The sequence below is a fragment of the Vanessa cardui genome, chromosome 26 (genome assembly GCF_905220365.1).
Source record: "Vanessa cardui chromosome 26, ilVanCard2.1, whole genome shotgun sequence".
NCBI lineage: Eukaryota > Metazoa > Arthropoda > Insecta > Lepidoptera > Nymphalidae > Vanessa > Vanessa cardui.
The window spans coordinates 3,237,062-3,525,419 of record NC_061148.1 but is presented as its reverse complement, the minus strand read 5'-3'; the positions used below and the strand labels follow the sequence as shown (position 1 = coordinate 3,525,419).

At 33.8% G+C, this 288,358-nt stretch overlaps 3 protein-coding genes across 3 annotated transcripts; 2 read left to right on the top strand and 1 right to left on the bottom strand.

Moving 5' to 3' along the window:
• Positions 1–9,779: 9,779 nt before the first annotated feature.
• Positions 9,780–25,098, top strand: LOC124540646 (CLIP domain-containing serine protease HP8-like). The gene is made up of 7 exons (XM_047118312.1): positions 9,780–10,034; positions 15,082–15,126; positions 15,643–15,994; positions 18,238–18,428; positions 19,967–20,072; positions 21,661–21,838; positions 24,852–25,098. Exons 1-7 carry the CDS (start codon positions 9,780–9,782, stop codon positions 25,096–25,098), a joined length of 1,374 nt encoding a protein of 457 aa, XP_046974268.1.
• A 24,373-nt stretch (positions 25,099–49,471) lies between these two features.
• LOC124540776 (sex peptide receptor) lies at positions 49,472–271,284 on the bottom strand. The gene is made up of 7 exons (XM_047118485.1): positions 271,240–271,284; positions 201,433–201,459; positions 94,687–95,047; positions 88,524–88,761; positions 64,791–64,891; positions 52,324–52,462; positions 49,472–50,733 (listed from the first exon to the last, which is right to left on the bottom strand). The coding sequence occupies exons 3-7, from the start codon at positions 94,944–94,946 to the stop codon at positions 50,188–50,190; spliced, it is 1,284 nt and encodes a 427-aa protein (XP_046974441.1). The 5' UTR covers positions 94,947–95,047; positions 201,433–201,459; positions 271,240–271,284; the 3' UTR covers positions 49,472–50,187.
• Positions 226,355–262,728, top strand: LOC124540644. The gene is made up of 5 exons (XM_047118311.1): positions 226,355–226,434; positions 227,095–227,248; positions 227,489–227,704; positions 227,882–229,832; positions 262,457–262,728. The coding sequence occupies exons 1-5, from the start codon at positions 226,355–226,357 to the stop codon at positions 262,726–262,728; spliced, it is 2,673 nt and encodes an 890-aa protein (XP_046974267.1).
• Positions 271,285–288,358: the final 17,074 nt, after the last annotated feature.

The window sequence follows — 288,358 nt, the reverse complement described above, 5'->3', positions numbered from 1 at the left end:
TTAATTATACTTAGCTCATTTACTTTATCAATAAATGAAACCCGTGTAAGGCTGGGTCGTATCACTAGTTTTGATTAAATCGTTTGATTAAAATCAATCAATCAATCAAAAAAATACGTTTGTTATGTTTTGTTTATTCACTCTGTAATATTTGAAATGTTACATGATGCATAGTTACAACCGATACGCAAATGTACAAAATATAATTATACTAGATTATAAATGAAAATTTAATCAGTAAACTAATAAATGCACGTGCGCGCTAATTAATTTGCAACGAGCCATAAATTAATTAAAATTAACGGATCATTAAACATTAAAATACAACTAAATATGTTATATTTGATAGGAACTTCGACGACCTCCGTGGTCGAGTGGTGTGTACACCGGTTATTATGGGTACGCCACTCCGAGGTTCCGGGTTCGATTCCCGGCCGAGTCGATGTAGATTATCAATAAGATCTCTAAGTTGATCAATAAGATCCCAGACCCCAGAGGTCTGGGTGTTTGTGGTACCGTCGTTACTTCTGATTTTCCATAACACAAGTGCTTTGGCTACTTACATTGGATCAGAGTAATGTATGTGATGGTGTCTCATATTAATAAATACACGTAAGCAGATAGCTTTCACTTAAATCATCTTTGAAAGTTTTTTAAAATTTGCTACGAAACTCATTCAATACTTCTCAAACAAACGCATTCTAAGCTGGAGCTTTCAAGCTATTCGTCGCTTTATCCCTCGTATTTCAGACTATAAGAATATAAGTCTCAATCCGCTTAAAGCGATTTATTCCTGCTGTTGATTTAACGCATATGAAAGACAGGGTATTAATCTCCTTTTTTAAAAAATTACCACTTTTTGTGTGGACAAAATTTTACTTAGCAATTTTTTTTCAAGCTAATAATCAATAAGTGCTTCGATCTTTTTGTGTTTGATTTCATTTGGATTGAAACGCTTTCTATTAAATAGCAGGGTTATGGGCTAAGAGTCGAGATGGCCCAGTGGTTAGAACGCGTGCATCTTAACCAATGATTGCGGGTTCAAACCCAGGCAAGCACCGCTGATTCATGTGCTTAATTTGTCTTTATAATTCAACTCGTGCTCAGCGGTGAAGGAAAACATCGTGAGGAAACCTGCATGTGACAAAATTTTATAGATATTCTGCCACATGTGTATTCCACCAACCCGAATTGGAACAGCGTGGTGGAATATGTTCCAAACCTTCTCCTCAAAGGGAGAGGAGGCCTTCAGCCCAGTAGTGGGAATTTACAGGCTGTTGTTGTTGTTGGGCTAAGGTCCCCTCTCCCCTTCAGGAGAAGGAGCATATTCCTCAACGCAGCTCCAATGCGTGTTGACAAATTCGCACGTGGCAGAATTTCGTTGAAATTAGACACATGCAGGTTTTCACGTTGTTACGATGTTTTCTTCACCGTCGAGTTCGAGGTGAATTATATTGCTTCTAGTTAAAATATATCTAACAATTGTTTAAAAATATAAATGTTTAAAAAATGAATAAAATGAGTTCCTGAGGTAAATAAATCGTTAAGAAATCAAATCTAAAATATTACTTTTAAGACCATTTTACCGAGGAACTTAGTTCCACGATTAAGAACTTCTCTTAGTTGCTGAGTTTATTTACAATAACTATTGCTTACAATAGAAAATTATAAATACAATATTGAGACTTCAATTCAAAACAAACTTCACAATTGAACAGTAAATTGATTGATGCAAATTTTTTTTTGTAAATATTCTCCTGAAAGATATCAGCTGTGGTGGCTAATTTCAAAATTTCACCAGTCAACTACATTCGACTTATTATATAGTGCACGAGTTTGTGCGCAAGCGCAGGTGGACTTTGTATCCCTTCCCTCTCGAAATCCGATGGAATCCAACACGACCGGAAAATTTTTTGGTAAACATGCTATTTGAGGCACGAAAGTGTACTAACTTATAACTTCCAGACTTACTTAATATTTTTCGACAGAATATTTTACCCACTTTTTTCACTCGACTTCGGATTTGAACCCAGAATTTTCGGATTTGTGGCCCTATACAAAGGCTGACATGATAGTTTTACGTATAATTTTTGTGTCACTGGTGGCAAACGAGCAGGAGGCTCGCCTGTTGAAGTGATTACTACCGCCCAAGGCCATCTGCATCACCGGGGGCTTGCACGTGCGTTGCCGGCCTTTAATACTGGGATCAAAACAAACCGAACCAAATGTTTTTTGTATTTTCAGATCGACAAACTTCGCAATAGAAAAATCGTTAAGCCTAATTCAAGAAGCGTCAATAGCGCCATGGCTTACACGCTACCTAGCGATGAAAAAAACGCAGCATCAATCCTAACCTTTTGGGCTACTGTCGTCACCACTCCTAACAGCAAGTGATAAGCTTAGTAGAAGGAATACGAATATTAGTAGTAATCTCTTAATTAAACTAGAAATACTCAGTTAAGGGCATTTCTTCTTAAGATTTTTCTAATGATCATTTGTAAGATATTTGGCCCATGTAACGTTAATTTACGAAGCTCTATTTGAGTCTGTGCTGTTTTACAATAAAGATACGTTGTAGCGTTACGTGAAAAAATGATGTCACCTAATTTAATCTCGCGAGCCTGCTCCCCTTTAGAGAGATAATATTTGCCACTTTGTCCTCAGGAAAGTGTATATAAATGAGACAAATTTTCAAACGAAACATGCATTGTTTATGATACGATCTTTAATATACTTATGATATTTTCCTTTTGAGCAAGAGATCGAGTATAAAGGAAAATCAGAAGAAAATGTAATTATAAATAAAAAAATACTGAATTTACAGATATTTGTATTTTACAAGCATAAATGCAAAATTCAGTATTTCTTACTCAAGTTCGAAATCCTTCTATCCCCAGGGATTCCTTGCGCATCACACACACACACATGCAAGGTGGTTCCGACCTTCCTACGTTAGGTACTTCGACACAATTTAGCAGTAGTGTTTTGAGCTGCGAGCTCAGTTAAAAGTGTTGCCTGACGCTCTTACGCCCAGGATCAGGCCCTGATACTTTATATCTTTTAAGGGACTTTTATCACCGTCAAGAAAGCCTCGCCTTGGTTAGACTTAATGCCCACATTGATATACTGTAAATTCGTTATTGTTTTGTAATATATACTAGTACTATAATAAAGAGGTAAAATTTGTTTGTATGTAGTCCCCGATAATAGTGACATTTTTTTAATTTGTAGAAAGATATTTATAGTAATAAATAGATAAGATATTTATTACTGAGTGCTATAATATAGCTGAGATGGCCCAGTGGTTAGAACGCGTACAGCTTAACCGATGAATGCGGGTTCAAACCCAGGCTAGCACCACTGAATTTTCATGTGATTAATTTGTGTTTGTAATTTTTCTCGAGCTCGGAGGTAGAAATCGTAAAGAAACCTGCATGTGTCTAATTTCAACGAAATTCTGCCACATGTGTGTGTACCCACCAAGCCGCATTGGAGCAGTGTAGTGGAATGTGGCCTAACCTCCTCAAATATGAGAAGCATTTTCCCAGCAGTGGGAAATTTATAGGCCGATATTATATATAACACATATTTTTGAACGCGAATCCACGACGAATCGCTGTTTATATTAAATTGGTTATATATTTGAAGTTACTTTTAATTTAAAACTACAGAATTCAATAACCTAAAATAATGCTACTAAATATTAAAAAAGTAACGAATGTAATGCGAATAAATTGAAACGACGTTATTTAACCTTTAACCTATCCAAAATAATTGCTTTTTAATTTACCATAACAATTTCGAAATTTAATGTCATTACCGATATCAATACAGAAATTGATTTCATAACATAAATCATGTCGTTAAACAAACAACTTGTCAAGGGAAATAGAACACAATTGCTATGAAAATAGAATTGTTATTCGTTTGTATTAATAATTGATATCCGTCGTAAAATCGTAATAGGTAATATCGTTCTATTGGGTCCTTAACCTTTTGTTTCTCGAACGACGATAATTCAAATTGATCACAATTGTTCCTGTCATATGAATATGAGAAGGGTTTTGGGGTGAATAAATCGAAAGCAAATAATATTAAAATAATAATGTTGTATTATAACTAGTAATTTGATTTAATTTTTCTTTTCAACCGACTTCAAAAAGGAGGAGGTTATCAATTCGTCTCTATTTTTTTGTTTTTATTTTTGTTACCTCATAACTTTTAACTGGGTGGACCGATTTTGATATATTTTTTTTGTTTGAAAGGTAGTCCTTCCCGTGGGGTCCCATTTTATCCTACCGGCTAACCGGCTCCAAATATGGCAATAATAATAACAACGTTATGTAATCGTAAATCGACTTTTAAGTAGTATAATATGTTTCATACTTTACCGGTTTTAGACTTCCATTAATTAACATTGCTAAGTTTGATGGTTTGCATCATGTGGATGGAATTTCGAGATATGTACATTCAAATCTCTAGTTTCATTATTTACTGTCATATTTAGAGCGGAACCAGCTCGAACTGTTGCGAATCTTAAAGTTTCTTCCAATGACTATGAGGAGGCTTGGAACCTGCTATTACAGCGTTATGACAACAAACGTTTATTAATAGATCATCGCCTCAGTTCGCTTTTAATATTACCGCAATACATAGATAATCTGAAAAGTCACTGCGTTTCTCAGGCGATCACGTGTCTAAGAATTTGCGTGCACTGTCCAGTCTAGAACAGTCAACTGAACATTGGGATGATATTGTCATACATTTGGTTTCATCTAAGCTTGACAGTAACAGATTCATGAGATGGGAGGAACACCATAGTACGATGTCAACTGATTCACCCACGCTGAAAGATTTTGTGCCTGTTGTAATTCTACTGAGCATAGGAAATTTGATTGTCCATCATTTAGAGTTAAGAACTTCAGTGATCGCATAACTCACGCGACTAAATTGAAACTATGTAAGAATTGTTTGAAGTCTGATCATTTTTCACATCAATGTCGTTTCAGTCCTTGCAGAGAGTGTGAAAAAAGGCACAACTCACTCCTGCACCTTACTACAAATATTGAAAGCACTACAACTACTGCTGTAAGCAATATTAGCCCCGTCGGCAAATTAGTTAACTCTTGTAATGAGAAAATTAGTCAAGTCGTACTGTCGACGGCTCTGATTGAGGCTGTCAATCTAAGGACGCGTGAATCGGTAACCGTGAGCGCCTTCTAAGATTGTGGCAGTCAGACCTCATTTTTAATTTTAAATTTAAAACGAAAATTGTCACAAGATGTCACTCCTTTAATCTTTACGAATGTCATTGATTTTGGTAATAATTACTCAGAAAGTATCACAGAATGCTGTGCTGTTCAAATTAAATCATTTAATACGTCTTTTAATGTTACATCCAATTTTCACATCATGAACTAACTTACTAGTTCGCTACCTAATTCTAGTTTTGATATTAGTTCACTTAAAAATCCTAGTAATTATCCTGGGGGATCCCAAGTTCTATGAACCGTCTCGAGTTGATATTATGCTCATCGGTTCGGATCTGTTTTGGGACATAATCAGCTCTGAGCAACAGTCATTGGGCCCAGGGTGTCCTAGGTTACACAATTCACAGTTGGGCTGGCTTATCGCGGTCCTGTGCGTTTGTGTAGCAAGCAAATTAATAATAACGTAAAGTGTAATACTGTTCTGACTAATTTTGTACAAGGTGATGATGATCCTCTTAATCCACTAAAATGCGTAGGTTTGGAACTAGAGAAGATTCCTTCGAAAGGCTTGGGGACCTGGTGCTATTGCAAGAGGAAAATGTGCCACCACTGTGTGGGCGTGGGGGGCTCTTCAGTAAACTGCTCCCTGGCGCTGACTGTGTATGTCGCGTGGCGGAGGTTCAAACGACTCGAGGGATTTGTCGAAGACATTTCACACCACTTAGCCAGCTACTAGCAACAGAGAATGAAACTGAGGGTTAAAATCTGGAGATTTTAACGGCGGGGATGATGTTCGCGCTTACGAATTTTATTTTAATAGTATCTATATTATGTATACATCTAAATTAATTTAATCTTAATTAACATTATTTTGCCACAGACAAAACCTTTTTTTTACAACATTCAAAAAGAAAAAGAAAATCGAATGTTCTGTGATCTTCTTTTGTTTTTTCTATTCACTTAAAACTATTAATGACAAGGTTACAATGTATCTACTAAAACGCGATCAAATAGCTATAGGTTACATTCATTATTACGTGTACAACTTGAATAAATTAAATATAAATAAATAAATAAACAACATTTAAATTATAAATATAAAAATATCAGTTAATAATTAATTAAATCCACAACCGTCACGTTCGAACTTATGTCTCTACCAGTTCAATGTGACTTTGTAATTCGAAAAGATTTGATTAGTCAAAGGGAGCGGAGTCAGGCCGGTAAACAATGACAACTCACTGCATTCTTAACGCGAACAGACTATAGGTAACAATGGGTAAGGTAAACAGACTATAGTTTCGACTGTTATAATACAATAATCGTTCAAACTCAAACTCAAATAACTTTATTAAATATAGAAGCATTACACTTTCTTATTGATGGTCAATTGAAACACTACCACCGGTTCGAAAAAGAAAATAAACTGACCTGAGAAGAACCGGCGAAAGAAACTCACCGGTTTTTTTTTTGTTTGTCTCATATTATATAAACAATTTAATATGAGATGAAATAGCCAGGAGGCGATCGTTTCATTCCCAAGGTGTGCTATCGATCATAAACTCATTAATTGTATAGTAACCTTATGCACACAAGCGTTCCTTAATATATTTTTTTAATTTGGCAACAGAGTCATTTTGAACGCTTTCTGGGATCCTGTTGTAAAACCGTATACATTGCCCCACAAAGGAGTTACTGACTCTATGTAATCGAGTAACAGGAGTAACAAGTTTGTGTTTGTTCCTCAATTAATATATTTGAAAATAATCACGATAGATAAATAAAAAACTCGTTTATAATTAAGTAACCTCTCTTTCTTGTTCAATATGGTCTAAGACGTCATTTCATTGACTAGACTAGCTCAGAAGAGTCATCAGTCGATTATTTGAGTACAATTCTTTAGCACATGATCGAGTCGTGTTAATTGAGCTTCCTTATGTCATTCACAACAACAGCCTGTAAATTCCCACTGCTGGTCTAAAGGCCTCCTCTCCCTTTAAGGAGAAGGTTTGGAACATATTCCACCACGCTGTTCCAATGCGGGTTGTTGGAATACACATGTGGCAGAATTTCTATGAAATTTGTCACATGCAGGTTTCCTCACGATGTTTTCCTTCACCGCTGAGCACGAGATGAATTATAAAGACAAATTAAGCACATGAATCAGCGGTGCTTGCCTGGGTTTGAACCCGCATTCATCGGTTTAGATGCACGCATCCTAACCACCTAATTCGAAAACGTAATTAAAATGATATTTTAATAGCTTTTTAAAGCGTTGAACACATGTTATCGTTCGTCAATTTGATTTAATTGATTTCAATGTGTTTCGAATTTCGAAATATTAATTCATGCAATGATATCACAAACTTAAGAGAATTATTAAAGTGCTTGGTTACACGCGTAACACAATATTAAACAATTTACCCAATATAAAAGAGGTGGGTAGTCGAAAGGCTACATAGTCAAGTTTGCGAAGAGGCAAATTGATTTTTTTTTAAATAAAAAAAATATCTATTTAAAATGATTAGACAGATTTGGATGCTCAGTTTAATTAATTATTCAAATACATGTTTCCCACTGTCGTAACTAAAATCTTACATTCCAGGAATTCATTTACATTGTTATGTTTCCCAGTACAACGACCACCCAACGCTAGAATGCAACAAAGCAATTTTTAGGTTTTTACCGTGATTATTCTTCGTGGTTGCATAACTACATAGTAAACAAACGCACGAATTAACAATTTATACTGAAGGACATTTTTAACCCTTGACGCAAAAAGAGGGGTGTCATAAGTTTGACGTGTCTGTCTGTCTGTCTGTGGCATCATAGCTTCCGAATGAACGAACCGATTTCAATTTAGTTTTTTTTGTATTATAGGTGTTTTACGGGCAAGTGTTCTTAGACATGTTTGATGAAAATCGGTTTAGCCGTTTAAAAGTTATGGGGGGTTAAAGTGGGGAAGAAAAACCGAATGTCTACAAATATGCTCAAGTGGGGTATCAAATGAAAGGTTATGACTTGTACATCACAAAAAACAACAAATTTTATAAGTTTAACGTGTCTGTCTGCCTATGTGTGTGTGTCTGCGGCATCATAGCTCCAGAAACTCCCGAACGGATGAACCGATTTAATTATTTTTTTTTTTATATATATTAAAGGTTACTAACGTGCGAGTGTTCTTAGACATGTTTGAAGATAAAAATCATTTGAGCCGTTTAAAATTTGTGGGGGGTGAAAGTGGGGAAGAATTACCGAACAAGATTGACCTTAAAATGTAATCTTAACTTATATGTTTTAAATCGACAAGAACTTATGTATTTACAACTTAACCAGAGATATTATAAGAATGTTTACCTTTAAAAAGTAAAAAATAATAAAATATAAAAATTTTAACAAAAAAGAAAAACCGACTTCAAACAAAACACTATTTTAAAACAAATGAATATGCACGATAAAGTAATAAAAATGATTGCGTATTCAACATATTTTTTAGTCTTCCTAATTTAAATGAAATGAAAAATATTAGACTACTTAAAAGTCGATTAACGATTATATAATGTAGTTATAATTATTGGTATATTGGGAGCCGGTGTCAGCCACGGTGCCCTTGCCCCAACAATCAAAAGAAAGAAGCGATACGAGCCCCTTGATTGATCCAGTATTTTATTGTGTAAAAGGTAATTTGTAAAAAACATATTTGTTAAAGTATTGTCGTATTGTTTTTTGATAGATATACTGTAGGGTTTTATTGGCTTCAATTGATGTCAATGTCAAAATAAATTTCGGTTTTAATTTTATTATAATAAAATTATTTATCGATCCATTTCTTATTAAATTGACATCAAGTTTATTCTTAACATCAAATTATTCGAAATAAATATTTGGAATTTCATGATTTACTGATTTCGCTTTTTGTTCTCAGGGATCGTGACGAGTGAGGCGAGGCCGAGCAAGTCAAGCGTCCCTACGATGAGCCGCTTGCTGTAATGCTGTGCTGCTGACACTCTAGCAGCATAATAGTGACTTTATGTGTTTATAAGTTTATACAGTTAAATGTTATATTCTAATAATGATAGGACAATCATTAATTCCCAGCCGGACCTCTTAACATGTCCCCAATGTACTAATGGGAGGCTATTCAGAAGCCAAAAAGGCTTAAAAATTCATACAACCCACTGTCATAGCCTTCCATTAGAAAAATCAAATGATACTTTTTCTATTTTACCTACTAATTCGAACAGTGATACAGATTCAATTAATTTTGAAAATCTATTAACAAAATGTCACAAAAATATACCATTAGTAAAAAGAATCCCTAGGGGAGCGAGAATATCTCTAGCTAGATCTTTATCCATTGTACTTCAAAATTGTCTTTCTAATAGTAATTCGGCATGGCAAAATCTTTTTACGTTTTCTTTTAAGTTTTTTCATGTCGATAAAACCAAAAATGGTTCCTTATCGACCAAATTAAAACAAAACAGTTTATTAGATAAACAAATTTCAATTCCAAAATACTCATCACGACCTCAAAAATTTGATTTAAAGAAAAATGTTGAGAATAAAGCAATGGATGGAGATTTTAAGAATGCAGCTCGCATTCTTTTTTCTAGCGATACCATCGCACCTTTTAATGATATAACGTTAGAATCCTTGCAAGAAAAGCATACTTTGCCATACCCAACAACTGTGCTTCCGCCCCCGCCTACACAGAACAATTTTTTACAGGTTAAGGATGAAGATACCTATGCCGCCATTATGTCATTTTCTAGCGGGTCTGCTAGTGGCATTGATGGTATCACTCCACAACATCTTAAAGATCTTGTGAGTGCCTCAGCCGGTGACGCTGGCAGGGCCCTATTAAGTGACATAACTAATCTTTGCAATTTTATGCTATCTGGTAAGGTGATTTCATCCTTTTTAAAACATTTTTATGGTGCAAGACTTTGTGCCTTTAATAAAAAAGACGGAAGTATCCGTCCAATAGCAATCGGGACCACTTTTCGCCGTTTGGCATCTAAATTAGCATGTAGGCACATAGTCTCCACCCTAAAAACCAAATTTCAACCAATTCAACTCGGTTTTGGAAGCAGAGGTGGTTGTGAAGCAGCAGTACACTCTACTCGTACCTTTCTAAAAGGAAACGAGGCCGAGGTACTTCTGAAAGTTGATGTAAAGAATGCTTTTAACTCCTTAGATAGAGGAACCTTGCTTAACGAAGTCTTCTCTAATCTGCCTGAAATTTACCCATACGTTTGGCAATGTTATAGTTCACCTTCCAAATTATTTTTTGGTGAAGATACAATTCATTCTAATGTAGGCGTTCAGCAAGGAGATCCATTGGGTCCTGCTCTTTTTAGCTTAGGTATTCATAGCTGCATTTCGAATTTAAAATCTAAATTAAACGTTTGGTACCTAGATGATGGAACTATAGGAGGTAAAGTAGATGACGTTATTGAAGATTTAATTAAAATTAAAGAACAATTTGATAAAATTGGTCTTAAATTGAATTTTTCAAAATGTGAAATTTTTTTTACGGACAATTTAACTCACAAAAATATTAGTTTGGCAATAGATAAATTTAATAAAATTGCACCTAACATAAAAATTCTTCATAAAGATACACTTTGCCTCCTTGGTGCACCATTATTTGATGAGGGCATAGAGCCTTCTCTTAACGAAAAAATTAAAATATTTTCGGACAATTTTGACAGACTGGGCATTTTAAATTCTCATATAGCTTATACAATCTTAAAACATTGCCTTTTCGTTCCAAAATTAATGTACATTCTACGTGCGAGCCCAATCTGGAAATATCCTAGTCTTACCAATCAAATCGATGCCACCCTTAAAAAAGCTTTAGAAAAAATTCTAAATTTATCTCTTGATGAATATTCTTGGACTCAAGCTACACTTCCCATTCCTTTTGGTGGCATCGGCGTGAGAAAAATATCAAGTGTTGCCCTCCCGGCCTTTCTCTCTTCTGTACATAGCATTTCAAACCTTTGTTCAGAAATTTTAAAATCAAAATCTGTAAAAATCATGGATGTTACTGAGGCGATAGAGACCTGGAAGGTAAAGTGCCCTAATGATGATATCCCTAAGGAAGTTACAAAACAAAAACTTTGGGATTCTTCATTGGTTCACGCTACACTACACAGTTTGACACAAAATTTAACAAGTGCTCAAGACCGTGCCAGGCTTCTAGCGTTATCATCTAAAGAGTCTAGTCACTGGTTGAATTCATTACCCTCTAAAAATCTTGGGACACTTTTAGATAATGAATGTTTTCGCATATCCATTGGTCTCCGACTGGGAACACCTCTGTGTTCTGAACACAGATGCCCGTGTGGAAAGGAGGTAGACTCTTTCGGTTTACATGGTCTCTCTTGCCCAAGGAGTTCAGGTAGGCTTTTCCGCCACGGTTCTCTTAATGACATAATAAAAAGGGCTCTTGCCACCATCGACGTTCCTGCTCTTACTGAGCCTCGTGGAATTAGTCGTGATGATGGTAAGAGACCTGATGGATTAACATTGGTTCCCTGGGAACGAGGTCGGGCCCTTGTGTGGGACGCTACATGTGTTGACACGTTGGCCCCATCTCATATCCGGGAAACAATGTTAAGAGCCGGTGCCGCTGCGGAAAAAGCTGAAGCCAAAAAAATAACTAAATATTCGTGTATTATATCTAATTACTCTTTTGTTCCATTTGCTGTTGAAACGCTTGGCCCTTAGAGTAGTGGTGCAAAAAGCTTCATCAAATGTATAACACCTCGCCTCATTGCCTCCACTGGTGACAAGAGGGCTGGTTCGTTTTTTGCCCAGAGGATCGGAATTGCGATTCAACGGGGAAATGCTGCTAGCATTCTTGCCACCATTCCACGCGGTCAAGATTTATACAGTAACTAGTTTTAGTTCATATTTGTATATATATATTTAAGCATTTAATGTCGTTAATTCTTATGTTTATATGTATAAGAATGTATTAATATTAAAAAAAAAAACTTCGCATTGGGGGACCTCATTCAATAAAGGAACATACACTGACATCTTTTTTAACCACTGACGTCTCTCCACTGACAACCTATAAAACTTAATCACGTTGTCTTTCTAATAAATGAGTTCGTATACGAGTAAGTTCATAATCTCCGCCATATATATTTAGACTTGGTTTATTGAGTTAGTAATAACAAGAAAGATGGCTTCGAATATCAAGTTGTAGTTATTTTGTAGTTATTATAGAATGCGGACTATTTTGTCGTTAAGCTAATGGCGGTAGTTGATATCTTGTCTACATTTTGTCGTTAAGCTAATTGCGCTAATTGATATCTTTAATTATATTACATTAATTTTATTTTTTAATTACATATTATGAATTTTAGTGATATTTCTTCTGCATGCTCTTCCGGGATGAATGAGATACAAAAACCGATAGATACGTTTTATATCTTCGAATGTTCGGAGATATAGTGTTCTTCTGATCTTCCGTTATCTCGAAAAATATTGCATATAACGGCACATTGCCGTTATCATTATTTTTGGTACCCATATGTGGCCGCCGAGTGATCGTGGGTTGTCGGGCGAAGAGAATTAAAATCACGTGTATAAGATTGTTTTACAATATTCAATACTTATTACAACGAAATATTATCAGTAATACAATCAACTCAGGTAATGACGCTCCTCCAGGCACGTTTTGTTTCGTATAATATTTATTTATTTATTTATTAATTATAAAACTAAGATCTGTGTTTGTATGTATGCAATGAAATTAAAAAGGATGAAAGCTGGAAAGCACTAGCATAGTACCATATACCAAATAGTTTATTTGTTTTTTATTTTATTTTAGTTATCAAGTCAGTTAATTTCATATTATAACTCATATTATTGGCCGAGACCTGGATAAAATCGGAAGAAGACGCTGCTAATCTGCAAATAGCTAACTACACACATTATTGTAAGTACAGAACAACCGGTAGATGTGGAGGAGTGTCTATTTACGTACATGATGATCTAGACCATAGTATTGCAGACGAACAATACGTTAATGGTAACAATTACTTATGGATTCAAATTAGCAAACTCAATCTCTATGTTGGTACCATTTATAAACCTATAGATACAAAAACTAACCAATATATAGAAGATCTCGAAATACAACTAAATGAAAAAAACGAGCTAAAGTCTTTGGAGATTTTAATCTTAATCTACTACTTAACGATAAAACACAAAAAATACAAAAATATGCTCACAGAAAATGGTTTCAGTATATTTAATTGTATAGATGATAAATATGCTACGCGGTCGACTGCTTCAACCCATACTATCATTGATCAAATCTTCACTAACCTGAAAGACAGAACAACCTAGCATTAGCTGACTCCGCAATTTCAGATCATATGCAAATATTTCTAGGAATGAAAAAATTTAAACCCGAATCTCCTAAGCGCATTCAATATGAAGCTATTAACTACGTCGCCCTGCGCGAAACTGCTGAGGACTACTCTTTTGATTCAGACAGTCATTTATACAGCCATCTGCATGAAGCCATTACAGGAGTGAAAAACAAACATACAGTAACAAAGTTTAAAATACAAAACGCCCTACAATCGGATTGGATAAATAAAAGTATTATCATTGATATCGACAACAGAAATAAAGCATATAATATGGATTAAAAAAATATTACTTAAGAAAAAAAATATACAAAAAAGAAGAATGACACGGCTACAAACATAAATAAAGCTAAAAGCAAATATTACATAGACTCTTTTATAAATGTAAAAACAATTCTAAGAAAACGTGGAGCCTGATTCACACACTATCTAAAAACAAAATCAAATTAAAATGTGTTCCTCCAACATTAATGAGTAGCCCAGGTATAATTACGGATGGTACTGAAATATGATTTACAATAAATTCTTTGCCACAGTTGGTGCGGAGTTAGCCAGCAAAATTCCAGGTAATTATCATAATAATACTATTTTTACTGCACACAACCACAAACACAATGATAACTTAACTAGATTCAGTCATTGTAGTGAAAAAGAAGTTTCCAAAATTATTGATAATTTGAACGCAAACGTTAGCACGGGCATAGATGGCATTAGCACCAAAGTATTAAAATGTTTAAAAGTATATATTATAAAAGAATTGACAAGTTGCATAAATGTCTAAACGAAGGAATTTTGCCAGATGATCGCGAAAGTTACTCCGATACATAAAACTGACCCAGGGAACTACAGTCCTATCTCAGTCTTGCCAATATGTTCAAAAATTTTCGAAAAAATCATACATCACCGTCTGGACACTTATTTATCACGAATAGATTATTTTTTTAAACGACAATATGGGTTTAAGTCCAAATCGAATACCTTGTGTGCCAAAATGGATGTAGTTACAAAACTTAAAACAAATATAGATTCTAAGCATATAGGTTTAGGTATTTTTATAGATCTTAAAAAGGCCTTTGATACTGTAAGCCACCTTATCTTGTTGGATAAATTAAAACAAACAGGTATCACTGGCGTTGCTCACAAATTATTAGAATCGTATTTAACAAGTCGTCAGCAAATAGTAAAAATTGGTGAATATCATAAGTTCTGGTTACCCAATAAATTTTGGTGTACCTCAAGGGTCAATACTTGGGCCTCTACTCTTCTTGATATATATAAACAGTATCGGCCAACTTTCTCTACACGGTGAACTTACCTTGTATGCTGACGACACATGTATTTTTTATTTTGCTCACAAAAAATTTGGAAACATCTCAGATATTCATTTAAATAATTCACGTTGCTTCACAAATTGCTTTTAAGAATCATTAAACGTGTTGGTTATTTTGAATTTTATTTGTCTTTGACATTTTCAGGGTATCCTGGAGAAAGTTGCTTTGCAGGCGATAGAGCGGGAAGCTGTAAGCGTTTATCTAACTGTCCCAGCTTAGTTAAGGAGATCAAAAATGCGGGAAGTCCGATGCCAAATTACATGAGAAAGAAACTACAAAATCTGGGTTGTGGTTTCGACAATGATGAGCCACTAGTGAGTACCTGTTCAAAATGGCGGCTGGTGTTTTAAATATTTTAAAATGTTTAATTTCCATTAGATGAACATAAGATTTGCGTTAAATTATTTTTGGCGTTAATATCACTGTAAATTTGATAGTAATATTTGATTTCCGTTCTTATTTTGAAATGTATTTTTTATAACCGATTTGCTTTACTTTCCCCGGGAGAAAACAGGACGATTGTGTTTACAGAATAGTCAATACTCGTAGGTACCTACTTCTTACCTAGCAGTTGAGCAGCATTAAGCTGCGATTTACCACCTGCGTTATTTATGTAAAACAGCGTTTTTGTCCTTATATTTAAAGTCTGAATACTTAATTTGAATACTAGTGTTTAATTTGGAATTAAGAAAAAAATATTTACAGATATGCTGTAGTTCATATTCAAATATCGATATAGAAATATCGATCGAGAGCGAACAACAAGATCGATCGTATAACAAGTCCGATCCATGGTCTTCCAGAAAGGTTAACCAACCTAGTACAAATGACAATAACAATCCACTTTCCATAAATTTATCACACAACAGCGGGGATGAAGATAATAATAAAAGAGGCAACAATGAATCGAGTAGACCGGTACCAAATATACGATATCACCGTAATCTCGATCTCTTGCCAAAAGACTGTGGACCGATCGAGGGCGAAAGAATCTTTGGAGGCAACATGACTGGACTATTCGAAATGCCGTGGATGGTTCTCTTAGCTTACGATTTAGGTAAGGAGTGAATTAGCATTGACGGTTAATATGGTTTATTATTAATCAAAGTAATTTAAAATCTCACTTGATAAACATGCCGCTGGTTCACAACCCTAGGTCCGTTATACATCGAGTCTATAAAGTCACTTCAGGTGTCCAATTCCACGTGAAAATAAATAATTCTAAAGCAGAATGATTGTGTAAATATAGACGAAAAGGACGTTGTTATCCGTTTTCTGTTGATTAAATGAGTTTTTAAAAACGCACCTCTAATGGACCTTTTTTAAAGACAAACCATAATATACGCGTTGATGGTAATTCATATAATTATATACTAGCCGGCCCGACAGCCTATTCAATCTGTTTAATTCTTCCCTCGGTCGATCGATACGGTAACATAGCGGTAATAACAAGTCATTTGAGGATTTCAATCTTTGTTTCATGTTAAAACCAGCTCTTATAAAGCTATGATAGATGTAATCCTACGACATTATGGAGTCAGGGACACTGCACTCAGTCTTCTGATTTCGTATCTGAGCAATCGGATTCAGAGGGTTGATTTAAATGGAAAGAGATCTCCCGGAGCTCAGGTTACTTTGGGGGTCCCTCAAGGTTCAATTCTTGGTCAATTTCTCTTCCTTGTTTGTATAAATGACCTACCACATCTCTTAGGTGATAAACTCGAGATAGTATTGTTTGCTGACGATACTTCTTTAATTTTTAAAATAAAAAGACGACTTTTAATGTATGACGATGTGAACAATGCTCTCTCGGAAATAGTACATTGGTTTAGTGTCAATAATTTGATGTTAAATAGTAAAAAGACAAAATGTATTAAATTCACTACTCCCAATGTAAGATGTGTCAAAACGAATGTACTTTTAAACGGGGAAGCATTAGATGAATTAGAGTCAACAGAGTTCCTTGGTATGACAATTGACTCTAATCTCCAATGGGGCCCCCATATAAGTAAATTGGCGAATAGACTCAGCTCTGCAGCATATGCGGTAAAAAAATTAGATTTTTGACTGATGTGGATACGGCTCGCCTTGTGTATTTTAGTTATTTCCACCAGTATTATGTCGTATGGCATCCTATTCTGGGGTAATGCAGCTGACATTAATACTATTTTTGTACTGCAGAAGAGGGCTATTCGTGCAATTTATAACCTGGGCCCAAAAGATTCGTTAAGATGTAAATTTAAAGAAATTAAAATAATGACTGTCGCTTCTCAATTTGTTTTTGATAATGTTATGTATGTACGCAAAAATATAAATGATTTTCCCAAAAATTGTAACGTACATTCCATTAATACTAGGAACAAGAATAAACTTGTTACGCCTAGTACCCGATTACACAGGGTTAGTAACTCTTTTTAGGGGCAATATATACGTTTTTACAACAGGATCCCAGAAAACGTTCAGCAATATTCAATTATAAATTTCAAAAGAATCGTTAAAGAGCGTTTGTGTGCTGAAGGATATTACAGCACTAATGACTTTCTAGTTGATTGCACGCCTTGGGAATGAGATGATCGCCTCCAGGACAATCAATAAGAAAGTGTAAACACTTCTATTTTGAATAAAGACTTTTACTTTGATGTTAAAAGTATAATGCAATTGCGATTTTTACACACACACACACACAAATGCACGTGCACACAAACAACTCTCTCGCGCACAATCTAAGTTGCGATAAACATGGACTTTCCCATTTGCGCCTTTTTAAACCAATTAAGTTAATCTTATTAGTTTTTTTTTTAAATTGTCTGTATCTTATTCTGTAGATTTTTTTTGCAAATAAATATAGGATTTTATTACAATTTATTTGATATAAATTATTCCACTTGTTTCACTGTACCACTCGAAGTTGTATCGACATTTGATTCGATTTTTGAAGCTAGTAAGTATTCATCAATTTTTAAATGACTTCCAGTTGGAACTACTTCAACAGGTAGTATATTTTTTTAATGATAAACAAATAACTGTACATATATGCATCAAAATCATAGTTTTATACCTTTATCGTCAAAAGACTCTTATAAATATATTCGATTTTTTTTTAAATTCAATTAAACAAATTATAATTATAAGCTACATTATGTTATTTCAAAATCCTAAACAATGTATTATTAAAACGTTCAAGTAGGTATTCTAATAATATTTTTTAACGTTAAAATTTTCGTCACCAATAATTTAGAATAAATTTACATCTGTTGCGTAGTTAATGTATTCGTAAAATGTTTTTCATCACAATTCCAGCTCGCGGCATACTTTTAAGCTATGGTGGTACACTCATCACTCAGTGGTATGTGCTGACTGCAGCGCATTGTCTATCATTCTTGGGTTCAAAACGTGATTTACGAGAGGTCATTCTTGGAGAATATGATACGAGGAAAGACCCTGACTGTGAAATGAACGAAGGAGGACAGTTTTGCGCACCGAGCGTACGAGTAAGTAACTTTCATCATCAATAATTATCATCAGCCTGTATGGGCTGCTGGGCTAAGGCCTCCTCTTCCTTTTAGGAGAAGGATTGGCGCATATTCCACCACGTTGCTCCGATGCTGGTTGATGGAACACACATGTGGCAGAATTTCTATGAAATTAGACACATGCAGGTTTCCTCACGATGTTTTCCTTAACCGCCGAGCACGAGCTGAATTATATACACAAATTAAGCACATGACTATTCAGTGGTGCTTGCCTGGGAAACCGCAATCATCGATTAAGATGCACGCTTTCTAACCACTGGGTTATCTCGGCTCATTGAAATCTTAGGGCAAGAAAAAATGTACGTATTAATGAGGCTTTTGTACACAATACAAGATTTCATATAAAATTAATAAATCATTTTACAAAACCTAGTCCAATCACAGAGCTTTTGTATTAAAGGTATTTAAACAAATTAACAGCATTCTATTGACATGATATCATTTGACGAGATCTTAAATCCTGAAGAATATCCTAAGATAAAATCCATCTAATCTATCTATTTAGATATCTTAATCGAGAACTATTTGTAGTCAACAGTTTCCTTTCCATTTGTAAATGTGGCAAAACTTCATCTTACATATTCTATATGTATTATTTAACCCACGATCACGAGAACAATTATGAAAAAAAAGACCTTTTCAAAGTCTATTTGGTACCGTACTGAAACCAATTTTATACTGGCAAAGGTCAATTTAAAATTATTTTATTAACTGAAGGTACACGGTACCAAAATCCTGTTCTCGCATTGTATTGACACCAAAAATTATCTCTTGTATATTTTTATGTATTATTTACATATGTAAGCTTTTGCACAGAAACATTATACTCATTTTTTTTAAATATTTACTTAGGGCCAAACTATGTATAAATACTAATTAAGATAGTGACTGTAAAAGCGATGACCACGTGGGACGGCGGTAATAATAAATAAATAATAATAAATATGAGACAACATCACATACATTACTCTGATCCCAATGTATGTAGCTTAAGCACTTGCGTTATGAGAAATCAGAAGTAACGACGGTACCACCCAGACCCAAGACAACATAGAAAACTAATGATAATCTACATCGTCTCAGCTGGGAATCGAACCCAGGACCTCGGAGTGGCGTACCCATGAAAACCGGCGTAAACACCACTCGACCACGGAAGTTGTCCATGAATGAAAAAAATTAATACCTGTTGACTTCCAAGCAGGATACATTAATTGAAATAATTGTATTTAATTAACATGACGTTGTATTTTTTAAATGTTAAAAAAGAGTAACTACTGGGTTTCTTGCCGGTTATTCTCGGTAGAATCTACTTTCCGAACCGGTGTTAGCTTCACTTAATTGTAAAATGACGATTCAAAAGTGCTTATAAAAGCCTACTTGAATAAAGTTTATTTTGATTTTTATTTTGATTTTGAATGAATGGATCTAATAAACCAGCCTCTTGTACCCAATGGAGGCAGTAATCATCTTACTAATTGATGTCAATTTTTATGCAGAATGTTAGAATCGATTCCGTGATTGCGCATCCAGGATATAATCCGGTAACGTTAAGAAATGACATTGGTCTGATTCGTCTTGCAGAACCGGCAGACTTTTCATTAGGTAAGATACAATATTCATTATTAATATGACAACAACAACAACAACAACAGCCCGTACATTCCCACTGCTGGGCTAAAGGCCTCCTCTCCCTTTAAGGAGAAGGTATGGAACATATTCCACCACACTGTTCCAATGCGGGTTGGTGGAATACACATGTGGCAGAATTTCTTTGAAATTTGTCACATGCAGGTTTCCTCACGATGTTTTCCTTCACCGCTGAGCACGAGATGAATTATAAAGACAAATTAAGCACATGAATCAGCGGTGCTTGCCTGGGTTTAAACCTGCAAACATCGGTTGGGATGCACGCGTTCTAACCACTGGGTCATCTCTGGTCCATTCACGATAATATGAATTGATAAATAAAACTAATACACATAAATAACATAAAACAGTATTGAATATTTTGGATATGTTATAATGGATTTACGAATGTACATATATTGAAATTAAATAATATTCATATAAACTTCTTCAAATAATCCAAAAAGCTTTCCGTCAAAAAGTGTAAGTTTTAACTTATTATTCACTAATTAAGTGATTATTTTTAATAAACGCAGTGTCGTAGAATTATAATGATGTAGTGGATAGCACTCCACACTTCGCGGTCATTCAACCGATTTTAACAAATTTCGAAAACTATGCAATATCTACACGACTACAAAAAATATAGAGTAATCTCTTCCGACGCAGTCGACTTCCTAAGCCCACTGTGAAGCCTGCCGCTTTGAAACCTTATGCAGTTGAATAATTTTACTACATTCTAGATGTAGATATCAATTTATTTTATATATCTTACTGATTGATTAAAACAAAACAATAACATTTAGACACTGGTAAGATGTATCAGTTATATGTCATTAATGAACACGCACGGATATAGCGCGCCAAGTGTAAGTCGGCGTGTGGCAAAAAGATGTGCTAATTTTTTTTGTTCATTTATATCTTATTTGCTTTATTTACCCTTATTAAGAAAACTTACCCAAAATCTATTAAAAATGAGACGTACGAGATAATTATTTTCTAAGGAGATATTGGTGAAATAAAAAAAAAAAGTGGCAAGACAAAGGGTGTAGCAGGTGCTGCCACAGGAACGTCAACTTATACTTGACAGTCTATATTTCGATGTACGTCGACGATACGATTGTTTACTGCGCTTACTGACAGGATTTGCTTATAGGAGTGTAACGACTTACAATGATTACAATTAAAATACAACAACTTAAATTTTTGGAGCATTTTTTTTTCTTTTGTTATTTGTGTGTGTACTAGCACAGTGAATTTTACATTATATATTATTTATTTATTTATTTATTTATTTATTTATTTCACACACAAGTTTATGTTTACATTATTAAATGCCAGCCCTGAATTCCAAACTAGCTTTCGCTGTGTTTTGGAAGTCAGTTCCTTCCCAGATTTTAGGTTACAAATATTAATATTAATATTATATTGTAATTGTAAAATTTTCTGTTTTCCGCGTACCTATGCATGGTTTCAACGTTGCAAATATTTTTTATAACATGAAAAGTTTAGAATAGTTACCCCTAAGGCTATTTTTTTCTCATAAACATCTATTAATTTGCAGATAGTATAAAACCAATCTGTCTACCAAAAACTCCAGAACTTCTGCCTCAGAATCTAGAAGGTTTGCGAGGAGTGGTGGCAGGTTGGGGCCTCACCGAGCGTGGTGTGCAGTCTCCAGTACTACTAAACCTCGATCTGTCTATACTCTCTAACTCGGCATGTCACAGTGTTTATAATCGGTAGGTTTGATTGTTGACATAATGCTAAATAAGCCCAAACTATTCTGTTTTAAGTATTCATTAGATGAATAATTAAAAAAATTCTTTTATAAAATATAATTAATATATATGTATTTATAAACCCGTTGCTTGACAAAAATAGTTAGTCAGTATTTTGATATATAAGACCAAAAGTTTAATATACAATATTTGATATTAATATTATTAAGTATGGCGTTGTAGAATTCGGATAAATTCGAATCTTCATAAGCATAGTTTACCTTTACACATTTGCTGACCTTATACGCTAGTCATGAATATACATTATACAGTGGACAATTTTTAATTAATTTGCACTAAAATACAAATATCTATTTGTTTGATATTGTTACAGCGCTAGCAAGAGATCTGCAAACAATTTTAAATGTTATAATAATGCCTTTACTGCAAAATTATAACTAACATGCTCCATAATTATCCGCTTCTTCATATTTAGTAACCATATCTAGACCGGTTTGATATAATTTGATTGATGACTTTTATTGTTAAATGAAACTTCTTTATGGTTATATTTTTTAAGACTTTCAGTATCCGTAATTTATAGTCTCAAGATCGCTATAAATTATAATAGTTACTCAAAAATGGAATACATACTTGAACGTAATATAGGTATTATAAAGAAAAATATTACATTTTGTAGGGAATGGATATTAACTTATTAATTACTTTATTAATCAACACAATACAACACTATACACACTTATAACTTATTATAATTTGTAATAACTAAGGCAACAAAGACACGTCTACGCTGTCCAATGCACTATTCCGAAGTGACAGATTCAGCTATCGTATCCCTGAAGTTGCCTCGTACGAACTTCACGTTGCACAGTGCTCCCATCCGTTGAGATGAAATTTGACCGGAAATTAGACGGCGATAACAAACTGTTTTAAATGTTTATATGAAAACTACTTTTTATCGTGTTTTTTTTTTATAGAAATTAGTTATAACAATTGCACGATTTTGCCTCATAGGTTATGTACAATTGTGACTTGAATTGTTAGTTTTCAACCGACTTCCAAAAGGAGGAGGTTATCAATTCGTCTGTATTTTTTTTTTTTTTTTTTTTTTTTTTTTTTTTTTTTTTTATGTTTGTTACCTCATAACTTTTCACTGGGTGGACCGATTTTGATAATTTTTTTTTTGTTTGAAAGGTAGTGCTTCCCGTGGGGTCCCATTTGTTTTAAATTTTTTTCCGATGATGGTATCCATATGAAAACGACATAAGTCTTAAATTTGCATTATGTATATGCGCGACAAATCGGTGAATAACTGAAAATCACGTTAACCAATTTTGATAATTCTTTTTTTATTATAAAATATATACTTCAAGGGTAATTTGGTGAAAGTTTGGTAAGGTTCTGAGCACAGGGTCCATGACAAAGTAACGGAACGGAAGGGAACGGAACAATTCTGAGGAGCACGTTAGCGATACTCAGTCGAATCTTTTATTTATAGGTTATTTGGATATTTGAGTCACCTTCCGTAATGTGGTTATGTTTACGTAATTATCATAGTCGAATATTATAATCAACTAGCTACCCACCCCGGCTTCGCACGGGTGCAATACTGATACTAAATATACTACAGAATTTGTGTATTTACGACATCACATCGCAAACTTCTAAAATTATCAGTGTTTCTTTACTACATTGTGCATGTATTATATACACAAACCTTCCCCTTGAATCACACTATCTTTTAAAAAAAACCGCATCAAAATCCGTTGCGTAGATTTAAAGATATAGGGACAGAGAAAGCGACTTTGTTTTATACTATGTAGTGATGGAACTCCTATACGGCTCGCAGTTAGGGTGCGATATGGAGCAGAATTTCTTACTATCTTTAATCAAATTTTGTGTATGTGATGTGATTTCATATGATGTACGAAATATTGTTAGTCTTTTTCAAAGTTTTTTTGCTGAGTTCGATTACAGCTCTTTCGAGCGATCCTTGTAGTTTACGCCGCGTGACGTATTAAATCCGCATTTTCGAAAGTCTATTTTTGCTTTATTCGCAAGTTTCCTTTGAAATTGTCCTCGAAGTAGTTTCTGACTCATATAAACGTAACGCTTAATCTATCCATATTAAAAAAAAATTAGTTAGTCAACATCAGCTTCATTTAAAATCAAAAAATAAATAAAAATTTTAACAAAAAGAAAAACCGACTTCAAACAAAACACTATTTTAAAACAAATGAATATGCACGAAAAAGTAATAAAAATAATTGCGTATTCAACATATTTTTTAGAGTCTTCCTAAGTAAAATGAAATGAAAAATATTAGACTACTTAAAAGTCGCTTTACGATTATATCATGTAGTTATAATTATTGTTATATTTGGAGTCGGTGTCAGCCAATAAAATCCTACACTATATCTATCAAAAAACAATACGAGAATACTTTAACAAATATGTTTTTTACAAATTACCTTTTACACAATAATATACTGGATCAATCAAGGGGCTCGTATCGCTTCTTTCTTTTGATTGTTGGGACAAGGGCACCGTGGCTGACACCGGCTCCAAATATACCAATAATTATAACTACATGATATAATCGTAAAGCGACTTTTAAGTAGTCTAATATTTTTCATTTCATTTTACTTAGGAAGACTCTAAAAAATATGTTGAATACGCAATTATTTTTATTACTTTTTCGTGCATATTCATTTGTTTTAAAATAGTGTTTTGTTTGAAGTCGGTTTTTCTTTTTGTTAAAATTTTTATTTATGTTCATTTTACATTTACATTTTACAAACGACTTAAAAAGTAAAGTCCTTTTTGTTACGCTTATCCTTTGGACTCTACGAGTATAATGTTTGTAGTTAAAGTCGCATATTAAATTCTGATATTCCACGCTCTTGGTTTTGAGACTATTTTTACAGAATACCTCTACAGTCTGTTTCTGTTTACGATAAAATCTTCCTTTTTATTACCAATAAGTAACAACCCTTACGTTCTTGCCTTTTAGTTCACCACATCACATCATATATGACACACAATTATGCGCGGGATGCGAGTCTGGTAAGGATTCCTGTATCGGTGATTCCGGAGGTCCTCTCATGTACCCCGGCAAGAATAAAGGCTCAGGGGTCCGATACATTCAGAGAGGTATCGTTTCGTACGGATCAAAGCGGTGTGGGGTCGCCGGCTATCCGGGAGTCTATACAAGGGTAGCAAATTATATGGACTGGATATTAGATAACATAAGCGATTAAACAGTATTTGACGAAATAGTTTATCTATGTAACGTTCAAAGTACATATACACTATAATTTAAATCGTACTTTGGGTATGTGGCTATGTTATTGTTTAAAACATTATTACAATATTTAAATTTAAATTATAATAATTTTGTTAAAAAAATGTATTATCTTTATAATTGAGAAAGTGAGGTAACAGGTGATCATGAATGTATAGTTACGTGTATTGATAAAACTAGAATATTTTGACAATACTCTGGAAATATAAAATAATAAAAATATAATTTGGTTTCGTGTTACACCCGTGTTGACGTTTAAATCGTAATTTATCTGAAATATATAATGAATTGTTACATTAAAAATTATTTTCATAATTTTAACTTTTTTTATAATTATATAAAACGTCAAAAAAGTGTCAATTCGCTAAATTCCGTGCCATTGACCTATTTCCCACTTAATTTATGTCGGTGTTGCTAGTATACCGCTTCAACTTGGCATTTTCTAAAATTTTAATTAATTTTTTTTCATTAAAACAATTATTAAAATAAGATTTTAATCATCTAATTCGTTTGCTGAATTTGATTAGAGGTCATTTCACATCGTTTCAGATTAATTTAATAGCTGTCTTCCAGTTTAAAGGTTAGTTCTTCGATGTAGGTGTCGGAGTCTAGTTATGATAAATTTACTTTGCCTCATATTTGGCTTTTCTTAATTTTAATAATTATTCAATAATTATTTCCTTGATTTAATTATGGATATAATTCCTTTATCATTAAGGGTATTTTGGTAGTGATACTGGTCACACTCACTAACCTTTCAAAGGTTCGTGAACTTTCGATTTCGTTCTTTTTGAATTTTGGAACTATCGGCTTCACACAATCCAAACTTCTAATTCGATATTCTGAATATATCGGTGAGTTGTCTTAATAATTGAGTTTCTTAATTTGTGGTTGTTTAGTATTCAGTGCTTTAATAGCAGTTATCTTTTCAGAATTTATATTAACAATGAAGTTTTGAAGTTTGACAGAACTTTATATCATGTTTACCGACTCGCAAAAAATTGTAAGTCTTTAATTCTTGTTTTTGATTAAATGCATTGGTTTGCAATTCGAAAAGTCGTAGTCATGTGTAAATTGTGGTTTCCAGTGACCCTTTGAAATGGTTCTCCGGAGTTGAGATCGTCAATTTGTGTAAGCAGGACTTTGAACCTCCAGAAGGAGGTTTTTTTTTTTTTTAATCGGATTTACCCACCACGTGGACTTCTTGAATGGAAATATTAAGAGTGAACGGCTGCAGGTTCCTGGTTGAGTGTGCCCAGATAGCGGCTGGTGTAACTCCAAGGACGGCAGGCCTGTTCCCAAAGCCGTTGTCGGTATCCACGTGTAGCTGGAAACTTTGGTGATGTACCCCCTTTCAATTATATTATAAATTTCGTTTACACCGGTCTGGCGAACGGTGTATTCTTTCAAACCACATCAACTAATTTAATCGTCAGTGGCGCCTAATTTTCAACCTTAAATTTTGGATTAGTAAATATTGAATTTTCAAGCTTGCCTTTTATCCCAAGTGACCCACGCTGAGTCTAGCTGGCATAATTTTATATAATAGTCATTATAAGAAGTAACATAAGTAACTAGTAAATTAAGTAATTGGTTGTTTATAATACTATGTTACTGTGCATTAAAAATTTTATAACCTAATATTGTTTCTTTACACCCAACCACCCAGAAAGGTAACAGAATATTTTTTTTTTCTTTTTTAAAACAAATAAATAAACAACCTTTATTAACATAAGAATTAACAACATTAAATGCTTAAATATATATATACAAATATGAACTAAAACTAGTTACTGTATAAATCTTGACCGCGTGGAATGGTGGCAAGAATGCTAGCAGCATTTCCCCGTTGAATCTCAATTCCGATCCTCTGGGCAAAAAACGAACCAGCCCTCCTGTCACCAGTGGAGGCAATGAGGCGAGGTGTTATACTTTTGATGAAGCTTTTTGCACCACTACTCCAAGGGCCAAGCGTTTCGACAGCAAATGGAACAAAAAAGTAATTAGATATAATACACGAATATTTAGTTATTTTTTGGCTTCAGTTTTTTCCGCAGCGGCACCGGCTCTTAACATTGTTTCTCGGATATGAGATGGGGCCAACGTATCAACACATGTAGCGCCCGACCTCGTTCCCAGGGAACCAATGTTAATCCATCAGGTCTCTTACCATCATCACGACTAATTCCACGAGGCTCAGTAAGAGCAGGAACGTCGATGGTGGCAAGAGCCTTTTTTATTATGTCATTAAGAGAACCGTGACGGAAAAGCCTACCTGAACTCCTTGGGCAAGAGAGACCATGTAAACCGAAAGAGTCTCCCTCCTTTCCACACGGGCATCTGTGTTCAGAACACAGAGGTGTTCCCAGTCGGAGACCAATCGATATGCGAAAACATTCATTATCTAAAAGTGTCCCAAGATTTTTAGAGGGTAATGAATTCAACCAGTGACTAGACTCTTTAGATTATAACGCTAGAAGCCTGGCACGGTCTTGAGCACTTGTTAAATTTTGTCTCAAACTGTGTAGTGTAGCGTGAACCAATGAAGAATCCCAAAGTTTTTGTTTTGTAACTTCCTTAGGGATATCATCATCACTTTACCTTCCAGGTCTCTATCGCCTCAGTAACATTCATGATTTTTACAGATTTTGATTTTAAAATTTCTGAACAAAGGTCTGAAATGCTATGTACAGAAGAGAGAAAGGCCGTGAGGGCAACACTTGATATTTTTCTCACGCCGATGCCACCAAAAGGAATGGAAAGTGTAGCTTGAGTCCAAGAATATTCATCAAGAGATAAATTTAGAATTTTTTCTAAAGCTTTTTTAAGGGTGGCATCGATTTGATTGGTAAGACTAGGATATTTCCAGATTCGTGCTCGCACGTAGAATTTACATTAATTTTGGAACAAAAAGGCAATGTTTTAAGATTGTATAAGCTATATGAGAATTTAAAATGCCCAGTCTGTCAAAATTGTCTGAAAATATTTAAATTTTTTCGTTAAGAGAAGGCTCTATGCCCTCATCAAATAGTGGTGTACCAAGGAGGCAAAGTGTATCTTTATGAAGAATTTTTATGTTAGGTGCAATTTTATTAAATTTATCTATTGCCAAACTAATATTTTTGTGAGTTAAATTGTCCGTAAAAAAATTTCACATTTTGAAAAATTCAATTTAAGACCAATTTTATCAAATTGTTCTTTAATTTTAATTAAATCTTCAATAACTTCATCTACTTTTCCTCCTATAGTTCCATCATCTAGGTACCAAACGTTTAATTTAGATTTATATTCGAAATGCAGCTATGAATACCTAAGCTAAAAAGAGCAGGACCCAATGGATCTCCTTGCTGAACGAATACATTAGAATGAATTGTATCTTCACCAAAAAATAATTTGGAAGGTGAACTATAACATTGCCAAACGTATGGGTAAATTTCAGGCAGATTAGAGAAGACTTCGTTAAGCAAGGTTCCTCTATCTAAGGAGTTAAAAGCATTCTTTACATCAACTTTCAGAAGTACCTCGGCTTCGTTTCCTTTTAGAAAGGTACGAGTAGAGTGTACTGCTGCTTCACAACCACCTCTGCTTCCAAAACCGAGTTGAATTGGTTGAAATTTGGTTTTTAGGGTGGAGACTATGTGCCTACATGCTAATTTAGATGCCAAACGGCGAAAAGTGGTCCCGATTGCTATTGGACGGATACTTCCGTCTTTTTTATTAAAGTCACAAAGTCTTGCACCATAAAGATGTGGTATATTATCTAATATCCAGTCCATTAGATATATAATGATTAGTACAAAATATATCTAATTTATTGTTATTGAGTCACAACAAATCACGACAACAACACAACTTGCAATGAACAAGAATCTCGATTCCACAGTACGAGTCTACAAAACATATTTGCTTTAATTTTCAAATTGAATATATTTGTTTCCCCCTTTTTATTACAGTGGACGCCGCTTTACTTTTTTGAGAATATCTAACATTTAGTAAACTAAATTACTTCACAGTTATTGTATAATAAATAACATATATAGCCTGTTGTCGTGTCGGGGAAGTACTATGTTATATATTTATTGAGTAAATTTAAATGTTTCGCTATATTTTTCATGCGGTTGACGCTCCCATGAGATCCCACTCCGGTTACAAATATTGCTAACATCTTGGAACAGCCTTCAAGAGGAAACATTGAAGTCTCCGCGTATAACTGAACAGTATCTTTGTACATCCATATTGATTTTTTTTTTAGTGCTCCTTTTGCGTATTTCGCGACGGAACCTCCAGATATCTCCTCCGACAAGGTGGTCGCAGACCTTGTTTTCTATTTTGTGTTTGTTTTTGTTATCTTGTTGTTTATATTATCAGTATTTTGTCGTAATTGTTGTTCAAAAACATCCGAACTTCAATAGAGAAGATGGTTGGAGACTTTCTAACACCTGGGATCCACTTATTAAAAATTTAAAATCCCAAATCCAACAGACTGCAATACCTAAAGATACAGTTAGTGCCTTCTGCGTGCAACCGGAACGTTACTCAAGATATCAATTGAGAAATCGTTGGCGGTAGTTGTTAATAATATTTCCTTTGTTCTTCAAATAGACAAATGTCATCTTAGTCTACCCGTGACCACGAACACTGCAAAGTGCTCGAAACGTCGGGATGTTTAAAAATAATTAATATACGCGATTCATCCGTTATAATTAGTTTTATTTAAATGTGTAATAATCGCGAAAATTTAAGACAACATTAATAGCACCAGGTCCCCAAGCCTCAGAGGGATGCCGGGAACACGCCACTTTGTTCTCTGTTATCAGTTGCAACAGAGAACAAAGTGGCGTGCCTTGACCTTAGGCTGTCTCTTAAAGCGCTTCTCTAAATTATAAAATCTCTTTTCTGCCATGGCATCTGAATCGCCAAGACAGTCGGATGATTTCAACAAAGGAAGCCTCACACAGAATCTACCATTGGATAAGCGACGCGTTACACAAAGGCACAGGACCGCGATAAGCCAGCCCAACTGTGAATTGTGTAACCTAAGACACCCTGGGCCCAATGACTGTTGCTCAGAGCGATTATGTCCCAAAACAGATCCGAACCGATGATCATATCAACTCGAGACGGTTCATAGAACTTAGGATCCGCTAGGATAATATTAATAGGATTTTTAAGTGAACTAATATCAAAACTAGGTTTAGGTAACAAACTAGTAAGTTGGTTGGTTGGTTGGTTAGTTTTTTTTTTATGGTATAGGTTGACGGACAAGCATTTGGGCCACCTGATGGTAAGTGGTCACCATTACCCATAGACAATGACGCTGTAAGAAATATTAACTATTCCTTAAATCGTCAATGCGCCACCAACCTTAGCAACTAAGATATTATGTCCCTTGTGCCTGTACTTACACTGGCTCACTCACCCTTCAAACCGGAACACAACAACACTGAGTACTGTTATTTGGCGGTTGAATAACTGGTGAGTGGGTTGTACCTACCCATACAGGCTTGCACAAAGCCCTACCTAACACCTAACTTAACAAATTATGTAGTATATTTATAAGTATAAGTATTGCACCCGTGCGAAGCTGGAATGTAATGTGATGTCATAGTGGAGAATGAAATGAACCAGTTGACATTTTCGAAGGTTTCACACACGACTGGAAATATAAAGTATGTCACGCCCTCTCCACTGACGGGACAAAATAAATAATAAAAAACACAACGAAACAAGAACGGGCCTCATTCAACAAGTCGTGACGCTTTAAAGTAACGAAATACTATTTTATATGTATGTATATTTGCAGAGTTGTAGTCATATGATAAATAGGAAGGTCTAGGAAGGTTTTGAATGAAATGAAGCCTCCGGTCGTTGAAAGATTAGTATTTAGTCTACCGAAATATTTCAATTTTATGTACTAGCGACCGACTCCGCCTTCACACAGGTGCAATACTAAATATACTACAGAATTTGTTTATTTATAGTTATCTACTACAGAATTTGTTTATTTATAGTTATTTACTATTTTGTCCATGTATTTTATACAAAAACCTTCCACTCGAATCACTATTAAAACAATCGCATCAAAATCCGTTGCGTTAATTCAAAGATCTAAGCAGACATAGGGACAGACAGCGGTAAGTGATTTTGTTTTATACTATGTATGATAAAGATTGTTAAATTAAAGATGATATTATTTTTATAATGGCAGAGCCGAAACGATCTGGTAACAATACGAGAATCTCAGCCGATGATTGCGGATGCCCATTGCAAAATTTAGACATCGAATTTTTACGTGATATACTTTTTTAAAATAAATCTCGTGATCGTAATTATTAACGTCATGAGGTATGTGTTGTTTGAAAAATATCCTTATCTTTAGCGCTAGCAATGCAGTTTAAGGGAGAGGTCTTAACTCTGTGTACAGTGTAAATATTCACTCTATGCCTCTAAAAACGCACGTCGAGGTACGTTCTCTAATCATTTCGAGCATTCGTTCTGACACAACCATCATTTGGACAGTTAACAAGTGAGTATAATGTTTGTATTGAATAAAGAGTTTGACTTTTAAAAGAGATTAAGTCACCAGTTTCATCTCAACGTTATGTATATGCTTCCCATACGCAAGAAGAGCCCCTTTCGCCCTTATTTTATTCGATAACTCGATCGACGCGGCCTAAATAATTTACACACACTAATTCGATTTTGTCAAAAGATTGTGACACAGTTGTCCATTTCGTTTTTATAGCACGATCGTCTTGACGTCCATTGCTCTGCTATAATATATTTGATCTTAGCTATATATATGTCTGGTTTTTAATTAATTACTCGAACATAGTTCTCTATATCGTAATGTGAAGTGCTCATAAACTCATTAGATTCAACCAAACAGCGGTGGACAATGGAAGTATCTTTAGTTCCCAAGGACGGTGGTGCATTAGTGATGTAAGAAGAGTTAATATTTCCTACAGCGCGAATGTCTTTGGGCGGCGGAGACCACTTTTTTATGACATAGGTGGCAAACGAGCAGGCTCACCTGATGACAAGTGACTACCACCGCCCATGGACATCTGCAACACCAGGGTGCTTGCAGGTGCGTTGCCGGCCTTTAAGAAAGGAGTAGGCTCTTTTCTTGAAGGTTCCCATGTCGTATCCGTCCGGAAAAACCGCCCGAGAGAGCTGGTTCCACAAAGTGGTTGTGCGAGGCAGAATGTCTAAGAAATCGCGACGTTGTGGATTTTCGAACATCAAGGAGGTGCGGGTGAAACTAAAACTTATCACGAGTTGATCCAATTGCTCATCCAACAACTCTGAGTCTGCTAATTTATTTGAGAGTTATGATTTTTTATATAACTTTTAAAAAATATATTAAAATTACATATAGAGTCTGTACGATGGGCCACCTGATGGTTAGTGGTCACCATCCCATAAAACAATTACCATTGCAAGAACCAGTGACGGAATTATAAATTTGCTGTTAGTAGGCTATTCAATTATTGCCACCCCTAGTGATTTTTTGAAATTAAATACGTTAGTGTAGTTTCCAATCATATTAATTATAGTTATTCTGAAATTGCAACTTTATGATCTGTGTTCTATCGTCCTAATTACATCGGATTTTTCCCGTTATTATAGTTACTATATAATTTTTGCAACCCGCTATCTGACGAGTATACGGATTACGGACGTAATGTTTATTACATATAATTATAATTATTTCTGTAAGGTAAAAAAAAATTGGGCTAAATTAGCCGCCCCTCTAAATCTGCCGCCCTAGGCTCCAGCCTATTTAGCCTATTGGTAAATCCGCCACTGGCAAGTACCAAGCTTTGATTAATACCAAAATTCTAAATTAACTTCCAAGGTCGTAAACGATCTAAAATTTTATACTCTTCTTTAAAATCTTGGCAACTGATGTAGCGGTTCATCAACATATAGAATTTCAAGAGATTTACATATAATTACATATAATACTAATTGTATTGATTGATATTCTCATTGTATGCATATATTTTTACGACCTCCGTGGTCGAGTGGTGTGTACACCGGACTTCATGGATACGCCAAGATGAGGTACCGGGTTCGATTCGATCCGACACCGTCTGGGTGTTTGTGGTACTTTGATTTTCCATGACACAAGTGCTTGACCTACTTATATGGGGATCAGATCAGTATGTAATGTTGTCCAATATTTATTTATGCGTGTGAAACTGGAGCGCTTAGCTATTATATAATACACGAACAAAGTTCCATTTTTAAAATACTTTACAAGCACGAAATACACTGTGAAAAATTTACCAACTAGTCTAATATATAGTCACTCAAACGCGATTCATACCCTGACGTGAAATTGGTCTGACTCGGCATGTTTCCAAGCAGTACATTTGTGAGTCACTCAAATTAAATCAGGTCCTTAGAACAATAATGTTTAATGTGGCGCATTGGTAATGCAAGAAATGGTTAACATTGCTTACAGTACTTTTGTCTATGGGTGGGACCACTTACCATCAGGTATCCCATATGTTCGTACGTCAATCTGTACCATAAAATACATACGCGATTATAATACAATTTTGTACTTACCATATTAACATCTTATCATTATTTCTTACAGTCAGTACAGAATTTACATAATTGCAGTATTTTTACTATTATATTATTACACTATAGAAACAGTTATTTATATAGTTTCATTTATATCATAATTATATATTTAATGAAGTCATATTTTGTTGGTGTATCCGATTTCATAAAAGTTTAATTAATTTTAGAACGTCAATACATCTTGTATTTTACAGTTTCCCAGCGCATACGAATTATTAAGAAAACAGAATACAAAAGAGAGTCGCGCATAAAATAGGAGATTTTTGTGAATTGGATTTTAAGCTTCAGGACTTTAAAACAAATAATAATTAAAAATATTCTTTGTACTGATGTATTTATTATTATTAACACAATAATTTTGAAATCAAAAGTCGTACTAATGTGAAAAGTGTTATGAATTTTATTATGGATTTAGGAAAGCAAAGTCTTTCGTTCAAAAGCGAGATGATTTAGTAAACGTCACGGTCGAATATTATAGTTAGACTATAGTTAAATATAAGTAATATTTTATCTGTTTTATCTATACAGTAAGATTTTGTTTGTTAAGAAACCGAATGCAGTATGCTCTACATCCGTTAATAGTTAATAGTTACAGCAGAAGGAGTTGCTGCGCATTTCGTTGCATGGATGGCTAACACTGCTGCTGCTGATGTAATACATATGTATCAGAATTTATATGAAATTACACACATTTGACGACCTCCATGGTCGAGTGGTGTGTACACCGGTTTTCATGGGTACGCCACTCTGAGGTCCCGGGTTCGATTCCCGGCCGAGCCCATGTAGATTACCATTAGTTTTCTATGTTGTCTTGGGTCTGGGTGTTTGTGGTACCGTCGTTACTTCTGATTAACATAACACAAGTGCTTCAGCTACTTACATTGGGATCAGAGTAATGTATGTGATGTTGTCTCATATTATTATTATTATATTACACATGGAGGTTTCCTCACTATGTTTACCTTCAACACCGAGCACGACCTGAATTATAAACATAATTTTAACACTTGAATATTCAGTGGTGCTTGTCTGAGTTTGAACTCTCAATCATCGGTTAAGATGCACGCTTTCTTCCCACTGGGCCATCTCGGATGTCCAATGAGTTTCCAAATTATTGATAAATAACCTTATTTTTAGGAGAGCCTATATTTTATGACCGGAAGATGAATTGATGAATATCATTCAACAATTGATCGAACGGTGTCGTTTATTAATGTGACTAGACAATTCATAGAATGGTAAATTTAACCAATTAGCTACGACAGCAATACTTGATTGTAACTGTGTAATTAAAAGGGTCAAAATTATTAACTACTGAGTTTCTTCCCATTCCTACTCAAAGGGAGAGAATCCCTTAGCCCAGGTGTGGGAAATTTAAGAGGTGTTTACTATTAAATATTAAAACAGTGAGGAAACCTGCATGTGTCTAATTTCATCGAAATTCTGCTTCTGTTAATTGTGTAACATGTACATTCCACTAACCTGCATTGGAAAGGTGTGATGGAATATGTTCCAAACCCTCTTCTTAATGGGAGAGGAGGCCTTAGCCCAGCAGTGGGAAATTTACAGGCTGTTACTTTATTTTTTTTTACTATTATTATTATTACTATTAAAAAAGATATTCTAAATTATTTTCTTTATTTCTTCTTAAAAAAAAGTACTTTGACCAATATATTGCCCTGAACTAACAACCGCTTGCACTTTATTGCATCCCAGTAACGAAACGTTGTTTCATAGCTGGGTGAACGCCAGCTCTTGTAGTAGAGTTTTAATATTTCAAATATATTCACTACATTATTTCATAATATAAACTTCTTATATTATAATAAGACTAAATCACACAAATACTATACACGAAATATACATAAATTACAAATACCTAAGTCTAGAACTAAACATTATGGTAACAAAACTACACAATTTGAGGGAGCGCTAATGTACAATAATCTACCGAAAGAAATATTTAACGAAAAATCTTTTTTGAAATTTAAAACTAAATTAAAAACATACTGTCAAACTTTATAATTTTATTTGAATGTTTGTATTAATAAGGTCACCATTAACTATATATATTTTTATTATTATGTTACTAGTTTAAGTTTCCTATGTAAGTGAACTTTGTTCTTAATGGGAAAATAAATCATCTCTAAATCTAATAGTATAAAAATAATACAAAAACCTATGTTAAAAGTATAAAACCTCCATATCCTTCACTGGTGACTGGAAAGCTTATTTTTTGCCCAGAGGATCGATAATGCGATTTCACTGCTAGCATTATTGACATTGTTTTGACTGGGATAATTTCCTTAGCTATCATTTTATCTGGCGCTATAAATCCACTGGATGTTTACCTTTAGTATGGCAGAAGGAACGTAATAAAACACACCCTTAGGGTATAATGAAATAGGCGTGGTATGATTGTCGGAGTAATTGAAAGCGGTTATTGTCTTGAGACGGCCATAAATTGATTGACGCATGTTATTGCGTCGTAATATCTAATATATTTTACGGTTCTCGTGGTGGTTTGTGGTGTTGGGGACGATTTCGGGTCGCAAGGCTTGGGGTTATAGCGAATGATTATAGAACTTTTTTAAATATTCGTTAAGTTTTTTTATGGTATAGATTTGACGACCTCCGTGGTCGAGTGGTGTGTACACCGGTTTTCATGGGTACACCACTCGGAAATCACGGGTTCGATTCCCGGCCGAGTCAATGTAGATTATCATTAGTTTTCTATGTTGTCTTGGGTCTGGGTGTTTGTGGTACCGTCGTTACTTCTGATTTCCATAACACAAGTGCTATAGCTACTTACATTGGGATCAAAGTAATGTATGTGATGTTGTCTCATATTTATTATTATTATTATTTATTATTACTAGAAAGGCAGACGCTGGTTACAAATACATATAAATATTGGCGTTATAAGACCTGTAGATATGGGCGATGTAAGAAATATTAAACACTAGTGACCTGCCCCAGTTTTGCACGGGTGCAATCACTGATACCAAAATATTCAAAGAATTTGTTTATTTACGACATCACATTAGAAACTTATAAAATTATCATTGTTTCTTTATTATAATATCCATGTATTTTATACAAAACCTTCCTCTCGAATCACCATATCTATTAAAAAAAACCGCATCAAAATCCGCTGCGTAATTTTAAAGATCTAAGCATACATAGTGACAAACAGCAGTAAACGATTTCATTTAATACTATGCAAAGAAAAGATATGTAAATCTCTTGAAAATATATTTGTTAATGAACCGCATCAAAATCAGTTGCAATGTTAAAATATCTAAGCGTACACGTCTTAAAGTGCCTTTGTGTTATACTATGTAATGATTATGTCATACGTATAACGTTGACGACCTCCGTGGTTGTGTGTACACCGGTTTTCATGGGTACGCTTATCTGTGGTCCCGGATTCGATTCCCAGCCGAGTCGACGTAGATTATCATTAGTTTTCTATAATATTGTCTCGGGTCTGGGTGTTTGTGGTACCTTCGTTACTTCTGATATACCATAACACAAGTGCTTCAGCTACCTACATTGGGATCAGAGTAATGTATGTGATGTTGTCTCATATTTATTTATTTATTTTTATTTATAATACGAAAACTAACAAGATAACAAAGATAAAGTCTGTGAATAAAGAAAATAAACTTATAATAAACTAGCAACCCGCTCAGGTTGCGCACTGACACCATCATGATGATAGCATATTATCAATATTGTGAGTTATAAGAGATGGACAAACACCGTCGTGGACTATTTTGTAGGCCTCTTAAGGTGTACAATACTCTAGATAAGCGAAAAAAAGCTTATTTACGACATCACATTAGAAACCTCTAAAATTATCAACGTTTCTCTACTATATTGTGCATGCATATATATGCATATATTATACATATATACTTTCCTCTTGAATGATTATATTTAATAAAAAATCTGCTGCACAATTCGATGCGTCACTTTATAGATCTAAGCACACATTGGGACAGACAGCGGAAAGCGACTTTGTCTTACACTATGTAGTAATATGAAACAAAAATCTAAAGTTTTATATAACTTTCAATAAAATATGATTATATAAATCCACAAATACAAACCCATATACGTATACATAATGAATATAAATTAATTTAGAGTATGGGAACCTCTATTGATCTTGCGTCCTTTATCCGAGGGTTGTCTGGAGAGTTCGCTCGAAAGGACTGCCTTTTACATACATTAATTATATTTTTTTATTAAAATCTGTTATTTACTTTATAATCGACTTTGAAAAAGGAAAAGTATTTTAGCTTGAATTTTCATATTTTATGTATCTCTTGCATAACTCAGTCATTTAAATCATATATACTGACGGATTTGCAAATTACATGATGCTGTTTTAATGAGGGATACACCTGTGGAATATTAGACACTGACACATTGTTTGCATTATTATAAACACAAATTAATACATGAAAATCTAGATTAGCTTTTTGTAAGCACTGGCCATCTTAGTTCTGTAATAATCGTAAGTTTTATTTACTTAAGAGCTACTGATACTGAGTCCTTACATATATACAAATATGAATGAAATATAGTTTATATGAAGATTTATACAAATTATATTTAATTATAGTTTGTATAAATTTTAACTGTGCCAAATGGTGACAAGAATGCTAGCAGCATTTCCGTCTCAATTTCGATCCTCTGGGCAAATATGAAATAGCCCTGCTGTCACCAGTGGAGGCAATAAGGCGAGGTTTTATACTTTTAATGAAACCTTGTACGCTACTCCCCTAAGGGCCAAGTATTTCAATGGTAAATGAGACAAAACATATTTTGGGAACAGCATAATATAATAAATAAAATAAACCTTCGGACACAGGAATTTTATATCATCGGTATTGTTGGCAAGTGTTACCAAAATTTAATATCAAAATCATAAATAAATATTCGTAAGTATATACATATAATATATATAAAAGCTTCGCTTGGGAAAATTGAGTAAAATAAAATATTGATATACTGACTCCCCAGCAAGAAATTATTATTTGGAACACACTTTCTGAACGCACCCGTAAACGTCAAACATGGCCGCCCGTTGAGCTGTCATGTCATTGAATTTTATGGATTTAGTATTGAAATATCTCGACTCACTTTCCCTTCAAACTGGAGTACAGCAAAACGAAGTATTACAGCTTGTCAGCCGAATATCTAACGTGTATCTAAGATAGGAAAGCACATATCCATATAATCAAGTTTGTCATGATTTTTTTTAAATATACTTATATAATTTGAATTGAAATAATAATAATTAGTACGGCTTTAATATTTAAATAGTTTTTTATTTGAAATAACATTTATTAGTATAATTATTGATTCGGTTTGATTTTCATTCGGACAGTCCCACAATACGGTTATTGTGGGACTCCCGTCATTTCCTCTCGTGGCGTGGTGTGGCGAGCTGGTACTGCCGGGCACGAGAAAAACAAAAGGCGGTGAATTTTGAACGGGCAGGAGAGAAGAAAGCTAGATTCGAGGTTGGGCGGTAAAAGGATAATTAATATACAATATGCGGATAAATAATATATGTATCTATTGGTAAAGTGATACAGTGACATAAATTAATGTTATATGAGTAGTTTTATTACAAGTTATTTCAAATATATTTAATGAATCCCTTAAATCATATGACAATTTTAATAACCAAGCTTGTCATTTTAATAAATATAATTACTATATTTTCTTCGGAACTATTTTTGGCACGTCACTAATTGACAGGCTATCTTGAGGATAATTTCGGGGTCGTACAACCAATATACGGCTGTTGATAGCTTGATCAACTGTGAGGCGTTAATTGATTACTACTTTATTGAGATAAGGCTCAGTGTGGAGGTCGTAACAATTATAAGACTATATTTACGTGTAATTAATGTACTCACAATAGAATAACAAGTATTGTTTTGAATTAATCTTGTTCTATGTTGTGTTAAGCAAATTATCTCGTTATTATTATAAATGCAAAATATTGGTTAGATGGATATTAGAAAATGGGCCACCTGATGGCAAGTGGTCACCACTGCTCATGCTGTCCTTACCCATGAGCTGAGATGGCCCAGTGGCTAGAACGCGTGTATTTTAACCGATGATTTCGGGTTCAAACCCAGGCTAGCACCACTGAATTTTCATGTACTTAATTTGTGTTTATAATTCATGTCGTGCTCGGCGGTGAAGGAAAATATCATGAGGAAACCTACATATGTCTAATTTCATCGAAATTCTGCCACATGTGAATTCCACCAACCCGCATTGGAACAGCGTGGTGGAATATATTTCAAACCCTCTCCTTAATGGGAGAGGAGGCCTTAGCCCAGCAGTGGGCAATTTACAGGCTGTTACTTATCTATGGGGGTTAAGATTTTATACTCCTTGTGTCTGTAGTTACACTGGCTCACTTACCATTCAACCCGGGACATCTTACTAAGTATTGCTGTTTGGCTGAATATCTAATGAGTGGATGGTTTTTCCTAGATACGTTTGCAAAGCCTTACAAGGAAGTAAAATGATGGAATATGTAACATTATTAAAGCCTTAAGTAGCAATGATAACGATAAACTTATTGGCCAGCTCGTAAATCATTTGGCAAAATAAGATATTGTTTCTACATTTGACACAATATTACCAAAAAGGAATTATCTTCCCAAACATCAAATCTTTTTCCAAATCTGTTCCTAAATGTCTGAGGGATGAGGTAGGAGGCTTCTGCATGATAAAAGTATCACGGAGTTGCTAACCTTATTCTTTTTTTGAATTCGTTCAAGTATCTCTAGAAAATAGAGATCAAAATTTAAAAGAAAACATAGAATGAATGGTAGCAAAAATGCAAAGAAAATCCTCGTTCAATCACATTTTTAATCTCCTGGACAAAACTACACCAGACGTTCAGTAACCAAAGGACGTATGTTTTTCATTAAAAATATCAACTCAGACGAGAATATTTCCATCACATTTTGATGACTACGTACTGTATAGCAGATTGACATATTGCAAATAGGTACGAACGGAGAGGATTAATCAAACATATTTGTCCTTAAATTGACGTATATAACGTCATTAGTCCTATTCTAATAAATCTGTGGCAGAACTATTCGTTTGAATGCTGGCGCTCTTTGGAAGTGAAATTAAAGTGGTTACGAGAAAAGTGGAAAAGTGTTGTGTTATAAATAAACAATATGTTCATCATTGCTTGTAGTGCATGTAGTAGAGCTCTGAGAATTTATTATAAGGTTGATTACCTTTGAGCTGAGATGGCCCAGTGGCTAGAACGCGCGCATCTTAACTGATGATTTCGGGTTCAAACCCAGGCAAGCACCACTTTATATATATATGTGCTTAATTTGTGTTTATAATTCATCTCGTGCTCAGCGGTGAAGGAAAACATCGTGAGAAAACCTGCATGTGTCTAATTTCATTGAAATTGTGCCACATGTGCATTCCATCAACCCGCATTGGAACAGCGTACTAGAATATGTTCCAAGCCCTCTCCTTAATTGAAGAGGAGGCCTTATCTCAGCAGTGGGAAATTTACAGGCTTGTACTTTTTTTTATAACCTTTACTGCTGTCATAAGAAAAAAGTAAAAATTAGAAAGAAATAAACTGCATTTGAATATTAAACTATTATCTGTTAATATGCCATTTCCTGGAACTAACATGAATTGTTATCTGATTTATACCTACTTAATTTTTTATTTTGAATAAATATATTATTTTTATATCACCTGTTTTGTGATGACTATTTTATAATCTCCATTTTTGGCGCTTTTGCCAGATAATAATTTTTTTTTGCTAGGGAAGGGTAGCAGAAACTAGGGGTACATATACTTCGGTAATCCTTCTAGATGGTTTGGTCTCGCATATGTGGAACCGTTTAGCGGAAAAAACGGAGTTAGTACCACAGGTATTCCGGGGCAGTCAATGTCAGTAATAGCAAACCCCCATTATTTAATCTGGGGAAACCGGTAAATGTATTTCATTTCTTGTAGTCATAAGTTAATGTTTAATTTCCTTTTGTTTTTTATGTATGTCCTGAGTAAACGTGTTGTTATTTTGATTCTTAGAGTAAACAAGAGTCCCTGATATATATTTACATATAAAAAAATATATTTATAATCTTAACGAAACTATATTTTTATCTATATGACCTCATATTTATTGATATGTCACATTTGTTACACACTTTCCGATAGTAGAAACGAACGTTTGAACGGAAACAGGAAGCGGGGAAGCGCGCTATTTGATTTGACCAATGAGCGAGCGGCGTTAGAGTTATCGTCAGAAGGTACTAGGTCATTTTCGAAGAGATTATCTTGTGCTTGTTTATTAACAGCGTTAACGTATTATTCCAGTGATTATGGGACGATTGTTACTTATAAAACGCGACTATGGTCTCTTTTTTAGAAAATTAAACAGGAAACTTACCTACAAATTACTAAATTGTTACGATTTAACGAAGAATTAATTTTAGAGAGCGTGATAAGGTACTGGCCGGTTAGAGAGTTGTACCACTGGCTGGTTGGCTGTATAAGAAAAAAAAAACGTAAACAAAATTAATTAACTTTTTATCGACAGAATCTTATTCTAGCTAAACAACCAATAAGACTGAGTTTTTGGCGGTAGAATATCTGATGAGTGGGTCATGCCTACCCAGATAGGCTTAGAAAGCTTTACAACCAAGTAATATGGTGAAGTATTTATCATAATAAAATCCTAAAATGTTGTCCAACAAATAGGTTTTTCTAAAATGTCCTTACGGATCCAATTTAAATTAAGAACACAAAGCGAAATAAAGCATTTCAGGGAATTACACCATTACATTCTAGTTGAGAAAATAAGTAAAAAAAAAAAACATTAAACGAAATAGAATTTAAGGCGAATTTACTTTCCTTTCGAGACATAATGTTTTATTTTCTCCAAGAACATCTCGAGAGCCTTCTTAAGCTTGTTAAATTATTTTATTATGTTAAAACGAGGGTAAACTGCGGATATTGTAAATTGGGTGCTCGGTACTGATTTAAATTGAAATCCCGTCGAGTATCGATTGGAATGACGCTTGATGTGCTTTTTGGTAGCGATTGGTGACTTTTGGGAAATTGTGTAAACCGCCGTTTGTCAACAGACAAACGGAGACAAACTTTTCTTAGAAGGGCGTTGTGTTAACCCGTCTGGGTTGGTATACGTTCATCCACACATTAGATATTGTACCGCCAAACAACAGTACTTAGTGTTGGAGCGTTACGGTTTGAAGGGTGAGTGAGCTAGTGTAAACTACAGGCACAAGGGCGCAGTGGCGATGTAAGGAATGGTTAATTTTTCTTACCCATTGTCCATGGGCGGTGGTGATTACTAACCAAGAGGTAGCCCATACGCTCGTCTGCTAGCTTGTAAAAAGTATCGTTTTGCATTGTCAATGCCACCAGGTTGTTTTACTGTAATTTGATGGTGACATTTACCACCAAACATAAATTTATTGTGATCTAATTGTCGTGAATTGAGTGTCCTATAAACAATAAGGAGACAGGAAAAGTCAATAATTTCCAAATTAATATCCCATTCGATAAGATTGTAGTCGGTAGGCTTTATTACTATGAAATGTACTATATCTAATGTACTATAGGGTTGAAAGTCGTCTGTTTAACAAAGATTTAGATAGATCGAATATTTTGTTTTGTAATATATATTAAGCATTTATTTAATATCAATTAGCTTTGCTAATTAATTGAAATTAATAACTTCATTATTGTTTGTTATATTTATTGATACAAACAGCACGTGCAACTGACAAAAATGACTTTATTAACAACTATATTAGTGTTATAGAGAGGTATAATGTATTTGTTTGTTTATTGTTGTTCTCTGGGACTAATGATATAATTCTAAAAATGTTTTAACTACTAGTTCTATATTAACCCTAGGTGCTCTAAAGAAGATACGTACTCCATAAATTACACCCGTGCCAAGCCGGGGCACTAGTGGTATTAATACAACTTCCGAAATTTATCGATTAATAAGTTACAAATAATTTACAAGGTTTTTTGACGTGACGAAATAGTGAAATTATTTCAATATAAAAGTGTTTAATTCGCACGTGCTATTGGCGAAATAATCTGTGGCTTTTTAGCACAAATAAAAGCCATAAAAAGTGTTAAAAGCCACAAAATGATGAATGAGGCGAATGAGCTGAGATAAATGTGCTTTCTGATGGTCAACACAGTCCGACGGCAAAGACACTGTAAAAAATATTAACCTTACCAATTTTGGGAGAACGTGTTATTTTTTACCAAGCCTATAGTGACACTGACTAACCCTTTTAAACGAAACACAACAATACTGAGTACTGCTGATTGGTGGTACAATTTCTGAAGAGTGGGTGATCCCCAAACGGACTTGCATGAAGCCCTACCACCAAGGTTTTCGATTAGTTAAATAATCATTAAACAATTACTAATGTGTCTGAGTGCAGCAGATGTTAAAGTAAAAACGTACTAAAGATAAAAGAACCGTTGATACTACGCGTCAGCTCTGCATACAACTAAAGATTAAGATCTTTATTTATAATATATAATATTCCACTTAACTAATTAAATCTACTTTCATTTTGCATGAAAAATATCGTCGACAGTTAATACGCAAATTTTAGCCAATCCACAATGAGTATCATAGATTATTCAAGATTTCGACCATTGATATCGCGTGAATTCAATCAAAGTTGTTTATTTAACTTTTCTCTTCTTGTGGTTGAAATTGGCTATTTGAGTATGTTTTTCTTAAGTAATTATATGTTGAATGAATGCAAAATGACTACCAATTATCATATTTTCGTTAATTTATATTCAAATTATGCCCTTTCGTTGCTAATGATAATTTTGTTAACATGTATAATTATGGGAGTAAACATTTCTATCAAATTATTATTATTACGTTTATAAGAGTTGTTGTGGATTTTGAAAATTTAGAATTGTCCTTATTTAAATTACATGAATAATGGGCTAATGTTTTTAAGCCACTTGTGTCGATTAATTAATTAATGCCGGATCTGTGCCTTTTTTAAGTCTGTTGCATTTTTTTCTTAACCAGTGTTAATGATTTGACCATAAATAAAGATATATTTTTTTTAAATACTGACGTTTAAAATGTAAATTTCTTTATCTTTAATAATTTGTTAAAAATATCTTTACAAATTTGTGTTTTTTTTTTCTAAAGTAGCAATGGTAAGATTACCATCCAATACTTAACAGCGGGGCTCCGATTCTTTTGCGTAACGGATACCTTACTAGGGTATTTGGTGTTTTGGTCTAGACATTGATGTCATGTCTTATCATTTATGTTAAATTAAACTGTTATGGTCCGGCGCATAGCGATTAAAATAACATTTTTATATTCTAGTGCATTAAAGTTTTATAAACTTGGCTACCATAAATTAATAGCGTATATCTGTATAATATATGAATAAGAATAATTTTATAACATTATGTACAACTGCAACAAGACGCTATTAAAATAATAATTATTATATTAAATATTAAATAAAACGGCAGATGTCGAGGCACGCTCGGGTGAAGCTCCTTTCGCTACATGTATTTAACTGAACATTAACAAAAAGCAAAATGTAATAAGAAAATAATGAAACAAAAAAAATATACTTTTTCATTATCGAAAATAATCACATATTTCTTTAAGTATCAGGAAACGTCAATTTTTTGCATCAGGTCCTTCTCTTACCTTATTTATAGTTATTTCCGGTTTTGTGGGTTTACTGTCAAATCGGATTATAAGAGGGAGGGATAGGAGTGCTCCTGTGTGTGTGCATACATGTGGGGAACATAATATGTCCTGTTAGTTGGCTGTTCGTAACTTTCATGATCGAAATCAGGATGACACTGGCTTCCTTTAAAGTGAAACAGTATCATAAAAAACAAAAATATTTCACTCAATACATCGTATTTTTTTCCACGATCAATCCACCAATCATGGAACAGAGTAGGAGATGAAAAAGGTCCTCATCCATTTATAGGGTGTTCTCTTAACTTTATATACGTTGTATCATCTATTAAACAAATAGCACTTACTACAAGCTTTATGACTGGAAACGCAGCTGATCACAATTCGAAAGGCTCGTTTGTATAAACGATAAAAAATAACAATGAAAAAGTGATAAAACAAACGAATGCTTAATACAAATTGAAATAGCACGGAAACGAGGAAAAAACACATAACTTTATAATATTTCCGTCCATTAAGGGTTATGGATATGAAGAGTATAGAATCGTAGAGATGACATGAGGAATAAATACTACAAGATAGAAGCGCTTTCTTTCTCACATGTTCCACCAAACATCGTTTCGGTTGAACGGTTTTTTGAGCCAGCCAAGGGATCAGTTATTATAACAAATTTCCACAAATATTTTTAGCTTTGCCATTTCAATATTTGTTAAAAATACATTGGTAGAGAAGGCATACTGTTCAATATAAGATTATATAAATGATAAAAAAGCGTGAAGCTAATACTTGTTGACTTCCAGGCAGGACTAACATGACTTTGTATTTTTAAATATTTAAAATAGTAACTATGTACTAAGTTTCTAACCGATTTTTTTCGGTAGAATTTGCATCCGAATCGATGGTTGCTTCACTTAATATTGTGAAATAACGATTCGAAAGTGCTTGTAATAGTCTACTTGACTAAAGTTTATTTTGATTTTATTTAATTTTATATAAAATCTTAAGGTATGTGGCTCATTGGTGATGATGATGAAGTGTTAATATTTCTTATCGTTAATTTTATCCTTTTCTTTTTAAACATGTGATTTGTCAAGTTTTCTAAAGTAAATCAAAAATATTCAATATAATTATTGTTAGAAAGTTTAAGACGCTTCTATTATCTTCGTAGCTCTGTGGCTAAGATAATGTCGGAGCTTATACTTTATTGCTAGTAAAACAAACCGTTCTTAAACTTTAATTATGTCATTTGATATTAGGTTTGAAGTAATTGTCATTATTTATCGTGTCAAATCTTCAGCTTCAATTTACTCTAAGTAATCAGCTTAGAGTATCGTTTGAATCTTTTGACTGTTTACATTTAACAAGTTATTAAAAAACAAAAAAAAAACTTGTAGAAAAGAACTGTTTTTTTAGTTAAGAAGGTTTCATGTTCTTGTATTAAAAATTACACTTTTTTGTATATTATTCTTTGGGAGCTAAGAAGGCCTAGTAGTTAGAAAGTGTGCATCTTAACCAATAATTTCAGGTTTAAACTACAAGAACCACTATATATATATGCTTAATTTGGGTTAATAATTCATCTCATGCTCGGCGGTGATAAAAAACATCGTAAGGAAACCTGCATGTGTCTAATTTCATTAAAATTCGGCTACATGTGCATTCCACCAAACCGCATTGGAACAGAGTGATAGAATATGTTCCAAACCCCTCTCCTTATTGGGAGAAGAGGCCTTAGCTCAGCAGTGGGAAACAGTGGTTTACAGGCTTTCTTTGTATATAAATTTTAGGAAAACTGGACAACCATTTAAATTCCAATTCTTTTGTCAGTCAAGTCGACTACTACGCATATTTTTAATATTAAACTTGGTTACCAAATTCTAATTTTTATTTTTGATTGGGTTATACTTAACTGTTCTGTATACAATAAATGTATGTATATATATATATATATATATATATATATATAATATATATATATATATATATATATATATATATATATAAATATATATATATGTAAGAATTCCATATAACATATTTTCGTCGTAGGATCAATCTTTGATTATATTGAAAATAATAGATTTTAGCACGAGTTACCACTCCACGTTATGAATTTTGATGGGTCATCAGAGTAAGAAACGACATAAGTGCGGTTCAGATTTATAATTATTTTAGTGTCACGTCACTTTTTTTATTTTTTCTAGGTAGGTGATGATGTAAATAGCCCATCTGATGGTAAGAGAGCGAGCATTCCTCATGTCATCATTCGCCACCAACTTTGAGATGTTTGGGTGGTGGCACAGTCCTACTAATTGCTGTTAATCGTTTAAGGTAGTGGGTAGCTAATTTTATATTATATAAATATAAATATGAGACAATATCACATACATTACTCTGATCCCAAGTAAGTAGCTAAAGCACTTGTGTTATGGAAAATCAGAAGTAACGACGGTACCACAAACACCCAGACCCAAGACAACATAGAAAACTAATAATAATCTACATACATTGACTCGGCCGGGAATCGAACCCGGGACCTCAGAGTGGCGTACTCATGAAAACCGGTGTACACACCACTCGACCACGGAGGTCGTCAAAAAATTATTGTATGTATGAAATAAAAAAAAATAACTAACATGACTGTATTTTTAAATGTTGAAAGAAAGTAACTACTGAGTTTCTTTCTAGTTCTCCTCGGTGGAATCTACTTTCCGAACCGGTGATAGCTTCACTTAATATAGTTGTTAAATGAAGATACAAAAGTGCTTGTAAACGCCTACTGGATTTAGTTAGACAGTTAGTGAGTTTTTTCATTCTCTCACTCAGTCAGGAACTCATTGTAATTCAAACTAAAACACCATATAGTACACGAGTTATTTGTCATTTTAAATTATTTAAAATATTAATATTTTTTTGTTACTATTATTTATTTTGAAGTGGAGGAGCTATTTTTCTAGTAATATAAGGTTGGATTGAGAGTCGAGATGGCCCAGTGGTTAGAATGCGTGCATCTTAACCGATGATTGCGGGTTCAAACCCAGGCAAGCACCGCTGATTCATGTGCTTAATTTGTCTTTGTAGTTCATCTCGTGCTCAGCGTTGAAGGAAAACATCGTGAGGAAACCTGCATGTGACAAATTTCATAGAAATTCTGCCACATGTGTATTCCATCAACCCGCATTGGAACAGCGTGGTGAAATATGTTCCAAACCTTCTCCTCAAAGGGAGAGGAGGCCTTTAGCCCAGCAGCTGGAATTTACAGACTGTTGTTGTGTTGTTGTTATTGTATAAGGTTGGATTTGTTTAGAACCAAGCGTTACATCTCTGTACTATACATTAAAAATCGATTTTCTATACCAACTTATACATCCACCTCTTTATACTCATTATGTTTCTTCTGACAGAGTAAGCTTGGGCGATCCCAATTTGGTGACATCGGTTTTGTAACGAATATTTCTAATAAATATCGGTCCTGATATCCGATTTTAGATATCCTGTCTTTGTTTAACTTAACATCGTACGATATGTGTGAAAGAGATGAAAAGAATGTGATATCGAGATAACATTCGCTTCATCTCTTTCTCACATAGGATAAATGTAAAGTTAAAGAGAGATAGAGAATATTTTACAAGTTTAATGTTATCGTACTTTAGGGATGTGATATCCATATAAAATTTTCTTCATCTCTTTCTCACATAAGGCTTAACTGTAAAGTTAAAGAGAGATAGAGAATATTTCATGACTTTGAATGCTTTGACGTATTAAAAGGATATTCACAGTTGATTAGATTCGGTGAAAACGGTTGCTCGTCATCATCAAATCGATCACATGTGATGTTCCGAAGACTTCCGATTATAGATTAGTTTCGATATATGGGACAGATGCCATAGACATTTGTCTATGTATGAAATATATTGTAGAGTGTATTATGGGTTTAAATAAAAAACAAATAAATATTTTATGATTTTATTATAGTACGCATTTCTATACCACAGGTAATTCGCCATGGCCCATAAGACAACATATAAAAGTTTAGTTTTGTTATATTTTTTTAATAAACCTACTTATTTTATGCAGTGTTCGTAACACAAGAAGCTTTCACATTTTCTACAACATAATAATAAACTATATCGATTAATGTAATATGAATAATAATAATATATTTATAATTTTCCTAATTTAACGTCTAAATCAGTAGACTTTCAAAATTCATACAAATTTATTTACAAGGGCAAATCCATTTTTACACAATACAGATTAAAAACAAACTTACAGATTATACATTTCTATTTACATTGATACTTTTCCCAAATGGGGGCTCACCATTTAAAGGCTATGTGATTAGCATATCATTTCTAATCATTTACACTACTAAAATACACAGACAACATTTCATTATTATAATTATATTTATAAATGATCCGGTAACCTCACAGCCACGGAAAAGTATCATACATATAATACAACAGTACAGATAATGTATAGTATTATAATTAAGGTCTTAATCCGATTATTAAAATTATCATTTTAAAAAAAAGAAACATCAAGAAGCGTCGACACAGATAAAAAAGAACGTTTCGCGCCAATTTATCTGTCAAAAGTTATTGATATGTCTACAATCTATAATAGACAAACAATATTGTTATTTTACAATTATTTACATGAAGTTTAAAGCACAGTTTCATTGGTACACGTACGTGGTCCGTTAACGAGTGAATACCTACTGGAACCACCGTTTCTACTCGTCACAGCGCCCCTTATAAACAACTCCTTAAAAGTCTCACGAAACTGACGCGACATACCACAGTATATCGCGAAATTAATTGGATACGAAACAATTATGAAGAAATTCGTTATTAATATAAGTATATTAGCAATATGATAATCTAATATTTCGACTAGCGTGCTAGATATTATGTGTAGTATTGTAACAACTGCCACGGGAATTTCGACCATAAGGAATACAGTTACAACGACGATAAGCATTAGAGTCGTGCAATTCGAATCTCTGAGACGTTTGCATTCAGATTTACGGTTCTCTTTGAATAATTTCTGTCTGTTTATCTGAGCTGTTCTCATTGCCCTAAACAGCAAAACGTTTAATACGACGAGAGATGTACAAGGTATTAAATGGACGAATAGAACACGAAATGCGAAGTACGTTATGAAATAGGCGTCTAGTGACAGCGTGTGGACCCAGGGCGCCATTTGAACCTGAAAATAACAAAAATATATGAAAAACATATACATGATTTTATATATTTACGTACAGTTCAAATTCATTCCTTTAACAAGTTGTAAACTCTTATTACCTTTTGAATCTAAACATCAAATTATTGTGACGATGTCTAGTCAATATGTCAGTCTCAATCGGTAAAGCAGATACACGAAAATAGATCTTAAGGTGACGAACCTTTTCTTACCCCGACTGTACTATAGAGTATACCTTATTATATTATATTTAAAATATTAGTGTTTCTATCAATCAAATAAAATATTTATTCAAGTAGGCCTTTACAAACACTTTTGAAGCGTCTTTCACAGATTTGAATCGACAGAAACTCAGTAGTTACTCTTTATCATTTGAAATGCAAAGTTTTCATAATTTTAATCCAAATCCTGCTTGGAAGTCAACAGGAATTAGCTCCACGCTTTAATCATGTATATAATCTTTTGTTGAATAATTTCATTAAGTTTATTCCATAAACCATTTAAATTTATGAATCGGTGCAATTAAATAAATATATATAATCTGATAAGTAGTGTTTCGTATTCATTATGTGTTCGGAATTTCATATGCAGTAATTTTGAATGTTGAAATTCATATGTGTATTCACCAACCCACATAGAAGCATGCTGAAAAAAGCTTCCCAACAGTGGGTCAGTGGGATATATAACAGACAGTATAATGTGTACGTCTGTAGTTGCAAACTAATGGTAGTTTCTTATACAATTTATTTTTATATTCTTATATAACGTCATATGAAGCGAAACGCGAAAGAAGTTGGTATTAACTCAATAAAAGCTTAATTATCTACAGAGTAATTAAGTCAAGAGTTAACTTAGTTGAGTTAATCTAAATTTACATTATTCAAGGGTCAGGAAGTGTCTATGACTTGGGAAGTTTACTTAACATTTATTAATCAATTACAATGTATTAAAATATAATTTAATCTATTATAAAAATTGTATAAGTGTTTAATATTAATGAAACAAATTAATAAGACATTTTGTTGGTACTGATTTTCATTTATTTTAAGAGTAACTATGAGAGTTTCTTAACCAATTCAAAAATGCTTTATTGTAAAGTTTACTTGATTATATATTTCTTCCAAGCATCAATAGTTAGTATTGTTGTGTATCGTTTTGAAGGGTGAGTGAGCCAGTGTAATTACAGACACAGAGGACATAACATCTTAGCTCCGAAGGTTTCCAGAACATTGACAATATAAGGTATGGTTATTATTTCTTACAACGACATCGTCTATAGGTGGTATCAGTACCAATGGTATGTGGTCAGCCACATACCCTAAGGTAATCGATTTGCAAACCTAACATTTTAATAAATTTGTTTTGAAGTAATGTTAAGTTTAATAGGTAGAAGTTGCCTCATTTTTTTTTTGGTATAAGAGCTTTGGAATCGTTGTGTTCTAAATATTACACAATTACATTATATATTATATTAATACATATTTAGAATGGAAATACTATCAAAAACTGTTAACAATAAAATCAATAGTTAAAATTTTGTCAAACGAAAGAAATTTTTAACTAAATTTATGTAGATGGCAATTTTATATTTACCCTGCAAACTTCCTCAAAATGGCCGCGCCATACCGTCACATGTGGCACGTACTGGTGGTCAAAGAAGCGTGGCAGCTGGTGGAGGAAGGCAGCTATACCGATATAGATGAGACACTTCTTTACTCGAGGCATTGTACACCTGGAAAACATGGAGATAAGTGAGCCAGTGGAAAGACGATAATATGACTAAGAACGACTTCATAGTTTGTCACGTGTTTGTAAGGAAAATTTTGGTAAAACTCAGACAAATTCCAAGGAAGGAAGGCACGCTCGAATTCCAAATTAGGATAGTTTGTAACTTGATTTTCCAATCGATTCTTGTAACATGAGATAATGATTCGACGGTACGTTTACGCAAATTGAAAAAGACTTTGTTTTTGCCTAATTTTCCCTTTACCTTGTGATTCTCCAGACCGAATTTGACCAATTTTGTATTATGGTTTGCTTTCCCAAGTGCTCTTTGTAATTTCACAATGTACCAAAGAAGTGTTAAGAGTTAAACTTAAGACTGAGATTAAGATTTTTTTATAAGAAACATGAATTAATATTCCATCTGCCGGATCATGACTTTGATTCAAAGACCTGAGTTTATTCTTTATTTTCTAGGGGCTACACCATTGATGAGGCATTTTATAGTAAGCCTTTGTATTTAAAAGATCGATCGAAAAATTGTGAAACATACTGCTTACAATTTAAGGTATTATATTTTTCTGTAGATCTATTGAAGTAAATTGTAAAAAATCTAATCTAATATAACCGAAATATTATAATCTATCGATATTGTATATGTTACATTTTAAATTAAATGAACATTCAAAACCTTTCGGTTCGATATTTATACATATACGAGTATATATTATTATATATGTGTATAGAGTACATTAATAAAAACTCCAAAATTGTCTATAAATGCGATTTACAGGGAAGGGTTCTGTAAATATTTCAATACGAGAACTTTATAGGGCGATGGATTGTACCTTCAAAAGCACAAACAAGTAGATTAAATAGGCATCATGGTGAAAAATTCAGGCCGTCCTCGCCTTGAGCGGTACTTTGTACTTAGCTTTGGAACGAATTATTTTACATTCTCTTATATTTAAATGCCATTATAGTAGCATATATAGAGTAACAGCCTGTAAGTTTCCCACTAAGGCTAAGACCTCGTCTTCCTTTAAGGAAGAAGCGTATGACATGTGAAAAATTTCGTTTAAATTAGACAAAAAAAAACACATGTAGGTTTCACGATGTTTTACCTTATCGGCAAGCTCTAGCTAAATGAATTATAAACATAAATTAAGCACATGAAAATTCAGTGGTGGTTTGATCCCGCTATCTTCGGTAAAGATGTACGCGTTCTAACCACTGGAACATTTCGGCTCTTATTACAAACCATATATTAAATATCATAATTAAAGTATGCCTGATATAAGATAGTACGAATATTTCTTAAAATACTAGCTGTACTATGAAGTCAAAGCCTTTAAACCATTGCGTTATCGAAGCTTCTTTATTTATAAGAAGGCCGTTTCATGGAGATAGAATTTAAGTCGACATGAATATCGGATAAGCTTAAGGTTGACGGAGAAGACTTTATCGACTAAATCCGCTTGTGTTCTAAGTGTTTCTTATAAATGAATAAAGAATAAAAATTAATATAAATAAAGTACGTGTCATTTGTTTTGCAAGGCGTTTTACAGACAATATCGAAAATGACGGTAATGAAGTAAAAAAATAAAGGCCTCCTCTTCTATTAAGGAGAGGGTTTGAAACAAATTCCATCACGCTGTTCCATTGCGGGTTTATGGAATGCGCATGTGGCAGAATTTCGATGAAATTAGACACATGCAGGTTTCCTCACGATGTTTTCCTTCGCCGCTGAGCACGGAATGAATTATAAACACAAATTAAGCACATATATAGTGGTGCTTGTCTGGGTTTGAACCCGCAATCATCGATTAAGATGCACGCGTGCCAACCACTGGCCATCTCATGACGGTTATTGAAGGAAATTATTGTTAATTATAAATAGTGATCTGCCCGGTTTCGCACAGATGCAATACTGATACTAAGTGTACTGCAGAATATCAATATATACAAAAATCATAGCTTTTTGTTATTAGGAGATACAACCCGCTACAGATATATGTAGGATTAGACATTTCTTAAATTTTCTGATTTCTGTACTATATTGTCCATGTATTATATACAAAAACCTTCCTTTCAGATCACCCTTTCTTTAAAAAAAACCGCATCAAAATCCGTTGAGTAATTTTAAAGGTTTAAGTATACATAGGGACAGATAGCGGTAAGCGACTTTGTTTTATATTATGGAATGATTATTGACAGCAGTGATAAAAAATAACAATATATAAAGTTTATTATAGTAACAATGATGTTCTAGTAAACAGATATGTTATTATGGATATAACTTATCTGTTTATTAGAATATCATTGTATAGTAAAGCTAAATTTTAGTTAGAATTTTATTTAATACCTCCGTGAGATCGCTATAATTATAAACGGAGTGATTTGAAGTTATATCGCAGTCAATTTAAGACAATAATTATTTAAGCGATCATTAAAATTAGGAACCGTAAAACTTAATTGTATAGATCTTTAATCTTACACATAGGCAAAATATCTGTAACATTATCCTGTGTTCTTTTTTATGGAATAGTTTGACGGACGAGCATATGGGCCACCTGATTGTAAGTGGTCACCATCACCCATAGATAATGACGCTTTAAGTAATATTAACTATTGCTTACATCGACAATCCGCCACCAACCTTGGGAACTAAGATGCTATGTCTCTTGTGCCTGTAGTTACACTGGCTCACTCACCCTTCAAATCGGAACACAACAATACTGCGTACTGTTGTTTAGCGGTAGAATATCTGAGTGGGTGGTACCTACCCAGGCGGGCTAGCACAAAGCCCTACTACCAAGGAAAAGTGTTAACCAAATAGATTCGATACTGCTGCTGACATTTATTGAAAGAAATTTTAATAACCATTAATGTCATTCTAGAGAGCCAAGATGGCCCAGTGGTTAGAGCGCGTGTTAATTGATAATTGTGGGTTCAAACCTAGACAAGAATCACTGAACTTCCATGTAATTAATATGTATTTAAAATTAATTTCGAGCTGAATCCACATACCCAAATTGGAGCAGCGTGGTGGAATATGACTCTAAACTCTCCTTAAAGGAGGAGGAGGTAATTTACGAACTGTTACTATCCACTATCTACCTATATATAAATAAATATAAATAACATTATATTATCTCCAAAAATAGATTCAATCATGTTCGACTATCACGACGCAATCATCGGTCAAATCAAATAGCGCGCGCTTCCCCGGCTTCCTGTGAGACACTTCCGTCCTTTTACACGAAAACACTCCAACAGATCGCAGGAAATCGACCGGGAAGACGTTACACATCAATAACTTATCACTACATATAATAAAAAGTCCACCGGCCGTGTCTGTCTGTATGTCTGTTGGCGATAAACTCCAAAACTACTGAACAGATTGTTATGCGGTTTTCACTAATAGACAAAATGATGACGAATTTGGAATTAAATGTATTTAATTTTATCTTTATGTTTAAACTGAAATACAAAGCGTTATTTAAAATTATATAAAAGAGTGTTGCAATATATGAATATATTAATCGTTCGCCATGGTAAAATATTTGGTGATGGTGTTTTAATAATAATAATAAGTATTTTTTTTAATGTTTGCGGATGAGCATATGTGCCACCTGATGGTAAGTGGTCACCATCACCCATAGACAATGACGCTGTAAGAAATATTAACTTCCTTATATAGTCAATGTGCCACCAACTTTGGGAACTAAGATGCTATGTCCCCTGTGCCTGTAGTTACACTGGCTCAGTCAACCTTTAAACCGGAACACAACAAAACTGAGTACTGTTATTTCGCGGTAACCTACCCAGACGGGCTTGCACAAAGCCCTACCAAATTATTTTGATTGTGTTTTTCGTTTTGGATGTTATTTTTCTACAAAACATAAGCAATTTATATTTAATCGGTTTACCCGCGACTCTGATATATTTTTTTTAAATTATGTCGATACAAAAAATTCGAATACTTTCACACTGATGTGCTTAAGGAAGGAGTCTTGGAAACTTTACACCTGAAGAGGTGAAATAGGCGTTGAAAATTTGTATGGAAGACCGTCATTTTTAGGTTAAAAATATGATGTGAAATACAATACAATTTGGTAAGCGCAGGTTGTACATTAACGTAATATTTTGAGTTACTCTATACGAATTTTGACGACCTCCGTGGTCGAGTTGTGTGTACACCGGTTTTCATGGGTACGCCACTCCGAGGTCCCGGGTTTGATTCCCTGCCAAGTCGACGTGGATTAGGTACCATTAGTTTTTTATGTTGTCTTGGGTCTGGGTGTTTGTGGTGCCGTCGTTACTTCTAATTATCCGTTGCACAAGTGCTTTAGCTACTTACATTGGGATCAGAGTAATGTATGCGATGTTGTCTCATATATTATTTATTTATTTAAATATATATATTCTACATCCACGCGAGCAAAGCCGCGGATAACTGCTAGTGTTTATCTATTTTTTCATGCAAGCAAAGGTCGGTTCTTTTTATAAGATTATTGTGTAAATAATTATCTGTGCAGTAGAGCAATAAACGAATCCAGATTATACAAACGAATTTAACGAGTTTTTTATTATTTTGAGGTCAATTACATTTGTATCTTCTTTGATGTTCAACAAGATTTATAATCTGTGGTCGGAATTTAGCACGAATGAAGGTTTTATATCATTTTGAGTAGATCTGTTCGGAATTCGTATATATACTTCGGTGCCAGCCTGAAACGTTGGATTGTATATTTTTAAAACAACCTATGTTAACAAAAAAGTTCTTTAGCATATATTTAAACTAATTGATGATTGTTTATATTAAAGTTTTAAGTATTGAAATAAAACTAGTTTAAACGGATTTAAATCGCGTATATTAATTATTTTTATCATCCCAACGTTTCGAGCGCTTTACAGCGTTTGTGACCGTGACGAAATATTTTACGACGCGACTTAAATCCGTTTAAACTAGTTTTATTTCAATGTGTAATAATCGCGAAAATGAAAGACAGCTTTAAATATTTTCAAATAAATTTAGAAAATAGCTACTGTGCAAATCTTGACCGCTTGGAATGATGAGAATCCCAGCGGCATTTCCTCGTTGAATCGCAATTCCGAACCTCTGGATGAACAATGAACTAGATGACAGAAGAGGCAATTAGACGACGTATTATACGTTTAATAAAGATTTTAATGTCAATAAATAATGATTTGTTTATAGTTAAGGTTTTATTAATCTGTAAATAAAGTTTTATTACAAAAATAAATAATAATCATGACATAGTTTTCAGTATGTGTTATTATCAATTTTTATATTAGTTACTCTGGAATTTAATAATTAGCAAAGAGTAATAAAATACATAGAGGAAGAGATCGCTACGTAGCAATAAGGCCGCCTTTTGCACCTCATGCTGCTTTTGCAGGTGCAATAAAGAATTAATTAATAAATAAGTATTATTTAGAATAAATAAAGTAACAAAAAATATAAAAAAAATAATGTGTATAAAACCTCTTTTGCTAGGTAAGTATATAAAAAAAACTGAATATTTTCCCACGTAATACAATCAAAAGGTAATAATCGTAAAACCCGACATTGCAAACACCGCCGGCCTATATTACTGGGTCGCATAATATTGGGGTCGTAAATGATTTTTATTTTGGGCAGAATGAAACTATATTGGGATTAGTATGTGCATATTAAGGAACGATTATTTTAAGTGTCGTTATCATGAATCAGTCTTGTGATATACGTGTTGTAGTATGACGATATTTTTAATTGCTAATTTATTTAAATACTAGTATAGTATAGACCAAAGATAATGTTTTCTTCTTATTTCAAGACCTAACAAGCTCTATTAGACTCTTAATTTAAGATTTAGACTCAGAGGGTACAATTGTTACCAATTCTTAAAGTAACATTATGTGTAATAAAGTTAATTAACTTCCTGTAAATATCTCAAAGGTGGGCTAAGGAATCTTCTCCATTTGCAAAAGCAAAGAAGGTTTGCATTTTATTCCATCACACTTCTCATAATATGTACATACGTTGAATCAGCAAACATCTGTCAAAATGCACGCGTTTTGACGACTACGCCATCTCGACCTACATTATTTATATTATAAAGCAATGAAGTTTAGTTATAGTTTTAATGATTCATACAGATGTTTTGAACTGTATAATCATGTTATAATGTTTAGAGTACGGTCTGAAAAATAAATAAGGTTGGACGCGTCTGTTTTAGCAGCATTAGCGTAATTTACAAATTTTGTTTACGATGTTTTTCTTAAGAAAATCATTAAAATAAATGTGTTCTATTTTTGTTCACGGCTAAGTATAGTACGACACAACTTTGATGTAGCATTTGCAAAATTCGTAAAACTGATCACATCCGAATGAAGTACGCTATTTGAAATTATCAATTATTTCTTATGCGAATATGATCTTTACACAAACGTAATAACTTGTAATATCATATGGCATATAATAAATACAATGTATATTCGTCAATTTGACACGTCAATTTACATGCACTAGCTTTCTCGGCTTAAACTGACGCGGGAATCTATAGCGACGAATAGCGTCGAATGGCGCGATAGGGAGATATTTCTATTGGTTGTATAAATCGGCATAAATCGGTTTTATTGAATTTGCCGATGCTACATCTAAGTTGTGTCGTACAATACATATGTGAGTTCTGTGACATTTATAGTAATGTTTGTAAAATAATTAATTAAAAAAATATATATGAAAGGAATATAATTATTAGATTTCATTCTAGTTACATAATCAATAGCCAGTTCCAAACGCAAGAGAACTAAAGTCAGATAAACCAAATTATGTTGGCGAATTGAAGCGATTTAATTGGTCGAGTAAATTTGTTTGTAAATTTGTCCAAAAAAAAGTATATTAGGTAATATAAGTCGTAAATATAGTAGTAAGTACTTACACAATTTATTATTTCTATTTTCGATTAAATCAATTGTCATACGCGTATCAATGATAATAATCATGAAATTGTATAATGCAAATAAGTTTTTGTAAAAAATGATTACGACAATGATTAGTAAATATTAATATTTCCAAAATATGTAAATAATTATTTATTTATTTATTATTATTTATCTATTGAATTTATATGAATTTTAAATTAAGCAAAAATGTAAATGTTAAGTTTTAAATTTAATACCACAAATTAGATTATTGATAAATGAAAGTATTGTAACTGCAAAAAGGAGTAGAATACATGGCTTTTTTATTTTATTTATTTATTATTTTATAATTGGTCGAGAGCTTGAATAATATATGATATTCATTATGAATTTGCGAAAAGTTACATCTTGAATATAAGCGTAGCTGTTATTGAAACTTTGGAAGTAAAATTGGAGTGGATATAAATATTTACGTCGAATTATCGTATTATAAATAATGATACATTAAAGATGAGAACGCGTACATCTTAACCGATGATTTCACGTTCAAATTCAGGCAAGCAACGCTGAATTTTTACGTGCTTAATTTGTGTTTATTACCATCACGTGCTTGGCAGTGAAGTAATGCTTCGTGAGGAAAAGTGCTTGTGTCTAATTTCAACGAAATACTATCATGTGGTGGAATATGTTCCTATACTTCTCCTCAAAAAGGAAGACCTTTGCCTAGCAGTGGGAAATTTAGAGACTGTACTTGTTATTAATCAAAACTGTCGAAGACAGAAGTAGTGTACAATATAATAGAACCATTGGCATATTGCGTGGGTTACGCGATTTGAAAATAAAGAAAACCTAGACTCTCATAATTTTGAAAAAAGAATTCGCAACTCGATCGTCACTGAAAATGTGATTTTATTTTGACAACTAACAATATTAATAATATATAAAGCATTAAAGATTAATTTTAAACATACACGTAACTCTAATACCGTTAACGCTGAATGTTATACTGTTAAAGTGGTTTTATTTATATATAGTAGGACGGCATATGGACTCTTGAGCCAACTGATGGTTATTGGTTACGTTTGGCCAAAGATGTTGGCGCCAACACCAATGCCAATTTGGGAGCTAAGTTGTCCCTCGTGCTTACATATATAGAAACTGTATATAGTCCATACGTAAACCCAAGTAAGATTTTCCTATGTAACATACATTTTTTTCATTAAGAATTCACTCCCTGAAAATTATATACAGGATGAAAAATTGATTAGATGTTGTATAAATAATAAAAAAGTAATAAGTTAAGGATGGAAAAAAGGTTATATATGCGATACCATATTATTATTATGATAACAGAATTTTGCGTAGCGTTCAATCGATTGCATTGAAATTCCAAAATCAAAAATATTTTTATTCAAAAAGGCTCATAAAGGCACTTTCGAATCGTCATGTTCCATTTTTAAATTAAATGTAAATCCACCACCACTACGCAACACGCAAATGTATTAGTGTGAGTATTAAAAAAAAATATAGAGGCGATCCAATCAATTAATATTCCACTATCAATACGATTGTTACTAAAATAAATATATGTGATAAAATTACACTAGTAGAGGAAAAGCTAATATTTGGACGATGTGCGAATTATATCGAATCGAAAACACGCTCGTAAAACGTTAATTTCACTACGAACGCTCATGTTTACAAATAGCTTGTATAATATAAATAATGTTTTTTCAGCTTTCAAGTGTGTATACATGATATGGGTACGCGGTCGGGAAATGGATCGATATTACTTTATTTCTTACAGCACCTAGGTCTATGCCCTACCATCAGATAGACCAAATGTCACCGTGAGATTACAAAATTCGTTAGATTACTATCTGACGAGCAGATTGTAATCTTCCGTTCCATTAAATTTCCATTCTACGCCAGTTCACAATTTGACCGTTTCCAATCGATAGATTACAATATAGCGAAAAATAAAACGTTAAATTGCAATCATATATCACAGTTCACAATATTTAGACAGATTACAATCTGTCTCGTCAGATCGTGATCTAACATGTAATATTTTTAATAACGTTGTTATTTAAAAGTATAATTTATTTTTATTAAAAATATGAACTAAAACTAGTTACTGTATAAATCTTGACCGCGTGGAATGGTGGCAAGAATGTTAGCTGCGTTTCCCCGTTGAATCGCAAATCCGATCCTCTGGGCAAAAAACGAACCAGCTCTTCTGTCACCAGTGGAGGCAATTTTCAATAGCGTTTTTTGGTGTATATATCACCGTAAGATTACAAATACGTTTTTTTTTTTTACTACCCACTATATTTTTAATTATTAATGTAGAATGATTGTTAATACTTGATTTGTACTAGAACTGTATTCTCACCTAACACTCCAGACAAATCCCGGTGATTTATGGAGTGTATTATCCTTTGTAAACTTATGTAAAATGGTTTAAATAAAATAAATAAAAAAACGAATTTTGTAATCTTACGGTGCTATATATATCAAAAAACGTTACATGAGTACTATTTAAAATGTTACATGAGATTTAAAATATACAAAAAACGTTGCAAAGCATTGAAATTGTATTCCATCTCCCCCATTATCACGATTCTTTGCGTACTCATTTATCAGTACAAAGATTTCATTGCGCAGAAGATCTTGAAGTTCACCATTGTGTACAAACGCAGGTTATCTATGCTCTTATTTTTATAATCTTATGTGAAAGCATCCCGATATAACCGGAGTTAGTTCTAGTAGAGGACCATCAGATACAGTCCTGAAAAATATAATACATATACAACAGTTTGTTTATGGTATATTTTGGCGGACGAGCATACGGGCCATCTGATGGTAAGAAGTCACCATTACCCATAGACAATAATTCTGTAAGAAATATTAACTATTCCTTACATCGTCAATGAGCCACCAACCTTGGGCACTAAGATGTTATGTCCCTTGTGCTTGTAGTTACACTGGGTCACTCGCTCTTCAAACCGGAACACAACAATACTGAGTACTCTTATTTGGCGGTAGAATAACTGATAAGTGGATGGTACCTACCCAGATGGGCTTGCACAACGCCCTACTACCAAGTAGTTATTGTAAATAGTTTTGAATTAAAGTACTCTTACTTTTCGAAAAGTAAAACAAACAATCTTTCACGCATATATTATTAGCTTGTATGATTAAACAGTATAAATCATATCAATTACTTCATCGTAATGGATTCTCCACGATCGAGTCATGTTTGGAATTCGTAGTAAATTCTTGGAATTAATTGATACTCTGATGCACGGCGAACAGGCGAGATAAGTATCTATAGATATTCATGCGCTATGCTAATGTCGTATGTATATGTAAAGCCTATGAGAATCGAAGCAGGAATAGGTAAACAAACCATAGGTATTTCATGCAGTTTGATAATGGACCAGCTATACTGTGCTGTACTAAGAGTTTTTGAAGAATAATATATCTATTTAATATACAATTAGTTGTCGCGGCTTCTTTCGCGTTTTATGGGTTGACTAGCTTTACCCGCCCGCTTCGCTGGGCATTAGACGCAGAAAATATTTAAATTTTTATTTTTTAATTAACTTTTGAAAACTGATATCAGTCCGTCCGATATAAAAGAAATACTTATGACGAAATTCGACAAAAAATTAAGTGCACAGACAGACTCCAGAGATTTATATAGTAGTATAGATATAGATTATCATGTGTTAAGCCAAAAAAAAGCCTATGTCGTTCCGTGGAATACAAGTTTGCTTCATAGCAAATATCGTCAAATTCGATTTATTAGTTAGGCGGTGAAAGACAGATAGATATAGTTACTCTTACGTGTATAATATTAGTTAGTAGATTCTATTTTACTTAACTACTAAAGTGGATATTCATTTTAATTTTACTTCTAAGCGATATGTTCTTGTGAATATTATAGATTAGTCAAGCTCTCGACGATGATATCGTGTCAATTTGCTGTCAAATTTTATTTATTATACTTTTGTTTTGTATTTGGACTAGATTGTAAACCACTTATATCCTTGGGATATGTTTTTTTTTTGTGTATTTTGTAATAAAATTTTCCACTCATAGCTGAGTTAAGAGATGAGATCGCCCAGTGGTTAGAACGTATGCATCTTAACCGATGATTGCGAGTTCAAACCCGTGAAAGCACCACTATATATATGTGCTTAATTTGTGTTAATAATTCATCTCGTGCTTAGTTGTTGTTCCAACATTGGAACAGCGTCGTGGAATATGTTCCAAACCCTCGCCTTAATGGAAGAGGACGCCTTATCAAAGTAGTGGGAAATGTACGGCCTGTTACTTTACTTAGCTGAGTTAAGAGTGAAGAAAACGTATATAAAAGACGAAATAAGGTCTCAACCTTATATCCAAGGATAAGTATAAAACAGTATTAGTGCTCGAATATTTATAAAGGCCAAGCGAAGAGTACGAAACGGAGTACGAAAATATGTCAAAGTATATCAAAAAAGAATGACAGTCGAAAGAAGTAGCTTTCTGAATAATCCAACTCTGGCAGAGTCAAAAGGATTATTTATTAAATGATGTACGAATTATTTTCTTATCACAGTCTTAGTATGGTCTACGTTTAGTACGTTCAAATCACTTAAATAGATTAGTAAAGTAACAACTGTAAATTTCCCACTGCTGAGATAAGGCCTCCTCTTCTATTAATGAGAGGGTTTGGAACATTGTGGGATTGAACCCACAATCATCTGTTAAGATGCACAAGTTCTAACCACTGGGCCATCTCAGCTTAATATTAAATAGATTTTTCCATTATTATCATTGTTCAACCATACTTGTTTTAAGTATATTTTGAGGAAAAGACAATTACATATATTATAAGACAAAATGCTTTATAGATTCCACTGGATTTTTCACATATGCACAGTGGTGGATTTGCCAATAGGCTAAGTAGGCTGGAGCCTAGGGCGGCATATTTAGAGGGGCGGCAAATTTAGCCCAAATTTGTTATTGTCTTACAGAAATAAAAAAACAAAAAACTAATAATTTTATGTTTAATGTTATAATTACGTTCATAATCCGTATACTCGTCAAAACATAGCGGGTTGGAAAAATAATCTCGTAACTGACTGAAATATCACTTACTTTATAATCATACTAATAACGGGAAAAATCCGATGTAATGGGGACGATAGAACACAAATCATATATGTTGCAAAAAAAGTAGGGATGGCAAAAATTTAATAACCTACTAGCCTACTAGCTGCAGATTTGTAAATCTGCATATGTACGATAGCTTAAACAGCAATGTTAGAGTTCATCAGGTATTATGTCTAGAACCTGATGACCAATTCTAAATCTCAGGCGAAGTCGTGATCAACTAGTCCAAAGATACATACCACGTCCTCGCAACGGGAGCGTGACACACGTAGATATACCGCTGAACAGCAAGCGCCAGTGTCAACCAAATACTCGCAGTGTGAAACATCGCTGGGATCACCTGAAAAGAAAACCATATGATAATATACAATCAATACAAACTTTATGATTGATAGCACGCCTTGGGAATGAAACGATCACCTTTTCATATTAAATTGTTTATATAATATATGAGACAAAAAAAAAACCCGCTGAGTTTCTTTCGCCGGTTCTTCTCAGATCAGAGTATTTTCTCTTGCGAACCGGTGGTAGTGTTTCAGTTGACCATCAATAAGAAAGTGTAATACTTCTATATTGAATAAAGTTATTTGAGTTTGAATAATTTAAAAAAGGAAGGAAGATGTGTCATGTCTATTAGGTCAATGACAATCTCGCTTTTTGGAGGAGTTCTTAGTCAACGCTGCTCCAATACGATCGGTACACCACGTGTAGATTTCCTCACCAGGAAAATATTACTACAAATGAAGCACATCGTTTAAGATTCACGCCTTGTAACTAAACCATCAAAGCTTATGGGTGATTATTTTCAAAGAAACATAGCTAGGTTAGTCAATAAATAAATCTTATATCTTTAAATCTTAACTCATACATATGTGATGTGTAATCAAATACACACACAGGGAGTATATACACTACAATCTTGTAAACTTTTGGCCGATATTGATATTTTTTCGTATAAAAACTATTACCTATGTAACTTTTTAGTAGCCAAATCTGAGGTTTGATGAGGTTTGATCTATGACCTCCGATTCCACGGTTGTGTATGCTAGCCACAAGACTAACGTGGCAATCGTATTTTATTATTAAACCACTGAGGAGCGGTAAAAATTATTAATATAGATTGTATATTATTGCTTGATAAATATTTCGTTAATAGAATGCTAACGTTACTCGATTAAGGACGTCTGCTATTAATATTAGATGCTGATCGATTCCCGCTCGGCTTCCGACTTATTCCGAACGTGCCCGAATAATATATTAATTCTAATATCGATAAAAATAAATACTACTAACATTGAGCCCAGTTTCATCGGTTTTCGTGAAATTAATGAAACTGTTGATAATATTTAAAAAAGGAACAGTCTGTAATGTCTCGCTATGGTTTAAGTCATCCTTTTCTTTTTGTGACAGAGTCATAGTGCATGTTCTATATGGCCTCAATTCGGGTTGGGGAGACTCATGAAACAAATTTTCATTGGATAGAGTTTCTTTAGCATGTTTTCCTTCAAAAATTCAGTGACGCAAGCGTGGGTTTGATCCCATTTGATGTAATTTAAAATGATTAAAATGCTAAGCTGGCCCTAGTCGTAAAGATATCATTATTACATTGAATGAAATATCGCATAGATCTTTAAAATTACGCAACGGATTTTGATAAAGTTTTTTTAATAGATAGACTAATTCGAGAGAATTTTTTTGTGTATAACACATTGAAAATATAGTAAAGAAACAAGAAAGAATCTGTAGTATAAATTTAGTATCAGTATTGCACACGTACGAAGCCGGGATGGGTCTCTAGTTTTTAAATAAAATCGATATAATTTGTAAACTTTACCCTATAGCATATAAAACACCCATTTTACCATTTCTAGGAAATTAAAAAAAGAAGCCTATGAACTTTTCCGGAATTCAAACTATCACCATATGTAATTTCATACAAATAGATTCAGCGCCTAAGCTTAAGGGGTAACAGAATATTTTTGCATATATTAATATTACTATAGATGAAGTAAAGGTTTTACTGATACGGCAATACGCGAGTTAAACTGGTCAAGTATCAGACTTTGATCAGATAAATAGTTAGACCTTGGAATAGTGCCAGGAATCTGAAGTAGGCACTTGTCTAAAAGCGTAACATCTCTATACTTTTTCTGTATGCGATTTTTGCCATATATATAATCGTTTAATAGTTAATTTTATTTGAAAGCAGACTTTATTTGTTTTTTTTTTATGGTAAAGTTCGGCGGACGAGTGTATGGGCCACCTGATGGTAAGTGGTCACCATTACCCATAGACGATGTCACTGTAAGAAATATTAACTATTCCTTACATAGTCAATATACCACCAAACTTGGGAACTAAGATGTTATGTCCCTTGTGCTTGTAGTTACACTGGACTTTTAACAGTTTGTGCTTTGTAAAATTATCAGCTGTTATAGTTGCTTTTAATTAAATTTAATTCTGTAAATACATTAGTGTTTGCAATTGGATTTTTTTTTAATATTTTGATTGTTCTGTTACTTTTTAGACCTAATAATAATATTTATGCAAAAGTATAAGTACAGAAATAAAATATTAACCTAAGAATGCTAGCATTCTTGCTGCCATTCTACGCAGTCAACATTTATACAGTAACTATTTTTATAATATAAGAGGTTTTTCAAAGCACTTTTTAATCATCATTTTAAATTTGAAGGTGGTTCGAAAAGTGGATTCTTCCAGGAAAAACTGACAAGAAATTAAGTTACTCTTTTCCATCATTTTCATTACAAAGTATGTCAATAATGTACAATTAAATTTATATATATTCTGGAGTCAAATACTAAGTTCACACTTTTTATGAATAACATAATTTTGTATTGATTAACATGCCTTGTTTATCAATGTTTTCTGAGCATAAGATGTAAATTTATTAAAAGGTCAAGTTAGAAATAACTAAATCCATATAAAAAAATCAAAGAAATTCTGGTGGTAACATACCCTCTTGGGTACCACCCACAACATTTAGAAAGTAGGTTCTACCAAAAAGATTGAACTTATATCAAGCAATATTATATCTTTATTTCAGACAGAAAATGAAAATGTTGGATCACTAGCGCCACTTTGTAATTATAATACGACACAACTTAGATGTAGCATCGGCAAAATCCGTAAAACCGATCACATGCGGATTAGGTACGCTATTCCGAATTATCAATATTTACTTTTATGTGAATATGATCTTTACACAAACGTAATAACTTGTAATATCGTATGACGTAATATATTCGTCGATTTGACACGTTGATTTAGATGCACTTGATTTGACGAACTATAGCGACGAATAGCGTCGAATGGCGCGGTAGGGTGCTATTTCTATTGGTTGTATAAATCGGTAGTAACCATACTACATCTAAGTTGTGTCGTACTGTTCTAGGAAACAACATTTGACATCTGCTCGGTCTGGTGAAGCGTCGCGTCGATGGTTAGCGGGAATGTTGAACGCTGCATTTATTGTGGAGTAGTCAACTGCAAGTGTGTTTGCGTTGAATTGCTTTTATTCCTCATAATTCTTACATGATAGAGATTATCCGGCTATATGAGTATCTTTACATTACATAGTATAAAATCAATTCGCTTACCGCTTTCTGTCTTTATGTATACTTAGATCTTGAAAATTACGCAGTTGATTACGCGGTTTTTTTCAATAGATAGAGTGATTCTAGAGAAAGGTTTTTGTATATAATACAAGGATAATATAGTGAAAAAACAAGGAAAAATCTGTATTATATTTAGTAGCAGCATTGTACCCGTGCGAGGCCGGGGCAGGTCACCATTAAATAATAAAGTATAACGTATCTATTTCTTTTTTAGAAGACAGAAGGTATATTTTTAAAACATGTCGTGATGAATCGATAACCTGATGGTTTTAATAATTACATACGTTTTATCTTTGTTTTTATACAAAACGATGATGTTTATAACACCTACCCACTAATGACATGATATTTATCAGTGATAAATATCATGTCATTAGTTTTGTGTAGGCTGCTTCTCACGGATGCAAGACTGATACTAAATATAATACAGAATTTATTTATTTACGACATTACATTATAAACTTCTAAAATTATCAGTGTTCTTTAATAAATTGTCTATGTATTATATAAACAAACCTTCCTCTCGAATCTAGAATTAAATAAATCTATTAAAAACAGCATCAAAAGCCGTTGCGTAATTTTAAAGATCTAAGCATACATAGGGACAGATCACGGCAAGCGACACTGTTTTATACTATGTAATAATAATTATGATAATAAAGTACTTTTATATATTGAAAGAAGTGTCCAAATAGAGCTAATCGTTTACATTTTAAATAAATTTTTAAAATTGATTTGTATATTTTTTACATACACTATCGTGTAAAATCTCACACGGCACACGACTTATCTAGAGTACATTTGATATATCACCATTTATTTGACGGAAAGAACGCGCTAAGACCGTGCTATGACAGGTATTTGATAATACGATTGACCGAACGCAGGATAGAGATAAATCATTAGGAGAGTTAGTTATAAATAATATCGTTGTTCAGTGAAATTAGATTTCTGAACTACTACTACCGCTACTAACGCGACTATTTTATAACAGTTTGATACAGTTTGATTGATGTTCTATTTTATAACTGTGACGAAATATTAATAATTTATAGAATCATTATGAAACTTTTATTAAAATGTATCAATAAGTATATTATTAATAACATTTTGTTTTGTGTCTGAAATGGATTCTGATACAATACATTGCCAATTATACAACTGGAGCCTAGTGCTCCGTGTGGGTTACTTTTACATTTATTTTTGGTAATCAGTGGTGTCACTGGCACTATACGAGAATTTATATATTTTTTTATTTTTTTATGGAACGGTTTGGCGGACGAGCATATGGGCCACCTGATGGTAAATAGTCACCATCACCCATAGACAATGACGCTGTGAGAAATATTAACTATTCCTTACATGGTCAAGGCGCCACCAACCTTGGGAACTAAGATGCTATGTCTCTTGTGTCTGTAATTACACTGGCTCACGCACCCTTTCAACCGGAACACAACAATACTGCGTACTGCTGCTTAACGGTACTGCTGCGGGCTTGCAAAAAGCCCTACCACCAAGTTAAATCAAGTCGATAAAAAGTTATGTCAAGGATAATTATGTTTTTCCTATACATAATAAGAAAAACTTATATGATTTAAAGTGTAAAACTTAGTCCAGAAATAATGATTGTCATAAAATCAGAAAAGCAAACTTTTCTTTAATCATCGTTAGAAGAACACAAAACAATATATTTTTAAATTTAAACTTCGAAGAAATCATCAATTTTTCAAGTTTTAATGAAGGCATAATTTTCTGTGATATCTCAATATTAAAAAAAATCTCCTAGCAAGTAATATAATCACGTGATATTTAAGAGCCAAAGAAGATTCTAAAGTCGCAAAAGTTACACTATTCATAATATTTGTAAATAATCGTATTCGTAGATCCTTTTATTAAGATATTTTATGAAGTCAATTTTAGATGTTGGATTGCCTTCTGAGAATTTAGTCTTTTGAGAAACATTTCAATCGCCAAATCCAAATCATTTGATTTGGAAACTATATCTTTAGATCTCAAGTCGAAAATCTTTGACCAGTATGTTTGTCAGACAGGATATGAGCACGAAGTGTCTAAAAACTGCTTTGCAAGTAGCGTAAGAGCGGGTTTTGTGGAGATCTTTGGGGGTGGATTCTGTCCAGCAGTGGACGTCATCCAATTAGAATAAAAAGTATAGATTTCGGAGGTACCAATTATCATCAAATTTCTATTTTTTGTACCGTTAAATTTATGTCACTGAATATATATAATATTTTTATTACAAAAGCGGTATAAACTATTAAATTTAAACCAAAGGATTATATGTGTTATCCGATAATTTTGATTTGACAACATTGTTTTTTGTATTTGCTACCTTTTATGTATGTTAAAAGTGGCAATACTGATGTTTCTATAATTTATCGTATATGCACGCAATGATAGGTATTGTAATGAGATTGAAATGGGTTTAAAAAAGTATATTTTAATATTAAAATAGTCATCGTTAAAATACTACCAACTTTGTGATAAGATCAGTGAAGCCTACAAGCAAAGTTTTTTTTTCCATCAATATCAAAGTTATTGAAGTAGGTTTTAATTAATTCATATTACCTTCAAGAATTTTGGAGAATTGTATTATTATTTTGAATTTCAGATTAAATGGTAAACGTAAGTTAATAGAATGAACATAATAAAGCTTTACGTTTTAAATCTGACTGGTGGAAAGTTTGTTAATTAACAAAGTACGTTAAATAATTTGAATATTAGACAAAGGCGAAGGCATAATGGGAGCATCATGGTAACCATAGTCTTTGTGAAGGTAAACTATAAATATGAATACAAGAGTTTATTGCAGACCAAGATAAAATAGCTCATCATCATCCTCCTGCCCTTACCCCAATTTTATTTGGAGTCGGCGCAGCATGTCGTCTCCTTCCATACTTCTCTGTCAGACGTCATTTCACAAGTAACATTCTTTCTAACCATATCGTCTTTCACACAATCCATCCATCGTTTCCTCGGTCGTCCTCTACCTCTATATCCATCCACATCCATGCTCAAGACCTTCCTCACAATATGTTCCTCATTCTTCCGCATTACATTCCCAAGATAAAATAGCTATAGTATCTTAAAACAAGTAAAATATAATACAAATAAAACAAAACGTGACCTTATCGTTAATAGTGATCTCTTACACACAACCTTAAGGCAGAGGGAGTGTTATAATGATGGTTGAGGTTTACAAGTTTTCCGAGCGGCACGTAAGACAATGTCATCCCGTGACGCTCCACCAAGAGATGGATAGAGTACCGCTGATTTTTAGTGATTATTCTAATGTAATGGGGCGCGGTAGCCGTCCTGGCTATCGGGCAGTACGATATCCTCCTCCGCTTCACGTAGGGGCGTGGGATATATTTTGTTGTAATAAATTAAATTAATGAATGATTACTGTAATCTCTGTAATTAAACATTGTAGCATTATAATATACAGTAATACTAAGGCACATACATAACAGCTTAAATGAAAAAATCACTTGCAACATTTTCATATGCATGAGCATTCCAATTCATTTAGAATTCAAGACTTTGCTTATTTGCAAGTAAATATTGTTATAGAAGTAATTTGGCTCAGAACTGAACAGAAAAAAATAATAAAAATATATATCAAAAGAATGATTGATAAGTGTGAAAAATACTCGATTGAGCTTTAAGCTCCACACTTGTTATATTTACAATTATTCATAACCATCAGTCCTATTGATATTTTAATGTATGCATGGATTACTGGAACGATATAAGGCTTGAAAGTGGGTTAACGACTAGTAAAAAAGAACTCCGTTCAATTGGGCGTATAAACGAAATTGTCACATGCTCTGCTACAGATTAGTCGTAGCGCTACGAGCTACGAGCTACGAGCTACGAGTGGATATGAACATTTTTTGTGTTACTTTTAAAGGTCACGTGAACGATTACAATAAAAGTCATATCACCTCACTGACATTTAAACTTTATATTATTGCTAAAAATATATATGTATGTATTATTATACAAGAACATTGTTAACTCTTGTCACGTCAAAAGCCTGAGTCGAATGCGGGTTGAAACAGAGAAGGATACCTACTTATATAACTAGCCTTATATAATCCCATCGAAAACATACAGACTATATTTCAGTAAACGTTTTATTTGGTTATCTGCGTTGCCTAAGGACCGATTATCACATTTGAAATTTCAAAATTGATGTTTTTCATAACTCTCTCCCTCTTTTCACCCCCTTAAGAGATGTCAATGATTAATTAATTAATTATTAACATCAATTGTTACATCAACAAAAGAGGTAACAATTTTCGCCTACTCAAAAGAAAAGCTATTTAACTAGCTGTATAGATATTGTTGTGTTGAGCGCTATCGAAGCATTTCTGAAATTTCATCACTCAAGAGGATGAAATTGAGGATGAAAATTTTGTATTGAAATTCGCCCTCATTTAATGTTTTAGCATGCAAGGCTTGCGTTTATGAATAAATGTCAGTCGGTCAAGCGCTTACGTATGTTCATCCCTTGGGAAAGTGAAATAGTGGATGAAATTTTGTATGGAAGTTGACGAGTTTCCCTACAGAAGTATATTTTTCTTTTATAAATATAGTTTTCGGTCTTTTCAATGAGTTAATGATTACCTCTATTTAAAGTGTATTTGAAAATTCGATAATCATGTCGTTGCACCAACAAGTTTGATGTGAGTTTGTCATTTTTGTTATGAGAAATATGAAAATCGGTTTTTGGGCATCTGTTTATAAACAATACAAGCGGTTACAGCTCTTTTTAAAAACTTTTAAAATTAAGGGATGAAAGTTTAAACGAAAGTTCCTTAGAAATATGAAAATTGCTCATTATGATTCTGTTTATGAGCCAATAAACAAAATTACTGTGTTATAAAATCATCCCCTAAGAGAATAAGATTGAGGTTTTATTTCAAAAGAACACATTTTGGAAATGCAAAAGATTTTTATTTGAAATTCATTGGGTTTCTTTAAAAAGTATCCCTTGGTATATGCAAAACAAGGATATTATTTTGTAAAATTTATATTATACAATATATATGAAATATATTTAGAATATCTCATTATTTTTTATAAACTGTTTATACATTTACAAAAATTGCCTTTAAAAGGTTAAATGTGTTGTATGACTTTTTTTATAAGACTTTATTTAAATTTTATTTTGCAATTCCAATACACTAACCAACTAACTATGAATATTCTAACATATTTAATGAAATACACATTTTTTATAATATTTGAATAAAACAATCCATACTACTATACATATCCTATTTAAAATATCATTATATATGAAATATATCAGTAACTGTGTTACTGTCGGTTACGCATATAATTTGTTATGAAGCACGCTGTAACTCTAAAGAAGTTACTTCTTGATACCTAAAACTTAAGACCTTCGATACGCGAGCAAAATCCAGGGAGAAATTAATTTAAAAAAAAATGTTCATACTTGATATATCAATTATTTGTATAACATAACCCCAATAGTTATAGATAACTTAAAATAAAAATATAAACTTTCTCAGTAAATAATAATACAAATCAAAACCAAATTTAGAAAAGAGTTTTCCTACAGTGAAAAACGAAATTCTTTAAAAAACCTCAACAAAACGTCTCATATAAGAAAGTCAACTGCTCGGAATATTGCTTCGTTATGCTAAACAGAAGTGATGGAGTTCGTACATTCTCGCCGAGACGCTGAAGACGTTTTCATTTTTATAAAATTGTGAACAGAACGTACGTGCTGGCACGCGAGAGTGTCGCTTGGACAATTTTCTCAGAGACAAAGAGATCGTATTTATAGAACAATACAACATGAAACATCACAACTGCTATTTTTACTGTCAAACGGAACAGGTAACAGTAACAATATTGTTATTGTATATTGGCTTTGATATAAAGATGCTATTTGAAAAATATGGAAGCTTTTATTAATAAGATACCCATTGAGAATGCATCGTCGCCTTCTAGATTTAAATCATACAAGTTAGACAAACAGTAAATGAGGCGTCACAGATAGAATACTTATACCAAGCACATGGCAGAGTTTCATTCACTGTATGGCTGTTTTGTCATGTGTTAAGGATTCCGTATGTTTACCTTTTCAGCAACACTTATAGACAAACTGATTGTAATTAGCCGTAAATATTCGAGTCCATTGGAAAAATCTTTAGCCTCTAAGTATACGAAGTCCAAGTATTTTCCCATATATTCGTAAAGGAATTAAAACCTATAAGGTACTTCCCGTTGACATGGAATCATGAAATTTGGCAAGAAGCAATACCTTGTAGCACAAGGATAGGAATTATATTAATCTTTTTTATCTATTTGTCTGGTAAATTAGTCCGACTCGCAATTGCCTGGTTTCTCTTCACCATGAAACTCAAAACGAATTATTAACTCAATTCAAGCATACGAAAAATCTGCGGTGTTTGACCATCGGTGTTTCTCTTGTCCTAACCACTAATAATCTCTAATAAAATAATTACTTTCATTAGTTGTTAATTGATGGCGTTAGTAGGTCCAAATCGCGCTATAATTGTCTACATTACTTATTGTAAGTGAATGATGATCATCACGTGATCATCGTGTGATATTGTTTGACAATGTCACATACATCACTCTGATTTCAGTGTAACTATAGTAGCGGCACGCTATGATGGCCGTTTTGACGTTTACCCGCTCATGAAGTTTCGTATTTAATAAATATTTACATAAAGAAGCAAATTGTTGTTCTTTATTGTCAATAGTGACGTGACTAAATGAGTCATGAAATTTATCGAATGTGATAAAGGACGATCATGAAAAAAAAAGGGAAATTAGATAATATTTTAGAAAATGAACTTATAATTAATGTGAGTGACGATAGCAGTGAGAGTGAAAGCAGCCGTATGGACGACTCCGAATAAATATAGCCACTAGTGTTTTTGGCTTCTTTTTTGTATCAATTTATTTCTTGTATGTAATGTGTTTATAAAGTTATTCATTCTAATTCCAATTTTTGATTTAAATTGATTTCGTTCGAATATATTACTTAAACTTATTTTATATTTTTTTTATTAAACCTTTATATTACTTTTATACTATTACTTGCAAAAAAACAAAGATTTGAATATATTATATCGATAATAAATTTACATTTCACATCACTTTTTTAATGTGTCAAAACGGCCATCGTATCTTGCCGCTAGTAAAACGCCCTTCTGATATGGAAATTCAGAGGTAACGACGGTATCACAAACACTTAGACCCATGACAACATAGAAAGCTACTGAACTTATTTTACAACGACTTTGTCGGAAATCGAACCTATGAAGACTGGTGTGCTCAATACCTCGACCACGGAGGTCTTGGTTGAGTATCCTGGATCAATAGTTAATTTCATATATCGTCTAACAGACATATATATTGTAAATCAATAGACAAACATAAAGTATTCATGGCTACAATATATATTAAATACACGACCCGAATTTATAACCTTATGTCTATTGGTGTATTCAAGACCTCGACACATTAACTCTTATATATATTTATTTATGGTATAGGTGGGCGGACGAGCATATGGGCCACCTGATGAAAAGTGGTCACCTTCACCCATAGACAAGGACGCTGTAAGAAATATTAACTATTCCTTACATCGTCTATGTACCACCAACCTTGGGAACTAAGATGTTATGTCCCTTGTGCCTTTACTATTCCTAAATGACAATGTGCTTCCCAGCTATAAGAGACAAATCCCGAAGCCTTGTTTCTGTTATAATACAGGCTCTCCTCTTGCCTTTGATGCAATTAAAATGAAAATTAATTTCTTGACCAATATCAGCTTTGTGCAATTTATTAATAAAGAAACTTGTATTATTTAAATACAATTTATATAACCCTATAGCTAAATAAGTAAATATAAAATAGCTAAGGAATAAAGTTACCTTCTAGAATTTAATTGTGGTCCATCTGTTGTTACGTATATATGTATGCAAAATAGCTTAGGAATAACTTTCTAGAATTTAATTGTGGTCCATCCATGTGTTGTTACGTTACGTATATATGTTTAACAAGGTTAAACAATTTTTAATTCTTTTGTTTACAATACATTACTATTTTACTTTAAGGCTAAAGTTATTATATTACGATAGACCCGATTGAATACCGATCGTTAAAAAATAATGATTTTTAGCCTACAGTATATATCTACAAAACTGGTACAGTCAAGATATTTACATATTAAATCCATAAAATTCCATGACATAACAATTCAACGGGCGGCCATGTTTGACGTTTACGGTTGCGTTCAGAAAGTGTGTTCCAAATAATAATTTCGCGCAGAGGTACTGTAGACTCGATGGAAACCTATCCACTATAAATTATAGATCAACGTCCATAAAAAGTTATATGTAATATGAAAAGTAAAGGATAGACCGTATTTTTTTGTGATATGTAAAAAGTAAAATAACAGCCTGTAAATTTCCCAGTGCTAGGATAAGGCCTCCTCTTACATTAAGTAGTGGGTTTGGAACAAATTCAACCACGCTGCGCTGTTCCAATACGGGTTGGTGGAATGCACATGTGGCAGAATTTCTATGAAATTTGTCACATGCAGATTTCCTCACAATGTTGTCTGTCTTCACCGCCAAGCTCGAGATAAATAATAAACACATATTAAGCACATGTATATAGTGGTGTTTGCCTGGGTTTGAACTCGCAATCATTGGTTAAGATGCACGCGTTCTAACCTCTGGGCCATCTCGACTCATTATAGATCAACGTCTATAAAAAGTTACAAGTTATATGAAAAGTAAAGGATAGACCGTATTTCTTTGTAATATGTATTTTAATAATAATAATTGTCCCTTATGACGTTCTGCAAATTCTCATTTAGTCTTGGATGTATTACAAATAGCGCTATTAGATCCGATCAGCTAGAAAACGAGATTCAAGAATAGACTTGACCGCTATTGATTGATGACGGTAGAATCTTGACACCCGAGTACAAAATGTGCGATAAAACATTTTTAACGAAATAAATTCGACAATAAGCCTTATCTTTATAGCGATAAGGACGATATTTTATTGCAAGGGTAAAGATAGCGTTGCTGAAATTCGGAAAATTGTCCATTGTTAAGGAAAAGTCTCCGTTTTTTTTATTAGGTCCTGAAACGTTTGATAAAAGTCTATTTGAATTTTGTGTACTAACTTTTTGATATTCTGTTATGATATTTTATTTTTACTGCTGTATTAACTAGTAGCGTTTCATTGGTTTACTTGGTATATACAAATAGTATATTGGTAAGTAGTAACAGTCTGTAAATTTCCCACAGCTGGGCTAAGGATTTGAGGAGAAGGCAGGCATGTTGATAAATATACAAGTGCCTGAGTTATGTCGAAATTAGACACATGTAACACGAAATGGATTATAATCACAAATTAAGCACATGAAATTTCAATGGTGCTTAGCAGAGTTCGAATCCCCCAATCATCGGTTTAAATGCGCAGATTCTAACCACTGGGACATATCGGCCATGCATATATATAGCCTTACGCGTTTGATTATCATTAATATAAAAAATCTTGCCGATAATAAAATATATTTATCGTAAATATTGAATGATTTATTAATAATAAGGCCAGACTACAATATATTATTTATCATGCTTTCATTTGGTAGGTTTCAAAAGGAAAAATGTTTTGCTTTCATTATTAATCATTATTAAATTATTTACAGACACTGCTTCTATATAGATAATTGTAATAAACAAAAAACATTCAAGACAGAAGACAATTCTTAATATTTAATCAGACATTCATATATTTTTTAATGTAACACGAAGTCCCACTTGGTTTTATTTTAGGTTTCATTTTATACGCCATTAAATTTATTATCTCTCTTGTATATTATAATGTAGCTTTTGAATTTTATTTTTGAAACTAGCAACCCGTCCCGCCTTCGCATGGGTGCAATACTGGCACAGTATATTTATATACTACAGTATTTGTTTATTTGCGACATCACATTACAAACTTCTAAAATTATTAGTGTTTCTTTACTATATTGTAAATGTATTATATACAAATACTTTCTTCTTGAATCACTCTATGTATTAAAAAAAACCCGTATCAATCCGTTGCGTAGTTTTAAAGATTTAAGGATACATAGGGATATAGGGACAGAGAAAACGACTCTGTTTTATACTGTGTCGTGATATAATGTTATGGCAGAGGACAGAAAAGGTTTTTATGATATATGTTGGCGTACTTGCAAATGAGACTTCGCTGTCTATAGACATTGGTTCTCTAAGAAATATTAACCATTACTCACATCACCAATGCGCCACCAATCTTGGGAACCAACGTGTTATGTTAGTGCGTTACCTCTAGTTATACTGACTCACCTTTCAAAACTTAAAATAACAATACTTATAAATGAATGATGAACCAAGATGGGTTTGCACAAAGACCAAACAAGTACTCACTTTTTATGTGTTTAATTTGTATTTATAGTTCATCTCTGGTATTAAGGGAAGCACGGTAAAGAAACTTGAAAATAATGCGTATCTAATCTCAATTAAGGCAATGTGAAAAAGCTTTGCGACTTCTCCTGTAAAATATAGGGGGCGTTTGGTCAATTGTGGGACACTTATAGACTGTGACCTTTTTTAAATAAAATTTGTAGGCATATTTAAAGCTTGTAGACTTTGAAGGTGCATTCAAAATAGGAAATAATAATCGGAAGCGTGCTTGCTAAAACAGGCTTAATTGATTTTATACCATATTAAATTAAATTTGATTATTTGACTATGGACAATATAATTCAACTTAAATCAACAATAATTGATAAATGTCTAATTTGTATTGAATTCGTATATTGCCGTTTTAAATTGATTAAAAGTTTGTACAGACCCACAATTCAATTTAGTTATTGATAGACTGTACTGTAAATCGTTACTGTGTATATTCATGATACATTTGTTTATGTATGTGTGAATAAAACTTGCACACAATGTAATTTATTCATTCTAAACATTTCACATTCAAGCTCGTGAATGTATTACGAAGATAAAAAACTTTAATCAACAAAGTGACGGAAAATATGTCGAGATGACAAAAAAAATATCAGATGTCTCGAAACGGGGAATGAAAACTTGTTAGCCTAATTGAGTTTAAGTAGTCTCTTGTTTAGCGAATGCTTCGTAAAATTTAAGAGTAAGCGTATACAATATTGCTTTTTTATGTAAGGCACTATTCTCTGACAATACGAAATGATCCAATGATCCAAAGATTTATACAATGGGCGCCGGGTCTATTCTGACAAGATTCGAAATTTAAAAATAGGATATTTTGTGCATGATTGTCTGGGGTGCTACTTATCGTATATTTTAACGCTAAGCAGAAAGTCTAAGTATTATTGAGTACCAATTTTAAATATGATTAAGCCAGTATACAAAGGACGTAATACATATCTTAGTTAACATGATGGAGATGCATTGGTGATCTAAGAAATGGCTTAATTTTTTTTTTTGCGTCATATCAATGGAAATTAGTGAGTACTTCCCATTAGGTAGAAACTTTACATGTCTTTACATTATGTTTTATAATTAGTTTTCCCTTATCGCTAAGTACATTTGTGAAATACCTTAATGGATATAATGCGAAAATTGTAGAGAAAGGTTGCCAGTTTTTCATCTATCCTCTCTAAAGGTGTAGTAGATAGCTCTAAGAATTTCCATAAAGATCGTAGGTTTAATTTAATATATATTTTTTCCATTTATATTGATAATAATTTCGATTGTTAGCTGAGATGACTGCGGGTTCAATACAACGGTAACGGTACAATATATGTGCTTAATTTATGTTTGTAATTAATCTCGTGCTCAGTGGTGAAGGAAAACATCGTGAGGAAACCTGCATATGTCTAATTTCATCGAAATTCCACATGTACATTTCACCAACCCGCATTGGTACAGCATGGTGGAATATGCTCCAAATCCTCTCCTTAATGGAAGAGGAGGCCTTATCCCAGCAGTGGCAAATTTACAGGCTGTTACTTTACTTTTTACTTTTATTGATAATCATTTCATATTCTTTATCACTAATCATTTTCGTTCATCCATTTGATGGTAGTTATGTTCTAATTTGTCCCCATAATGTTTTAATTCTACGCCTTTTGCTAGCTTTGTATTAATCATTTACTTCATCTGGTAACTTGTTGATATATCTAACTTCACTTTCCTATTTATTTCATCCAAACTCATACTTCCTTAAATGACAATTGAATAAATATTTTGTTGTTTGAAATGTATGTTGTGTTCAATAGTAAATAATATTACTACTGTATTGTATACTGAAACGAGTACAATCACAATAACTACGCAGATGATGGTACAGCAAGTGAACACAAGACGTGCAATCACTGTTATTTGATGCTTGATCATGCGCAGAACTGACCTCTAAGATGATTTTCAAGGCACGGTTATCTTACAACGTTATCTACTTATATTAACCGGATATGATTCCTTCTATATTTATAATATTGTAAATGAGTTAGTAACTCTGTCTGTTCGTCGCTCTTTCACTTCCAAACCGCTGAACAGGACTTGATGATATTTGGCATGAAGAAAACTTGAACTCCAAGATAGGACATAGGCTACTTTTTTGCCTTACACATGACAACCAATACCCTTAAACGCTAAAGAAACTGCGGGCGACTACTAGTTACGATACAAATGCATATTTAACAATGCTGTTATCCATATACATATAATTGCTAATTCTTCTAGTGATACATATAAGGTTGTCCTAGGTTCGAACACCAGGCTAGCCAATAAAAGTAATAATGAGCTGCTACTAAAAACTCCTAATGAATGGTATATTCACACTGCAGTATGTATTTGTGTCTGGATAAATTTTATACGTCACTTAACCAGATATTACCGTAGTGCCGTTACTGAACAATGTTATAAATGATTTTGATCGTTTGTTCTGTTTTAATTTAATTATGTAATTTTCACGTCTAAATTGTTAAACTACGATCATGAAATTTTGCATACGCGTTGACAAGGGTTCAAGAAAGGACTTAGAATATCAAATAGCAAATCCTCTTTGGTCTAATAGTGTAAATAATGCCACAGATCCCGAGGTTCTACGTTCAAAAGTCGGGCCGATAAAAGCTGTTGGGTTTCTCTGTTGAAAAATTTACAGAAATAGTTCGAAGTCTGGAATTTCGAAATGTGTACACTCACGTTACTCGGAAAGCATGTAAGGCGCGTTGTGTTGGATTCTAAATCGAAATATAAGCGTGATGAAATAAAGAGTGCATCAGTGTGCACACACACACTTGTGCTCTAATATCTAATATATCTTGCATAATTGAGACTTGAGATTTGTTCCCGTGATCGAAATCATCTTAATAAACAAATAAATATTGGACAGCAACGCATACATTACTCTGATCCTAATGTAACTAGCTAAATCACTTGTGTTATGAAAAATTAGAATTAGCGACGATACCACAAGCACCCAAACGCACATCAACTCGACTGGGAATCGATCCCGGTTCCTCGGAGTGGCGTACCCATGAGATCCGGCGTACACAAAACTCAACCACGGAGGTCGTCAAATGACAATATCATTCGTTTGGTTGACAGCATCATCTAAATATAAATAAAAAAAATTGTTCATTTTACTCCTCCTTGTCAAACGATTTTATCTTTTTATGTTTGGTAACTATTGAGCTTAAGAGTTATCAATAAAAAATTGTAAGCAGCACGGAAATTTTCTCATCATCATTGATACACGATAAAATCAGAATCATCAGTGCTATTTAAAATAAATTCCAATCCAAAGGCATTTGTTACCAATTGTACGCATATAAAACCATCGAAAAGGCAAAATGATACCAAAATATTCCTCCAAAGGAGCCTTCAGCCGACCGTATTTTTTAATACCGACATATATCCCGAAGGAAATTGCTATTTTAAGTGCAACCGGCTGTTCTATCAGAGTAACGATCGAAAATATACCTTATCCTGTCCAATTAGAGTATATTTTACTTTCGCATGCATGTATCTTGTGACTTAGTGACATGGGTAGAAACGATTGTTATGACATAGAAAGAATATATTAAGATTACAATATATTGATTCAGAATAAGCAATATTCTTTATTTTGATTGATAAATCGAATTAGTGTACCTCATGTATAGTATCTATTATCTGAGGTATTCTGTAACAGGAAACTCATAATTCATCGCAGATACGTGAAATATCAAAATATGATGTCACATTGACTTATAAATATAATACTTTTTGGTTACACGAATCAAAGTAGAAAATAAGCGTTAGTCGGTCGTCAACATTTCACGAGCGAGTTAAAGAAACTCAATAGTTATTATTGAGTTATTTATAACTACCCGACTATTACTACGACTACTACTTAATTAAACTCTGTAATATGACCATTAAATAGTGCTTTTATGAACCTACTAACAACAATAACAACAGCCTGTAAATTTCCCACTGCTAGGACCTCTTCTCTATTTGAGGAGAAGTTTCGGAACATATTCCACTACGCTGTTCCAATACGGATTGATGAAATTCACAAGTGGCAGAATTTCTATGAAATTAGACACATGCAGGTTTCCTTACAATGTTTTCCTTCACCTCTTACTCGCACTCGCACGAGATGAATTATAAGCACAAATATAGCGCTTGAATATTCAGTGGTGCCTGCCTGGGTTTGTACTCGTTATCATCAGTTAAGATGCACGCTAACCACTGAGCAATCTTGGCTACAACCTACTTGTTTAAAGAATATTCGAATTGATATTTTGATATCGCTACAGGATTACCTTCTCAATTTGAGCAGATTATAATGACGTACAATGCCAATCAAACTAGCAAGCGAGGATTATTATCCTATTCATTTGTCTTCTGGAAATGACAGTAAAATAATCTCGAAAGACAATCTGTTGTTCCACGCAAGTTTGGAAGGATTTCCTCAACAAGTCTAAAAGCCATTAGTGATATTCCATTGTTTATTTACAGATGAAAACTAACAAAAGCGACGCAAAGTCTTGTCTCCGGAGGAAAACAGATTTCGAGACCATTATGTGAAAGTAACTCGCTTCAGGTAACAATGAGAGTAAAAGAATTTTTTAAAACTAAATTGTAGTCGTTTCTTTTATTTTGTATTTCGAAATTGCCACTTGCATTTCTTGCAGTTCTGATATCATAAATGAAAATTTGATATTGTTTGTTACGCTTTCACGACGAATCTCATTATATTTATCAAAAAAATTTGTTAGTACGATGTTCGGAAAACAGAACAGTGCTTAGGGTAACTAATACTGGTCCCTACACAATCAAGGGATACAAGTTTAAAAATATATGTCACTAGTTGTCGAACGTATGTCCTCCCTTGAAGTTTAAGTTTGCTTCATACCAAATTTCATCAAAATCGTTTCAGTGGTTTGGTCGTGAAAGAGCGACAGACAGACAGAGTTGCTTTCACATTTATAATATTTATATAGACGAAAGCCTAATATTTTTTTAATTGATTTTATTGTTTAGTACTGTTATGGATCCCAAACGTATTTTTAAGTAATTTTTGATTGCGTTCGGAGTTGAATTAGTGTCGCCATTTGGACGTTCTTAAAGCCATATTTTTTTAAGTAGTTGACTATTTGATTTATCCAGAAGTAATAATGTTGCTTTGATTCATTTTTATAATATTTTTTATTTACCGGTCTCCTTATCAATCCTCGACGGACAATTTATTGCGATTCTGTGATAACTCTCAATAAAACATTGCTCAAGTGTCGTTAAATGAAAATTGAATAGCTTCGGTAGACGAAATCGAATACAGACCAATTTCAGGTTTTACGATTAAATAAAATTATCCAGCATAGCGTCTTGATCGGTGAATTTTTACAAGACAGAACGATCGACGGCTGTTGCACCTTGGGAATGAAATAATCGCCTCAAGACATTTCCAATACAAAAAAATGTTATTAATCTTATCGTTTAATTACTTAGTAGGACTTTACATACGTCCTACTGGGTAGTACCACCAACTTAACAGATGTTCTGCCACCAAGCAATACTTGGTATCGTTGTGTAATGGATCGAAAGGTGAGTGAGCTACTTTAATTACAGGCATAACAGACATGCCATTTTAATTTCCACGATTGGTGGCACATTGACGAAGTAAGGCATGGTTAATATTTCTAAAAGCGCCAATGTCTACGGGTGATGGTGATCACTTATCAACAGGTGGCTTACATGCTGGTTGGTCTACAAAAAAATATATAACGATTGAAATGATAAAGTCGTTTCTTACACTGATTAATCAGCTCCGCAATATAACGTTACAAATTGATGCTCGTTCCTTGATTTTATAGTTATGTATTGTCATCTAAAATCATTTATATTTTTGAGTACATGCTCGTACAAAATATTTATAAATAAAAAAAGTCATAGATATAATGGGCATTCATATTCCATCTGGGTACATTCATTATAATATGTGGTACAAATTCTCAGTATTTTCGTTATTCAGTTACGAGGGACTTTATATCTTTGTATAAAGTTAGCGGCATATTTGTCAATGTATGTATAATATGACTAAATTTTCTCACTACTCCAATATTTATGGATGATGGTGCGAAAATAGAAACAGGTAGCCTTTTTATACGCCTACCTATTTTACAAAAAAAGTCTGAATTTTCTCAGTTAAAAAGCAGGTAATTTTTAAAAATATCACAAACTTTTATAGATTCCAGTTGTTTTCCAGACAAAAGGTACTACGCCAGGCGTGCTGTTGTGCAGCTCACCGGGAAGATTTCTATCTTTTGTTTGATATTCTATTTTATTGCTAGACGTTTTAGACGTCAATATAATGTTTATTTTTCCATACAATTTCAAGATATGATTTCTTGAAAACCAAAGTTAATTAGAGGTGTATTTTATTCCTTGATAAGGCATTTCGTCGCTATGTGTTTTTTTTATATTTATCGATTGTCACACCGTTTTAATCGTTATTTCAGTACGCACGAACTGTAAAGATAGTTTTGTCAATACCTCTATAGTTGAAAAGTTTACAAATTTAGCTATGCGATATTCATACATCGAAATTTGCATATATTGAAATAATGATTAAAGCGGCACAGCAATGAAAAATATGAAAAACAAAGCGACTTTTGCAGGAGCAACGACGATTTGTGTTATCTTGATCAATTTTGTTTCAAATCCGTTGTTTATCGTTCTCGATTGTTTTCAGGAAGACGAGTTTTGACCAAAACATTAAGTCATTTATAAATTGAGGAGCTGAATGACGACTCAATGCTGTAAAATGATGCTAGTTTATTTAACAACATTATAGACGTTCATGGTTTTCTAAAATAGTTAGTTTTAATTTTCGTTTCCGTATTACAGTTCTTAATGTAAATTATAAACAGTTATTTTAAAAATATATTGTATTTTTGATCATTTTCTCTTCGGTTGTATCCAAACAAAATCCTCTACATGATCAATAATCATACACATTCTTAATTTATTCATCACGATTGTTGTGCATAAATGTATGTATAATTATTCCCCTTGATTTTCAGTTGTTAATTAACCTTGAAATCGAAACCAGATACAATTATATGATAGTATGTTGACGACTGCTAACAAAGGTGATTCGAATATATATTCGTCTTCTGTCTTCGGCTGAGATTTAAAATAGACTACACTACAGCTACAGACTACTAAACTACAGCATTCGTTATTAATCGACCTCAAAAAGGAGGAAGTTATAAATTCGTCAATATTTTTTTTTGTATTATGTTTTGTTAACTCATAACTTTTCACTGGGTGAACCTATTTTGCGATTTGGGTCCAAATATAACAATAATTCTAACTAAATTATATAATCGTAAAGACTTTTAAGTAGTCTAATATTTTTCATTTCATTTTACTTAGAACTCTAAAAAATATTTTGAATACGTAATTATTTTTTACTTTTTAGTGCATATTAATTTGATTTGTATGAAGTCGGTTTTATTTTGTTAATTTTTTTATTTATTTGTAAGATATTGATTCACGGATCATACGGAAACTTTGATGTCATAAACAGGGATGTATTAATTAAATTGTAGTGATGTAACTATTGAGCTTATTACTCCTTTTGATATTGTAGTATTGTTAATTTACTAGAACGTGTGTATGACGTGATACCTTTGAAATAGATATGGTTGCTATGGTAACCAGCAAGTTACACATACGGCTTATTTTTTTAATTCATCAACATACTAGCTAAATATGCAGCTTTACCCAAGCGAAATTTATTAAACCTTGACGTTAGCACAAAAACCATTTTATCCCCTCGGGGAGTGAATTAAAAGAAAAGCCTATGTGGTATGTATGTAAACGCGTGAGTTTTTGTTCCTCAACGTAATAAAAATGGATTTTAAATTGCATATCAATTATTTAGTTGTGATAGAATAATTAAATTATATTTATTAATAATACAATGATAATTAAAAAAAATTTTCACAACTACATATATATTATATATAACAATTACTCACAAATTTAAAGTTCATCGTACATTAATAATTAAAGTTTTTATTAGTTGGGAATTTGTCTATTTCGGGCGCCAGAAGCTTGGCGGTTAAGTGAGCAACGTCATTCTATAGTTTAGATCGTATAAAAAGATCATATAGGAGTCAATGAGACATGTGATAGTAAGTGGTCACCAACCCCATTGACAATAACGCTAAATAAATTATTAACCATTCTTTACATCGCCAATGCGCCCCACTTTGATGTCATATAACTTGTGCCTGTAGTTACACTGGCTCACTCAACTTTCAAACCGAAATAAAACAATACTGAGTACGGCTTTTTCTCGGTAGATAGTCTGATAATGGGTGTCTACCCTGATGGGCTTGCACAAAGCCCTACTACCAAGTACATATATTATTTTATAGAGTTTCTTGCTTAGTTATTATTAATAAAGAAAGTAGCTGTAATTTAAAAAAACACAAAAATGATTTACCAAATATAAAGGCATCTCTTTTCTAGAAAGAAATATTACCGCACATTTCTGCTAGATTCCTGAACGATACTGGCACGTGGAAATAAGAGAATATTTCTAAAAAGAAAAGAACACTGCTTCCATAACGTCGGAGTCAGTCATTCGTGATTTTAAATGCAAAGAGTTCTAGATGCAAATGTGTGGCTTTAATTTTAGAATATTTAAACACTGAGCGAAATATGGGATGGAAGTTAAAGAGAACTGAAGGTGAATATTATGTTAAGAAAGCAGATGTTACTGTAGAATACGTAAATTCTCTCTAGGCAAAAGTTTGTTACATTACGTGAGGTATCCTACCTTAACATTCAGAATCACATTGTTGATATTTTGAACGTATCATTCCTTTAATCGTTTTATCAGTACTTTTTAATTGCAATTTTTTTTCGGTAAACAAACAGTTCAATAATAGGCTATAAATAATTTTAAAAAAATAACACGTAGGTTTTATGTTACTTTTTTACGTTTTTATCTAACAAAAATAGAAGCAGGACTACAAGGGAAACAAAAGTAGTTATTACAATCTATTACGAATTAACATTCAAAGATTTAACAATTAATTACTATTACTCTTCAAATTTTATATGAAAATGTATAAATTAATAGTATTGTACATATTACAAGTACAATGAAAATCAATTATAATATAAATAACAGTTTCTGAATATAATACAAATTAGAACAGAAACAGATAAATTGTAATGACAAAGTTATTTAAATGTTATATTTACCTTCAGGGTGAGTGTAAATTCGTAAGAAACCACTTCGTATTTCATATCGTATCGGTAGTATTAAAGCCTATTCAATTCAAGTTCAATTTGATAAATCTAAGATTGCTTCATTGTCTATCTGTCTGTCCGTCAAGACTATTTCTCCAAAACACTTGGAAACATAAATTTTAAATTAATACCAAGTAATGAGATCTGCAATCTGTTAGAGCTGGGAGAAATAGAACCTCTAAAACTAGTCAATCAAGCGCTGGTTGTTTATAGTGGATTTCACATACATTTGCAAAGAAAAACAATATCTGTACTTTCTTGCCGAAAGCCATTATATTATTGTTACATTAATATATCGTTCAGTATTGCTTGGTAATATGAAAACTCAGTACTCGGCTTCTAATATCTGGTTTTTGTTAGAAGTATGTGTCTTTAGCTGAATGAATGAATCTTCTTAATGGTTGTACAAAGATGTGAGGAATAATCAATTAATTTTAAGTCAACTTACCTCGTTCATGTAATGCCAGGCCTGACACGCTCGCACTGGGCTCAGGGGCTTGTAATGGTTTCCGAAGGTGTACATATAGAAGAGCCACGGCGCTGGGAACAGCATGGTGAACATGTCACAGAGGGCCATTGCCATCAGCACTACGTTCGTGGGGGTCCGCATGTGGCGACGGGACAGCACCACCACGATAAGAGTGTTGGCAACCGTGGTGGTGGCGAGAAGGAAAGGCGCGATGTAGCTGTAAATGAAAGGATTATTTTAGTAGACTTATGTGGTACTAACTGATATCCATCTTTATATAGGCATGTAACAATTTTTATAATCAATTTGACGACCTCTGCGGTCGAGTGGTGTGTACACCGGTTTCAATGGGTACGCCACTCTCAGGTACCGGGTTCGATTCCCGGCCGAGTCGATTTAGAAAGTTTATTAGTTTTCTATGTCGTCTTGGGTCTGAGTGTTTGTGGTACGTTCGTTACTTCTGATTTTCCATAACACAAGTGCTTTAGCTAGTTACATTGGGATCAGAGTAATGTATGTGATGTTGTTCAATATTAATTATTTATTTATTTATTATTATAATTGAACAGTATAGAAACTTCTTCATGAAAACACATATTACACAAGCCAATCCTTAATAACGTTATAAAGGCGTAAGTTTATATATGTATAAAGAACGAAATAGCACATAGGCTATAATTTATAAACGTATTGTGTGAATACGAAGCCGCGGGCAAAAGTTATATATTGGAAGTGTTGAATTTTATTTATTTCAAACAGATATTCCATTCATTTTTATAAATACAGATATTTCGTAGAAAATGATGTATGTCTACGCGACCGTAGACGCTTACGCTACGGTACGCTACGGTACGCTACGGTTGATCCGGAAAAATATTATGAATTCTTCTCTTAGAAATACAAGTACCGGTGTATTGTATAAATTTATTTTAGTTGAAATAGAAAAATGTCATACTGGGTCAAGCTGATATTTCTCTATAAAGAATATTTCATTCAATTTTGAACGTCGAATCATCGGAGTTTGTTCGGCTAAAGAAATGTATAAAAGCTAAAATCTGGGTGTAGCGTTCAATAAAAATCAAAAGCGCGTGTGAAATGTCAAAGGTTTCATTCGATTCCCTTTTATATCCTGATAATATAAAGTGAGTGAGCCATTGACGCACATATATGGAAATACATTTATTTTCATACATATGTATATATATTTAAACTTTTTGTTACATTCATTTTAATTTTTACTACTGACCAACTCTACTGCGATAAAATATGATATCGTGTAAAATTAATTCATGTTTCATAGCACTCAAGAATAATTAATATTTTATCAGTGGAAAAGATGTCAAAACAGATAATCTATTGATTTGTTTTCAATTGATTTTCCAGCTATGTTTAAATGTTACACATTTTTAATATTAAATTGTATTGCAGAACACTTCATGTGTTTTCTATCATTAGAAGTTAATGTATTGCATTCTATATTCCATAATGTTGATGATAAAAATGTTTAACAAAATGAAACTAATTAAACTATTCTTAACAGGAAATAAACTTAATAAGTTGAATACTCTTGTAATTAAAGAAATAATTATCCAATGGATTCATAAAAGACGAGAAAATAAAAAAAATATACAACCGGTTTGAGAACCTCTTTTTTTAAGTCGGTTTATAAATGAATATTAGTACAAAACAATTTGTTGTTATATGTATGTATGCATGTATTGAGCTGAGATGGCCCAGTAGTTAGAACGCGTGCATCTTAACCGATGCTTGTGGGTTCAATTCAGGCAAGCTATAACATAATAATATAATAATAATTTCATCGAAATTCTGCCACATGTGCATTCCACCAACCCGCATTGAAACAGCGTGGTGGAATATGTTTCAAACCTCCTCCTCAATAAGGCCTCCTCTTCCATTAAGGAGAGCCTCAAGGGAAGAGGAGGCCTTATCTCAGCAGTGGGAAATGTACAGGCTGTTACTTTACTTTACTTTACTTTACTATATATGTATGTATCGGTTATAAGATTTATCCACGAACAGAGTCGATTAGGTTCACGAAATAACGCTCGTATTTTGCATCTCATCCAAGAATTGTATAAAAATATCTTAAGCATAAAAGCGGGCTTAACATGTTACAATATATTTACTGCTTTACAAAAATAAGAGCCGGTGAAAATTTAATTTTTGAATCACTGTTATTGATTAACATTTCAAATTTGGTTAATATAGAGACAGTCTGATACAGATTAAATCGTTTCCGATTTAAATAAGTGATTGACTAAAATCGACTCACGCTTGACTGAACATTGAAATTGACGAAATAATAATGAACCTTATCTTTTACACAACAGCAACAACAACAACAGCCTGTAAATTCCCACTGCTGAGCTAAAGCCCTCCTCTCCCTTTGAGGAAAAGGTTTGGAACATATTCCATCACGCTGTTCCAATGCGGGTTGGTGGAATACACATGTGGCAGAATTTTTATGAAACTTGTCACATGCAGATTTCCTCACGATGTTTTCCTTCACCGCTGAGCACGAGATGAATTATAAAGACAAATTAAGCACATGAAACAGCGGTGCTTGTTTGGGCTTGAACCCGCAATCGTCGGTTAAGATGCTCGCGTTCTAACCATGTTGCCTAACACATGACAACCAATAACCTTAAACGCAAGCAAAGCCGCGAGTGCTTACTAGTTAACGATAAAAATACATAAATCACTGATAAAACCTGTTGCAGGTTTCTTCATTATTTCCGTCACTAACAGTATCGGAAAGTTGCAAAGTGAAAGTTACAAAGACCAACTAATTAAGTTGAAACTCGGTGGCGTTTACGACTTTTTGCACCAGAGATTTTTATCTACAATCTACATATCCAGAAGGCCCTATAAACCATATCTGTTATATTGCCTTAATCGATAAGAATACAGTTACCAAAATCTAATTAAGTTAAAACTTGGTGGTGCTTACGACGTTTTGCACCAGATATTTTTATCTACAAACTACGTCTCCACAAGGCCATATAAACCATATCTGTCATATTGCCTAAATCAATAAGAATACAGTTCCCAAAACCTAATTGGGTTAAAATTCGGTGGTGCTTAGGACGTTTTGCACCAGATATTTTTATCTACAATCTACGTCTCCACAAGGCCATATGAGCCATATTGCCTAAATCAATAAGAAAAAGTTACTAAAACCTTTAAAAGAATTTTCCTTGACATCTTGGAACGCAAGAAGATATTATTAATAGAAATTGAATTTGTCAATCAAAGTGTACTTACAAGGGCTGAATATGTAATAAAATTATAGGGGAAGGTTACATTTTCATACGAAAATTTACGCTATAGGTAATTTAATTTCACATATATACATATATGTACAAAATAGGTATACATGTATTGTAAAGTTTTATAAAATTGTAGATCTATTCGTTCACTAAGGCACGCTCTTTACTTTAATAAGCTTAATACAATCTAATTTATATTCTTTTGCTGTCCGTACTCTTAGTCGATGCACGCACACTAAGACATCTTATAAGCAAGACCGTTACACAAACATAGTAATGCCGATAATAATTGAACGTTGTAAGACGTGATTTTGAGTGAATAAATCTATATTAGTGGTGGATTCATCGTCGTTTGAGAGACTTGACCTCAGAGTAATCCTTAGCATACAAAAGGGACACTTTTTATTGTTTGTTATATAGTGTAACGCTTCAAAGTTATCAAATTCAATTTAGGATTTGTTAGCACTCAAATCTTATTTTAGGTTGTGCTTCATAATAATAAGAGCATGCATCGTAACCGATGATTGCGAGTTCAAACCTTGGCAAGCATTACTGAATATGCATGTGCTTAATTTGTGTTTATAATTCATCTCGTGCTCGGCAGCGAAAGGAAACATAGTAAGGAAACCTGCATGTGTCTAATTCATAGAAATTTCGCCACATGTGTATTTCACCAACTCATTGGAACATCGTGGTGGATGATATGATCCAAACCTTTTCCTCAAAGAGAGAAGAGGCCTTAGCCATATACCTGGCCTTTCCTGAATCCACCCCTGAGTTCTACGGGTAATAAACTAATTAATTTAACATTTAAATAACATATCTATGTAAATAAAATACCATTAAACTAATTTATGCTTATCCATGCATCTACATTATTTGTATTGTATCTGAATTATATATGCACAAAATTAAATTACAATACAGTTTCGCTCAGTTGAAATAAATAAAACTAAATTAAAAATACGGTTTACTTTTCGTATATATTTTTATGAACGTTTTCTTTATCAAATATCTAAGGTAATCAAAATTAACGATAATCGTTTTTTACAAAGCCTTTTGATCGCATCCGTAAAAGTTAAACTGCCGTTCGTCGAACTGTCATGTCATTGGAATTTCATGGATCGAAATATTTCGATTATATAGTACGACATAAATTAGATGTAGTATCGGAAAATGCAATGAAATGAAAATAGAACCGATTGCTGTCGATTCACACGATCAATAGATATAGCACCCTATCGCGCCATTCGATGCTATTCGTCGCTATAGATTCTCGCGTCAGAGAAAGCAAATTCATGTTAATCGACGTGTCAAATTGACGAATATATTAAGTCATATGATATTACAAGTTATAACGTTATGCAAAGATCATATTCACATGAAAAATAAATATTGATAATTTGGGATAGCGTACTCAATTCGGATGTGATCGGTTTTACGAATTTTGCTGATGCTACATCTAAGTTGTGTCGTACTATACGTATTTTGCGAGTGTTTTTTTATCGATTCGAATATCATTATTTTTTTATTTTTTTACGACTTATAATTTGGATAGGTAATAAAATGTAATATGAATTAACGTTCAATTATCATTTTTTAACTTAAAATTTATGTTTATAGATCATCACTGTCCTTTTATCACCAACCTTAACTCACATGAGTCGAGATGGGCCCAGTGGTTAGAACGCGTGCATCTTAACCGATGATTGCGGGTTCAAACCCAGGCAAGCAACGCTCTTTCATGTGCTTAATTTGTCTTTATAATTCACCTCGTGCTCAGCGGTGAGGAAACCTGCATGTGACAAATTTCATAGAAATTCTGCCACATGTGCATTCCACCAAACCGCATTGGAACAGCGGGGTGGAATATGTTCCAAAACCCTCTCCTCAAAGGGAGAGGAGGCCTTTAGCCCAGCAGTGGGAATTTACAGGCTGTTGTTGTTAACTCATTTAAAATTCCAAATTAAGTCATTAAGATAACATAAAGAAATTATGTTTAACTAAACATCCATTAACAATGTTATAAGCAGAGACGGCTTCAGCGTTTCATTATACTTTAAGCGCCTTATAATTTATGCATCTTGTATAGAGCTTCTGTCTAGGATTATGAGGATTTGTCAAAGTTTGAACACTGGTTAGGGTAGTATTAAATATATTAATGGTTTTGAAACTTTTTCATTTTGATTTATTTAATTTCTAACTACACCCTATTAATAGTGAGTACATCATATTTTTATTTATATGACTAGTATATAGTTTGACGACCTCCGTAGTCGAGTGGTGTGTACACCGGTTTCATGGGTACGCCACTCCGAGGTCCTGGGTTTGATTCCCGGCTGAGTCGATGTAGATTATCATTTTTTATGTTGTCTTGGGTCTGGGTGTTTGTGGTACCGTCGTTACTTCTGATTTCCATAACACAAGTGCTTTAACTACTTACATTGGGATCAGAGTAATGTATGTGATATTGTCTCATATTTATTAAAAAAAAAAAAACAAATCCTAATCACCAAAATTGATGCCATCTATCGGTCAGTCTACCGAGGTAAAAATTCACTAAAAACACTTTAAAGGAATCGGCAGTCTTAGTTCTTGAATTTTAATTAACTGACTAGACGCTATACATACCTACTCGTTCTGTAAAGTTAAGTTTAAATAGTTAAGTCAAAACATCGCAATTTATCTTCAACGTACAAATTAGTTAAGCTTACACTGTTCCAAGCCAATCTACAACTGTAGATAAGACTGTGGATGTGTGACACACACATATTTAACTATGGATCATTTTGATAGCAAGCTAAGTTAACGTTGTACATGTGTGTGTGACCTTATATTACAGAGATACTCACCCATACATAGGCTCCGCATAATTTATAGGAAATTCACAAGTCACATTCAAGTACACGTGGGAATGGTTTGACGAACAATAATCTTCTGATGTGAAATTAGAATATTCTAAGCTGTCCGTTGCATTCTCATTAAAACTATAATTTAATCTTGGTACATCTATAACGTCGTTCGTAAATGTGATGTCTATTCCAGGTTTAAACGTCTTCGAGTAGTTTTGCTCTGGACTGAAGTTGTCGGTCCATTCGTTCGGCGCCGCCATTTTGTTTTGTTTAATCTGTTACCTCACGCTTGAAAGTGGCATGTTGATTTTTTAATTTTGGTGTAACTGTCGATGGTCACGTCATTCTTGCGTCATTGTATCTGTGGAAAAAAAAACATATATTTTATTTTCGTGGTTATTTTTAAAATAAACTAAAAAATAACATTTTTAAATAACTTAATTACAAACATCGATATATTTTTGTTTAGTGACCCAGCGACTTTATGGTCTTGTCATCGAAAATGAGTAAATAAAAAAATAAAAAGCTATTTAGATTCTTTCATATAACGCTAAGTTTTTATGTATAATGTGCTTATAAATCTTCTTGTTTGTATATATGGCCGTGGATCCCTTGCATTCAACCCCGGTTCGGACAGATAGGAAGTTATTGGGCTTTCCTATCGAAAAAAATCTCAGTAATAGGACATTGAAAGTTGGAAGTATACAATCCGTTGATCCTGCATCTGATCTCCTTCCAATCGTCTCACACTTGCTGACCAATCTTAATATATAAAAATCCAGTGTCACAATGTATGTTCCCAGTGAACTCTTCACCAACTCAACCGATATTGATGAAATTTGGCATTTATGTGTAATTTGGTCCAACTTAAGAGATAGGATAGTTTTCATTTCGATTATGGGCTTAATGATTTATAAATAACAATAAACTGATTATCAAAGTTGATTGTTGTTATTAATTGTAAGTTACGAAAATTTCGAACAGATGGCGCCTCACATAGGATTTTTTACAGAAATCTGTCAGACCGTTTATCATTAACTTATCATAGATGGCGCTACCGTTGAATTTTAGATTTCATTTTCCACTACACGTGGTGCTGGCCGTTTTTTGATCGATACTCTCTGTGACATCGCTTTTTCTGGATCATTTTTCATTTTATTTTCATTTGTTGTATATTATTTTGGATATCTATATAGCTACTAATTTACAGTTACATAATGCAGTGAAATATAAGAACAACAAAATAATAGTACAAGGAATTTATTCACATAAAATTTTCAGTAAAATGCCACCAAAAAAATCTAACAACAATGCCCGTAGCAAAAGAGCTCGACAGGGAAAGTTGTATTATTACCACTCCCTACTCCGCCTGAACCTTTGAAATCTCTTCTTTCTGGCATTTCAAATGAAGACACGAAAGTTTAATTCTTGCTTTCAAATGACATCATTTGGAGCATCAAAAATTTGCGATCTCTCAACTGATGGTCGTAATTTTGAAACAACATTTAAAATACAAGGACAAGTGTACCATAAAATAGGGTCATTGATGCCAATGCCAAATGAAGATCCAAAATTTCTCTAAATCTATTTTATGGGCAGTTGTGAAGAACGTGTGACAACGCGATGCCAGTATAATTTTATTGAACAAGCAGAAGTCAGCAATCTATATATATATTGAAGAAGCAATCTGATTCAATTGTTTAAAAGAGTATCACCACAATTAAAAGGTGACAATTATCAAATCGTCATTAAAGCTGACAAAGTACCATCGGGAGGACACGCTGGCAGGTTCAATGCGCCAACTGTAGATGAAGTTGCGATTATTATGGTCGTTGATCCAGTTGACAACAGATCTATAAAAATTACCCGCCGAGATAATACTGTGAGTAGAATTTCAGATATACACCGTTCGTACGACGCACTCCAGTACCCATTGATATTCTGGCAAGGACAAGACGAATATCACATCAATATCAAACAGCGTGATCCAATTAATGGTAATGAATTAAATAAAAAAGTTAATTCAATGAATTACTACGCGCATCGATTAATGATTAGACATAATCAGGACAACTATATTCTTCGATATCGTCAGTTGTATCATCAATACGTCGTGGATATGTTTGCTAAAATTGAAAGTGAACGCTTGCGATTCATTCGGTTTAACCAAGTTAAATTACGATCAGAGGATTACATCCACTTACGAGATGTTGTTGTTGGAAACATCGATGGAAACTTAAACACCAATGAAATCGGCAGTGCGTTTATATTACCTTCAAGCTACATACGTGTAGGAAGACCATCAAGTTTATTTGTGCTAACAAAAGACAGGTTGACCAAAAATATTGTACATCGACTGGCGCTTCAGTAAACTTTAATGTGATAAACTGTGATTTATTTTAATTAAAGGTTATCAGAGTATTTATAAATAAAATGAAATTAAAAATGCTATGTTAATTTGTGTTAAATTTTGTCTTTTAAATCCTTCCTTAATCACTCAGCCACAGCAACGCGTGGCCGGGTCTGCTAGTCAGATTATAAGAGACAGTGAACAGAGAGTATACCTACCAGGCAGGATATTCTACATACATATTTAATTCTATTTAACAAACATGACTTTGTATTTAAATGTTGAACAGTAACTACTGATTTTTTTTTTTCGGTAAAGATTTTACATTCAGAACCGTTGGTATCTTCACTTAATATAGTTTGTTAAATGACTTAAATCAAATGTGCTTTTGAATTTTGCACTATGATATATCCTACGCAGTTAATAACTCACGCTTAAGATTAGCCGCCGTGACTAAAATCGGACAAACGACATCAACCACCCATCCGGATGGGAGAATCTTGGAATATGCTTTAAACCTTCACATCAATAGGAGACGAAACTTTTGTCTGATCATGGGAAATTTTACAAGATGTTACTTTTAATTGATATTCTTACTTAGTCGAATAATATCAAGTGATTTCCCAAATATAACTAATTCTGTTTAACATTTTAGTGTAAAGTAAAGCGAGTAAAAGCGCCGTCAAGCCGCTTGAAAAGCCTTTGAAGTGTATGGAAAGCAGTACGTCCTGAAGAGACGCTTTCTTAAGCAAGATTGGAGCTTCTGAATGGCAATTTCGGTTTTCCATTCAAAATGTGCATTTGTAGACTTAACATGTATTAAATTAAGGTTCTTACATTGGAAAAGAGAAGTATATAATTTTACATAATGCCTATATCTTTGCATTACATTTTTTATTAAAGTCTAAAGTAGATTACAGGAACGAGAACAATTGGAAAGTAACAGTCTGTTTGTTTCGGTACAAACTAGATAGTACATAGCACCGGATAAATTCGTAAAACCGATCACATCCGAATTAAGTGACTTCAAAATCATCAATATTTATTAATATCTTAAGCAGAATTGATCTTGAAGATTGATGATTGATTTTTTTATAATTTGTCAATGTTACATTTTTTTAAACTATATAGTTTGGCGGACGAGCATATGGCCCTGATGAAACAAAATATTAAACATTCCTTACATCGCCAATGCGCCACAAACTTTGGGAACTAAAATGTTATGTTCCTTGTGCCTGTAACTACACTGGCTCACTCACCCTTCAAAGCGGAACACAACAATACTAAGTACTGTTGTTTTGCAGTAGAATCAGATATTCTATTTTAAATGTGTGGCACCAAGTTTAAAATATTTCATACTATAAATCCGCAGGTTCAGCTAATATGTTATAAGCGACGATTAAGATATCTCCTAAAAACCAATTTCAATTCAATTGTTACATTATAATAAAAAAATCTTAATAATTTTTTGTACAATATTATCGTGTTCACTTGAAATTTAATTCTATTTTACAATAATTTGTCATACAAAGGACTCCCTTGAGGCTTAACGCTAATTTAATTACGTGACGGTACACTTTGTTACGGAAAATGTCTTTATTTAGCGTCTCTTCTATTTATTTTAAAGGCTCGATCGGTGACGTCACTTGATTTAAATCGCTTCAGGTTTCTATGTCGTTTATAGAACAAAATGGCGGGTGATGTAGAGTTATGAAATATATAGAGATATAAATAGTAATATTATATTTTTGGTGACTCTATTAGAAAGTACTAAACACTTTTTTGTTAAGGTTAACGCATTTTTGAAGATTTGTGATCAGTTACTAAGACATCATAATCGCTGTATATTTAGTTACATATTGTTTCTATATTTATAACGAAGAAAAATCGATTTGTATACACTTAAGTTAAAGATATTAGTATAAGCTGTGATGGCCCAGTGATTAGAACGCTTGTATCTTAACCGACGATCGCGGATTCAAATCCAGGCAAGCACCACTACATATATGTGCTTAATTTATGTTTATAATTCGTCTCGTGCTCGGCGGTGAAGGAAAATATCGTGAAGAAATCTGCATGTGTCTAATTTCATCGAAATTCTGCCACATGTGCATTCCACCAACCTGCATTGGAACAGTGTCGAATATGTTCCAAACTCTCTCCTTAATGAAAGAGGAGGCCTTAGCCCAGCAGTGGGAAATTTACAGGCTGTTACTTTACTTTTATACCTGGTATTTTCACCCACGTTAATATTATGTCATAAATATCTGTTCCGTATTATAATTGCGTAAAATCTTAAAATGAGATCTTATTTGTTTTTAAGTGTTAATTGCAGAAACTTATGCAAGTTCAAATAATCTTGATAGTATGATTTGTGTAAGTCCGAATAAATCACAGCCATTGTCTGTATTGTAAAAAAAAATGAAGAAGTCAAACAGGTATCAGTGTAATTGAGGTTGAGGAATTAAAGTTAAAAACAATCGCAAGAATCAAATTAAGAAACATTAAATGGTATGTCTATTCGTTTATTCTTGTACTTTATAAATAATTGAAATTTTTATAACTTCATGGAATTAAAATTATTTGATATATATATACATTTTTACACGTACTCTCCGATCGAAACATTGTTAGGTTTGGAGTGTCTTGACCCAGAATATTTAATTTCGACACAGAGAAGATCTTGAGAACCAGTAAAGAGAAAACTTGAATTTTATTAATCTCACACTCAGTATTTAAAGAATATTTGAGGGATAAAGTCTTAAAAGAACAAATCATAGCGCAGGAACAATTTTAGTAGGCGAACAATTGTGAAAAATTAAGTGCATGAATTTATATGATACATATGTATATTGATTGTCGTAATCCGTAGGGATGTCTACTAATCAAAGATATCGAATTCAAAACCAGGCAGACTTAGTGCTCAATTTCTGTTTTAATCGAGCTTGTGGTGTGACATAACATCGGAGCGAAACTTGCATGTACTGGATGAAAATCTGCTACGTTGGTTTCTCGACAAGGCCTCAGCTTAGTGATAGATCCTTTACATGGTCACGGGTACGCCAATCCGAGGTCCCGGGTTCGATTCCTGACCGAGTCGATGTAGAATCAGTTCATTAGTTTTCTATGTTGTCTTGGGTCTGGGTGTTTGTGGTAGCGTCTTTACTTCTGAATTTTCCTCACACAAGTGCGTTAGCTACTTACATTCAGATTAGAGTAATATATGTGATGTTGTCCAATATTTATTAATTATATTATTATGTCGTTAGTATATAATCGCCGTCCGTCGATATGTATTATAGTTTTTTTAGTTAATAATAAAGTTAAGTAAGTTTATAATAAATATACATAACGGGCACGGCAGATACCTCCGTTGTTATTCCGTTGTGAAAATATTTAATTTTATTCATTAAATAGTATACAACAAATTCGTTTACTGCTTCCTGTCCCTATGTATGCTTAGATTTTTAAAATTTTGCAACGGATGCGGTTTTTTAGTGGATGCAACACTGCACACAATATATTAGTGTCTGACTTAAAAACTGGAAACAATTTAAGACATTCTGTACTATATTTAGTATCATTATGTTATACGTGGTACTTATATCAAAGAACCTATGATTACGCGTAAAAGCGGTGATTTTTTTTTTGGAATATGTTGGCGGGCGAGCATATGCCCACCTGATGGCAAGTGGTCACCATCACCCATAGACAATGACGCTGTAAGAAATATTAACTATTTCAGACATCGTCAATGCGCCACTTTGGGAACTAAGATGCTATGTCCCTTCTGCCTGTAGTTACACTGACTCACTCATCCTTCAAACCGGAACACAACAATACTGCGTACTGTTGTTTAGCGGTAGAATATCTGATGAGTGGGTGGTACCTACCCAGGCGGGCTTGCACAAAGCCCTACCACCAAGTAAATTAAGTAAATGTCTTATATAATTTTTTTTTTTTTTTTTTTATTCTCTCCCACATTACATATATTACAGTTTAAACGTATCTTAATAATAAGTACAATAATGTGTGGGAGACAGGAGCCCAAACTAGGTTGCCCTGTGCTAAGGGTCTCCTGGCTCCACCTCTAGGATATCAACAATTTGTTATATAAAATTACATGTAATATGAAAAAGACCAAACATGATATAGACATTGTAAATTATGAAATAAAGACAAATAAAATGAAAAGTAATTAATGTTCGTGACTTTGTTGTATGTGTGCGCGCATGTGTGTGTGAGTTAGTCGGATCGTGGTTATGTATAGCCATTACATTATTATTTTTTCTGTCTCGTCATAGTCAAGTGTTAATAGCCAATCAGTTAGTTTTTTCTTACATGAGAATTTCATTTAATTTGAGATTGTAAGTATTCTATTTATCTTATTATACAGCCTTCCTACTTTAAAATTATAAAATTTTTGGGCAAAAAAAGTTTGAACTCTTTGAGTTTCACAGACCTCATAAGATCTTCTTGAGTCAACTGTATCTATTTGTGCTGTATTTATCATTGAGTGTTTTTTTAAAATCATATTTTGTATGTAAAGTTTTCTGACAGATAGAACATTTGCCTCCTTATATACATTTACAGTTGGGAATAAGCGAGGCTTAGAGAGAGCTACTTTAAGCAACATTCTTTGAGCTCTTTCCACCTCAATTATGAGCGTTTTACTCGAGCCGCCCCAAACTGATATGCAATATGCTATTAAAGATTGGCATAATGATATATAAACAGTCTTGACGAGTCTCCAGTCAGCGATATTTCTTAAATTTTTAAAGATATAAGTGAGTTTTCTAATTTTTTGACTTATTTGCATTTGCATTAAATATATATATCACTGTACATTGTTTTGTTTTGTTCTCTCTCGTGTGGTGAAAGTTACATCATAAATATGGACTCTCAATTATCTCCATATCCGACTCACGTCAACGCCATTCAGATCTCAATATCATAACTTAACGAATATCAAACGCCGTTAAGTTTGTTTGTCCTGCATTTGATCGCGAACTCAGCGGCTGAGATGGCATTCACTTTGACAGTTAAGTCTTGTTAGGACTTGTCAGAGATACAACTCGGGTTGATATCAAGCGCTTTTCGGATTGAGAGCTTTTGAATTACGATTCGAGGTTTGAAAATTTTGATTCGACTTCAAACTAAACTATCAAACTTTACAAGATTGGCACAAGTTTAGTTTGTGAATTAGCTGTGTGTAGTTGTAAACCAAAATCTACAATAGCGCGATTTTTAAAATATTTTCTTTTTTGCCTCACATAACCTCTCCGTGGAATCAGCTTTAGCAGACGGTTTTTCCGAACCGATACGACTTAGGAACCTTCAAGAAAAGAATGTACTCCTTTCTTAAAGGCCGGCAACGCACCTGCAAGCCCCCTGGTGTTGCAGATGTCCATGGGCGTTGGTAGTCACTTTCCATCATGTGAGCCTCCTGCTTGTTTGCCACTTATCACATAAAAAAATTGTACGCGTCTTGGGAGTAATCAATAAAATTTAATAAAAACAAAAATTTAAATAATTTGCTCCCTTACAGGTAATTTGCTCCTTCAAACTTTAATAACTTCTGTATGCATATTGTATATTACAACATTAAATTTTTAAACTGAATTGCTTGGTGGTAGGGCTTTCCATAGATATTCTACCGCTAAACAACAGTACGCATGTACTGTATTCCATTTTTTTTAATTAGTAAATATGACCAAACATCATTCATTATGACACTGAATACTTAAGCAGGGTTCACTTGGGGTCAACAACTACCTACTTCATCTTATAAGTCGATTAATTGGGCTCACTGATACCATCTAACAATGAGCTATCCTTGAAATTTGAGCTTTACGACCAATTATCAAGAACCCTATATTTACAATTTAAGGGTTTTATCTATACATACAATAAAATTTTAATAAATATACATATACGTATTTATAAACGGTAGATATATAAAATTATAACAGTTGATTTACCAGAATCTCGTGAACAAGACGTAGATTCGTAGATGATGACGGAATATCGAGCTCCAAGGGATAAAAATAAAAAAAAAACATGTTAAATGTCCCGCAAATAATAACTGTAACAATAAAAATAACCATGGTAATATAAAAAAAATGTTTGTGTTTGTTCTTGCTAATCTCTAGAACGACTAGACCAATTTTGATGGAATGTTTCACGAGCAGTCGCTTTATGTAATTTTTTTTTGTCGCATCAACACCTGTGGTAATTGCAATTTAGTTATTAATTGCAATTTACAACATTATCCTGATTTATCAAATATTTATACAAGAATGGAAAAAGGCAATGGATAGTTAGAGAGTGGTACTAAGGCTGAATAAGAAAAAAAAAAATTAAAAACGTAAACAAAATAAAAAAAAAATCCATCGACACACTCCAATTCTTGTGAATAAACGAGAAGTTTAATGGGACATCACTAGTATAATATTAATATGTAGATTATTTGGTAGTACTTTTACTTAATAACTTAAGTAATTTTTTCTTTTGCTTATATTACATCAAGTTTTTTATTGTCTCCAGAGAATCTTAATTTTACATCGTAAAAAAAATTCTATAATATTTTACCCTAAAAGCTCGTAGCATTTGATGGATTCGGGCGTGGCGTACGTAAACAATATTTTGAAAATGTATTTTTGGTCTCATTTGATAAACAAAATTGTCAAAAATAGTCTGTAATCTCTACATAATATAGAACAAAATCGCTTCCCATCGTTTGTACGTTTAGACCTTTTAAACTATACAATGGATTTTAATGCGGTTTTTATTAATAAATAGAGTGTATTATTAAGTGGCGTAAATACAATGTGCATTTAATGTAGATCAATGTGCCCCAAAACTTACTGTTATAGCTGTATATATAAAAAAAATGAAGTATATATACTATAAGAAGCATTGTACCCGTGTGAAGTCAGGGCGGGTCACTAATTGTACAGACAGACTAAGAAAACCTTCGTCAGTTTTCAAATTAATTCCTTTATCAAGTTTTAAGCTCTTAGTACCTTTTGAATCTAAACATCAAATCATTGCGACGCAATATGTCATTTCCGATCGGTAAAACAGATTATCGGTCGTACTGAGCACCCGAAAATAGATCTTAAGGTAACGAACCTTTTCTTACCCTGACTGTACATATAAACCAAGTTTCTTGCCGTTTCTTCTTGCTTTCCGGAACGGTGGTAGTATTTAATTATTGACGATTTAAAAATGCTTCATTGTGAAGTTTACTTTAATAAATTGATTTTATTTGATTTATTGAACAAAACCGCATCGAAATCCGTTGCGTAGTGTTAAAAACGAATATACAAAAAAAGACACAGCAGGAAGGGAGTTTGTTTTATACTACATATGTACAAATTATATACACGAGAAAAGAATTTCTACATTCCTAGCAGGCATAAAATGGATTTTACTTTTTATGTTTAATAGAAAAAAATTGTGAGGAAACTTGCTTAGGGTTAGAAATGCTACTCTCAAGAGAACAGTCCGCCTTACCGAGGTAAGCCGAATTTTTATGTGATGACATATACATATTGTTATATTATCTGAATCACCCCAGATACGTCCTTGCCATTGTTGTATCTAAATTATAGTTTTTATATATGTTTAAATGTACTTGCAATAAACATCAATTAATCAAAATAAACTTGGTTAAAGTAGGCTTTTACAAGCCATTTTAAATAGTCATTTAAGAATTAAGTGAAGCTACAACCGGTTCGAAAAGTAGCTTCTACCGAGAAGAACGGACAAAATAATTAGTAGTTACTCTTTTTCAACATTTAAAAAATACATTCATGTTAGTTAAATATAATTAATTATACATGTATATAATATATATAGCCTAGAAATCTACAAGTATTAATTCCACACTTTTTTATCGTCTGCATAATCTAGTACTGAATAATATACCTTCTTTACCAAATTGTTTTTTTACAAATGATAGAAATATATGAAACGGCAAAGTTAAAAATGTCTGTGGAATACATTGCCCCAAGAAGGATTTATTGACTTTGCGAAGTCGGAAATATGGCGTTATAAGTTTAATCTTACTTCTTGTTCTAATAAAATGATTGTCACTGATTATATCAAAGTGATCAATGTTATTATGAGTGTACATAATATTGTGGTAAATAAATTGTTTTTGTTATTGACGACAGAATCCCAATTTAAGTGTTAAATAATATTTCATTTTAGATCGAGGTATGATATTTATATAAAAAGCTCAGGTCAAAAACCATCGATAAATAAGGAATATTACTCCGTACAAGATTATATAAAAGATAAAAAGTTTTGCTCTATTACTTATTGATTTGTTCAGAACTAAAATTTTATTAGATTTTTTTTAACTGTATAATATGCTGTGGGCCTTAATGGTCCCTTGAGCATCACTGAGTGGGGAGGCGAGGTAGACCCACATCCCTATGTGGTCTACGCGTACCCTGAGCCCCTGCTCAGGGTACGCGTCCTAACGGTGTCTCGGCGGGCCAAGCCAAATTATGCCAAGTTCATTTATCATCTTCAGAAACATAAATTACACGCTTAATATATCAATAGTTATAAGTTAAAGACGAAATCGCAAAGTTAATCTACTTATTAATAATATTATACCTATACTAAAACCTCAAACACTGAGATGGCCCAATGGTTAGAACGCGTGCATCTTAACCGATGATTGCGGGTTCAAATCCAGGCAACCACCACTGTATATATGTGCTTAATTTGTGTTTATAATTCATCTCGTGCTCGGCGGTGAAGGAAAACATCGTGGGGAAACCTGCATGTGCCTTATTTCATCGAAATTTCTGCCACGTTTGCATTCCACCAACCCGCATTGGAACAGCGTGGTGTATAATGTTGCAAAACTCTCTCCTTAATGGAAGAGGAGGCCTTATCCCAGCAGTGGGAAATTTACAGGCTGTTACTTTACTTTACTTTTTTACTTTTGCTAAAACCTCCTCTGAAATACACGAAACTTTCTAGTAGAAGTTTTATGTGTAATGGTTTAGTAGATTTTCAATCAGGCCTTAAAACGGCTTCATATTTATTTGTTAAGATACAGTGTTGTAAATAACAATATGCCTTATCTATTAATGTTTTAACATAAAGTTAATTAAATTTATCAATCTCTCTATTTATAAAGTTAAACCATAAACATTTACTTGGTGGTAGGGCTTTGAGAAAGCCCGCCTGGTTAGGTACCACTCACTCATTAGATATTCTATCGCTATTAACATGGCTATTTTTATTATTAAAGTTATTAATTTCGGGATATTTACCATGTTTTTTATTTTTGTTCGGTGGAGCTCGATATTTCGACATTGTCTACGGATGTCTTGTTCACGAGTCTGGTAAATATCCCGAAATTAATAACTTTAATAGTACGCAGTATTGTTGTGTTCCGGTTTGAAGGGTGAGTGAGCCAGTGTAACTACAGGCATAAGGGACATAACATTTTAATTCCCAAGGTTGGTGGCGCATTGGCGATGTAAGGAATAGTTAATATTTCTTACAGCGTCATTGTCTATGGGTGATGGTGACCACTTACCATCAAGTGGCTCATATGCTCGTCCGCCAACCAATTCCATAAAAAAATAAACATCCAGATATAAATACGAATAAAACATTAAACAATGAATATATTTGTATTCAAGTTACACAATTTATTTTCACGTCTAGAACATGATCTGAATTAAAAAAAAAGCACATTAAGGAAATATATTACTGATTATTACAACAAAAGACTCTTTGAGACATTGTTATATTCAAAAATGTCGTTCTCATAAACTTTGATGTGGCTTGGTTTGCCTTATCGTTATTTTAATGACGAAATGAGAACGTTGATCCTTTTAAATTTTACCTTTTTTGTTACATTAAAACCTTTTTAATGGGACCTGTTTTATTCCACTTTCAAATAACTTTAATTATCTATAACATCTTGTATAATCACGTGGTATCAAATTTGCCTCTAATATTTAGTCACGTGACTGCGAGTAAATAATTAAGTTGATATGACATTAATATATAGCTTTTTAAATCCAGTGGTTAGAAAGATGTCAAAGGGTGACTGGAAAAAGCCTAGCCTCGACTGCCGGGTAAATTATTTGGACTTGTAAGGTCAGGCCTAAATTCTCCAGTGTTTTTCTTATGGGGATATTTTTATACCAACTGGAAACTCAGTGCTAGATATTGCTAAAACACATCAAATTATATTCTGGTCTACTGACCACTATTACCATTTGTGTATGAGCATCAGTATACGAAGGATTTCGTGAAGCTTCTAGTGAATTTTAGACCAGGAAATATGTTGAATATTGTCATGATTATATCATAGTGTTATAATAAAATACTATCATATGTTTAATAACATATATACAGAAGCAGGTAGGTTTTTATGATATATGGACTGGTAGTTGGTTCACCTGAAGATAAGAGGTCCCACCGTATGTACGCATTGGTGCTGTAGGATATATTCACGATACCTTATATTACCAATGCGCCAACTAAGTTGTATTATATCTGTTACAGATTTTAAAGCATTAGAACATATTTATAACAACACTGTGGACCAGTATATTTGTCTGTCAACAAAGAGAAGTAAGGAATTATTAAAAGATTATAATTCAAACTGATTCCGGATTGTATTCTAAAATTTGAACTTGTATATTATTAATTTGTTTATTTTAAATCTGAGGTGAGCGCAGTGTTCCCTTAGGGTTAATTATATTTCAAAGGCTTCAGCGGAGCATACTTTGAAGCACCGCAATTGATTTAGGCTCAGGTATATCCTGCGGAAACAGGAGCTCTCGGAAATTCCAATTTACGTTTTTATAAAATAGATTATTGATTTTCAACTTAACAAGGTTTGGACTTAGAGGGCGATCTAAAACCAAATGGTTAGTGGTCTGAATTTAAAAAAAATTATTTATAAGCTAATGTAACCCCTACCTTAACATTCTTGTGTACTATAACTACCCGCAACATTTTACCTCAGTGTATACACTTCATAAGGCAGACTTTTAAATGTACCCTCAGGAAAAATAATTGTTATTTCTTATTATAAGTGAACTTTTGTGTTCTTTATGAGAAATAAATGTCTTTAAACCGAATAGATTTAAGATTACAACGTTATTAAACAATATGTTGATTAGAGCTAAGTAGAAGCAAAACTGTTTTTTAAGAAGGTAAACCTGTGTGTAACTATTCAGGAAGTTGGAACTGTGTGTAAGTACAAAAAATTGAACGTTTATATTTAATTTATCCAAATTTGAAATTCTAAGCCGCGGGTTTTTTATTTATTTAGCAAGCAATTAGGCTGGATTCGAAATATTTGTTCCATTGATTAAAAAAAGACATGCTTACCAGTCAATTTTATCTTATTTACAAAAGATGTTTAGATTTACTGGAAGAGATCTCTGAACATTTTGAAATTAATGTATGTAGTTATGATTCATTAAAAGGGATTTTATTTGGATTTCATACGTTGCATATTAAGTCGAAATTATTAAGAAAAAAGTCGTGTATTCCATATATTGGACTAATGGCTATATTCGTACCAAAATAAATATGTAAATATGAGACAGCTTACTCTGATCCCAATGTAAGCAGCTAAAGCACTTGTGTTATAGAAAATCAGAAGTAACGACGGTACCACAAACACCCAGACCCAAGAAAACATAGAAAACTAATGATAATCTACATAGACTCAGCTGGGAATCGAACCCAGGACCTCGGAGTAGTGTACCCATGAAAACCGGTATACACACCACTCGACCACGGAGGTCGTCAAAACAAAAGCTTATAAAACATCCTCAACAAACATCCATAACCTTAACATTTGTAATAAACTAAAAAAAAAAAAAGGAATCTCTTATCTAGAACTAAATTTCTTAAATCCTTCTTCAACGAACATTGCTATAAATATTTAGATCACTCTGATATTAGTGAGTATAATTAAATAGCCTCCCTGAACGTCCGAATTTACACCGTTTCAACGGATCCTTTGTTACTCGAGCTTGTATTGTGTGTTTACTGAATCCTTGTTAATGTGTGAGTGAATTCGCCCCTACAACCACAAAATAATTATTTTGTGGTTATAGATCGTCTAACAAAAACGTGTCCAGTTCATCATACTCTTACCCTTATCCCAATTTTATTTGGGGTCGGCTCAGCATGTCTTCTCCTTCCATACTTCTCTGTCAGACGTCACCTCACAAGTAACATCCTTTGCTAACCATATCTTCTTTCACACAATCCATCCATCGTTTCTTTGGTCGTCTCCTACCTCTATATCCATCCACATCCATGCTCAAGACCTTCCTTAGAACATGGTCCTTATTACTCCTCATAACGTGTCCGAATAACAGTCTATATGTTGCAGTCATCTGGTTGAATCTATTATTCGCTTGTATGACTAACGCGTTTTTTGAATGACGACATTTGAGTGAATGACTATATCAAAATAAGCTTTATTAAAGTGGGCTTTTACAAGCACTTCTGAATCGACATTTTACAATTAAGTGAAGCTACCACTGATTCGGAAAGTAGATTCTACCGAAAAGAACCGGTAAGAAGCTCAATAGTTACTCTTTTTCAACATTTAAAAAATACAGAGTCATTTTAGTTAATACAATTATTTAAATTAATATATCCTGCCTGGAAGTCAACAGGTTAATTCTAAGCTTTTTATCATCTACAAAACGTACATATATGTAACATTCAACGTCTTCACTAAACGTAATTTAGCATAGTCGTTGATTGGAATATAGCTGATTTTGTAAAGTTTTGTTAGGTTAGGTTATTAATCTAAATATAATCTAATATATAAATAAATTACAATCACCCGACTGATTTTACGTCCGCTCTGTTCAAAGGCCTAACAAAAATCCGCTAACTTGTCGTTCGGCCCTAGACATTCACTCAAATGTCGTCATTCAATGAACGCGCTAGTCATACAATCAAATAGCATATTTAACCAGATGACTGCGACATATTTTGTCGGATCGATAATTTTTATTCGATCGCGAATTCTGATGAAAACGTGTACACCTGCATACGACTCTGAAAAAAATATCTAATAAAACGAAGCTCTGTGTAGATGTGGCCTTAGGACATTTAAGACTTATTAAGCCCGGTAATACAATATACTGCTCAAAGCCGGTCGTCGAGTAACATCATTAAATGCCCTGGACCGTGTATTTAGTCTAGCTTTAGTCAGGATTAAATCTATTAAGATTGTGTCTCTTTTGTTTGATAGTGGCGTTATTGGAGTAGTTATAATCATACCAGCTATTCTTGGGGTTACGCCAACATTATTGGAAATTAATGCTAGCTAGATATAACTTGGTATTGAAATTTGTACTCTATTGGAATTGGTTTAAAGGTTTTTACTATTTGTAACGTTAAGGATCGTTATAATAGTATGCGTTTGTTTGTTTGAGCTGTTTAATAAAATGGGTTAGTACCTTTCTGTAATAATTAAGTGTAAGCATATAGAATACTAGTTGTCGCCCGCGGCTATTTTCACGTTTTAGGGTGTTGGTTGTCACGTATTAGGCAAAAAAGGTAGCCTCTGTCCTTTCTTGAGTTCAAATTTGCTTCATACCAAATTTCATCCAATTCGGTTCAGCGGTTTGGTCGTGAAAGAGCGACAGACAGACAGAGCTACATTCACATTAATAATATTATAATATAGATTCATCATATCCTCTTTACACTTTCCTTGTAGAAGGGTCTAGAGAGCGGTGCCTGCTTGATAGAGTGTCGATTCCGTTTTCCTTCAAAGCACACGAGTCGATTTTACGTTCGTGTCAAAAACGTCAATTTTAAGATAAACTGATGCCCGCTTTCCCGGTGACGGGTATATTATCCTGTCTAAATTCGATCCCTTGAAACCTCTTTTATTTTGTTGGATAATAATAACTAGTCGCATGCGAAACTTTCCGTTTATTTCACAGTTTTTTTTTCGAATTTCGAAAACTATGACAGTTTTTATTTTGATTTAATTTCATTGCAAACGGACAATTTCTGTTTGCACATTTGACTTTTTTTTATGTAGCCATAGCACTGTTCTCTACCTGGCCAGTAACTTATTTCCGCTCTCGAAAATTAATCATTTGTCAAATCGTAACAATTTAGTAAATTGCAACCAAGAAGTCTCTTTTGAATCGTTATTTTACAATTGAGTGAAGCTACCACCGATTCGGAAAGTAGATTCTACCGAGAAGAACTGGCAACAAACGCAGTAGTAACTCTTTTTCAACATTTAAAAAATACAAAGTCAAGTTAGCTAAATACAATTATTTAAATTAATATATCCTGCTATCCTAATATATTCTGCAGGTGTTAACTCCACGCATTTTTATCATCTATAAAATCTTGTATCGAATAATATGCCTTTCATACCAATGTCTTTTTTATAAACGATTTGAATTTACGAAACGACAAACTTAAAAATGTCTGCGGAATTTTAAACTAAATTTTAAGCTTAGCGATGTCGGATTAAGTAAATAATTAAATAATTATACTATATTTTTTTAAGCAATTGATGAAGCACTGAAATTAAAGCTCAGTATTCATTGACGATTTATTTTGTTCTATCTATGGTATCTTGACTAACAATGTTGTCTTAGATGTAACAGCGTACGGAACCCATCAAGAGAAGTTTTTATGAGACCTTCAATTAATGTTTTTAATTTCGTAGCCTTAATTAGAAATTAAGATAGAGGTTTTATTAACACTTAGAATGGAAAGCGTTTAATTTTCTGTAATAAATTCTTATAAATTTATACAGATTTAGACGCTTTTTTTGTTGAAATATTTGACTTTTTTATTTCAGCTAGAAGTCCACAGGCTTTGTAGTAAAAGATTTTGAGTACAAATTGGTCCAAATCTTTAGCACCACTGAATTTTCACCTGTTTTATATAAATTTTTGACATATATAGTGAAAATATTAAAAATACATATTTATATTCATATTGCCAATATGAGTTCACAGTATCATTTATTCGTGAATCGTGACTAATTGCAAAAACTAAGCAAAATTAAATCAATTAAAAACGACCAAATATTACGCTATAGATAAAGCTGGCTAAATTGTGCAGACAAGTGTTGCCAAATTAAAAACGTTTGAAAAATTCACGGTAAAATATACTCATGGATATGTTTATTAAGTTTAAATATAAACTAGCTATAAAGATAATTAATGTTGTTTCTGATAAATCTCTTGGATGGATAATTCGGTCAATATAAAATTTTCGAAATTATTTCAAAATAATTTGAAAAAATTTAATATTTGAAAATGGAATACTACATGGATTCAAAACAATCGAAAAATATATTATATTTAAATTATGCCATGATATAAACGTGTAATTAATTATACTCATTTAAGTGAAGTGTTAGGGTGATTATTAAAAGGAGAACTTTATAATATTCGTAGAATGGAAAGTACATTAACATAAAAAAGTAAAAGAGCATCTTTGTTTGAATGAGCTAATCTCAGTATTTACCGGTTCATGAAAGTATTTGTCGAGGAAATTAAATATTTGATTCATTTCGAATTCGTAATAAAGATTCACTTGTCTTATAAATCTTCTACATTATCTGTGTAATATAATACTTGGGTGACTTTAAAGCCCAGATGTAAATTTTGCCTTTCGTATTCATAGTTCTTTATATTTTTACTAATTAATCGCTGTTAATGGTTTTTGATTTTGGAACTTATGGGTTAAAATCTGATTTTGAACTTCCCTTGTTACGTCCTTTTTATTAATATTCAATATTGCTGGAAACTCGATTAATTTTTGTGTTATTGTATTGTTTTTTGATATTATTATGGTTTTGTTTGTTTCTGAAAAAAAGATATCTTCAGCATCAGAATCAGCTGATCTAGTTCCTTCTACTTGAATATTACCAAAACAAAACGCTCAAATACTAAAATGTTTCTTGTTTAGAAACATTTCTTGTTGTTTTACGTTTGTTGCCCTAAATTGTTTGACAGTTTCTTGCTTAACAACGGATAAATGGCACTTAAGTTCCAACTAGATGACATCGCATTCTGGATATCCTGGCTTTGCTCCAAGTTACATTGCTAATATTTTGGGTGTATCGTATCTTATTTCAAAGTGGCATTGTACAAGTATTACGACAACGTTATACGGCTTAAAATGTCTTCACAGTTTGTTAATTCGTAGTTTGTTTATCTGTTTTGTACATATGCCATCAGAAATTGCTCTAGTGGCTGCAATAATTTTAACCCCCTTATATGCATAATCCAAAAGTGAAACGTTTTTTAGTTATCAATATTGTTAGATTTTTTCAAAATTTGTCAAAAATGCAACTTCAAAAATTTATTTAGAAAAAAATATCAATAAAAACCTATTTTTTCCTTCTGATTTATAAAAATATATAAACACTGGATATTTAAACAATCATTATCAGCCCAAATTTAACAATGGGAAACGAAAAACTATACAAATAACCCTGCATATATAAGACTTCAGTACTCGAGATTCTTGGTTCAAACTATATGTCAGGCTGATACAAATATTGCCGAGTTTTGGCGACTGTTTTTTTCCTATAATTTCATTCAGGACAATTCACTCAATCAGATGAAAATATGTTGAATTTACAAGTCAATTTAGAAGCCACTAAAAGAGCCTCATATTTTTTTTGATATTTCTCCCAGGTGAACAAGGATTACACTAGCGTACCTTCGGAAACTTCCAGAGCCGTTAGTTCAGATCTGTCTCTGGTCGTCTGATTGTTGCTCATCGACTTATGACATTGAGGCAGTGGGCCCAAAATTTTTTTTATGTTATAGGTTGGCGGACGAGCATATAGGCCACTTGATGGTAAGTGGTTATCATCACCCATAGACAATGACGCTGTAAGAAAATATTAACTATTCCTTACATCTTCAATGTGCCACCAACCTTGGGAACTAAGATGTTGTGTAATTGATGGTAAGATATCATGGATAACAAAAAACAGAAGAAAAGGAACGCACCCATTCGCACGTTTTCAATTCTCTTCGAGGTATTCAAGGTCGGAATTAAAAAATCGAGGGCAGCCCTCTTCATCTGTCGAATTAGCGTTTGAAATAATTTCATAATTTGGCCTTTTTTGTCGAAATGCCTCTTTGTCCGAGTATGAATTTTAGGAAAATTCAGAAAAATTGCGATCAAGAGTTTTTAATGAGCGTTAAATTATGACCTTTTCAGTCATTCTTGGTTGTTAAAAGACGATTAAAGTATTAGTGTTGAGTTTGTAAAAATTTTAATAGGTGTTTATTTTTTCTTAGTTAACAACTTATAATTTGATATTTTTTAAGTTTTATAAGTAGAAAAATTTTTTTATTTGTATTCTCTACGATTTTATACTCTTTGTTCAATTTTTGACAGTCTAAATTTTTTTAAAGATTTTCTTTGGTAAAGTCTGTGTTTTTTATTAAAGGATCCTTTATTTCGTTCGAATTATGATTGATAAGGTGACAAGTTACAACTGCTAGGAATAACAAATGCTTCGTCAACACTGAAGGATAAAACTAGGGTCTTGTTGTAAAAGTGTTACATTGTATGTAATCCTATATGTCACATGACACCAATACTCAGTACTGTTCTGTTCCAGTTTAAAGGACAATATCAGTGTAACTAAATCATAAGGGACAAAATATGTTAAAGTCCATAGTTGGCGGCGCATTGGCGATAGTTAAAAAAATGTACAACTCCTATTTGTTGTCTTAAATTTTCGCGATTATTACACATTGAAATAAAACTAGTTATAACGGATTTGAATCGCGTAATTAATTATTTTTGACATCCCGACGTTTCGAGCACTTTACAGCGTTCGTGGTAGACTGTGACTACCCGTGACCACCATATACGCGATTCAAATCCGTAATAACTAGTTTTATTTCAACTCCTATTTGTATGGCCCCTTACCATCAGGTGACCCATTTGCTTCACTAAGAATTATAAAAAAAATGGTTGTATGATTTCATAACTTTAATATTATTACAAAATTCCTATTTTATATCCCAAATACAAAAATGAAAACCTTAACTTTCACTTTTTCAACTGTGACTGTGATATGTGCAAGTTATTTTTGAAACAAAACATTGTTACGTTGTATAAAATTTTCTTTATTCTGTGACTAACAGAAATTCCACTTTTATTAAAATAATATTCGTTGAAAAAATTCTGGTATGCACTAAGCGTTTGCACATAAGAAGAAATATTTATCGAAATTGTAACTAAAATATTTTACGCAAAATAATCTTGTATTCTAGAAGGTTATTTGTTGCATGTAAAACATTTATTAAACTTAATATGGATTTAAACGAGTATAACAAATACGAACAAACCGCCGGCGCTGTTTAACGTTAATTAGAAATGGTTAATTATAATTTAATATTATAAATTAATTTTCCAAAACAATGATTAAGCTTTAATGCTATAAATATTAAATCACTAATGTTGTATAATCTGCTGAATCACGCTGAGCGCTTATAATAATTTCATTATAATATAATCTGTCTTCAATTAACGGCCATTTTGGTAAATTTGGCGGGAAATTAAAGTGGATTTAAAAGCAACTCTATGCGACAATTTTTCGATATTTTCGCCACTTGATTTTAAGTGGTCACCGCCATAGATATTGACACTGTAAGAAATATTAACTATTTCCTACATTCCGGAAACGCTACCAACCTTGGGAACTAAAATATGTCCCTTGCGCCTGGAGTTATACAGACCGTTATCAAACCGGAATACGACATATTGTTTTTTGGTAGAATACGTAATCAGCGAATGTTACCAACCCAGGTTGGCGTTAGAAACGTTTATCAAAAGCGTTACTATAAACGTTGCACTAGTATTAGTATATATCCATGAAAGAATACAATACAATAAATAAAAGTCATTTTACACAAGTGTACTTTTTTTAATAAGCAGAATTAAATTTGTTATTTGTAAAAACATTGTCTGTAATCAAAAGGACCTAAGTGTCAATTTAATTTGCGTCATTTTTAACGTGATAGAAGAATCTACTATTTCAATACTAAAAAATATATGTATGTTTAAGTGTGTTCTTCCCGGTAACTTAAGGCCAAGTCTAGTGCACGTAATCTATTAGAAAACCAATCTATTTCTGTCAAGAAATTCACCATAGCAAACCGGATCTCATGGGAGGGATGAACTACATGAGAGTTACATATAAATAAGATGCTTTAAAATTTACTTCGACTTGTACTTGAATATATTCTTCTATGTAGGTAGTTTGAGGCGAGATGACTCAGTGGTTAGAATGCGTGCATCTTAACCGATGATTGCGGGTTCAAACCCAGGCAATCACCTCTAAATTTTCATGTGCTTAATTTCTGTTTACAATTCATCTCGTTTTCAACGGTGAAGGAAAACATCGTGAGGAAACTTGCGTGTGTCAAGTTTGGAACAGCGTGGTGGAATTTGTTCCAAACCTTCTTTTCAAAATGGCCTTAGCTTCGGAAATTTACAGGCTGTTGTTGTACTTGTATAACTACATAGGCAGGCATACTAGCATAATGGTTACCTGATCAGTGATTATCACTTAAATTACTCTTATATTTTCCATACATGGGCTACAAAGCTACTGTCAAATTTGATGATTCTAGATCAACAGGTTTTGACTATATTTGTGACTGGTGAGAAATATGAAACAAATGACCATAATATATTTTAATTGCGTAGACTTAAAGATTTGATATTTTCACAGCTCCAAGAGACCGCAGATTCCAATATTTGGTATTCATTCCCTTACGTTTACGCCATTCTGAGAAAAAGGGTCTTGACTGACAGAGACGGACAATGAAGCGATCTTATAAGGGGTTTTTTTGGCGCCCGAGATACGGAACTCTAAAAAGACAATTTGTTCAAACATATTACTTCCATAGGCGTTACATGAAATACATTTTAACTTGTTAATAAAACAAATAAAACTTCTCTCATTAAACTTGTCGCAGAGTTCCTTGGCGTATAAAAGCAATACTTGGATATTTTATGAAAAGATTCTGTATAAAGGGTAAGCGAGGTTCGTAGTTAATTCTGAAGCAATAATTAGTTTTTGAATCTTCATTAACACTTCATCTTTTTCATCGAGATTTTTAATGTAACTTGTATTCATTTGGTATATAAAAAATGTATAAGATTAAAATATTATAATACTGTTGAACTAGTTGCTCTGAAATTTGGTATACCCTTGTGTATCTATTAATATATTTTATATACATTATTACTATACATTAGCTACTTATATTGGAATCAGAGTAATGTATTTGATGTTGTCCAAAATTTATTTATTGGTTTTCGTTGATACTTGACGTAAAGTTTGCTCACCTGGGCCACCAAACCTTAATGTTTAGTATTGGTGGGGTACGGTTTGAAGGGTGAGTGGGCCAGTGTAACTTCAGGTAGATCATATTGTAAAGGATGGGGATCTACTATCAGGTGATTTATAAAAATAAATTATTTGTCTTTACTCAAAGCGTCAGAGGCTATCATCATCATTAACTACCTGTAAATTTCCCACTGCTGGGTTAAGGCCTCCTCTCCCTTTTGAGTAGTAGTTACTTTTAAAAGAACAAATAAATAACACCAAGCTTAAAGTAACAGCCTGTAAATTATCCACAGCTGGGCTAAAGCCTCCTCTTCCATTAAGGAGAGGGTTTGAGGGAACATGAATATGTTGGAACATATTCATATTCCAATGCGGGTCGGTGGAATACAAATGTGACAGAATTTCTATGAAATTAGACACATGCAGGTTTCCTCACGATGTTTTCCTTTACCACCGAGTAGGAGATGAATTAAACATCAATTAAGAACATACATATTCAGTGGTGCTTGCCTGGGTTTGTTAAAAATCTATACTTACCCTGTTGCTTGCCTGGAAGAGAGCTCTATGTAATGTAAGCTTATTCTCTAATACGGTTTTATGTCATAGGATGTCATAATTAATTATACCATATTATATATAGTGATATAATCGAAACTATTATTATATTTATTCTTGGTGGTAGGGCTTTGTGCAAGCCCGTCTGGGTAGGTACCACTCACTCACCAGTTATTCTAACGCCAAATAACAGTACTCAGTATTGTTGTGTTCCGGTCTGAAGGGTGAGTGAGCCAGTGTAACTACAAACACAAGGGACATACCATCTTAGTTCCCAAGGTTGGTGGCACATTGACGATGTAAGGAATAGTTAATATTTCTTACAGCGTCATTGTCTATGGGCGATGGTGACCACTTACCATCAAGTGGCCCATATGCTCGTCCGCCAACCTATTCCATAAAAAAAAAAATATTAATTTTACATTATTATGTACTTTATCATTGTAATTATTTAGTAATTTGTTAAAATTTAATTAAAACAATTTAATTTGGCATCCTATTTAAGACTGAAATAAATAAATATGCATACTTCTTTTTTTATTATACGAGTAGAAATAAATTATACGACCTATATGGTATGAAGCAGTGGAATCAAAACGAAGCCTTTCTAGGATATGTCAATAAATATTCCAAAATATTTAAAACAGTATGTATTTATGCTAAATATTTATACATAAAGAACAAAATTTTGACTTCCGATAATAGAATAAAGGCCACTTGGGACATTATTGGAAGTGTTAGTGGAAAACCTAAAAAGGAAAGTATACCTATGAAATTAAACACAGGCAGTAAATACACAAATTCTGATTTGTAAGTTGCAAATTTATTTGAAATATTTTTTGATAACATACCTAATAAAATAACATCTCATTTAAAATCATCTACATTAGATGCAGCTAGATTATTAAATAAACATGTTTCTAAATGCGTTATTGATTTTTCTTTTGAAACAGTTTCTGCAATAGATGTTATAAAAGTATTTAAAACACTCAATATTAAAAAAACTAACGACGTATGGGACATTTCGGTAAAATTCATAAATAACATCATACACGATATTGCTTCTTATATAGCAGTAATTTTTAACAAGAGTTTGGACACGGATTCATTTCCAGACTTGTTAAAATGTAGTAAAGTCTTACCACTTTTTAAGAATGGAAATAGGAGCGATCCCAGTAATTACAGGCCTATTTCAATACTCCCATCTTTAAGTAAAATTTTCGAAAAAATTATTTTAAATCAACTTCTTATCCATTTTGGTACAAATAAAATTTTTCATAGTGAGCAATTTGGTTTTACAAGAGGTCGATCAAAAACTGATGCGGGAATTGCGCTTCTTAAGCATATTTACGATGCTTGGGAGAATTCACAGAATACTATTGCAGTATTCTGTGATTTATCTAAAGCATTTGATTGTGTAGAACACGAGACGCTTCTTTATAAGCTCAAATATTACGGCGTTAAAGGTAGGGCTCTTGATCTCATTGCTTCATACTTAAGTCAAAGAATCCAGCAAGTTTTCATTAATGGAATAAAGTCTACTGGATCTACGCTAAAAATGGGTGTTCCACAAGGTTCAATTTTTGGTCCCTTTCTATTCCTAGTATATATAAATGACCTTCCTTTCTTTATTAAAGGTATTTTTGATATAGTATTGTTTGCTGACGATACTTCACTGATTTTTAAGGTTGACAGGAAAAAAACTGACTATGACGATGTGAACGGTGCCTTATCACAGATACAAGATTGGTTTAATGTAAATAATTTGGTTTTGAATACTCAAAAAACAAAGTGTGTAGTTTTTACCCTACCCAATGTTAGGAAGCAAAATTATAATATATCTTTAAGCGGTGGCCCGCTTGATGTAGCCGATACTACCGTGTTCTTGGGAATAGAATTGGATTCTAGACTTCAGTGGAGTCCCCATTTGTCGTCCCTAACAGGGAGACTCAGCTCCGCAGCATACGCGGTTAGAAAAGTTAGACAACTAACTGATATTGATACCGCTCGTTTAGTTTATTTTGGTTATTTTCACAGTATTATGTCATATGGCATATTACTTCGGGGTAATGCTGCAGACATTGAATCTGTCTTTATTTTACAAAAAAGAGCAATTCGGTTTATTTATAATCTTGGAGCTAGAGACTCTCTTCGGGATGTTTTTAACAGAGTAGGAATACTCACTGTTGCGTCGCAATATATTTACAACAATATCATGTATATTCACAGTAACATTGATAACTTTGATAAAATCAGTGATAATCATTGTATATGCACTAGAAGTAAGGTTAAGCTTATAACGCCAAGTTTCCGACTCCGCAAAGTCAATAAATCTTTCTTGGGGCAAGGTATCCATTTCTATAATAAAATTCCACAGACATTTTTAACTTTGCCGTCTCGTAAATTCAAATCGTTTATAAAAAATACATTGGTGAAAAAGGCGTATTATTCGATACAAGATTTTGTAGATGATAAAAAAGCGTGGAATTAATACCTGTTGACTTCCAGGCAGGATATATTAATTTAATAATTGTATTAACTTAAAAATTAACTAACATGACTGTATTTTTTTTTAAATGTTGAAAAAGAGTAACTACTGAGTTTCTTGCCGGTTCTTCTCGGTAGAATCTACTTTCCGAACCGGTGGTAGCTTCACTTAATTGTTAAATGACGATTCAAAAGTGCTTGTAAAAACCCCACTTGAATAAAGTATACTTTGATTTTGATTTTGATTTTAAAAAAGATTGACCGGTCGCGAGAAATAATTAGATGGTTGCAAGTCATTAAGCTGAGATGGGCCAGTGGTTAGAACGCATGCATCTTAATCGATGATTGCGGGTTCAAGCCCAGGCAAGTACCACTATATATTATATGCACTTAATATGTGTTTATAATTCATCTCGTGCTCGGCGGTAAAGGAAACATCGTGAGGAAACCTGCATGTGTCTAATTTCATCGAAATTATGCCACATGTGCATTCCACCAATCCGCATTGGAACAGCGTGGTGGAATATGTTCCAAACCCTCTCCTTAATGGAAGAGGAGGCCTTATCTCATAGTGGGAAATTACAGGCTGTTACTTTACTTTTACTTTAAGTTATTAAGAAATATATGTGTTGGAGTATTATTATAAAGCTTGAATTTATTTTTCCATCCTGAATCACCGAAATTATAAAAGCGATAAGTCGCCAAAATTATACGCTTCTTTTATTTAGACTGTATCCATTTTTTATTTATTTATTTTCTCGTTGTGGAGCACAAAATTTATAAAATATTTTTAATAACATTTTCTTCCGGTTTCCGCTCCGGGTCTCGCGTTAATTTATTTGACTGCTAGCCACCGGATTAAATTGTAAAAATTAACCCGTCATCTGCGGACGACAGTGACGTTTCTATAAAAAAATTAATCTTCCACCGCTTTTTTATAACAGCACTATTTTATAAGCTGATCTGTTATAAATAACTAGTTGTTTTTCACGGTTTTTCTCACGTTTTAGGGATGTTATGTGTTGACTTCCAAGCAGGATATATTAATTTAAATAATTGTATTTAACTAACATGACTTTGTATTTTTAAATGTTAAAAAAGAGTAACTACTGAGTTTCTTGCCGGTTCTTCTCGGTAGAATCTACTTTCCGAACCGGTGGTAGCTTCACTTAATTGTAAAATGACGATTCAAAATTGCTTGTAAAAGCCTATTTGAATAAAGTTTATTTTGATTTTGATTTTATGTAGAAATAGGACTAAGTCCTTTCTTGGAGTTCAAGTTTGCTTGACATCAAATTTCATCAAATTCGGTTCAGCGGTTTGGTCGTGAAAGAGCGACAGACAGACAGACAGAGTTACTTTCACATTTATAATATGTATTAGTAATTAAAGTTATTAATTTCGGGATATTTACCATGTTTTTTATTATTGTTCGGTGGAGCTCGATATTTCGACATTGTCTACGAATGTCTTGTTCACGAGACTCGTGTCACAAAAATAAAAAAAACATGGTAAATATCCCGAAATTAATAACTTTAATAATAAAAATAACCATGTTAATTTAAAATCCTGTATTAGTAATTATTACTTTTAGCTTTGTTTTTGATAACGATTGCATGGCTGGCATTAAAGAACTATATTACTGAGTGTATGGTTTAGTGGTAGAAAATAATGACTGGGTGGTACCTGTTGACGCGGGTTTATCTTAAGGATCTTAACGAATTTATTCCCAGTTACATTAATAGGATAACCATGTGTCAGTATTTCATCCGATAAAGACACATATAGTACGACACAAATTAGATGTAGCATCGGCAAAAGTCGTAAAACGATCCCATCCGGATTAAATACGCTATCCCAAATTATTAACGTTTATTTCTTATTGTGAATGTGATCTTTACACCAACGTAATAACTTGTAATATCATTTGATCTAGTTTATTCGTCAATCTGACACGTCGATTTTCTTTCTCGGGTTGAACTGACGTGAGAATCTATAGCGACGAATAGCGTCGAATGGCGCGACAGGGAGCTATTTCTATTGGTTGTGTAAATCGGCAGTAATCGGTTTTATTTAATTTGCCGATGCTACATCTAAGTTGTGTCGTACTATATTTGCTTTGCTGTCTTATTAATATCGTAAGACTGCCGACAGCTGGAAATTGCTAATGAGTTTTCTGTCAAGCAAATCTTAGTAGCAAAGTTAGGTCACATACAAGTAATGACCACTTTCACCATTTTGCCGATGCTACATCTAAGATGTGTCGTACTATAAATGTGTCTTCGTTATGTTTTTCTTCATCGCCAGACACGAGATACACTAATTTACATATTCACATAAGTGGTGCTCGGGTTCATAGCTCGAATGGTCATTGGTGACAGGAGGGCTGGTTCATTTTGAACACAGGATTTGCGGAATTGCGATTCAATATGTCATGTCATGAATTCTCCATCATCTCTTTATAATTCATATTTGTATTTACGTTAAGACTTAATATTAATAAATATTATGTAAATAAAGACAATAATAGATATATGTGCTGTATAATATATCATACGCTGTAGTAGGAGTAAGTTTTTAGGGGTACAAAAATAAAATTAGCATACAATTTAAATTTATAATATTTTCAACATACGGTAAGCTTATTTGAGAGACACGTCTGTTGAAGATTTATTAAATGATACATTGCCCTGACAAGCAATGTGCAAAATGAAAAAAAAAAACAGCATATTTTTCATCCGAATGACAGTTGTATTTGGTATTTTTTAATTTATAACAACGTTGGGGAGATTGGACACCTGATGATAGGCTGTGGCACTTTAAATTATTCAGTTTTTTCCTTTGCTAACGTATACGACTTTCGTGGTCGAGTAGTGTGTACACTGGTTTTCATGGGTACGCCACTCCGAGATCCCGGATTCGATTCTCGGCCGAGTCGATGTATGATCATTAATATTCTATGTCGTCTTGTGTCTGGGTGTTTGTGGTACCATCGTTACTTCTGATTTTCCATAACACAAGTGCTTAACTACTTACATTGGGACCAGAGTAATGTATGTGATGTTGTTAAATATTTATTTATATTATTATATTTTACTTGATTGTAGGGCTTTGTTTAAACCCCTCTGGGTAGTTTCCCTAAATGGTGCTGACTTCAATCCTTACACCAGAAAGAAATATTTGAGTGATCTCGTTATCTGCAGCCTCATCTAGCCATTAAACCAAAGAGTATATATTACGTAACACGGAATTGTAAGTTCTGTATAAATTTACACAAAAATAATTGAAAAACATATTCCTCATTAAAATGAAAATCACACAGTGAACGATAATAAACTTTTTAAAGCGAAGCAAAGGTGTGACTGACATTGAAATTTAAATTCTTACGAATGAAAGGCTACATTTTATGCACCATCGTCTTTATGTATAACGCATTAAGGGTTATATTCGAATCCACTATCGAGTGAATTCATATACACTTTCGGTCTTTATCACCGCGATGGAATGGAAAACCAGAAATGTGAATACGTAAAGTTATATGGAAATTTCGAAGAATCAGTATTCCCTCAGTGAGTTTATGAAGCGTTTTTGTTTAACGCTTAATGCTTCGGTATTTCTTACATCTTCATCTAATAAATGAAGACATACTTCTTAAATTTATATCTAACTCGCGACCCGCCCCGGCTTCGCACGGGTGCAATTTTTGTTTTTTTTTTATGGTTTAGGTTGGCGGACGAGTACATTGGCCAGCTGATGATAAGTGGTCACCATCACCCATAGACAATGACGCTGTAAGAAATATTAACTATTCCTTACATCGTCAATGTACCACCAACCTTGGGAACTAAGAAGTAATGTCCCTTATGCCTGTAGTTACATTGGCTCACTCACCCTTCAAACCGGAACACAACAATACTGAGTACTGGTATTTGGCGGTAGAATAACTGATGAGTAGGTGGTACCTACCCAAACAGGCTTGCACGAAGTCGTACCACCAAGTGCCCTACCACCAAGTAAAATGATGACATCACAATGGAAACTTCTAAAATTATCAGTGTTTCTTTACTAAATTTTCTCTTGAATTATTTTAAAAAGAACGCATCAAAATTCGTTGCGTAGTTTTAAAAATTTAAGCATACAAGATATAGGGACAGAGAAAGCGACTTTGTTTTATACTATGTAGTGATACAAGAAAGCAGTAGTAAGGAACTCATGTATTAACACTTTGTTTTGGTCTCTTATAAGACTGTAAATGACAGGGTTCTAATCAAGGGTCGAGTTATGGAAGAAACATCATTGAATCCCTGTGAACTTCGAGTTTAATCAAAACATTATTTAGGAATTTCAAAATGTACGCATGTATTAGAATTTCATTGAATTAAGACATAGATTTCCTAACGATAGTTTCCTTCATATTTCCTTCGAATTAATCATAAATACGAGTAATTTCAGAAATGAATAGCAATTTACTATTTCAAACCAATAATTTTCTCCATTTGTTTTAATATGTGAATAGGAAATTTACATAGAAAACATATTTTGAAGACTTACTTAATTTTAAGTGTCAAGAGCACGAATATCACGTCAATAGTCTAAATTTAATCGAGTGAAGATGAAAAGACTACTTTACCTGAATACTGGTATGATAATGTTTTGTACGAAATTATCTTAAACGTGCTGTGTCTTTGGCATAAGTTTTATATAGATTGAGCTTAGTTTTTTGCTTTCTGCATCTTAACTACCTAGCACCACTATATATATGTAGTTAATTTGTGTTTTAATTCATCTCGAGCTTGGTGGTGAGGGAAAACATCGTGAGGAAATCTGCATGTGTCTAATTTCATTGAAATTCAGCCACATGTGCATTCCACCAGCCCGCATACGAACACCGTGGTGGAATATGTTCCAAACCCTCTCCTCAATAGGAGAGGAGGCCTAAGCCTTTATTTTTTAGTTTAGTTTTTATAGTTAGGCATTACACAAAAAGCCCAATTCATCAGCACAGATAGGTTTATTTGGTGTCCTACCATTAATTATCAGACAAGGAATAAATTCCTGTATCATAGAAACCAATTTCACAGGTGACTGGCTATTTGTAAAATGGTTACGAAATATATGACCATGTCGTTAATAGTAAACAATTTAACGCTTCGATAAATAAATAGTTATTTCATGACAAATACGAGTATATCAGGTGATAATTAGAATTGTGTTTTATTTGAAATTCAATAAGTTGAGATAAAATTTTAATTCTCAAGAACTCTGGCAGAGAAATCAAATTTTCTGATGTGGTAATATTTAGCTTCAAAATATTTATCTACTTGTGAAAGGTAGACTGTCAAATAGTCTGACGTCATATTCTGATGGTAAATGTTCACAATCACCCATTGGCACTGTAAGAAATATTAACCATCCCTGACACCATCAATGTACCACTAACCATGGTAACTAATTTTAAGCCAGTTAAACTGACTCATTATCAAATCAAATCAAAATATATTTTATTCAAGTAGGCTTACAAGCACTTTTGAATCGTTATTTAACAATTAAGTGAAGCTACCACCGGTTCGGAAACTAGATTCTAAACCCTAGACTCTAAACGAGAAGAACCGGCAAGAAACTCAGTAGTTACTCTTTTTCATAATTTAAAAAAAAATACAGTCATGTTAGTTAATACAATTATTTAAATAAATATATCCTGCGTGGAAGTCAACAGGTATTAATTCCACGCATTTTTATCATCTACAAATCTTGTATCGAATAATACGCCTTTTTTACCAATGTATTTTTGTATTGTCAAATCAAATCAAAATATATTTTATTCAAGTAGGCTTACAAGCACTTTTGAATCGTAGTTTAACAACAATTTTTTTCTATTAAGTTAAGCTACCGCCGGTTCGAAAAGTTGGTTTTACTGAGAAGACCATCAAGAAACTCAGTAGTTACTCTTTTTCACTATTTAAAATACAGTCATGTTAGTTAAATAAAATGATATATGTATGTAATTTATCCAGCCTGGAAGTCCACGAGTATTAATTCGACGCCTTTTAATCGTCTGCATAATGTTGTACTGAATAATAATTGTTTTCTTTACCAATGTATTTTCTACATAAATTATTATTGGCCAGAAAGAAACTAAGTATCAGTTTGTTATAAAATCCTAAAGCGCTATAAAACCAGAGATTCTTGACATGGAGGAGCTGATCAAACGCAAAGGTTGTGGCTTTTAAGACATCTTCCTTATTGTTAGTATAGTCGACTGTATTAAAAAGACGCAAATGTCTATTAGGAATTTTATAGCTGCTCCGCATGGTTTCAACTACGTTAAACATTACTGCGCTCCGTAACTGTTATACAAGTCTATAATCTTAAAAGAAATCTATCTAATACAGAAATATATTTTTAGACAAGTCTTATTCTCGCCATCGAATAAACTTGAAAAAAAAATGACCACAGAATTTATTTATTTTTATTATTAGACACTTCTAAAGTTATCAGTGTTTTTTGCTAAATTGTTAATGTATTAAATACAATAAACTTCCTATCGAAACACTTTATTTGTTTAAAAATACCGCAACAAACCGCATCAAAATTCGTTGCGTAACTTTCAAGATCTATGCATACATAGAAACAGACAGCGATAAGCGACTTTCTTTTATACTATATAAAGATTTAAGGATCATGTATTATTGTCTTTATATCTCCTACTTTAAATGATCATCTCTTTACTAATTTGCGGGAAACAACAACAACAACAACAGCCTGTAAATTCCCATTGCTGGGCCAAAGGCCTCCTCTCCCTTTGAGAAGAAGGTTTGGAACATATTCCACCACGCTGTTCCAATGCGGGTTGGTGGAATACACATGTGGCAGAATATTTATGTAATTTGTCACATGCAGGTTTCCTCACGATGTTTTACTTCACCGCTGAGCACGAGATGAATTATAAAGACAAATTAAGCACATGAATCAGCGGTGCTTGCCTGGGTTTGAACCCGTAATCATCGGTTAAGATGCACGCGTTCTAACCACTGGGCTATCTCGACTCTCTCGACTCTTTGCGGGAAACATTCGATAGAATTCTGGTCTTATAAAAGCACAAAATATGAGCGACATCACCTCGTGGTATATTTATAAGAGGAAACTCGGGAAACTGAAATAGACGACTGTCCCTATACCCTGTTACGTATATTTATCTCGGTTTCCCACTGATAGAACTTAGTAACGTAGTTTTAGTTTCAGGCACGTGATGAATGTTGAAAGTTACAGGAACGGTGGATGCTGGAAAATATGGTTAGATGATATCCCAAAGTTAGAAAGACGTCGTGGAAAATATGCTTAAACATTAATTATTCGATACTCTTTTGATATTAATCCTCCTTGGTTTATAAGATTTGTAATCAGTGACAGTCATCAGGTGTCACAAGACAACATTGGAACGTGGTGGATTGGCTCCAAAACTTCTCAACAGAAGAAAAGTTGTCCAACAGTGAGATTTACAAGGTTTTGCTATACTTTAATCCATGTTACTTTTTATAATATTATTGCGGACGAAGTGGAAGGGAGAAGTATACTAGCACAACCTCTTTATAACCTTCAAACAAAACCCTTCTCGAAATAAAACTAGTTATAACGGATTTGAATCGCGTATATTAATTATTTTTGACATCCCGACGTTTCGAGCACTTTACAGAGTTCGTGGTCACGGGTAGACTAAGGTGGCATTTGTCTATTTGAAGACTATCCTCGTCATGGCGAGAACTGCAGCAAGTCCCATGATAAAACAAAAAATGCTGCGCTAATAGGTTTCTACTAAATTTGGCTAGACAAGGACAGCGACACAAGCAATGATGGCTAGTTAGTATTTAATAATACTACGCATTAATATACTAATGTATAGGCTGACAAAGCTACACCTTGGTCAAGAAGTTTCAGGAACTGCTCAGAGTTCCTTTCGCTGTCACAAGGTGGCCCGATACTAGAGTGGATTTCTAAAAAGTTTATCAATACAATATAAATACAGCACACACTAATAAAGAGATGGCCCAGTGGTTAGAACGAGAGCATCTTAACCGATGGTTGCGGGTTCAAACCCAGGCAAGCACCGCTGTTTCATGTGCTTAATTTGTCTTTATAATTCATCTCGTGCTCATCGGTGAAGAAAAATATCGTGAGGAAACCAGCATGTGACAAATTTCATAGAAATTCTGCCACATGTGCATTTCACCAACCCGCATTGGAACAGCGTGGTGGAATATATTCCAAACTTTCTCCTCAAAGGGAGAGGAGGGACTTAACCCAGCAGTGGGAATTTACAGGCTGTTGTTGTTGTTGTTGACACACTAATAAAAACCTTGATTTATGTGACTTAGTAAAGATAGCATACCGAAAATGATTTTATACAAAGTAACATAAAATCTCTGGTACATACGATAAAATTAATCAACGTTGTAAAAATAACACATGTACGTACGTACTTTTAAATCTGGCTTACGAGCAAATTCTGCCAAAACATTGCCAAACGGCTCTATTATGAGGCTATTTATCCGTTTATGGGACATATTTTATGATGCATAAAATATTTTTTACGGAAATCGTTTTACCGCCTTAAACGTTTATACTGACCGTGCAGCCCGGCGCTGCTCGGATGATTTATTATATTCAATCCATTGTAGGGTACAATAAACACAACAACAACAGCCTGTAAATTCCCACTGCTGGGCTAAAGACCTCCTCTCCCTTTGAGAAGAAGGCTTGGAACATATTCCACCACGCTGTTCCAATGCGGGTTGGTGGAATACACATGTGGCAGAATTTCTATGAAATTTGTCACATGCAGGTTTACTCACGATGTTTTCCTTCACCGCCGAGTACGAGATGAATTATAAAGACAAATTAAGCACATGAATCAGCGGTGCTTACCTGGGTTTGAACCCGCAATCATCGGTTAAGATGCACTCGTTCTAACCACTGGGCCATCACAACTCGTAGGATAACCTGTCCGTTATCTTTATTTGTATGATCGCTTGTCTTAACTTCGAAATGCTTATACTGTTTTGTAAGTTTCAAATTTCAGTTGATCAAATGTTAGAAAACATTTAATTTTTATCTAAATTTAAACGCTTTACAAATTATTTGAAGCGTTAAAAATGATGAAATTATTTTCTCATTCACTTGATCAACATATATATATATATATATATATATATATATATATATTATCATCGGCTTTTTAAATATTATTAATATGCATTCAACCGTTAATTGAGAATATATTAATATTGTCGTTTAGTTCATACAAAATAGCAAAGTATGATAACTAAATAAATTGGTATGATAGTTTTATGAATGTATTGAAATCAATTCAAATGGACCTATAAATTAAAAATAAATTGTCTGGTAGTTTTGCATTCGACTGAAGACTGTGATGACGTCACATGTTAACTATATATATATATATACTATATACATTCATATTTTTATAGAAACGGTGGATGGTCAAGAAAAATTATCACCTGTCTATGGGCACTTATCGCCCATAAACATTGGTTCTAAATGAAATATTACTCTCCACTCCTTAGTTAGAAAAGTTAGACGACTAACTGATATTGATACCGCTCGTTTAGTTTATTTTGGTTATTTTCACAGTATTATGTCATATGGCATATTGCTTTGGGGTAACGCTGCAGATATTGAATCTGTCTTTATTTTACAAAAGAGAGCAATCCGGTTTATTTATAAACTTGGAGACTAGAGACTCTCTTCGGGACGTTTTTAACAGAGTAGTAATACTCACTGTTGCGTCGCAATATATTTACAACAATATCATGTATATTCACAGTAACATTGATCACTTTGATAAAATCAGTGATAATCATTGTATATGCACTAGAAGTAAGGATAAGCTTATAACGCCAAGTTTCCGACTCCGCAAAGTCAATAAATCTTTCTTGGGGCAAGGTATCCATTTCTATAATAAAATTCCGCAGACATTTTTAACTTTACCGTCTCGTCAATTCAAATCGTTTATAAAAAATACATTGGTAAAAAAAGCGTATCATTCGATACAAGATTTTGTAGATGATAAAAAGGCGTGGAATTAATACCTGTTGACTTCCAGGCAGGATATATTAATTTAAATAAGTGTATTAAATAACATGACTGTATTATTTTAAATGTTGAAAAAGAGTAACTACTGAGTTTCTTGCCGGTTCTTCTCGGTAGAATCTTCTTTCCTAACCGGTGGTAGTCACTTAATTGTTAAATGACGATTCAAAAGTGCTTGTGTGAATTATATTATGGAACAAAATTACGTCAACGGTGACCAAGTTTTTGGCCGGTTGGCTAGGAAATATGCCCAAAAGTTTGGCAAATACAGGTGTACTGTTCTTTTATACATAATTCCATCCAAGCAATTCGATGAGACTGAACGTACAACAATTAAATTTCCGTGCTGGGCACGGGAGTGTAAAATCGACACCCTAACCGGCACTAATGAGAAATTCAAGCTTGAAGCAACAATACGTTTATTTTCACTTCAGCTGTGGAGGGTAAGTAACCAAATTTAATTAAAGGCATACGAAACTACGGTTAGCTCATCCATATTTCCGCTTCCCCTGAGCGACTATAAATATCGAGGGATTATTCAATCTATATAAATAAATAAAATTCGTCCATCCGTTGCACTATCATTTTTGGAAAAACCGAAACCATAACAGTATTATTTTAGAGTCTATATCTTTGTCTGTTTGTCCTAGGTAATCTCCAAAAGACCTCATTACAGATACCCATTTATACTTCTATACTGTGAAAGTCGCTCTTTCACTGAAAAACCACTGAACCGAATTGGACGAAATTTAGTATGAAGCAGACTTAACTCCAAGAAAGGATAAATGCTACTTTTTCGCCTAACACATGACAACCAAACCCAATGAACGCAAGCAAAGCCGCGAGCGATAATTAGTAATGAAATAATTAGTTATAGTAAGAAGTATTTTAAGGAATCTATTTGTCTTTTTTCATTTATATTAATTGATTCTATCAAAATCTTGGATTCCATCCTACGAAAGCCGCGGGTTTTGCTAGTTCTCATTATAAACGTATGATATTAATATTGGTTGTCAGATACCTTGCAAGAAATATTATAAGTCTTTCAATATTCTCTTTAAGAGAGACTTTTCCGCTTTGGGGCTTATATAAAACAATTTAAAAAGGCATAAGTCTATTTTTTATACTATATATTTATGAAATTAAACTATGTTACATTAGTTTCAAGAGTTTTTCGCAATTGAAATAGTTTTAAATTATTTGCATTTTTTTTAGCTATGGTTATATATTTCGTGTCCATAGTTTAAGCCGTGTTTTCATATTATTTTTAAACGACTTAAAAAGGAGGAGGTTATCAATTCGTCTGTAATTTTCTTTATGTTTGTTACTCATAACTATTTACTGCATGCACCGATTTTGATAATTTTTTTTTGAACGATAGTGCTTCCAAATTTCACACACAGGGCTGACACCAGCTCCAAATATAAAAATAACTATAACTACGTTATATAATCGTAAATCGACTTTTAAGTAGTCTAATATTTTTCATTTCATTTTACTTAGGAGGACTCTACAAAATTTTTTGAATACGCAATTATTTTTATTACTTTTTGGTGCATATTTATTTGTATTGAAATAGTGTTTTGTTTGAAGTCGGTTTTTCTTTTTGTTAAAATTTTTATTTATATTAAATAGACAGTAAAGCCAGGAAGTAGTTAAAACTTGCAAACATTACCATTGGTGGATACAAATGTGGCAAATTACCATCTGACTCGTGAAGGTGTACTCACGGTGTTTTCTTTTACTGCTAAGAGTAAAATGAATCAAGCATGAAATTATGTTATGCATGTTCAGGTTTATACCAGGCTTGATTTTTTTACATAAATTTGGGCGACTTGCAATAGGCCGTTTGATTGTAAGCGGTTACGACTGGTCATATATTCATATAAGATGGTTTCCACTTCTTACTTTATGAAGTCTTTAAGCGGTGGCGACTACTTACCATCATTGACCCTGAGAAATAAGATATTATGTCCCTTGTATGTAGTTCGTGCATCATTGAAACGGAATGTTTGAATTTTTTTTATACCAGATTTTGAAAAACGCAACTACGTAGGAATACCATTACATCGAGATTATCGTTGTTATACATCATGATCAGTATGAAAGTAAATGATTTAGACATATGTCATGATAGTCGCCCTCTATTCAATCAAAAAGTAAAGAATATAATTTTTTTTAAATGTTTCATTTATATTTTCAATAATATGCATGTTAAGACTACCTGTCAATAGTATAACTTTTATTTTGATAACTTCGAAATGTAATTTATTTTTCATGTGATATTGTATCTACTGTTGGTTGTCCTAATAAAAATAAAATGTAATAGATTCAGAATTCCTACGTGGTGATAAAAATGTTATGACCGTAGTCTGCACAAAACTCCATCAACCAAGTGAAGCTACGTATCACTGCGCCACTACAGCTCATAACAACAACAACAGCCTGTAAATTCCCACTGCTGGGCTAAAGGTCTCCTTTCCCTTTGAGGAGAAGGTTTGGAACATATTCCACCACGCTGTTCCAATGCAGGTTGGTGGAATACACATGTGGCAGAATTTCTATGAAAATTGTGACATGCAGGTTTCCTCACGTTGTTTTCCTTCACCGTTGAGCACCAGATGAATTATAAAGACAAATTAAGCACATGAATCAGCGGTGCTCGCCTGGGTTCAAACCCTCAATCATCGGTTAAGATGCACGCGTTCTAACCACTGGTCCAAATCGACTCTTTATAATGTCTAGACAAATGAACAAAAACAAAACAAGCAGTAAATGATCACGGACGTACGTTTAACAAATATGCTCTAGACGGTTCGGTTAATAGTCCGGGTCTAGACGATTTACGAGCACAAATTCTTGCTAATTAATGTCTGTTTATATCGCATTAACTCTCTAAGGTTTTTACTTGATTGACATTTAGCTTACACATTGTTTTAAAACAAGAGTCAAGTAGTAAGTCTTTCAGAAGAATTACAGAAAAAAACCATCTCAAGTCTAGTAGCAGCATAATATTAAGGCCCATCAATATTGGAATTAAATAAGACATAAATAATCTACTGGAACAGGTCAGTTAACATTTGAAAAAAGAATCTCAGTTCAAAGAACTTACTCGTACTAGGTACTTATTAGCAACTGCTGTTTATATGTATACATTATTAATCCATTTATGTTTTTCAAAAATATTTGGATTTTGGGATTCCACATTAACTTTTTAGAATTCCCTTATTTAATATTATAAAGTAGGTACCACCCACTCATCAGATGTTCTAACGCTAAACAACAGTACGCAGTAAAATTGTGTTCCGGTTTGAAGAATTAGTGAGCCAGTGTACCAACAGGCACAAGGGACATAGCATCTTACTTTGGTTGGAGGCGCATTGACGGTATAAGGAATAGTTAATATTTCTTACAGCGTCATTGTCTATGGGTGATGGTGACCACTTACCATCAGGTGGCCCATATGTTCGTCCGTCAACCTATTCCATAAAAAAAATATCTTACTCGGGATTTAAATCCAAAGCCTCAGAATATGTAGCTACATAAACAAGCCATAGCTCACAGTGGAAATACGACTTCAAATAAAGTATGACACACGGGAGTCTAAGATGAATTTAATGACGTTATTTGTCAGAATAAGAGGCTTACCTGCTCGGGAGTAAATTAAGTGATAAGCATATATTTTTCCGGCATATTGCTCGCTGTGATATGGCATTGGAGTATTATGGCGGATTATTCAGCTTCTCTTTAATATAAGTTTTAGAGATACATTTGCGGGCTGTTGAGGTTGATCACTATGAGTCTGTATGTGATATATTTTTATTTATAAGTGTTTCACTATCAGATACAATTAGACCTTAGCTAGAATAACATAATAATAATTAATAAATGAAGTACTTTATTCCTTAGGATGTCATAAAAATGGACAGAAGAAAGATACAACCATATATATATTTACTTGACATGTGGTAGGACTTTTTGCAAGCCCGTCTGTATACCACACAGTTATCATATATTTTACCACCAAACAGTAATGCTTACTTTTATTGTATTACAGTTTTGAGGGTCACTAAGCCAGGCACAAACAATATTTCAGTTCCCAATGATATTGGCGTATTGGTGATTTAGAGATCTCTTTTTTTGTATAAATTAACCATGGGTATTTATAATTAGTGATGGATCTGGGAGTCACTTGCTCGTTTGCCTATATAAGCCATAAAACAGAAAATAAATATGTTTGTACTTTGACATTTAATTTACTATTCATTGTAATTTGACACACAACAACATACTTTTTATTTTATTTATATTGCTTTATTTACATAGTCGTTATAATGAATATCTGTAACTTATTACTAATCGAGTATCCCTATCATTTACAGAAACGTTCGTGGTACAGAACACTACAATGAAACAAATCCATTACTGGAAGATTGATGAAATGTACCAAGATTATTAAACAAGGGTCGTATTTGTAAGGAAATGAATGGATAGGAGGAAATCTGACTGACTTTGATTGGTTGTTGTAATACATATCAGTCAGCTGAGACTTAGGAAGCACACAAACCCTGTCCATATTATTGTTTTATGATACTTAAATGTATTTGAATTTAAATTTGGAATGTGTAGAACATGTAGAATGTTCCAAATTTAAATTATTTTTTGTCTTAATGCAAATTCTCATTAATGTTGTAAATGTAGAAGAGAGTTTGTTTTATACGCTTTCACGCCTTAATTACTCAAGTGATTAATATAAAATTTAAATATATGTCGTCGGGAATGCAGATATGGATATAAGGGACCAACATCTGGTTCCGTCACACGTAGGCAAAGACGTAGACACAAAGTAGTTATAAACATCTGGTTTTTAATTTATTAGTTAGTTGGTAGCAGGTTTTGAATGATCATCTCTCTGTGTTAATACTGGTTTAGTAGTAATAACCGTCTGGCAAATGCAGGTTTCAATATAATATCGTCCGAAAGATAAAAATAAGGCACATGGAAGCTTATTACTGCCTGTCGCGGTTTGAACTCGTAATCTTTTTGGTGTTCCAACCAGGTCTCGGGTTTTCCCAGTTTCCGGCTTATAATAATTATTTTCAAGTGATCACCAGCCTGTGTTAACGGATGTCAGATGCTACAATTATACTTTGTGTTTAGTTAGCGCAACCCTGTATACATAGGTATGTACTAATGAAAAATTTTCGCGCCAAACAGCAATTCCAAGTATTCTTATGACCTAGTTCAAGGGCAAGTGGGCAGCTATATAACCTTAGTTGCCAAAGTTGGTGACGTATTAATAACGGTGACTATTTCTCACGGAGCCAGTTTCAATGGGCAGCGGTAAGCACGTACAATTGAGTACTATTTATCAATTTAACCTACTTCATTAAATAAGATAGAAACGTTCCATTTGTTAATTATTTAAGCGATAGAATTAACTCACAAGTGAGTACTTGATTTACACATGGAATACATAAAATACATTCACTTGGTGGCAGGGCTTTGTGCAAGCCCGTCTAGGTAGGTACCACCTACTCATCAGTTATTCTACCGCTAAATAACAGTATTCAGTATTGTTGTGTTCCAGTTTGAAGGGTGAGTGAGCCAGTGTAACTACCCGTAGTTAAGGGACAACAAGGGACATAACATCTTAGTTCCCAAGGTTGGTGGCACATTGACGATGTAAGTAATAGTTAATATTTCTTACAGCGTCATTGTCTATGGGTGATGGTGACCACTTACCATCAGGTGGCCCATATGCTCGTCCGCCAACCTATACAATAAAAAAACAAAAAAAAAAACAAAAATAGTTTGCTTAATAAAATTCTGTTCAAATCCTATAAGTCTTTTATTGGTTAAAGGAACCCTTTAAGTGACCTGAAGTACATTCAGGTAAACCCTTGGTTTATCAACGTAGACGTAATTGACTCTCAGTATACTGACAAAGGCGAGAAATGGCGAGCTATTCAACGAGCGAACTTGTTTATTTATTCTTGTAATTTCTATTATTGTCATTTTATTTCCAGATTCTTCACGAATGCCTGAATTATATATAAAGTAAGTAGTAAAGTAATAGTCTGTAAATTTCCCACTGCTGGGATAAGGGCTCTTCCATTAAGGAGAGGGTTTGGAACATATTCCACCACGCTTTTCAATGCGGGTTGGTGAAATGCACATGTGGCAGAATTTCGATGATATTAGACACATGCAGGTTTCCTCATGATGTTTTCCTTTACCGCCGAGCACGAGATGAATTATAAACACAAATTAAGCACATATATATAGTGGTGCTTGCCTGGGTTTGAACCCGCAATCATCGGTTAAGATGCACGCGTTGTAACCACTGGGCCATCTCAGCTCTTTAAAATCAGAATCTGAATTATATATGTCTGCTTCATAGAGTTCCAATTTAGTTGGCATTTGTTGTTGCTGTTTTGCATTTTTGGGCTGTAGTGTGAAGCTAATTTATTAAATTCATGTGCAGCTTATAAACTTCCCAATACTGGGCTAAGAAGTCCTCACCCATTGAAGACAAGGTTAGCAGCATATTCTACCAATCAGCTCCACTGACAAGCACATTTTCATTGCATTGGACTAATTACAGGGTAAACACCTCCAATAACATTTTGAATTAAAAAATATAGTTGCCCTTTCTTCTTTATTCTCATAAACACTTGACAGCTAATCCATCATCATTCTATAAAAGGCTAACCAAACTAATTCTGATATCATCCACATTTAGTAGAAGTAACCATCGCAAACGATTTGAAAACTGTTTTATAATATGGAACTTATTACTGGGATCCGTATACTCGGCCACTTACACTCCTAACGCCTTTGAATGTGAATCGGCATTTAATGGGTTTTCTCGCTTCATCGTCGACGACGTCTTGGCAAAGCTGTATATATTGCCATACCAAAAAAAATTGGAAAAATTACAACGATACTGTTTATTTCCTTTTGAATTTGGAATTAGAGCGATTTTTTTTCTTAATTTATTCCATGATATGTTGCTTGTAATTATACTGGTAAGCATGAGGGACATACTTCTATAGATAGTTTATATGAAGAAGGGATGATATCAACCCAGACTGAGTTGCTCAAATTTCCAATAGAAATCAACATTTTAAATTTAAATGTGGCAACATTTTCGCTGGTCGCATCCCGATATTGTAATAAAAATATAAATTTACATAAGGATTGAGTGCAGCTATCGCTTTTGATAGAGTTTTTACGACTCAACTAGACTCAGGTCTCATTCCAGGTTCTCAGATTTAAGTGCCCCTTGGGCGCCATTTTGTTTTACAGCTTAATAAATCAAATGGCTTCGTGCAACTTTTTATGAAGCAAACACTTACCATTTCTGTTCTGTGACGAGTTCGAATATATTTTAATGTTGAATTGTAAAATTACAATTTTGTAAATGTATTATTTGCAGTATCACGCCATAAATAATAAAAATAAATAATATACATATGTGTGTGTATGTAAGTATGTTTCGAATGTGTTCAACAACCTCTGTTTTTATTTTGTTACTGGACAGATTATATACGAAAACGAATGGGTGATGGAGTTCGCCTAACATTATAGTGAAACATTAAGCGAATACAGATACATCTTTCTGATAGTGTAGGTAGATTTAAATGTCAAAAAATAATAATGAAAGTGACAACACTTTTGACATTTCAAAAAAGACACGCTATAGGCACCGTGCAGAAACAATAGAGGGCGTTATAATCCCAACACTAGAGACACCGTGCGAGTAAAAACAGAAACTTCCCAGGCACATTAGTGCCGACTGGCAGCTGTCAAGTCTGTAAATATGATTTTACAATGATTAAAATTATAAAATATGGTTTTTTAACAATAAACAACGATCGGCAGTAGGGTCAAAATGTATCAAAAGCAAAAAGCTATTCGAGTCAGGACATGTTTTCGATGTCACAGAAACAGTTGGCCAAGAACAAGAAACAATATTAACTGGAAAAATTGTTGCTCAGACAAAAATTTCAAATGTATATGATTTTAAGATAACAGTAAGTACTTTTTAAAATTAATTGTTAATACAATATCTTCCGAAAACCATTATTTTTATTTTATCCCTCTTTTTTCAGCTTAATTGCAATAACATATTGCAATAACAAATAATTAGATTATAACAAATAATTGGAACATCAAAGTTGCAATTTGTCAATGCAAGGAAAGTCTATCAAGACAATGTAAGTACGTCTGTGCCTTAGTCTATTACGTGAATTCTGCAGAAGGTGTAGAATCGAAAACTAATTACGCACAAGAATGGGGCAAACCGTACGACAATTACTGGGTTATGATAAAGGAGTGACAGTAAAATTTTACACCCTTAAAGTTGTTTTTCGATGTTTTACAGCACCCAGAACTACAACAATACATTTCGATAGCTCAAATTAACACGAAAATTCAGAAATTTTTTTCGTGGTTTGACAGTAGAATTTCTGACTAAGAGGATAAAAGTTTTGAATATGAGTCACGAGATGGCAGAGTCATCGCTACGCACGGTGCCTATGTCGCACTACAGACAATTTTAATTCGTTGTTTTTTATTCCATTTGCCTTTTTTTTTTTAATAATCTGAGGTATACAGTACATTTACTTCAGAGTTCTCTTACGTGTTACATGTAACGTAATGTTTATTAAATAAAAACAAACGTACCTTCATTATACATAAAAAAGCAATACCCACAGATTTCCATACATAATTCAACACATAAGTTACTTAGACAAGGATGTATATCGTGTAAGAGAATTCACACAAACGATAGATCATCGCATCGCTAGACCCTTTTCCAAATAGCCACTTCATCGTGGGAACGCTATCGTATTTGATTCGGTAAATGTGAATATAATTTTATCTTATATTTTATCTTATCTGCGAAACCATTGTCTGAATGGCGGTTCGATGCCTTGGATCGAGAAATCGGTCCATTATTTGAAATCAGCGAAAATAAAGTCTTATTGAAGGATTTTAAAGAGCTTGCTTTGCTTTTATTTTTGTTGCTCTCTTCAGATGAGAACTCCTTGAATCAACACGTGGATATTGATAAAGATATCCGGGAATGGAAATGGATTAACTTTTCCTTAGAATAGAGTATTATTCTAGGTAAAGATTGTGATCTCTCTCAGAAGCTGAAATAGTAAGAGTATGTTTTAATTTATTTATTTAATAAATAGATAGACTAGCAAACAGGCTAACAGGAGGTAAGAGGTCACCTATGTTAACAACGTCAATACAACAACAACAACAACAACAGCCTGTAAATTCCCACTGCTGGGCTAAAGGCCTCCTCTCCCTTTAAGGAGAAGGTTTGGAACATATTCCATCACGCTGTTCCAATGCGGGTTGGTGGAATACACATGTGGCAGAATTTCTATGAAATTTGTCACATGCAGGTTTCCTCACGATATTTTCCTTCAACGCTGAGCACGAGATGAATTATAAAGACAAATTAAGCACATGAATCAGCGGTGCTTGCCTGGGTTTGAACCCGCAATCATCGGTTAAGATGCACGCGTTCTAACCACTGGGCCATCTCTGCTCGTTTTATTTTTATCATTAACAACGTCAATGCGTTATCAATTTTCGAAACTAATATATTACGTAGCTCTGAACACAGGTCCAAGGAAGCTCCATTATCTAAAGAGTTACACTGACTCACTCACCCTTTAAAACGGAACAAAACCCTTAACTATTCTGATGGGTAAAAAGTTTAAATTGAAAAAAGAAACAAGAAGATATTATAATATTAGAGTTTTGTTCAGGGCTTCGCTGTAATCGCGTAAATGCAGTTTTACGAGCTCGTCACAGGACTGCACGACTAAAAGTCAGGAAGAATTTGCAAACAAGGTATGATTAATTAAAGGATGTTCGCTTGCAATTAACAACCTCTCTTTGTTATAATCCAAGTACACATTAAACTACTATAAGATACTAACAATTTATAAGGAAGCAGTTTTATTTAAAACGGAATGAATATCTTTAATTCTTGAAAAGTACAATATTTACATGTAATATTCCTACTGCTTGGCTAAGGCCTCCTTTTGACGAGAAGGTTAGGAGCACACGCCACCACGCTGCTCCAATGCAACTTGGTGGATTAAAATGGCAGAATTTTGATTAAGTTTTCAGGTTTCCTAACGATAATTTCCTTGCATCCCGAGCACGATATGAATTATAGGCATAAATTTATCGTATGAAAATTCAGTGATTCTTTCCGGGTTTGAATTCGCAATCATCGGATGAGATGTACGCGGTCTGACCATAGGCTCATGGGAAGCTATAATTCTATAAGTTTTCAAAAGAAGTTCTTTTAAACTGGCATAAATCAGAACGCTCGAAGAGCGTAATGTAGGTAACCTTGCTTTCTATTTTTTCTTTCTGTTGTAGAGTAGAGTAAGAAAACCTTCGTCAGTTTTCAAATTCATTCCTTTATGAAGTTCTTAACGTTTAGTACCTTTTGAATCTAAACATCAAATCATTGCGACGCAATATGCCATTCTCGATCGGTAAAGCAGATCGCTCATACTGGGCACACGAAAATAGATCTTAAGGTGACGAACCTTCTCTTACCCTGACTGTGCATAGATTTATATATTTAATGTTATTGTTTTAATTCAAACGGCATTAATAACAACAATTTAGTCATTATTTATTTATTTCCAAAAGTTGTATATTGTTAATAGCAATCGGGACCACTTTTCGCCGTTTGGCATCTAAATTAGCATGTAGGCACATAGTCTCCACCCTAAAAACCAAATTTCAACCAATTCAACTCGGTTTTGGAAGCAGAGGTGGTTGTGAAGCAGCAGTACACTCTACTCGTACCTTTCTAAAAGGAAACGAGGCCGAGGTACTTCTGAAAGTTGATGTAAAGAATGCTTTTAACTCCTTAGATAAAGGAACCTTGCTTAACGAAGTCTTCTCTAATCTGCCTGAAATTTACCCATACGTTTGGCAATGTTATAGTTCACCTTCCAAATTATTTTTTGGTGAAGATACAATTCATTCTAATGTAGGCGTTCAGCAAGGAGATCCATTGGGTCCTGCTCTTTTTAGCTTAGGTATTTATAGCTGCATTTCGAATTTAAAATCTAAATTAAACGTTTGGTACCTAGATGATGGAACTATAGGAGGTAAAGTAGATGACGTTATTGAAGATTTAATTAAAATTAAAGAACAATTTGATAAAATTGGTCTTAAATTGAATTTTTCAAAATGTGAAATTTTTTTTGATACACTTTGCCTCCTTGGTGCACCACTATTTGATGAGGGCATAGAGCCTTCTCTTAACGAAAAAATGAAAATATTTTCGGACAATTTTGACAGACTGGGCATTTTAAATTCTCATATAGCTTATACAATCTTAAAACATTGCCTTTTCGTTCCAAAATTAATGTACATTCTACGTGCGAGCCCAATCTGGAAATATCCTAGTCTTACCAATCAAATCGATGCCACCCTTAAAAAAGCTTTAGAAAAAATTCTAAATTTATCTCTTGATGAATATTCTTGGACTCAAGCTACACTTCCCATTCCTTTTGGTGGCATCGGCGTTAGAAAAATATCAAGTGTTGCCCTCCCGGCCTTTCTCTCTTCTGTACATAGCATTTCAGACCTTTGTTCAGAAATTTTAAAATCAAAATCTGTAAAAATCATGAATGTTACTGAGGCGATAGAGACCTGGAAGGTAAAGTGCCCTAATGATGATATCCCTAAGGAAGTTACAAAACAAAAACTTTGGGATTCTTCATTGGTTTACGCTACACTACACAGTTTGTCACAAAATTTAACAAGTGCTCAAGACCGTGCCAGGCTTCTAGCGTTATCATCTAAAGAGTCTAGTCACTGGTTGAATTCATAACCCTCTAAAAATCTTGGGACACTTTTAGATAATGAATGTTTTCGCATATCGATTGGTCTCCGACTGGGAACACCTCTGTGTTCTGAACACAGATGCCCGTGTGGAAAGGAGGTAGACTCTTTCGGTTTACATGGTCTCTCTTGCCCAAGGAGTTCAGGTAGGCTTTTTCGCCACGGTTCTCTTAATGACATAATAAAAAGGGCTCTTGCCACCATCGACGTTCCTGCTCTTACTGAGCCTCGTGGAATTAGTCGTGATAATGGTAAGAGACCTGATGGATTAACATTGGTTCCCTGGGAACGAGGTCGGGCCCTTGTGTGGGACGCTACATGTGTTGACACGTTGGCCCCATCTCATATCCGAGAAACAATGTTAAGAGCCGGTGCCGCTGCGGAAAAAGCTGAAGCCAAAAAAATAACTAAATATTCGTGTATTATGTCTAATTACTTTTTTGTTCCATTTGCTGTCGAAACGCTTGGCCCTTGGAGTAGTGGTGCAAAAAGCTTCATCAAAAGTATAACACCTCGCCTCATTGCCTCCACTGGTGACAGGAGGGCTGGTTCGTTTTTTGCCCAGAGGATCGAAATTGCGATTCAACGGGGAAATGCTGCTAGCATTCTTGCCACCATTCCACGCGGTCAAGATTTATACAGTAACTAGTTTTAGTTCATATTTGTATATATATATTTAAGCATTTAATGTTGTTAATTCTTATGTTAATAAAGTTGTAAATTTATTTTATTGTGTCTTATTGTGTCTCTTATCTTCTATACTTATTCTATAAAATAAAATGTCCTGATTGACTATTACTATTCATCATCGTCGGGCGAAAACTATTAAAGTCGGGGCCAATTTGATGAGTAGAATATTTTTATTGAATAGACACCCACTAAAGAAGGAAATTTGGAAATTGAACCCGTAAGAGGGTGAAATAGGCATTTAAAGTTTGTTTGGATTCCGTCACTTTTTAAGTCTGAAACATGAAACTTTATTTTAGGGCTATTATTAAAAATGAGTAGATACTTTTTTAACGTTTCTGGATATTCTACCCTAAGTTTTGAAATACCAGCTAATGTATACAAATAGGTCCTCAATTAACTTAATATTTTATGTTTATTTATTTATTTAATTAGTACACTAACAATTTACATATTAATTGATGGCTTACACAACATCCAAAAAAAGAAAAACAACTTCTGATATGTACATCGGTTACAAGTGTACCTACATAACATTCATAGTGTATCGTGAATTAATATGTGAATAATATGTGAATATATTCACCCTCAACGCGAGCGGAGTCGCGAGCAACAGCTACCTTAAATATATTATATAGCAAAAGCAACTTTGTTGAAACCCGATGTCATACGATTTTATCATTGTTTTTATTTGTACGTTCGTTAAATTCATTTTTATTTTTTTCGTTGAAAACTAGCAACTGTATTTTGCGCTATTTTCCATTGAATAACCTCTTTGCACTTTTGAAACTGACTGAGCTGTTTCTCACAAGTAATGCCATTGAATTAAATCTTTTGAGCTCTTTTAAAATTCATTGACCTCGTTGGGCTCTGTTCCAAGTGGGTTATCGAAGCTATATTGTCGATAATTCTAGTAACTCAGAACATTTTAATAAGTTCCTGTAGATGTAGTTTGTTGAAAATACTCTATCTTATTTGCAACTAGCTGCAACTACGGCTTTACCCCTAAAATTCCAACCTGAAAGGTGCAATACTCATACTAAATATACTACAGAATTTTGAAATGAATGATTAAAGAACAACGTTAAAAGAATTTCTCGGCTTTTCTTTACTATAACGATTTTCATATTTATAAAACTTTCTGTTAAATAGTACTATTTATTAATGGAAATCGATATAAAATCCTTTGCACAGCCTTCATGCTCAATATACCAATACTGTACCACACGCAGCCCTCGCGCATGTCATTTAGCTGAATTTCACCTGAGGCCATCTCGTCAATATTTCAAGTTTCATCCCCACTACTTTGAAAATAATACCAAAAGTCCAAAAATACACAACAGCGCAATTTTTAGATATTTTCTACATCGCGCAACCACTCTGTAAAACCAGCTCGCCGGCGGTTTTCCCGAACCGATACGATATGGGAACCGTCAAGAAAAGAGCGTACACTTTCCTTAAAGGCCGGCAGCGCACCAGTAAGTCCACTGGTGTTGCAGATGTCTATAGGCGGTACTTTTCATCAGGTGAGTTTCCTGCCCCTATAACGTAAATTTTTTTTTTTTTTATGGTATAGGTTGGCGGACGAGCATATGGGCCACCTGATGGTAAGTGGTCACCATCGCCCATAGACATTAACGCTGTAAGAATTATTAACTATTCCTTACATCGTCAATGTGCCACCAACCTTGGGAACTAAGATGTTATGTCCCTTGTGCCTGTAGTTACACTGGCTCACTCACCCTTCAGACCGGAACACAACAATACTGAGTACTGTTGTTTGGCGGTAGAATAACTGATGAGTGGGTGGTACCTACCCAGACGGGCTTGCACAAAGCCCTACCACCAAGTAAAATAAAGAAATAAAACTCTTCGCTGTCATCTCGACCTGACCCGAGAAGAACTGGCGAAAGAAACTCAGCGGGAAATGTCACCCGTCTGTCAAGACATCGTGAAGGATTTTCAAAAATTTAAACGTCCAGTATTTATCTCAAATCATTTGTCACTTTTAATGACACTTTGTCGTTTCGATGCTCTCGAAATTCCCCTTTTAATACTTTCCTTACGAAATTACAGCAAGATTCATCGAAGCGACAAATTTACTTTGACGTAGAACCGATATCTGAAGTTTGTTGACGTGAGATCATTAAAAAATTTAGATTTAGATTTCCTTATCTTTAATAATATTTTAATGAAAAATATTGTTTGTTTGTTATTATTTGGTAGGGTTTGGTAACCCGTCACCATGCCCTCTTCATATAAAATAGCGACCCGCCAGGTTTCACACGGGTGTGATACTGATACTAAATATACAACAGAATTTTTTTCAAAATCAAAATCAAAGTAATTTTTATACAAGTGGGCTTTTACAAGCACTTTTGAATCGTCAATTAACAATTAAGTGAAGTAACCGGTTTGGAAAGTAGATTCTACCGAGAAGAACTGTCAAGAAACTCAGTAGTTACTCTTTTTCAACATTTAAAAAATACAATGTCATGTTAGTTAATACAATAATTTAAGTTTATTTACGACATCACATTATAAACTTCTAATATTATCAGCGTTTCTTTACTAGATAGTCCAGATATTATATACAAAAACCTGCCTCTTAATTCGCTCTACCTATAAAAAAACCGCATCAAAATCGGTTGACAAATTTGAAAGATCTAAGCATACATTGTGAGAGATGGCGGTAAGCGTCTTTGTTTAACACTATATAATGATACCACTAAGTAGTAATACCGTTTATTGTTATGTTACTGTTTGAAAGAACTTGATAACCAATAGAAATCATTCGTCAAATCAGTAAAAGAAATGTGTCATTTTAATGCAACGTGCGAAGTCAAGCAGTTTCAGTACATTCATCAAATATTATCCGAAGAGTAAACAAAGCAGTCTGTACGAGATGATCTTGAACAGGCTTTCTCCATTTGCCTAAAATATTACACGCCCTTCGTACGATGCATTACTCAAATTACGTTTTTGTACGAAATGAACAAACATAATGTACGCTGACGACGTATGAAGTACGAATTCGATTTTGTTCTGTACGTCTTTAATATAATAACAAAAAATGTATTACTTACTAGTAGAGGATAATCTCAGGATAAATTCGTACTAACACTTTTGCTCTGAGATAGCGATGTATTGTAACTAATATTGGACAACATCACATACTCTACTCTGACCAATGCAAGTGGCTAAAGCACTTGTGTTATGGAAAATCGGAAGTAACGACGGTCCACAAACACCCAGACCTGAGACAACATAGAAAACTTATGAATTTTCTACGGAATCGAATCCGGGACCTTGGAGTGGAGTACCCATGAATCACCGGTACCCACTACTCGACTACGGCGGTTAGTCGCCAAAGTATGATAATTGGGATTCACTTAGCACTTTACCATCAATAAACTCTATTAATATATGTCATTTCAGTTATTCGCCATTGAAAAAGCAACAGGCAGACCTATTCTCCCAACCGTATTATAAGCATAGACTGCTGTGTAGTCTATATGTTGACTACTCTACTACCTTACATATCGCCATTATTAAAAGAAGTATATAAAAAAGTATCATTCCGTTCACGCGGAACGCATATAGGATTCCATTTAGCCCCAGCGTAAGTCATAAGTCATTCTATTTACACATGTGACACCTTGAAAGCCCCGAACCTTATCACACGCCGTACTGAACTCAATGCGACGTAATATATGTCGAAAGGGCCTAAATCACGATTTATACAAAAGTATATTGTACGTTATTTATATGAAGCTATTGTAGCGCTGGACGCGTCTTATGTACATTTTGTTTTATTTATGTTCTGTTAATTTTCAACGGTAGTAAGACATGTTTATATTTAACCGTTTTGTATTTAGGCTGGTAGGGCTTTGTGCAAGCCCGTCTGGGTAGGTACCACCCACTCATCAGATATTCTACCGCTAAACAACAGTACTTGGTATTGTTGTGTTCCGGTTTGAAGGTTAAGTGAGCCAGTGTAACTACAGGCACAAGGGAACTAACATCTTAGTTCCCAATGTTGGTGGTACATTGGCGTTGTAAGGAATGTTTAATATTTCTTACAGCGCCATTGCATATGAGCGGTGGTGATCACGTACCCATATGCTAGTCCACTAACCTATGATATAAAAAAGGCACAAGGGACATAATATCTTAGTTTCCAAGGTTGGTGGCACATTGGCGATGTAAGAAATGGTTAATATTTCTCACAGCGCCAATATCTATGGGTGATATTGGAAGGTGGCGACACACTTAACTATGACATAAAAATATAGACGATATAAACGTATATTTACATAAGAGTGATTTACATTAAGCCGGAATAGTACATACATAGTATGTACGTTATAAATAAAGAAAGTTACTCTATAAATCATGACCGCGTGGAATGGTGGCAAGAATTCCATCGCATTGCCCGACGGATCGCATTTTTTATCGGAGGCAAAAAAATATGCCGTGACTTACAGTAGTTTCTGAATAAAACATTTCATCAACTATTATAATACTATTGTAATTATTAGCTATTATAAATCAAATTGAAATATTAAAAAGAAATCACGTGGAAGTAGCGTTCATTTTAATGCAAGAAAAATAATAATGTTTAATTATGTCTGTGTAAATAAAATATTGAAAAAGCGGTAAAAAAAACGACATTTCGAATCCATGATAAGTCAACCAATTCTCATATACTATGTTTAAAATAACAGCCTGTACATTTCCCACGGCTGGGATAAGTCCCCCTCTTCCATTAAGGAGAGGGTTTGGAACATATTCCACCACGATGTTCCAATGCGGGTTGGTAGAATGCATATGTGGCAGAATTTCGATGAAATTAGACACATGCAAGTTTCGTCACGATGTTTTCCTTCACCGCCGAAAAAGAGATGAATTATAAACACAAATTAAGCACATGCATATAGCGGTGCTTGCCTGGGTTTGAACCCGCAATCATCGGTTAAGATGCACGCGTTCTAACCACTGGGTCATCTCAGCTATATAATATGTTTATTGTTTGCAATGTCAATGCCTTCATTAAACAATTTAAGAATCCGCGACTCCGGATTAAAACCAAGTAATCTACTCCCATCTAGTAGATTACTTAGTTCGCCTTGCCTTTATAATAAAAATTTAAATACGTGTAACGATTTTTTTTTATGCAACATACTTAAGAAAAATATATTAAAATAGTGCACACTTGATTCAACCATGTGTGTGACCGCATCCCAGCGCTGGGCATAAATGGAATACAAATGCCTTTGACTTAGAGTATTTTTTCTTGCCTCATTTTTTTCTGAGAAAAACAATTTCGGTTTTTGAAATATATATTGTAGATTGTTGATATAAAAAACAAAAAAGTTTGTCGTAGTTTTAACCTCCACTGAGTAATAGAACTCGTTATACAATGCAAATATCAGATACGTTTCGTTCGAAATATATCAAAACTTTATGACGATTGAACAATAGTTGTTACCGACAAAAGTCGTCCAAACATCACTTTTTATTTCAGAACGTACTAAACGAACTCTTTCAAAGATCTTCGATAAATAATACCTCAATAGCACAAAAGCTTACCGACTACTTAGCGAAGTCGCACGTTCGATTCTGACCCAACTCTTCTCATCAGAACTATCCTACACTGTCCTCGTGTTGTGTACAATAGTACTACTATTATTACTAGTTAATAAAAATCATTTGTTAAATTTACATTAATGAAAAAAGGATATTTATCAATACAAGATAAAATAGCGTGATGCGTGTGAATTTTCAGGCAGGATATAGTATATAATTAAATATATTTAACTAACACAACTTTGTTTTTTATATGATGAGAAATTAACTACTGAGTTTCTCGCCAGTTCTACTCGTTAGAATCTCCGAACGGTTAATCGCTTCACTTGATATAGTTCATAAAAAGACAATACAAAATTACTTGTTAAAGCCTACTTGAATAAAGTATATTTTCATTTTGATTTTTGACTACTACAAAACTTTAAGCTTATTTAGAAAGATAAACAGAATGTAGAAAAACATAACTTTCCAATACACAATTTAGTACATCATACATAAATCGACAAACATCAAAATGTTGTAAGTCTTTACATTTAAAAAGAATAAAATTGCGCTACATATATATGTATATGAAACTTTAAAAGGTGTTATACATTTTGCAGTAAATCTTTTTTAAAATCCAAAAAAAAGTAGTAAAAATTTAAAGACGTACAAGAAATATTGCTTTTACCAATGCATTAAACTGAACTTAAGCGATTGCTTTCGCTGAAAAGATTTAGACTACAAGAACTTAAACCATTAAAGACTTAGGAACTCAGCGAGTTATCGGAAAACCGTTAAAGTTACTTTGAAAGATTTGAAATTTATCAACTTTGCTTATATGATTATATTAAAAGAGTTTATTGAAGGTAAAATGCTAAGTGAATCCCAATTATCATACTTTGGCGACTAACCGCCATAGTCGAGTAGAGTGTACTTTCTGTACAGACATTTATAACTTTGCCGAAAAAAATACATTAATAGAAAAAGCATATTATTCGATACAAGATTTTATAGATGATAAAAAAGCATACAGATATATTAATTTAAATAATTGTATTAACTAACATGACTTTGTATTTTTTAAATGTTGAAAAAGAGTAACTACTGAGTTTCTTGCCAGTTCTTCTCGGTAGAATCTACTTTCCGAACCGGTGGTAGCTTCACTTAATTGTAAAATGACGATTCAAAAGTGCTTGTAAAAGCCCACTTGAATAAAGTTTATTGTGATTTCATTTTATTTATGCCATTCCGTATTCGATTCCCGGCCGAGTCAATAAAGAAAAATTTCATTAGTTTTCTATGTAGTCTTGGGTCTGTTTGTTGGTACCGTCGTTACTTCTAATTTTCGATAACACAAGTGCTACTTACATTGAGATAATTATAAAAAAAAAACATAGAACTGTACAACGATAACAGCGTTCCGATGTGGACATAAAACAGACCGTGCTTATTAGTAGCACGCAAGCATGCTACTATTGAGCATTGATTACTGTATGTATGTGTGTGTATGATCTTATTTCACGATATATTTTAAAATTCTACACACATTTGATGGTATTGACCTTACAATTCTTAAATCATCACAATAGAATCGTAGTCTCCATTCTATTCAATAATTTATTAAGAGCACTCATGTGTTTTATTTTAATAAGTAAATTTCATTTTACAAAACAAATGAAATGTATAGGAAGCCACTTGAAAATATCATCATGACAAATAAAATTACAAAAGAAAAACCTCATACATGCAAGATAGCCTAGTACAGCGTATCTTTTCCTTTTCCTATTTTCCATTCTCTGATTATAAACAATAGGCAGGAGCGCTCGGAACATTAATGAGAAGCAATTGTTTTATAAATCTGAGATTCAATATTATCGAGATAAATACACGAACATACACGATATATTAACGATTTTATTCAATTACAAATTATATTTCGTAATAATGATTTTTCTTTAACAAATATAACTATCTATTACGTCACACTTTATTTACGATTGACTTTATACCGTGTACTGTTTCTTTCTCCTTCACACACATATATAAAGTTTGGACAAATACATATATGTATATACGATACCCATAACGAGGAAATTTGTTATTTATGCACAACGTACTTTAGATATTTATATAAATATGAATATTTATTTAATATTATTAAATTTCTTAGTATGGTAACATCCGATATTATTGACGCTTTGTATGACTCTGAAATTTAAAAAAGGAATACAAATAAATTTCTGTAATTTGAATATAAACTTTTCATATTAATGATGTTTATTATTATTATTTTTTATGTTATAAGTTGGCGGACGAGTATATGGGCCACCTGATGATAAGTGGTCACCAACACCCATAGACAATGACGCTGTAAGAAGTATTAAGTAATCCTTACATCGTCAATGCGCCACCAACCTTGGGAACTAAGTTTTATATCCCTTGTGCCTGTAGTTACACTGGCTCACTAACCCTTCAAACTGGAACACAACAATACTGAGCACTGTTGTTTGGCGGTAGAATAACTGATTAGTGGGTGGTACCTACCCAGACGGGCGAAGCCCTAGCACCAAGAAAATATTATTTATTCTAGATATTACTGATAGTCCATCCGTACTTCGAAAAACCTACATATATATACAAAATTTTAATCAAGACCTAGCTGTAATAATCAAAGCTTCAATAACAGTAGTAATCTCACCTCAATAGTCCAAGCAAGAAGGTATATGATCGCTAATAGGCTCAAGCACCACATTATACTTACATATTGTATTTCGCTCAGCTCCAATACTTACTATACCAATTTTAATTAACTGGTAATAAATACATACATTGTGTCAAGCGATAATCGCCGTTAACGCTCAATACACTGAGGCGTCTTTTGTATACTTCGGATTGAGTTGATATATTTTTTATTTAATACCAAATTATCAAACAAATGTAACAACAGAAAACACAAGGGATGCCCGGTTAATGGCTTTTTTTATTGCCTACAGAATCCGAATACTCAGCCCTATCAACCTTATCCATTTACGATACAAAAGTTTATTTTCTATGTTTATATTGGCTTTATGTTCTACGTTTATTACTTTTATTTTCTAAACGTTTGAGACATTTAACTTCACAGACAATATATTATATTTATTATAATCAGAAAAATCGTTTTCTATAATCTATGGTTTGTATTGAATAGTCAAGAATTCGAATATTTAAGATTTTCTGCATTCTATAGAATATATTCGTATCCAAGATATGTCCAAAATCGTTATTGAGTGATTTTTTTAGAAATTTTGACTAATTTTGATTTTGACGTTGCAGAAGTATTCTGTACTATATTCATGTTCAATTTAACATCTCTATAATAATACTATATGTACTAAAAATATACATATGTACACATAAATGTATCAGAGCTAGTTCATCAAGATCTTAAACAAAGTTTACAAATTTAGCAATCCGAGCTAGCTCAACGAGACCTTATAAATATGCACACGAAGAAAAAAATTGCATTTGGACTAAGGCATCATTTATTTTTCTTACTCTTTCATTAAGAGCCTCGATGGCCCAGTAGTTAGAACGCATGCATCTTAACCGATGATTGAAGGATAACATCATGAGGAAACCTGCATGTATCTTATTTCATAAAACTTCTGCTACATGTGTATTCAACCAACCCGCATTGGAAAACCGCGGTGGAATATGTTACGAAACCTTCTCCTCAAAGGTTGAGGAGGCCTTAACCCAACAGTGGGAAATTTACTGGCCGTTGTTGTTGCTGTATTTTATTCAATTCTAAAATTAAATGAGACTCACCTTAAATGCCCATTCAATTGACCAATAACAGACATTTAATATCGAATAAACCCGATCATTGTCAAAAGTATTTATGTAAACAAGGAAGGCAATAACAGTTCGCAATATCCAAACAGGACGTTCGAAATTGAAGCTCTTTGTGGCAAAACAAAGAATAACAGTTTGTAATTTCATCCGGCGATATTAAACTTCATTTTCATGAAATTAATATTAATGAGGGCCATATATTGTATTTAAACGTGATACGGTCTTTTCATTGTGATCTTTTTTAATTACGGTGATTAAATTTGATATGTTAAATTGACTTGGTGTTTCGTCCAAGCCAGATTGGGTACAACAACATCAACATCCTTTAAATTTCCCACTGCTGAGTTAAGGCCTCCTTTTCCTTTGAGGAGAAGGTTTGGAACATATTCCATGACGCTGTCTATCTATTCCAATGCGGGTTGGTGGAATACACATGTGGCAGAATTTATTTTTGAAATTAAACACATGCAGGTTTCCTCACGACGTTTTCCTTCACCGTCGAGCACGAGATGAATTATAAACACCAATTAAGCACATGAATATTCAGTGGTGCCTGCCTGGGTTTGAACCCGCGATCATTGGTTAAGATGCACGTGTTCTAGCCACTGGATCATCTCGTTTCAGAGAGGCAGATCGGGTAAATCGCTGTTAAGATATTCTGCCATTGAACAGCAATAATCGGAGATTTGGTTTGGGGCGTGAGTGAGTCAATGTGACAAAACATTGGTCCCAAGGTTGGTCGCGCATTGGTGATATGTTGGATGAATATTTCTTACAGGTCTAGGGGAAGTGTTGAACTCTTACAGTTAAGTGACCTTTTTGCAATTTTGCTTAAAAAACTAGAGAGAAACCGAACCTTAGTCATTAGACCAAAAGCAACATAATTTCTACTTGAGGCTTTGTGCAAGTCATTCTGAGTAATACTTCGGATGACTATGATCCTTTTAGATGGTTGAATGGGCTTTTGTAATTACAGACACAAGGGATTTTTGTACCATGATTAGTACAGAATTCGGTGTAAGAAGTCGTATTTTTCTTCGGAGTTTTACCACCACCAAGTGATCAATTAGTTCGTCTACGAAATATTAAGAAAATAAAGAAATATTTGCAAAGAAATCTATACTAATATTATAAATGACAAAAGTAACTCCTTCACAACCTCAACCGAATTTAACGAAATTTATTATGAAGATAATTTGAACTCCTTGGAAAGGACAAATCCTACTTTTTTTGCCTAACACATGACAATAAATCCCTAAAACCGAAGCTGCGGGCAACTACTATAATATCTTAAAATTGAACCGTCTGAGAATTCCACCAGAAGTGCAAATATGTTAACTCTCAGAGATGTAATAAATAGCGCTTCGGAATATCGTATAATAATAAATCTGAGCATCAAAATATATAATAACAATCATTGTATTGTGTCTGTATGTAAAGCATTTCTTAACACGATATAAAACATAATACAGCATAAATTGTAATGAAATGAAACGTATAATAATTATGGTTCTCTTACCATTTTCTGAACTTAATCTTTTGGATGTGGTTACGCCATTGGTCAATTTCAGTAGATGACGTAATATGTGACCAATGAGCGTTCAGATTAAAGCATCGATATGTATAGAGTATTTCTAATAAATGTCAATAGATGGCGTTGATTATTTTATTAGAGTTTTTAAATCACGCTGGCTAGATTTTTTATAAATATAATAGACTAGCTGTGTATTACCGCGACGTTATACGCATTTGAATGCAACAAAAAAATATTTATTATTGTAGCCTAAGTTTCTCCTAATTATATCATTTATCTGCCAGTGAAAGTCCCGTCAAAATCAGTCCAGTCTTTCCAAACATGAGCCGGAATAAACAGACAGACAAAAATTGTAATAAATGTTATTTTGCTATATGTACGGTGTATATAACATACATATGCTTTGAGTAAAAAAGGGGTATTTAAATATTACAAACAGACACTCCAATTTCAAAACCAAATTCATATATGTGTAGTAATGGTTACTGGTATGTTGTTATTGCAAGTATCATATTATATGAAACACGTGTACCCCTTAATCGGACTTTAATCAGTGTTCCAAAACTGGAGTTTGATCGATATGTTTATTTTCTACTGTAGGATTTCAACAAAGCGAACATATCAAAAGTAAATTCTTATTGGGTAATAAAACAGAAGTTAAATTAAAAAGGGGGGTTTAAAACGTGAAAAATAATCCTTTAAAACCTGTTAGTTTATTTCGACATGCACATAATCTTTGCATCACGTCACGTGGATCCCTCAATATTTTCGCTTGGATAAAGGGGTACCGCTTTTCCATATATGTCTATAAAGAAATTTATAAATTAATGAAATAATAATGACATATAGAATAGTATAAAGAGAAACATGCAATTATTATTATTTATGCCTGAATGCATGTATTTGACTGTGTATGAACTCAATTGGAAACAGTCCTATGACTGCATCTTGGGATGAAAATACGCTAGGATGAATCAGATTTAACCGACTACAAATTTATTATACTGACATCAGTTTTAACATGATGTTATATATATATTTTATGCTATTGTTTGGCGGCCTCATGGGTCACTTGATGGTAAGTGGTCACCACCGCCCATAGACAATAGCGCTGTAAGAAATATTAACCATTTGTTTCATCATCAATACGCCACCAACCTTGGGAACTAATATGCAATGCCTTTAAATACACCGGCTTTCTCACCCTTTAAACTGGAACAAAACACCAAGTACTGTTGTTTGATTAGTGGGTACCTACCAGGGCGGGCTTGCACGAAGCCCTACCACCAAGCCATGAAGCCCTAGTAGTGGTATATAATATACTGTTAGAAGATAGCCCATAGGAAAGGGGCGTGGCTAGTCAAGATGGGGAACACTCGCGGTGTGGTGGACACATTTTTGCTCGGACGGTCGGAGCGTGTGGACGAAGTTTACTTGTTAAATTCATTTAATTGTTTAATATTTAAATATAATTAAATTAATAATTTTTGTAATATCTGAGAATATAATTTTGTGTTCGTTTTGTATTTTTTTAATTAATTTCACTTCTGGTCGATAATAATACCTAATCAATTCTTTGATATCCAGAAGCTTCTAGAAAAAGACATTTCCACAAATTCGCACGAATAAAGTCACGAGCACGGGAGCGTGATTCCGGATAATAGCATTTGATGAACGTAACTTCATCCTGATAAATTGCGAGCAGAATGCATTGGATCAAAGTGAGCGCCACTAAATCAGATTTTCGTATATCAATTAGGTACAACGTACGCAAAATAGATCGAGGTTAGGTTAAGCCCAGTGTGTATAATATTAGAAGCTATATTATTTATTAGCTCTTGGTATACAATGATTTATTTAGGCTTTCTTAACTCATCATAATAACTTTAAGAGAATATATTGGTGCAAATGGTTTTATTCAGTTTATTTTGGAGAGCTTTGTGCAATGTCTGGGTAAGTTATTACCAAGATGTTATATACGTTCTCTAAGCAGTAATACATTGGTGCTTATGTATTTGGGCAGTGGTGACAACTTACCAATAGGCGGTGGTCCATTAGCCCGAAACCAGGCTCTAAAAAATGAAAGATCTTTTAATGTTTTTGGTGCCAAATGAGGAGGAGGCTCACGTGATGGAAAGTGATTACCACCGCTCATGGACATCTGCTCAATTCCAAGTCGTATTGGGTCGGAAAGTGGTTTCATACAGCGCGAGGCAGAAAATATTTTAAAAATCGCGCTGTTGTGGATTTTTGGATTTGGATCGATCTGGTGAGAATTTCTAATTTTGTGATGTTTTTATAAAGAAAGAAAGAAATGTACGCAACGAGACACAATAAAACAAAAAAAAATAAAAAAAGAAATACAACCAAAACAAAAAACATATAAACTAATTGTAACTACTGACTAACTTAATCCAAAAAAACAAAACAATTATAATTAACGTGTCCTACAAGGTGTAGCATTCAGTTAAGTTGGATTCCAAGAACAAATAACAATTCTTGATAGTATGTCGTTGAATTTATCAGCAGGAAACTTGAGTTTGTGATTAAATATATCTTATATTGTTACATCTTTGTTCTTAAACTTATCAATTATGAAATTTCAGTTATCATTAATTGATTAGTCAACCATAAGCTTGGTGTTATTCATTTGTTCTTTTAAAAGCAAAACTTAAACTGCAAGATATTCTTCATTGCGCTGGGGTTAACAAAAGTCTCATGATCGGCAAAGCAGGCTGATTAGCCTTAGATTAGATTACCGATTGGTAAAATAGGATAAAAGTTGGATAATCTTTGAACATAAGAGAGGTATCCGTTTCTATAATAGAATTCCACAGACATTTGCCGTTTCGTAAATTCAAATCGTTTATAAAAAATACATTGGTATAAAAGGCATATTATTTTATACAAGATTTTATAGATGATAAAAAAGCGTGGAGTTAATACCTGTGACTTCCAAGCAGGATATGTTTATTTAAATAATTGTATTTAACTAACTTGACTTTGTATTTTTTAAATGTTGAAAAAGACTAAGTATTGAGTTTCTTGCCGGTTCTTCTCGGTAGAATCTTCTTTCCGAACCGGTGGTAGCTTCACTTAATTGTAATATGACGATTCAAAAGTGCTGAAAGCCTACTTGAATAAATTTATGTTGATTTTGATTCTCTTGATATGAATGAAAAAGTACATCCATCCGAACCGGTGGTAGCTTCTCTTAATTGTAAAATGACGATTCAAAAGTGCTGAAAGCCTACTTGAATAAAGTTAATTTTGATTTTGATTTTTTTTTATTATGAAAAAAAAAATACATCCAGAATATACATTAAGAAGAAACAAAAAAGAGCATATAGAAGAGGTATTAGTAGGAGCATATAGGTAGGTATTTGCGGTGAGTTTCGAGTTAATTTAAATATAGCAAATACGTTCCATGGCAGAATATTCAGATACAAATTAGATAGAGTTACTCGAAAGTTCACTGGCAGAAGTCGTCCGATAACAGTCGCACGTGTAATTCAAATCCTTACAGCGTAATCTGATTTGAGCCGAGCAAGGCGAGAGAGCTGCTCCACCTTTTCGGAAAAGAGGTATAAAATTGGAACAGAATTAAAGTACTTACACTTCAAAAATGTATGCTACTTGCATTGTGTATAAATATTGGTAAGATACATTTTATAATACAGAATACTTGTATTGTTTTCTTCAAGAAACAAAACAAAAATATATTTTTAAGGCATATTTGGAATTTTATGTTTATCATCAACAGCCTCTTTTCGTCCTTTGCTGGACATAGACCTCTCCAATAGCACGCCACTGTGATCGATCTTCGGCTACTCGCATCCAGCTCCTGCCAGCCGCCTTGCGTATAAATGTATTTTTTTGCTATACATTAGTTCGACAAGTAGATTCCACCGAGAAAAAACCCGTAAGAAGCTCAGTAAAAACTCTTTTCCAATTTTAATTAAAGATAGTGAAGTACAATTACAGAACAACAACAACAAGAACAGCGTGTAAATTCCCACTGCTGGGCTAAAGGCCTCCTCTCCCTTTGAGGAGAAGGTTTGGAACATATTCTACCACGCTGTTCCAATGCGGGTTGGTGGAATACACATGTGGCAGAATTTCTATGAAATTTGTCACATGCAGGTTACCTCACGATGTTTTCCTTCACCGTTGAGCACGAGATGAATTATAAAGACAAATTAAGCACATGAATCAGCGGTGCTTGCCTGGGTTTGAACCCGCAATCATCGGTATAAGTTGCACGCGTTCTAACCACTGAGCCATCTCGACTCAGTAGTACAATTATATTTATACATATTCTAGAAATTCCAGCATCTCTCGGGTAAAATAATAATAAGATTAAAAAAAAAAAACAATGTATTAACTACCGTACCTCTGCACAAAGTTATTTTTGGAACACACTAAACGCTCCCGTAAACGTCAAACATGGCCGCAAATTAAATTTTTTGGCATAATAAAAAAAATCGTTACCTTGCTATTCTATTTATATATTTAGACAATAGCCTACTAACGCCATCTATTATTTAACAAAGCAATTATATTTCTACAATAATATCAGTCCACTGGGTCCACAGGAACCTGACCCACTGGGTCAGAAGAATATGACGCGGTAGCCGAGGCTACCGGGGAGAAGTAGCCCGGGTAAGGAGAAAAACCTTGACCCCGTACCCGGCTTTCCCTAGGGGTGGTCTGGAAAAACCCTCACTCACTCAGTCCTCTGCAATAGCGTTAATAACTAATTCATAAAAAGCAATTTTACTTGTTTTTAATTATTTCATATGTTGCTGACATTTCCTTCTCCACTTAAAGCTTGTTTCACTAGGAAAGAAAATAAATAAACTAAAAAGACTGCACTATAAGACAACAGCAACACTGATTAGACTCTCTTGCAAATTAAAATTCTTTTCATTGCTTTTACCGGACATCTGTCGTCAGCACTTTTTATTGCAAACATTTTCGCAAAATTACGACTTACGACGTAATTGCTTTTAATAAAACGAAAAAATGCGCTTTTCTTTTTTCGATGGTGCCTTTGGTCGCGTTTTAGGGGATTGGTGTTAGGGCTTTGTGCAAGCCCGTCTGGGTAGGTACCACCCACTCACCCGTTGTTCTACCGCCAAATAAACAGTACTCAGTATTGTTGTGTTCCTGTTTGAAGGGTGTGTGAGCCAATGTAAATACAGGCACAAGGGACATAACATCTTAGTTCCCAAGGTTGGTGGCACATTGACGATGTAAGGAATAGTCAATATTTCTTACAGCGTCATTGTCTATGGGTGATGGTGACCAATGCTCGCCCGCCAACCTATACCATAAAAAAAATAGTTGTCAGGTGTTACGCATAAAGAAGTTGCCTTTCTTGGTTTTCAACCTTGGTTCATACCGAATTCCATGAACTTTCAAATTTTTAATACTTTTTAATTTTTTTTTTTTCATTTTGTATTTTTAATAACACAGTTAAAGATACCACCAATAGACCTTCATCAGGGGGCTCTTCTGTGTCCGATTTCTTTTTTTATATGCTAACAAGTCAAATGATTATTATCTATATTAATTATGAATAATGTTATAAATGTGTAAGTCGTCTGTCTGTCTTTTACTGAACCGAATTTGACGAAATTTGATACGAAGCAAAGTTGTAATCCAAGAATAAAAAATCTACTTTTTTGACAACGAACAAACTATAACGCAAGCGAAGCTTCGGGCGACTATATAATATCAAAAGTTACTTGACAAAGTTTTCACACAAAGAGATAAACGCCGGTAAAGATCAAGCATTATAAAATTGAAATAAGGATGAAGAGCTGAGATGGCCCAGTGGTTCGAATGCGTTTATCTTTATCGATGATTTTGGGTTCAAACCCAGGCAAGCACCACTTTATATATGTGCTTAATTTGTGTTTATAATTCATCTCGTGCTCGGCGTTGATGAAAAACATCGTGAGGAAACCTGCATGTGTCTAATTTCATCGAAATTCTGCCACATGTGCATTCCATCAATCCGTATTGGAACAGCGTGGTGGAATATGTTCCAAACCTACATGTGCTAGGCAAAAAACTAGCCTATTTCCTTCCTCGGATTTCATATTTGCCTCATACCAAATTTCATAAAATTCGTTTCAGTGGTGATCGTGAAAGTACGACATACAGACAGACAGATATAATTTCACATTTATAATATTAGTAAAGATTTTGTCGACGTTCAATTCAATTTTTCCTTTTCATATTCAAGTATCCATTTCCACCCTTTCGTTTGCACGGATCGTAATTTTCTCATTAAATAATTAAAGACGTTGAATATGATTTCATTTAATAACTGTTTGATTGGAATAAAATATATTTGGTAGCCAGAAATCTGTAAGACAAATAACTCAGTAAATCCATGGAGTGTTCATTAATATATTTAAAACGGTTCAGTAAAATCATGACAAAACGGTTTGTCTATGAATATTTGTTTTCATTTATTTATAAGTTTGTTATATTCGTTTTAGAAAAATACCTTTAAATATAAATGATTACATATGATGTTGAGATATAAATTTCAGTTATGTGTTACTGTATGTCTCTCCCAACGAGTTTATAATTATGATTTACTAATATTATATTGAGCGGAGATGGCCCAGTGGTTTGAACACGTGTATCTTAACCGATGATTTCGGGTTCAAACCTAGGCAAGCACCACTACATATATATGTTTAATTTATGTTTATAATTCATCTCGTGCTGGCGGTGAAGGAATACATCTTGAGGAAACCTGCATGTTTATAATTTTTATAATTTCGTTGAAATTCCACATGTGAATTCCACCAACACGCATTTGAACAGCGTGGAATATGTTCCAAACTCTCTCCTCGGGAGAAGAGGCCTTAGCCCAGCAATGGGTAATTTACAGGCTTTACTTTTTTTTAATAATATTAAATATTTTATTAGAAGAAGTAATATTTCAATTTTGAAACTATGTCGACGTTAAATACATATAGCGTATAGGGATAGCAATAAAATGTATTGAAACCTATTCGAAACCGCTCTGAGGTCAAATAATTGCTACCACACGACGATTTAAATGTATAATACATTTATCACAAAAATAAGGCTTTGCCATTTTTTAATTTAAAAAAATACGCTGATATTTTGCAAATCTTTTAACATAGTAAAGGTACAAACATAGTTTAACATATTCATAATCAAATTCATAAATTGTTAAACTTAAACTTATGTTTATGTTAATACAATATTATACAAACGTATGTATTTGTTGTTGTTGTATGTACATGATGTTTAATGCAAATGAGTAATTATTCATATTATTATAGTTATTCCAATCAAAGAAATAAAATAAACGATGGCTCAGTGGCTAGAACGCGTACATCTTAACCGATGATTGCGGGTTGAAATCCAAGCAGACATAGAATTTTGATGTGTTAAATAGGGTTTTGAAATCATCGTGACGAAATCTACATGTGTCTTATTTCAACGAAATCAAATCAAATCAATTTTGTTCAAGTAAACTTCACAATGAAGCGTTTTTGAATCGTCAACAATTAAATACTACCACCGTTTCGGAAAGCAGCTTCTAGCGAGAAGAAACTTCAAGAAACTCGCATAGTTGCTCTTTTAAAAAAAACAGATTTACAATGCTGTTATTTACAGTAATTGGTGTCCTATGATGGAACCCGAGCCTAACTCCAGGCGTTTCTTACTAAAAAGTACTCTTTTAATGAATAATATGATTTACTATTTATTAATTTAGTCTTAATAATCTTTTTAAATTTTGAGTATGGTAAATTGACTATATTTTTTATATTTACCGAAAAATCCTGCCACATCTCAATGCACTAACCATTTTAACAGCGTGGCGGAACATGTTCCAAACCTTCTCCTTAAAAGGGAGAGGAGGCTTTGACCCTGCAGTGGAAAATTTACAGGCTGTTGTTGTTAGTTGTCATAATCTATAAGCATGCAACTTACCTTTAGACCTAATCCGTGTACTGTTAACTTCTTATAATTACTTTTTGGCATGTATAATTTTTTTAACATAAGAATTAATAACATTATATGCTTAAATATATACAAATATGAAATAATATACTGTATAAACCTTGTCCGCGTGGAATGGTGGCAAGAATGCTAGCAGCGTTTCCCCGTTGAATCGCAATTCCGATCCTCTGGGCAAAAAACGAACCAGCCCTCCTGTCACCAGTGGAGGCAATGAGGCGAGGTGTTTTACTTTTGATGAAGCTTTTTGCACCACTACTCCAAGGGCCAAGCGTTTCGACAGCATTTTGTCAAGTTGGTAATTATCTATAAATAAATAAAACCTATCTCGTTTCTTAGTTCTCCAACACGGCGTTCTGTTTAACTAGAAAGCCTTTTATAATAGACGTTTCACATGAATAAGTACATGCAATTTGATATCCTGTAACGTGTCATTAATTAGCGCTTCAGCTTTATTAACTAAATACTAATGAAGGTACCGTTCACACAGACTAATTAATGGAGACAAATACGTATATAATGATTTGGTAATTAATGCAGTTCAAGTAATAAATATTCATGATCATAATTACCTGACGTGGTGCAAAAATATGTATACATATACATATATTGTTTATATTGTTTACAATGGTAATTACCTCCCGCGGCTTCACTTGTTTAAGGGCTTAGTATGCTGTCATTATTGATATTGAGCGAAAAAGCAAAATTAAATTACATTTGTTGTATACTATCACCCCTTAAGTTTTTAGCATGTGTTGTTATAGTGGCAATAGAACAGTAAAGAAATACTTCATGTGTCTTATTTCAACGAAATTCTGCTACATGTGTATTCCACTCATACACCGAATAGGAGCAGCGTGTTGGAATCAGCTCTAAAACTCAAAGGGAAAACAGGCCTTATCCCAGCAGGATATTTACGGGCTGTAATTTTTTTTACATTTTATATATTATATACTTGTTGTTTAACTATATCTTTAGCATATAGTTAAACAAAGTCGCATACCGCTGTCTGTCCCTATTTATGCTTAGATCTTTAAAATTACGCAACGAATTTTGACGCGGACTTTTTTAATAGTGATTCGAGAGGAAGGCTTTTGTATATAAAACATGGACCATGTAATAAAGAATCACTGATAATTTTGGAAGTTTCTAATGTGATGCCGTAAATAAGCATATTATGTAGTTAGTATCAGCATTGCACCCGTGCGAAGCCAGGGCGGGTCGCTAGTTATATGTATATATGCTATAATAATAGCCTGTTTTTATGTTTAAAAAGTGAACTTGTGAGAATTATATTAAGATTCCGACATAATTAACTACATTAACACGTAGCTTTATTTAAAATTAAATATATACTACAAAGAAAGCTTTCAAGTCGACGTAAACCCACGAAGCATTTGGCGAAGCTAGTATTACATATATCTTATCACAATCTTTTGCAATATCGATTAGACTCGAATATAATATCAACAAAAATATTAAATAAAAACCTTCATCTTAAAAAAAGAACTATACATCCTCAGAAAGATGAAAATCGTCATCGTTTGCTGGTCTCGATCAGTCAACAAAAACGTAATAAATCCATCATATCGCTGAAATAAACTTCGTAACGCTACGTTCATTAAAAGTATTTTAAACGCGTATTAAAGAAAAACATCCAAACTCGACTTAGAACTGGGCAATAAACAGCACCGCAAGTTACTGAACACGCGATCTGTAACGAGCCATGTGTTCGTTTTATTTCTTTTAGTTTCAAATTAAATAATGTTATTTTATTTACAAAACTGTTTTCATTACATTACAGAATTGAAGATTGAATTAGATATGGCATATGATCCTGAGAATGTAAGAATATGAGAGCACTAGATAAATGCTGATTTGAGATGGCCCAGTGGTTAGAACGCGTGTATCTTAATCTTAACCGATGAATTCGGGTTCAAGCCAAGGCAAGCACCACTATACGTATATATATGAGCTTAATTTGTGTTTATAAATCATCTCGTGCTCGGCGGTTAAGGAAAACATCGTGAGGAAACTTGCATGTGTTTCATCGAATTCACCAACCCGCATTGGAACAGCGTGGTGGAATATGTTCCAAACCCTCTCCTTAATGAAAGAGGAAGCCTTAGCCCAGCAGTGGGTAATTTACAGGCTGTTATTTTTTACTTTTACTAGATAAATGCTACTTTTTCTTATTCACTAGATAATGCACTTAAAAAAACTTTAACTTGGATCACGAAATCCTACTACTATTATAAAGGCGAAAGTTTGTATGTATGGATGAATGGATGTTTGTTACTCTTTCACGTAAAAACTACTGAATAGATTTGAATGAAACTTTACCACAATATAGCTTATATATCAGAATAACACATAGGCTACAATTTTTGAGGTTTCTAATGTGAGGTCGTAAAAAAAACACATTTTTTGCGCTTACATTGCAAACGCTGTCTGAATCCTACAAAATAGATCAAAACAATGTACTACAGTATTGTACACCTCAAATTGGTCTACAAAAAAGTCCGTGATGGTATATGTTTATCTCTTAGGAATAACCCACAATAACCATTTTTTATCCTTTACTTTGTACGAGAAAAAATTGCTTATTTACGAAGCGATTTTAAGCGATTACTAGACTAGACGGGACGAACCTGAAGTCCACGCGAACGAAGTCGCGGGCAAAAGCTAGTGAGTTATAAACACATTTAAGCACATGGAGATTCGTAGTGGTTTTCTGGGTTTGAATTCGCTATCATCGGTTGAGATGCACGCGTTCTAACCACGCTTATTTTGGCTCACAGCGATTGTTAAAGAGAACAACAACAACAACAACAGCCTGTAAATTTCCACACTAAGGCCTTCTCTACCATTGAGTAAAAGGTTTGGAACATATTCCACCACGCTATTCTAATGCGTAATAATTAATAATTTCTATGAAATTAGACACATGCAGGTTTCCTCACGATGTTTCTCTTCACCGTCATTGAGAACACTGACAGCCAATTTCACCACACATTTCAAATCAAGCCAACCTGCGTGGTTCCTTAAATCATTGTCTGTTCAAATTAATTATAAACTCTTGTAAACAAAACAAATTTACATCGATTTTACATCGCAGTCTTCAAATAAAATAAGCGTATAAAATGATTTACAAAAAATCATAAGTACCTAATTGGGTCAATGTACTTTAAGCAAATTTTATCAGAGTAAAGAGAAAAAGTTAATTTGATATATCATTCATTTAAATAACAAACGAGGGTTAATTAATGATATACTTGTCTAATGAGGCGCGCCAGCTTGATAATGGGATCAAGGAAAATTGGAAACCTTTATTTACATTCACGGTATATTAAAATAAGGAATACAAAAATTCTCATGTATATTTAATTTGTACGTGTAATAATAAAAAATAAATGTGGTCTAATCCCACAGCTGGGTTAAGCTTCACCTCCTTTGAGAAGAAGATTTTGAGCATGTTTCGCCACGCTGACAACCACCAAAACCGGTTTGTTGAATATGCTGGTATTTCTCACCTGGATAATGATGTATTGTAAGCAAAAATTAAACACATAAAAACTCGATGAAGCGTGATTCGAACCCGCAATAATTATTGAAGATGCACGTATTCTAACCACTGGGCCATATCGGCACGTTAAGGTATTGGAAATCATCTAGTGCTAGGTTCACTCTTTTTATATTATAAACTTTTGTATTGAATAAAGCAATACAGCTATATCAAGATCAAGGAGACCTGGAAGTCTAATTAACTAATACATATGATGATAAGTTCTCGATCCTATTTCAATCAAATCTCGACTTTATCACATTAAAATTACAGTTTATTTCTAACTGAATACCAATTCCAAATATTTATATCGCTTATAATACGAGACCAATTATATTCTGATCAAACGTTGACTGAACTCGGATGAACGACGATCGTTACATTTTGTTTCGATACAAATGTCAATTTGTTACTAAATTCGGGGCCCGTACGACAGCTGTCAACGTGTTACTTCCACTGGTATTTAGTTATACATGTATATAAAGTAAGTATCTTAGTTAACAACTTATAATTTGATAATTTTTAAGTTTCATAGGTAGAAAAATATTTCCATTTGTATTCTCTATGATTTTATATTGTTTGTTCAATTTAAGACTGTCTAAATTTTTTCTAAAGATTTTCTTAGGAATAGTCTATATTTTTTTAATAAAAGAGCCTTTACAGCAATACAACAATAACAGCTTGTAAATTTCCCACTGCTGGGCTAAGGCCTCCTCTTCCATTATGGAGAGGAAGGAGGTTTGGAACATATTCCACCGCGCTGTTCCAATGCTGGTAGGTGGAATGCACATGTGTTAGAATTTCGATGAAACTAGACACATGCAGGTTTTCCTTCACCGCCGAGCACGAGATGAATTATAAACACAAATTAAGCACATATATATGGTAGTGCTTGCCTGGACTTGAACCCAAAATCATCGGTTAAGATACACGCGTTCTAACCACTGGGCCATCTCAGCTCTATACATCTATATATTATGAGATAAATAATTTATAAAATATTAAACAGACTCCAAAATTAGAAAGTGCTAAAGACTAAAGACAAAAATTTATCTATAAAACTATTAGACCGATTTTAATGAAACTTACTCTGTTCCCAAAGTTGAAGTTTACAAATAATAAGAACACACTCGATACACACATACATACAAACATACATTTACAAAACTTATCACTTCCATTTACTCGTAGTTCTGAGTCATGAACTATCTGTCGCCTGCGGCTTCACTTGCGTTTTAGGGGTTATCATATGTTAGGCAAAAAAGTCCCCTATGTCTCTTGAAGTTCAAGTTTGATTCATACCAAATTTCATCAAATTCATTTCATTGGTTTGGCCGTGAAAGACCGACAGACAGATAGACAGGGTTACTTGAACGTTTATGATATAGATTTATCCTTGAATTCACGGAAACATTTTAAATATGTGTTTTAATAAATCTGTAACATGCTATAAAAGTCAGACGTGTTCCAAACAGTGAACCCAAGATATGCGTGAAATGGAGTCATGTGCTCAGACACATCGGTTTCAAGATAGCGCTCGTCATGTATTTATTAATAGGAAGACTTGTGTTTCGTAACTTTAGTACGATATTAAATCATTCTAATTATTACAGTCCATGGCTTTGATCTTTAATATTTTCATCTGAAAAAATAGTTGTAAATGTAGACTATGGCCTCTTCTTTTGAGAAGGACTGATGGAACCAATTACACCACACTGCTTTAATGCGGGTTGGCGGAAAAACACATGACAGAATTTCATAGAAATTAAATTAAATATAACACAACATCACAAACATTACTCTGATCCCAATTTAAGTAGCTAAAGCACTTGTGTTATGGAAAATCAGAAGTAACGAAGGTACTGCAAACACCCAGACCCAAGACAACATAGAAAACTAATGATAATCTATATCGACTCGGCCGGGAATCGAACCCGGGACCTCGGAGTGGCGTACCCTTGAAAACCGGTGTACACACCACTCGGTGTACACACTACTCGACCATGGAGGTCGTCGTTAATTTAGAGATTATTAACACAAATCAATCACCCGTAAAAATGGCAGCACACATTCTAATCACTGATCCATCTCAGCTCTTTATTGCTTAAAGTTAAAACTAATTCAATTTGCTGAACTTTTTTCCTTACGTGCGTAAAAGAACTTTGTTCCAAAAAAAAACAATAAATTAATGGCAATCGAGTATGAATGCCACTCGCAGTGATTCTCTCAATCGTGGAATTTTAACAACTTACAGAGATACGCCATTTTGATCCTTGTATCTTAGAAATTTTATAACGATTATAATCAATGTCACATATGACATTCTGACATTACACGCCCGTGGTCTTCGCACGTACTTACCGAACTGATGGTAAATGGTCATCCTTACCATCTAAAAGCACGTACATATGAAATGTTAGCTATTCTATACCATAAGGATTTAACATTTCAAAAATCAAAATCAAAATAAACTTTATTTAAGAGGGCTTATACAAGCACTTTTGAATCGTCATTTAACAATTAAGTAACTACCACCGGTACGGAAAGTAGATTCTACCGAGAAAAACCGGCAAGAAACTCAGTAGTTACTCTTTTTCAACATTTAAAAAAATCAATCATAGTAGTAAAATACACTAAATTATATATGAATGTAATGTATCCTGCCTGGAAGTCAACAGGTATTAATTCCAAGCTTTTTTATCATCTACAAAATCTTGTATCGAATAATAAGCCTTTTTTACCAATGTATTTTTATAAACGATTTGAATTTACGAAACGGTAAAGTTAGAAATGTCTGTGGAATTTTATTAAGATTCATTAACCCAGCAGCGCATTTTAACCCATATTTTAAAAGATACTTTATTCATATATTCCAAATTCAAAATGCACAAACATACCCACGTAACAACGCTTATAGTCAATAAAGTAATTATTTTTATACGTCTCACTAAACACAAACACTATTATGTCAGCCATAAAAATGTGGTGCAATATTTAGACAACTTTACGAACACCATGTATAATAAAAACGGGAAAATTTATAGATATCTATTGAACGATTCATCTCGTGCCGTGTCACGTAATAAAACCACAGCATATAAACGATACAGCTAGATCATTCCGTTTATTACTCACACAATGATGTTTTAACACACATTCGTAGAATTCTATATGTATATATATGAATCAAAATCAAAACATGATTTATTCAAGTAGGCTTTTACAAGCACTTTTGAATCGACATTTAAAAACTATATTAAATGAAGTTACCACGAGTTCGGAAGGTAGTTTCTATAGACAAGAACTGGCAAGAATCTCAGTACTCTTTACATTTATATATACTATCATGTTAGTTAAATGAAATTACATATGTATGTAATATATCTTGCCTGGAAGTCAACAAGTATTAATTCGACGATTTTTTATCTTCTATAATCTTGTGTCTAATATGCATTTTTTATCATTGTATTTTTGCAAATGAGGTTTTATCGAAAGAGTTTTATTCAGAATTGTCTAAATTTAAAATTCAAAGATTTTTATACTAATCATTGATTGGTGCCCGTCACCCGTCTAGGGAGATTCTATGTTTTAAAAACACGATTTTATTTTCATTTTAATTATGATATGTATCTATTTTGTTGTCTGTAAAGTTAAAAAATATTGTCAATTAAATGAAATCGGCTTTTCATACGGTGAAAATTTGCTTCCTAGTCTTATGTTAATTGTGGTGCTCTTAAAGAACGCAAGCAAGTCGCCTGACATTTTAAACAAAGCTATTATCTTGATCAAATAGAGGACCATTTTGAATTGCATTTGTTCTTCAATTATTCTCATTGTAAAGTCAAAAACAAATTTACATCTAAATAACTATGTGACAACATCATACCATATTATGATACCAATGTAAGTAGCTACAGCACTTGTGTTATGGAAAATCAGTAGTAACGATGGAACTATAAACATCCAGACCCAAGAAGACATAGAAAATTAATGATAATCTGCATCGACTCGGCCGGGCATCGAAGCCGGTGGCGTACCCATGAAAACCGATGCCCCCATCACTCGACCACAAAGGGCGTCAGTCAAAGTCAGACGAGATTATTCTTTTTGAAAAACAAAAACCAAAGTCTCCATATTATTAAACACATTAACATTTGTATTTATTAAATAAAGCATTGGCTGTCATCAATTGACCGAAAATTGAGCTCATACTGCACAACCTGATTACCCCGAATCTGTATTGGGTAGATCATTGGAGCCACTAAATGCCATTCAATTCGTACTTTGTCACTAATTGCTCTCCAAATTTGAATTGAGAATTAAATCGAGTCACGTGGAATGGAGTTAAAATCTTTGAGGTGCTCGTATATATGTAATTTCGGTTCTGTTTAGTCAAGTATAGTCGAGTCGAGATGGCCCAGTGGTTAGAACGCATGCATCTTAACCGATGATTGCGGGTTCAAACCCAAGCAAGCACCGCTGATTCATGTGCTTAATTTGTGTTTATATTTCATCTCGTGCTCAGCGGTGAAGGAGAACATCGTGAGGAAACCTGCATGTGACAAATTTCATAGAAATTCTGCCAGATGTGTATTCCACCAACCCGCATTGGAACAGCGTGGTGGAATATGTTTCAAAAATCTTCTCCTCAAAGGGCGAGGAGGTCTTTAGTCAAGCAGTGGGAATTCACAGGCTGTTGTTGTTGTTGTTGTTGTTCTTGTTAGTCAACTAAACGCTTAACTATATACGAATATCTTAGATGAATATATTTCAAAAGCCAATCATCCAGTCGAAAGAAGATGTTGACATTTAGATTGGACTAGTAACGCGTCCTGGCTTCGCACGGGTGCAATGCTGATACTAAATATAGTACAGAATGTCTGACTGACTTTTTTGAAGACCTTTTTTAATTTGTACAATCCTCTTGTAGTAATCCATATATAAAAAAACTGCATCAAAACTGTTGTGTAGTTTTAAAGGTATAAGCATACACAGGTACAGACAGCGCTAAGTGAAAGTCACTTTAGACGATGTAATTTGATGAAATTTGGTATGAAGCAATTTTTTAAAATAAAGCACAAATATGAGACAACCTCACATACATTACTCTGATCCCAGTGTAAGAATCATAAGTAATAATGGTACCACAAACACCGAGACCCAAGACAACATAGAAAACTAATGATAATCTACATTGACTCGACCAGGAATCGAACCCGGGACCTCGGAGTGGCGTATCCATGAAAACCGGTGTACATACCACTTGACCACAGAGGTCGTCGTCCATTTAAACTCCAAGAAAGGACATAGGCTACTTTTTTTGCTTAACATATGACAACCAACAGCCTAAAATAGAAGCGAAGCAGCAGATGACTATTAATATATTATAAGTCTTATTGACCGTAGTTATACTAGACCTTTAAACTGGAATACAATAATACTAAGTACTGCATGGTACTAGAATATTCACGACTGACTATAAAAATAAATAATGAATAAGCTGACACATACAGGCTGTGTATGATGAAGATAGAAAAGGCGATGATGTGACTCCAATTAAAACTTGGAAGGCTTTTATGATCGCTATCGTGATATTTACGTTCGTCTTAACCGACTTCATGAAAAGTCAGTACGTGTAAATGTTTTTGTTTTTAATATGTCAACGTAATTAATGTTTTTTAATTAGTGGTAGGTCTTGTAACTGTATGTAAATAGGTACCACCAACTACTTATTACTTTTACTATTACTCGTAGTCACACTTCAAATCTTCAATATACATATTAGTCTTTAAGGTTGTTGGTGCATTTGAAATGTAAGTTAAACTCAAACTCAAATTACTTATTACATGTAGAAGTATTACACTTTCTTATTGATGGTCAATTGAAACAATACCACCGGTTCGGAAAAGAAAATACCCTGACCTGAGAAGAACCGGCGAAAGAAACTCAGCGGTTTTTTTTGTCTCATATATTACATAAACAATATAATATGAAATGAAATAGCCAGGAGGCGATCGTTAAAAAGGAGTTATTGACTCTATGCAGTCGAGTAACAGGAGTAACAAGTTTGTTACCAATGCTATGAGTATCACATTTTCTCATAAAAGCACATGTACATGAGAAGCAACAGTTAATATCTTGATTTCTTTAAATTTATTCCTTAACGATTCAGAGAAGGTAGATTTACTTACAATTCCTAAGTGTATGGTCAGTGGTAACGATTTCCCATCAGGTGATCAAATTTTCAATCATTCTATGAAATTAAATGAAAAAAGGGTGGAATGCAGTGACACAATCCTATTGTATTTTTTAAAATCAATGTTTTTAAAACGATGTATAAAATTCCGATAATTAAGAGAGTTATATTAATTAAACACAATATGTTTATGATTCATCACGCACGGATATCATCGAATACTGTCGCCATTTTTATTTACATAGAGATTATTTATATTGAGTTATCAGTATTGTATATATATACAGTTCTAGATTCAAATTCAGCGTCGCTCATATGTACTGTAAAAATGCATAAAGAATCAATAGACAATTTTTAAACGAATATTTTATTCATTACAAATATTGTGTAACACAAAATTCAGCCGTAGCTAAATCTATAGTAATATTATAAACGTGAAAGTAACTATTTCTGTCTGTGTGTCGAATAAGATGATGAGATATTTTGAATGAAATGTTAAACCATAAGATCAATCCTTTAAAACGCAAGCGAAACCGCGGGTAGCAACTAGCTGATTATATATTTTTTATTTTGGAAGGCAAAAAGAGTTTTCGATAATACGAATATTTTTATTTTACTCCTGAATATTTTTCCTGGACACCGATCCCGTAGTGTAGATTCAGCTCAAAATCAACTATATATACATACTAGTTGGCGCCCGTGCTCGCTCGCGTTTTTGGGGTTATTTATCATCAAAAAACTAACCTTTGTCCTTTGTCTGAGTTCAAGTTTACTTGACACCAAATCATCAAATTCGGTTCATCGGTTTAGTCGTGAAAGAGTACCAGGCAGACAGACAAACAGAGTTACTTTCACATTTATAATAATATAGATAATGCTATTATTATTTAAATAAGTTATTTTATTCTATCGTATATTTACGTACTTCTATATGTTATTTTTCATGGAATCAGCGTCTTACCTGTAACAAAAAACGGTATTAAATCTTACGTATCACGAGTTTGTTTATCATATAAGCAGACGTATTTATTAAGATAAGACCTTTTGTATACCACATCTTATCTTATTTATTTACTTTGAGATATTATTTTGTAAAACAACAAAGGGATAAGAAAATAACTTAGATTTAACATATAAAAATAACATCTTGAAACGTAAGAATTTTTGGGTTTTGAGTTAAACGCTCATATTCATTCATTCATATGAAATAGCTATTGTTTTATGTTTATTTTAAAAGAAATAGCCTGTAAATTTTCCACTACGGGGCTAACGCCTCCTGTCCCATTAAGGAGAGCATATGGAACATATTCCACCACGCTGTTCCAATGCGTATCGGTGGAATGCACATGTGGCAGAATTTTGATGAATTTTCACACATGCGGGTTTCTTCACACAATTTTTTCCTTCACCGCCGAGCAAGAAACGAATTATAAACACAAAACAGGCACATATATATAGTGGTGCTTACCTAGATTTAATCCGAAATCATCGGTTAAGATGCACGCGTTCTAACTACTGGTCTTCACAGCTATGTTTATTTTAAAGGTTAAGAGGAATTATGAAGAGAAGTTGATGAATTAGTGGATAGAACACTTCAAACGTTTACATGGTAGGTACTTCCGTCAATCAGAAATACCAGTGCAAGTACAAGGGTCATAATATCTTTGTCCCAAAGTTGGTGCACTGAGCAATTGGTGCAATTGGACGGTGGTGACCAATAGTGCAAATCTTGTGTACGTTTGAAGAGAAGCATGAGAAAATTTGATTTTATATATAAATCAATACTGTGATAAATATTAAAAAAAATCGAGGATACAAATACAGTGGCAAAGATTTGTAAAACATGTTTTATAATTATCCTTTATTATGAACCAATTCCAGTTTCAAATCAACCTATTATATATATTTTTTTATATAAAATCGTTACTATTAACCGAAGAGATTTCTTTTGTAATCCCCAACCGAAAATAAACTAAATCGAATTTGCAACGCGTTTCGAAAAAGGTTTTATTATATAATATTATTGTATACGCTAATATTGGAAGTTATATTCACTGGAAATTTAGACATTTGACGTAAAAGCATGAAATTCATGTTCATAAATTTTACAAATACGCTCAAATTAAAATCATTTCAATTATAAAACCGCTATCAATTGAGATACTCAGGTAAATTTAACAATGAATTTTGATGTTAATTTGCAGTATTCTGGTTAAATTCAAACATTTGAAGATGTGCTCGTATTATTAGATTGAATTAGGTGTATTTCCAAAGCTTTATTTAATATAGAAGCAAAATGCAGTTTAATGATTTACAGTTGAAGAACTCTGTGTAAATATAATATAATTAACTTTTCTTCTATCAATTTTTATTCATTGCAATTAATATTTTAATTATATTTAAAATTATCTCCTACGACTAAAAATGATTGAGATTGGATTAAAGTACATCAACAACAACAACATCAACAGCCTGTAAATTCCCACTGCTGGGCTAAAGGCCTCCTCTCCCTTTGAGGAGAAGGTTTGGCACATATTCCACCACGCTGTTCCAATGCGGGTTGGTGGAATACACATGTGGCAGAATTTTTTATGAAATTTGTCACATGCAGGTTTCCTTACGATGTTTTCCTTCACCGCTGAGCACGAGATGAATCATGAATTATAAAGACAAATTAAGCACATGAATCAGCGGTGCTTGCCTGGGTTTGAACCCGCAATCATCGGTTAAGATGCACGTGTTCTAACCACTGGGCCATCTCGACTCACATTAAAGTACACACTACATAAATCAAGACTTCCCCATTTAATATTATAATATACTATTATAATATTATCATAACGTGTTATATGTTAAGTATTAGTTTGTACAAAAATGTATGGTAGTCTTAAAAAGCGCCTATTATCGAACATATTTAAAGATTAGCCGATATATGTCTCATGTCCATAAAAAAACCGTTATGCTCTAATTTTGAAGAGCTCCTGCCGTAGATAGGCAGAAAATGAAAGTGGTCCTAACTACAATTTACTGAAATGCTACTTTTTAACAAATAGTTAGTTTTACAGAGTCAAAAAGCTACTGGCCGGTTACAGTGGTGCTACGGCTCATTAATGGTATAATGAAAGAATGTGAAAACATAAACAAATATTAAAGTAGATATCAAAAAACTCTATAATAACTAAACGAATGTATACAATTTGTTATCAAATATTTCGTTTGAATGAGGCATTAAATGGAAATGAGTGACGTGCAGTTTACAATGGAATGATATCAAAACAAAACCAGTCAGAGGTCAAGTTTCGCTGGCGATCAACTCGTTCTATCTATGTATTACTTACTAAATAATTAGTTATACAAAATTCAGTTTTATGTGGCTCACAGTAGTTTGTTGAACATGATAAATTATAAAGACATCAAAATATTTAACCACAAAATCTAAATCAAGATATACTTTATACCAGAAGGCTTTCACAATCTCTTTTGAATCCTCATTTAACAAGTTTATTAAGTGACGTTACCACAAATCAAGAGGCAGGAATCTCAGTTCATTGTTCCTTTTTTTAACATTTAAAAAAACAAAGTCGTGTTAGTTAAATATAATATGTTTACCACAGGTTCAGTTATATTTAAAAAAAATTCCAATTGGGTTAAATATTATTGCGATAGCTAGTAAATTCGTTTATATACTTGCGCGGGCTTGAACCCGCCAACGGTTGAGATTTACGAGTTCTAACCACTGGGTTGTATCGGATTGATATAATAATTTTGATTTATATCTAACTCTAGTTTCAAAGCGTTAATTATACTTGACGTAAAAGTACGAACAAAGTTTCTTGTGTTCACGAGTTACCTGAAAGCTTCGCCATATGCTTTGTGGTTTTACGTCTACTTGAAAGCTTTCTTTGTAGTATATATTTAATTTTAAATAAAGCTACGTGTTAATGTGGTTAATTATACCGTCGGAATGTTAATATAATTCTCACAAGTTCACTTTATGCCATAAAAACAGACTATATAGCATAATATATATTGTATATATGTCATACTACAATGTTATACATATAATAAAATTGGAGTGTCTAATGATATTATCTCGTATTTTCATTAATGAAATAATAGTTTCATTCGTTTATGTGTATACATTTTTTTTAATTTATCTGTAAGTTTGTTCCGGCTAATCTTCTTATTTAATAATGAACCAAAGTCATCGACATAGCGCACCGGATTAGTAAGCTGAAGTGGCAATGGGCTGGTCATATTTGTCGCAGAACCGACAACCGTTGGGGAAAACGTGTTCTAGAGTGGAGACCGCGTCTCGGCAAACGTAGTGTAGGACGTCCTCAGGCACGGTGGAGTGACGATATACGCAAGGCGGCAGGCAGGAGCTGGATGCGAGTAGCCGGAGAAAGACCACAGTGGCGTGCACTGGGAGAGGCCTATGTCCAGCAGTGGACGGGTAAGGGCTGATGATGATGATGATGATGATGAATCTTCTGGGTGATAGCTGATTTTCTAGGGACTAACTTAGTGACAAAAATAACTTTTTTTTTTAAACACAAAAGCGCACTAATTCTCTGCCATAGCTAGATTATTAATATAAGCTAGTATATAACTACTGTATATACATATGTTAATCTGTTTATACTGTTAAATTATCCTAATGAAAGCAGAGTGGCTATCGATACGTCACTAAGGAACACTGTATTGCTTAATTATCATATAATATATTATATGCTTAATCTATATACATAAAGAAGATGATCTTAAATATGTGTTGATCTGTGTATATAATTAATAATTTTAAAGGCACGAAGTTCTTTACGCAGCTTACAATAGAGTCAAAAGTTTTTCCCCTACTGGCGACCTCTCTTTCTTTTTCTATCCATCTCTTTCTGTTTCATTTGGTTTTATACTACACCAAGATTTTTTTATTATTCGAAATTATTTTTATTTTAGTTTAAAATCGCTAGAAAAGAAAATTGTTCTCGTCAATTACGATACTACTTTCATGTTTTTCAACAATTTATATTTCAGTTTATATCACTAGAAAAAATTAAATATATATGGTATCACTAGTATTGCGCATATAGCCGCTTATAAAGTAAATTTCACTCTTTTTTACAAAAAAAAAAACCGCTAATCTGTAAGCGAAGCTAATGTTTCGCAAAACCTTAAGTGACGCTAACTTTTCCAATACGCCGCGCAACGAAGGCAAAGTTTGAAAACTACACTTAAGTTAACATTAATGATTGCTATTAGAGTCGGTGTTTCAAAGCTTTAAAACTGCTAAATGCATAAATATACGATAAATTAGGTTATCTATTGAGTAAATAACAAATATTAATAATAACGTATATATATAATAATAAATAAAAATAATGACGACCTCCGTGGTCGAGTGGTGTGTACACCGGTTTTAAAGGGTACGCCACTCCGAGGTCCCGGGTTCGATTCCCGGCCGAGTCGATGTAGATTATCATTACTTTTCTATGTTGTCTTAGGTTGGGTGTTTGTGGTACCTTCGTTACTTCTGATTTTCCATAACACAAGTGCTTCAGCTACTTACATTGGGATCAGAGTTATGTATGTGATGTTGTCTCATATTAATTATTTATTATTAATAATAACAACCTGTAAATTTCCTACTGGTCGGCTAAGGCCTCCTAAGGTTAGAGTGCGTACCATTTAACCGATTATTCTGGGTTCAAACCCAGGCAAGTATGGCTGTATTTTCGTGTGCTTAATTTGAATTTATGATTTATCTTAAGCTCGGTGGTAAACGAACATCGTGAGGAAACCTGCATGTGTCTAGTATCAACGAAATTCTGTTACATGTGAATCCACCAACCCGCACTGGTGTAACGTGGTGGAAAATGCTCTTACCTTCTCTTCAAAAGGAGAGGAGGCCTTAAATCACTAGTGGGGCATTTACAGGTTATTACTATTACTATTATAGTCATCAGCGAATCGCATGAAATATGTTAATCTGTGCAAAGCAAGTACCCTATATTTATGTGTCAAAAAGAATCACTTAATATACAATATAATATATTTATTAATAAAAAAAAAAAACAAATTAACCATCAAAGGAAGATAATTAATAAAATACGCCATATTACTTTCAATAATAAAAAAATTCAATGGTTATATTTCAATGGTTTTCGAATAAATACAGCCCACTTGTTAAAGGAACAAAGGCTTCTGAAATTGAACATTTTCTATCGCAGCCTTATTATATCGTTTGTGAGTTTTCTTCTTTTCCAAAATGGCGCACGAAATAATCTTTTCACGTTTATTACGAGTTTCGAATTTTAATTTGGATAGTTTATTTTCTATTGAGGTGGCTTTATTATCATGACATCGAGATTCATTAATCCGCTTTAGAACAGCGTATTATAACGACGACATTTTTTTACGGAATATGTTGGTGGACGAGCATATGGGCCACCTGATAGTAAGTGGTCACCATCACTCATAGACAATGATGCTGTAAGAAATATTAACTATTCCTTACATCGTCAATGCGCCACCAACCTTGGGCAAGATACTATGTCCCTTGTGCCTGTAGTTACACTGGCTCACTTACCCTTCAAACCGGAACACAACAATACTGCGTTCTTTTGTTTAACGGTAGAATATCTGATGAGTGGATGGTGCCTACCTAAGTGGGCTTGCACAAAACCCTGACACCAAGTAAACCTCCGTGGTCGAGTAGAGTGTACACCGGTTTTAATGGGTAACCCACACCCAGGTCCTGGGTTCGATTCACGGCGGAGTCGATGTATAAAAAGTTTCTTAGTTTTCTATGTTGCCTTGGGTCTGGGTGTTTGTGGTACAGTCGTTACTTCTGATTTTCCATAGCACAAGTGCTTTAGCTACTTAAATTGGGACCAGAGTAATGTAATTTAACGTCATTATAAGCTTCACTCCATTCAGAAATTAAGAGAAGGTTTAGTCCAGCACTGGACACATGCTATTCCTGTTTTGTATTACCTTAGTGAAAGGACTAAGTTTTACATTTATATTTTTACCGGAGCGTCGTGGTAAAGTTCGGAAATGGAAGTTTTCAGTGAAAGTTTGATGCGACTAAACTGCTTGATGCTATTGACAGGAGGGTTATACGGTTCTATGCATGTCTAACATTGTAAGATTATTTTTTTTAAACTAATCGTAATTTTGTTATTAATAATAAAACTAGCGACCTGCCCGGGATTCTGACGTTTAATACTGATACTAAATATACTACAGAATTTGTTTATTTAAGACATTACATTAGACACTTCTTATTAGAAAATTATTAATGTTAACCATTTTGCTCATGAATTATATACAAAAACCTTCCTCTCGAAACTATCTATCTATTAAAAAAAAACGCATCAAAATCAGTTGCGAAATTTTAAAGATCTAAGCATACATAGGTACAGAAAGCGGTAAGCGACTTTGTTTTATACTATGCAATGATATTCAATTTAAATCTATACATATATAATATTTAGTGCAGTATTAGTAGCATAGCTAGGCATGTGTTAGGTATTCTATATGTTATCCTATACCACGGACAATGCAAATTGAATCAAAACTATAAACTTTAACAAATGAAGTAACTTTCTAATTTTATAAGTAGTTAGGATCGAGGTTTCTTTCTTAATCCCAAGTACATTTTTATCTATTGCTTTCAAACGGTTGCATCAACTGATTTCACTTCTAATTAATATCAATCTTTGATCAATTTAATATTCTCTAATGTTATGTAGAGAAGTATTAATGATTTTGTGAGTAAATTATACTTAACAGTACATACAAACATAAAACTAATTACTCTTGTTGCCTGAGTCCAAAGAGTCGTAAGTCTTTTGTATGTGTCTACAAAAGGATCGCAAACAGCGTTCAAAATGTCTCTTTGGCTAAATTAAAAAGAAAATTGTAAAGGAACTCTTGTGTGTGAAAAGTTATTCTTACAATTAATGAGTACCAATTATTAATTTGTTTCATTGTCCAAACCTTCAGCCTTGGCAATCAAACGATAGGATCTTTTGATTGCCAAGGCTGTTTTTTAGTTATTTGAGACCCGAGATGGTCCAGTGGTTAGAATGGATACATCTTAAACGATGAATGCGGATTCAAACCCAAGTAAGGCAAGCACTACTGAATTTTCCTGTGCTAAGGTTGTGTTTTTAATTCACCCCGAGTCCGAGAGAAGGAAAACATCGTGAGGAAACCTACATGTGTCTAATAATTTCAGTGAATTCTCCATTAAGTCGTATTGGAGCAGCGTAGAGGAATATGCTTCTAACCTTCTCCTCAAATTGAGAGGAGGCCTTTGGCCAGCAGTGGAAGTTTACAGGCTGTTATTTTTTTTAATTATTAGTTTTCTATGAGCAACATAACTTCTTTAGTAGGGGGAAAATTACATTTAGAAATACACTAAGACGTTAGAAATGCGCTGCAACTTCCAGTTTATATTTTAAGCATTGGTTATGAAGGCTTTACAGTTTCCAAAAAAAACACTTATTTATTTATGTCGATAATAACATTTTTGTATACATTAATTACATAGTTTTAGATAAGTCCGTTAAACAAATATTGTTCGTAACGATTTTTCGTAAAAATATATTTAGTATCAATATTTCCTTAACGTTTTTTCTTTCTCTAAGAAAATATTGAAGAATTGTCTCAAATAGAAGGAAAATCATATCAGATTCCAATACGGAAAAATTGCTTACAGTATACGTAAAATCCGCAATAACGAAAATATTTCGAGGAATATAGAAAATGTGATCCATGAATATTCGTTGTTGACAAACTCATAGTGGTAAGGTTAGCCCAATGTTCATCGCAAACTCAACGTTTACTGGGTAGATTTTTATAAAAGCCACTTTAGGTATCACCCACTGATTATAATCAACTACCAAAAAGTAACTTATTGTTGTACCGTTTTGAAGCTTTAACCAATCTGTTTCCAATGTTGGTGCATTGGTGATGTAAGGGATCTATATTCATATTACAAATGCGCAAGTAGCTCTGCCTGTCTGTTGCTCTTTCAGAACCAAACAGATGGACCGAATTTGATGAAATTTGGTGTGAAGCAAACTTGAAGTACAAGAAAGGACAAAGGCTGCTTTTTTTGCCTAGCACATCACAACCAACAATCTAAAACGCGAGCGAAGCCGCGGCGACAATTAATAGTTGTTAATTCTTAAAGTGCCAAATGTTTGTGTATGCAACAACAACAACAACAGCCTGTAAATTCCCACTGCTGGGCTAAAGGCCTCCTCTTCCTTTGAGGAGAAGGTTTGGAACATTCCACCACGCTGTTCCAATGCGGGTTGGTGGAATACACATGTGGCAGAATTTCTATGAAATTTGTCACATGCAGGTTTCCTCACGATGTTTTCCTTCACCGCTGAGCACGAGATGAATTATAAAGATAAATTAAGCACATGAATCAGCGGTGCTTGCCTGGGTTTGAACTCGCAATCATCGGTTAAGATGCACGCGTTCTAACCACTGGGCTATCTCGACTCGAATGTTTGTGTATGTTGGTGACCAATTATGACCAACTTGTTCGTTCAAAGTTTTATATAAACAGTGTGACTTCCGTCCAGTAGTCAGCAAATGAGTTATAAGCTCCTAAAAGGTTATTCCAGATTGCAAAAGTCTATCAACGATTTAATCGTATGCATAAATTGCCATCGCTAACTAGTATGAACATGTTAAATTGAAGACTAACATTTGCGCTCTCAAGTCAAGAGTTAAGCCACGTGATTTGAATTGCTTTAAATCATAAGAGGAAGCGGAAGCGATTTTTACTTATTTTCTTTATAATTTAATAAAAAAGATCGTTCTTTGCTATTTAATATAGGTTGGTATATTTCAAATTTAGAAGATTTTTTTAAATTATTTAATAAGATCTTACTTCTGTTTGTTTTATTTACTTATTTGTCTTAAAAAGCGAACTGCGTGACCTCGCACTGGCACACAGTAAAATATGTGGGATTATACTGCCGGAATACCCATAAAAATCAGGCAGTACATTAAAATGCCCCGAAGAGTGGGTGGTATCTATCTGACATCACGATTACAGGGTCACTAAGCGTTGGGTTACAATTTAGTAACATGAATGTGTGGTAACGGAAATTGCAATGAATTGATCCATCATATCCACATATTTTACCTATATACGAGTCATTCCTACATGTACTCTATTTCAACCATAACAGCAGAAAAGCCAAATAAACATCATTTTACAGCAAATTGACGCAATATCATTGGTTGATTAATTATCTGTGATCTTCACTACCAAACCAATGAACTGAATTTGATGAAATTTGGTATGAAGCAAACTTGAACTCCTCGGAAGGACAAAGGCTGCTTTTTTGGATAACACACGACAAATATTCCTTTAAAAGACGCAAGCAAAGCCGCGGTCGTCAACTAGTGGGCTATATGGGGGAAGGGATGCATAACGTTACGTCATTACGTCACGTTTCCATAGCGTGGCCGATCGCAATAAAACTTGCTGTCCACATAAACTCGGGGAGCGTATCATCAACCAAATTTGCATACAATTTACATCGAGCAACGGATTTAATGGTGTGCGTAAAATGTTGACAGGCGCTGTATAGTAAACGATAGCATTGCTTTATTTTTATTTTGAAATTCAGCGGATATCGCCTAGTGGGTGGAATCTTAAAACTTTTTGGAATAATGATCGTCTATTGTATATAGAGTAATGACCCTGACGTAATAATGTATGACGTATATATGGGGGCGTAATAAGATATATCTTAGAGATCTCTATTTTTAAGCGATTTTAAGCAATACTTAATTAATTATTATCCTATTAAGTACCTTAAATGCATTGCACATTTAATATATAGTTTAAATGAATATTTTCGTAGATTATAAACTTAAAATGGAGAGTTATAACGGTTTACGTCTTATGACAAAAAACTTGAAAGTTATATAAAGACATTTTGTATGATATAAATTAAATTTGATATACAAAATTTTTTATTATTATTCTGGCACCTCAAACTATGAACAGCTTATAGCTTGAACCACAAACTTCAATTTCAAAACAAAGTATATATTCTCAAGTTACATGGTAGGCGCAAGTTTTCACACGTGTAAATTTATCGTTTAATAATTTTGATCCTTAACATAACATGGATACAGATTAAAATCGCGTAAAATATACATGGAAGGAAAGAAAAGTTTATTTAGAACTTGGCAAAAATATTAAAAGTTTAAAAAAGTCACTGAAAAAAAGAATAGAAAATGTATATAGTATTTACTAAAGGTATTAATTTCGGGATATTTACCATGTTTTTCGGTAACTACTCGTGAACAAGACATTCGTAGATAATGTCGAAATATCGAGCTCCACCGAACAAAAATAAAAAACGTGGTAAATATCCCGAAATTAATACCTTCAGTAATAGAAATAACCATGTTAATTTAAAACCTTATTTATAGTATTTAATCAAAAAAAGAGATAAAGGAATGTAATCTTGTCGTAAATAGGTCACCTAGGCAATTGACACATCTAGGCTTGTGGAAATGACGGGCGGAGTGTACGTACAATTGGCACCTATTGCATTGACCAGGTGTGCCGCGACTGAGGTAGATTCCAACTCAAAGTGGGGAGTTCGCAGTTCCTGTCTATGTTAAATATTCTTTTAACCTTGGGAATAAAAGGTAAAAGCGGTCAACAGTAGGTCGTAGCTCTCTTTAGTTTGTGAAATATGCTCGCGGTATATATACATCCAACATACAGGAACAGGTATCATAGTTGCTCTAAGGTAAAAAAAAGTAAAGTAACAGCCTCTAAATTTCCCACTGCTGGCCTAAGGCCTCCTCTTCCATTAAGGAGAGGTTTTGAAACATATTCCACCACGCTGTTCCAATATTGGTGTAATGCACATGTGGCAAAATTTCGATGAAATTAGCCACATGCAGATTTCCTCACGATGTTTTCCTAGCCGAGCACGAGATGAATTATAAACACAATTAAGCACACATATATAGTGGTGCTTGCTTGGGTTTGAACCCGCAATGATCGGTTAAGAGGCACGCGTTCTAACCACTGGGCCACCTCAACTCATTTTATTAGTGCGTATTTGTTATCAGTGAAGATCGTGAGTTCAAAGACTGCAATCACTGAGTATGTCAGGTGCTTAATATTCATCTCACGTATTTCACAGGAGGCAAACGTTCCAAAGAAACTAAATATAAGAAAGTCTAAGACGTATTTTCTATCTCGAATTGATGTCGCGCGTTGAGATAATTTGTGAATTTCTTGATAGAAAAGGTTTGTTTGAAATACGTAATTTATTGGAGAAATACTTTGATGAATTTGTTGAATAATAAGCTAAACCTAACGTAATAGTAAATTTAAATTTCGAACCGTCAGCCCCATTTTCCAACTTCAAGGGGTATTAAAAACTTCATCCATACCAAATTTCATTTCAATCGCTTCATCGATTTAATCGCAAAGAGGTATGAGATTTATTTATATATATATTTCGTCTTTATAATATTAGTAGATACACATATAATATAAATATAATATACTGTATAATCAATGATATGATGATATGGGACGATAGCTAAATGTAACAAACTAATAGCTGCCAGCGGCTTCGCTAGCGTTTTAGGGTGTTGGTTGTCATGTGTTAGGCGAAAAAAGTAAAGTAACAGCCTGTTCATTTCCCACTGCTGAGATAAAGCCTCCTCTTCCATAAAGGAGAGGGTTTGGAACATATTCCACCAATCTGTTCCAATGCGGGTTGGTGGAATGCACATGTGGCAGAATTTCGATGAAATTAGACACATGCATGTTTCGTCTTACCCGGGTTTGAAACCGAACGCGTGCATCGGTTAAGATGCACGCGTTCTAGCCACTGAGCCATCTCAGCTCAGGCAAAAAAAACCCTATGTCAATTCTTGGAGTTCAAGTTTGCTTCATATCAAATTTCATCAAATTCGGTTCAGCGGTTAGGTCGTGAAAGAGACAGACAGACAGAGTTGCTTTCACATTTATAATATTTTAAATAACAAATTGGCTACGGTCTCATTTTAAAATTGAAGTGGACTCTTGTTGGCATTTAACTAAATTGTTACGAATTAACAAAGAACCAATTTTAGAAAGCGGAAAAATTTCTCGCCAGTTACGAGCGGTGCTACGGATGTATAAGAACTGAATTAATGTATACGATTTAATATTAATTTCATTTAAAAGAGGTTTCATCATTTTGGTGCCACTTATAGAGAAGAGATTCTCAGCTTACGATGAAATTATATCAAAACAAACCTGTCAGAGGCTTCGAAACTCCTCAAAATCTTTTGTCTTAGCGAGAGACCCACTACTATTTATACATGACTCGAAAATATAGTTTCAAACTCAATAGAAAACGACTGAATTACTACACGATGAAGTAACAGATTGTTTTCCATTTAAGATGAAATATTACCATAAATTGAAGCATAAAAGGTGCTTGCGCAGGTTTGAACTAGGCAATCATCTGTAAATGGCGTGGAAAAAGTTCATCCAATGAAATAGTTCCAGTAAATCATTATGGATTATGAAGTCTATTTCATCCTGATATGTATGCTTAGTATATTAGAGTGCGATGGTTAGGAATATTATTTTAAAACTATATATACTTAATTCAAGTAGACTTTTACAAGCACTTTTGAATCGTCATTTAACAACTATTTTAAGTGAAGCACCGGTTCGGAAAGAATATTCTGAGTCGAGATGGCCCAGTGGTTAGAACGCGTGCATCTTAACCGATGATTGATCGTGAGGAAACCTGCATGTGACAAATTTCATAGAAATTCTGCCACATGTGTATTCCACCAACCCGCATTGGAACAGCGTGGTGGAATATGTTCCAAACCTTCTCCTCAAAGGGAGAGGAGACCTTTAGCCCAGCAGTGGGAATTTACAGGCTGTTGTTGGTGTTTTGTTTGTTGTTATTCTACCGAGGAGAACCGACAAGAAACTGAGTAGTTACTCTTTTTCAACATTTAAAAATACAGTCATGATAGTTAATTATAATTATATATGTATAATTTATCCTGCCTGGAAGTCTACAAGTATTGAATCCACGCTTATTTATCGTCTGCATAATCTTGTACTATTATATGCCTTCTTTACCAATGTATTTTTTTACAAATGATTCAAATTTATGAAAGGGCAAAGTTAAAAACCTCTGTGGAATTTAATATAGAAACTTGTTATTTGAAAGTACATGTGATAAAAATGATTTATGTACAATTTTATCTTAAAAAGCAATAACTGAATGCCCTTTACATGAGAAAAATATCCATTTCGTATATATTTTTCTAAACGTCAGAACCAGAAAACTAAGTCAAGTCTCAAGTTTCAAGTCCTATAATGCAGTTGATGTCGAACTGGTGGTAGGGCTACAGGCACAAGGGACATAGCGTCTTAGTTTCCAAGGTTGGGAGCGCATTGACGATGTAAGGAATAGTTAATATTTCTTACAGCGTCATAGTCTATGGGTGATGGTGACCACTTACAATCAGGTGGCCCATATGCTCGTCCGCCAACCTATTCCGTAAAAAAAAGAATTTTCGAGAATATTTAAAAATGTTCGCAGTCGACGATTCGTATACATTATGTTATTTCTGTGAATGCCCCACACAGGGTTACGGCCTGCTTTAAAAAGGTCGTGACTGTATTTTAATTTACATAATGAAAATGAATGCCATTTGTTTGGAGTCAACCAATCTGGATAAGTACTTACGCCAAATAGCAATACTTAGTCTGTTGTGTTTAGGTCTCAAGGCTGAGTGAGCCAATGTAACTGACACAATCCTCGCTCCAAAGTTTGGTGGTGCATTGGCATAAGTATAACGGTGATTAATATTTATAACACCGTCAAGGTCTATGGGTGATATAACTTACTTACCACCAGCTATTCCTATATCCTATTTGCCTAAACGTATGTATCAAGATTCATAGTGCTCTGATCAATCATAATCCAATGTCATATATAGCATAGCTTCGTAAAGCACTGCTTATCCAGTGGACGCTGAAATTTTATTATAGTACACAGATTATCTGTATTTCGTATAAAATCATACGGGAAATTTAATTATTTCCCCTCGATTTTAAAACCCTATGTTAATTTTATGTGAGTTAAAATTAATTTCAATATTCATCAGGATTAATTTATAACGCTGAATCGTGATAAAAATTTTGTTTAAATTGAGTTTAGTACATAAAGTGTAAATAAATTAATTGTAAAATTATGATGGCAAAAACTTCTAAACACGTATACCTTAAGATCAAAAACTTAATGTGCTAGCCACTAGACCAGAGACAGTTAAATTAAGGGTAACAACAACACTGACATGTACAGGCTGTCTCACGATTGGACTAAGGCTTTCTCTCTCTTTTGAAGATAAGGTTAGAAGATATTCCAACACGATGCCTCAGTGTGATTTGGTAGATTGATTGTGGCAAAGTTTCGTTGAAATTAGAAACATGAAGGTTTCCTAACGTTTTCCTTCGTGAGCACGAGATGAATTAAAAATCAAAATTAAGCACGAATTCAGTGATGCGTTTTCCTAGGTTTGAACCCGCAATTATCGGTTACGATGCATGCGTTCTATCCACTGGGCCATCTCGGCTGTTAAATATGGTGACGATGACTGATTAAATTTAAAAGTAATCGGATGTGAAATGCGTGAAGCAACCGTTTGAAAGCAATAGATAAAAATGTATTTGGGAATAAGAAAGAAACGCACGCTTTCTAACCACTGGGACATCTCGGCTCTTTAGTAGATTCTTTTTTTAAATTCGGATTATTTTTCCAGGAGTGAAATCTTATCTTGAATCATATAAATTTTATCACTAGAACGCTTTAATTGCTTAATAAAGATCGGTTTTCTCGTTTTTCTGTTGTTACTACTGTCGAAGTTTTAACACTATTTACGTAATTAAATAACGATTGGATTACAGCAACGTCGAAACAATAGCGCCTATATAGAAAATTTTAGGAAACATAATACTTTTGGAAATGATCTAGTATGTTCTTTAAGAATCAACGAGAACAGGGTATTATTAAAATATATATATCATATAATTTTCTTTATTATCTGAAGGCGTGTGAAGTGGGGGTGACTTGCTAATCTCCTGTTATAAGTACCTATATTGTGTTTTTATAATTTAACGGAAACTAATCGCCGCTTAAAATATGTCTGACTAGACTAACTGCTATCTGCCAATGAAAGTTTCTTCAAAACCGGTCCAGCGATTCCGGAAATTAGACGGAACGAACAAACAGATAGGTAGAAAAAAAAAGTTATTTAAACGAAAAGTTAGTTTGGTATATGTACCGTCTATACATACATATTTATTTAGTAAGAAGCAGTTGTTTTAATATTACAAAAAAGACTCTCCAATTTTATTTTAAGTCATAAAGAGTAACGATATACTGACGCCTACGCATCCATCCTCTTCACAAACAGCTGAAGCCGGGGGAGGAAACTAACAAATTTAATACAAAACAATTTATGTATCAAAAGCATTTATAGTACTTTTCTGGAACAAATACTGTTTTGTAGGAAATAATATCTTTAGCGGAGTCTTCTCAATATTGAATCGAGTCAGGTTTGTTCGAGAAAAGCCATTTCAAATATGAGTTTATTCTGCACTCACAAGAGTGTAGGAGTGTACCAGCCTGACAGTTGAACAATGACTTTCCACTATATTCGTTGTTTATTATATACCACTACTTCTATATCTGTCTCTTTCCCCTACCTTAAAGTTGCCTGGAAGTTCGTTGTTTTTAAAATATTGCCATCTCTTTCTTTCTTAAACGTGACTAAATGTGTTTATTGGTATACAATATAGAGTATTTTTTTTACTAGTTTAGTATGCCCCGAGGTTAACACCATTGATGTGATTATTAGGTAGACTAACACGGTTCCTCTTGTTAAAGGGATGTGTTGATTAGGTATACTAACAGAGTGCCTCCTGTTAAGTAATCATCACAGCCAGATAGATATGCTTCCGTTGTTTATTATATACCACTACTTCTATATCTGTTTCTTTAAATCGGCAGTAATCGTTTTATTTTCATTCCATTGCATTTTCCGATGCTACATCTAATTTGTGTCGTACTATACATATATATACTAATATTATAAATGTGAAAGTCTGTCTATCTGCATGTATGTTACTCTTTAACTGCCAAGTCAATGAACTGGATTTCATGAAATTCGGTATTAAGCCAATTTGAACTCAAAGGTAAAACACAGACCTCCTTTTTTCTCTACATGATAAGCAAAATTCAACGCGAGCGAAACCGCTGGCGATAACTAGTATAGAATATATTCTAAATGAAAAGAAATGTAAACAAAAATAGGAAAATATACGGCTGAGGGCGTGAAGGCTACGCTAGTGGATAGCGATGTCGTCATCCGTCAAAGTAATGGTCAATTTAGGGGACTTTCGGAGTATTCGTTTATTTGTCACTTGGGTTATATTTTTCGTAACGAAGGCGTGTTTTTTATGAAATTACAGGTTTCGTAATTCGATACGCGAATACGATTTTATTTTGTAAGTGTATTCAGTCGATTATAAATTTGATAACTTAGTATTTAGTAATATTATTAATTCATGTACGTTCTTATAAGCCGTTTTTAATTGCCATGCTGCCATATATATCATAAATTAATAGCAATTCCGATTCTAACATAAATTCTACTGAGAACAAGAAAAAAACACAGTACACAGACTGCATTTATTTGTATTGCAAAATCAAAATATAATCAATTCAAGTTTGCAAAACCCGCTCCGGCTTCGCACTGGTGCAATACTGATACTAAATATATTACAGAATTTGTTTATTTACGACATCACCTGAGAAACCATTCAAATGTCTTTCTTTACCATATTGTCCATGTTTGAGATGACCCAGTGGTTAGAACGCATGCATCTTAACCGAAGATTGCGGGTTCAAACCCAGGCAAGCACCACTATATATATGTGCTTAATTTGTGTTTATAATTCAACTCGTGCTCGGCGGTGAAGGAAAACCTGCATGTGTCTAATTTCATCGAAATTCTGCCACATGTGCATTTCACCAACCCGCATTGGAACAGATTGGTGTAATATGTTCCAAACTCTCTTATTAATGAAAGAGGAGGCCTCATCCCAGCAATGGGAAATTTACAAGCTGTTACTTTACTTTTTTTTCTTTATTGTCCATGTATTAGATACAAAGAGCTTACTCTCAAATCACTATCTATCTATTGAAAAAACCGCATTGAAATCCATTGCGTAACTTTAAAGATCTAAGCATACATAAGGACAGACAAAGGTAAGCGACTTTGTTTTATACTATGTTATGATAACTTGCACGAATGTCAACAAGTGTGAAAATCTGTTTTTTTTTATCAGTCTCGTGAACAAGACATTCATAGATATATCGAGCTCCACCGAACAAAAATAAAAAACATGGTAAATATCCCGAAATTAATAATTTAATAGTATGAAAATCATGCTAACTATATTCAACCTTTATATAATTTGTACCTATCATTGAGTAGTTTTATTTATTAGAGTTATTTATCAATGTGATTTCAAGATGATATTTCAATTTACTTTCAATTATTATAGAAATGAATACTATACCTTCGGAAGAAATAGACTGATTGAAAAATAATAGTATCTCCGCAGGCTATCTTATTATCCGTGCTGTCATTACTTGAGTAATATGTTTATCTTGTTTTGCTCAAATAATTGTGATTTTAAAAGTTATATACTATGTATGGAGAGTCGAGATGGCCCAGTGATTAGAACGCGTGCATCTTAACCGATGATTGCGGGTTCAAACGCAGGCAAGTACCGCTGATTCATGTGCTTAATTTGTCTTTATAATTCATCTCGTGCTCAGCGGTGAAGGAAAACATCGTGAGGAAACCTGCATGTGACAAATTTCATAGAAATTCTGCCACATGTGTATTCCACCAACCCGCATTGGAACAGCGTGGTGAAATATGTTCCAAACCTTCTCCTCAAAATGAGAGGCCTTTAGCCTAGCAGTGGTAATTTACAGGCTGTTGTTGTTGTTGTTGTTATACTATGTATTATCTATATTAGCTACCCATCTTTCTGTCTGAATAAAATTAAAAAAAATATTTATTTTTTAGTCACAGCGCTGTCTACGGAGTCTAGGGAATTAAATGTATACAAAAATATCATCTACATAGATCCATACGAGGAGGAGTTCAATTATATTCACATATACAGAATATTTATATATCATAATGAAAATCGAAATACCATAACTGATTCATCACGAGATTACTAAAACTATGGTTTCAGTTGACTTGGAATTAGGCTAATTACTTCTTTTGCAAGGTAGGAAAGTATTTAATAATTATTTTATAAGATTTTTCATAGAAAGCGCCCTACCATTATCAGCATCTATGGTAGATGCTGGTAAACTTCTATTAGAGATATTTTTCCTTCTCTTACTTATCAGTTACTATTTTTTTTTTCTGTGAAATTGCTGAATCCTGTTTAATCTGTTGACAAAGTTATCCTCAAAATTAAGTTTTCAACTAATTAACTATACCAGTATTCTTAGTAGTAGTCAGTAGTGGTCAAAATCTGAATTATGCATTTTTTTTAAACCCATATTAATTTATTTCGTAAATTTTGAATATTTATTTTATACAGTTTATTTCCATTTATTTTTCATTTCTATTATTCGAAAGTTCGACAGATGTGAAAAATCAAGAATAAAACGGCTCACCGAGGCTTAAACCGAGAATTAGCTTGATAAATATGGCGCTGAATTGTTTCGTCTGTGCCTTATAATATAAATTCAATTGTATAACGCCATCACGAGACTAGCGTCTATGACCTAGGCTTGGTGAAGTTCAGGCGCTTGTATCCATTAAATTAAATCATGTAACTAGTTTTCACCTGAGGCTTTGCTCATTTTAGGACTTTGTCGCCAGATATTAGGCTTAAAAAGTAGCCACATTGAGGTTTAAGCTTAGTTCATACCAAATTTCATCAAATTAGATTCAGCGGTTTGGTCGTTAGACTAACAGCAGTGAAAAGAAGTAGAGTTTCTTTCGTATTTATAATATTAATAAAGATTATTATTTTCATAAATCAAATAGAAAATAGTAAATAAATAATATTGTCCATATCAATTTTATCAAAATCATCTCACTTGTTATATCCTACGCAACCTTAATAAGCCAATTGACCCAGTTCTGTAACTAAACTGGCTGTAGGTCATTACAAACTTTCCTCGACCTGTTTAGATTGAATCATCCTTTCCCCCCTTTTTGAAAGGGGATAAAACTTTTTGTGATATAAAGTAACGGGATTTATAACCACTAAAACTAATTTGATCACTGTCCTGGACAAAAAATCTATAACTTTCAGATACCAATGGATAGTGGTAAATTGATGTAATGCATAGCTCACAACACACCCTTCAGGAACAATCTATATTACCATACTAATTTAAGTATAACGAGAAAGTCACTCGAAATGTCAGTGTGTTACACTTTCAGCTCTTGAAAAACACAGGCTACTTTTGATGGATTCTGAACCTTAAATTCATATGAAAATAAAAAACTACTGGGTTGTGGGTACAGCCGTTGTGGGGAAATTTATACAGCCGCCGTAATACGCACACACGTAAAAGCTTGACTTACTTAAACCATTATATGTAAGGTGTCTCAAAGGTGCATTTATTGCCTTAAAAGTTCAGGCAAAACTAACTGCTTTCCGAGGCTTTGAAATGTAAACTCTGTGAATGTAAAAACTTCCAAACTTCAGACTGAGAACTACTTGTTATTGAAATCCCCTAACCTGTCCTAAATTTTGGACTAGTTCTGCAACTGTATAGCTTTTTATGAATTAAAAATGCATAATACTTCGCCGTTGTTTTAGTACTTTCAAACAAATCCAAATATCATGACGAATGAATGAAATTCTGAAAACTCCAGCATTAAATTCAAACTTTTGCACAAACAAACTCATTATCTTACGTTCTCAGATCATTCTATTTTCTCCTCACGTTTGACCTTTCTTTGACAAATTTCACCATATTTCAGATGATGTTCAGATGTGCCAGCTATTTGCCAAACAATTGAGCGAAGACTTTCGCTAATTTAAATCTTTGGCTTTAAAGAGTACGTTGATTAAGACAAGGGTAAGATTTGGTAACATATTTGGGCAAAAAGTTTGTTAATTGGTTCAAATATTTGCTTAGAGTTCTGACTTTGATTCAGGATATGTACATATGTGTTAACAGTCAACAGTTTAAGATTAGTCATTAAAGATATAAATATAAATTTCTGGAAGCATTAAAATGCATTTAGTTAAGCATTATCATTTTTATTACTTTCACTTCTGACTTTTTATAATAAATCATCCATCCCATAATTCATCCTAATTGAAGGCGTGTGATAAATGCTAAGGAACGGTCTGTTTAATTTCACCCTTCATTTAGTTGAAGGGTGTCAAAGAAATGGGTGCGAATATGTCGACAAGAATGATTTATTATGGATGACTTTACTTCTCGTGATTCATTCGTTAATCTAAACAATAGAAGAGATAAACCAAAGTCATATCTGTGGAGATTTGATTTTTTTAGAAAAATCGTTAAATGAATACTGCTGAGTTAAGGCCTTCTCTTCCCTTAAAGGAAAAGGTTTGGAACATATTCCAGCACGTTATACCATTGCGGGTTGGTTGAATACACATGTGGCAAAATTTCGATGAAATTAGACACATGCAGGTTTCTTAATGACGCTTTTCTTCACTCCCAAGCACGAGATGAATTATAAACACAAATTAAGCACATGAAAATTCAGAGATGCTTGTCTGGGTTCGAACCCACTGGGCCATCTCGGCTCGCATCATATCATCAGCATATTTTCCATTCAGCGCCAATACGACGACTAAAATGTGTGTGTGAAAATAAATCCAAACTAATTGAGAATATCTTGTCTAAAATGATGTTAAATTGCCATTTATTCGACGAATATAATTTAATTTACAATTTATAAGAATAATATTTCTCTATTAATAATTCTCGTTAAAGATTCAATTATAAAATTAGACGCCACTCGCAACGAACAAAACCGATAGCTCTTCGAAAACTAATATTTGACTCTAATATTTCGAACATTGCATATTTCCTGTTGAAATTTTGAAATTACTGAATTTGATTTATAGAATTCCAATTGTTAGGTATTTTATTGTTGAAATATTCTAAACTATTATTGTAAATTTGATTAAATAATATTGATAAGAGAATATTGTTTCGATTTTATTAAATATACAAGTACATAAAATTGACAAATAAATAAACCAGTGTTACTACAGACACGAAGGTCATCATATCTTTTTTCCCAAGGTTGATGGGCTTTGGTTATGTACAATTCGGCGCTTATATCTATGGGCGGTGGTAAACACTTACCATTAGACGCCTTAATTTCCGGTTAACATTTTCATACAAAAATAAATGATAACATAATTACCTCGTGGAATGATCGCAAGAATTCAGTAGGTAATAATTTTTCGTTGAATTACAATGAAGATTATCTCAGCGAATAAAGGAGCCTGCCAATGGAAATGAGGAGGTAATAAAATGGAGTCTTATGTTTTGGAAATGTTTTTGCACTTAATACAAGGCGCCATTAACTCACTATTTCCCCTGCTAGTCATTTATATAGAAGCCTAACCTTAGTTTTTTTCTTACAATTGAGTATAATTTCAAATGCATTATAAAGAAGGTCATAAGTCCTACTCCAAAAGTAAATGAACATTTGATGTCTTTCCAAGTGGGTCGATCCGTCCCTGAATATAATCGTGAAGGATTAGACACCTGTGTTTACCAGCAATTGTGATCTATTGTAGCTAGTTCATGTAATTGGTCGTCATTATATAATATATAACAACTCAGTTCAAAACGTGTTCTGGAGACCGCGTCTTGGCAAACGTAGTGTAGGACGTCCTCGGGCACGGTGGTGTGACGACTTACGCAAGACGGCTGGCAGGAGCTGGATGCGAGTAGCCCAAGAACGATCTCAGTGGCGTGCAATTGGAGAGGCCTATGTCCAGCAGTGGACGGAAATGGGCTGATGGATTGGATTGGATTGGACAGTTCAAAAGGTGGCATAATGACATGATGGTCATGGTGGTGACCATTTACCATCATGTAGTACATTTTTTCATCTGAAGCAAATGCTTTACTCCACTTAGTCATCCACTAAATATCCGCTTATCATGAAAATTCAAATATCGAAAAGCGCTACAAAAAGGTTCATATTCGATCTTAGGAAAAAAAAACATCGTGAACGCTGATATAAAATATACGGGAAGAAAAAAAAATGGAGTTCCTCCTTTATATCACTTGATACAACACCTCTAGAGGAAACATTTTTACTCGATATTTAGAAATACGAACTTCGTAGTACAGGGTTCACACTTTCAAAATTATTATTAAATTTCACAACGACATAATCCAATGTATGTTAGTTAGGGGAAAGTTACTTCAATTCAAATTAATTGCAAATGGCACTTACAATAAAGTTTCTGTGTGTGTGTGTTTGGGAATGCAAGCTGCTATGTATCTTACGGCTTTTTTATAATCCTTTAGTAGTCAAGACGTGAAAATGTAACGAGTTCCGGTTTGAAGTGTGAGTGAGCCAGTGTAACTACTAACACAATAGACATAACTGCTTAGATCCTTAGTGGTGGCGCATTTATGACTTGAGGAATGGTTAATATTTCTTACAGCGCCATTGTCTATGGGAGGTGGTGACCACTTCCGGTGAACCACACGCTCGTCACAACCTATACCATAAAAAAACAACAACAAATTACTTGTCGCATTTATTATGATAAATGAATTAGTAACAAATTATTTCAGCATTAATAGTATCTCAATACTAATGGTATTAGTTTAAGTGATATAAACACCGAACTTTCTTCTCAAGAGGATTCTCTCCAGCACCTGTCACTTATATTGATCAATAAAGCTGATATTTTATTTATGATTGCACTGTGATTGAATAAAGAAACTATTCAACAATTAATTACAATATAAATACATTCATACATTTGTTTCAGAAGTTGTAATATTACTTTTTCTTTATGATATTCGTTCGCAAACGAGCAATTGACTACCATATGGTAAGTGGTCACTACTGCCATAACAACATTAGTACATATTGTCGTCTGGCAGTAAATTTTTGATATATGGGTGGTACCTATAAAAAGGTTATACACAGCCCTACGACCAAGTAAAAATATAACATACAAATTTATACATACTTAAACAATTAAAATTATTTTTGTGCCTTCGAAACGTTTCACCTTAGCACATGACACAGAAGATTAAAAAAAAAAGTATACTCATACAGATTCATGTTCATCCTTGTTCTTGGATAATAGGGCTGATCATCTGTACAAAAGCGCCTCCAGTAAGTTACACGTAAATTCGATTTCATAAATATTCTTGCGCTACTTCCAAGATCTATGTTAACATGTATACAGGGTTATCGGTAATTCGACATACATCCGTTAGGAGGTGATAGGGATGACCATTTGCAATAATTTTATCCCCTATATGCATTATCCAAAAGTGAACCATTTTTGAGTTATCACGTTTTTTAGCTTTTTTAAAAATTTGTCAAAAATACAACTTTAAAAATTTATTTTTATAAAATATAGACCCTGATATACCCTTTATAGGGTAAATCCTATTGCCCAAGAATCGTGAAACTTGACAAAAAATATCTTTATATCCTAAGTTTTAGAAAATGTCCGTAAATTGTTAATTTTTGTTACATTAGTATCTGTTAATCTATCTGTTCTATGATACGAAAACCTCAATGCCATAACCTGACTTGTACCAGACCGTTTTTTATATATTTACATTGTCTGCCATTGAATTTCTATATAGTAGTTTCCCACTTAACTAATGTATATAAAAAAGGTCAAGTAAAGTAACAGCCTGGAAATTTCCCACTGCTAGGCTGAAGCCACCTCTCCTATTAAGGAGAAGGTTCGGAACATATTCCACCACGCTGTTCCAATGCGGGTTGGTGGAATGCCATGTGGCAGAATTTCGATGAAATAAGACACATGCAGGTTTCCTCATATTTTCCTTCACCGCCGAGCACGAAATTAATTATAAACACTAATTAAGCACATATATATAGTGGTGCTTGCCTGGCTTTGAACCTGAAATCATCGGTTGATACACGCGTTCTAACCACTGGGCCATCTCGGCTGATGTATATAATTATATGTTATTTGATGTCGAACACCTAATGCTTGTAATAGGTATAAGGGATAATTAAATGAGTAACGTGAGAGCTTGGTAATGTGGAGGACACAATTGGGCAGAGGGCTCCTTTTAGGTTGATGGATGTATACTCATATATAAAATGACATAAGGTCCGTTACATGTAGGTTGATTAACAATCCCTTGCCATTACTGTTGCGAACGAGATATACTATAAAATAGGGTATAAGGGTTTATATTATAAGCATGTTTTTAATTTAAAATTTTAAATTAAAGAACATATATGAATATTTAAAAAAGAAAAAAATCTAATTTTTCCGGCCAGTAATATTGTAATTTAAGTTTTTCTCTACTGTAATATGCATCTACAATACATACGAGTATAACCCTTCCTCTCGAATCATTATTTATCGATGGAAACTATATTTATATCCGTTGCGTTGCTTAAAAGATTTACAAAAAAAGATTTCTTAGACATTTTTTGCCTCGCACAACCACTTTGTGGAACCAGCTTTCGCCGGCGGTTTTTCCGAATCGATACGACATGGGAACGTTCAAGAAAAGAGCGTACTCCTTTCTTAAAGGGCGGCAACGCACCTGCAAGCCCCCTGGTGTTGCAGATGTCCATCGGCGGTGGTAATCACTTTCCATCGTCTTTCTATGCTCGTTTGCCACCTATATAATAAAAAATTACATACGGTGGTTACTATCGCCTCTTTAACGGCGAATGCCAAAAACAGAATAAAATACTTATTAATGGGGGCCCATATAAAAGATTTTATAAGAACTAGACTTTATCGTATTATTATAGGTATATAAATTAAAATTTTAACAAAAAGAAAAACCGACTTCAAACAAAACAAATTAATATGCACTTTTTAGACTCCTCCTAAGTAAGATGAAATGAAAAATATAAGACTACTTAATAGTCGATTAACAATTATATAGCGTAGTTATAGTTATTGTTATATTTGGAGCCGGTGTCAGCCACGGGCACGCGCCTCAACAATCAATAAAAAGAAGTGATCCCGAGTCCCTTGATTGAGCCAGTATTCATTATTATCGTATAAAAGGCAATTTGTAAAAAACATATTTCTTAAAGTATTCTCGTATTGTATATTATATATTGTAGGGTTGGCTCCTCCTTTTTAAAGTCGGTTGAAAATTAAACCATGACAAATATATTTAAGACTTCTTTTATGAAAAAAACGCTACGCTCTCCGGAGAATATACAGCACCGTTTAATTTGAGCCCTTCTAACAATTGCACTTCAAACATTTTACTTGAAACTCTGAAACTATTTACGCTCATTATTGCATTTCAGACCTTAAAAGACTGATACTAGAGTTGAAAATAAAAAGCATATGGTATATGGAACTGAGGAATTGCAACAAAACTTTATGTAAAAGTAAATAAAGACGAAATAAAAACAAAAAATGTACTTATGTACCTTTATCGTTCATACCTCCTGATATTTTTCAGTACAGGTTTTATTACAATCAACCCAGCTTATAAAAAAATAAATAAAAATAAATATTGGACATCACATACATTACTCTGATCCCACTGTAAGTAGCTAAAGCACTTGTGTTATGGAAAATCAGAAGTAACGTTACCACAAGCACCCAGACCTAAGACAACATAGAAAACTAATGAAATTTTCTACAATGAATCGACCGGGAATCGAACCCGGGACCTCGGAGTGTACCCATGAAAACTGGTGTACACACTACTCGACCACGGTCGTCGGAGATGGCTTACAGTGAAATGAAATCATGGTGCCTCCTGAAGACGACCATCACTTTGTTTCCTTATTTCATTAAAGCCCTTTGCCCAATTTTACCTTGCCATTCATTAGAGCTAGCGCGCACCGGTGATTTTTGTCACGGTGACTTTAAAGTGTTTGTCATTGTCACGTCGCGTTTCCAAAGTGGAGTGCGCTCATTAATAGAGACAGTGACAAAACATTTTCGAAATCGAAGTGTCATTTGCCACTATGGATTTCGAAGAGACGGTAGTTCTCTGTGAACTCGTGAGACTCGGCAGAAAAAGAAAGCGAAGATAATACTGGGTACTACTTTCTTCCCACGCTTTAATTTTCACGTGAATATCTGAATACTCTTTAAATTTTTTATCATAAAGAGCTGGTCTCCTTTCCACTTCTTCTATTGGAACATCATTATCAGTATTGTCTTCACGAATGTTTACGTTTTGAATAGATTTCGGCAGAAAGTCGGCAGTCAAAGTGCAGATAGCGAAAGACTGACGACGAGAGTGACAAATTTATCACTCGTGCGCGCATTGCTTTAAACTATCAAACTTTGTTAAAATAATTAAATCGTGTTCGTAACTAAATACACATCGCAGTGTCAAATTTAAGTCAATATTTAAAATACTTTATTTATGTTAATCAAATTTAGATGCTTGGCGGTAAAAATATTATAAAGAAACCTGTTTTTATTGGACGAAATTTTGTATTCTGCGCATCGACCAATCACTTACTGGTCCGTGGGATGTCAAAACAAATTTTAATCCTCTTTTTTTCAATTCTGAGAAACCATTCGTCAGTTTTCAAATGAATTCCTTTATCAAGTCTTTAACTCTTAGTACTTTTTGTAGCTAATCATAACATTATTGCAACGAAATATGTCATTCTCGATCGGTAAAGCAGACTATGGCTCATACTGAGCACACGAAAATAGATCTTAAGGTAACGAACCTTTTCTTACCCCGACTGTACATAAACTTCTTTCCCGTACGTAAGACGATAAAGAAATACAACCTTCATTCTATTACATTCATAATAAACATAGGTGTATAGGCCATACTAACTGATAACCTCCAATAATTGGCGCCATTCCAACCGGTGTGTGCATGAAGAATTGATTAAAAATTTCTCCATATTTTCATACTTTAACGTTATAAGTGACCTGATATGCATTTAGTGCTCAGTAAATATATATATTTATGGTATAGGTTGGCGGACGAACATCTGGGCCACCTGGTAAGTGGTCACCATTACCCATAGACAATGAAGCGGTGAGAAATATTAACTATTCCTTATATCGTCAATATGCCACCAACCTTGGGAACTCAGATGTTAGGTCCCTTGTGCCTGTAGTTACACTGGATCACTCACCTTTCAAATATAATAAAAACGTAGATATTGTTCATTATTATCATTACATAGTATAAAACAAAGTCGCTTACAGTATGTTTATTATTAGTATTCGCCCATGCGAAGCCGGAGCGGGTCACTAGTGTCATATAAATAATTTAGTCTATTCGATTAAAGTGAGCTCTTCGCACTATTGAATCTTCATTTTATAGAATTAAAATTCAATTTAACACTGTAAGTGTCCCACTGAGGTTTCATTATTTTGGCACCAAACTTTGATAAGAGATTGGAAGTTTTCAGTGAAATTGAATTTAAGCAGAATCTGTTATAGTTTTCGAAATTGCTACAAAATTTAGCCTAAAACTAAACGTGAAGTTTCGCAAAAGATCCACTAGTCTGTTTTATGGTATAGGTTGTCGGACGAGCATATGGGCCACCTGATGGTAAGTGGGCACCATCACCCATACATAATGACGCTGTAAGAAATATGAAATATTCTTTAAATCGTCAATGTGCCACCAACCTTGGAAACTAAGATGTAATGTCCCTTATGCCTGTAGTTACACTGGCGTGAGCCAGTGTAACTACCCTTCAAACCGGAACACAATAATACTGAGTACTGTTATTTGGCGGAAGAATAACTGATGAGTGGATGGTACCTACCCAGACGGGCTAGCACAAAGCCCTACCACCAAGTCTATAGTCTATAGTATATATATAATAGAACCTATTCCTCTATAAATATTTAAAGAAAAAAAAAAAAACAGCTAATGTCAATTAGTTGTAACGAAAAAAGAACACTCTCTAAATTTGAATATTTTTAAATGTTTCTTATCTTTGCTTTATTATAAGGATAAATAACAAAACTTCATGTCATTTACCTTCTGTCTTATTCAACTCTCTAAGGGAGCTCTTTGTCTCAACTACGTTTGCAAATCATGACAGCACGTAAAAACATCTCATTGTTACCTTTTTAATATTTTAACAAGATGGCGGCTTTCGTCTTCGTATATTTTAACATATATATTCGTTTTGTTGTGAAAACCGTATTAATTATTAATATTTTGTAAATAAGAGAAGATACACTTACCATAAGAGTGTCAAGTTGTCCCTCCGTCTGTTAACAAAAAGGTTTAATATATCAATTGGATTACGGATAACAATTACGAGTATATATCGTACGAAACTGAGAAATACCTAACCAAGTATAATTAAAGGAAAAAGCATCCACACCAAGACCTAGACACACACACACACACACACACACACACACCCACACACACACACACACACACACACACACACACACACATACACACACACACACACACACACACAACACACACAAAAACACTTAAATAAATAACTGTAGAACATATAATATTGTTAATTTTTCTCTTTATTTTTTTTTTTTTTTTGTAAATCTTTATAACGTGTTTGCATGTTGTACAAAATGTTTATGAAATACCCAAAGAAGGGAAAGGGACTGTTACTCCTTAATACAGATTATTTTATAACCTAGCGAGGAGTACAGTACTACACCCAACTGATTGAAAGATTGTACAAATCAATTATAAAACTATAAACCACTCTGTTCAATCTCTTTTTAATGAATAAAGATTTATTATATCGATCTTTATATAAAATTTCATAGGCAATAAAGTAATCACATTAAAAAAAAAAAAAAAAACAAAATATTTCTTCCTACAGTTACATACATATTCAAATTTTTGAAATAAGAATGCATGGAACGCAGTAAATGTAACAGAAGTGAACTGCGTCGCGAGTGTTCTATTCATCAGAGAGATGAAACTCCATGCTTTAAATAAAATACGCACTTCGGAATAGTTCATAGACAGAGGTCGCAATTCAAATTCAGAACACACTAATTACTCTTATTACGCGACTCGCATAGAGTCAGTGATAGAGTCAGTAAATTAAAATTACGACCTCTACGGTCGAGTTTGGTGTACACCGGTTTTCATGGGTACGCCAGTCCGAGGTCCCGAGTTCGATTCCCGGTCGAGTCGATGTAGAAAAAGTTCATTAGTTTTCATTCATTAGTCTTGGGTCTGGGTGATTGTGGTACCGTCGTTACTTTTGATTTTCCATAACACAAGTGCTTTAGCTACGTACATTTGGATCAGTGTAATGTATGTGATGTTGTCTAATATTTCTTATATTATTATTACTTAAATGCCTACAATATAATTACTTGATTTTACTTTGTAGCCTAGGAAAGTACTTACCGCGTATTGTATTAATTACTGAACAGTGAAAAATGTAATTTTGTGGTCTAGTTTGAAAGGTAAGTGAACTTACCTATTAAAACCAGCTGTGGTCACTTTGTCCCTTCGGGGACATCTTGGGTTTGCGTTTATATTCGAATATAAATGACATAACATATTAGTTTCCAAAGTTGGGGTTATACAGGTGGTTAATATCTTACAGTTTATTTACTATCCACTGGCTTACAGGGCAATCCGCCTAAATCATTACATAGTATAACACAAAGTCGCTTACCACTGTCTGACCCTATGTATGCTTAGATCTCTAGAGTTACGCAACGGATTTTGATTCGGTTTATTTTCAATACATAGAGTGATTCGAGAATAAGGTAAGGTTAGAGTAAGTTTGTATATAATACATGAGTTGAAATGGCCCAGTGGTTAGAACACGTGCATCTTAGCCGATGATTTCGGGTTCAATATATATATATATATATATATTATGCTGATTCCTGTTTTCTCGACGCTACTGAAGAACTGCTTGATAAACTTGAGAGGCTACAAAATTTATGCATCCGCTTCATTTTTGGTCTACGCAAATTTGATCATGTCTCTAGATTTCGAGCTGAACTCAAGTGGCTTCCTATACGTCTTCGCAGGGATACTCACGTTCTATGTCTCCTTTATAATATACTTTTTAATCCCTTATATCCCAATTACCTTCGAGAACGTTTCAAGTTCTTGCATCCTCCTGGTTCTCCTTGCCGTCCTAATGTCCAGCTCCTACTACAAATCCCTTCTCATAATTCTAATTTTTACACCTCCGCTTTCACAGTGCATGCAGCGCGTTTGTGGAACGCTCTGCCGTGCACGATTCGCACTTCTAATTCAATTCACATTTTTAAAAAGAAGTTAAAAGAGCATTTCTTATCAGTCTCCTAATTTTGGCATATTAAGTAGTGTATATGTATTTATATGTATGTATATTATAAGCATATATATATGTAAACTTTAATGTATTATATATATATTTCTCATTTTTAGTTTAGTATTTGTTTTAGTTTTATTTTGTAATTGTAAACTCTTGCCTGTCTACCTTTCACCGTTCTGTCTATTTTCACTCTTCTGGGTATGCTGGAAGAAATCTCTTATAGGGATAAGCATACCTTTTAAATTTTGCTTTCCTGTGACTTATATATTTGTATCTGTACTGTATCTGGCAAATTTTAATAAACTGTTAAATAAATAAATAAATAAATAAATATATATGTGTTTGTGTGTGTGTTTGCTTAATTTGTGTTTATTATTAAAATCAAATCAGCGTGGTGGAATATGTTCCAAGCCCTCTCCTTAATGGGAGAGGAGGCCTTTAGCCCAGTAATGGGAAATTTACAGGCTGTTACTTGCTTTTTTCTTTTATATAATACATGGGTAATATTTTATATTAAGTTTCTAATGTGATGTCGTAAATAAACAAATTCTGTAGTATATTGAGTATCAGTATTGCAGCCGTGCGAAGCGGAGGCGGCTCGCTAGCTTTAAATAAAAGAGAGAATATTATATAATCAATGAAATTAAGAATGACAGGTTACTTTGTAAATAAAGTGCTTAACCGTTGTTGTTGAAAATGTGTTAAATAAGTATTACATTTTCTACCAAAAATCCCTTTAAGTTTCTTTCACCGGTAGTTGTCAAATGTTGTTAATTTATTTACCGAGGTAGTGTTTTGAAAAAATAACTTTGAACTTGAATTTACTGGTTATTTAATTTGAAAAAACATAACATTCCATTTTTAATAACATAAATTAGATCACTAAGATAGAGAACATTCTTACATAAACGCTGTGAGTTAATCACCATTGATTATATCAACAGTAAAGAATATGTATTCGAAATATAAAGTACCTCCTGTATACACTCTCGCTAAAACGTTAAGTGTAGCGAGAATGTAATACCGCTTAACATGCGCTGGCTGTCAGCCATCACAAATCCATCAATCAAAAGTCACTAATCTGTGCACACAACTTTTAAACATCCATTTATCACTTTTTCAATTCCCTTTTTGCGACCTAATTACTTACTGCGTAGATCCCTAAAGGCGCGTTCATGTAGCAGCGTTATAGCTGTTCGAAATTCGAATTTTTTTTTTTTATTACAGTTTGATATTTTAACGTCAAAGCAAATATAGTACACTAGTAGTCGCCGTGCCTTCGCTCGCGTTTAAAATAACCTATGTCCTTTGTTGGAGTTTAAGTTTGCTTCATTTCGGTTCAGCTGTTTGGGCGTGAAATAGCAACAAACAGAGTAACTTTCACATTTATAATATTAATATAGTATATTTGATGGTAGGCTATTGTACAAGACTGTCTTGGTTGGTACACACTCACATCATATATTCTACCACCAAGCAGAAAAACTTACTATGCTTGTGTTCTAGTTATAAGCGAGTGAGTCAGTGTAATAACAGACAGATAAAAGGCACCAATATCTATGAGCGATGGTCACCACTTACCACCAAGCGTTCCATTTGCCAATCTACCCATTTATTTTAAATGAAATACATTAATCGTTCACATGCTCACACCCTTATACTTCAACATATAATCGTGACATTACAAACAAGGACCAAAGCGGGGACGCTTTTTATGCTAATCAAACAAGTGGAGCAAATTCCTTGCAAGCGAAGGCGATATATGAAAGGTTTGTCCACAGCCTTGCAAGGAGTATGCTCAACTTGTTTGTAGAACAACATTATATTGAACGTACCAATATACAATGTGAAAAGTGTCAAGCGATCCCTCCTTTACTAAAACTGTATAATTTAACACATTGTACGTAGAGACAACAACAACAGCCTGTAAATTTCCCACTTACATTACGTTCATATATAGTCTTTAACTAATATGATTGTATTTTTTAAATGTTGAAAAAGAGTTACTACTGAGTTTCTTGGCGGTTCTTCTCGGTAGAATCTACTTTCCGAACCGATAGCTTCGCTTAATTGTTAAATGACGATTCAAAAGTGCTTGCCACTTGAATAAAGTTATTTTTTATTTTGAACTTGATTTTTTGACTGTTGGGTTAAGTCCTCCTCTCCCTTTGGTGAGAAGATCCAGTATATATTCCTTCAAGTTCCAGAGTGCTTTGTATCAAATCTCATCGAATTCAGCTTAGTGATTGCTTCGAGCAAATTACTGATTTATTTATTGATTTTTATAACAGCCTGATATATGGCATTCTTATGTAATTTCTTGTCGGTTCTTCTCTGTATAATCTACTCTGCGAACCGGTGGTAGCTTCACTTAATTGTTAAATGACAATTCAAAAGTGCTTGTAAAAGCCTACTTGAATAAAGATTACTTTGATTTTGATTTGTGTGTATGTGTATTTGTATTTAAAGTCCATAGATTATAAACGTCATTTTGTTGTTTCAGAATGCGTATTTATGTCATCTATTTCTATAACTATTACAGCTTATAAATAAATAAAAAACAAAGGAATGTTACACCAGGGCATAAACAAGGAAGATTTGTGTGCTGTAGTTAATTTAATTTATTATACGAAATGAAGTTTGTTGGCAACCGTTCAAATAATTAGGAAAACTTTTAACTGTTCGAGAAACGTGTTAGCGTTAAACTTATTATATTCTGTGGTTTAATCTAGATATATATAATTGTTTAATCTAGATCTGGATGCATTTTATCTTTTATTATTCTATTCAAGGCTAATTAAGCAATTGAAACTAATCCCGCTGCTTAATTATGTAAGTTCGCTTATGTTATATTTGTTAATAGTTTACGTAATAACTTAAATTGTTGAGTTCCTAACTAATTTGTCGTTATATAAATATGATTATATAATGATTATGTTAACATGATTTTAACTATATATAGGTAAATTAAAATAATTACTGCATAAATCATGACCGCGTGAAATAATGGCAAGAATGCTAGCAGTGTCTTATGATATATGTTAGGTAAGTGGTTATCGCCCACATAAATTAGCGCTGTTACATTAACTATTCCTTAAATGGTCAATTCGCTACTAATCTTCGGTGGTGAGATGTTATGTGTGTGTGTGTTACACTGACTCTTTCATCCTTGGAACCGGAACACAACAATACTAAGTATTGCTGTTAGAATATTTAATCTGTGGGTGGTACCTACGCAGATGGGCTCGTAAATAACCCTACCACCAAGTCATTCACTGAGCTGTAACTTCAAACTATTATGAAACTTTGTGCAAAAGGACAAAAGGTAACATCTGGTATGCACAAAAGCAAGTGAAGCGGTGGGCGGAGACTGGTTTTATAATGAAGGCTAGAAAGGCATACTTTTCATTTGATTCCATTTAAATTTGAAGGAAAATACCATCCTAAGGGAGAAAAAATACGTGATCAAATTTTTATGGGAATTAATTTTCTTTAAACTTAGCAACCCGCCCGGTTTCGCACGGATGCTGATACTAAACATACTACAGAATGTCTTACGATGTTCACAGCTTTTTTGTTATTAGACAATACAAACCGCTATTTCCTTGCATTTTAAATCTGTGATATCTTCGAAAATATTCATTTGAATTACACATATTCAATGCGTAATGTATGTAAAGTACTTAATTGGATGAGGATTAGTGCTGTAATGCTTAAAATCGCTTCGAAAATAAATCATTATTTCTTGTAAAAAGTACAGAATAAAATCGTAATTGTGGGTTTCGTGTTAACAAATCTGCCACATATGTATCCTGACTTTAAAGAATGATGGAATAAAATGGAAAACTCGATAGAAAGCATTCTCACAACCCACGTTTAAAGGCTGCTAGTCTCCGTATATATTTATTAAAATATATTATGAGTATCATCGAAATATGAAATCAAGGAGTTGAGTAATGGAAGAAAAATTCCATTAAGTCTCCCTCCTCACCAGCTGAGCTGTTGCTCTTAACACAATTTTCTTATCGCAGCCTCCCTAACACTTTCATGATCAGATACGACTAATACGACGCGAATTAAATACGACTCCTTGAAAAAGATCATTATGTTTCCAAGTTCGGAGAGTGGTTTCTACCGAGAAGAACAGACATGAAACTCAGTTACTCTTTTTAAACATTTAACAATACGGTAATGATATTTAAATACAATTATAAATATATAAATAAATAAATATGAGACATCACGTACATTACTCTGATCCCAATGTAAGAAGCTAAAGCACTTGTGTTATGGAAAATCAGAAGTAACGACGGTACCGCAAACACCCAGACCCAAAACAACAGAAAGCTAATGAACTTTTTTACATCGATTCGGCCGGGAATCGAACCGGGGACCTAGAAGTGGCGTACCCATGACAACCGGTGTTTACACTACTCAACCACGAAGGTCGTCAAAATTATATACATATATATGTATCCTGCCTGGAAGACAATAAGTATTATATGGCTTGTATGTGTGTTTCTTTATCGAACAATAATTTTAAATACATGAACATATCCATGTATGGGGTACCAATGGAAACCTTACGCCATACCGAAATACACTATCTATATAAATATGTATATTGAAAGGCGCTGACGTCATCACATTAAATGAAAGGACGATTAATACTCTGTTATATAATACTGTTAAATTATCGAAAAATAAATTGAACAATTATTAAAAGTGAAATTTTAACAAAATAATTCATACGCAAATTCAATAATATAACAACATTTGAAAAAATATTTCACTATCTTGCAAACCCCCTCCCGCTCTCCGAACAGTCCCCTTTGACTACAACCGGTATTACTTTAGGTTGATCTTTGAATAAAGAGTTCGAAACGGCAACGTTTGACCTATATTGACTGTTATATGACCTGCTAGTGTTTATGTAACAACATAATATATGATGATGATAACATAGGATGATGTAATTTAGTGAAATGGAAAAAATGTCCTGTTTCTAAGTGAATTTATAATATTTATAATATATAATATTTAATATGATATACTACTATGTATCGTTATATTGTGACCAAATTCGCCGGTGGTTTTTCCGAACCAATACGACATGGGAACCTTCAAGAAAAGAGCGCAACGCACCTGCAAGCCCCCTGGTGTTGCAGATGTCCATGGGCGGTGGTAGTCACTTTCCATAGGTGAGCCTCCTGCTCGTATGCCACATATTTTATAAAAAAAAATTACATTAAATGATTATAAATTGTAGTCTATGTGTTATTCTGATGTATATAACCTGTATTACTGTAAAATTTCATACAAATCCGTTAAGTAGTTTAATCTCTCACCTCATCCTCACAAACTTCGCATTTATAATATTAGTAGGATTGTTAAAATTTATGCAATCAAAGCATTCGTGATTTTTTTTAAGGCAACTTAAAATACTGTTTCCAAAATATTACCCAAAACAATGCTATTTTTACCAAGCGTTTCTGAGCATTTCTAAAATGCATTTTAACAATTTATTCGTAAAATAGTATGAAACCCTTTCATCCACATCATCCCCTTAATAAATATGATAGTCTTATATAAACCTTATTTACGTTAAATAAAATTGCTGTACTAAAACGTCGAGCATTTTCTATAACATGTTGGAAAAGCATCGAAATCACGAACTACCGGCCACACAACGGTTTGGTGACGTTGAATATATTTGAAGTGAATTATTAATGCATAAGGCTCACTATTCACTAGACGCTTCATACGAACGGCTTTTTCATTTGACCGTACATGTCGCTTGTTATACACTTACTAGCCGCTCACCCTACGGAGCGGCAACGTCGCATTTCTTCATTGCTATTTGCTAATGACTATACATCGTATGAGCGGCAACATATTTTTAGTCAAGATTATTTAGTGCTCTTTCACGTGTTATTAGTCCAAACAATATTTACGAAATTTTGCAGAAATATTTTTAAGATTACAGAAAAGGATATACATAACATCCTCTTTCTTCTCTCATACGCAGGCGAAGCACTGTGCGAAAGCTAGTAAATAAAGCATATAGACGCGTATTATATACTTAACAGAACTTCCTAGGCTAGAACGATTTTTGTATGTATTTGAGTAGTTCTTTAGATAGTTTATATGCTGAACCAAGTTGATTGATCGGGGAGTGATCTTTTCAACAACAACAACAACAGCCTGTAAAATCCCACTGAGGGGCTATAGGCCTCCACTCCCTTTGAGGAGAAGGTTTGGAACATATTCCACCACGCTGTTCCAATGCGGGTTGGTGGCAGAATTTCTATGAAATTTGTCACATGCAGGTTTCCTCACGATGTTTTCCTTTACCAATTATTAAGACAAATTAAGCATATGAATCAGCGGTGCTTGCCTGGGTTTGAACCCGCAATCGTCAGTTAAGATGCACGCGTTCTAACCACTGGGCCATCTCGACTCTCAGTGATCTTTTATTTAAAACTAATTGTCACCCGCGGCTACACTCGTCCTTAAGGGGTTGGTTGTTAAGTGTTAGGCAAAAAATGGAGGCTATATCCTTTCTTGAATTCATCAAGAGTTACTTTCACATTTATCATTGTACATAATATGCTTTTATATATATGTAAATACACATTTATGCATCAAATATAATCTATATATCAATATATAATTTTTAATGCGTTTTTGTATATGCAAAATTATTTTATGTCAAATATTATTTATAACCAATATTCTACACAAAGCTCCGAAAGCTGTAGAGAGCGATAAATGTCCATTAATTTTTTAATGCAATTAAGAATGAACATAATAACACTTGTAGTTTTAGTTTGAAATTTATATTTCACGACAAATCGCATCTGATGAACTGTCAGCGATCCAGAGATGGCTTGTAACTGGAAAGTTACGGCCGTGATTAAAAAAATTTAACAGGCTTCGTAGCCACTGACTCTGGGAAATTGAAATTTGCTTCCGTCTACATGTAATAAATTTTTATAAGATTTGTTTCTTGAATATTTTTAAAGACAAAATATGCTTCATTTAAATAGATTATTTTCAAAACTTTTATATCGTTTTTTAAAAAGATTAATATTCGTATATTTAATTTTAATTTATCCAAAGATGTGCGTGACTTTGTTGTTTATTTATTTATTGTAAAAAGTTACACCATCGACTTCGACCAAAAATATATATATATTTAATATTGTAGTTTCATTTTTTTTATTTTTATAATATATTATCATATATTGTCACAGTCCGTCACAACCTCACAGTACCATTGAAAATCAGCGTTGGGTTCTTGGAACCCAACTTGGAAGCTGAATGGTACCCTTTAGGCCACGTTAAGTATAATTGTGTTGTTTTGTATTAATAGTATTGTAGTTTGTGAGTAGTTCTAGTTAGTTAATATGTTTTTATTTTCGTTGTTTTAACTTTTTCTTTTTTTTTTGCTTTTTGTTTTTTTTTTATACTTCTTATTCTTTTATTATGTGTGTTTATTTTGTGCGGAGCAGAGATGACCCAGTGGTTAGAATGCGTGCATCTTAACCGATGATTGCGGGTTCAAACCCAGGCAAGCACCGCTGATTCATGTGCTTAATTTGTCTTTATAATTCATCTCGTGCTCAGCGGTGAAGGAAAACATCGTGAGGAAACCTGCATGTGACAAATTTCATAAAAATTCTGCCACATGTGTATTCCAACAAACCGCATTGGAACAGCGTGGTGGAATGTGTTCCAAACCTTCTCCTCAAAGGGAGAGGAGGCCTTTAGCCCAGCAGTGGGAATTTACAGGCTGTTGTTGTTGTTGTTTATTTTGTAATGTGTCCTAATAAACATTTCTTTCTTTCTTTCTAATATGGGTGACATCCGAGGTGATACATCTCTATAGATGTAAACAACGTTGACGTTCAAAATAGAAACCAGACTAGACTATATAAAATCATATTCAACCTAAATTATATAATTAATTTAAGACTTAAGAAATAACTAAAACAAAACATTATTAAAACATTGAAAAATTAAAAAAAAAGAAAAACAAACCTGAAAGATATTACTTATAAGGTATGAGATCGAACTATGAGAATTATGTTATCTATACAAACAAAATTGAAGTGTCTGTTTGTAATATTAGAATAACCGTTTTTTACTAAATGCATATGTATACACGGTACATATTATACCAAAATAACATATTTTTTAATTTGGTCTGTCTATTTATTTGTATCGGCTAATCTCTAGAACAGTCTCTTTCTCAAGAACTCTCTTTTAATATTGTTGTCAAAATCAAAATAAACTTTTTTCAAGTGGTCTTTTACAAGCACTTTTGAATAGTCATTTAACAAATAAGTGAAGCTACCACCGGTTCGGAAAGTAGATTTTGAAACTATGCCACACCATAATATTATGTAGGTATAGTATTATAATATTAAGCAACAACCGGCCTACAGTGACCTCTTTTTTACTATTTTTATTTAATTTTAATGTGCTATATGAATTCACTGCAATCTAACGGAGCCTGCTTCGTGCTGGATCATAGACAGCACACACAAGTATTACTCAATCATCAATTCGACTCTTTACAAAAATACTCAGTATTGTTGTGTTCCGTTTAGAAGGGTGAATGGGTCAGTGCAATTAAAAGCACAAAGGATATTAAAGCTATATATTCTCAAAGGAACTAGCCAATCAATAATAAAACTTCCAACAGAATAACTTATTGTTTTATCTTCTTTACTTTGGATTTGAATCCAGGACCTTGGATGTGCATTGTGAACTCTTATAGGATAGATACTAAAACCATCATACCGTATTCGCGAATCCAGAAATATTACCAGCAAGAAAGCACAAGACGAGTTACACTTGAAATATAACGCTAAAATTTATTCAGATAGCTTTTAATAGCTATAAAGTGACCACTGAATAGTCTTAGATCAGACGGTTTAGCCAAACGAAAAATTTCAAGCCAAGTCGAGAAAATATTTAACCCATTTATCCGAAGTCATTAATAGACGCCGTTCCAAGAAAGGGAAATTACAAATTTTCTCGGATCATACAATATCAAAAGGCATCCTTGCAATTTTATCCAACCGAGATCGGTCTGAAAAAGACGTTGAATGGTCTGACCGCTCGGCTATCGCCAGATGCGGGGGTTGCTGTAAAGTGCTGGAGTATGGTCCATGTCATAAGCGATCAGCAAAAATCTACATAAAAACATCGAAAAGAACTGATTATCTGTTGATCTTACATGGAGAAAATTGATACGAAGCAAGCTGGAACTCCAAGAAAGGGCATTTTAACTCTTGACAACCAAAAAACGCGAGTGAACCCGTACACGATAACTAGTGTAAACATTAATAATATTAATCTATAAATTTGCCTAATGCATGTGATTTGCCAATTATTAGCTCTGCTATATGTACTCCAAAGAGTTTTTAATTCTTTTTTATTTATATTTGGACTCTTTTCTCCATCAATACTTAAGTAATAGCTTGTAAATATTCGAGTGCAGAGACAAGTTTTTGAATTAATTCTGGTGAAATGTGACAGAATGTTTTCATCCGCTGTATGTGACAAAATGCTTTCTTTATTCTTGAAGACGAGATCATTTATTAATCCAGTTTAAACATATGGAAAATTAGTGGTGCTATGTTAATTAAAATACACTATACTTATTTTCAGAAAAATAATATATACTAAATCAAATCAAAATAAACTTTATTCAATTAGGCTCTTACAAGCACTAATTTTGATTCATCATTTTACAATTAAGTGAAGCTACCACCGGTTCGGAAAGTAGGTTCTACCGAGAAGAACCGGCATGAAATTCAGTAGTTACTCTTTTTCAACATTTAAAAAATACAAAGTCATGTTAGTTAAAACAATTATTTAAATTAATATATCCTCCTTGGAAGTCAACAGGTATAACCTCCACGCTTTCTTATCATCTACAAATCTATAATGCTGATAAAAATCGCTTGCGCTTGTGTTCTACGTCTCGTTACGTGTCTCAAAGGTTTTATTGACGCGGTGTTCGTTGATTTTACGAAGAATTTAACCAAGACTTGAATATACTGGTCGGATTTAATGGATATTATACAAGGCTTATGTAATAAATCTAAATATATTTCAGAGCTACATATTATGATATTTATCAGATAATAATATGTCTAAGTAATAAATACTGGTAAAATGATACTGATTTGGCCCAAAGTAAGAATTATACTTAATACGTGTGGGTGAAGCTTGGTGGAAATCTGTCTAAGTATGTACTACCTACCCACTTATGATATATTCTACCGTCAAACAGCAATACTTAGTATTGTTGGATTCAGGTTAAAAGTATGAGTTTGCCAGAGTAACTTTAGGCATAAGGCACATAACATCTTAGCTCCCAATGTTGTCGTAATGTTGGTGGAGAAAAGGTTAAATAAAGAATAATTAATATATATTTTTTAAGGACCAAAGTTTGTAGGCAGTTGTGACCTATGACATAAAAAATAATAAGAGTGTTTTTAATTTATTTCGCGTTCAGCGGTGAGCAATAACATCTTAAGTAAATGGAGTTTTATATGGTTATCAGTCACTTCTCTTCTAACTTTCTTCAAATCATTTCATCAAAAGCTTCAACCAATAACTGTTCATTTACAACTGTCACATTTTCTTCAAGGTAATTTTTGATAAAGACACTGTTCACTTTTAAATGTTTCATATAAAACAGTTACGAACATTTTCATTGTACCCAAAAAAGCTGACTTCAATAATTACAAATAGTATCAAATTTCGTTTACTTATTTAGCACCACGTATATGAAATCTATATATAAATTGTTATGCGGAAGAATGGCTACTGGAAATGATCATATATGTCTACGTATGTTGAGAATCTACCTCCCATTACTGGCAGGTCCTTCAGAAGTTGCGCCACTTATGTCTCGGAGTAAGTTGAACTGCTCAAGTTTCCCAAGTTTGACAGACACCAATTTATTAATACATAAGTGACTCGGTGGTGTAGTGTATAGTTTATAAGGCTGCATATAACGAGGATTCAAATCCTGAATTGGAACAGTAATATGTAGCAGATCCAAGTCGAGTCAATAAATCAAATAATATTATAAATGTGAAAGTAACTTTGTCTGCCTGTCAGTCGTTCTTTCAAGACCAAACCGCTGAACCGAATTTGATGAAATTTGGTATGAAGCAAACTTTAACATACAGAACATAAGGTACATTTTTGCCTAACACATGACAGCTGAAACTCAAAAAGGCGAGCGAAGCCGCAGGCTACTACTAGCTTTCTATCATAATTAGAGGTAAAGATTGTCAACTTGGATATAAATAGTTATTTGCAAAGGTAATCATCCAATTTCAAGAATTCTTTTACCAATATTCGGGATGAATATTCAGGATGGACATACGTCTTATATTATTTCATTAAAATAAAAGGGTATTTCCTAAAGACAAATTCTGCAGAGTAAGTAGACGAAAAAATGGCCAGGCGAACGAGTTTCTTACAAATGCTTCGTTAGCAGTTAGAGTTATAGGAATGCTTTCTATAAAAAGTTAGAGAGCATAAACCTGTAATAAGGTCAACTACTACACACACATACACATGTATATCTGTGTGAGTGTGTTACTTTTCATAGATAAGTCAATAAAATATGACTGGAAAACATGCTTAAAAACAATTAAACAAATGTTAAATTCTCCTCATAATAAGATGTAAATCCTTAGGGAAATTTGAAGAAGATAAAAATTGCTAAATAATTTGTAAAGATTTTAAGATCTTTTAAATAATCTTCGAACTGGACAACAACTGCTGATAATTATTTTGCTTAGTTTTAAATGAAATAGCTCTGAACACTATTAATTAATCTTTAATTGTATACAATGTTAGCCTATTTAAGGATCTCTAATATTTGCCTTCACAGTACACACTAAGATCTTATTGACATGAAGTTAATTCGTTTAAAGTTTGAGATTCAGTCCTATATCAACAAGCTATATTTAACTGGTCCCCAAAGTGTCTCACAGATGGGTCATACATATTTACATACACTAAAAACAAAATGAATGTCGTCACTAAAGCTGGAACGGTTTCATGGTCTGTTTATTACAATGTCTATGGAAGTTAATCAAACATACGTTGTACAAAGACTTATCAAGCATTTTAGAAACGTTAGCTTACAAATTTTAAAGCTATCAATGGTTCGATTTTCACTGGTTTATAAGGTAGATTATAATGAGAAATAATAACAGCTGCCCAAAAACATCAGCGCTGTAAAAACTATGAACCATCGTTACATCGCCAATATGCTACCAACCTGGGTCAATTAAATACATGCTATTCCCATTTTGGCTGTAATTACACTTCCCCGGAACAATAATACTAAGTATAACTGTTTGGCAATAATTTCAGATTTTTGGGTAATACCCATAATCAGAAAATGTACTACGGCTAGAAAAAAATCCTCTTCTCTTGAGAGAAATTTTTGAAGCTTACACTACGTCGTAGCTGCTCTGAATAAGACAAATTATAATTAAGCTCATGTATCGGTTTCGTCGTGACATTTTTAGTCATCACCAATCATAACAGAAATAAAAATTAATTGGTACCCGGTGGATAAAGATTGCACGATGCTTTGCTTAATTTATTCTTGTATTCATTCTTCTGCTGCAATTATTTTCTTTGAGACATATTTAAAGGTCTAAACGCCCAGGGGCAACTAAGGAGTTGAGGCCTTGGAGCAACGTAGACGTGAAGACCCCAATAATTATTTTAGGAATTAATTTAAATATTTTAATTTCTGTTAGTAACTATAACTTTTAAAACAATAATATCTTGACATCTCTTGGGGTCCCTGAGTAGGTGCCGCGACTGCCCTCCCCAATTCGGCACGGATGATATTATCTAAGATTAGAAAAATAAACGAGGATTAAGGGGAAAATATTAAAAGAGAAAGGAGTGTAATTTATTTCTGCACACATTTAAATCAAAATGCTGAATTAACAAATATAAAACATATTATATTATTTCAGATATTAAATACACGATTTCAAGTATTTGAACTTTTAATTAAAATCAGTCCAAACAGGGCGTGTCAGACACACTCACTCGTTGAGTTTCTTTGATACAATTTAACATTTTACTTGAACTCAAGTGAAACAAACTGTTTTTATTTACCTAATAATGAAACAGTTTATATTTATTTTGATTTAAAAATATAATGGATATTCAACTGTTTATATATATAGACGATATGGCTCAGTGGTTAGGACGCGCACATTTTAACTGATGTTGCGGATTCAAACCCTGGCTAGCACTACTGAATTTTCATGTCTTGAAAACATCGCGAGATAATCTGCATGTTCCTAATTTCAGCGAAATTCTACCACATGTGTGAAAGGCGGAAGACGAGGCTTTAGCCCAGCAGTGGGAATTTTACAGACTGTTAATACCATTACTACTAATATTTATCACGACTTACATCATAATCAAAAATAATATTTTATGGCTGGAAGACGTCTACCATATTTTAATGGAATGTGTTCGGAACGAAAATAAGCGACGTTAATTTTTTAGCAGTATACTATTCCACATGAAAGCTGGGGAGTGTAATAGCATTTTATCAGTTCCTGAGTCAAACTCTGCAAAACAATTGTATAAGATAGTTTACCAAGCTTTGATAGAACGACCATAAACTTATTACCAAGAAATGTATATACACCGTTTGTGCACTAACAGAGCGACATAGTCGCTTTAGCGACAAAGCTCTTAAAATAAAAGAAAAAACAAAATAATGGCTGAAATAACCAATGACAGTGATATTCAGACCAGGAAGACTAAAAATATAACGGTATCTTATAATATCATTTGTCCGTAAAAGGAAGCATTATTATAATCTGCATATTTGTACCCAAGTAAATATTCAGAGCAATAAACAAGAAAATTCGAAGAAATAAAGTAATTAATGTTCTATATAACTGGCACGGCATATTAATTAATCCAGGAACCTTAAGTCGGTTCTCTCACGAACTGCGCTTACATAAGTCGCCCCTGGGGCTATGTATATAATTTTTTTGTTCAAGTTGTAGCACGTTTATCGTTTGAAGTTATTTCAACTAGTTAATTTCCCTGCTCAGAATCAATCGAGTTGCATTTCCATTTCATGATTACTGTTTTGAGAATTCCGTGGAGCATAATTGGCAAGCATATCGTATGTTCATCTATAACAAGGTTGACTGGAGTGGCAGATTTACCAATAGGTAGTAATTACCAATAAGTAGGCTGGAGCCTAGGGCGGCAGATTTAAAGGGGCGGCAAATTTGTTATTATCTTACAGAAATTTAAAAAAAAAACTTATAATTACATGTATACATTACGTCCGTAATCCGTACACTCGTCATTACATAGAAGGTTGGAAAAATAATCTAGTAACTAACTGAAATATCACCTAGTTTATAATCACACTAATAACGGGAAAATAACGATGTAACGAGGACGATAGAACAAAAACAAAAATTTTCCAAAAAAAAATAGGGGCGGCAAAAAATTAATAGCCTACTAGCCTACTAGCGGCAGATTTGTAAATCCGGCACTGGTTGCCTGAAATATATATGTACAGTTATGTTTGAAAAATTTGGTCCAATAAAGGACTATTTTATAAATATAATGCAATGTCAGCTTTATAATGTAGCTAAATCCAAAATCTCCATTAAGGATTAAGACAAGACAGAAATCTGGTATTATAAGACGTGCTATTAACTTGATGAATATATTTCAAATTGTACGAACAACCGATATAACTTGGGAATGTTCAGACTTTATTTTCATATATAACAATTCAAACTCAAAATCCTTTAGTTAGTAAACAAGCATTAATTACACTTACAGATTTTCAAATTAAACACTACCAATGGTTTGGAAAAGATAGTACCAGACCTGAGAAAAACTGACATATGAAACTCAGGAGGTCTCTCTGAACGATACGTTTTTTATTTGTCTGTTTTGTCTCAGACATGGTCCATATTTTAATTTTAGTATTACATGGCAACTTTCTAACTAATGTTAGTAAAAAGAAATAATAATAATAAATAAACAAAACAAAACAGAAACAAACACAAAAAAAAAATCGCCATTCTTAGAACTAGAGCGCACTGGTAACTTTTGTCACGGTGACTTTAAAGTGTTTGTCACTGTCACGTCACGTTTCCAAAGTGGAGTGGGCTCATTAAAAGAGACAGTGACAAAACATTTTCGAAATCGAAGTGTCATTTGCCACTATGGATTTCGAAGAGACGGTGGTTCTCTGTGAACTCTTGAGACTCGGCAGAAAAAGACTTTAATTTTCACGTGAATATCTGAATACTCTTTCAATTTTTTATCATAAAGAGCTGGTCTCTTTTCCACTTCTTCTATTAGAACATCATTATCAGTATCGTCTTCACGAATGTTTATGTTTTGAATAGATGGTGACGCCATTTGCGCGCGCCAAAGTCGGCAGTCAAAGTGCAGATAGTGCAAGACTGACGACGAAAGTGACAAATTTGTCGCTAGCGGACACAAATGTCACCCAAATGTCACGTCGTAACGTGCATTTACCTCCATACATATTCGTGGACTCGACAAGAGTGATGAAACAGTCACCGTGACAAAAGTTACCAGTGTCCCAGCGGTCACAGAAGTGCCTTTCGAGTTTTATGGCAGATGATTTAAAAAATGGTTTATAGGATTATTTTTCAATTGCTGTATTTCTCATAAGAAAATAATCATGTCTCGGGCAAATTTTGCTAAAATGCTTCCTCTCAATTCAGATGTTTATTTCCGAACCGGATGTAGCCTTACATTTAATGCAAACTGACGATTCAAAAGTACTCATAAAAGCCTACTTCAATCGAATATATTTTAGTTTTGAAATTGATTATTTTTTTAAGCAACATTTTCTTCATCTTCGAACACGCACAGATTGAGATAAAGCCAATATGTTACAAAAAGCCTGTAAATTTCCCACTGCTGGGCTAAGGCCTCGTCACCCATTAATGAGAGGGTTTGGAACAAATTTCACCACGCATATTCCAATGCGCATTGGTGGAATGCACATGCGGCAGAATTGCGATGAAATTAGACACATGCAGGTTTCCTCATGATGTTTTCCTTCACCGCCGAGCACGAGATAAATTATAAACACATTGATATATATATAAACACAAAGTTCAATAATTACTTGCAAAATACAAAATCCAATTTACTTTGCTTCGATGGTTTTAATGAAATTTAAGATAGGCATTTAAAATCCTATCGCTTAAGGTTCGCTGGTTTATCTATCCTGTTACATTTTGGGCATTTTCCAGCTGAACATAGTTTAATTATATGTTTATAGTGGTGGGAATATCAAACGGTCTCCGTGGTACATTGCCAGCTTATAAAGAAGACCCTGGCCCAAAACCCTACCACCAAGGAATTTGACGACCTCTGTGGTGCTTTGTACACCGGTTTTTATGGATACGCCACTCCGAGGTCCCGAATTCGATTCCTGGTCGAGTCGATGTAGGTTACCATTTTTCTATGGGTTTGGGTGTTTGTGGTACCGTCGGTACTTCTGATTTTCCATAACACAAGTGCTGCACTTAGTTACATCAGGATCAGAGTAATGTATGTGATGTTGTCTCATTAAAAAAAAGGAATGACATTTACCAAGAACCAATATTTTATATAGATTAAAAAAATGAGGTGATTTTTTTTTGTAATTTTACTATTGCCTATTGCGAGATAAATATCCATCTTCTCTTGTATGCCGTAGTCCTAGATACCATATGTTCTTACCCTTATGTGTTTAAACTTTAAGCTGTATTTCAGCTTCAAGTTACACGAGTTAACTTATTGTTAACAATATTGTTAGTTATATGTCATCGGCTTTAAGTTTCTGGGACTAAGTTAAACAAAATTCAACCAAGTTGAAATTAACATACAATGAGAAAATTTTGAATTATCAGAATCTCATGTAAAACTAATACGGATTCTGAATTATTTATAGAACAGCAATACAAATACAGTATGATTACTTTATATTCATTGTTTACAAATATATATATTCATCCTGCTAAAAATCCAATCCTAATAATAATTTTATGTTTACATATTTTGCAATGATAATTATATGCTATGTTTGTATGGGGGAGATAATATTTTTAATCAAGTTCCGGCCTTATAATAAGGTTGTGAAATTGACTCAAATGACAAATCTTCATAAAATGCTCGACAGATATTAATAGCTCAGAAGTGGTTTATTGTTAAACACAGCTCTACCAATGCTCTAAACTGTTTATTTGGTAATAACCCAGTTAGCAGATCTTTGTACTCAGACTGTTAAATATGTAAATTACTCTAATTATATTATATATCAAATTAATTGTAATAAGTGTTGATATATAAGTACAAGCACTTTTAATTTAAACAAATAGATGAACCAATATGAATTATATATCAATATGAACCTTATTTTCGTCACATTAAGGTTCATTTCATCTGTACAATAAACTGAAAGTGTATCGTCTTGTCAGGCGAAATAATATCACATGTTCTTATTTCAAAATATACTTGGTTTACTTACATATTGTATACTGTTTATTTTGCCTTACGTTCTCTCACATATACTTACACACGTTGTGAAAATCGAGAGGGCCAGTAGGAACACGTGTTTATAATTGCGGGTTCAACCCTGTGATTAATTTGTTTGACGGTAAAGGAATATTGATAAACTTACACGTGTTGGATAAAATTGATGATCATGTGTATTATACATCATGTTAGAATAAGCTCCGCATCGTCACCTCATATTTAGAGGAGGTCTTAGCCCAAGAGTCGAGGTGGCACAGTGGTTAGATCGCGTGCATCTTAACCGATGATTGCGGGTTCAAATCCAGGCAAGCACCGCTGATTCATGTGCTTAATTTTTCCTTTTAATTCATCTCGTGCTCAGCGGTGAAGGAAAACAGCGTGAGAAAACCTGCATGTGACAAATTTCATAGAAATTCTACGACATGTGTATTCCACCAACCCCCATTGGAACAGTGTGGTGGAATATGGTCCAAACCTTCTCCTCAAAGGTATAGGAGGCCTTTAACCCAGCAATGGAAATTTACAGGCTGTTGTTGTTGTTGTTGTTGTTGTTAGCCCATCAGTAAATTCACCTTGTTTTTAAAGACACAAATGTTCAGGACCCCAGACAAAATTAAAAAGTGTATTACTAGTAAAGATTATTATTTCGTCAGAGACAGTGTCAGTCAACGAAACGTACACACATCACCACAGATTATATATATACGTAACGCTTAATAAAATCACAATCCATTTCGTCCGAAAGTACAACAAATCCCAATTGGCTCAAGACCATAAACGAAATTACAAGCGCCGTAAAACCACATGGTCCTAATTGGCGTTGTAAATTATCCAAGTTGCCTAGACAACCAAGTTCAACAACTGAATTTGGTTGTGTATTACAAAAAGAGGCGAGATGGTTAGAACGCTTCTTAACCTTAAAGTTTACAGGCTGATGTTATATATTTAAAATATCTGGCCATGAATACACTAAAAGAAAAAAATCGAAAAACTTGCTAAAATTTCATTTCTTGTTCCATTTTTGATTTTTTTTTTTTGGATTGAATAGGATAGGCTAATTTCTCAACTGAGTTTAAGTGGTCTCCCCCACCCATAGACAATAGCATCGTAAGGTATATCAACCATTCCTTATACATATGTATTACATATGTATATTTAATGTAAGAAAGAAATAAATGTTTATTTAGGACACAGCACAGTTGTAAAACTTATACGAAATAAACAATAAAAAAACAAAAGTAAAGAACAATTTGTAGATTAAGTTAAGTACAAATAAATAAGACAACAAAAGGAAACAAAATAACAAATAAATACATTTTGTAGGCAATGATAATAATCGTGTTCTAAACAGGTGTACCATTTAGCTTCCAAGTTGGGTCCAAACAGCCAACTCCGATGTTCAATGCGCCAGCAACCTTGGCAAACAAGATATATTGTTGCTGTTTCTTTGAAATCGAGCCAGCTACACACACCTTAGAATAGAAACACAGTAATACTATTGCTGTTTGTCCTAAGAACTGGGAAAGCTTGAAAAACATCGTGATACCATACCTGTGATATGAGGTTAAAGCACATTAGTTTCCTATGTTGTCTTGGGTCTGAGTGTTTCTGGTACCGCCGTTACTTCTGATTTTCCATAACACAAGTGCTTTAGCTACTTACATTGTGATCAGAGTAATGTATGTGATGTTGTCTAATATTAATATATTCATAAATTAAAGTATTGGAGCAGGCTGGTGAAATGAGCTCCATCTTCTCTAAAGGAATGCAGATTTTCGGCCACAATTTATATGACCTTTAGGCATTACGCGAAATGTGACAAGACTTTGTGAACCTGAGTTCAGTACTAATAAAATATTGACTACAATGTTTAATCAAGGAGCAAGTATGTTGATTTCCTCGGTTGACGACCAATTAAGAAAGACCTTCAGATTGACACAGTTTGCTCAAATATTGGAATAGTTTTAACGTATGACGTTAGCCGACAAAGTTACATATTAGATCCTTATAGGCTACTAGTTGTGTCCGCGACTTCTTTCGCGTCGGAATTAAGCAAAAAAATATTGGAGTAGCCTAAGTTACTCCTCATTACATCAGCTTTTTGCGAGCGCAAGACCCGTTAAAATCGTTCCTGTCGTTCCAGGAATTAGCCGGGACAAACAAGCTGACAGACCACAATGGTAATAAAATGTTGTTTTGGTATATGTACCGTGTATAACATTTTTTATAACACCTACGAATTTACTAAAAAGTGCTTATTTTAATATGAAAAACAGACATTTCAAATATATTGTTTATTCAATGAATATATAATATCATATAATGTAAGGGTTTTTTTATGTGATAAGTGGCCACCGAGCAGGAGGTTCACCTGATGGAAAGTGGCTACCACCGCCTATGGACATCTGTAGCATCAGGGGGCTTGCAGATGTGTTGCCGGCCTTTAAGGAAAGGGTACGCTCTATTCTTGAAGGATTCCATGTCATATCAGTTCGGAAAAACCGCCGTACCATGAGTACCGTATAAATAAAGGCATCGAACTAAAATAGCTAGTTTAAATTTTAGTACGGCGTTATGTTTGTTTGTATTTGTCTACTCGCGTTGCATTTTATCAATTCCAAATTTAAATATGTGTTCGAATGTATTTCATGAATACGGAACCTTATTTCTGCGAGTAAATATCGCTATTCGCGATCACGGTTGTTCGTTTAAATTTTCAATACTTTTAAAAATAATAAAGAATTCCTGGAATTCCTGATCGAAGTTATTCGATATTCAAATTTTTTTTTTTTAAATAAATATGAAAGCATCTGAATTTACTGTTTAAAAATATTGGTCTGATTTTAAGCATAAATTATTTCTATTAAAACCTTTACATCTTTTTAAATTTTGCATTCTCGAGAAATGTTAACGGCCCATTTAGAACAGACACCCTAAATTCATTGTAATTGACAGTTTTATGACATGACTTCCATTGAAATTATATAAACATCGATATATTAATAATCTGTATAAGTTTTTTAACGTGATGTGCAATCGCTTTGAAATCTCGTTTTAAATTTAGAGAACGTCCAAGAAATCTTTAGCAATTTAAGTACGAATATTAAAAAAAAAAAACATCTTTCTCAAACCCGGTTTCGAAAAACGAAATCTGCAACTTAAAAAACTTGCTAGTCGAACAGAGTATTATAAGTCAGTTGAAAACGCAGGTCAACTGAGAGATTCCGATTTCATATGTAGAATTTGTAATTATATTTTTTATTCAGCACACTCGAATTAAATGTACACTAGCGCCACTTAGTGAGATTGTAATACGAACTAATTTGACTGAGAACTTTATTATTTGAAATTAATTGGCATTCCGAAACTGTAAATCTATGTGATCCATTCATAATATTGTGTCATAGTACCAAATAAAACTACCTTGGCATGCAGGTTTAGAAACGGTTATACCATTAACCTAAAACGGAACCACCGTTGGTTCCTATTGGCTTCGAATGAACATAGTGATGTTTATTCGACGATTCGAGACGAAGTGTCGTCCATAAGTAAAAACTATATGAAAATCTATTTAGTACTTTTGGAAAGATATACGGGACATTCAGTCTTTTGATAATAATGTATAGACATATTATCATAATTTTTAATGGTTAGCTAACCAGAAGTAAAAATGGCTTGAAAAAATATTGGTGGCTATTACTATCTGATTTAATTACAACAAATAATAATCAAAAATAAAACTAATTACTATGAATGACTAACAATTAATCGCAGTCGCATGCTTTTTTTTATGTCTTACGGTCCAATGTATTGATGCATTAGGCGGTAAAATACTTTAATTATATTTTTACTCTTATAAAAATAATAAGGTATGCGCCGTGTATACAGAATATACCAACAAAGGCTTATGCAGAACAATTTATATAAAAAGGTAATTTCTAAGATAAGCTACGTTGGTTATATTTAGTTCATAAAAAGTATTAAACTATAAAAGAACAGCGAACCATTAATCCATACTTTTTTTTATTAAAAACAAGATTATGTAGATAAAAAAGCGTAGGATTTTAATGTAATGATTCCCATATAGATATTGAAATTAATTGAATTAAATCCACAGACTACTTTAGGACATGTATGTAGACAATGTACAATTAAATATTTATCCAGAGTTACTTAATCTAAAAAGTAAAGTAACAGCCTGTAAATTACCCACTGCTGGGCTAAGGCCTCCTCTCTTATTAACGAGAGGGTTTGGAACATATTCCACCACGCTGTACCAATGCGGGTTGGTGGAATGCACATAGGTGGAATTTCGATGAAATTAGACACATGCAGGTTTCCTCACGATGTTTTCCTCCACCGCCGAGCACGAGGTGAATTATAAACACAAATTAAGAACACATAGCGGTGCTTGCTTGGGCTTGAACCTGAAATCATCGGTTAAGATGCACGCGTTCTAACCACTGGGCCATCTCAGCTCAAAAGCAAAACATACATGAATAAAAAATCATATTATTTAATATTGGATTATGTAAGTGTTAGAAAGGCGTGGACCTATACTTGTTGATTTCCAGGCAGGATATAATATATACATTTTACATATATAATTGGATTGGAAGTATCTTGACGGTTCTTCTCGGTAGAATCTACATTCTGAACCCGTGATAGCTTTACTCAATATAATTTGTAAAATGGTTTACCTGTTGACTTCCAAGCAGGATATATTAATTTAAATAATTGTATTAACTAACATGACTTTGTATTTTTCAAAGGTTGAAATAGAGTAACTACTGAGTTTCTTGCCGCTTCTTCTCGGTAGAAATTACTTTCCGAACCGGTGGTAGCTTCACTTAATTGTAAAATGGCGATTCAAAAGTGCTTGTAAAAGCCTACTTGAATAAAGTTTATTTTGATTTAGATTTTGGATGACGATGTAAAAAACCTACTGAAATACTTATATTACATAAACAATGGAAAATTATAGAAAAAGTTTTGTGGTTTAAAGTATATAAAATAAAAAATACATTTTCAACAAGATATGGATCGTATCTCATGTTGAGAATGACATATAATATTTAAAAGTAAACTAATGACATGTAATGTCTTTTTAAATGTGTCTAATTTTATTCGTAATAAAACCATAATTCTATGGTGTTGCTTATTTATTTATATCAATTTATTACGAATAATTAATATCAATGTCAGAAGAATATTCTATGCCATCTTATATATCAACCATGTCAAGATATCTTCGTCCTGAAACTTTTAATGTCGAACCTGATACGGCATCTGCAGATTTGCGATGGTCACACTGGAGGTATACATTCATAAACTTTATCTCAGAAGAAGCTTGTAACGAAACTGATGAAATGAAACTCAAATTATTAATAAATCATCTATCTCCTACCGTGTACTCCTATATACGCGATTATAAATCCTACGAGCATGCCTTATCATTATTAGATCACATATATTTAAAGCCTAAAAATGAAATTTTTGCTCGATATACTTTAGTTGCTCGAAAACAAAAACAGGATGAAACTATTACAGAATACGTACACGCACTGAAATTATTAGCACATGATTGCAATTTTAAAGCCGCGACTCCTGAAGAATATAAGAATGAATACATTCGTGACGCGTTTGTTGCTGGGATCACATCCCAAACAATACGACAGAGACTCTTAGAAAACACTACCTTAAGTTTAGATGAAGCCCTAAATCAAGCGATTGCTTTAGAAACAGCCGAACGAAATTCTCGAGGCTATATTAATAATAATTCTTTTAATCTAAATGCTCTTTCTAAGCAAGAACAAGAAATGCCAATTCATCAAAACTTAGCTATAGCAAATTATTCAAGAAAGAAGCAGTGCTTCTTTTGTGGTGGAAGCATTCATCGACGATTTAAGTGTCCTGCTCGTAATGCCACCTGCCAACTTTGCTCCAAAACAGGTCATTTCGCTAATGTCTGCCGTAGTAATAAAGAAACACTTAACTATGTTGTAAAAGAAGATGCACCGAAGGAAGTTGCTACGATTTCTGCGGCCTCACCTTCTAGCTTAAAAAGAGCTACGGTATCAGTAACAATTAACGATTACAAAGCTGATGCACTTATTGATACTGGTAGTTCCGTAAGTTTCGTAAGCGGTTCTTTAGCGCAAACAATACGTCTGAAAAGGAATCCATGTAAGCAGGCCATTACTTTAGCCTCACTTAATCACATATCTTTTGTGGAAGGTTCCTGTGTAGCGACAATCAAAATAGGGCAACATATCTATAAAAGTCAGCCCCTCTTAATTGTAAACAATCTTTGCGCAGACCTTATTATAGGGCATGACTTATTACAAAATCATTCAGTGCTTGAATTTCAGTTTGGAGGTAACCAAGGACCCCTGAAAGTCTGCAATATTATAGAAGCATCTGTTCCTCCTGCAACTTTATTTAGTAATTTATCTCCTAATATTAGACCAATAGCTATAAAATCTAAACGTTACTCTGAAGACGATCTTCAATTTATAAATAATGAAATATCTAAATTACTAGAAGAAGGCGTCATTGAGCCCAGCGTATCTCCATGGCGAGCACAAGTATTAGTGACAGGAGGTGGTACACACCGAAAGCGGCTTGTTATTGACTATTCGCTTACCATAAACAGATTTACAGAACTAGATGCATTTCCTCTACCTAGCATCGAGTCTATAATTGAAAAAGTTGCAAAATTTAATTATTTTAGCCAAATCGATCTAAAAAGCGCTTATCACCAGGTACCAATTTTGTCATCTGAACGACAATATACAGCATTCGAAGCATGTGGTAAACTTTATCAATTTACAAGAATACCTTTTGGGGTAACAAACGGTGTCGCGGCCTTCCAGCGAACATTACAATACATTATCGATACAGAAAAATTAGCAGGAACGTTCGCATATTTAGATGATGTCACTGTCTGTGGTAAGAGTAAAGATGACCACGATAGAAAACTCAATGAATTTATGAATGCAGTTAAGAAATACAAATTAACTCTAAACGAAAGTAAATGTGTCTTTGGAAGCGACTCTATAAATCTTTTAGGATACTCAATATACAATAATACGATTAAACCTGACAATGACCGTCTTAAACCACTACTGGATCTTCCAATTCCTACGGATTTACCAACCTTAAAAAGGACTTTAGGTTTATTTGCTCACTATTCCAAGTGGATCCAAAATTTTTCTCAGAAGATCAGACCTCTTATTGGTATTAAGCATTTTCCTTTAAACCAGGAGGCTGTTACATGTTTTAACTCTTTAAAGTCAGATGTTTGTAAATCTACTTTGGTAGTGGTCGACGAAAATGCAACATTCATGGTAGAAACAGATGCATCTGAATTTGCCATTGCTTCTACACTCTCTCAAAACGGTCGTCCAGTTGCATTTTTTTCACGAACTTTAACTGAGTCTGAATGCAAACATTCTTCTATAGAAAAGGAGGCAAGTGCAATTGTTGAATCTCTGCGTAAATGGCGGCACTATTTAATGGGTAGACATTTCTTGCTTTTAACTGATCAACAGTCTGTAGTATTCATGTTCAATCAAAAACATTCAAGCAAAATAAAAAATGAGAAAATTGAAAGATGGAGGCTTGAACTTTCCAGTTTTAAATTTGAAATTATTTATCGACCTGGTAAGGATAATACAGTGGCTGACGCTCTATCTAGAGTATGTGCTCATATTAATTTTGATAATAGTAAGTTGAAAGAAATTCACGAACTTCTTTGTCACCCTGGTGTCACAAGATTAGCACACTGGGTAAGGACGAAAAACCTTCCATACTCTATCAATGACATTAAACTTATAACTACTTCCTGCAGAGTGTGTGCTGAAATCAAGCCTCGTTTTAATAAAAATAAATATCAACTCATAAAAGCTACGTCTCCATTTGAACGATTGAACATAGATTTTAAGGGACCCTTACCATCTAACACGCAAAATAAATACATGTTAACGATTATTGATGAATACAGCCGATTTCCATTCGCTTATCCCTGCAAAGATATGACTGCTACGACTGTAATTAAATGTTTGAAGGATCTTTTCTTTATGTTTGGTACTCCGCTTTATGTACACTCAGACAGAGGAGCGACATTTATGTCTGAACAATTGAAGCAATTTTTTTACTCTCTTGGGATAGCTTGCAGTCGAACAACTCCATATAATCCCCAGGGAAATGGACAAGTTGAAAAACTTAATGGAACTCTTTGGAGAAACATACAATTATACCTCCGATCTAAAGATATGGAGATATCAGATTGGGAAAAAGCTTTACCAGTGGCTTTACACTCCATCAGGTCACTTTTATGTACTAGTACTAATGTAACTCCTCACGAAAGAATGTTCAACCATGCCCGAAGAACTTCAAACGGCGAATCATTTCCTTCTTGGATGTTAAATCCAGGACCTGTTTTAATGAAAAAGAACGTGAGAGCTACCAAGTACGATCCTATAGTTGAAGAGGTAGAGTTACTCCAGCCCAATCCGCAATATTCGTATGTCAGATTGTCAGATGGAAGAGAAACTACAATCTCTAACAGACAATTAGCTCCACTACCAGAAAATTTAGAAGATTGTAATGAAAATAACGAAATGCAAAATTCTGAAAATATTCAAGATGAAAATCCTATTCCTAATCAAGAATCTATTGAAAATAATCAATCTCATGAACTTCCTTCCACGAGTTCGTCATTTAAAGAACGTCGTTCAACACGACAGCGAAGAATGCCGAGCTATTTAAACGATTACGTATTGTCTTAAGAGAGGGGGTGAATGACATATAATATTTAAAAGTAAACTAATGACATGTAATGTCTTTTTAAATGTGTCTAATTTTATTCGTAATAAAACCATAATTCTATGGTGTTGCTTATTTATTTATATCAGAGAATGCTAGCAACATTTCTCCATTCAATCGCATTTCCTTGATTCTGGACGAAAAATGTATCAGCACGTCTGGAACCGACTTTACTATAAAGCGGGCTGTTATATTTTTTATAAAATGTATTTATGCTATCACTTCAACGATAAAGTTTTGCAACTACAAACAGATAGGAGTCATAAAAACCAATATTTGGATTTAAGATTTAAGAGTCTAATTTCATTTTAATTTTGCCACATGTGCATTCCACTAACCCGCATTTGAATAGCGTGGTGGAATATGTTCCAAACCCTCTCCTTAATGAAAGAGGAGGCTTTATCTCAACAGTGGGAAATGTACAGGCTGTTTCTTTTCATTTTACAGGGTCTAATAAGCCCGTACCGGTATTATGATACTTTTCATATAAGGTATTAAACGCCCTGTACTGTAATGATGCCACAGCGATCGAGTTGACTAATTAAATTGAGCTCTTTCTTAATTAAAGCGCAATAAAAAAAACAATTAGTAGACATGCAGCGCAAAAAAACACATCAAACGTAACATAAAGATACCTTTGAAGGGTTCGACTCTTAATTAGCTGAAAGAAAGACATAAAAAGACTCTCTCACACACGCGCACGATGCACACTAACACACGTTTACGCACATGTAAACAACATTAGGCGGTCGTCTTCACTACAAAACAAGTACACATCTGGTTTATCTGTTGGTATTAATTATTTTCTTATCAGTTATGTAACATATGTATGTTCATCGTAACTGTAAATAAAGAATTGTAATTGCTTGATCTATATTAATATTATAAATATGAAAGTAAATTTGTCTGTCTTTTTTATGGTAATGGTTGGCGTACGATCATATGGGCCATCTGATAGTAAGTGGTCACCATTACCCATGGACAATGACGCTGTAAGAAATATTAACTATTCCTTAAATTGACAATGCGCCACCAACCTTAGGAACTAAGATGTTATGTCCCTTGTGTCTGTAGTTACACTGGCTCACTCACCCTTCAAACCAGAACACAACAATACTGCGTACTGTTGTTTAGCGGTAGAATATCTGATGAGTGGGTGTTACCTACCCAGGCAGGCTTGCACAAAGCCCTACCAGCAAGTTAAACTTTTCTTGTAGTTCAAGTTTGCTTCATACCAAATTTCCTCAAATTTGGTTCTACGGTTTGCGGGCGACAGACAGACAAACAGAGTTACTTTTACATTTATAATATTGATACATACATATAGAATATAGATTGTGATGATGATATTCCCAGCCTGATACAGTACACAAATAGATGCATTCTCTCAAATACATCGTCTATTTCCACACTCGTAATCCGATAAGACGGCAAATACTACACGGGTGGAAATAGTTTAAGTACTAGTGGATGGACTAATGGATGTTCACGATTTCCGGACATTAAAGCGTGAAATCTGGAAACTTTTAAATTATTTTCTGCCACTGTGAACTTCTCGACAGAAAATCCCAGTAACTTCTTTATCGTTGTACTTATTACGTTTTTCAAATCTGGATACTTCGTTGATCTTGCGGATAAAGAAGATCCTGAGGCGCTTGGTTGAATAGTTATTAGGTTTTGCTTTTGGTATATTCTGAGTAACATCCTGGAAGTGAGAAGTAAGGTAATTCCCGAGTTTGAACGTTAAGTAGTAAACGTTCATTAGTTTTCTATGTTGTCTTGGGTCTGAGTGTTGTACCTTCGTTACTTCTGATTCTCCATAACACAAATGCTTTAGCTACTTATATTGAACAGAGTTATGCATGTGATGTTGCCCAATCCAATCCAATCCATCAGCCCATTTCCGTCCACTGCTGGACATAGGCCTCTCCAATTGCATGCTACTGAGATCATTATTGGGCTACTCGCATCCAGCTCCTGCCAGCTGTCTTGCGTATGTGTAGTTAGTTAGTTGGTGTTAGTTAGTCCTCTGAGTATGGCAACCATTGGCAAAATCGTTCACGGCATCGTAATATTGCACATCACTAATCATTTTACAAATGGAATTCCATTTTTGAATATATCAATCGGATTCAACTTCACAGCCACCAGGTAATCGACGTGGAAATGATTCTGTCAAACGGTTAAAAAACAATGGATATATTTTCAGCGAGCTATAAATAAAATCCAATAACGTGATGTATTCTCTAAAGAAACAACTAAATGTTAGTTAAAGGTAAATGTCAGGTGATAAATATAACTTTACTTTTTTATAAATAAACCTAATGTCAGGCGTATTTTTTTCTGTCTAGATGGTCTAATGGCTGACATACATGAGACGAATGTTGCTTCAAACACGGGTCCATAACTATAAAGATGGATTTTCCTGTCGTAAATTTATCTGGAAATTGGAATTATACACGCTCCACGCCTCTGAAAACACGAAAATCTTGTGCCTATTGGTTGGTAGCTTACGCTATGAACATCTGTACATCTCTATGTCAATGTATTCGATTAATATTTATGTATATATATGTTCTCTACTTATGGGGACATAAATATTTATTAATAGTGGTTACAAGACCTACATTTTAACCGGTGGCGTGTTCAAGACCAAACACGCTGACTTTTTATGTGCTTCATTTGTGTTAAATTCCTATCGTACTTGGGGTGAATAAAAAATATATATAAGTTTAATACTTCTACTTCTAAAAATGAAAATATTTTCATGCAAACTATCAACCCTATTTTCAACCCATTAAAGACTTTTTCCAATAAAAAAGCCTATATGTGTACCAAATATCATTCAAATCTATCCAGGAGTTTGGGCGTGAAAGCGTGAAAATATTTCTTACAGCGTCATTGTCTATAGGTGATGGTGACCACTTACCATCAGGTGGCCCATATGCTCGTCCGCCAACCTATACCAAAAAAAATAACATTGATATTAACAATACGGTGCTCTCACTTTCCTGTTCATTATTGTGAATCATGTCATTTATAGTCAGGCCTATATAAAAGATGGTTACTCCTTATGGAATACGTTTTTCAAAGATCAGCAAGGCGTTACCACATGTTACATTTTTGTGATAAAGAAATATAAATTCTTCCTAAAATATTTTAACGTGTTAAGTCACCATAAATAAACCTGACACGTTCAACAAAGATGCGCCATATAAGACGGATTTAAGCAACCCGAGATTTGGTTAGTTCAGAAAACACTGCGTTGTCTGTTTTTTATGGCCGAGGAGGCTTCACTTTCCAGATGACGAGGGTATCCGTACATCAGGGGATTCATAGTTTATCATGTTAATATTTGAAAATGGAATACCAACACAAAGTTTTGACGCTATCACAAACGGTTATGTTAATAAAAAAATATATTAATATTAAAAGTGTAGTCTTTCACGACCAATTTTCTGAACCGATTTTGATGATATTTGGTGTGGTGCAAACTTGAACTCCTTGAAAGGACATAGGCTATTTTTTACTTGACACTCGACAACCGAGACCCTAAAACGCGAGAGAAGCCGCAGGCAACTACTAGTACTCACCACCGATTCAAGTCAGAATTAAACTTACTTTTCACAACACAACACACAACAACAGACTGTAAATTCCCACTGCTGGGCTAAAGGGCCTCTTCTCCCTTTGAGGAGAAGGTTTGGAACATATTCCACCACGCTGTTCCAATGCGGGTTGGTGGAATACACATGTGGCAGAATTTCTATGAAATTTGTTACATGCAGGTTTCCTCTCGATGTTTTTCTTCACCGCTGAGCACGAAATGAATTATAAAGACAAATTAAGCACATGAATCAGCGGTGCCTGTCTTGGTTTGAACCCGCAATCGTCAGTTAAGATGCACGCGTTCTTACCACTGGGCCATTTCGACTCATTACTTACAAACTTACTTTTACATATCTGGTACTTGTATAGAGTTACTGAGATATCAAATCAACGTAAACATACATACAAAATATATAACACAGTAACAGAAAACGCGACGGAAAATAAGTAATTCAAACGAATGGTATTTTATTCTGGTAACGTTTGCACAAAGACGCGGGCACACGGACTACGTTATACGTACGAGTATATAAGTCTGTTTGAAATACAAGATTCCAGTTTCGCTATATAAAGATAAGGCACACACCGCTACTGTAAGAGACAAAGGGTCGTATGTAAAATTCGTCTACTTATCAGCATCAAATCTGATATTAATGTATTTTATAATTGCGTTTAAAATACTAATTAATACGGTATGGTACGACATCCCAAATTATCAACATTTATTTCTTATGTGAATATGATCTTTACACAAACGTAGTAACATGTAATATCATATGACACGTCGATTTACATGCATTTGCTTTCTCGGGTTGAACTGACGCGAGGATCTATAGCGACGAATAGTGTCGAATGGCGCGATAGGGAGCTGATTCTATTGGTTGTATATAAATAAAATTTTAACAAAAAGAAAAACCGACTTCAAACAACACAGTATTTTAAAACAAATGAATATGCACGAAAAAGTAATAAAAATAATTGCGTATTCCACATATTTTTTAGAGTCTTCCTAAGTTAAATGAAATGAAAAATATTAGACTACTTAAAAGTCGATTAACGATTATATCATGTAGTTATAGTTATTGGTATATTTGGAGCCGGTGTCAGCCACGGTGCCCTTGCCCCAACAATCAAAAGAAAGAAGCGATACGAGCCCCTTGATTGATCCAGTATATTATTGTGTAAAAGGTAATTTGTAAAAAACATATTTGTCAAAGTATTCTCGTATTGTTTTTTGATAGATATACTGTAGGGTTTTATTGGCTGACACCGACTCCAAATATAACAATAATTATAACTACATGATATAATCGTTAATCGACTTTTAAGTAGTCTAATATTTTTCATTTCATTTAACTTAGGAAGACTCTAAAAAATATGTGGAATACGCAATTATTTTTATTACTTTTTCGTGCATATTCATTTGTTTTAAAATAGTGTGTTGTTTGAAGTCGGTTTTTCTTTTTGTTAAAATTTTATTTATTTTTTGATTTTAAGTGAAGCTGATGTTGACTAACTAATTTTTTTAAATATGGATAGATTAAACGTTCCGTTTATATGAGTCAGAAACTACTTCGAGGACAATTTCAAAGGAAACTTGCGAATAAAGCAAAAATAGACTTTCGAAAATGCGGATTTAATACGTCACGCGGCGTAAACTACAAGGATCCCTCGAAAGAGCTGTAATCGAACTCAGCAAAAAAGCTTTGAAAAAGACCAACTATATTTCGTACATCATATGACATCACATCACATACACAAAATTTGATTAAAGATAGTAAGAAATTCTGCCCCATATCGCACCCTCACTGCGAGCCGTATAGGAGTTCCATCACTACATAGTATAAAACAAAGTCGCTTTCTCTGTCCCTATATCTTTAAATCTACGCAACGGATTTTGATGCGGTTTTTTTTAAAAGATAGTGTGATTCAAGAGGAAGGTTTGTGTATATAAAACATGAACAATATAGTAAAGAAACACTGATAATTTTAGAAGTTTGCGATGTGATGTCGTATATAAACAAATTCTGTAGTATATTTAGTATCAGTATTGCACCCGTGCGAAGCCGGGGTGGGTAGCTAGTTGATTATAATATTCGACTATGATAATTACATAAACATAACCACATTACGGAAGGTGACTCAAATATCCAAATAACCTATAAATAAAAGATTCGACCGAGTATCGCTAACGTGCTCCTCAGAATTGTTCCGTTCCCTTCCGTTCCGTTACTTTGTCATGGATCCTGTGCTCAGAACCTTACCAAACTTTCACCAAATTACCCTTGAAGTATATATTTTATAATAAAAAAAGAATTATCAAAATTGGTTAACGTGATTTTCAGTTATTCACCTATTTGTTGCGCATATACATAATGCAAATTTAAGACTTATGTCGTTTTCACATGGATACCATCATCGGAAAAAAAAATAAAAAAAATGGGACCCCACGGGAAGCACTACCTTTCAAACAAAAAAAAAATTATCAAAATCCTAAACCTCCTCCTTTTGGAAGTCGGTTGACAACGGCAGTAATCGGTTTTATTAAATTTGCCGATGCTACATCTAAGTTGTGTCGTACTATATTTGCTTCGCTGTCTTAGTAATATTGTAAGGCTGTCGACAGCTGGAAATTGCTAATGAGTTTACTGTTCAAAAATTCTTAGTAGCAAAGTTAGGTCCCATACAAGTAATAACCATAGCTTTCACCATCTAAGCGATTGCAAATAATATGTGATGTCGCTTGCGCCTTTCCTCTCTCAGACAAATTGCAAACGAATAAATAATAAGTTGACATGATTCGGCACACACACAAACAGATATATTGTCAAAGCTGAGAATATGTTGAAAGAAATAGTCCTAACAATTGGTTACAGCACGCACACTAGTAAAGGATTATGACGATTGGTTAGTATCAAGCTTAGTCGACACGCACACTAATGTAATAAAGTTGATCGTTTGTTTCAGTTTGCTTTTAGTGGGACATCCTATCTAATAGATTAATAATTGATATCAGAAAGTTATTTTATTCTTGAACAACATTTGTTTCCACGAAACAAATCACTATTAACATATCTACTAAAAGTAACCGCCTTTTGTAAGCTTGTGTGTTATTCCCTAAACCCGAAAAATTTTGCCTTTGGGTGATTTTTTTTAAATTATTGACTTCACCATGAATTTTAGAGCCAAGATGGCCCAGTGGTTAGAACGCGTGCATATGAACCGATGATTGCGGGTTCAAACCCAGGCAAGCACCACTATATATGTATATATGTGCTTAATTTGTGTTTATAATTCATCTCGTTCTCGGCGGTGAGGGAAAACTTCGTCAGGAAACCTGCATGTGTCTAATTTCATCAAAATTCTACCACATGTGCATTCCAACAAGCCGCATTGGAACAGCGTGGTGGAATATGTTCCAAACCCTCTCCTTAATAGAAGAGGAGGCCTTATCTCAGCAGTGGGAAATTTACAGGCTATTACTTTACTTTTACTTTATGAATTTACAGATGAATTTAAAATTAAAATTCCATTTTAAAAGTGCTAATTAGAACTGAAAAAATTACGTTAAAAAGCAATTAATTAACGATCGCAGAACGTTTCTCGTTTAATGAGAAACTGTTAAATCCGGAGACTTGTAATTTTCGATGTTTTTAAGAAGACGTAAATAAGAGTTATTTCACAGAGTTAAATTATTGCACACGACCTCTATTTAATATGTTTCAACAGAGAAATCAACAAAGAAATTAAGTATTTAAGCGAGCCGAGATGGCCCAGTGACTAACGCGTGCATCTTAACCAATGATTGCGGGTTCAAACCCAGGCAAGCATCACTGAATATTCATGTGCTTAATTTGTGTTTATAATTCATCTCGTACTCGGCGGTGAAAGAAAACTTTGTGGGGGAACCTGCACGTGTCTAATTTCATTGAAATTCTGCCACATAGGTATTCGACCAACACGTGGTGGAATATGTTCCAAAACCTTCTTCTCAAAGGGAGACGAGACCTTAGCCCAACAGTGGAAAATTTACAGGCTGTTGTTGTTATCGTTGTAAGTATTTAAAACTTACAGTAACAAACAATATTTGTATGAAATACATAGACATTACAATTATTGCAAATACAATTGCAATTTAGACGACATGATGTTTGTTTTACGTTACGGACTTAAAACGGAACATCTCGACTGTTAAATAAAACGAAGCCCAATTACGTAACATTTATTGACCGAATCGACGCTCGGTTCAATTTCGATTCGAATCTTTATTTGCGATATCTGTCTGTATAAGTAACAGAAAGCAATGTACAGTCAGTCAAACCTTCGTTAGTTTTCAAATTAATTCCTTTATCAAGTCTTAAATACTTAGTATCTTTTGAATCTGAACATCAAATCATTGCGACGCAATATGTCATTCTCGATCAGTAAAGCAGATTATCGCTCATACTGAGCACACGAAATAGGTCTTAAGGTGACGAACCTTTTCTTACCCCGACTGTACGTTATTTCCTTAAGGTGGTACGTTAAGATGGTAAAGAAATATTGATGATGAAGATTAAATGAATTTGTCGCTATCAATAAAAAATGGTAGGAACAAAATAGATGGTCGATATAATAAAAATATGAATTAGCTTAATTTGTGTTTTAGTTCATTTTCAATAATTATTATAGTCCAGTTTCGGCTGTCGCACGATAGTTTGTATAACATAATTAAAAGTTTTACTAAACCCGTTTCGATACTAAAACCTCTCACATATTTTTGCCTATTCGTAAATTCAGACCGTTTGTTAATAAATACACTTACACAATTACCCAAGAATATGAAGATGATAAAAAGCGTGGAGCTAATTCGTATTGATTTGCAGGTAGAATATGTTACATATAACTAACATATATTTGTATATCGAATGTTGAATGAAAAGAGAATATCTATCTTTCTATTGAATACAGTTTTTTTAAGATGGCATTTCAAAAGGCCTTGTAAAAACTTACTCGAAAAAGGCAAATTTAGATTTCGATTTTGACTAAAAAAACTTAACCTTTTTATATTTCGATGTTGTATATGGTATAGGTTGGCGGACGAGCATATGGGCCACCTGATGGTTAGTGGTCACCACCGCCCATAGACAATGACGCTGTAAGAAATATTAACTATTCCTTACATCGTCAATGCGCCACCAACCTTGGGAACTAAGACGCTATGTCCTTGTGCCTGTAGTTACACTGTCCCACTCACCCTTCAAACCGTAACACAACAATACTGCGTACTGTTGTTTTGCGGTAGAATATCTGATGAGTGAGAGGTACCTACCCTGGCGTACTAAATAAACCTACCTCATTATTTTAAATTTTTTAGTCAACCAGTAATCTGTTTCCTTAATATTATTTTCATCATCCGATTTGCGGATGGTTTAAATAATGCTTAGCTTATTTATAGCAATAATGTTACGATGAAAGAAGTTTCCTTGCAACTTACAACTTCACAATGAAAGATCAACACGTGTCCAAGCCGATATTAATTTTGCCTAAGTATTGATCTCAGTTGAAAAGAAAAAATATTAGTTAATTGCCAATAAACAGCAAACGTGTGACATTCCACGTGTAAGTAAGTTATGTCACGGAGGCGTTCACTTAACACGCCCGTCTAATTAGTACGACTCTTAACGAGCTACTCTCGGGACAAACGCGCGGGACATCCCGATTTTTAGAATGTTTTAACAGCTTATTTAAATTCTGGGACTAATTTTACAGCTATTTAAACCATTCTCCATCTGAACGATTTAGATGAATATTTCACATTTGTTAGATATAGTAATAGAAGTATTCTTGTTTGTCAGTATAGTGGGAACAAAAACAACATTGACGACCTGTAAATTTCCCACTGCTGGGCTAAGAACTCTTCTCCTTTTGAGGAGAAGATTAGAAGCACATAAACTGCTCCAATGCGGGTTGGTACACCTTTTGATGTTTTCTTTCACCGTCGAGCACGATATGAACTATAAATACAATTAAGCACATGAAAATTCAGTGGTGCAATCCAGGCAGGATTTAAATCCACAACCATTGATTAAGATGATTGCGTTTTAACCACTGGACCATCTTGGCTCACAGTGGTATTGCGTACTGGGAATAATGATTGATGTCGATCCAGAGGCAAGGTTATCAAGTCCATTATCAGTAAGTAATCTTCAAGCCTAGGTATGTGTTAGTTATACTTGTAAACATTATGAAGTAAATTGTAAATCGAAGACATAGTTTTCGTTCGAGAAACAAATGCACAGAGTCTGGTAAAGCGCCTCCTGTTAAGAGCATCATGGGCTTAATGGATACGGTCAGAGGTTGGCCTTGAATTATGTCTCTCCCTAAGGAAGGGTAAGTCAAATGGTCGAGAACCGCATTGGAGGAATCCACCCTTCGACAAATTAAAACCCTCGTAAGAATTCCACAAAAGTAATGCACAAAATAGCACCATGTATCTAAGAGTACCTTACTAAAATTAAATCACTCCATTCATGAGATCTAGAAAATGGTTGAAACCGCTTTATCGCAGCCTGCATACTCGTCGGGGTGAAATATCATAACGGTTCTTTTTTCTATTAAAAAAAGGATCTTTAACTTTCTTTCTTGGTAGGGGTTTTTGGGTAGGTACCATCCACTCATCAGATATTCTACTGCCAAATAACAGTACTTACTATTGTTGTATTCTGGAATAAAGGGTGAGTGCGCCAGTGTAACTACAGGCACAAGGGACATAACATCTTACTTCCCAAGGTTGAAGGCGTCTTGATGAAGAATGGGTAATGTTTCTTACAACGCCATTGTCTATTGGCGGTGGTGACCACTTACCATCAGGTGGCCCATATGTTCGACAACCTATAGTATAAAAACAACCTTCAAGGCCGCTGTTAATTAATATTTGTGTACTAATTAAGATTTATCAAAGCTTTATGTGTAATACAAGAAATAATTAGTTGAAATAAAATATCAGCGATCGACGCTTCTTTTGATAGAAATTTTAAGAAGATTAATTTCATTATGTTGTTTTATAATACAAGAACCATATTAAACAATTTTCACAGTTGAATTGAATAATTATATCTAAAATTTTATATAATGTCCTATTTACCTTATATAGTTTTCTGCTAGCCGCTTTGCAAGTTGCAATTAAACAAAATCTCTTTGTTCTAAGTAGGCTCAAAAAAACAATCGTATCAATACCATCTCTATGAAAAAAATATAAAGATATTTTTGTAGCCATCAGTAATGAAAGGGCCTCTGGTTAAACCGGTTTATGCGGGTTTACCCACTGAAACCACAGCATTGGGTACCTTCGACATGGTTCGGAGAGGCTGAGTGATTATGTCGGTATAACGCATCAGCAGCGTCTCCTTGTTCATGGTTCGGTGGAGTTCTCCCCGGGGATTGAAAACATATGTATATGTATATTGTATATCTTACTAGCGTCTAGCACCGGCTTCGCGCGGGTGCAATACTGATACTAAATATACTACAGAATTTGGTCATTCACGTCATCACATTAGAAACTTCTAAAATTATCAGTGTTTCTTTACTAGGTATATTGTCCATGTATTAAATACAAAAACCTTCCTCTCAAATCACTATATCTATTAAAAAACCTGCATCAAAATACGTTGCATAGTTTTAAAGATTTAAGCATACAAAGGGACACAGGGACAGAGAAAGCGACTTTGTTTTATACTATTTAGTGATGTCAAGTATTGGACAACCATCTGCTCAGTCAAACAGTATCAAAATAAATGATCAAACATGTATATACCAATACTATTTTCTATTTAGAAAAATTTAATTTTTCGAGAAAATAACAATTTATTTTTGCGTTTGTTACTGGGTCATATAAGTAAGAGATTTGGCGGCTCATATTCAACCAGAAGCGATTATTCCCTTACAATACGTGCCTATATAAACGTCACGTCGCGTGCCTCAGAGTACCTACGATATTGTCAAGATCAGTAAGGTTGTGAAAAAGTACGCAATGTGATTTAATTTGATAAATCTGAAAAGTAATAAAATTCTAATTTGAAGTGCATTAGCTCATGATACCTGAGATTTAAAGAATCTTTTAATAAATTAATTGGTTGATTATCACTCTAGCATCAGTATTCTCTATCTAGAAGAAATCGTGTGCTTAAATTGAAAAATAGCAAATTTTATTTCAAAATCAAATCTTTCTCAATATTTTCAAAATGTCCTTTCTTTCCTTTTATTAATGAAAATACTGAATCGACGTTCCGTTAAGAATCGTCTCAATACATCCCTATAATTCGGATAAATCCGAAACGTCGCCGTAAATGCGACACTTCTGATGCTGAGAGGATCTTTTCGCAGTCGAGTAAAGTTTCGCGTAACGTGTTTTAAACCTTTGTCTTTTGTGAAGTCAACTTTATCGGTTTTTGATTATCAGACGTCGAACTTAATAATGTACAACATCTTGACAACGTTTCTGAAAAGATGTACTTTTTCGAGTCGAGATGGCCCAGTGGTTAGAACGCGTGCATCTTAACCGATGAAAGCGGGTTTAAACCCAAGGAAAACATTGTGAAACCTGCATGTGACAAATTTCATAGAAATTCTGCCACATGTGTATTCCACCAACCCGCATTGGAACAGCGTGGTGGAATATGTTCCAAAACTTCTCCTCATACGGAGAGGAGGCCTGTAGCCCAGCTGTGGGAATTTATAGGCTGTGTTGTTATACTTTTTCACTGGGAATTCTCTGATCTGAGATTCTATTTATCGGTAAGTATGATTCTTCGTCATTGAATAAAGATATTTTTACTTTGACATAAATGGTGGTCCAGTCATAATATTTCAGACCATAAGTTTTTAATTTTCTATTCACGAAACAGACGATTTATATGAACCCAGAATGGAAGGTTAAAAAAAAAACAAAATCTTAGTTGAAAAATAACTAAGTATTTAAAAAAGGGGAAATATTTAGAAGTAAACAATTATTACATAATTCATATTGGGCACTTTTTAATCTTAACCAATTGTGTTGAAATTTTGGTCACCTCAGATAAATTCCTTTTTTTGCTAAAAATTAAAATAAATATAACATTTTTAAATTAAGAACAACAGTAATAACGAAAATAAATGTTCGCATACAACACCAGATTGGAACAAATACTTATTATTGGAAAAGAAAACAAACTCACAACCAAATCTATCACAGTGATGGATTGGTGATACATTTAACTTGTAGACCTTATTGCTTTTGTCATAAAGGCGATATTGCAATGAAGGATTATTTATGTGTGTAACCGTTGCTGTCAGATTAGAACGAGCGTGCAATGAACACGTCCGCGAGGGTAGGATGAAAAAGCTTTGAAATTCATATATTTTACTATTTATTAAGTCATGTTATCGGAATTAAACAGTAATGTTTACTAGTACGTCGCCTGTGAAACTAAGCATTTATTCCATCGTTATTTAATAATTTATTTAAAATCCTATGACAGCTTCTGTATTGATTTAATTTCATTTTAAAGATATGAAAACTTTTTTAAATGTTTTTTTAATGTCTTAAACCGGCAAGTAACTGTTTAGGCTCTAATAAAATTGGTGGAAAACACATCAGCTTGATTTTTCCCCAAGCTAATTGTTAAAGCGCTTTCATTGTAATTATTAAAAAAATACATTGTTATATTTTAAAAGTTTTTGTCAATAGATGGCGTTAGTAGTAAGTTCAATCACGCTATAATGTGGTTTATTAAAATCACATAGAAGAAAGAAAATTTTCGTACATTTCCTTCACCATGTTTTGACCAAGGTGCGATCTCATAGGTGACGAGTCAGGATTGACGACATTCGAATTCCATGAGAGCTCAAACTTCAAGGCTGGATCTAAAACCCGAAAGCATCCCATGGGGGTGACAAGAAGGTACATTTCTAAGCACACAGTACAGTGTTCGTCTGGAAACTTTTTCTATTCTTAGCCAATATTAGAAGCGACCTTCGTGATAGAGTAGAGTGACGTTTGTTATATATAATACTCTTTATTGCACTGAGAAATTGTACATCGTAGTTTTTTTTATATATGAAATTTTTGTTTACAATGGCGGGCTTATTTCTAAAATAAATTTCTTCCAGCCAACCCACAGCTGTAAGAGATAGTGTTATATAGCAGGTATAAATAGTGCAACATTAGATACTCTTAGTAATATTACACCAAGTTTAACTAATCAAATGTGTATTTTGTGCGTTTTATTATCAAATAGGTACAGACTACGTTTGGCCAAGTTTTTTTCTACTAAGTTCTGTCATACTATCCAAGATGCTATAGACGATTAAACAGCTTGAAGTTAATTTAAGTACATTGTATATTACAATTTTTACATGTAGGTATATTTTTTTAATTATGAATAAAGAATGACTACTGAGTTTATTAATTCCGGTTCTTTAATACAATTTACTTTAAATCAGTGGTAGATTATTCAATTTGAAACGTTATAAAATTACTCTATGGAATATTCTAATTAAATAAAAATATTAAATTACTTTTATTATATCTCTTATCTAAAATCAAGATAATTTATTAATTATGCAAATACAATCGCAAGCGAAGGTATTAATAAAGAGTTGAGTTTTATCCTCTAATCCCTTTGTCCTAACCCTTTTCCCTTCCGTACTGTAGGGCTTGTTTTAATTTTAATAAAACCCTGATAATACATAATTAAGAAGGTATAGTACAATATCTAATATCATTATTAATTTTATCAGCGATAAAATATTAAAATGTAATTCAATAATTAATTAAAAAAAATCAATTTTTATGATTAATATTAATTTTTAATAATATAATCTTCCAGAATTTTCTCCAGGATTATATTATTAAAAATTCTCTCTCTCATCTCAGTCTCTTAGAAATAATTAGTTCAAAGCAGTGTAAATCAGAACAAACTGGTTTCAGCCGGTATAAAGTAGATCAAAGCAGTAGTTCATAAACTATGAATATATTCAATTTTTCTACATAATTCCGTTGAACCCTGACTTCGAACTTTTTATTACTGCAGTAAATACGAGCTGGATTTATTATATGCCGACTACAGAAAATGCAGAAAAAAGGTTTTATATTTTATGATCGTAAAAGCGGAAGTCATACTTTTAGAAAAAATGTAATTAAAAACAATCTGGGACAGCGTGAATAAAATAAATGGTTAAGTACCAAAGGTTCAAATTATGTCAGGACAAGGGGTTACTCTCAGGGAGGCTTTAATCCGTGCTGAAGACGACCATCGCGGTTAAGGGCCACGGGTACCTTTCAGAAGGTTTCCTTGGGTTATATATTTATGACCTTTACTTGTTTTGTCATTGATAGACATTTAAATTTTTTTATTCATTATTGTACTTTTAACAATGAAGAAAAAGTTAAATAAACAGTATATTTATCTACTAACCTATTATATTTAAAATTAAACTAATCTGTAAGGTCCAGCCGTTCCAGAGATTAGTCATTTAGTCGGAACATACAAACAGACAAAAAATTGTCAAATAATATATATTTAAAGTTATACTTTTGTTTAAATGTCCCAAATAATTACGTGTATAAAATTAGTAATCATTGATTACGTGACTATGCTCTTAAAATTCCACTGTTATTGAAAAAAGAACAGTAACAAATGCTGCGAGATCGTCTCAATATAACGCATCTGCGGCTGTGCAGATTAGCCTTGCTCGCTATATCACGCTACGAAAATGTTCATTCTAACAAATAAAAACAAATAGTAGCAGTAACCGCCTGTAAATTTCCCGTTGCTGGTCTAAGGCCCCTTCTACCTTTAAGGACAAGGTTTTGAAGCATTTTCCACCACGCTGTTCCAATGCAAGTCGGTAGAAACACATGGCGCAGAATTTCAAATGAAATTAGTTACATTCAGGTTTCCTCACAATGTTTTCCTTCACTGCCGAGCACGAGATGAATTATAAACACCAATTAAACACATGAAAAATCAGTGGAGGTTGCCTGGGTTTGAACCCGCAATCAAAATCGGTCCAGGGATAAGGTCGTGAAAGAGCGACACACAGACAGTGGTTCACTTGTTGGTAGGGCTTGGTGCAAGCACGTCCGGGTAGGTACCACCCATTCATCAGATATTCTACCGCTAAACAATACATTACTTAGTATTATTGTGTTCCGGTTTGAAGGGTGAGTGAGCCAGTGTAACTACCGGCACAAGGGACATGACATTTTAGTTCCCAAGGTTGGTGGCACATTGACGATGTAAGGAATAATTAATATTTTTTTCAGCATCAGTGTCTATTGGTGATGGTGACCACTTACCATCATACCATATGCTCGTCCGCCAACCTATTCCATAAAAAAAACAGACAGATACTTTCACATATATGTATTTCAATATACATAAAAACAGTAACAAGTAAACGAAAGTAAAGAGGAATGAACATAATGACTTGCTCGATAAATAATTTCAATATCTGTCAGCCCAAGTGCTTCCGATAAAACTTCACCAATAAAATATACGTTTGACAAAACAACATCCAATGCTCGAAATGATTACAAGCACAATAGAACAATGGGACGATCTTCACTTATATTTTCTAGGACAAATAATTTTCTCCGTGAAGAATAGATGTGATAAAAGTATTATGCTTCGTTCGTGTTGGGAGTTGATCACGTTTCATTCAACTACAGAAACAAAGACCCCATGTGTGAACAAATGCCTTTCTGTTTGCATGAAATAAAAATAAATAAACACGTCTGAACACTTATAAACTTCCTGAACCCTTAAATGCGAATAAAAATTCGACAATGACAAATATCAATGAGATTGAATCTGTATTGAAATTAAAGATGAATCGATACTTAACATGACTTTTTGTGGCTTTTATTTGTGTCAAAAAGGCTCAGATTATTTTTACTTAACATGATATCGCTCATCCAGAACGACATCGTCACAATTGCAAAAATCTGTAAAATGACTTTTTCATTCCAAACGATCTCATTTCGTACATACTTTCTAGTGTAATATTGTCAGAATTATTGTTATATAGATGTCAATCGAAACTATTGAAACAATAATTCTGACAATTTGACGTTCTGGATGAGCGATATAAAGAATTGGGAACTTCTTTTGTTAATCGATAGATAAAATAATTTTAGTCTACCGTCAAGTATTTATTGTTTAGTGGTGAGTCTACCCTCATTTCCTGCTCACTAGGTATTTAATATCTTAGATCCCAATGCTGTGGCGAACTAAGCAATGATTAAATTTTCATACGCTAACAATGTCTATGGATAATGGTGACCACTTAGCATCAGCGGGTACATTTGCCTTTTCTGTTGAAAAAGGAGAAAAAATAATTATTACAAAGAAGTATACAATTTATTTCCATTAATTAGTAAGAATAGACAATTAGATCTTACATAAGAATTATTAACATTAAGCCGTCAGTTACGTCCTACGTAAAAAAAAATAAAAATATTTACTACAAAAATTATGACCGCCTGGAATGTTGGTAAGAATGCTTGCAACCCTTTCGAACACTGATCATCCGAGCAAAAGCTGATAGTCACAATCAAAAGTACGAAATTCAATAAGGCATATTGTTTCTGAACATGGGTATATAATATATTTATGTGTGAATTTTATATGAAAATGTCTAACCCAATAACAGCAAGTATTCGCAGAATGTACATTCCACAAATCAAATAGTTTAGGGAGGAATACCAAATGAATTCCATGTAAAAAAATCTGTCATTGTTATACAAATACAAACGTAGAGTTAACGAGTACGTACAAATACTCGCCGTATTCCTGCTTAATAATAATTTCTAAGAAATCATTAATATATCAACAAAGACAAAATAAAATTACTGTTTTTTCTTAAAAGGCAGATTCCAAGTCGAGTAATACACAGCGCAACGGTCTTATATAAGAGTCGTTTAAACAGTTTTCCTGTTGCCTGTACTGGCCTTGACTTCAAACGAACATCTGAAAGGCGTCTCATTAAGTCTCTGTGATACAGCGAGGATCTCCTGTTTCTTCCCTCTTGTCTATCACTCAACAGATTTTGATACGGTTTTTACTAGCAAAAATATCAATAAATGAGAAAAAAGCTATACGTTATTTTCGTAGCGATTTCCTCCAAATCAATAAAATGTACATATATAAAATAATCTTCGGTATTTAATAAAGATTTAATTTTTCATTTACATTAAAATGAATTTTAGTATTTATTATAATTTCAAAAATATGTGCAACGAAAAAACTTTGTTTTGAAAGGAGTCGGATGGAGAGCTTTTAAAAATAAAATGATGGTCTTCAAAGCTAAAATCATCTAAATCAGGTGCTGATACAATTTGGTTTAAGTGTCAAAAACAAATTATTATTATTATTCATATTACTAATATATAGCTTACTAATGTCACGCTATGTCCTAAGCCGAACTGAATTAAGCTTAGCCAAGCCAAGCTATGCCACGACAATTATTAATTAATTCGGGGACTATACGATAAGCCCTGACTATGACATTATGTCCAATTATCCAGCTATGCAGTAAAGTAACAGCTTGAACATTTGCCACTGCTGAGACAAAGCCTCCCCTTCCATTAAGAGAGGGTTTTAACCATATTCCACCACGCTGTTCCAATGCGAGTTGGTGGTATGCACATGTGGCAGAATTTCGATGAAATTAGACCCATGCAGGTTTCCTCACGATGTTTTCCTTCATCGCCGAGCAAGAGATCAATTATAAACACAAATTAAGCACATACATATACTGGTGCTAGTCTGGGCTTGAACCTGCAATCATCGGTTAAGATGCACGCGTTCTAACCACTGGGCCATCTCAGCTCTTCTATACAGTAAACTAAATTCATAGTGTTAACCCATGTGAAGTCAGGGTACGTCGCATGTATATAATAAATGTTCTTCAATTCCAATTCCACTAGTTTCATAAATAAAATCTCGTCAAAGCTAGTTTTCAAATTTCCAATAACCGTCTGCCAATTCTGCCAATCATGATCGTGCTGTCAGAACTGTATCGATTTTTCTCACCTATATTGCTGACAATTGCCTTTTTATTCGATTGCGATTGAATTTATATCGATTTTAGTTGAACTCTCTTAGAATTTAAATTAAATTTGAATCAGAAGTCATTTGATTGTTGAAATTACTAAAATTCAAAATTATGACGCATTTAAAAAAATAATTCAAATAAAAAAAAAACACATATTGAAGTAATAGCTGTGCTCGGGACCTTATACGCGTTGAAACCTAACAAAAAAAATATTATTGTAGCCTAAGTTACTCCTTATTATATAAGTTATCTGTCAGTGAAAGTCCGGTCAAAATCGGTCCAGCCATTCCAGAGATTAACCGGAACAAACAGACAGACAAAAAAAAAATTGTAAAAAATGTGATTTTGGTATATGTACCGCGTATACATACATATGCATTGAGTAAAAAAGGTCTATTTTAAATTACAAACAGACACTCTAATTTTATTATATGTACAGATTTATTCAATTAAAAGTTACAGCCCGATGCCCATAATGTTATTCCTTTTAAATAAAACTAATTATAACGGATGAATCGCGTATATTGATTATTTTTAAACATCCCGACGTTTCGAGCACTTTGCAGTGTTCGTGGTCACGGGTAGACTAAGATGACATTTGTCTATTTGAAGAACAAAGGAAATATTATTAACAACTACCGCCAACGATTTCTCAATTGATATCTTGAGTAACGTTCCGGTTGCACGCAGAAGGCACTAACTGTATCTTTAGGTCTTGCAGTCTGTTGGATTTGGGATTTTAAATTTTTAATAAGCGGATCCCAGGTGTTAGAAAGTCTCCAACCATCTTCTCTATTGAAGTTCGGATGTTTTTGAATTTCAATAGCCTCGCGTATCATTCTAGGAATGAATCTGTGTTCTCTAGTGAGGGTCTGTGGTTTATCAAATCGGATAAAATGGTTAGGTTTATCCAGAGCATCCTCGCTAGAGAACACAGATTCATTCCTAGAATGATACGCGAGGCTATTGAAATTCAAAAACATCCGAACTTCAATAGAGAAGATGGTTGGAGACTTTCTAACACCTGGGATCCACTTATTAAAAATTTAAAATCCCAAATCCAACAGACTGCAAGACCTAAAGATACAGTTAGTGCCTTCTGCGTGCAACCGGAACGTTACTCAAGATATCAATTGAGAAATCGTTGGCGGTAGTTGTTAATAATATTTCCTTTGTTCTTCAAATAGACAAATGTCATCTTAGTCTACCCGTGACCACGAACACTGCAAAGTGCTCGAAACGTCGGGATGTTTAAAAATAATCAATATACGCGATTCATCCGTTATAATTAGTTTTATTTAAATGTGTAATAATCGCGAAAATTTAAGACAACATTATGTTATCCCTTTTCATTTAACCTACATTACAAAGTCAATGATGTAACAAACCGGAGGTAAAACATTAAATTAGTATGATAATTATCAATCTCTCATTAGTGCTCATTTTTCACAATACCACAAATGAGGCGCGCACATAATCCCCAAACAATGCAAGGCAATGCGACCCATTTCATCAGAATTATACATCAGTAGAACTATTCTGTTGGGACAAATTCGAATCTCATCGCGGAACACGTCTCAAAATGAGAAAAAGTATTCAACAAATATATTCATAGCATATGGAGAGCTGAGATGGCCCAGTGGTTGCGTGCATCTTAACCGATGATTACGGTTTTAAACCCAGGCAAGCAACATTGATTGTTTATGTGGTTAATTTGTGTTGATAATTCATCTCGTGCTCGGCGGTGAAGGAAAACATCGTAAGGAAACTTGCATGAGTCAAATTTCACAGAAATTCTTGTGTATTCCAACAATCCGCATTGGAAAAGCGTGGTGGAATATGTTCCAAACCTTCTCCGTAAAGGGAGAGGAAGCCTTAGCCCAGCAGTGGGAAAATTTATAGGCTGTTGTTGTATTTTAGTAATGTCTAACTGAATTACATAACTATACATAGCTTATACCAGATGACGCAACGCAATTTGGAATTTTCGTATGTAATATTGTCGTATGGACCGATTTTCGCCATGACGAATCTCAACAGAGTCCTACGCATGACATGTCATACTAAGTTTGTGCGCAAACACAGGCTCACTTTCCATTTCTTCACTCCTAATATAATGGGACTATCTGAGCAAGAGTAAGTGAAGGAGCAACAGATACAGACATACAAACAGACAGACGTATAGTAAAATTTAATAGGTGTTACTCCTCTCTAATATAATTGTTTTTCCCAGGGCTAGTGTCGCATTGGTGTTGTGATGAATGGGTAATTTTTGTCGTGACGTGATTTTTATGTGACGATGTACTAGGCTTATTTTCTCATCCTCCGAGCCTTTTTTTTTTGAATAGATTGGCGGAAGAGCCATCACCCATAGACAATGACGATGTAAAAAATATTAACTATTCCTTACATCGTCAATACCCCACCAACCTTGGGAACTAAGATGCTATGTCTCTTGTGCCTGTAGTTAAACTGGATCGCTCACCCTTCAAACCGGAACACAACAAAACTGCGTACTGTTGTTTAGCGGTATAATATCTGATGAGTGGGTGGTACCTACCCAGGGGGGCTTGCACAAAGCCCTACCACCAAGGATACAACAAAATTTAAGCTACAGCTATACAACAAAATTTAAGTTACACGTATAAAAATAGCAACGGTGATTCGGATTTTAAAATGTCACGAGTGAGATACGAATTCTCACAGAATAGCACTACGGATCCGAGTGTTTCAACTTCATGTACGTATCTTTTGTCAGCGAGTTTACATCGCAGTGGATTATTCAAATGACCTTGAACTTTTAATCAGCTCTACCAACAATGTGTGTTTTTTAAAAATGTACAATAAATTTGGCACCAACCACCAAAACTTGGTCTTAAACGATAATATTTTCATGCAATCTATTTTATCTATATTATTATTATAAATGTGAAAGTAACTCTGTCTGTTTGTCTATCTGTCGCTCTTTCACGACCAAACCGTTAAAACGAATTTGATGAAATTTGGAATGAAGCAAACTTGAACTCCAACAATGGACATTAGGCTACTTAAGGCTACTTTTTGCCTGACACATGACAACCAACACCATAACGAACGAATCTTTAGTGAATCATTTCTACTCCAAAAGCTTATACGTCTTGATTTGCACGTTTTAAGTACGTGTAAAATGTTTTATATATAGTACACTAAGTATCTTATTCGAATATTAAAACCAAAACGTTTTACTTGTCAGTTGAACTAAAACCCAGTTTGAAAGCATTTTTTTTATATAAACAAAGTATATTATTTAACGAGGTAATTGGTCATATTTCGTTATATCTCCCTTTCTATATTCCATCAAATATGAATTTTTGGCTGTCATGTGCTCCATATCATCCTCACGTTGCCAGCATTTACGATAAAAAAATAATACATTTATATATGACAACAATTAATTATAAACGTCATATGTATTACCCTAATTTTCGCAAACATCTTTGTCCACGGGTGAAGTAAAATATTTAAGATTAGGTTAGGTATGTTTTTCCGGGATAAATGACCTATGTGCCATTCCAGACTGTAGTCTATCTCTGTATCACTTCTTTATGTCATTGGTGGCAAACGAGCATGAGACCTGATGGAAAGTGACTATCACCGCCCATGGTCTTGTCACCGTGGTGCATGCAAGTACGTTGCCAGATATTCAGATCCTTGAAGTAGTTCTGGTGTAATTTGGATGGATCAATGTATATTTCTCAAACATTTACCCATTCAAACTTATGCTATCTCTTTTTCTTTCTAATAACATAATGGATCAACCTCAAGACGAAATTAATTATTGTGAATAGTTGAAAATGAGATCGTAATTATGAGTGAAAGCTGAATCGTCTTCTTTCAAAATATAACAAGAGAATTTAACAAGAACTAAAAGCCATTTTGATAATGGACCCAAGCCCAAGCAGTACTGCAAGGTAATTATTGTTAATTAAATTAGTATCTTGTTGACATTTTAGCATTGTTGTTATAGAATTAAATTAAATGTTAATCTATAAAGCGCAATGCCAGCTAACACAAGAATCACTAATTTTTTTAGAAATTTGTACATTGACGTTGCAAGAAATATGGAACATTCCTTAAAACCTCCATGCGCTTCCAACCTTTGGAACGTTTTGCGTCCGTTGTTACCAGTCACACTGACTTACTAACCCTATAAACCTAACCAAAACAGTAACGATGGTAAAATATTTAAGGAGTGTTTTACCAATTGGGAGTGCACGTAATCCTACCACCAAGTTCATATTAAAATATTATACTTGATACCTACATTTTCGTGAACAATTTCGTGAGGAAACCTGCATATCGGATGATGTTCTGGTACATTAGAGAGTAATGAGTGTATCGACCCGCATCGGAGCAGCGTCGTGGAATGAACTTTATGTTAACTCCTTAAGTGCAAAAGGAAATAAAGTTGACGATTATTATTTAAATCCAAAATAGCTGACTATTAAAAATAGGACTGTTTAATTTCATCAAATCTTGACGTAATATTTTATATGTATTTTTATGGAAAGTATTTTAATTTAAAATTGATGGCGATAATTATTGATCAGCAGTGAGTGATTTCACGATTTCAACACAGATTTTAACTGAGTTATCTTATATTATAAATGTAAAGGTAACTTCGCCCTCTCTGTTCCTCTATCAAAGCTAGACTGCTGAACTAAATTTGGTAAAATTTGGAAAATAGCAGTCTGGATTCCGAGGAAGAACGTATAACTTATTATGCCCAACTGACAATCAAACCTAAGCTTTAAAAGAAAACCTGGATTCAATACATTTTAACAAAGGATTAAAAAAAGTACATAAGTGTATTCTTTTCATAAAACCATCCAAGTTTTCAGAGATTATTTATTTGACGTCAAAATTGTTCTATTTAATCAGGAAATGTCGTGTCCGTCCTCAATTACGGCGTTCAATGTGAGTCGCGTAGAGTACTTTGACGTTTCGTCGATCCAGTTTGATTACGAAAATACTTTTTAAATAAACCTTTATGTAACGAAAAACAATCTATAATATTCTGGCTCAACGTTGTTCAAGCTCAGTTTTTGTAGATAATACATGGAAAATATACTAAAGGAACGCTGATAATTTTAGAAGTTTCTTAAATAATGACTTATTTTCAAAGCGATTTTAGGCAATACAGGATCAATCCTTATCCAATTAATTACTATTAATACATTGAGCATTTAATATAATAGGTTGGGGAAAAAGTTTCTTCGTATTTAATATGAAAATTCAAAAAGTTTTTTTTTATAGTTTATTTACATTTGACTAAAGTATGTAGGTACCATTTTGTTCCATAACTTTTTGCCATCTTGTTGGTAGTGACATGATCCCATTGCTGTAAAAATTTTGGGGCTTCTGATCGCAAAACTGCGACAAGTGGTTTTGGCAGTCCTCTCGTGATGTTAACCTGACACTGCCTAAGGAATTCTGCAGAGACCGAAACAGATGAAAATCTGAAGGTGCAAGGTCAGGACTATACGGCGGATGCATTAATACCTCCCAGCCAAACTCTCGTAATTTTTGTTGAGTGGCTAAAGATGTGTGAGGTCTAGCGTTGTCATGGTGAAAAACCACACCCCTTCTGTTGATCAATTCTGGCCGCTTTCTCTCAATTTCTTGCTTCAATCTCATCAATTGTTCGCAATATAGTTCTGAATCGATGGTCCTGCCGGGCGGTAACAGCTCATAATGAATGATGCCCTTCCAATCCCACCATACACACAGCATTACCTTGTTGCGAGTTAATCCGGGTTTTGCCACAGTCTGTGAAGCTTGACCGGCCTTTGACCACGATCTTTTTCGCACGTTCTTGTCGTATGTGATCCACTTTTCATCACCAGTTATCAGCTTCTTCAAAAATGGTTCGGTTTCATTACGTCGTAATAAAGAATCACAAATGAGTACACGGTTCATTAGGTTTCTTTCAGTGAGTTCATGAGTCACCCATATATCGAGCTTTTTTGTGTACCCAGCTTTATTCAAATGAGTCAAAACCGTTTTGTGGTCAATTACCAGTTCTTCAGCTACATCGTAACTACTAATATGCCAATCTTGCTCCACTTTTTCAAAAATGGCATCATTTTTGTCCGTAACAGGGCGACCAGAGCGAGATGCATCTTTGATATCAAAATTTCCGACTTGAAAACGCTTAAACCCAACTTGCACTACTCTCACAGATACTGCATTAGGTCCATAAACATCACAAATTTTTTTCGCGGTTTGAGTTGCATTTTTACCTTTTTTATAGTAAAATTTTAAAATGTATCGAATTTCTTCTTTAGATTCACTCATTTTAACAACAACAAAAACAAATGAAAATCACACAAATTCCTAATTTGAATTTGGAAGTGCCTTCTTTAAAATTAAAACTTTTTAATGATACCAAAACCAGCCAGATACAAATGGTATAGCCAAAGATATTTTATTACAAGTTCATACATACTATATGCGAAAAGACTTTTTCCCCAACCTAATAGATCAATATGACACTTTACTTCATGCAATTTAAATATCCATCCACATATCATAAATAAATAATTCCGAAGGAATTATGGATTTAAAACGCAGAGACATGATAGTTTGTATTGTCTAAGGACTGAAAAACTTGAACCTTGAAAGACATTCTGTAATGTATTTAGTATCAGATTTGTACCCGTGCGTCGTAGTTGCTGATGATCTAATGGTTTTTGGTAATACTTTCTAGTTTCATACTATTCAGAGCACAATATTTTCATACTATTTTATCATCAAAATCATTGATTCACGAGGATCATCGTTTACAAATCACGTTTCGTTAATGTCATGTCAGCTCTTCATTTGTGTGTCAACACAAAATGATGCCACATAACCCACCAGTTCACATTATTGAAATCAGTCAGACCATTAAGGGGTGTTTATCATACCTTAAATCAAAGTTCAATTCACCATATATCCTAAATTCATTACCACGAACTAAAATAATCCGTATCGCTGTATTTGTATTTGATAAGCCCTGTATTTAACTGAGAGCACGTTCCCGCTGACCTTGATCACGGTTTGTTCCGCGAATTACTGCAACCGAAGGGTATGGTCACAATTACGTTAATAAATAAAACACAATGATTAACTGCCTTTAATTCCACTGTTTGTGATATACTACCATCTCGCCGTGACTTTACACGCGTAGTTTGTTTGAAATGTGGGTGAGCTAGTGTAACTACAGCAACCAGTGACATAATATCTTAGTGACCATGGTTAATCACGTTTTGACAATTTAAGGAATGGATAAAAACTTAAAAGGTACCAATGTTTAAAACTAGTGGTGACCACTCACTATAGGGAAAAGAAGTACGGAAATGTCTAGGAACACGAAAACAACGAATTCTATCACAATATATTGTATATTAAATAATAGACATACGGATATAAATTTGTTATTAAAAATCTCATTGAAACGAAAACAATAACAGAAAATTAGTTTAATAAAATTCTCATATAAAAAAAGAGTGCGAAAAAGAGTTTTCTGATTCTTTACATGACAATTTTTTCCAGCTTACTCAACAGTGAGCTGCTTGAAATAACTTTATTTTACAAAAAAAAAACATCAATTTATTTCGCTTAGGTCCAAATATAAACATTTTCTTTTTTTGGCATATGGGCCACCAGGTGGTAAGTGGTCACTAACACCCATAGACAATGACGCTGTAAGAAATGTTAACTATTCCTTACATCGTCAATGTGCCATCAACCTTGGGAACTAATATGTTATGTCCCTTGTGCGTAGCTACACTGGCTCACTCAAAGATACATCATTCTAAAATAAAAATAAAAACATCTTATGCCACTAACCTCTGATATGGTCGGACATTAATATCAAATCTAAAGACCCTTAGCAATGGCACAAGATATTCAAATCCAATGACGCAAACGTCAAAGGCGTAAAACAAAAGCATTCGCCATAATTTCAATTGGATGCCCCCGTTTCCAAACTCATAAAATCGAGGATCGAATCTAACTTGCAGATCGCCAGTTATCATTTCTATTTCCTATCCCTTATCATTCCTCTGTCAAACGCAATTTCACGTATGAGGTAGTTTCCACATGATATTCCATTTAAAATGTAGTTATGGAATATAAAAAGATATTCGATATTAGATTTTCCAGTGATTCCGTTGGTAAAATACGTTTTATTTATTTACTAGTTTTCGAGCTCAGTTTCGCTTGCCTGTGAAGCGCCAGTCGGGTTTTATGTGTATTATTATATTTTATATATAGTTTGTCAAAAATATTGTACCCCTTCCCAGATTGCCTGGAACTGCTTTAGCGATAAGGCACTTGCATTCATGTAAATGTTAATCCTTATACTGTAGCGTTCAGTGTAGCTCACCTGATTGCAAGTGGCTACCACCATCCATCGGCATCTGCAACACTGGGGAGCTTGCAGCTGTGTTGCCGGCCTTTAAGGAAGGAGTAGGCCCTTTCCTTGAAGGTTCCCAAGTCGTATCGGTTCGGAAAAACCGTCGGCGAAAGCTGGTTCCTCAGAGCAATTGAATATTATTGGACATATACTAGTGAAACGTAGATGCAGTATCTATTCTCTCTCTATTAACAGTCTTTACATCAGACGAAACAGCACGACACGACCGGAAAGAGTTGAATAGCTGTACCAATGCCATATGCTTTTCCACATACTTCCAATTTCCACTCTAGGCTGTTATTGAAATTATGTAATAGAAATACCCAATTTTTAACAACCTTATCTAGAATTGAACCTTGGATCAAAGGGAGTAATATCAAACCACTAGACCAGAGACGAGAATATAAATCCAAGATGTCACATATTATGATTAGATTTCACGATGACGTAATAACTAGACAATAACCAATATTCGACGTCCACAAGTTAAAAGCAGCTAACCTCGCCGGATCATAAGCAACGTAACTCGACGCTGTTTTACGAGAATAATATTGGAATTTACGATCTCCTGCGGCCCGTAAAAGTATATTAAAACCGTTCTTCTCACATAAATAAAGTTAAGAACTATAAGTAATAAACTTTGACGTGTTTCCTTGTCACTTGTGAGTCTTATTAAAGTTGGAACTCAATACTTATGACTTTTCAAATACTTTAAAATCTTTTTAATATTTATACGATATATACGTATTCAAAAAGGCTGTTTATTTGGACTGCTATTGGCTCAACGTGAAGCCAATTTTTATTGTCTTATAATTTAGATGCTAATGTTTTGGAAATCTTAACAGAAGAAATCTTGACAATATTTCAAATTTTAGTAGTACTTTTTTGAAATGTAAAATACATTTAAGTAGATACACAAAATTGTTCCTTAAGTGGTCATCTTCGCTCATAGACAAAGTTACTGCAAGTTGGAATTTAAGACAGATAATAAACATAGGAATCTGGAATTGATTTGAGCTTATTGGGGCTTTGTGCAAACCCACTTGGCTTGGTACCATTCATAACTGACTTCACTGCAAACTAGTGTTAATTAGTATTATTATATTCTGATTTGACGTCAAATTGAAAATATATATTTACAATGACCAATTCGATAAAATAACAGCTTCCAAGCAGGATATATTAATTTAAATACTTGTATTAACTAACGGGACTGTATTTGTTGAAAAAGAGTAACTACTGAGTTTCTTGCCGGTTCTTCTCGATAGAATCTACTTTCCGAACCGGGAGTAGCTTCACTTAATTGTTAAATCACGATTCAAAAGTGCTTGTAGAAGCCCACTTGAATAAACATTATTTTGATTTAGATTTTTCAAAAAAAAAAAAAACTATATGGCGATACTCACAATAGTTTTCACTTTCACGTGTAACACAAACATAAGCCATGTTAGCCAGTAATTGGTTTCACAAAGGACTTCATCACGAAATGTCAATATTTATAAACTCCTATAGGCCAGATGTGAATATTGAACTATTCTGACGGAACAAATTCGCAGAACACAACCGTGAAATAGAAAGTGATAAGTACACTGGACATTGATTAATTCATTTATATCATTGAATTATACTGATTATTGTTTATTTATTTTTATTTCACTTTTTGTTTTGTTTTAAAATTGGAGTGTCTGTTTGTAATATTAAAAAAGCCCTCCTTTACTCAATACATATGTATTTATACACGGTACATATACCATAATTACATTTTTTGCCGGTCTGTCTGTCTGTTTGTTCCGACTAATCTCTGGAACGGCTAGACCGATTTTGACGGGATTTTCACCAGCAGATAACTGATATAATAGGGAGTAACTCAGGCTACAATAATATATGTTTTTGTTATATTCAAACGCGTACAAGGTCGCGGGCACAGCTAGTATTATTATAGAATTCTTTATGGGATCGTATATCGTCCGAGCTCTTGGATAGACATACGAAATTGTAACCGGAAGTTGGTACCCTTAAGACAGGCTTATCTAGTATAAGACCACTGGTGTTTGGTGACTATGTTAATTTTTCATGTCAGTAAATTTATTTTTATTTTTTAATTATTGGTAATGCTTCATAATTTGCCATATAATTTACTTTTTGATATTAAACTCATAATTATTTATATTAGGAGAATTAGTGTGACTTTCCGAACGCCACGCGTCAAGCTGACAGATGGCTTTTAAAATTCTTTCTCTTTTTGGCGGGAGGCGGCGCGAAATACGGTCAGGCGTATCATTGTTTTACTGTTTTGTAATATTATTAGAAGACCAGAAATTGATTGAAGTATTTTGTTGTTAATGATTAATATTTTATATCCTTGCAATAAATTTGTTATAAAAGTAATTTTGTTTTGTTAATAATATCAATTGTGTTCTAGAGTGGAGACCGCGTCTCGGCAAACGTAGTGTAGGACGTCCTCGGGCACGGTGAAGTGACGACTTACGCAAGGCGGCTGGCAGGAGCTGGATGCGAGTAGCCCAAGAATGATCTCAGTGGCGTGCAATGGAAGAGGCCTATGTCCAGCAGTGGACGGAAAGGGGCTGATGGATTGGATTGGATTGGAATTATATCATATAAATCATTATGAGTTTTTTATGTAAGATATGTGTAGTATGATCTTATATTTAAATGCAATAAATTTTCGCTTATAAAACTTCTTTCAACTAAGTTTGTCTATGAGAGATTGCTATTCGCGAGTCACTTGTTTTTGTTACTTTATCTGTTATTCATATGTCGTACAATACAATATAATAATAGGATTTACATAAGGATTATTAACATTGGTTTCTTAAATACATACAAACTAACCCGCCCGGCTTGGCACGGGTGCAATGATATGACATCACAGTAGAAACTTCTAAAATTAAAAGTGTTTCTTTAAGAAATTGTCCATATATTATATATAAATCTTCTTCTCGAATCACTCTATCTTTAATTACATCAAAACCCGTTACGTAGTTTTAAAGATTTAAGGATACATAGGGATATGGGGATGGAAAAAGACTTTGTTTTATATTATGTAATGATATGAATTATAAATCGTCGTGGAATAGTGGCATTTGCTAGCAACATTTCCCCGTTGAAAAGCAATCCTGATCATCTGGATCAAATAGAACCATCCCTCCTTTCACAAGAGAAGGTAATAAGATATTACTATAATAATATTATCATTATATAATGTTATTAATTAAACTTTATAAAAAACCCGTCAACAAATAATTTCTCATAACCACCTATAATTATTCGTGGTAGTAACGAAAACTCGAACTGTATTATCCAGCGTTAAATCCCAAATATAACTCTATTGTACGTTAAATCATAAACAGATCCAACAGGATATCATATTTAATTATCGCTAAACATTGGCAAGCTGTGATTTCTGAAGCCGACTTCGTGTGAGCTGAAATAATATTACGAATCGTGGAAATAATTTACGTTAACTATACCAATGAATCGACTCGTATCAGTCTATCAAAATAATGAGACGTGTATCCAATCTATAATAAACTGAGATCAATATTGTACGGATTATTTGTAACATACGTACAAATTAGATTGAACTCGTGCATCTTAACCGATGATTTCGTTTCAAACCCAGGCAAGCACCACTATATATATGTGCTTAATTTGTCTTTATAATTCATCTCATGCGCGGCGGTGAAGGAAAACATCGTGAGGAAACCTGCATGTGTCTAATTTCATCAAAATTGCAAACATGTGCATTCCATCAACCCGCATTGGAACAGCGTGGTTGAATATGTTCCAAACCCTCTTCTCAATGGGAGAGGAGGCCTTAATCCCACCAGTGGGAAATTTACAAGCTGTTAGCGTACTTTATTTTACGTACAAATAAACACACAGTAACTAATTTGTCTGGATAGATTGAACTTACAAGACTAAAAACATAGTTGACTAAATCCGATTAAATTATCAATATATATAAAACTGTTCCGTTACTGAGTGACTGACAGACAAGGCACAGCTTAAACCACTAGACCTAGAGACTTGAAATTTGACACACGTATGCCTTGAGTGTCCTAGAGGTGTAATAAGAAGGGATTTTTCAAAATTCCCACGGGATAGTAAATAAATGGGATTTATATTTTCGAACCAAAGTAGCTCTATCTCTATAATTATTAGAGGTTTCAAATTTAGCATGCATAGTAGATTATAACAACAACTAAAAACTATTTTTAGAATATTTTAGAATTCCCAAGGGATTGGGAATAAACGGGACTTGTATGTTATAAGATTTTTCGTATTTTTTCTCAATGGAGTTTCGTCGTTTGTGGGTCTGAACTCTTTCTCTCTGTGGATTGTGGTGAGCAATGTCATCCAACTTTAAAAATATCCATTAAAAGTTGTGTTAACTTTTACCATTGATATTAATATCAAGCAGATTCACTAACATCCATTTGTATATTAGCGAGTGTGGTACAACCATAAACACAAATAAACATGAATCACTTCAGAAAATGTCAAACAGTATTACAGGGGTCGACTATATTTGCCTAACTTTAAGCATGTGTGAGAGAGATGGGTATATTCCATACCCACTTTCAGTTTTCCAAAACTATACCATATACAGCATTCATATCCTCACATTTAATCGTAAAAAACTTTTTCTTTTTATATTCGTTCGAGGCGAGTAATTAATGCATTATATATACTAGTAGTTGCCCGAGGTTTCGATCGAGTTTTAGGGTATTAATTATAAATAAATAAATAGGAGACAACATCACATACATTACTTTGATCCCAATGTAAGTAGCTAAAGCACTTGTGTTATAGAATATCAGAAGTAACGAAGGTACCACAAACTCCCAGACCCAAGACAACATAGAAAACTAATGATAATCTACATTGACTCGGCCGGTAATCGAACCCGGGACTTCGGAGTTAGAGAGAGAGAGAGTTATTAGATTCAGCGGTTTAGTCGTGAAAGAGTCAAAGGCAGATACAGAGTTACTTTCACATTTATAATATTCATAAAGATATTTTTTTTCTCGCTGGAAAAACGCTCTACGCGCTTCCCCCACGTGATGGAAAGTGGGGGGGGGGTGTGGGACTCCCTGGAGCCCTGGACGCCTAGTGCGCCTCCGTTTTGGATATGGAGACCCTCAAGCCCAGTATTCCCATGCGGTCCACGGTGAGAGCCGTTCCGACTTCGGCAAGGCGAGCCGCCTCCTGGAAGTCCCGCCCAATCGCCGTGACGAGGGTGTCGTTAGCGTAACACAACACCCCCATCCCGGGAAGGACGGGAGCCCGCAGGAGCCAGTCGAAACCGACGTTCCACAGAATTGGGCTGAGAATCGACCCCTGTGGAACGCCACAGCCCACCCGATACCGGACGAGCCTCCCATCGACCCCCGCCCAGAGGATTTCCCTGTCTTGGAGGTACGCCTCCAGCAGTCTCCTGAGATAGGATGGCACCCCATGATATCGGAGTGCCTCCCGTATTGTCTCAAAGGGAAGACTGTTGAAGGCGTTCGCCACATCGAGCGACACTGCCAGGACGACTTGTCCCCGGGCCACCGCCTCCGTCGTCCGAGTCTTCAGGGCATCGACCGTCGACCGGCCTGCCCTGAACCCGTACTGAGCCTCTGAAAGACCCGGACCGACTTCCTCGAGGTGTTGAACGAGACGGGCTGCGAGGATCTTCTCGAAGAGTTTTCCCGTCTCGTTCAGCAGCACAATTGGCCTGTATGCCGAAGAAGAGTCCATCGGCCGACCTTCCTTCGGCAACAGCACCAATTTTCCTTCCTTCCAAGGCTTCGGAAACTGCCCGCTGCGCAGACATTCGTCGAACAGCTCCCGAAGCCTTGCGTCTAGATATTCCAGGGCGACGCACAGAACAGGCCCTGGAACCCTGGAGCCCTCAAGCGGCTGAGGGCCATCTCCATCTCCCGCTCCGTGATTAGTGGTGGAGCCACTGCTGTTTCAATCACGGAGCGAGAGGCCATCTGCGTAGGGACATGCTCGCCTGGATGGGGGAAGAGTTCTCCGACCAGGCGCAGGAGGAGTTCCGGCGGCAGCGTCTCGGTGACGGGGGCACCTTGGGTGCGGAACTTCCCACGCACACCGCGGTACGGGCGCCCCCACGGGTCTCGGTTGAGACCCTCCAGAAGCTCCTCCCTGGCCTTCTCCTTAGCCTTCCTTATCGCCAGCTGCAGATCTTTTTTCAGCTGGCGATATGAGTCCAGCATCTGACCCTCCAGAACCGTGTCGAGGCCGTTGCGCCTTCGACAACGGACGTAGGCCCTACGCGCCCGGCAGCAAGTCGCCCTAAGGACAGCGATTTCAGGCGACCACCAATAGACATGCCGGCGCGGTAACCTGCGCCGGGTCCGAGGCATGGCCGCATCGCAGATTTTCTTGAGCGAACTGCGCATGCGGCCCGCCAGCTCGTCTGAGCTGTCACCCTCCCTCCTCCCTGCGGAACCCCACCGCTGCACAATGGCGGCCTCCTTGACCATATCTCGGTCGACTTGACCGAGTGACCACCTCGGCAGCGTGGTCGACACCCTCTGTGGTTCCGCCGGCCTGCGCGAGGTGGAGATCTCGAATCGGATATAACGAAATAAAGATATACACCAATATATCATCAAACAATTTTTTTTGTAGCTTTTGTGATGCTTTTGCTTGAAAAAATGGGAACAAAAAATAATTATGATTTTGGTCTGTGTTTGAAAACTGAGACCGGAAGAGCACTCGTACGAACTCATGCTATGAGCATTGTAGTTCCAAAAGTCGTGTAGCTGTATACTAAAATAGAAAACAATAAAAATGAATTCTGAATTGAGTAAATAAATTTAATGATACTTCTGTCAAAAAAATCAATTAAAATTCAAGTAGGCTTTTAAGCAAGGCAAGGCAAGCACTGAATAGTCATTTAACAACTTTTTCTTTATATATTAAGTGAATCTACCACCGGTTCGGAAAGTAGATTCTACAGAAAAGAACCGGCAAGAAACCCAGTAGTTACTTTTTAACTATATACATATGTAGGGACTTATGTAATTTATCCTGCCTGGAAGTCCACAAGTATTAATTCCACACTATTTTAACGTCTCAGTAATCTTGTATTGAATATTATGCCTTATTTACCAACGCATTTTTTACAAATGATTTAAATTTATGAAACGGCAAAATTAAAAATGTCCGTGTAATGGAATGTATTTCATAAATAATGATTATGAAGTAATTTCATTGGTGGAAAAGGGTAAGACTGTTTAAACAACAATATTGTCATTTCAAATGTATCGTCTATACACCGACCACTCACTCTTGATACTTAAACACAGTACACAATACAATCTTGTAGCTCGATGTTGGCGGAATGTACTCCAATTTGTGATGCAAATAACCAAATTAAGCGTGTTTGTGAATAGTAAACACTAGCTACCACAAATCGTAAACAATACTACATGTATATATCCCACATACACAACATTTTGATACTTCAAATTAGTTTAACATTTGTCGTTTCAATACGACACAAATCTCAAGATTTACTCTTACTGTGTTTCTAATATACATAATCTCTCAAAGTTGACTATAAAAATCTCAATTTAAAACTATCTACATAAATATTAACGACTACTTCTCGCCCGCGTCGCATTTAGTTTGGTTGTGATGTGTTCGGCAAAAAAGTAGCCCATGACCGTGCCTGTGCGAGCTTCTATAACTGCACCCTATTTAAGCAGACCAGTCTCACTCACTAAAACTTAAATGCAGGTTCACTACTGCAAATGCGTTGCACATTAACGATAAACACTAAACACAAATACGCTCGTGCGCTGCCATAAAAAATGAGCGCGATGTATGTTTTAAATGATACTAGCATGTAAGTACGTTTGTATTGGAATTGAGTACTAGGGGCTCAGCGGAATCTTAACAAGAGCAAAACGAAAAAACAATAGTCCTGCCTAGTCTGTCTATTCTTGCGCCCCCGAGTCCACGCCCTGTGCCTGGGCACCGGTGGCACCGCCCTATTTACGCCACTGGCCTATATCGTTGGAGTTCAAATTTTTTTCACACCAAATTTCATCAAATTCGGGTCAGCGGTTTGATTGTGAAAACAGTCAGACAGAATTGACTTCCATTTTTTATAGAAAGAAAGAAATAGCCTGTAAAGGCTTCAATACTGATCGAATGTCTTTTCTCCCTTTGAGAATGAAGCTTAGAGCTAATATATCACGCTGTTCCAATACGGGTAGGTTTCGTTGATACACAAGTGGCAGGATTTCATTGAAATTAGACAGATGCAGGTTACCTCACGATGTTTTCCTTTACCGAACATGAGATGAAATGTAAACACAAATTAAATGGAAATCGAATGGTGCTTGTTTGGGTTGATCTCGCTGTCTTTGATTGAGATACACGAGTTTTAATTACACGATCTCGCTCTCATTTAAAAAAAGAACAAGATATGATCATATACGTATTTAAAATAACACACACACACATATATATATATACCACTAGCTGTGCTCGGGACTTTGTACGTTATGTAGTTAGCGTTTGAAATAATATAACTGCAACCTAAGTTACACCTTATTAAATCGGGTATCTGCCAGTGAAAGTCCCATCAAAATTGGTCCAGCCGTTCCAGAGATTAGCCGGAACAAACAGACAAATATTGTAATAAAAAATATTTTGGTATATGTACCGTGTATACATACATATGCATTCAGTAAAAAAGGCCTATTTTAATATTACAAATAGACACTCCAATTTTATTATATGTATAGATGAAAAACATTAAGATTCCATTCCATTCACTAAACTCATAAGAGTCATAAGAAGATCGTCGTGGATAAAATATTTTTATCACAAATAAGTTTTGAAGAATTTACTTAAATAAAAAAAATCCATGACATTAAAAAGGGCAAAGAATTTCCACTGCCTATTTATATAGTTAGTTATAAACGTAAAAGTAACTTTGTCCGTCTGTCACGAACAAACCGCTGAACCGAATTCGATGAAATTTGGTATTAAGCATACTTGAAGTCCAAGAATAGGCTACTTTTCACTCATGGCAAACAACTCTGAAACTCGAGCGACGCCACGGGCGTCTACTAGTTATGAAATAAAGTCCTCCCGCCACATATGTACTTTATTAAAATTAAATACTACCAAACGTAGTAGTAGTACGGTTTTCATTAATAGATGTAGTGATTACTGAGAAAGGTTTAGGTGTAAAATCCATTAGTATGTGTAAATTGGCTGAGATGTAAAGGCGCCGCCCAGTCATATCTCATGACGACATCCGTGGTCGAGTATTGTGTACGTCGGTTCGATTCCCGGCCGAGACCATGTAGAACAAGTTATTTGGTTTTCTATGTTGTCTTGGATCTGTTGTTTGTTGGACCGTCGTTACTTCTGATTTTCTATAACACAATGCTTTAGCTACTTACATTGGGATCAGAGTAATGTATGTGATGTTGTCCAATTTATATCTATTATTTCAAAAAAAAAGAAACCATGTTATATATTATGGTATAAACTTTTTATGTATGGTCTTTGAAAAGCCGAGTCTGGAAGCTAGATTTAAAATAAAATAGAAAAAGTATACCTTAAAACGTAGACCTCGTAATTAGAATTAAATTTTGATCTGAATTCACTGTTAAATTGCCCGGAAAACCTGCGAAGTATTCTTGACTACAAATGACCTAAATTATTGGGGATTTAAAAGGTTAATTTCCTTTGGGGGTTTCAATTTTATACAAATTGCTAATAACAAGGAATTGTATAGTATATACAATTTTGTGTCTAAAAATGTAAAAGAAATTTTGGACAGAAAATTCACCTTTACAACACGTACCAATCAATCAATCAAAATGACGTATCTGCCAGATACAGGGTGCCAATTATAAGTTATAACAACTCAGAGACACCCTATACCTCATTTTTTATTAAAAATAGATAGGCAGATTGGTAAATGGGCCACCTGATGCTAAGTCGCCAACGACAGTGCCTAGCGCCATTGGCACAGCAAGCAATATAACCTCTTAAATTACCCATACGCCGCCAATCTTGGGAACTAAATTGGTGACAATTGGTCACAATGCCATGATCTTCAAACTATATATTGTTATTTACACTACTGAGTTTATTGCTGCTTGACAGTAGTATTTAAGTAGGTAGTACCTACACCGAAGGGCTTGCACTAACACATTAACAAAAATTCTATGTCGTATTAGATTCAAAAGATCGAGTCACCAAAGAAGAACAATAAGATGAGCTAAGAATTAATTAATTAAGCGGTCTTCTAAGTAAGAATTTACTTTTGCGTTACTTTGTAATAGTTAGAGCTTTTTCCGTCATCTTGATATTTAATTTTATTCTTTTTAATATACATCCTCTGCATCTTTGCTTGCATTTTAGGGGTTAGCCGTCAGTTTTTGACATTAAAAAGTAACAAACAACATTTCTGGAAGTTTATGCTGACTGTATACCATATGGACTTTGGATTAGTGCTTTGTCTGCGAAAGAACGACGGACCGACAGTCAGACGGAGTTATATTAGTGAGTTAAGAACAATTCTTCGTCTCCTTGTGTCAGAGTCTTAACCAAAGTCATCATAATGAGATGAATAGTTTAATAATTCATGTAGAACAAATAGGTTATAAATATTAGTGACAAGAAAATCTCTTTTGTAAAAAGAATCATTTCAACATTATTTATGTTTTGTAATAAAAATATTTATCTAAGTAATAAGTGCAAGAAAATCATTTAAGATATCTTTGCACGTTTTCGTTCGCACATCAAAGATACCCCTCGGGAAATTTGATCACGATTGGTAATAAAATGAAGCCATATGATGTTCAACATTGCCTAAAACATGTATCTAATATATCTTTGTACTCTTGACTCATTGGACTAGCTTATAACGTCACGAGTCCCAAGGTCGTTGATACTTCGGGGGCCAAAAGGCTATTAAAATGCTGCCATTGAACAATTTTCTGTCTGTCCCTGGATTCAAGACTCCCAGTATACTCTTACAGGATGACATATAAAAAATAAATATAAGCGTAGTTTGGTACTAAATATTTTTTGCTGCGTGTTCAATATATTCATCGTTCATGGTTCACAAGGGATTTGAGTTCTGACTGTGACGTCACGTCTGCCCACATCATGCTCGTGCTAAGAATGTATTTGATCCAAAGATTATCTTTTTTATTAAGAAGATACTTTGCCTATTCTTTTACTGACTAACGCAGTCAGTGGCCATGTACGGAGCATCAAAATTTATCACTGAAAATATTTTGCCAGTGATACCCTTTGTAATATTAGTCGGTGTCGGAACGATCGAGGGGGCTCATACTTTTACACATAGAATATTTCTATTACAACTGAGGCGCTTTGCTCTTACTACTAACCACTGAACGGATATTTATGTGGCTTTCCCTAATAGACAAAGAGATTCACAAGGAAGGTTGTAATAGAACAACATAAGTTGTAATAGAACAACATTTGCTAAACATATCGCAAACATTTTTTGGGGGTTCCCGATAACTTAAACTCAAACTTTTCATCATACCCATACGTGTGGGTTTATTTATGGATAGTTCTTCAAAAACGATAATGAGATTTCTTATATTATTTTCTTATCTGAATAGTTTGCGCTGAAGATACTTCCAAAGTGGGGGTAATTGTGTACGGGTGGTGACCATTTTAAGTGGTCCATTTTCTGATCCGTTACATATTGCATAAAAAATGTCATACGCCTTTTGACATTCAAGCGATATTATAAATACATACATATAAATCTAATTCGCCATCGTTTTAGACGACAAATTGAATCTACAATATTTTCGCAACTTTCTGGCGCCCCTTCGTTAATATTTTCAGCGTGCGCTGGGAGATGTAAGGATGCCGTTTTAATTATTTTGCCAAACGAAGGATTTAATCGAGTTACGATATTTTTTTAAATATAATAATTTTTTTTTGTTAACATTATACAATATTTTTCATCAAACAAAACACGTTTATTTTCATACTAATTTGGACGGTTTTTTAACTGGATTATTGTGTATGAAGTAAAAATCACGCACATGAAAAATGTAGAATTTACATTTTAATATTTATTTACGTGACCAACGCAAAAACATTCGACGTGAAAATTTTGGGGTCTGTAGAAATTTTTAATACGTTCTATTTCAAGTTTACTTTGTAATTCGTATTCTTTATACTTATATTTTTTTTTTTTCTATGTTTCCTTGGGTCTAGGTGTTTGTGTTACCGTCGTTACTTCTATTTTCCAAAACACAAGTGCTTTAGCTACTTACAGGATCAGAGTAATGTATGTGATGATGTCCAATATATATTTATTTATTTTGCTCGTCCGAAGCACTTTTGTATACCTATTACTTTACTACTTTATTTTACATAAAATAAGTCGTCAAATCTTTACGTCATACCAGTTTCTTGGAAGATAGACAATCTATCTTCCAAGAAATTGGTACGTCACTGCTTCAAAAACATCAATATTTCAAGAACCATAGCATCTGAGATTGAAATTGTACTAGTAAATATGTCTAGATAACCCAACCTAAACATAATATCTTGGTCTTCTGTCGGGTGGGTACTAAGTTAATGGGGATTTTTATCCACTAAAATCACTGCAATGCTGGTCCTCGAGGGGTTAGAGAGGCTGCATGTATAGTGTCGACATAACGCATCCGCGGTCCCTCCTGAACCGAAACTAATCCTTCAAACAGACACAACGGCTGAATAACTTTTTTTTTAATTGGAATATATGTAGGTATATCCATAGAAACAAATGTGTGTATGTTTACTGGGAACGTTCCTTTATTAAATATTTGTCCTTATGCGTAACAAGAGCAGAAAATTTTGTATAATATAATAATATTATAAATGTGGAAGTAACTCTGCCTGTCTCTTTCATGGCCATACTGCTGAACCAAATTTGATGATTTTATTAATGAAGCAAACTTGAACTCCATGAAAGGCTACTTGCCTGACACATGACAACCAACACCCTAAACGCAACCGAATCCGCGGGCGACTACCAGCAAATAGAAATTTTTAATCATTTATATATTGATGCTATTTAATTTCAAATCTATTGAGTTGCTTATAACAAAGATAATCCATTTGATATCATAACCAGCTGTTATTGGAATCATATCGGAAAGTACCTTATCATTTACTACTTGAAATGCCAAGGATTCAATTATATCCCACCAAAAACATTAAATGTAAAAAATGCTAAGCCTCTCGCTGCAGTCTTTCCATCGTAAAAAGTTTTGAGATCTCATAATAGCCAAGTTCTATTCAAATTATTATGTAGTTAGAAATCAACATTTAGTAATTGTATCAATAGTTTTCTTTATATTATAATTATACTGACTGACTTGGCTGTGGCACTGCCGTGCCCCCAGATCGTATAATAAGTATTATTACTATTTAATAGAAAACGAACTTTACTCTGTGCTTCTATGACAATTGTACTGTTTATGAAACTTAGTCATATTTTTTATACATGTTCACTGTTTAAATAAACGAATATATGAAAAAGTCGAGTTTGTTCTGTAAAAATAATGCTTAGATAATATCATGCAAATTGCAAGTTACAACCCAGACAAGCGTTCTTCATGTAAATAATAGTTGTCTTGTGTAGTTGAGTTCATGAGAAGTTATGTTATGCTGAAGGTCATTTTGTTAAATGGATACCCACGACGCTGAACTATCTAGCTACCACTCATATAAAATATATGAAATAATCATGATTTATTTTCATTTTTCCCTAACTAATCACAGTGGATGAGAGTCTAATAAACTACCTGTATTAAAATGCATATATTTTAAGAATGATTAAATAGTACGAAATATATACAAATAGATAAATAAATTACTGATGTAGGTACAATAAGAAATTAAATTTTCCGAAAAATAACTAGAGCTTGTAAAATTAGTGAGAGGGCTGTTCGCATATCAGTCAGATGAACTGATGAGCTGAAGAAGCTGTTAGGATCTGCTTGAATGGAGAAGGAGGAAAACCGAAACTTTTCTCGATTCTCAGATTGGGCTTATTCCATTTGTACATTTTGAGTGATGTCGATGATGATAATAATCAAGAAATAATCTTACCTTATTAAAATCCAAGTAGTACTTCTCGTTCTCTGCGAAGAGTACCTGAAAATAAAAAATATAATTGTACTGAACCCTAAATATTCCGTTATTTTTAACCTACAAAGAAACGTGAAGCCTTAATTAACAGTCATTTCGAGTACATTGCAATACCGAAAGGCCATAACGCTCACGACCTACATAGCGAATGGTTTTTTTTTCAAACAATTTAAATGCCTGCGTGATATTTTAAAAATTAATCAATAAGGGATTCCTTGTACGTGCATGAACCGATGATTTCGGATTCAAATCCAGGCAAGCACCACTATATATATGTGTTTAATTTGTGTTTATAATTCATCTCGGCGGCGGTGAAGGAAAACATCGTGAGGTAACCTGTATGTGTCTAATTTCACAGGAATTCACCAACCCACATTGGAACAGCTTGGTGGAATATGTTCCACACCCTCCTCTTAATGGGAAAGGAGGCCTTAACCCAGCAGTGGGAAATTAACAGGCTGTACTTTTTCCTTGTTGCTTGAAATATAGCAAATAAAGGAGGTGGGTTGACAAATAAGGCTTGAAAAGTACCCTATGCTCTTCCTGCAAGGTCAACCTTGTTTTATACCAGATTTTATTATTCCTATTTTGTCGTACCTACAAAGGACTTTGCAAGTATAAGAAATATTATCTATTCCTTACATCGTCAATGCGCTGGAGGCGCACCTTGGGAACTGAGATGTTATGTCCCTTGTGCCTGTAGTTACACTGGTTCACTCACCCTTCAAACTGGAACACAGCAATACGGCATACTGTTGTTTATTATTTCTTTTGAAGGTTTGGATTCCACAAAGCTATTCCAACGCGAATTTGTTGGATATTTGTTTATTGATTTAAAATTCTAGGAAATAACTCTCGAATCTATGAAGAATCGTAAAAAATACGGAGATTCGTTTTAGAAAAAACTTCTTGAATCATTTTGTAAATTCATAATTAAAATTCCTCGTAAAGAACCGACTATATGTGGTCGGGTGTCTTTGAATTATTATATCAAAGCTGCGCCTCAAGATACAGTTTATAATTAGCTTTTTGAAGTCAAAAGATAATTATTCATAATTTACATTTTTTTTCATAATTATAATTTTGCATTCTTAAGGTAATCTCTTCATTCTTAAATATTTATATTATTTACCTTTTATTAATTATGTAAAGTAGCGGTTCTCAAATTGTTTTACTAAGGTTTTGTACAAGATCCTCTGAGAATTGCCGAATTATGAATTAATCAACCGTAAAACAACAATTATTCAGGTTTGCTAAATGAACGAACTAGTGACCAAAATACTGAATCCGAAGTATAATTGATGAAATTAGCTTTTTTATGGTATAGGTTGTCGGACGAGCATATCGGCCACCTGATGGAAAGTGGTCACCATCAACCATAGACAAAGAAGCTGTAAGATATATTACCTTACATCGTCAATGTGCCACCAACCTTGGGAACTAACATGTTATGTCCCTTGTGCCTGTAGTTACTAATTTGTAGCTATGAAGCAATCTCGAACTCCAAGGAAAGCATAGGTTTTTTTGCCCATGTCTTATGAGCAAATCCTAAATCGCAAGCAAATTTCTGAGTGTTGCATCAAAATAATTCGTTGCAATTAAGTTAGTTTGATGTATAACATTAAATGCAATATGCAATACAATAAACAACAACAAGAGTGTGTAAATTTCCCACTGGTGGGTTAAGGCCAATACGATTTATAGAATACACGGGTGGAAGAATGTCTTTGAAATTATAGAGCAAATTAGCGTGAGATGAATTATAAATACAAATTAAGCACAAGAATATTCCGTGGTGCCTGGGTTTGAGCCCGCGATCATCGGTTAAGCGTTCTAACAACTGGGCCAACTCAGCTCTCGATATAATATGCAATAAATCATTCGAAATACAAAAAATGCAGTTTCGTTCGATATGTAGTTTTTCAAATACACGTGTAAAACTTATCACGGAATACACATATATATATTTTCAAATAACAGAGTAGCCGTTCAATCCATCATAGTGGTGCTATGTTATATGATACGTTCGAATTAGCTGAATATTTTACATCCCCGCTGCGGTTTTGAATAAAACGCATTCGTTATTTATGTTTCGTATGAGTTTTATTTATCAACATTGTACATGAAATATTCGTCGAATAAAATATATATTTATTATTCATAATGTAAATGGACGGATTAATGACGCCCATAAGTATAGCTGTTATCATTACATAGTATAAAACAAAATCGCTCTCTATATTTGTATGCATAACAACTAGCGCGCACTGGTAACTTTTGTCACGGTGACTTTTTCGTCACTCTTGTCGAGTCCATGAAGATGTATGGGGGTGCGCGCACATTACGACGTGACAATTGGGTGACATTTGTGTCTGCATCTGTTCATATTCACGGACTTGACAAGAGTGACGAAACAGTCACTGTGACAAAAGTTACCAGTGCGCGCTAGTTCTTAATCTTTCAAACTACGCAACGGATTATGATGCGGTTTTTTTTGTAATAGATAGTGATTACAGAGAAAGTTTTTGTATATAATACATGGACATTATCGTAAAGAAACTGATCATTTTAGAAGTTTCTAATGTGATGTAAATAAACATATTCTGTAGTATATTAAGTGTCAGTATTGCACTCGTGCGAAGCCGGGTTGGGTTAGGTTAGGTTAGGTTAGTGAGTAATAAAAATAAGCACACCTTGCATGATCAATACGCCGTTTGTCTTGGCAGCTAAGATATGTCTCTTGTGTTCTGTTACACTGATCACTTATGCTCACTTATCAATTAAACCGGAACACAACAATGCTATTACTGTTTCATAGGCTGATCCAATCTTCTAGAATCTAGATAGACCAGTTGACCTATCATTAAACAATAAAATAATCTAATTTTCATACACTTTGTTTGCTTTTTTTAAAATCTTCATGTTTTAATAAACCCTAGCCTTACAACAATTTGTAGGGTGAATTCCCAAACTCACAGAATACCGATTTCCTGAAATCAATAATATTTGATATGGTAAGTCGTTAAGCAACGCTTCTGGGTAGGTACCGCTTTATCGTAAATTTTCTGTTTCGAAAACAAGTGAATTAGTGAGTGAGTTCTTAGGTACCAGTATTATCCCAGTATACGAGTACAAAATCATTAAACAGCTGTCTGTCCCTATGTATATCTTTATCAATGGATTTTGATGCGGTTTTTTTTTAAAGATAAAAATATTTGAGAGGAAGGTTTTTGTGTATAATACGTGGACAATAAAGAAAACACTGATAATATAAATTTCTATTATGATGTAATAAACACATTTTATGCATTGAAAAAATGTGATCGTTGACATTAGAAAAGACATTTTGTAGTACATTAAGTATGATCAGCATTGCACCCGTGCAAAGCCGGGGCGGGTCGCTTATTGAAAATAAAGTAAAGTAACAGTCTGTACATTTCCCACTGCTGAGATAAGGCCTCCTCTTCCATTAAGGGGATGGTCTGGAACATGTTCCAGCAAGCTGTTCCAATGTGGGTTGGTGGAATGAGCATGTGGCAGAATTTCGATGAAATTAGACACATGCAGGTTTCCTCACGATGTTTTTCTTCACCGCCGAGCACGAGATTAACACAAATTAAGCACATATATATAGTGGTGCTTGCCTGGGTTGGAACTCGAAATCATCGGTTAAGATGCACGCGTTCTAACCACTGGGCCATCTCAACTTACAATAAAGAAATTTCTAGACACGCGGTAGCGTGTCAGCCAAGTTCAGGTAACAGAACTGGCGAGTAGCACCGTGTGTAATTTTACAGGAACCATTTGGAGCCGCTTTTGACCCTTTCATAACTCAAAAACTGTTTGACATAAATTTGTCAAATTTGGCAAATATATTAATACTTGCGAGATATATATGTGCTCCAAATTTCATAAACACATCTCAAACGGTTATTTAGATATTAATGTCCAAAAATCGTCATTTTTATCACTGACTGACCTATAGATCAAAACTATTTCCCACTTCCAGGTGTCCTAGAACGTTCAAATTTGGCATACAGGTAGGTGATCAGTTGTATACAAAGGAAAAAATCTGAAACTGGTAAAATATTATCATTTTTTTATTTTTTTTCACTTTTGATTCTTTTAGAAACACTAACTTAAATAACTGTTTTAAAAAATATTTAAGAATCAACTTATGATATCTATATGTGGAATTTAAAGACTACACGTATCATACCATACTAGAAAACGTTTATATTATTATTACATAATTATTTAATATTATACGTTTGCGTATAACCGATAAACGTAACATGAATCGTAATAGATTGTATATCCATCTCACTTACACACGCTAAAAAAAGTGAGAAAAATATATTCGGCCATTTTTAATTGTTTATTATATTTGACATTTCTCGCAAGTCGCAATGTATTGTCTAATGTTTTTAAAAGTTTAAAGGTTATATTTTCTTATTTTACAATATTTATTTTATTAATAAAACTGTAATTTACTTAATTTGTAAGTGTTAAAAAGGGAAAAAAATGTCATTGAGACATGGTTGACTAAAAGATTCATTTATCGAAGCTTAAAATTATTATACTTAATTTCCAAGAGGTACGTAAACATAAAGTTATTATTACACTAAGTGTACGATATAATTATATAACACCTCGCCTCATTGCCTCCACTGGTGACAGGAGGGCTGGTACGTTTTTTGCCCAGAGGATCGGAATTGCGATTCAACGGGGAAATGCTGCTAGCATTCTTGCCACCATTCCACGCGGTTAAGATTTATACAGTAACTAGTTTTAGTTCATATTTGTATATATATATTTAAGCATTTAATGTTGTTAATTCCTATTGCAAGGACTGTAAGTAAGAATGTTAGAGTTTAAAACAAGTATAAACAATTAATATCGTTTGTAAATAAAGAAATTTGAGTTTAACTGTGAGTAACATAACCTTCAAGTATTTTTAGTTGAATTTTCCTTACAATTTTACGTTAACATTCTTATACATATTTAGAACAACTATTACTAACTATTTAAAAAGTAATATAGTATTTTATTGATTTAAATATTAGAATTAACAACATTAAATGTCTAAATATATTTGTATATATATATACAAATATGAACTAAAACTAGTTACTATTTATAAGTAAAATGAATTTGCAAAAAAAAGTAAAATAAGTAAAAAATCTATTTATAAATTTTTACTTTCATTTCCTGTTTATATTTTTATATTTCAATTATTTTGTTATATTGATAATACCTAAATGATTTGTTTATTTCATTATTTAATAATAATCATATATAATTTGGTGTATATATTTAATGGCAATTATATCTCATTGTCATTATGTATATGGACCAAATTATATTTATATTATTTGGTTCTTTTTTCTAGATCATGATTATTGTGTAATGTTGTGAATGTTTGAATAAAATTACTGTTTGTGATTACAGTTTCATAGAAGAAATACAAACCTGCATACTGTAATAAAAATAGATATGCAAATACATTAATGCTATATTTTCCAACGTGAGGCTACATCTATTACCTCTAACTTGAAGATTCTTAGTGAAAATGTAGTAATAAATGTAGTTTTAAATAATAAAACAAATAATAATTACTGTAATAAGTAATAACTTTGGTTTTATTTTTCCTAAAAATAATATTATATATTGCATACACAAGTTATGTATTTACATTAAACAATAAAGATTGTTTAATGTACCCATTAATTGAAAAATTATGAATAACAACAACATAAATTATTATTTAGCAATGATGTTTTTAAAATTGGTTATTTATTATTGTTCAAAACAAACCATTGTAGTCAAGAGAATTCATATTTATTTATAGATTTTTCTTACAAAATTATGAAGAATTTTTTAATCATTCTTAATTCAAAATTATTTTATAAAACCATGCCAGTAACACAAAATAAAAGATACTAAATAAAGAGATAAATCAATTTTTCTTAGTATATTTATTGTTAGAATTAAATAATTAGAAAATTAATTATATGAATATGTAGATTGTAGTTTAATGTATGGCCACATGTTTCTTGGATGTTGTCTGTCTGCACCAAATCATCATTAATAGCTTAGCTGCTTCAAATAAAGGATTGATACACTGATAGCCTGAAAAATTAATTTATTTCATTTAAAGATGTTTACACTAAAGATTAATGGTTGAATAATAATACTATGCATTATCTCCGTTATATCTACAACACATTCTCAACTTCCACCCATGAATTTAATTTTATATTATGTTTATGAATATACTCATTTAACCGAAAGGTACAAATAACAAATATATCTACTGTTGTAAAATTTTGTTCACTAGTTTAAGTTAATTTTCTTTAATTTTCTTTACAATTGTTATTAATTTTAATGTAATTAAATAACGGGTTAGCATCCCATAAAAATAAATTTTAAATTTACTCACCTTGTGGTTATATCATATTATGTAATTAGGTTATATATATATAATAATATTTAAAACGATATAATCAGTATTTTCTTATATGAATTGAGCATTTATTTCTTCTTTACATGTCCAAATACTTAATAACTTTGTTCTAAGGCAATTATCAATAATGTTATAACCATTTTAGCTAATATAATATTGTTTTCCGTATTTGATAGTTAATTTTTAACGAGCACTCATTGGCTCCAAGCTTACCAAGCTAAATAAAATGAATTACAATTCCAACTCGATAAGAAATTAATGAAAACGTCAAAATACTTGCTTACGAAAACGTCAAAATACTCGTACTAGCAAAATGTCGAAAACCGCGAAAGTAAAATAATTTATAGTTAACTGTCAAACTCGTACTAGGGGAACTTGTATTTAGAATGAAGGAATTTACTATTTTTTTTATTTATACGTCATAAAAATTTAGATAAAATAAAACAAACACGTGAAAGAATCGATAAAATATCTTAAGAAATAAGAAAGTTATGGGACATAGAAGTTTGAAGTTGCGGTTGGAGAAAAATTTTGTTACAAGCGGCGTTCTGTCGTGTGACGTCATCTGACCTACGACCCAGCGGGTGATCGCCGGGTACGTACGAACTACGAAATACGAATGTTGTGTTGTTGCTCCTACCGTTTGATTCGGATTTTGTTTATTCCCCTATGGCAGAAGTTAAAAAAATGCCAATATTTATAATTGTATACACTTGTATTTTAAATTAACATAAGAATTAACAACATTAAATGCTTAAATATATATATACAAATATGAACTAAAACTAGTTACTGTATAAATCTTGACCGCGTGGAATGGTGGCAAGAATGCTAGCAGCATTTCCCCGTTGAATCGCAATTCCGATCCTCTGGGCAAAAAACGAACCAGCCCTCCTGTCACCAGTGGAGGCAATGAGGCGAGGTGTTATACTTTTGATGAAGCTTTTTGCACCACTACTCCAAGGGCCAAGCGTTTCGACAGCAAATGGAACAAAAAAGTAATTAGACATAATACACGAATATTTAGTTATTTTTTTGGCTTCAGCTTTTTCCGCAGCGGCACCGGCTCTTAACATTGTTTCTCGGATATGAGATGGGGCCAACGTGTCAACACATGTAGCGTCCCACACAAGGGCCCGACCTCGTTCCCAGGGAACCAATGTTAATCCATCAGGTCTCTTACCATCATCACGACTAATTCCACGAGGCTCAGTAAGAGCAGGAACGTCGATGGTGGCAAGAGCCCTTTTTATTATGTCCATGTATAGAGAGACCATGTAAACCGAAAGAGTCTACCTCCTTTCCACACGGGCATCTGTGTTCAGAACACAGAGGTGTTCCCAGTCGGAGACCAATCGATATGCGAAAACATTCATGATCTAAAAGTGTCCCAAGATTTTTAGAGGGTAATGAATTCAACCAGTGACTAGACTCTTTAGATGATAACGCTAGAAGCCTGGCACGGTCTTGAGCACTTGTTAAATTTTGTGTCAAACTGTGTAGTGTAGCGTGAACCAATGAAGAATCCCAAAGTTTTTGTTTTGTAACTTCCTTAGGGATATCATCATTAGGGCACTTTACCTTCCAGGTCTCTATCGCCTCAGTAACATTCATGATTTTTACAGATTTTGATTTTAAAATTTCTGAACAAAGGTCTGAAATGCTATGTACAGAAGAGAGAAAGGCCGGGAGGGCAACACTTGATATTTTTCTCACGCCGATGCCACCAAAAGGAATGGGAAGTGTAGCTTGAGTAGCTTTAATTGTATTGTATATCCTATGTGTCAAAGCACAACAGTTAAAAATCCCAATAAAATATTTTTTCGTGTACCAAATAATATAACAATAAGGAAAAAGTGGTGCAAACTAATGAAGCATGATTTAATTGGCCCTAACAGTTCTAAATATGTGTGTGAAGATCATTTTTATGTTAGTAATTATTAAATATATATATCCATGGAGTAGTGGGAAGTTTGCATTAACTGATTCAGTAAAAAAAACTATATGTTTTATGTAAATTAATTTTAGTGCTGTGAAAATATAATTTATATACAAGTTGAATATGACACTCAAAATTTAGTAAAATATCGACTGGTTGGGGGAAAATTAATCATTCAAATAAAAAGAGAAACAAAGGAGTTCAAGTTAACATTATGAGTTCACAGAAAAATCAAGCAATGCTAAAAATCGTACTAAAGGAACAGTTCGAAAGATACAGGAAATAAGTGCTCTCAAATCGTTTACGAATATCTTCAACACTCTCCATCAAAAATATCTATATCTTCTGTAAGCAGTTCTTCTTTAAAAGCATCAATATCTTCACAAACCGGTACTGTTTTGTGTTCAAATAGTTCTTTCTCAGTCACAATCAAGCCTTTATATCCCAGTCATACCTTAAATAAAATAACTAAAACGTTAATTTTTATATGAGGTTACGAGAAGATTTCTTTTCTCGCTAAACTACTTATGAAAGTACCTATTTATATTAGGTATATATGCTAGTCAAGTAAGTGATATTCTAATATCATTTAAGAAAATTCCCTTAGACGATTCCTCTGTGCGTCTGGCTATGGATTTCGATATATTTTGTAAAACCTTAGTCAAGAGCCAAGACAGACCTTAGACTATAATATATTATCCTAAGTTATGGAAATAAATGAAATTTAATGTAGTTATAAATAAATTCACGACTGGCCATCGAACTTGGCACCCATTTAGATCTCACTTCTTTTGTCGTTGAAGTCAACAACCAAAGTTTATTTCATAATATTAAACTTGGCTCTCATTTTACATTTATGTTTTTGATGGGATTTAATATTACTAATAATGATTGTAAAATGGTGTGACTGGCAGTGACCATTTGCTCCCAAGCGGTCTATATTACCATTCGTTTATCAGTACTACAAAATAAAAAAAAATTCTGAAAGAATTTTTAGCTACAACCGTCAAATTTACTGTCAAATTCTGCAGCTACCATATAATTACATTTGACATCTGACGTTAACGCTTATGGGTGAATGTGAAGCCCGTTGCCGGAACTCGGTCAGAGCGGATTTCACTAATGTCATCGCAGCGGAAACGCTGTCTACGTCAAGTACCGGAAGTAAATATCGCGCACTCGGAATGTTTATTTGAAACGAATTAAATTATAAGGTTACACTAAAAACTCTTTGTATTTCTTTGAAGCGATACACGTATTCAGATGGAATACGTTTTTTTTTTTAGGGTACAACATCCACTGGCTCACAGTTGCCCGTACCTTTTTTACATTTTAAAGGTACAAACCCAGGCAAGCACCACTATATATATGTGCTTCATTTGTGTTTATAATTCATCTCATGCTCGGCGGTGAAGGAAAATGTCGTGAGGAAACCTGCATGTGTCTAATTTCATCGAAATTCTGCCACATGTGCATTCCAATTTCCATTGCAACCCGCATCGGAACGGCGTGGTGGAATATGTTTCAAATCCTCTACTTAATGGCAGAGGAGATTTATCCTAGCTGTAAGAATTTACAGGCTGTTAATTTTTACATCAGATCTTTGCTGGACTTCAAGCTCGTCTCTGGCACTTCACTCCAGGCACTAATATTTTATTCACTACTGTACAGCACTACTTAGTACAGTTTTTTTTATTTATTCTTGTATTTTTAAGGGGCCTTTTAAGGCCCATTTCAGCCTCGTTACACGCGAAATTGAAACAAAAAGGAATAAGGCTAAATCAGTTTGAGAATTTACTAACAAATTTATATATTTTAATTGCTAAAACACTGGTAGGCTTCCTAATAATAATAATAAATATATATGAGTCAGCATCACATACATTACTCTGATCCCAATGTAGCTAAAGCACTTGTGTTATATAATACGAAGGTTGGTTGGTTCCACTGTATTCAATAAAAAAATAAATTAAAAATATATAATTGTATAATTTTTTATAAACAAAATCGTATTCCATTGAAAGAGAAAGAGTAAGAAAGGGACAGATCTAGTAATGGAAAAGAGATAATGTTTTTTATCTTACGTGACAATCTACCATTTTAATCGAAACAATGTAGATATAAATCTTGCAATAAATAAGAAATATTTTCATGTACAATCTTATTTACTGTTGTATAAAAAACTTAGAAATAAGAAACTTGTAGTTCTTCTTGTAATAATGGTACCTGAATTAAAACAAAAGTTTAGAAACTCGTCTTTAAATTTCCCCTTTCCCCAGAATCGAAATTAAGTGCAGCGTTTCAGATGAAGTTCTGTTTGATATTAGTTTAACTAACAGACGAAAACTTTTCAAACTGTATTGCTGGAAATATATGAAGCGTTCAATTCAACGTTTCTCGTGGATTTATTGGAACTTGTGTCCTTCTTGAAATTATAGAATTTACTTTTCAAATTCAGAAGACTGTTATAAATTAAACAGATGGATTTTCAGAATCACAACTATGATTATGATATTGTAAGTTTTCAAGCATATGTGAGAAGTTTTTATGCATCGTCAACAACCACCTCCTCTATAACTCACAAAGTAACATTTGATTTGTCATCGGTGGTAATCAGTGTAAGTCGTGATTAAGGTCAATTACGTCATTTTGAGAATCAGTTAAAACGCATGCATCGTGTTCAAAACCAGGCAAGAAACAATGAATTTTCATGTCCTTAATTTGTATTTCGAATTGATCTCGCGCTCGGTATTGAAGGAAAACATCGTGAGGAAACCTGCACGTGTATAATTTCATGGAAATTCTGTCACATTGTATTTTGCATTCACTAACCCGCGTTGGAGCAGCTTGATGGAATATGCTCCTAACCTTCTCCACAAAGAGAGAGGGGGTTAGTGTCTACGCCATTTTGTTTTGATGTTTGGAGTATTTATTTGTAATATTATTTGTATGTTTCTAGTTGCTAAAATATATAATTGTTGGTAACAGTACCCTTATTTTATTTCTCTTCAATTCAGTACACTGCTATATTATTGTCAAACATATTTTCACAGTCCAATCAAAATTATAATTATGATACATAATTAAACTTCACGTGGACTTAAATCAAAAGATTAAAATCCAATGCAGTGCACGATATCCAATTAAAATAATTCAATAATTAATTTGAAAGAACAATCATATTTTCCTCGCAAGCTAATTAATTCGTAATAATAAATTTTGTTAAGATCTCTCGATGAAGGCGCATTCGGTTATAATTACCGGATGTAACTTTCAATAAAACCTTTTCGGAAGTAATATTTATTTATATTATGATTTATATGGTCTACATATTTAGCAGTTCAAATTTTAATGATGATCTGCTTCGAAAGGTCTTTCGATTTCAATACTAAAAGTAAGTAATTACCTTTACAATTTTATTTGAGTTAAAGAATAGTAATCTGCATTAATAGAAAAAAAAATCAGGTCAAAGATTATAAGGTCTTGGGTTCAACTCATCGGCTTAAAAAGTGATTACCTTTTTCAGTCGCAAAATTTCCGTAAGCAGCTTGGTACACAGAACTGAAGTGATATTCTCTTGCATCTGAAAGCACGTGAAGTTGGAACTGCACCTGATCTCTTAATAGTCGTGTCTTCCTATCTGATTATGAGAATGAGAGGGAATAGAGTGCATTTGTTTAGAACTGTGGCAAGTCACCCTTGAGTATAGCCGCATCTGTCAAGTATGTATCCTCAGGTATGTTTATCTCATTGATAAAGATAGTGAGATGTATGAGATAAAAGAAAGATACTTTCAATTGCTTGTTACTTTATTGCAAAGAAATATGTTTCCATAGCAACCTGAATAACAATAAATACAAACGTTAACCATAAAAAAAAGTAAAGTAACAGCCTGTCAATTTCCCGCTTACTGGGATAAGGCCTCCTCTTCAATTAAGGAGAGGGTTTTTGGAACATATTTCACCACGCTGTTCCAATGCGCTTTGGTGGAATGCACATGTGGCGGAATTTCGAAGAAAAACCCATAGTAACTCATATTATATAACTTATCACATATTTTACAAATAGTACACTATTGTGGTAGTAGATACCTTTTCTATAGTTACAGACGCTGTATGAACACAATGAAAATATATTTGGTTCCCTTTTTGGATATTCACAATAATGGATCAGCTTAAGTTAAACTTCGAAACCTTTTCCTTTGGATTCAGCCGCGTAACGCTCAGACCTCAAGGCTATGTGAGTAAGGACCCTTTTTATCCCTTTCTAACTTTAAGATACTTTTCTATTTACATTGCGTTTAAATAATATACAACGTGTTAACTATGTTAAGTAAAGTCTTCTGATCAGAAACTAAAATTTATCGTTTCGTAGACGTTATGTCAATCTAGAAAAAAATAAACGAGCAAATAAAATATAATATATTATAACGTATTTGCTACATATATATCCTAAGTTGGCTTTTTAAATCGTTTATTTGCCAAATAAAAAAACATGTTAGCCTAGTCGTTACATGACGTAAATTTAATTTAATTAGATAGACACATATATGTATGCATTTTAGATACCAGGTACTGTACATTATTTTATTTTATTTTTTTAAATATATTAATTTTACACTGTATTTATTTATTATGTTTATATCTGCTCTGTACACCCCTACCTCTTTCTATATCTGTTTTCCTCTACCTTAAGGTTGCCTGGAAGAGATCGCTGTGTTAGCGATACGGCGTGTCTAGGTGATTTATTTACTGGTGTAAAATAAAGAGTATTTTGATTTGGTTTGATTTGATTTGAAGTTAATATTAACCATTAGTTCTGAGTTCAAACCCAAGGAAATCGCCCTTGACCAATTTCCCTAATTTAGTTTGTGATTTTGTATTTTACAACTCGCATTAGATAAGCGGGAGGAAATGATCTCCGAATATTCTTAACTGCTCACTTCACACCTCTCCTACTCACCTAACTTCAATCTGATAGATAATTTAGTGATTTTAACCAATTTTCAACTGACTTCAAAAAGAAGGAGGTTATCAATTCGACTGTATTTTTCTTTAAGTTAAGTTATCAGCAGTATTTCGAAGCGGATTTTGGTTTAATAATTAAATACTGTTAAATCGTCCATTTTTCTTTTTTATTTAATGTTCTTAATAAAACTATTAAGGCACAGTCAGACAAAAACATTTATTTCAACAGGTGTAGCAGAAGCATAATAGCATATTTTAAACAAACAATAAATAAATGTCCTTAATTTAATAAATTAAATCAATAAAAGAACACAGTTCTAAAATGTCATATGTATAAAATTTATCAACTTAATTTCTTATTTAGCGGTAAGGCCCACCAATTAAGGCAGGGGGTTCGTTCTATAGGCAATTTTGTGTAGGTTAATCCGACCCCTCTTCGTAGTTTGCATATTAAACTACCTCTAATGTCACTGACTTCATCCACATGTATGTATATTGTATATGGAATAAAAAGGTCAAAAAAATGAAATATCAAAATCAGTACTTTTTTGAGAAGACTGGCAAACTGGCACATGTATAAGTGGTCACCGTCACGATCAGTGATTCTTCCATCACCTAATTTAGTAGTAAGTTTTTATATGTAGGAATGAGGACCATAGGAATGAGGATCTGGATGGGTATAGAGGTAGAGGACGGCCAAAGAAACGATGGATGGATTGTGTGGAAGACGAGTGAGAAAGAATATTACTTGTGAGATGACGCCAGACAAGGAAGTATGGAAGAAGAAGACATGTTGGCAGAAGGATGATGAAGATGTTTGTAGTGACACTGACTCTTTCATCCTTTAAATCAGAACTCAATAATCCAGTAACCTTAGGGGTTGTACCTACCGAAACGGACTCACAAGGTGCACTATATACTGCACTTGAATTAAGAATAATTTGATTTAGATTTTTCATTAGTGTAATAAAAACCAAAATTGTAATCTCTATATAATCTCATTAATCAATTCATTTCGTTCATTAATTGAAACAATATAATGATTTACTCAGTTAGTATAAGTGACCTACCTACCGCTATTGTGGTGGACAGTTCGATAACTTGCAAACTCAATTAATTTGCAAATTGAACTTGACAAGAATCTGACAAGACAATTGTGACATTTGTTAATCTTGAAACGAAGGTATCAACTTACAGATAGAACGTGATTAAAAATAAATTTAAATCAATAAAATACATATAATAATTTGAGTTTTATCAAAGTTTCTTTTTTTTAATATAGAAACATAAATATGTTCTCCCTTAAGCAACTTATCATTATGTTTCGTTAATCGTTTTAATTTTAAAACATTTTATAATTATCTTCATTTGTTGTGTTTTTTACTTTAAATAGTTTTTATTGTTATAGTTAAGGGCCAGTGTGGTATATTTTTATTATTCATAAGTTCTCCTATACCTGATCGAGACCTGAGATGGCCCAGTGGTTAGAAAGCGGGCATCTTAACCGATGATTGCGGGTCCAACCCCAGGCAAGCGCCACTATATATTTGCTTAATTGTGTTTATAATTCATCTCATGCTCGGCGGTGAAGGTAAACATCGTGAGGAAACCTGCATGTGTTTAATTTCATCGAAATTCTGCCACATGTGCATTCCACCAACCCGCATTGAAACAGCGTGGTGGAATATGTTGCAAAAAACCTTCTCTTTTGTGGGAGAGGAGGCCTTAGCCCAGCAGTGGGAAATTAACAGGCTGTTACTGTTATACCTAATTGAGTAGTACCAGAAATCCAAACACGATGTTTTGCATGATGAGATTACAACTTCTAAATACTAGCTACTCAACGCAGTTATGCAAATGAAGTTGATAGTGTAAGGTTGTATTATACCTTAGACTAGTCGAATTGTCGAGCCTAAAAACAAGGCAAATCAATTCAACTTACAAATATTTTTGCAACACCTTCTTATGGGAGGGTAAACAGCTATGTAACGTAACGCGTTACGGAACCAGTCTAGCTAGAATCGTGTATCGGGCTTCTTTTTCTTACGCATATGGTAAACGTAGCCAGACATCTTCCCTCTCACTCTAACTCAAAGTATTAGCCGTTTTTTAAAGATATCATATCTGGAACAAAATAATCCAAACGTATTTTCATGATTTTAGAAGAGTAAATTATTTTTGTATGCAAAAAATAATACAATTTCGAAATTGAGCATTGTGTTCTATTCGATTTGTAAGATTGGAGTTAATTTTATTACAAAATCGAAACAGACGGTGGCGTTGAGATAACAGCGAGCGGATTAATGTCAATCAATTTTAGCTATCCTGTCTGGCTTTTATCTCTACGCTAGTAATGTTTACTTTTAAACTTATAAATATATTATACAAAACCATTATATGTTAGATGGCTCAGCAAGAATGGATGGCTGCTGCCAGGGATAGAGAAAGATGGAATTCCTTGGAGGAGGCTTTTACTCGTAGGTCCACACAACAATACAATAGCATCTGAAATGTTCAATAATTAAATCAGATTGTTATATTTTTATATTTGGTTAATCTGCATGTTCTGTATTATATTTAATTTGTTGAATTATAATTTTGTGTGGAATTAAATAAAGCTGTAATAATAATAATATCAAGAGAAATAAACAATAATCAGATGTGAACATGATTCTAGTAATAGTTAAATTATATCTATCTAATCTATTCTATCATTTATTCTATCTATCTATTATATCATCTACACTATCTATTAATTTATACTTGTATAGTAATATTATAAATGTGAAAGTAACTCTGTATGTCTGGCGCTCTTTCACGACCAAGCAGCTGTACCAAATTTGGTGAAATTTGGTATTCAACTTAAACTCCAAGAAAGAACACCATCATCACCATCATCATCATCAGCCTTTTTTGTTCACTGTTGGATATAAGCCTCTCCAAGCGCACCACACTGTGATCGTTCTCCGGCTATTCGCATCCAGCTCTTGCCTGCCGCCTTGAAAGAACATAGGCATATTTGGCTGACACATGACAAACAACACTATAAAACTTGAGCGAAACCGGGGGCGAAAACTATTATACAATGATTAGCCATCTTACTAGTAATAGTTATATTTTCGATATATTCTTTTGTAATGAAATAATTGTCATCTATTTTTAGATATATATTGTCAACCGGAAGACGTCGACTGGACAAAGGAACGGGTCTTCACAGCGGGCGGTCTTGTGCTACCCCTATCCGGCTTCCTGACCTTCACCAGATCGTCAGTCCAGATTGTAGGCCTGCCCACGCTGCTTTTTCCGGTTTCGTGGTCGCCGTTTGGGAACTGCTTTTGACAACAGTCATCTATAACACAATTCTACTAACTACATATCCTATTATGTTAAACTATATAATTCCTCATCAATGATTCCTCATGTCACCAATGCGCCTTTTGGAACTGAGGTGTTATGTTCCTTATATATATTACACTGGCTCACCCTTCAAACCAGAACACAACAAAGTCTTGCAGTTTGTCGTTTAAAAATTATTGCTCTTTACAATCTGGTATTCTGTACAAGACGTTAAAGAGCGTTTGTGTAATATAATATATTTTAATACTAATGACTTCTCAGATGATTGCACAACTTGGGAATGAGATGTTCGCCTCCAGGCTGTTTCAACTAGCAAAAATATATACATTTTTATTGTATGAAAACAATAAT

What these genes read in the sequence shown, in the direction of transcription:
- LOC124540646 (XM_047118312.1), top strand. Translation starts at nt 9,780, where the DNA reads ATGGATGGAGATTTTAAGAATGCAGCTCGCATTCTTTTTTCTAGCGAT. An exon ending in CACAACATCTTAAAGATCTT is followed by an intron (nt 10,035 to 15,081) that starts GTGAGTGCCTCA and finishes TGACATTTTCAG; the next exon opens with GGTATCCTGGAGAAAGTTGC. An exon ending in AGGCGATAGAGCGGGAAGCT is followed by an intron (nt 15,127 to 15,642) that starts GTAAGCGTTTAT and finishes AAATATTTACAG; the next exon opens with ATATGCTGTAGTTCATATTC.
- LOC124540776 (XM_047118485.1), bottom strand. Translation starts at nt 94,946, where the DNA reads ATGGCGGCGCCGAACGAATGGACCGACAACTTCAGTCCAGAGCAAAAC. An exon ending in GCTCCCGTTGCGAGGACGTG is followed by an intron (nt 52,463 to 64,790) that starts GTATGTATCTTT and finishes CATGTTTTCCAG; the next exon opens with GTGTACAATGCCTCGAGTAA. An exon ending in ATTTTGAGGAAGTTTGCAGG is followed by an intron (nt 50,734 to 52,323) that starts GTAAATATAAAA and finishes TGTTATTTTCAG; the next exon opens with GTTCAAATGGCGCCCTGGGT.
- LOC124540644 (XM_047118311.1), top strand. Translation starts at nt 226,355, where the DNA reads ATGTCAAGATATCTTCGTCCTGAAACTTTTAATGTCGAACCTGATACG. An exon ending in TTGCGATGGTCACACTGGAG is followed by an intron (nt 226,435 to 227,094) that starts GTATACATTCAT and finishes TGTCTGCCGTAG; the next exon opens with TAATAAAGAAACACTTAACT. An exon ending in TCATGAACTTCCTTCCACGA is followed by an intron (nt 229,833 to 262,456) that starts GTTCGTCATTTA and finishes GGAACGCCACAG; the next exon opens with CCCACCCGATACCGGACGAG.